Source organism: Peromyscus californicus, unplaced genomic scaffold, assembly GCF_007827085.1.
Source record: "Peromyscus californicus insignis strain IS unplaced genomic scaffold, ASM782708v3 Scaffold_12__1_contigs__length_115047231, whole genome shotgun sequence".
Taxonomy (NCBI): Eukaryota; Metazoa; Chordata; class Mammalia; order Rodentia; family Cricetidae; genus Peromyscus; species Peromyscus californicus.
In genome coordinates, this window is record NW_026294413.1 from 47,401,144 (window position 1) to 47,689,501 (window position 288,358).

General features: G+C 44.6%; 2 protein-coding genes and 1 pseudogene across 11 annotated transcripts; 2 read left to right on the plus strand and 1 right to left on the minus strand.

The window, feature by feature from the left end:
* Nucleotides 1-13,825: 13,825 nt before the first annotated feature.
* Tsc22d1 (TSC22 domain family member 1) lies at nt 13,826-121,685 on the minus strand. Of its 10 annotated transcripts, none has more exons than XM_052732705.1 (4): nt 121,565-121,685; nt 118,281-121,406; nt 16,310-16,358; nt 13,826-15,143 (listed from the first exon to the last, which is right to left on the minus strand). In XM_052732705.1, the coding sequence occupies exons 2-4, from the start codon at nt 121,202-121,204 to the stop codon at nt 14,886-14,888; spliced, it is 3,231 nt and encodes a 1,076-aa protein (XP_052588665.1). In that variant the 5' UTR covers nt 121,205-121,406; nt 121,565-121,685; the 3' UTR covers nt 13,826-14,885. The 10 variants fall into 10 exon arrangements, 7 of the variants coding, with proteins under 7 accessions (XP_052588665.1, XP_052588666.1, XP_052588667.1 ...); XM_052732706.1 differs by having other exon boundaries at nt 118,281-121,365; nt 121,565-121,680; XM_052732707.1 differs by having other exon boundaries at nt 118,281-121,369; nt 121,565-121,679.
* On the plus strand, nt 121,557-203,802 carry LOC128107869 (translation initiation factor IF-2-like). Its single transcript, XM_052734222.1, has 4 exons — nt 121,557-122,425; nt 169,175-169,221; nt 203,293-203,339; nt 203,427-203,802. The coding sequence occupies exons 1-4, from the start codon at nt 121,557-121,559 to the stop codon at nt 203,556-203,558; spliced, it is 1,095 nt and encodes a 364-aa protein (XP_052590182.1). The 3' UTR covers nt 203,559-203,802.
* On the plus strand, nt 123,040-168,104 carry LOC128107150 (60S ribosomal protein L5-like; annotated as a pseudogene).
* Nucleotides 203,803-288,358: the final 84,556 nt, after the last annotated feature.

Sequence of the window (288,358 nt, forward strand, 5' to 3'; positions counted from 1 at the left end):
TCTCCCAGAAGTGAAGGAGGGTGTCTTAGCTAGGGTCTCTATTGCTGTAAAGAGACTCCATGACCACAGCAACTCTTATAAAAGATAATATTTCACTGGGGCTGGCTTACAGTTCAGAGGTTTAGTCCATTGTCATCATGGCAGGGAGCACAGCAGCACCCAGGCAGACATGGTGCTGGAGAAGGAGCTGAGAACTCTACGTGCAGATCCACAGGCAGCAGGAAGAGAGAGACCCTGGACGTGGCTTGGGCTCTTGAAACCTCAAAGCCCATCACCCCCAGTGACACACTTCCTCCAACAAGGCCACACCTACTCCAGCAAGGCCACATCTCCTATTCCTTCGTAAGGAATGCCACTCCCTGTTGACTAAGCATTCAAATATGTGAGCCCATGGGAGACATTCTTTTCCAAACCACCACAGGGAGGAGAGGGAGGTCTCTGGAAGGGGAAGGGTGGTCTGCAAGCCAGGAGCAGGTCCTCATTCACAGGACCACCTCCCAGCCTCAGTGGAAGCCTGGGACGAGTGCTCCTAGGAAACAGAGAAGGGTGGACTTCATGGACCCAGCTGAACAACCAGACTGGCTGCTGCTGTTACTTAATCAAGGAAGTAACAGCAGGGAAGGGCTTGGGGCCTTATCACACCCAGACACTTCCTTTCCTTACAGCGCCCTTTCTGCTCTCTGTTCTTCTCTCCTCACTCCTCAACCTTCTTCCCCAGCCCATTCCTCCCTCCCTCCCGCTCCCCTCCCCCTTCCCTTCTAGTCCCTTCCTGTCCCTCTCCTCTCCTCTTCTTCCCTCTCCTCTTCCTTCCTCTCCTCTTCTTTCCTCTCCACCACCTCCCCTCCCTTCCTCCCTCCTTCCCTTTACATCTATCTCTCTTTTGTTTCATTTTTTTTTCCTCTATTATTTTATGTTTGCAACTTGTTCTCACTGATCTCACACACTCAGCAGACAGGTGACCCATGTAATGGGAACTTGGAGTTCCTGGAGAAATGGCACTTTCTAAAGTAAAAGTGGTGCCCTCCTCTCTCAGACACAAGCTTATTGCTCCTGGCCTTGAAAATCTGTCTAGATGGCCGTCACACAGCGCATGCTCCTTGCAGGACCTTCCGAGGAGCCGGCGATGACACTACTTGAGATCTCTGTGTGGAGAGGTCGAGTGTCCACAGCAAGTGCTGTGGGCATTGATCCCAACACATGTCCAGTTTTCTAATGTGCTCTGGTACGCTTTTAGATCTCAGTAGTATTTAGTTTTGCAGGTTTTGTGAGTGATTTCCTTGGTTTTCTCTATTGTGTACTGTTTTTTTTTAATCTCATTGTATTTCGTTGTTTAAAAAAAACATCCATCAGGAACGTGGGTGAGAGTTCAGTCAGTGCAACCATGAAGACCTGAATTTAATCCTAGAACCCAGAAGAAAATACCAGGTATTGTGGTGCACACTTAGAATCCCACCACTGTAGAAGAGGAGACGGATGGTCCCTGGAAATAGCTTCATCAGTGAGCACCAGCTACAATGAGAGACACTGTCTCAAAATCAAGATGGACAGTTCCTGAGATGGGTACCTGAGGCAGACCTCTGATCACCACACCCATGTGCACACATGTGTATGCACATGTACACACACAAAATTACCAATAAATATTTGGGGCACAGATATGTAAGGTAAAATACAATTGTTTTCCCCAGAAAACCCTTCAGCAGGTAGTTTCTCACATAAGAAGCATGCAGAGATGTAAAACATTGGGTCTATGCTGCAGCAACTTCACCACAGAGACTTCCCTCAGACACAAACAAAACAAACAACAAAACAAAACAAAAAACACCGTGTGTCTCTACTCACTCTGGTGAACTCGACTTTAATTGTTCCTTTTCCTCCTTTCCAATTCAAAACACGGCCCAGAAGACGCCAGGCAAGCAGGCAGACATCTTCAGCTAGCTTATGGTAGACCAAGGTGTTCATGAAGTTGTCTCACTGAATTGTTGTCAATGAGGAGAAAGAAACAAATTCTGAGCAGAGACCTGCTTAAGTCACCAAGTCAGATGGCTACTCAACCTGTCAGAGCTTCTGAGCCCAGAGACTTTTCTGGAGGCAAATCCTGCATGGCCTCAGGCTGCCCAGACAGCTCCAAAGCTCTTGTCTGCATTTGAGGGCCAGTGTAGCACTGAAGCATGTCAACTCAGCTTCCCTCCAGCCTTCCTGCCATGCTTCCTGTTGCAGGCTCTCAAGGGCCCCACCTCAGTGTGCCTCCTCCTCAAGACCACTTGTGACCTTCAAAAGGACAGCTGCTAAGGATGCTGAAGACTGGTCAGACAGAAGCACATCACCCACTCTGGAACTCCGTGGCTGTATCAGTGTGGCTGGGAAAAAGCATCTGGTTTCATTAATCGTTGCCAGTGTCTCCTTCAGGAGCATACGCCACAACAGCCGCATCGGCAATAGTCTCTGGAAGCAACATAGCTATTTGCAGACCTGTTCAAGTTGTGTCGGGTGGTTTGGATATTTTATTTCCCTTTTCCAGTCATCCATCCATCCATTCATTCAACCAATGCTCAGTATCTATCCAAAAGCTGCCATACGAAGTCTGACACACCAAGGCAACACATCCTAAGTCATTAAACCCATTACTGCTTCAAAATTACAGTCATTGAAACCTGCTCTTAGACCTTGTTATTTAGTATGTTAATAAACAAGGATTCCTAGAACCATAGAGTCTCTATTTCTTAAATTATTCTGCTAAATGTATTTCAAAACAAAAGTTTTCTTTTGGTCCTGGATATCTCGTTTTAACTTGAAAACTTTGAAGAAGGGTTCTGCGGGTGTCTTAGTTAGGGTTTCTGTTTTTGTGAAGAGACACCACAACCACAGCAACTCTTATAAAGGAAAACGTTTAACTGGGGTGGCTTACATTTTTAGAGGTTTAGTCCACTCTCATCATGGTGTGACATGGTGGCATGCAGGCAGACACGGTGCTAGAGAAGGAGCTGAGAGTTCTATATCTTGACCTGCAGGCCACAGGAAGTGAACTGAGACACTGGGAATGGCTTGAACTTAGAAGACCTCAAAGGCTGCCTCCACAGTGACACACTTCCTCCAACAAAGCCACACCTCCTAATAGTGCCACTCCCTATGAACCTATGGGACCAATTACATTCCAACTACCAGTGGGGTTCACAGATATCAGGAGGGGAGGGGGATGGTGTCCATGACACAAAAAAGACTAAGAGCCTTGGGTTAAGAAACATAAGTTTTGGGTTTTATGCAAGAAGGATTTCTATTTTAGATTCCCAGAACCTTTTTTAAAGGCTTAGTAGTGGCCTTTAGGATATTTTATTTCCCTTTTCCAGTCATCCATCCATCCATTCATTCAACCAATGCTTAGTATCTATCCAAAAGCTGCCATACAAAGTCTGACACACCAAGGCAACACATCCTAAGACAGTCTTTGGCTCTGTCAGCTGAGAGGAAGAGGGCCTCAGTTCTGAGAAATCAGGGAAAACTCAGATGCAGCTAGCTGCTCATTGCTTTGAAATCCATGGGCACTCCCTCCCTAAGGCACAAATTCTATCAGAATAATTAATGGTTTCCCCCCTAGAGTTCTCATCATTCTGTGACTCCCAACCCATTCTGTCAAAATTCTCCCTCACCATCCTACCCCGATGTCCTTCCCAGAAATTAATCCCTTCCTCCTTCCCCTGGTCCCACACTCTCCCCTGCAGAGTTTTGTTCTGTCACTTTTAATTTTCATTATTCACAGGAGTCTGACTTGCCTCTGGGATCCTGAGCCTTCCGGGTTGCGTGTTTGAGGAGGAACAACCCCCTCCATCCCCATCCCAGAACCTAGCTCATCCGTTCAGGGCTCTGTTCCCTCCATTTCTTAGCAAATAGCTCCTTCTCCGTGGACAGATTTGCAGCTCCCAGGAACAAAACGGTACTCTTTCTCCAAGATCTCTCCCTCGAGTTTCCGCCTATGTCTCCCACCCCATGGGAACATGATCTCAAGACAGTGCTCCCATTCACCCAGGCCCTGACCCCACAGGCCATTTCCTTCTCAAACCAACTCTACCAAATCCCTCCTGGCTCATGTGTCCAGACCTGTGTGCACATGCCACCCCACCCCACCCCCCACCCTGCCACTGAAATGTCCCCGTCTGCTTAGTTCTCAGTTCAAGTGGCCTTCTTCCAGAAGCTTTCTACGATCCTCAACATCCAACATCCAGGCACAAATTACCCCATCTCCCCCTCATGTCCCATGGTCTCATATAACTCACCCCAACAGCTACCTCCTGTCAGTAACCAGACATTGTTTAAAGGCAGGTACCAAGCCATATCCATTTGTGACCCGAGTACCTAACTGAGCTAAAAGAAGAAATGGAGGAACGAGCAAGTGAATGAGTGTCTCTCCTCTCCTCAGGGCCTCTCTGTAATCGGTTGTGGTTCAGGGCTTGACACTGACTGTGAGCATGTGATTATGCATAAGTGACACCACACCTCTGAGATTCACTGTCCCTTCTCTGAAGGCAGAGGAAGGAGTGGAACTAGAGGCTGCTTGGTGCCTCACCTACTCACAGCCATGTGATCCTGTTGTGTGACTCTGTGGGTGTCCCTGTGTGCTGACGCAGAAGCGCCTTCCAAACAAATCACATTCTCTGTCCTAGGCACCCACCCAGCACCAGGCTCCATTGTCTCCCATGGGAACTGAGAGAGTTCCTGAATCGATGATGTCCTGGCTGATCCAAGCCCATCCTGTCCTTTGCCCACCCAGGTGCCAATCCTAGAGCCCACCCTCCAGGCCACTGACTTTGGGGATAGAGTCAACTGCAAACAGAGCTCCAAGGGGGAACCTCAAGGTATGGATTTGCTTTTGGAATCAAAAGCCATTGCCTTCCAGTGGTTCCATCTGTGAATCTTGAGTCTCTCCTCTGCTTTCCCCAAGTGTCCTCCCAGCCTTGCCTTCTGAGCATCCTAGCAGACCCTGCCTCCTAATTCACACAGGGCATGCTTCGTTAGAAGGGATGCTCATCTGTGCACGTGCAAGCCCATGTGTGTTTGCACCCACCTGCGTGTTCCCGCTCATTCTGAGAAGCTGCCGGTTCCCCAACTGGGTTGTGCTTCCAATGTCTTCTTGCCCCTCCAACAGCTATCGGTCAGTCTTATATCTGTGACTCATAAATGCACAAAATATCTTCTATCCTTCCATTTCCCCCACTTCCTCGTGCTAATTGTTTTTCTACTTCTTTCTCTTAGTTGGGTCCTTAGCATGCCGATCTCTGCAGTCTCCTCTCACCTCCTTTGACCTCATCACCTCATTGACCACGCCCCTTGAGTTAGGTTTTTTTGCTCTAATGTATCTAAACTCATCACTCAACATGCTACTCAACAACCGTTGAGGACACTTACTACTGATCTCTCACGTTCACCCTCACGCCAGCCACACACTTTGTTAATCCCACCAATCGAGAATAAGACCATTATCACAGTTTAAAGCCAAATTTGAAGCAAGCTTTAATTAAACACTGGCCAGGTCCATACCTACATTCTTAGGAAAATGGCCCAGAATCACAGTTTGCAGAGGCTTAAAAAGGAAACCCCATAATTCATTGTATTTCCCATCAGGTCCAATCAGGGGCAAACATATATCCTGATACACATCCAATCTGTGAGCCTCCCACCGACCTGTGATCAAGCACATCCGGTGCAGATGGGTCACACACACTTGTTTAGGGGAGTGAAAACATGTGACTTGTTACCTCCCATAAACAACAGCCTCCAACGTTTCAGGAACTATCTGTCCTTGGGCAGGAGGCTTACAAGTTAGAGACATCTTTGTTTCATGGATCTCTTAGGTACAATAATTAAAACTTAAAATGTAACTTTGGCTCTCCCAACTTCTGGACTTCTATAGCTCTTTTGGCTTGCCTCTCTCACACTTGGAATTTCTTCCTTAGTCCCTTTGCTGATCCCTCCTGCCTCCTCAGCCCCGGAGTCCATTCTCAGTCATCTCCTCCTGGGCTATCCTTGTTCTGAGCCCTAGAATATTTACTTGTCCTCCCTAAATATTTGCTACTGCCCACAGCCATTCCTCAGAGAACAGAGAAAGGACGCTTGTTCACTGGGGACCCACAGATACCCTAATTGCAGGCCACAGATACCCTAAATGAAACTAGTTCTGAGAGAAGAGCCACATCCAGGGTGGCGATGGGGCTGCAGGGCCTCCTGGTGACGGAGGGAATGAGGGGGTCACACAGACCCGCAGCTCCGTCCAGCTGTCTTTCAGCTGTATCTATTGTAGATCTACCCACTGACTCCCACAGAGATGGTCCAGGAGGAGTGGGGGGAGGGGAAGGGTTGGGAGGAGTACCCAAGGACAAGATTCTGAATACTATGACTGAAGTTCATTCTGACAGGACCACGCTGGGTCTCTACGGCCAGGTGCATCCATGCTAACCACCGTGGCCAGCTCTGTTGTCATGTGAGGCCTCCCAACAACAGAGGGCGTGGCACTTCTTCCCTAAACAAGCAGGCAGCAGAGCGGGAAGCTTCCTCTCCCGAGCTGTGCCTCTTCCTTTACATGCCCACCTTAGACAATTAACACTCCCTGCACAGTGTAGTGAGCAGGTCCTTCACATAGCATTAGAATGAGTCCCAATATATATGGCCACTGGACTGGGATTAGGACTCAAAAGAAATGTTTTGTTTTTTGTTTCCTATTTGGTACTCATAGCACCTTGGGGCCTCCCTAAGCGTGGTGCGGTGCGGGTATTTAATTAGCATGTCGGTTTCATGAATGAATAAGTAGTGGCATCGTAAACAGAAACATTTAATCCTCCTGCGCTGGGCTTTCTGTGAGGACTGTGGAGCACAGCTGTTCCATTCCTTCCGTGTAGTCAGCTGAGGCCACATCAGGGCAAGGGGGTGTGATTCAATTTGGGGTTTGATAATCACCTGTGGACCTTCCCACTCTCACATCTCCTTGTCTTCCCTTTTGACTCCTTGGAGGACACAGTAGTTCCATGGGCTCCCGCTGGTCAAGTGAGTGATAGCCTCGGAAGAGCTTGAGGCAGGAGCCTGTATATTGCTGTTTGCTGGAAGGGATGAAATTCCATGCTAGCCCCAAACCCTTCCACGGGACCTCTCTTTGGGGTATACACCAAGGGGACGAATAGAATGTCAGCTCTGGGATGGCTACAGACCCCCAGACAGGCACTACTCAGCAAATGTAGCCGCCTGTTTGAGGGAAGTGGCCAAAAAGTGGCTAAGAGCCCCAGATTTTGGTAGGGGACAAATGTGATTTGTGTCATCTATATTGTGTCCTTATCATTGACACAGTGGCAAGTGACTTCTCTCTTCCAGTGTGAAGAATAAAAGAAATGCTTGAAAATGCTTAGCATACGGTAAGAGTGCAATATATCTAACAAGAAATGGATTCCACCTTCCTTTTCCTGGGAGGAGCCTTTGGGTTTCAAGCTGGAGCCTGGTTCAGCCATCTCAGATCTGTAAAGGCAAATCTCTAACTCTGCTCATCTCCAATTGCTTAGCCCAATGCAGTAAAAGAAAATCCAATAGTTGTGACAATAAGTTCAATGTTTTTCTTTTTAAGAGGCCAAATCATATGGACTGTGTAGCTGGAGTTTTCCTGCGTGGCCCACAGTCAGGATAAATCTCTCTCACCTGCCAGTCCCACAGCCGCTCAGACCCGACCAAGTAAACACAGAGACTTATACTGGTTACAAACTGTATGGCCGTGGCAGGCTTCTTGCTAACTGTTCTTATAGCTTAAATTAATCCATTTCCATAAATCTATACTTTGCCACATGGCTCATGGCTTACCGGCATCTTCACATGCTGTTTCTCATCATGGCGGCTGGCAGTGTCTCTCTGACTCAGCCTTCCACTTCCCAGCTTTATTCTCCTCCTTGTCCCGCCTACACTTCCTGCCTAGCCAATGGCCAATCAGTGTTTTATTTATTGACTAATTAGCAACACATTTGCCATACAGAACATCCCACAGCAGGACTGTTACATGATTCAGCCACAAAATGGTAAGAATCAGCTCTTATGGCTGATGAGATGGCTGGGTGGGTCAAAGCCCTTGCTGCCAAGCCTGGTGACCCGAGTTCTAATTTGCAGTCCCCACACAGCAGGAGAGAACCAACCCCACAGTTCTCTGACCACCACATATAAGAATGGCATGCACCCCCACCTCAAATGAATCTTAAAAATACATTTTTTAATAAAAAAGAATTAGCTGGTATAATCTGGCTTTAGAATACAATTTCAAATACTTAGCTGTACCAGGTATGGTCTGAATGAGTGGTACCTACCAGTGGCGGATGGTGGAGGCTACCAGAGGTGAACTCAACCCTTGCAGTCGCTGGTTACCGTCACAGGGAATTGGACTCAAGACTTGCCTATCAGGATGAATATCACTAATTTACTTTTTAAAAAACGTCCAGAAGCCACATCTGGCCAGTGGGCTTGAGATGATCCCCAAACCAACAGACTGACCTCTGATTGCAGCAGAGGACCCGCCAGTCGTGTTTTTCAAAGTGAATTTACACATTGTGACTTTAGCCAGCCAATTCTCATTGCATAATATTTTTCTAAACTATTAGGAAAATAATTCATCCCTACCACATAGGGAGGCAATTATTTTGATAATTATGCCAAAGATTATTCTTCCCATGTGTTATTTTATAGTTTCTTCAAAGTCAAACTCAAGATTCCTCTTTAAAGGGCTGAGCATGTAGCTCAGTTGGCAGAGTGCTTGCCTAGCAGGCAGGAAGCCCCGGGTTTGATCCTCAACACTGCATAAACTGGGTGTGGTGGTACCTGCCTATAATCTCAGCATTCAGGAGGCAGAGGCAGAATGATCAGAAGTTCAAGGTCATCTTTATCTACTCAACAGGTCTGAGGCCAGTCTGGGTCTACATGAGACCTGGTCTGTCTGTCTGTCTGTCTCTCTCTCTCTCTCTCACGCACACACACAGTCTTTTATGGACTGAGGGAATGAGTTAGTAGGTAAAGTGCCTACTGTTTAAGCATGAGGATCTGAGTTCAGATTCCAACCACTTTTGTAACCTTGGAGCTGGGGAAGAGGAAACAGGCTGATGCCCGGAGCTTGCTGCCCAGCCGGCCAGTCTAGGCAATTGGTAAGCTTCAAGTCCAATGAGAGATCTTTGGTTACAGAATAAGGTGGGGAGAGACACAGAGAGAAAAGCAATATGGACCTCTGGCACTCCTGAGCACTCACATGCACATATGTACACATATTCAAACATATATACACAAACTATCTTTTAGATATATTCATCCATTTCTGCTATCAGGCTTTGACACACTCAATTTGCACTATATAACCCCTTAATTCACAATATTTCTTTGTAATCATTTCACACATCCCATGTTTTGTGTACTAGTTAACAGCCTAAAAACGTATGTCTAAATTAACAATAGGAATGTGTTTCTTGCTCTTTTATGACAGTGAGACGTTTCAGTTGAGGATATGGGGACAAGGACCCTGTTCCATCAAGTCATTCAGTGCCCCAGGTTAAGGCTAGCCCTCTTCCAACTGGTTTGACTGCAGGGCAAAGATCACCAAGGACTGTCCATGGGAAGGTCCTGACTCACGCCTGGAAATAACAAGTCACCACTTGCCCTCCACAGTGGTGGCTCTGGGAACAATGTCTGCAAAGACGTTCTCACTGGAAGAAAAGAAACAAATGGTTGGCCCCAGCAACCAGCAAGTCCTCCAGAGCAGGCTCTGGGAACAGCTCTTTTTCCTGGCAGCAGGGATGTGCTCTGATCCAGGTGATTCCAACCTGTTGACATTGGAACATGACATTGCCATCTATGAAGTTCATGCCAGAGAATGCTACAATTGAGCTTAAAAAATAAAAATCACACACACACACACACAATAGTTTTACAGTTTTGGGTTGGGCCATATTAAGAGCAGCCCTTTGGTCCCAGGCTAAACATGTCTGGCAGATCCCAATTCTTCTCTAAGGAAAGAAAACTCTGTTTCTCCAAAGTTCCAGGTTCCTACCACTAGAGTTTTCTTACCCAGGGTCTCTGACGACTGTGTGTAGAACAGTGTTGAGGAGACCACACTTCTCGAGACCCAAACAGCTATTCAGACAGCCACTTTACACACTCACTCCCAGCTCCCAAGAGTCCAGGGGCCTGAGGGTTGTTGGAAGGTTTTGCTGTGACAGTGTCGACGTCTGAACTGGCTTCTTTTTCCTTGACAATAAAATCCCCTTGAAAAACTAATAGGCATCCACTCTTACCCATTCTCAGTCAACTCACTGTGTCGGTAAGGGACTTCTGCACATGCCCAGTTTTCATTTTATTCTTTCCTCTCCCTCACCTTCAGTGGAATGGGGACCTTCTGAAGAACATCATCTAAAACAAAGGCACACTCCAGGAGTCAAACCCTTTGTTTGAACCTGAGAGAACTGCTTAGCTGGGCCTTCATCCACACTGGGGAATCCTTTAGTATTGCCCTCAAGGTGGTATGTAGAAGCAAAGGGCCGGTTCAACACTAGACAGCCCCATGTTCTTGCACTATTTATTTCCTCTTCTACTTACACAACAACTCCACCCTGATCCCCCTTCTCTGAAACAGGAGGGGTAATGTGGTGACTGACTTTTTACCATCGAGAGGCCTCTCAGAGGTGCACATGGCTGGCCTTCTACATTACCATGGACAGGAGTTCTACAAAACGTTTTGCCACTTTGCAGTATGGATCTCAGTCTCTCAACAATTTGATTGCCACCAAATGACCCACTCATTAGCAATACAACATAGTTCAGGGCATTTGTCAGCAGCCCCTGACTTCAAGGATACTCATCCACACTAGCTACCAAGGCAGAAGATTCTAAAATATTCAGTGGTGAAAACACACTTGCTTCTAGGGCTGGACGTCCTGGTTTGGGACAGTAGGGGAGGACATTCTACTTTGGTCCTTCTGTCACCCAGGATCAGAAGGGTTTCACCTCCACGGTCACTGGGTCTTCCATCTGTAGAAGGGGAAGAAAGCCAGCTGATCACTGAAAATGATTTTCTCTGGGCCAACCTGAAGAATTCAAACTTTTCAGCACTCATCTCTCACAAAACCCAAGTCTCCAAATGACACCTAACTCCAAGAAAGGAGACAGTGGGACCCAAGGCAACCATCATGGCTCAGTTTGCCTGGGACTGTCCAGTGGTTAGAACTGGGTATACTACTTTTCTGGGAAGACCCTAGCAAACCAGGGTGGCTGGTCACCCTAAAAGCTGCTGTGGTGGTCCTGCTCCTTAAGGAAAGATACTGAGCTCTCAGGAGCAATGGAAACAATCTTCCTTGACATATAAGCTGTTCCTGGAAATCCAGAGAATTTGTGATGTAACCTTGTAGCACACACATCCGTGATCACAGTCTTGGTCGGCTAGAGAAGGTGGGGATAGGGCCATCCTACCATGAAGCATGGTTACCCACCCACTGAACTTTTTTTTTAATTTGAGAAATGTCTTGTTATATAGCACAGGATGACCTCGAACCCAAGATCTTCTTGCTTCAGCATGTATCTCCACACCCATTAACAAGAGCTCTTAAAGATCTCTCTAAAGGAACTACCACAGCATAGAACCCATGCCCACGGTCTTCATCAGAAACACTTCCCTGATTTGAGCTGAAGTTTAGGCAAGCTATGAGTGTTGAAAGAGATCTCACCCAATCCTTATTTTACGAATGGGAAAGCGGACCTGAGGAGTTCCTATCCCCCACAAAGATCAAATACCCGGTTTCCACAGCACTCAGATCAGCTACTGTCTTTCTCCCACACACCAGGGTGGGAACCATACAATCTGCTCCCCAGTTCTGTTGGAGGGCAATTAGTTCTCCATTTTCAGGCTATTTTATCTGAGAGGAAATTTCATTTTCTGCTTGTTTCTAATCTTACTGCTGTTATTACTCTCCGAATGGATCCGAAATGGACATCTAAATGCAGTCGTATCACGAGGGTCCAGAAGCTTTAACTACTTATTTTCACACAGCCTAAGGGACAGTAGGGCCTGCATTGAAATTCATTTTCATTTCTAATTATGGTTATAATTAACATTTCTTGAGCAAATTTAAACCTGATTCTGGCATGCTGTGTTCCTCACAAGATGAAAAGTAAAATTTTGCTTTTAAAGTATGCAAAAAAACAAAAGCCCAGCTCCTGAATTCCGAACATTGTTAATTTGAAACAAAAAGCAGGCATCCATTAAAATCATGTAAAGTCCTCTGTCTCTGCCTCAGTGTGCTGCTGTCTGTCCTGAACACCCAGTGCTCATACATCTTCCACTTTAGGAAACTGTTCCCGCCCCATGGAACATGAAGTGTGATACGATCAATTACATAGTAACCCACAGGAAGCAGCAAAATGTCGTCTTGAATGTGTTTGAACAGCAGTCAATAAAGCATGTTCTGTATCTACCAAGGTGAGGAAGGGGCATGCAGACACGGTTTGATTTTAATAATTATTTCACAAATAATCATGATATCAGTGTTTCATGTGAGTTTTATATTAGTAGAAACAGTTAACTAAGTTCTATGTAACGAAACAAAGATGGAGACTTCAAACTCCCCACAACTACATTAATATAAAAGATGAGATGGCCACTGTCCATAGTTTCCTTTTTATGAGAAGTATAATTACTATCTAAGCATTCCTTTAAGTCAGTTATCTAACCCTTAAACGAGCATGACATGACAGAGGCTTTCCCAAGCACCTGCCAGCCCCCAAATTCATTTATGGCAATTGCCACCAGCTTAAAACAAGTAGTCCAAGCCGGGCAGTGGTGGTGCATGCCTTTAAACCCAGCACTCGGGAGGCAGAGGCAGGCGGATCTCTGAGTTTGAGGCCAGCCTGGTCTACAGCACGAGATCCAGGACAGGCACCAAAACTACAGAGAAACCCTGTTTCAAAAACAAAACAAAACAAAACAAAACAAAAAACCAACAACAAGTAGTCCACTGCTTTACCCTTCCACCTAATAACCAGGGCCACCCATTCTTCTTAGTGAGCTGTGATGTCATGTTTCCAGCCTCATCTCCCCGCACCTCTACACTGGAGAACTGAGGAATCCAGGACTCAGATAAGCCTCAGAGAATGTGCAGGCCCCGATTCCCACTGGGTCAAAGAGCTGCTGCTGAGTTCTTGGGGCAGACTGCAAAGCTGAGCCCAGCCTGTGGCCCCCAGGACCCTGCTCACTCCTGCGTTGGACTCCACTGTTTATTCGGAGCATTTTACAAATCATCCAGGAGGGATTTAAGTACCAGGTCCTACCTGCCTCAAGCCCGTCACATCCATTCAACCCCTGGAATAGTATCTAAAAACAGAATTACTCTCCTAAGGGGCAAGAAACTCATTCCCCTGCAGGGAAGATGGTCTGCTTCACAGTAACAGAGTTCCTATTCCTACCTCTGATCCTAACTGGGAATACAGAGAATCAGGCTCACTCCCTCTCGGTTCAGTAACCACAGATGCTTAAGTTCTATATAATAGATGCTTAGAGTTTTAGATGGGGGGGAGTGGGGACTGAAGATACCATCTTTTATCAGTCCACAGGGGTGAAGTGACTTACACAAGTCACAAGAGGACGGAGCCCTTCCTTCACTGCCTCTTAGCCACACAACACACCGTTGTAAGCTTTCCTCACCTTGACAGCCAAACCACGCGTGTCCCTACTTTGTCCAACCCTTCCACTCCCTTTCAGATTTTACCAGCCAAACCGCTGTGACTGCATCAGGAAGGGGTGGAAATGACGATTAACACTGTGGCGTGGAGACACGGGTGTATCAACATTTTGTATGCTTTATTGAAAGGTGACAGCACAACAGGTAAATACAGTGATAACTGTAGCCAACATGCACGGAAACGTATGCAGAGAACTACTATACAGGTGATATGCAGAAACCCCTCCTGGGAAATCCATTGCTCAGTAAATGACCATTTCTCCATGTAGTCAACCAGCTCAACCGAGAAGACGTCGGTGAACAGGGATTTACTCCGCAAGATTCAGCAGCTAGATTTCAAATTACACCAAGTAACTAACTGTGCCAAATTCTTAACATTTCTTCAGGTGTGGTTTTTGTCATGAAACAGTTTCTCTGTAGGTCTCTCTATAAAGGACAATCCACACCTTTTCAGACAGCCAATGTAACATCTAAATTTCAATCTGTACAACCTAAACAGTAGTTACGGTCCTCTATTGTACAAATTCGTTACACTACATACACAAATATACAATAAGCAAAACAACCTTCATAAATGATAGCCTAGGTCCCTGTCACCATTTCGTCTCTATAGTTTGTCTGTGATGTTTCAGAAAAGGGGGACAGTACTAGTGTGTTTTATAAACTTTGGTGACAGTTGTCGGTTTGTAAAACGACTAAACCCCTCCCCCCCATTGCAGTCTCGTTTCTGGCCTCTCTTTAAGTTCCTTGAAGGGAAGGAGAGGAGAGCACAAAATCCAGGAGCAGCCCACCTTCCGAGCCTCATGCAGGCAAGCCCCAGAGCTCGTGGAAGCAGGGTGGGTGGCTGGGAAGGGTTGAAAAGGCACACAGCTCCTCAGCATCAATTAAACCATTCCTCAGACATCTGCCAAGTCGCACAGGGCACATCCATGCTCATTCTCTGATTAACCTTTAATTCACTCAACTAGTACATTTCTTCAAGCCAAAAGCATATGAGTGCTTAATACTGGGGAAAGCGAGAATGGCATGTGAGTCTCACGTCTCTTTCGTAGACAGCGGTGAAATGGGTGATGGTGGAGGCGGTTTCTCGCTAACACATCTCTTCTTCGGTCTGTTCAGTTCAGACAGCAGCAGCCAGTTCCGTGGGGGTACAGCAGGCTACGCGGTGGATCCTGAGCCCTGGGATGCTGGCTGTGCAGGGGGCTGTGTGCTCCCCTGTGGCTGCGTGGTGGCCGGAGGGGAGCCAGTCTGCAGCTGGGCCTGAAACTGGGCGAGCTGCTCCGGACTGGCCAGTGTCTTCAACAGATTGTTCTCCTGCTCCAGCTGGGAGTTTTTCTCTATGAGTTCTTTGATCTGCTCCTTCAGAACCTCCACTTCCTCTCTAACTGCATACATCAAATGGCTTTTCACCAGATCCTGGGAGGAAGGGGGAAAGAAAAGGAAGGTTTAGCTTATCATGTCCCGGACTCTGGCTTTCTGAAGGCCTTTCTTAACTCTCCCTAACCAATTACATATCCTGCCTCCAAAGAACATTAAAGCACACTTGTGGAAATCTGCGCGTAATCACAACCGCACCTAAGTTTAATGTCTAAGTGATCGAGTTTTACAAAAGTCTCTAGACTTTCTCTGCAGACATTAGCCAAGGATGCCTACAGTCCAGTTTCCAATTCAAGATGGCAAACCGCAAGGGGCTCCGTTCCCGGCGCCGTGCTCCCATCCAGGCCCCAGGCCGGCGGCCGCTTCCCCGCCCCCAGGCCCTCCCAGCATAGGGAGCGCCTCCTCCCTCCCTCCCTCCCTCCCTCCTCCCTCGCTCGCTCAGCACCGGCTGCAGCCAGTTCCTACAGAGCGTGCTGCCGCATTTTCTTCCCTCCACCTCTGCTCCCCCCCACCCCCCAGCGATTAAGCTGACATCACAGAAACCTGGGCAGACGTCGTAGCCAATGAGAGGCCGAGTTATTTATAGCTCTGAATTAAAGGTTCAGAGTTTGCCTAGCAACAGTGGGCAGAGAATCCCGTGAGAAGAGCCACAGGCGCTGCTCCAATAACAAAGAACGACCAAGGCGGAAATAAAAAATAGGAGAAATCCAGGAGCAGGCCGAGGAAACAAAACTTTTCTCCCATTCTCCTCCTTTGTGCGGCCGCAGCACTGCGGGAGAGGTTCTGGTATGACCTAGAGACCCCTTCCCCAGCTCCCCTCGGCAGGGACTCCCTCCCTCCAGCTCCCCAGTAAAATCTCAGGGTGCCTAGTAAAGCCACATCGCTGAAGTTGCTCCCAGGACGAGCAACGGGGAGGCTGAGCTGCTGCCTCCTTATCCCGACATTAAGTGAGATGGGTCCAGGGCAGGGGCCCCGCTCAGAAACCTCGGGCCCTTCTCCCTCCGGGGTATGGGGCTTGTCTCCACGCGGGCTGGAGGCAGCAGGCTGGAGGCGGCGAGCTAGCAGGGGCATTTCGGGCTGTAATCTCTTTAAGAGCAACCAGCAACCATCTGGATTTAGCTAAGGGATGCACTGGTCCTTCCAAGACATCTTGGGTTTTATGCTGTGCCCACGCTGAGTACAAGCAATTTTTAATCGGTACATACCATAGCTTGCTCGATTTTGTTGTCGATAGCTACCACACTTGCACCAGAGCTGGAAGAGAGCATAAAAAGAGAGACCATCGGTAAATGGAATTGATCTTCAACATCCAGGATAAGGATAGATCTCTGAACTCAAATGACGTTACTAGTATCATAGTCTGAGTATTCTTTAACGATACAAAATGCATCACAGTCCAGAAATTACCAGCCACTATCGAATATCCAGGCATTTCCCTATTTTAGGGAGCCACAAAGGGCTAAATTACATAATGAGAGAAAGCTGTTCTCGAGCCAGATCTGTGAAAATAAGGATCTTTTGACCATTTCAAAAAGCAACATCTATGTCACAGTAACCCTCGGCATGGACAAAGGAATTCGCAAGGCTATCCTGTACCTGCATTACCGCAAGTCAATTTACTCCGAGTCAATTCAAACCAACTCTCCCAGCTGACATTTACCTATTGTCAAGTCTCACAGAAGCGTTTTCAGTTCCCAGCAAAGACGACAAGAAAGAAATTGAAAAATGTCTCAGTTGGTAAACTCCTAGATCCATCGCCACTGGTCTACACCATTGGGATTTCATGCAATTGCAGCCAAAAACACCCTCGTGGAAAAAAAGAGAGGGAGGGAGGAAGGGAGGGAGCACAGCAGCCTGGTTGAAACTAGATAAAGCCTCCTAGCTGTCTGCAGCCCGGGGCGGGAGAACGGCAGGGCAGCGCTTGGCAAGAGTGACCCGGCTTCTGCGGCGGCGGCGGCGGCTCGCTCCGACCCGGCAGCCGGCTCCACTCCTCTAGAGGAGGCCGCCCGGCCCCAGCGCCACATATAGGCGGCCAGGCGCCGCGCCGATTGGCCGCGCCATAGGCCCGCCCCGCGCTCCCGGGCTGCCGTCCCTCCCGATGCCCGTGGCGGCGAGGGGGGGGGGGCGGGGGTTGGGCGCCGCCTCCTCCGAGGGCCGCGTCAGGGTCCCCGAAAGCACCCGGTGCCCGCATGCTTACGTCTAAAGGAGTCAGACCCGTCTCCAGAGCGGCCAGTCCCCGCGGCGCTGAACCCTGCAAGCTTGCTATTTGCAACCAGACCGGCCGAGCTACTGGGCATGCCCAGTCCCACCACTAAGACTCAGGAACGCCAGCGTCTCGATTTCAATTATTGGGTTCTTACAAGAAGCAGTAACGGGAGGCTTTAGAGGCTGTGTTATGTGCAAAGATAATAAGCCTGCTGTAGGAATTCTTTTTTAATGCTAATGAGTTCAAAGGAATATGACATTTGCTTTTTTGGTGGGAGATAGCTTCACATAAAATTGATCAGTTACGTGTAGAAAACAATATTGCATTTTTCTTTACTAGGCAAATAAAAGTCAAAGGAATCCACAAGATGAAATGCAGGGAACCTTCCCCAAATGTCTCCAGAGTTGTAAGCCTTAAAATCGCATCACCCCAACGGCACCAGTAATTATGCCTTCTTCCATTTATAGCTAAGAAAAGTCAATCTACAGGTCTAATCCCGACCAGATCTATTTTCAGCTAGTCCCTAAGGCAAAGGGTTTTCGAAGTGAGATGGCAATTCAATTCCGCCAAGACTTAATCCTTAGTTTTCTTACATCAGAGGGATTGAAATACTGTCAAGGACGTTTTCCAAAAAGCATACAATTCCTTATATGTAGCCTTTGCTCATTTGCAGCGTGTCTAGAACCAGTAAAAATGTAGAGAGACTCTGATGGTGGTTAAAAATAGTTCAGCAGTCAAGAGATACTGCAGGTACACTGCTTCACCCTATAGTCAGCAGGCAGGTTAACACCACCAAATCATGGTCATCAGAGAAGGGTGTAAAATAGCAACCGGGGCAAAATTACCTCTAATAATTTAAATATCTGTGAAGACACATCAACGAAGACTATAATTTAACATACTATAACAAGTTTGATTATTACATGTTATATACTGTTTGCAGTATATTTGAGGAAATTTTAACCTCTACAATACTGCCCTCTAATGGCAGAAAACTAGAAAAACCGAGAAGAAAAACTATCAACTGCCTGGAACCTCTCTAATCCATAGGCAAGTGTATTCATCATAAATAATTCCAAAATAAACTATAAAACATGAATACACTTACATGCAGCATGAACCCCTTCTCTCTCAAGACAAGGCCTCTCCCTCAAGGAACATCCTTTCCTAAAACTACCATCAGATTCTTTTAGACAATCTTGGAAGTTGACCCAAGGCTGGCAGGGGACATTGGATTTCAGAAACCAACTTAAGGCAGGTAAATACCAAATATACTAAATACAGCACAAGAAGAGGTTCTCTTCCATGTTAAAAACCGGTGTGGCTGCAAAGCAATATTCTTTTTATTACGTTTCTTGTTGGGCTTTGCTTCTGAATAAAAATGTTAGAATACCTGTAGTTTATAGTGTGAGTTGTTTGAAGGCACCTGTTTCCAGTAAAAGGAAACATAGTATGTGAGGCTGAACATTCATAATAACCCATAAAATAAGCATGGGGTCCCCATGTCCACGAATGTTAAGCAGGATTATTATTAGTTCTTTGTAGTTTCTGTACTTGGAGAATTAAAATTGTAACTATCAATCTGCATCCTTTTAAGCATTTTAACTGAACACTAACTCCAGAGGAGAGGGTATTACAGAAAGACACACCTTAACCATAAAGGAGCTAAAAACAGAAACAAAGCCCTCCAAGGCCATATAAAGAAATGAAGTTAAGATTCCCAGCTGGAACTGAAAAGGATCACAGGATTTTATTTATTCATGTTGTTCTTGAACAGAAATAAAAGAGCTAAATTGGTTCTGTTTTCTATCATTTTAGCTGAATGACTACCCGCTGTATTAGCGACAAAAGCAGGTATGAACAGCCAGTCTGTCTAAGCCAGATCCCTACTGAGGGGCACTTGATTCTCCAGTACTTTCCATTTCAAATGACTGGCAAGAAGCGTGTGTGCGCGTGTGCGTGTGTGTATGCATGTACTTCTGGAAAACTGGCTAGACCAAAGCATATGAAAAAAAGTCAGGTCTTTTCCATCTTTCTCATACAAATGTGCTAGGTTCCCTTAAAACTGGATTTTATATGAAAGGAATATGTAACTTGAAAACGAAGGCAAAGGACATAGAGGAAATCTTCATGAGTTAAAACCATTGGATCGAATGTCTGAGAATTTCCCTTGAAAGTTGTTCTATTTACCAGACAAGTATCTGTGAGTCTAGTGCCATGTCTGAGACCACCACCTGCTGAGATTGTACAAGGGAAATGCAACAGCCCTTAGGAGAGACCCCAAAAGGCGTGGGCCACACACGTCAGCTTCAGAGAGAGCCTCTAAGTACGGGAAAAGGCACAAACATTTGAAACCTGCTACCGCAGTCCGCATATGAATCTTTGCATGGATTCCAATTCAGCAACCTCTGGCTGAAACAGTTGGTGTCAGAGACGGTCTGTGAGGGCCTAAGGGGATTGCACACAGCCAACACTGGCTGAAGCAGAGATCCAATTATCTACAACGACCTCTTTCACCATCTAGGCTCCTTGTGAAGCTATAGGGACAGCCAAGGAAGCAAGCAAGGTATGCACCCTGTAACCTGACCAAACTGCTCTTGTCTGGGGACCCCTGGTCACCTCCCTTCCCCAGGTTCCTAGAAACCAGAAGTAGAATAACAAGTTTAACAAAACCACAGATTTCATAGCCAAAGAAGATGTGATAAACATGTACACAGAGACAGAGCGGGAACAGAGACAAAAACACTACTTAGTCATTAAAATAAAATGCTACCATGGCTGTAACATGGATGGAACCACAGAATATAACTTAAAGAGTTCAGGCGATCAAAGACAAACATCACATGGTCTCACATCTAAGAAAGTTGATCTCACTGAAGGAGTGGGCACAGCAGTGGTTACCAAGGCGAGGGTGGTGGATGAAGAAGAGGTGAATGAAGGGTCACAATCTCAGAAAGAGTCAAGAGACCTATTGACTAGCATAGCAGCTTCAGTTAATGTGAATATATTGTACCCTTAGCAAAGAGTGGTGGATGCTGAGTGTGCTCATCACAAAACTCAACGCATGTGAAGAAATGCATTTGTTAGTGAGCCATATTCAACTAGCTCATATTATTTATATGAATGTAGGGCTATATGAGAACAGTATTAAATAGCACCGTGTACAATTTTACCGGTCAATGTAAAGCAGTATTTAAAATAGAAATACATTAAAAATTGACGGATAAACAATGAGTAACACTTTAGTAACAGTTCCTCTGCACACTCAGAACAAGACAGTGTCAGCAAAAGATGAAAAAGCGCCTAAACTCAACCTGCTCTGCACACTGACAGAACAAGACATACTGCCATCAGACGATGGAAAAGCTAATGTATTCAACCTTCTTTTGGGTTAGAAGATAAGGCTGAAAAGTCTTCCCAGGTGTAGAGCAAAAGGAGGAGAGAATGGAAAGCCCAGAGATGTAGAGAATGGTTCTGGAAAGCCAACATGTAAACAGGATGCACTCCACAGACACTGAGCAGAGAGGAAGAATTACCAGAGAATCGTTTCAACAGCCCCAGAACTTGAAAGGCACAAGTCTCCAGATGAAATAAGACCAAATTCCCGAAACGGTAAACAACCGAACAAAACAAATCAAAGCCCATCACAAAACACATGACAACCAGGGATGGAGCAGCAAGTCCAAAAGCTCCCAGATAGAACAGGCAAGTCACAAACAGAAAGGGACTTCAGGGAAAACGGTGTTTCAGCTGCCTGAAGACCAATGGGACAAATGTCTTCACAGTTCTGAGAGACAGTTTCATTGTTTGGAGTTCTCACCGGGCCAAAGTATCTCTTCACTGCAAAATTAGAATGACTTTTTTAGACAGTTTGTATCATAAGAGAGCCAAAGAGGTCAGATGCTGGGGAAGGGGATGACAGGCCAGAGGCTGTGACCTCGGGAGAGGCTGCCCACAGGCCCACGCAGCAGCTGCTTGGGGCCGGGTGGCCTGATGGTGGGAGACTCCAGGAGAAAGAGTGGGAAGAATAAACCAGGTTTGCAGGGGCTCGACAGCTGTGGCTAACTAGGTATGGGACAGTTTCATGGAATCAGTCTACCACAAAGGTGGTTCTAAACACCTATCCCAATCTACATGGACCATTACTTTATAGAGATTCAAACAAACAAACCCATTACATTATTGAGGTGAATGGAAGAATATTAGTGTGTGAATTGCTTAAAAGAGCGAAATTGCATCTATATTTATCACAACTTGATCATATAATGCTCAAAATTGAAAAAAGTCAGTTAAATATGGAGGTAAAGTAACAAAATTAAAAAAAATTAAAAATAGCTGCCCCTGAGAAACAGATATGGGGTAAAAAGGGCAAACACTAATTGTTTTTACATTCACTCTATCATCCTTTGGGTTGTGTATATGAACTGCCTGGATTGAGAAAATCTTTTAAAGTAAAATGGAAGGATGCAAACACAGGCATACTGACTACCAATAAGTATCTATGAAAACTACCCAAGACTTAGACAGCCACGGCCAAGAGCAGACGACAGGAAGAAATCAGAGGGTCTTGACTGGTGAGGACTACGGAAGCCTCGGGGGAAATTCAAGTCCAGAGCAGCCAGTACTCAGAGGATAATGCCAAATTGTGGGGGCAGGGGTAGGGACTGTGTGTGTGTGTGTGTGTGTGTGTGTGTGTGTGTGTGTGTGTGTGTGTGTGTGTGTGTCTGCCTGTCTGTGTGTCTGCCTGCCTCTGTGTGTGTGTGGGGGGGTGTGCCTATGTGTCTGTGTATGTGAGGTGGGCATTAATTCTAGACTGAGCTATCTATGCTTTGTTCCTATGGAAAAACTACTCTTCAATATCCGTTACCACGCCCAGCACTTGATAAAAAGTAGCAGATACACAAACAGGAAGACAGGACTCGCAACACACACACACACACACACACACACACACACACACACACACACACACAAATCTAAATGACTGCATGTGAAAAGGTGATAGAACCTGTAGACAAGGATATTAAATTAGAGATGTTAACTATGCTTTATATGTTCAAAAGGCAGGCAGAGGAATTAGCATATTAAAGACAGGAGCAAAACTGCAATGAAAACTCAGATGAAATTAAAATGGAAAAGACAACATTCGAGAAGATACAGTAGGTGACATGGCAGATCTGACGGAAGACGTGGCCACGCCACGTAAACAACAGACACTATTCAAAGTGGATCCCAGAGAAGGAACTGTGAGGACGAACAGAAGGGAGGGAGCAGGCGCTGGCCACGGCAGATCAGTGCCTGAGGACAACTTCAGTAACGGATCCCTGGAAACGGGTCAAGAGGGACAGCTACCTGAGGGAAAGATGGCAGCTTTCCCCAAACTTCATTACAATAACCGACTGGCCCTAAGGACCCACACAAACCCAAAGGCAGGAAAATCCTTCCAATAGCCAGATGAATGCCTAAATCCAGTTGCAGAGAGAAAAATCTTAGAAACAGCCAGAGAGCGACTCAGTCACACACAGAGGGACAGTAGTTTCCAGCTGGCCTTCTGCTTGGAAACACCACCAGACAGGAGACAGTTCCAGCAATATATTATGGTTATGAAGGGGAAAAGTCAGAAATAGATCAATACATAATGGCAAGTTGATTTTCCACACGAATGTAAGAATTCCATGAAGAAACAGTAGCTTTTCAAAAAATGCTCCTATGATCCTGGACCAATTGGGTAAAGCCAAAATAAAAGAGCAGAAAAAGGAAAACAAAACAAAATGCCTTGAACTATTCCTCACATGTATGAAACATTAGCCACAAATAAATCATAGAGCAAATGTAAAATCCTGAACTAGAAAACCTAGGAGAAGTTGTTCACTGGGTGAACATCCAAAAGGGAGAGGTTGACAACTGGGCTGCAATGCAGTTTGTTCTCAGAAGCCAAAGCTACAAGAATATCACAAGCAACTTAAAGGTAACAGGGTTAGGAACTCAGCTCAACAGCCAAGGAAAGAAACCGGCAAACACCAAGATAAATGCATTCTGAACAGTAAACAAATGGAAAAACACTAAGCACCATCAATCATTACAAAAATGCAAACCAGAGCCATGAGATGCATTATACAATCAGCATGGCTAAAATAAAGCTTTATTCTTTGACCTGAAAACACCGGCATCTACAGTCAGGTGGGGCAACGGACCTCTCATCTAGCGGCAGTGGGGATGTAGGATGGTGCATCCGCTTTTCAACAGTCACACTTTCCATCAAGGCCAGGAATCCCGGCCCAAACTATGAATTCAATCTGTATGTGGAGGTTTGGGGTGACTTTTTTATCATAAGCACCATAAATGTCGCTGGAAAACAGATAACCATGTCCCTCTGAGTCAAATGGGGTTCTACCACTCAGCAGGAAAGAGAAATGAACTACTACTAACAACATGAATGAATCTCAATATAACACGGTAAGTGGAAGAGGCCAGATGCAAAGGCTGCAAAGGTCCCATTTATATGACACCCCAGAGAAGGCAGACAGTAGGGAGAGAAGGCAGCTCCAACGCTGCCTGAGCTTTAGGGGAGGAAGGGAAGGTGTAAGACTCCACTCAAAGGAGCCCTGCAGTGGGAGCTCCCTTCAAAGCCTCTAGGCAGTGTGATTCAAATGGTTAACCTTTTTTTTTTTTCATCTTCGTGAGAATAATCATTCCAAAGCCAAATTTCTTCATAAATACCACTTCTGCTAAATGGTGGTAGATTATGAAAATCAGGAGCCATAGACGAAAATGGCACCCCAGATTTAGAAGCTAAATGACATTCCGTAAGAAACATCTGAAGTGAAAATTTGTCCTGATTATGGCTCTATTTCAAGAACTTCATGCACATCTCCTATCAAAAATGAACAGTATTTCTTTTTCCTTTTACATAGTCATGGAAAAGAGTGATCGGAGCTCTTACACCTTAAAACAGTTGCCTCAATCTAATAGTTCACGATAACGTCCTGAGGGCAACAGCGGGAAGCAGCCGAGATGAGGTGGTGGCGACCAGATCAGCCCACGTACACAGAATCAGCAAGGGCCGCTAGCCAGTCCCTTGGTGACCTAACAAAGCTCAACTGAACGGTTATTTACAAAGGTAAACTTGAGGGTGGTCACAGCCACTGAACGCCCGTGCAGTGAGGGCTCCGGTGACATCTTCATGTGTTCAGCGAAGTCTTCTGCTCTGACGAAGGAAGGACACACGTCTGGACACTAGCTGCGGAGCTCCACCGGGGGTTTCCTCTAACTCTATGAACTAGTCAGAATTTTAGAGAGAAACCGACTTTATCAATCATTTTCAGAACCTTATTCTGTGGATTTGGAAATGGAGGCTAAAGACACAATGTGTCTAGGACTGACCCGTGAAACTGGAGGGTGAGCACAGAGATGTATAATACACCGAGAAGCCAAGTACAGACCAGAAATTCCAGACTCAAGTGCAGAGATCTAAAGCAATGGGTATGAGAGCTGGGATGGTGAAGAGGCCAGAAGGTGAAGGGCCACTGTCCAACTCAGTAGAACCTTAGTAGTCATTTAAAACTACCCTTGTTACGGTGAGGGAATCACCTAACAGGCTGAACCCACACCACTGCCCACACGTGGCACAGAGCCTACAGTCGGGTGCAGGGTGTCGAGTCTGCAGTGGGGACTGACCCTCCAGCCTCCTGCAGCGTGCAGGGCAGCTGATCAGACACTTGCAGCCGCAGAGGCAGCAAGCTCTGCAGTCTCTCCAGGCACTGGGACAAAGACCTGGCAGAGCAAGGCTCACCACGACTGCAGGCTGGCACGTTACAGTACAGACATGCCCAAGAAAGATGTTCAGACGGTGATGTCACAGGCCCTACAAGTTCTTCCCAGAGCCCTCAAGAGCTGGGAGAAGGGCCCGAGGGAATGATACTTTGTAAATAAGAAAGGCAGGCTATGTCTCTAAGGCATGTGGCCAGAAGTAAAAGAATGGCTAGCAGCATGTCCCCGAGATAAGCCTGTGGTACCCCAGTACTCCTGTGGATCCTGATGCTCAGCGGTGTCCCTTCCGATCTCCTCACACATCGTCTGGACGCGATTCTGACCTTGTTATGGTTTCCGCCAGTGAGAACTCAGTAAGGGGAAGGGGACAAGAGGACAAATAAAGACCTGAGTGGCCTTGGCCAGTGAAGAGGGAGACGGAGACCGTGTTCAACACTCAACTTGCTGCCAGTGCAGGCGGGTGGGGACTCAGCAGTAAAGGCACTTGCCGCCAGGCGACGGGAGCCTGACAGTGAGTTCAATACCTCCAGCCCCGCGTGAGGACGGAAGGAGAGAACTGACTCCATAAATGTTCTCCTGACTTCCACACAAGCACTGTGGTGTGTGCGACCCTCACTCACATACCACACACTCAATAATTTTAAAAATAAAATTCACCGCCAGGCGGTGGTGGCGCACGCCTTTAATCCCAGCACTCGGGAGGCAGAGCCAGGCGGATCTCTGTGAGTTCGAGGCCAGCCTGCTCTCCAAAGCGAGTTCCAGGAAAGGCGCAAAGCTACACAGAGAAACCCTGTCTCGAAAAACCAAAAAAAAAAAATAAAATAAAAAATAAATAAAATTCACTATGAATATTATTTTTTTAAGGACAATACAATACATTTTGGCTAGAAGGACACAAACTAGAATTTTTAAAAGTTCTCTTTGGGCATTCTTTCATTCATTTACTCATTCTTATTTAACAAGCCTGAAAGGCCAGGGACTAAAGTTATAAAGATGAATGAGTCCAGATCCCTGTTTTCAGTGACTCGGGGGCGGGGCGGGAGATATGCTATCTGATGTAATTGGATACACATTCAGGATGATGGTGCAGAGGAAGACGCTAAGGGGTGTTTCTGAGAGCCAAAGACCCCTGGACCGTGGAAAACAAGGCGTTCACACGGTACCAGGGGAGAACATCTGTGGGTCATGAAGCAGCCGTGCCAAGCCTCGGTGCCACTCAGGAGCTGAGTGGCCGCAGAGTAGAAGACGGAGCTTGTGGCGGGCGCTGAATCACAGGGGAGGAGGGTTGAAATAGGCCGGGGCCTGGCCGGCTTTGGGGAGACTGGGATTCCTGGGAATGCAATGGGATGTGTTTAGTAAGGTCACGGACGATGGACAGACTCCAGGACAGGAAGTAAGAATGGAAGAGGGAGACCACGAGGGAGGAGAGATATACAGGTGACAGCTGGTGGCAAGGAAGGCAGGCAGGATGACCCTCAGCTTTCCAGGATGTGGGACTGTGTGGATGCCATTAACCAACCAGATGCTAGAGCTGGCGAGAGAAACTGGTTCTGGGAAATGATGGCGATTGGTCGGCCACAGCAGCCGGGGGAAACATGGTCTGGAACTGAGGAGAGAGTGGGCCTAAGAAAAATGGTTTAAGTTGTGAGATGGCAAAAATATCCACGAGAATGGGTGAAGTCAGAGGTAGACAGAGCAGTGACAGTCAACGCTGCAGAGGACACTGACAGGGCCCAGCAAACACCTCTGTTCTTCCGACAGCTGCGGGGCCAGGATCCAGATCACTCTTCTCCTCCACGGGGAAGAGTGGGTGAGAAGAGCCTCCACTGCCGCCATGACAGTGTGTTTCACAACGGACAGAACCAAGCTGCTGCTTTTTGTAAACACTAACTGACAATTAAAATGGCCAAAAGGTATTGGGAAGTGATGGAAATGGATTGGCAGGATGGTAAAGAAGCCTGTCAACAGGCACAATCAGCAGCAGTCATCAGAAGAAATCAAACCATGAGATGGTTTCTCTCCAGTGAGTTGAGACACAAACACCCCTGGAGGTCACACACAAGAGTGAAACAGAAACCACTGGCTGAGGGTCACCCTGGCTGGAGAGGGACAGAGAAGACCTCATGGGGCTATGCGGGGCTCAGCTGAGCCTTGCCAGATCACTAAGGGCTTTCGGGAAGGATGTCACTGCTAGAGAAGGCCATGTCAAGAGGCAAGGAGCAGACAGGTCCTTCTTTCCCTGTCCCAAACATCTTGACACAAACATAGCCCATGTTAGCCTCAGGGAGAGCTGCGCACCAATACAACACTAAGAAGTTATGCGCTGCTGCAAGTGTCTGAAGGATCAAAATAACCAACAGGATCAGAAAAGTTAAGACAACTAACAACTACAGACTGGAGCAGCCTGGCTCTACAGTCAAGAGGAGGAGTTCCCCAAAGACAGAGCGTGTTAATTATCAGAATACCTGCTGTACAGTCACACCCCCACAAGAGCTGAGACTCCTCAGCAGAGTAGGTCCACACACATTACCTCACTTACCACAACTCTGAGGTACCATTATCATGCAATAGGAACCAAATGGGCTGTGCTGACGGAACTCACACTGCCCTGGGGTTGAAAAGACCCATCAACAGGTACTTAGGTGTGCGACACAGTACTAAGTACGGCAGAGACAAGGGGTGGGGCTGTCATGAGCAAGGTCAGAGAGGACAGGGAATTTAGTCTTCAAGGAAGAACGCCTTGAGAAGTGAGTTTGGGGCAGGACTGGAAAGGAATGAGTCCTACCATAGAAGAGCTTTTCACACAGAACAGCTAAGGACATGCACCCTCTGATACTCAGAAAGCCCATGATAAAGCCATGCCAGCACAAGGCGTCATGGGAATGTGTAGTAACCAATGTGTGGTACAAACGATCTCTCTTGCTCTTTGATCTGGATATTCTGAGGACTGGCTCTTCTCTGAGAAGAGGGATGTGCGGCTGACATCACGGTACTTTAGAAGTCCTGTGTGCATTTACTAGCAATGGGTATTATAGGCCTCCTCATAGCCTAAGCTAGCTTCTTCAAGAATCATTTTGGGATAATCCTCACCTTCCAAAAAACACTTTCCTGTCCATTGTAATAAGTAATGTTTCCCAATCATAGAACTATCTGCCTACACATGCTCTACACATGAGGGTAGCTCTTTTTTGAGTCTTAGTTTAGATAATTTCATGAATCCATGTGATTCTTATCAGGAATTTCCATGGTTAGAGCGCTGTTAAAAACTACTTCTGGCCAAGTGTGGTAGACTGGCCTACACACACCAAAGACAAAAGGAACCCGACTTTAACTAAAGACAGAAGAGATGTGGTAAAGATCTCAACTTCATCTATTTTCAAAGATGGAGGGAAAAGGTAATTCATCAAATCAAAGCCTATGCAAGCAGTAAGGGGAGTGAGCTGATGGGCATCAATGAGCCCAATGTTTACAGCCCATAGTCTGGTGAGATAGTCTATCTAGGACACAGATGCCCACTCTCTCACAAGCTACACACGCAGCAGCACACACACCTCCAGCATAAGCGGTGTTCAGTGATGGGGACCCCGTGGGAAACAAATGCAGTGCGGGAAACTGAAGAGGCTTTGGAGCTTCAAAAGACCACACAAATTAAACAAGGATGGGACCAGAATGGGAAGAGCCGAACTTCGAAACACTGATATTGTGAACATTCACAAAATTAGTGAAATGTTGAAGAAACAGAACAAAGGGAGGGAAAAGAGAAATTAGCTACCTAGAAGAGCAACACCTTCCTGAGAGAAGTGTCAGAAGAAGAATACTATGTTAAGTATCATAAAATAACTTGAATTTTCTAGAACTACAGATGAAGCTCTTAAAAATGAACCTGGCCTGTTGATACAGCATGGACATAATGTCCGTCTTGTATCTGGTATGGATTTCAGTCACAAAAGACCCAAGAGTGCAAGCATCTGCGCCAAGCCACCACAAGCTGCCTCAGTCCACATCTGTTACCTCACAAGGATATTTTCACGCTTCTGCAAATGTCAACTTATATATTTAACATATATGTTTAATATATATATATATATATATATATATATATATATATATGCATGATTCAGCATCCTAACGCAGGCTAGTTTCCCTGTTTTAACATCATCATATGACTGATAAGAAAAACTCAAGTATTGAGGAGAAGCCAGTGATGAGCCATGAGACATCTCTCTTGGAATAGGCAGAAAGGAATCCATGCCTTGTGCATCCCCAGTGGTGTACACATACACACACACACACACACACACACACACACGCGCGCGTACACACACGTACACACACAGAGCAAGTGAGTGCTCACTTGTCATAAGTACTTGTCAAGTGCTACAGTGTCATTAAGGGCAATGACTGAGAAACAGAAGAATTAGAAAGACCTGTAGAATATGACTGACAAGTAGACAGCAGTGAATAAAGAAATAAATCAGAAACAGCCAAAATCAAAGAAATCATTATCTACATAAAGACCAGTGCTGCCTGATTAGTAGTTTCAAACATCTCTACAATTTACAGAGCCTTCAGCCACAGAGTAAAACAGACATAAGAAAACAGCCAGAGAATTCCCACCAGTGAGCGACACAGAAGTTAACTGAAGGCGGCAGCTACATGCTAGATCAACATTTCCGTTTTAATGAAACGGATACCTACTATACTTGCATGTATCTTACAGAAATTCAGGAAGCAAGCCTGCCGACACTTTTAGATTATTTTGTATTATTAGACTTCAAAACCTAATTTTCAGTGTCTATTTATAGCAACATAGCAAAGTTCTATAGTTTGCTTTTATTTTCCAAGCAAACAGTGATGTCTTCGGCTACCTCTGAGTCACTGTACCCATCAAATCTGATCCTCTGCATTTTTCACTGGAAGATGGAAGCAGAAGTTCCTCATGTTCTCCTAACAGCACAATTCTACACGGCCTTGGGTGGCAAGCTGAAGCAATGCTAACTTCCACACTCTAATCCCAGGGCAGCACCTCTGGATGGACAGACTTTAAAAGTAGTGACTTCGTTATTTTAGACACTTAAGTCCAATACAATTGTAAAACTTCCATGTTGATACTAATTTGTGTGGGGTGTGTGTGTGTGTGTGTGTGTGTGTGTGTGTGTGTGTGTACATACATGCGCACTCATGCACATGTGTATCTCAAATGTTATAGCATGAGTGTGGAGGTCACAGTGCAATTTGTAACCTGGGTTTTCTCTTCCACCCTACGGATCCCAGCGATCAAGCACAGGTCAGGTCTGGCACACCCTTCACCTGCTTCACTACCTGGTGGACAATACTGATCGCTTTTAAAACACAGCTTTGTGTACATAGTCAGATATGGGGCTCTGACGTTAGACCCTAATTTAAATTTCCCCAAATCATTTCTTCTTGCGTAAAATGGGGATATCATATTTTATAATTTTGCTCTGACAATTAAATGATCATCTATGAATCTGGCATTCTCCACAGGAATTCCAGCTATGTCCTTGTGTTCTGAGCTACCTGGGTTCAGTGGTAATTGGGGTTATTGAAGAGACCTACACATTTTTCCACATACTTTTAAAAGTATAAAGTTTCTTGAGGGTTCTCAATACATAAAATTATAGATTACCCCATTGTTTTTGTCAACTATAACATTCACCTTTATACGTGTTACCCCTTTCTAAACACCAAATCATTACCAATCCGTCCAGCTGACTTGGGTTTTTAGTGAAAGGGAACCCATTGTTTTTAACAAAAACTCAATCATTTGATTTTACCAATAATAAAGACTCAAGAGCCAGGTGCTGGTGTGAAAACCTGCTAGCTCAGAGAGGCAGAGAAAGCACCCAGCTGACCTTCCTCCTCAGCCCATGTCCTCAGGCTCCTCCACCATATCAAACAAAAACCCTCAAACTGAATGTCCCTCCCTTCTACTTCCTGTGCAATGCTCTATCCGTCCTTCTGACTCCCTCCCACTCTCCATGGTTTTTTTCTTGCTGACTTCCTGCCAACTGGTTGCTTGTTCCACATCTTGACCTATGATTGACTTTATTTAATCCTGTTTACACTATTCCAGCAGAAAGCTCTTGGATTAAGGGTGTGTGCTAGGGCTGAGCCACACTAAACTAGAAACAGGTTTTTCCAGTAAATAATGCAATCTCGAGGTTCACAGTTTGATCAAATATCCTGCAACAGGAAGCCTGAGTTTGGCTCCACTGTAGCTCAAGGGTCTTGGCATCTTTACAGCTCAATGAGGGCAGCCCCACTTTGCTCACACTTAGCTAATGTCCTAAACTATGCAGCAAACCTCTTGACTTCTATCAGGGGTGCGTGGACTACGTGCCCTCTCCTGGAGGGAGCTGCCCTTTGAGGCTCTCCTCCAGTGATGTGGGTGTTCCTTCTCCAGCAAGAAGATAAGAGATCTTCTGCCCAGTATAAAGCACGGGGGTCTTTCTTCCCTGTGTACTATTTATGCGCAAACACCTACAGAAATACCAATTTCACAAACATTGTGTGACTGGCATGGCATTAGTCCATGGGTCTTTAAAGAGTGAAATAGCCTTATCCTAAAAAGCTTTCCAACTAGAAAGCATCAGCAGAAATTTATAAACACTTTAGCCTGTTCCTTAACTGCAGAAGAACCCTGGTTTTACATGGCAACAGTGTAAAACTGTACTTGGCTATACAAAACAAGACTGCAAACCACACACAATGAATGGGCTCCTCCAGTCTCTCCTGGACGAGCAGACTGCCTGCCTGACAAAGCACTGAGGACCTTTCTAAAAGCCTTCTGAACCCTCCACTAGAACACTGTACAGCAGATGTCCATGATACATACTGGCCCACACGACTTTTATCTATCCCAATAAACCATTCACATGGTTGCACACGGCAATAAACAAAAGCGCGCACAAATCTAAACAAAGTGAACCTTATCCAATACCAATCTATACAGACCGACTGCAGAGTCAGTTCACTCTGAGGAACTATGAGGTAAACCTGGAGCATTCACCCAGGTGCTTGTAAGTACTTGATACAGGTTCTATTTCCACATGAAGATGAGCACATAAAATTTAGAGGACCACCATAGGGCATGCTCTTGGACACAGGAACGGACCAATACACACACACACACACACACACACACACACACACACACACACACACACACACACCCCTCTGGCAAACACAGAACCCCTAAAACCAAAAAAGAAAATAAGGGAAAGAACACAACGTCAGATCCATTAGGTTGGTGAATATTCTAAGAAATTAAAACAAAACACCTGTTTATCCAAGAAAAGTAAAATGTTGCAAGCTCATACACAATTTTAATAAAAATTTTAGATGCATTAAGCATGTGAAAACCTAAAAATGTATATCAGAGATCACTTAACCAGACATGGTGGCACACACCTTTAACCTCAGTATGTAAGAGGCTGAAATAGGAGGATTGCCACCAAAAGCTGAAGCCAGCCTGGGCTACATAGTGAACTCAAGGCCAGCCTGGGCTACGTAGTAAGACGTGTGTGTGTGTGTGTGTGTGTGTGTGAGAGAGAGAGAGAGAGAGAGAGAGAGAGAGAGAAAAGGAAGAGAGAGATCACTTAGCAATGTTTTAGTCCTTTATCTAAATTAATCTGAATCCTAACTGTAAAATAAAACTAAAGTTGATCATATAAAATATCTGGCATTTGCTCTACCTTCTAAGCAGGACCGTAGAAGAGCAGCCCCGGCTAAGCTGCCCCAGGCTCTGAATTAGGGGTGAAGCCACCAAACAGTCCACAAGCGGCCCATACACACCTGGTCTCAGAGCTGGGTCCGTGCAAAAACGATTAACTGCCGAATCCCATACAGAGAAAGTTTCTTCTCCGATGGCATTTTACAGCAGCCATTTTAACATGTGGCTTTTGATTAGAGGACTTCAAGAATTTTATATGAACATATACCTGTGGCCACAAAACAATCTCTTCTAGGTGGGGGCTGAAAGTGGAAAGGGTTTTAGAAGCCCTGCCAGAGCAGCACACAGCAGCAACCCTCCCTGTTCAACCAAACTCAAAAGCAAGCCCTGGCACCCGGAGTCCCTGCTGGTCTCACGGCGGCCTCCCCGCCTCACCTCAGCCCACTGGCTTCCGCCCTGCTTCCCTCTGTACCGTCTCAGGGCCACCTGCCACCTCTGCCCCTACAATGCCGCTGGCATTTCACTCTACCCCTTTGTGTATTTTTTATATCTACCATCAGAGCTTGCAGCTAAACTGGGCTGGTGCCAGCTTTTTCCCAGCCCAGTGCTCTGGTTACACAGCTCTTTCAAGTGGTTGGTCACCACTCAGTTTTATGCCTCCACTGTCTTATTTTTAGAGTGCGAACAGTAAGATAGAGAGACCACCACCCAATGTGGGAAAGCAAAAGACAGGAATGCAGGCGCGCAGCTCCCTGCAACCAAGAAGGTTTAAGTGAGCTTTCTCCTTACCCTGAGGACTTTGTCATGAGCTCTCTCCTCACCCACGCAGAAGACCTTGGCAGACTAGAAAGTTCTGCTCACTTAACAAAGAGACACAATCTGGTGTGTAGTGAGACAGCATGGAGGCTACAGCAGGGATAAGCCCGACTCCCTGGTTCTCAACCTTGGCTGAACTTGGAATCAAGCAGAAGGCTTTTTAAGACCACAGATGCTCAAGCCTGCCTCTCAGAGATTCCAATTTCAATGACTGGCGTGTGATTGGTTTCCCAGGTGATTTCAATGTGAAGCCAGGCCAAACAGGCTCCAGCTGCAGCGCAAAGGCAGGGGAGAGGTGGAGAAGCCTCATCCGAAAGGTAAGCCAGTCCTAAGACACAGTGGTCCTCCTCACAGGACAAGTCCACAGCTCTGGAAAACAGAAGGGCCGTATGGCCAGCAGCTCTCCAAAACTTTAAGTCCAGTTCAGGCATCGGTGAGACAGTGTCTCCTCTGGAGGACAAGTCAGCAGAGGACAGGAATCCACTTTGCTACTCTGAGATCAGAGGGCTCTGGCTGTAACCATCTGGAGAGGCAACACATAATGGAACCTCCCTGGGGCCCAAGAACATGAGTGATCATAAGGCAGGAACCCAGAATTAAGCCCTACAACCATAGCAGGATGTGGTGGTATTGTGTTCCCCAAAATATTGTATACCCTAATAAACTTATCTGGGGTCAGAGACAGAACAGCCACTAGATACAAAGGCTAGAAAATGGTGGCACTCATGCCTTTAATCCTAGCACTCCAGAGGTAGAAATCCCTCTGGATCTCTGTGAGTTCAAGGCCACATTGGAAATGGCCAGGCATGGTGACTCACACCTTTAATCCCAAGAAGTGAGCCTTTAATCCCAGGGAGTGATGGTAGAAAGCAGAAAGGTATATAAGGCGTGAGGACCAGAAACTAGAAGCATTTGGCTGGTTAAGCTTTCAGGCTTTCTAGCAGCAGTTCAGCTGAGAGCCATTTGGATATGAGGACTCAGAGGCTTCCAGTCTGAGGAAACAAGATCAGCTGAGAAGTTGGCCAGGTGAGGTAGCTGTGGCTTGTTCTGCATCTGATCTACCAGCATTCACCCTAATACCTGGCTCAGGTTTGATTTTATTAATAAGAACTTTTAAGATTCCTGCTACAGCAGGAGAGACCGCTAGGGGAGGCAGCTGTGGGGGTGAGAAGGTCTGACATCGCCACACCAAAGGCAGAAGCTTGGCACGGGCAGCGAAGTGTCCAGGGAAAGGGAGTGTCACCCTCCTTCAGAGGGGGCAGAACTTAAAACTGAGAACAGCTGGGGCGCTGGGGACAGTCCTGTGCCTGAGGTGGGTGGGTAGGTCAACCTCTGAAGGCACCTCCCTGCTTCGAGAACTCGGAGGCTCCAGGGGCATGCTGACACGCAGCTGCATCTCTCCAGCAGGGTTATTAGGGCTAAGTATGCTTTGACTTTCAAGACGTACCCAGGCAGGTCTGTGGGCAGACCTCGACGCCATGCTGGTCTCTCCCACCCCCTGTACCTTTGGGAGACACCTCACAGCCACAGCACTAGCCGACCCTGAGAGAATCTGCCCAGCCCACATACAGCAAAGCTAAGGGTGACTAGCAGAGGCCCCTCACAGGAGAGAAGGAAGACGGTTCTGGGATGTCACACACCTGGTACAGGCTGGCACCAGCATGATTCAGAAATGTCCTCACCGGGGCCTCTTCCCCACTGCACGCACCGGCAAAGCTCCAGTTCCCAACACTGCTGTCTACCCCACGCTAGCCCTTCCCCCATTACACAGTACTTTTACTGTGCTGATTTTCTTACGAAAGCCTCACTGTTAGACTTTCTGCTCTTCTTCCTGTATTCATCTAATTTTGTTTCTGCATTTTTGCGCTATCAGGCCATCTTATTTCTCTCACGCGTTGTCTTTTCCACTTTGCAGCATTCTCCTCTGCTCTCCTTCTTCCCAACAACCTGACCCCCACCCTCTTTCTCTATTTCACTTCCTTTCCACTCAGAGTCCTCATATCTGGGTTCCCTGGATAGTTTTTACCTTCTCAGCCACATCATGTTGCTTTTGTGGTTTTCACTGGTAATGATTAGCAGGCTGTAATCAATCCTAGGCCATTCTGTACCTTGCTCAGTTTGGTGGTGGTACAGCAGTCTGCTTGCCCCTCTCTGGGTGGTACTGGGGTTCACCAGCAAGAGTGAACTGTCCATCAGAGCCCCAAATAACACAGAGAGGCACCTGCACCAACAGATGTACAAACCACAGAACGGAACATACACAGCATAAACCAGCACAGAAATGGGACTCCTCTAGGAGAGCCCCAGCTACTGAATCAAAAGACACAGAAATGAGTAAAATGGAGGAGCATGAAGACTTCAAAATTTTATTTGTGAAAATGAGGAATGCCCACCCCCAAACATACAAATGAGATAAATAAAGTAAGGTCTTCATTCCGGGACCTAGAGAAGAAAGCCAGCACCACAGATGAGAAAGTGGTAAAAATGGACGAGAAAAAGCAGCAGTTTATGGATTTAAGAAGTCAGCAACATGGAACACAAATTCAGGCAAGAAACTGAGATTTTTAAGGAGGAAAAAGAAGAAGAAAAAAATGGTGGAATGAAAAAATTCAACAAATCAAATAAAATGCAACAGATCAACCAATAGAAAAAGGTTATCAGGTCTGGAGGGCAAGATTGAGCAAACACTTCACTCATACATCACTACTGAAGAGGGCGTGATCACAGATCCCAAGAACGCTGTGATGAGATCAAGAGGCCAAACCTGAGAGTCCCTGGGACAGAACAAGAAGCTGGGAGAAAAACTGAAGTCACAGAACTCCATCCAATACAATTACAGGCATTTCTGAATTCTGCAAAAAGAACAGGCACCTAAGCTCCAGAGGAATTTAGAATTCCAAACAGACGTGACCAAAGATGAGCCTCTCCATCACACACCAGTCAAGATTCCAAAAGCACAAAACTGAGAAACAGTATTGTAGCAGGACAGGCCCATGGGGTTGAGGAAATTGCTCAGAAACACTAAGAAAAAAATAAAACAAAGCCACACAACTTACTTGGGAAAGCAAACATATCAAAATAACACCGGATTCTCAACAGAAACCTAACACTCAGGAGAGCATGGAGCTCTAGTTCAAGTTCTGAAAGTGAATAACTTTCAGGCAAAACGGTTATATCCAGAGAAGTTGCCTTCTAAAATTGATGGAGAAATAAGGTCATTCCAAGGCAAGCACAGACTAAGGCAGTTCAAGACCACCAAGCCAGCACGACAGAAGTCAGCTAAGGAATATTATATAGAGAACATGAAGGAAAAGAGGGAGGGCTGTGTGTGTGTGTGTGTGTGTGTGTGTGTGTGTGTGTGTGTGTGTGTGTGTGTGTGTGTTGCATGCACATGAATGAGTCTGCAGGTAAACACACATGCATGTTTATATGTACAGACAAGCACATCTTCCAATTACTTCCCATATTACTGCTTTGAACAATATAGTCTGAACCAGCCATTAAATCAAAGAGGAGTTTTAAAAATTCTTATAATCAAGTGAGAATGAAAATGTAATTTAGCAGAACCTTTGGCATGCAGCTAAGGCAGTCCCAAGATGAAATATCATAGCTCTAAGTGCTTACATTAAAAACCAGAAGCCAGGGCGATGGCTCAGCAGGTACTGGTTCTTGCTGTGGGGCCTGATGACCTCAGCTTGACCCTGGAAACTGACGTGGTGGAAGGAGGCAGAACACAGCAAGTCAGTTACGCTGACTTCCACGTGTATGCCATGGCATGTGTGTGTGTGCGCGCGCGCGTGTGTAGTATTTTTTAAATAACTGGAGAGATCTCCAGTAAACAAGCATGGGCCTCGAGGTCTTAGAAACAAGAACAAGTGGACAGAAGGAAACAACAGAGGCAGAAGCTAATGAAACAGAGTTGGTTCTTTAAAACATAAACAAAATTAACAAACTTATCCAAACTAAACAAGAAAGACAAGACCCAAATTAATAAAAGCAGAGATACAATTCCAATAGATTCAAGTGGAATGCAGATGAACATTAGTATTCTGAAAAGTTAATTTTAAAAAACTGGAAAATCTAGAAAAATTATATATCCTACCAAAAATAAATCAAGATCATATCAACAAGTTAAAGAGATCCATAACAAACAATGATACTGGAATACTAATAAGTCTCCCAGTAAAGGCAGTCCAGGATCGGATGGACTCACTTCTGAATTCTACCAAACTTTTAATAAACCAAGAGCTAACTGTGATGATCTTCAAACTGTTCCATAATGTAGGAAGGGAAGGAACACTACCAAGCTGGTTCTATGAAGCCACCACTATTCTGCTATCAAAAGCAGTAAGGGGACACACACACACACACACACACCCCACAACACAACAACAAAAAAACCACTATACACTAATAATCTAGATGAACAATGACACACAAAAATTCAGTGAAGTACCAGGAAACGAATTTCAAGAAAACAGTAAGATCACATATCCCACGACCAGGGTGGCTTCATTCTGGGGATGCAGAGATCAACATACGCAAATCAGTTAAGGACAACACTGGGCCACTTCCTCCCTGGAAAGGACAATGCTTTGCCCAGACTGGAGTACATACTTATTCTGGTTATGGCTTTGCCTTGCCTGCACATAATGCTTCTGCCAAAACCACCATCAGCAGACTTACAGAATGCCCATCCACTGTCATGGTACTCCACACAGTATATTGCTTCAGACCCGGGAACTCCCTTCACAACCAGAGAAACATGAGCGTAGGCCCACCAAATCCACTGGTCTTACCATGTTCCCCACCATCCTGGAGTAGCTGACTTGGTAGAAAGATGGAACGGCCTTTTGAAGAAACACTTATAGCGTCAATTAGGTGGCAGCAGCTACAGCTACCTAGTTGTTGGCACAGCTGTCAAAAGCATATATTGGAGAAAAGATAGAGCTTTTAACAGAAGATTTTAGGGGAAACAGGATATCGGGAAACAGGATATCCACTTCTGAAAGAATGAAATCCACCCCTATCTCTAAGTCCATGCAGAAAAATCAATTCAAAATTGATAAATGACTTCCATGTATGACTTGGAACTCGGATTCTGTTAGACAAAAGCACAGGGAACACACTTCAGGATACAAGAATAGGAGAGCGCTTTCTGAAAAGAGTTAGCGCTTTCTGAAAGAAGTTAGTACAGAACATGAGCCAAAGTCTGCTCGGTGGACTTTAAAAGATTTCTACACAGTGAAGGAGACAATCACCAAACTGGCTTCTGCGTAAGTTTTCTGTTCCTGACCAAAACAAAAAACAAAAAAAAAAGAAGAAAGGAAATTTTATTTTACTTAACATTCTTTTTCTTAACCTCAACTGGTCAGTCCACCCTGACGAGCCTTCTACCTTCTAGATCAACACAGCCACATCATCCCATGCCCTCTAGGTAGATGCAGGGTGCCAACCCCACAGTGCCTGGGGGCTACAGGACAAACCTCCAGTCTTTAGCCCAGGACCCATGGTCTGTAACAAGCTGCCCCCAGCTCAACTTCTTTAATAGGAATTCAGCAAGAAAGCATTTTAAAATTTTTTCCTTCATAAAAACAAGAGGTAAGTAGATCTTAAACTATATATATTTTTATTTATTTTAAAATTTATTTTATGTGCATTTGTGTGAAGGTGTCAGATCTCTGGGAACTGGAGCTACAGGCAGTTGTGAGCTACCATGTGGGTGCTGGGAATTGAACCTGGGTCCCCTGTAAAAGCAGCCAGTGCTCTTAACCACTGAGCCATCTCTCCAGCCCCTTAAGCTATATTTAAAATAACAAAAATACTTATGTTAGGCTAATTCATTGAGTTCTTTTAATAAGGTTCTATTTTAGAATGTTCAGATTTCTTGGTATTTCAGATGAGCTGCATTTTCAGATAACACATTCTTTGCTGTTGTTGTTGTTTTTGAGACAGGGTTTCTCTCCTGGCTGTCCTGGAACTAGCTCTGTAGACCAGGCTGGCCTCGAACTCATAGAAATCTGCCTGCTTCTGCCTCCCGAGGGCTGAAATTAAAGGTGTGTGCCACCACTGCCCAGCAGATAACACATTCTTAACACAAACTATGCTCCTGCATCTAATTTATCTGAGTTAGTTTCAGAATATATAGTTACACCAAGTACTGTCCTACAGCCCCAGGGTTCTAGGCTAAGTCTTTAAGGATAACTATATTATATAATCCACTAAAGCAGTGGGCCAGTTACTTAAAGGCACACAATACCTGGCCAGAAGGAAAATGTATACATTCCATAGGTACAAGGTAAGAAAGTTATCCATATATTTTCATCATTTACCTATCATATCTGCATACTTATCTACCATAAAGTTAAGAAAGTTCAACTACTGGGGAGAGCTGGGAAGAGAGGCTCAGGTGTCCACTTCAGCAAAGTGGAGCTCATCAGTAAGGACCACTCTGGAGTGCTTGTGAAAACTGCCTGTCACCCAGAGGGCACAGGGCAGCCCTGGGAAAACTCTGATGACCTGATAACCACTGTAGCCATTATGTAAAATCCACACCAGGGCCCAAGTGTTGGTACATTTCAGAGACACAGAAAAGCCCGGGATGGCCTTGAATCAGTACCTTAGCGCTCTCAGCACTGAAACACACTGATGTGTTCTTCAACTTGGCCCACTAAATTCTAAACCTTACATTTTTAAGATTGGGAAAACCAAATCTTAAACCAAATGTAAATAACCAAAGAAGGAAACAAGGTCAGTAGACAACTTGGCTATCCTAACAGACTTGCAAAGCCACACAGACCTGGACACATGTAAGAGCAAAGCGTTGGTAAACACTGGTGTGAAAATGTGGAAGACTTACCCAGTGCCGGGTCACCAGAAGCTCAAACTGCTTTGAACAGCTGATGGACTGGCCAAGTCAGGACCAGCCACAGCCCTGTAATCAATAACATCTCCTCCATACAATCCGTGTACCGTCTAGACACTCAAGAGTTACAGGAAAGGTCTCTTAACGGTGTTTTAGATTATTAGACCACATACCTACAGGATGCTTCTCTGCAAACCACAGTGCGTCACTTCATCAGGGTAGCCTGCGATGCAGAAAACGCAAGACTTCATAGTGCTTTCGCCCCTCAAACAACTGATGTCACAATACCCTTGAGAGAAGGCAGGGTTGGCCTGCCATCATGTGCTACTCAATTTTGTAGAAAACAGTCCCACCAGAACCCTTCATGATTCACTTCATCGTTACCAGGAAAACAAATGTAGACAAACAAGAAGCAAGCTGGTATCCGGCAGGGTTTAAAAGCCAAGGCCCGCTTCCTTGCCAGGGTCTCTCTATCCCTTCCATCCACCCCTATCTACTGCTCCATCTTGGTCCTCAGTCTACCAGTCACGGCTGTCTAGAGGGTCACTGGGAACGGCCAGCTACATTTTTCTGCTTAACACACCAGGAAAGCATGGAATGCAGTTTAGAAAATATTCCATCATTAAAGTTAAAATTTTAAATTCTGGTATATAAAATGTTTAACATTTAACCACATAGAAAAACTTGCTGTGCATGGAAGCAAAGGGAATCTACAAACATACAACCCTGCCACCTTGTGGAACACAGTCAAAATTACAACCTCTGAGCTCATTTTTTTAATATACTAAAAAAAATTAATCAAGATAACATCTATTTTAAAACATTAAGTATTGGTGTTGAGGTTCACCAACATTCATTAAATTTGTTGTTATTAATGTTTTGTTTAATGGAATAATTTGGGGTCAAACTAAAATTTCTTTAAACAAAGCAGAAACTTGGTGTCTCATCCTCTCTGACAGTTAAAACAGCCACCACAATATCACCATCCACCAGGCATCACCACCAGACCAATGTTAAACTATGAAGGAGAATTCCAAGAGGATCTTTACTATTTCATAATTAGACTGTAGTTAGTCCAAACTCTCAAAAAAAAATCTATTCATTATTTCTTGATAGCAAATTGCCATAAAAGCATTGGATCTAAAATAATGAATAAAAATACAGAACCTCTGACATTTTCAGAGTACCAGTTACAATAATGAATTCTTTAGAAAACAGACATGGAGCCTTCTTGGACAGGCTGAGGTTAGCAGTGGATCCTTTGAGAACACGAGCTACCAGTCACAGAAACGTACAAGGCTGACGTGACATCAAACCAATTAACTGTAGATCAAGTAGCCGAACGCGAGCTTTCTGTCTCTGTCTCAGGTCCGTGCCCGTTCCCTTTAACACGCTGCATGCCAGCCTTACAGCCTAATAATTAGCGCCCTTTCTGTTGGTCATTTTCAAGTGTTTCTCTTCGCTGTTTGTCAGGGGGAAGTAAAGAGAGATCCTTACACTTTTCTGCTCTACAGTGCACTGAAAGCAGCGCCTTAACAAACACTGGCCACCTTCTTGTCTCACGCCTGGAGAAAGCTCCTCTCTCCCTGGGACTCAGCACTTCTTCCCGTGAGCCAGCATTTCTCATCCTGCTTTCTGGTCCAGGCACTCATCACCAATGGCATATCTTATGTCTCTTCACTCTCCCCCACGCATACGCACAAACATCTAAACATCTAAGACTATGAGGAGCCATAGTTACCCGCTAAACTTTAGCTAAGCAGGCAGCCAAGGATGACTTTGTAACTGTTTAAGTACTTCAGAACAAGTACGTACAGTTTGATCCACCCTGAAGGAGAGGCCAGAAACCTGCTTTGAGCCTTTTTGTCTACTTCTACCATTCCAACTCATTTTCGAAACATGTTAACACATTTAATTGTGTGACTTTGTGAAGTTTGTGTTAACAGCCCAAAGCCTGCAACTCCAGGGGGATTGCCTTCAAACAGAAAAAAGCACAGGACAACATCTTATCAGAGACTGTGGTTATGCAAATGACTCCTCTGGCACTCCTTTTCTTTAAATTAAGATGCCCAGATAACCTACCAAATGACTATGGAGAACTCTGGGTATCAGTGATAACTGTGAATTCCATAAGCAAACACACCTGTGTGTAAAGCTGACGAACTTTCAAGAAACAGCCATGTAAAGGCTGATCTGCTCTGAGCACCACTGTGCCCATCAAGCATCAGGTCTGAAGCTCCAGTTACCCTCTAAAGCTTCCAGCTCGGCCTTCCAAATTTCTTGATTAAAAATCAGACAAAAACCAGCTTCCCTTAAGTTTCTCCATCCCTGCAACATGATATACATTCTGCTGTAAAAGTATTTTACTCAGTTGTACTCTGAGATTTAAAACACCCAAAGAAGAAAAGATTTCAGTTTAAAACATAGATATGTGTACATAATCCACTATACCACATACCTTGAATGTACTGGTATATATTGACATGAATTATATGCATTACAATCACAAATATCTGATATATACATACAATTTTTTATCCTTCATCCAATGTCTTGGGTAGACATTTGCTAGAGACTTTTAGAATTTCTTACAAATTCTAAAGGTCCCATTAAGTAAATTCTCATTAAATCTTTAATGAAAATGTTACTTTAGAAATTTTATTCTAATTGATTCACTGAATATTTATTGAATATACTTTGTATATACTACAAAACACAAATTGTGAAAGACTAGGAACTTGTCTAAGAAGCCTCCATAAGTAAGTTTCTTGACTTGAATGTCTCCACTTCCAAAATCAGGATAAAAATCTTTGCCCTCTCTAGCTCATGAGTTATGAATGGTCCAAACAAGAGTAAAAGAACTTGTAAAATATTACGTTACTTCAAATGTCAATGATCAGAAGTCACATATAAAACAGGGGGTGCAGAAGCTAGTTAGAATGAGTTCCATGCCACCCATAGTGCTATGTGTCATATATATATTTGTGACTCAAAAGCTCTAGTAGGTATAACAAAAGTGTCCTTTAAAATGATCACAGGACCAGTGAGAGGCCTCAGCGGGTAAAGGCACTTCCACCAAACGTCACAACTTGAGCCCATGCCCCCAAACCAACATGGTGGAAAGAGAGAACTGACTCCTTTAACTTATCCTGACCTCCAAATGTGAGCTACGTCCACCCTGCACAGTAAGTACGTAATAAAAGTTCTCACAACAGTTTAATATCTTAAATCCTAGTTGTATGCTAAAAATCACAAGGAAAATCTAAATTAAACTACGTTAACGATACTTAAGAAAACAACCTTTTCATCTGTCTCTACAATGTTACCAAGCAGACACTTTTGCATTGGCAACTTCAGATATGATGTAATATGTATCTTTACTCAAACTGATGCTTTTTTTGTTGCTGTTGTTAAGACAAGGTCTCATAGTCCAGGTTGGCTTGAACTCGATATATAGCTGAAGATGATCTTAAACCCCGATCCTCCTGCCTCAACTTCCTGACTGCTGGGATGGCAGCAACCATGCCTATCCTGATGAATTCTTAGTCTGAAGAATTAAGATAAAACTACTTTGGAGTGTTTTAAACTCATCTAGAAGTATAGAATTAGACAAGTACATCTGTCAACATTCAAACGTGTTAAAATGATAGAGACAGTACACTGTTTATTACCTGTCCTTGCTATCTTTGGGATACTGGTTCTAGGAGACCCTACTCTCTAGCAGATGTCAAAACCACAAAACAGCCGGGCGGTGGTGGCGCACGCCTTTAATCCCAGTACTCGGGAAGCAGAGCCAGGCGGATCTCTGTGAGTTCGAGGCCAGCCTGGGCTACCAAGTGAGTTCCAGGAAAGGCGCAAAGCTACACAGAGAAACCCTGTCTTGAAAAACAAAAACAAAAACAAACAAAACCACAAAACACTCTAGCCCCTTATATACAACAGTGATGCATATGTACATACTCTGGGTATAACCTTCCATATACTTTAAGCCAACTCTAGATTACGTAGCCACCTAACCCACTGAAAATGATACGTAAATAGTTGTGAGACTCTACTATTTAGGGAACAGCGATGAGAAAAAAAAATCTGTGCCCTGCAGTACAGACATTAACTGCTTCCTTCTGAGACATTTTTGATGGGAGAGTGGTTGGATCCAAAAACACTGTCCTTATGGAAGGCTACATGTTGCGCATGTAAGTATGTAAGTTGGTAACGAAACCAGCGACCTCTCAAAGCATTCACAAAAACCTTGGACATTTCCAAATAACAAGCCTGTTGAAGCACCTTTTTCTAGACGTAGTAAGAATAGCTAACATCAGGCTGGGGTGGTGGCTCAGTGGTTAAGAGCACTGGCTGCTCTTCCAGAGAACTTGGGTTCAATTCCCAGCACCTACATGGCAGTTCACAACTGTCTGTAACTCCGGTTCCAGGGGATTTGACTCCCTCACACAGGCCCAAATGTGCACAAAACACCAATGCATATAAAAATTTAAAAAATAACAAATTATATATAAAAAATAGCTGACATCATTATTATCCAAATATGGATAAGTTAAGCCAATATGTTCTGACAAAAAGGCTCAGTATAAACTTCTTATGTAAATACACTACTCATGTTAAGAAATCCTCAAAAAATGTTAATGAAAGAAAAAAAAAATCTCTACATCAGTTAGTGTTAACTCAGAATGGTTTTCACTGGGATATCAAATTTAAGAGCTCATCGTGTCATTCAGCTCAATTTCTTTTCCTTTTTCCTGAAGATAGGGTGTCACAGCGCTGTGGTGGTACATACCTTTAGTCAAAGCACTAGGGGATGTGGAAGGAAGCGAGTGGACCTCTACGTCTGAGGTCAGTCTGGTCTACATGAGGAGAGCTACACAGTGAGAGACCCTGTCTTTAACGAACAAGGAAGGAAGGTGGGAAGGGAGGGAGGGGCCAAAGGGTCTCACGACACAGCACTGGCCATCTGGGGACTCTAACCATCCTCAATTCCTCTACCCCTCTGCCTCTGCTTCCAAGGTGTTGGAATCACCCCCTGGCGTGTACCATTATGCTTGGGTTTAAAAAAGCATCTCATACAATTCATCTGTCAACTGAAGCAAAAGATTCCTCCGGTCACGATCGCCACACGGCCCTCCAAGTAACTTAAAAGTAGCTCTCGAGATTTCCTAACAAGGAAACATCAAACAAAATGGCTGAACCAGCCTTAATGCCAGCCTCCAAGATGGGCAGAAGCCAACTGCCTTTCCAGGTAAGAGTCAGTGTGGGGGAGGGGAGAGCCAAGCCCTCCCCTGTTAGAGCCCCAGTTAGTACTCACGGCCTCAGAGCGCTTTTATCGCTAGATCAAGGTCCAGGTTTCATGGGTGGACACAATGGTGGCCGTCCTCCGAGCCTGCCTCTCCCTCACTCCCCCCACCCAAGCCCAACTGACACTCCTGGGGGACCCACAAGTGCTTCAGATAAAGGTTCTCAAGTTCCATCTGTCCCTCAAGGCAGTTTCTACTTAAAGGGGAAGCGACCTAATTTATTTACGATGGCACATTGCTACAGAAAGAATAAAAATACAGGATGCAGTGATTTGGCGTATTTCAAGGGTTTAAAGGGGGCACAGGAGACACACACAGGTGACAGTGTACCTACACATACAATACACACACACACACACCTACACACACAAAATTAAAATATAAAAGTAAAATAGAGCACATGATCTCTTTTTTAGATATAAAAACAATATAAAATGTTGGTTTACTATGTTAGTTTTAGTTATTAAATATTGAACTATTACATTTTCCATTGGCTATCTTTTTAAAATTAAAGATCGTCATTGAGTGTAAGACTTCTATTATTTGCTTTTGTGTGTATGTGTGTGTTTCCTTTAGTTATAACATTATTCTGAAGTTAACAACTGTTATCATCTCTGTTGACCATATCTGCCGAACCCAAGACCACAGTTCTGTGGGGGCTTCCCCGGGCTCTGAAACACTTTTGTACAGCGAGAGGGAAACCTGCAATAAATAACATCAAAAGGACTGGGGATGGAAGAGATGGGGTAACGGGGAAGGAGGGAGGAGAGGAGGGAAGGAGGGAGGGGAAGAGGGGGGGTGGAGGAGGAGGAGAAGAGGGAAGGCGGGGAGGAGCTGAGGGGAGGAAGGAAAAGGACCCAGTACCCCACATTAGCAGCTGACTGGCAACTGCCACCAAAGCACAGATCATACAATCATTGAAAATTAATATTCTCTCCGAGCTTCCCACACTCAGCTGCACTGTGATACAATAGGAAGGCAGGCATTAATGTCTACCCAACTTCCCACCTCAGCAATTACAGAAGGCAAACTGGAAAGTCACGTGGGCAACTTATTTCCAAGAACCCAAGGCCCAAAACGACCTCACAATTATTAGAAAACAGAGGCATTAGTTCTACATCAGTGGGCAAAAGAGAAACTTGTAACATAATGTGTAGTAACTACTAAAGTTGACTTTCTTTCGTTGATTTTCATCTAAAAATTGCCAGTTTACAAAAATAATGATCATGTGCTCCATTTTTTACTTTTATTTTTTAATTTTGTGTATGTGCGGTATGTGTGTGCATTGTACACACAGGTACACTCACCCTGTGTGTGTCACGGGGAGAGCAGACATCGACACTACCCGTTTTCCCACCACTCTGCATTTTCATTTGTGGAGACAGGGCACTGAGCCTGGAGCTCACTGGATCTGGCTGTCTCCACCCCCGTTCCCGGGTACCCAGGTTACAGACGGGCACTGCCTCCTCAGCTTTCGAGTGGGTGCAGGGAAGCAGAACGCAGTTCTGGTGTCTATTAGCAAGCTCTGAGCTATCTCCTTGCCACAGACTCTATTATTACAAAGGAAAAGGGATCAAGAGTACCCAGAAACTGCACAACCTGACACATCAATTATGAATAAATGCCTGAGCTGGGTACTACACACCTATAGTCCCAACACTTGGAAGGTTGAGGCAGAAGGATCATAAGTTCTAGGCCAGTCTAGACTACATACAGTAACACCCACTAAAGGAAACACTCACAAAGCAAATAGAAGTCTTATGCTCAAATACAATCTTTAATTAAAAAAAAATATAGCCAATGGAAAATGCAATAATTTAATATTTAATAATCACAAAAATCAATACCTTAATAGTTTCTTAAATATATCTTACTAAGAAATTAATCCTCATCAACTGATCAATGTAAAAAAAGGTCAAGATTATATGTATTTTCTCAGATGGAGCATAAAAATATCATCGCTGAAAAATATAAGAATTCTTTGTTTATTCTTGAAATACCAGACAGCCCTCATGTATAATAATGGCTTCTGTGTATCTCTGGGCAGGAAACGCGTAACTCTGCCTGCAACACATGCCCTGCCATGCTGACTGTTCCAGTCGGCAATTCTGGCTCATCTTGGGACCACAAGTGAAGTTCCTGGCTGAAGGGAGCTTTTCAGGAGCTGAGACCAGCTGAGTCTCTCTGCCAGAAGTTCCTGCCGTTCCAAACACCATTCCCAGAGCTGACTCTCCCTCATCCAAGGTGAGAGTTGTTATTCATCCCAACAGCCCTACTCTGGAGATACTCCACAGGCAACGTGGGTACGATTCTGTTTTCACTCTGCGTTCCTGTGCCTAACAATGAAGTCCTTGGAAGTCAAATGCTTTGAAGAGAAATAGGAGGCCATAGAGAACACAAGAAGTATCCATCCTATTTTCAAAACAAAGTGTTTACGTAAATGGTAAAATAATTTCACCAGGCAGTGAACATGCTGGGTCAGAACCTAAAACATGAGCTGTTTCTACAGTCCAAACAGCCAAAGCACAACACTCTCTTGCAGATGCCAGGAGATGCTGCAGCCTTAAGTTTCAAGAGATATTAAAGTTCACTTCCTTTTCAAATGTTTTCTACAGGAGTAACAGACACATAGAACGTTAACACAACTGACCTTGTTTCAAACATCGAAGCACTTAAAACATAGGTATTTATTTCATATTTTGTAGGCAGAAAAAAAAATGAGTCACAGGAAGACTAGTATGATGAAATTCTAAGGCACGAAAGAATTTTTGAGCCAGGCTTTAAACCCGGTAGCCTGATGGGTTACTGAATCTTTTTCTTGCATTTTTAGTGTATACCAATTCTTTATATAATGAAAATAAGCTAGTCTGGGCACTCAGGAGGTAGAGAAGGAGAGGTGGGAGAATTTTAGAGTTTGAGGCCAGTCTAGGGTATACAGTGAGACCTTGAAGACAGGAGGAGGGAAAGAGAGGCAGAGAGGAGAGGGAGAGGGGACGTGGAGAGGAAGGAGGAGGGAAAAGGAGGAGCGACAGAAGGAAGAGCAGAAGGAGGAGGGGAAGGGAGGAAGGAGAGGAGGCGGAGGGAGGCAACCCACCAGAATCAGAGGATCTGCCAGTGACTAGGAAGGAACTCTGTATCTTGAATAGCAGCTCCCAACCACGCTACTTTACACCCTATGAAGTTCTTCAGATATTTTTACCCCAGCAAGTCAGTTCATCTGTAATGGGCGACAGCCCTTATGTAGGAGAGTACACACTCTCTCCTCCCCTTGTATTGCTTAAGCAGGAAGGTGAACAACTCAAAACAGCTGCAGGAAGTCCCCGAAACTGACCAGATTCACTAGGCCTCTCCCTGCCAGAGTGAGCAGAAAGAGCCGAGAGTCCACCTCAGAAGAGCTAACCTGAGCTTCAAGGAAGACTCAGACAAGCCAAGCTGCAGAGACCTCGAGACCACACCAGCTGTCTGGAAGAATTGGAAACCAACAGAGCTGCTGCAGAGGTCTAGACCAACTGAGGCACCTGGAAAGGACACTGCTGAGCTGCCTGCAGGCCGTGGTGTGCTCCAGGTTCCCAGCTTTGTGAGCTGTCTGTCACCCAGGCTGGGCGGGCTCTGGTGCAGCTCCTTTGAGCTGTTTATGCTCCTGGACATAACCCCTCACCCATGTTCCTGTACGTCCCCTCAATAAAACTCACTGGTTCACCAAGTTTGATTTTTGTGGTATCCGTTCTTTGATCCATCTTGGGCTTCTTAACAGGGGTGAGGAGGGGTGTGTGTGTGTGTGTGCGTGCAAGCGCGCAGAACATCTCCCCAGGGAAAGTTTTGTTGTACAACCATAAGTAAACCTCTCAAACAGAGGCACCAAATCAGTGGCAGTATTTGGATAGAGCTCCTGAAATGCTAGGAAATCTGGGTAAAAAAAGACGGGGTGGCCCTCGCCTATACCGCCAGCACCCTGGAGGCTAAAGCTGGGAGACCATGAGTTTGAGGTGAGCCTGGGTCACACAGTGAGACTTTGCCCCACCCTACCCCACCCCTTAAAAAAAAAAGTTATGAAAGTAAGTGATAGAATCTAAGGAGTCACCAACTGCTAATAAGACTGAGCGGGAGAAAGAAAACAAGAGTGTGCCAGGCTGGAGGAGGGCTCGGAGACAAGGGGAAGGGGGGGGGGGGGGGGGATGATGATGCACGTCCAGGTAGGAGACCTGCAGGGCACCAGGGGACTGTGAACGAATGGCTGATGAGAACAGACAGCAATGGGGGCTGCTCAGTCACACGCGTACCACAGCACCCAAGCCGGAGGATGGCAAGAGGGGACGCGTTCTCATGAAGTGAAGCCTACTTAGAGCTCCACATTTTCATCTATTCATGTACCCATCCATCCAAACGGTCCTAAGTATCTACTCCGCTCGGGAGCGACCCTGGGTGCCCATCTCCTCCTTCACACCCCCAGTGCCCTCTGCTCACAATGGAGATGGCAAACATTCACAGCCTTGGTCTATGAGGCTGGTAGATAACATGAAATTGACAAATATTTCTAATAATCAGAGTAGGTTTGTATTATTTATCTTTCTAGAATGCCCAACACGCTGTACTATCAAAGCCATGCTAACAGTAAGGATGGCCTCGGGGTAAAAAACACTCCTCCCGTGAAGCCCTTCCAAATGCTTCTGTATTATTTACTTAGAGACCACATGTGGGTACTTCTGTTTAGATCAGTGGTTCTCAACTCAGGGTTCCTGACCATCAGAAAACACTTATTTCCGGTGGTCTTAGAAATTGAGACACCACTCAGTAGCAAAGTTATAGTTATGAAGCAGCAACGAAAATAAATTTCTGGTTGGGGGTTCCTAAGATCACTGGAAATCACATATTTTTCTGGGTTTCACGGGTTGAGAGCCGCTAATCTAGATGGTTATCCAAATTGAAAAAAACAGCCCTGCAGTGTTTAAATCCTTTATCTCAATCCACTCTTTGTCAATGTGGAATTTCTTTGTGTTCTTCTTAAACTTTTATCAGTCCTTCAAATATAAATGGGGCTTAAAACCTCACATTAATATAACTGATACAAAAGTCAGAAACACACATCAGTACATTCAAAGTAGGCTATTAGGAGACAGCTAATACATCTGCTGTAAATCTTAGTACCTGGAACCAAGGCTTCATAAGACATCACCAGATTTCATCCTTAAGACACCTCACGAAGCTGAGCTTCTGAGGCTGGCAGTCACCCCGAGGCAGAGCCCAGACATACGCCCTCTGCCAAACCAGCCTCTAAATGATGCGCAGAAACACAGTAAACATTCTGCACGTTGATAATCTTACAGTGCACACAGACATCCTAGGTCTCACTGGATTATTTACAGAAATGTTAAATTCACTTCGATATGGAAGAATAAATGCAAATAGAAATGATGACAATAAGTTACAGCAGCTAACATTTACTGAGTGCTTACTGAAGTACCACACAGGCTGAGTGTGGTGACACAAGCCTAGAATCCTTGGGAGGCGGACACAGGAGCATCAGAAGTTCAAGGCCACCCTCTACCATGTAGCATATTTGTGGCCAGCCCTGGGACCCTATCTCAAAACCAAAAATCTAAAGTGCCAGACATTTGGCTAAGTGCTTCAGATGGATTTTATTAATACTTCAGATAATCCTAAGAAGTAGATAATGTGAGAATGGATATAAATATTAATAATACAATAAATTATAGCAATTATTATTGCTGCTCTCATTTCATTTATGGCGAAAAAACTGAGGTCTCAAGGCCACGAATGTGACATTTGGAAAAGGCGATGTCTCAGATCAGGAAGGGGGTGGGCTCCATGGGTAAAGGCACGTACCATGCAAGCCTGAAGACCTGAATTGTTACCTGGAAGCCTCGATGAGGAGAGGGAACCTACTCCCACAGCCTAGTATTCCACACGAAATGAAGTTATTTTATATATCCTTTCTGCTAAGAAATTAAAATCCAAAACATTAAAATAACAACTACAGCTTTAGACACAATTTTCCCATAACTGTCTATGCACTCAAGACTGGGTAGATCTGGACACCCAGTCACCCAGTTAGTAACAAGTGCACACTGACACAAATACAATTATAAAGTGTGCCAGCAAATACAATAAACAATGTAGCAGAACACAAAGTTAAAAAAAAGGCTAGGACAGCCTAATGAAATTTTACATAAATCATACATTAATGTACTGAGGTTCCGTTAGCCTGAGAATTTGAGATTATTTCTATAAACCAAAATATATGGAAGGACCAAGAAATGCTCAATATGGGAAGTGGGGAAAGGCAGCATGGCCGAATTAAATCGAGAACCTCAGAACAGCCTTGCTCAACCTCAGTTTTAACCCAGTAGTCTTCGTCATAATGATCAGTTGGCGTGTCTTCAAACAAGAATGCTATGTGGAAAACGAACATGATCAGTTAAAGGTATCAGGAAGGTTCCTTTGACAACTATGAAGCCAGAGCTCCAAATACTGGCCAGCCTCGAACAGACACTGTCAAGAGGGCGGCCAAACACCCGGATCCCACAGAGCAGTGACTAAATTAAAAGCCCCACAGCAACGTGCCAGTTTGGGGAAGAGCAAGTCTTCAGAAAAAAAATCCAGACGTACACAAAAGGTAAGTACTCCTACTGAGCAGCAGATGGCGCCAACACACCACGTCCTATTAGACAAGCTCAACTATCCTACAAGGCACTTTCCTACGTACAACCCAGGCTCCCTAATTATATTATTTATGTAATATTTCATAACCTTATTTATAATGTAACTTTTATTACTCTGAATACACAGGCATCTTATACACAAATCTTAGCTATTTTTAAAAATGCATTGCTTTTTTATTTCATATTTAATATGAAATAAAATTAGAAAATGTTAAGAAATATGCTGTTGCAAAGCTTGACGTTAAAAAAAAAAAGACCAGAGAAGAATGACTTCTATGCGTGACAAGCCCAAAATGAGACCAAACTTCATTAATTTCAAATTGAATTTTAAAGTACATATAGAGCAAAACATAAAGTTAAAAAAAAAAAGACTATGAACAGGGTAAGACAAATAAAAGCCAATAGTGTGTGAGTGCACTAAGGCTTGATTAGTCTCAAAGTCTGAAAATATTTCCACCATCAACTACAGAAATACTAAAAATCTTTTTAAACTTGAGTGCCTACACTAAGAATGTCATTTCTATATGAGATCATGCAAAATATGCTAATTCTCAAGTGCCAAACTAGAGTGCGCAGTCCTTTGTCCCCTTCCCCAACTAACCCATCCAGGGGGCTTCCAACTTGGACGCGATAATGCCTCTGAATGCGGCAGTGGGTGGCTAAGTGGTCTGCGACAGGAAATGTGCCCAAGCATTTGTTCCTTGTTAAGTTAGTCTAGGATGGGAATTGAGTTTGGGGAAGGCAGCTAGGGACAGAAACAGTTAAATCTGTACCCAATAATCACGATAAATACATGAAATGTGTATAGGGTAAGGTAACTAGACACAAGTTACTCCAGGTGTAGACGGTGGCCTCACCACTGAACAGCAGCACACGGGGGTGCTGGGGGAGGGGCTTCCTCACATGGAACATAGGTCGACAGAGGTCTGCTGCCACAGGGTACCCGACTTGTAATTACAGAAAAACACAAGTGTTTCGACAGTTCCACACTATGGCAACAGGCAGTCATGGGCTCCCAAACTCCAATTCTGTACAACGGAAGGAAGGAAGGAGCGGTGAGGAGTCAAGAGGGGAGTGGGGGCTGCCGGGCTGAGCTCCTTCTGTCCTACCCACAATGGCAGAGGTCACAAGGAGCAGGCAGAAATACCAGCTCAGCTCCACCGACACGGACTCCAATCAAGATGACAGACAGAAAAAACGGTTGTAAAAGAACGGGAACAGACCGCCTGTTTGTCATCAAGAAAAAATACGGTACGTGTTTTCCAGGGGGGAAAAAAAAATGAGTGCTAATATAAATACAACCCCCAAACTAACCCACGCTCCACCTCTTCTCCCCCTCATCCGCATTCCTGCTTAAACCTTTAGCTCTCGATACTCTCCCATTTTCACAGAAGCCTTCCGAAACCCCACTAGCTGATAACCTGACTTAAAATATAATCTTTCTTTTTTAGCAGGAGAGTCTGAACAGAAGTTCCTATATTAGTAAATACTACTCCCAGAAGGATTTGAGTTATTACATGAAAATCTCAGTGCCAGGCAGGTATCACCTCCCCAACAGTTTCTGGTCAGACAGGTCCCAGGGCACCCGAAAGGACACAGGCTACCACCACGGCTCTTAGCGACCCACCACAGCTGGATGGCAGCATCCTATTGCTGAGAAGCACCACACACTCCGGGACAGGACCCAGGAAACCAATCTTGACCTGCCCAGGAAAGCCCTGCTGACTAGCTTTCACAGCGCTTGCTGGAAGGTGCTAGGCAGGCTGCTCGAGGAGAAAGGACATTAGTGCCCTTAATTCGGTGCTGGACCCTCAGGCCCCAGTAGCCACCAACCAGGGAAGATGTATTTAGTGGTGTAGCAGGGGCAATCAACTAACTGCTCTCCTGACTGGCTCCGAGGCCTGCTGTGCAGGAGGGAATTCATACCTGATACTGTAAACCTAGTCAAAACCAGTGTTTAGTGAAGTAACAGAAAAGGAAGAACCTATTGATTTTTCCCCCCGCAACTGGTCACTTTACCAAACTGCCATCTAAGTGTTCTATCCACAGACTGGTGGTCTGAGAAGCTTCGGATGGCAGGGGGTAGAGGCTAATGCAGAGATGCATGGCCGTTCTAAGCACCCGCTTTTTAAGAGACTGGGAGTGCTCAGCCACGGATGGGACATCTATATCCCCACCATGGATCCGAGAACGCCACGGAAGAGGGGGCAGAAAGAGTGCAAGAACCAGAGGATGGGCAGGAGTCCTCTGGACATGCCACTGAGCTCTCGGGAGCAGTGGCTACCCGCCCAAGAAGGGGGAGGGGCTCCCAAGGCCCCGCCCCCGGCTGGAGAGCTACCCACAGCGACAGCTAAGGGAAGGAGAGTCATTTTCCCTAGGATGGTCACTGGCGGGTACCCCATTCTCCAGTGGATGACCCCACCACACCTATGCACACACATGGATGGCACTAACTGGACTCGGTGGGTTTAAAAAAAAAAACATGCTAGTGAATTAGAAATTATGAAAGGAAGGCATGAAACTCAGAGGGACATGTGATGGAGGGCTCCTAGGGGAGACTGGGAGGGAGGTAGCGAGTGGCTATATCTAGATACACCGACATACGTACACTTGTATGAAAGTTCCAAACAACTTTCCATATGCAGGAGAGGTGGCCGTCCTTAGATTGACGGCTGCTCTGTCTGTCCTGACCAGACAGCCGCCACCCGTGTGCATATATGGAAAGCTCAAGTTATTTCAGGCTGTCAGTGTTCAGCAATTCCGCCAGTAACCTACAAATATTCCAGAGACGACTGAGTGCTCTTCTAGTTAAAAAACAAACAAAATCTCAAAGCTGTAGGTAATGAGTATTGGATTTCTGATTACTTTTCCTAAGGGACATTTCAAAAACACCCCACTGTTTCAGAGAATACCTAATGCGGGTAAACTTTCAGAGCCAGAGTTGGGGACCTGAGTATTTCAAGAGCTAGAGTGGAAAAGATAGGCACCAAATGAAATGTTCCTGCCATCTGACACTCACTGCAGAAACCTCCAAAACATCTCAGCAGGAAAGCCCACAAACTCAACTGGACCATTGGACTTAGAAGGAGCAGTAGACAAGTAATCGGTATAAAGGAAAATCTAAATTTGCATAGGTAATGTCAGATTTGTGGAATTATTATATACAAACTTAAAATTACAGGACACTAGTTCATGTAAATTATGAGGGAGGAATGGAAAAGGTAATAATTAGTGTTAATTTAAGGGATTTGGTTTTGTTTTCCTTTGCAAGTTGTAGGTTTTAGGATAATTTAAGATTTTTAAAGTTGATAATACAAAAGGTATGAATTAAAAGAACATCAGCATAACACAGAATTCCTAAGCTAGGGAAGGGGTAAAAGAAAACAGGTAAATCAGTAAAAAAACAAACAAACCAACAACAAAAACCCCCGAGTCTACCACAACACAGCAAGAATTTGGAGGAGGTAATACAGATCAGGGCAAACAAAACAAGTAGATGAATGTTCAGACCAGTAATCACACAGTGGACCAGACTTGCCAGGGAAGGGACCTAAACGGCCACTCCTCACAAACTCCCCAGCACAGCGTGTCTAAGAGACAAGCCAGACGTTAAGGGCATGGAACTGCTAAACATGGAAAGGTACTACTAGCCATACAACCTGGAAAGCCTTGTAAACACAAAACAGACCCAGGAAAAGGGCATTCCTAGGTAAAGAGGGACATGACCCAACAGGTTCAATGTACCACGAGAATCCTAAACTTAAGCAGATATTGAGCCTCTATAATGTAGGAAGCAAAGGAGAAATGTGTTAAATTGGTCCCCTTATTATTGTTAAGTCACTCAGGCCATATTAATTGTAACCCTAACGATTGAACAAAGTGACTTAAAGCTTGAGCTAATGCACACAGAGAAATCTCAACCTGAAAATTACAGAATGTGCACCCCTGCAAATACCTGGCAAATATCTCCATGAAGGCCTCCTGAGCCAAATCATAAAGCTACACAAACTTCAAAGAATGCGTTCAAAAACCAAGTTTGAGGGCTGGAGAGATGGCTCAGCGGTTAGGAGAACTGGCTGCTCTGCAGAGGACCTGGGTTCGGTTCCCAGCACCCACATGACAAACTCGTGACTGCCTGTGACCTCAGTTCTGGGGACCCAACACTCCTAGCCTCCCCAGGCACCAGGTGTGTGTGCGCGCGCGCGCACACACACACACACACACACATATAGGCAGAGCATGTAGAGTCATAAAATAAAAATAAATCTTTAAAAAATAAAATACTGGTCAGTCTGTAGGCCAGTCTGGTCTACATGGAGAGACCACATCTCAAAAAAAGGTTGCAGATTAACATAATTAAGGTATAATTCATTAACAAAATGATAAACATATTGAAAAACTACACTTTATATATTTCTAAATATTTGTGGGTAAAACCAAATTACAAACCTGCAAATTTAAAATGAAAATTCAGACTTATATATTACTTAATGACTTAGAAGAAACTCTTTTTTTTTTTTAACTTATTGTTTTATTAGTGCATTGGTGTGAAGGTGTCAGATGCCCTGGAACTGGAGTTACAGACAGCTGTGAGCTGCCATGTGGGTGCTGAGAATTGAACCCGAGTACTCTGGAAGAGCAGCCAGTGCTCTTAACAGCTGAGCCATCTCTCCAGCTCCAGAAGAAATTCTAAGCCCTTAAACACATCCTAAGAAAACTTGAAGCATAATGGGCTCAATTTCAACTTAATCCACTAGAAAAGGAGCAAGACTAAACAAAATGCAGAGTGATGGAGAGAAGTATTTTTTAAAATGAAACTTTAAAACAGGCTATAATGTTTTCAAGTCAAATTTGGCTTTTTGAAAATACTAAAACAAAGCAGCAGTTTAGAAAAAGCTGGGAGAAGAGGAACCGTGACAGGGACCGTAGCTGGAGAAGTGGGTCCCCACAATACACTGTGCATGTCCAGAGAGCCCAGAGGAAGGACCCGGAGTACCTGAACCAAAAGGAAAGGATCAATGTTTGAATATTTCTCAGTGTGCACCTACCGGTACTGAAACATCGTCAAGTACTACACAGACATGTACAATTTTATGAGGCAATTTAAAATGTAGAGACTAGTAAAGAAAGAAAGGCGGGTTTCCTGAAACACTGAATGAAGAAAATGAGAAGCAAAAATAACTACCAGGGGAAATAATCCTATGGAAAGCAAAATATAGACGATTATAAACCTCAGGACACATAGGACCCACAGTCGAGGCCACATGCCCAACCCTGCTAAAATGCCAAAGAAAATGACACTTTTAAAGACCGTCCAGAGATTTTACACACACATAAAAACTTGTTTTTACCTAAAACTTGTTTTAAGAAGCTAGTAAATCCTTGAAAAAATAATCAGAAGTGCACAGTATAAGATCATCATAAGCGGCTTGCCTTTTATGAACAGCGTCAAAAATCCCTTAAAAAAAAAAAAAAAAAACACCTAAATCTAGTGGCCAGGCAGACTTGCTCAGTGGGTAAACACCCTTGCCACACAGGCCTCTGACCTGAGTCTGATCCTCAGAACCCACATAAAGGTGGAAAGGGGAACCGACTCCTGCTCGGTGCCCTCTGACCTCCTCATGCACACCAAGGTGTGAGTGCTTGTCTCCAACCCCCACGTGCCCAGGATAGTAAAACTAGTAGTAAATAAAACGCCATGACTGGGTTGGGTTTAGAGTATTACTGGAGAGGCTCTGCATTATAATACTCCACACGTTTTTATCCGATCAACAAAAGAAACAGAATAAATCACCTCAAGAAAGAAAAACTTGACACTGGGTGGTGCGTGCCCGTAATCCCAGAACTCGGGAAGCTGAGGGAGGAGTTCTGTGACTCAAGAACCCCGGGGAGGGGGCTTGTGGGGCAGAGGCACTTCCCACTGGGGCTGATGACCTGGGTTTGATTCCGGGACCCAACGTGGTGGAAGGAGAGGGCTGACTTCCAACAACTGTTTTCTGACCTCCACATGGGCCTCATGGCACACGTGTGCCCACACACACACACAAAAGAAGCAAATGTAATAATAGTAATAATAATAATAAAAATAATGATAGCCTTTTAAAAATCAAAAACCAAAAAATAACAGTAACTAATAATTATTCATAAAATTCAATGCAATCGTATTAGGAACAAGTGTAATAAACTTTACAAAAGAGGTTAAGTACACAGATGAGAGTTACCAAAACCCACAGAACACATTCATTCTTCATAATGCACAAGTATCAGAAATATTTGTTACAAAATTAATAAAAACATACCCAGTATGATTGATTGCCCGTTTCTTTTCTCTTTCTCTCTCTCTCTCTCTCTCTCTCTCTCTCTCTCTCTCTCTCTCTCTCTCTCTCTCTCTCTCTCTCTTTTTTCTGAGACAACGTTTCCTTGTCTGTAGCTCTGGCTGTACTGGAACTCACGCTGTAGACCAGGCTGGCCTCAAACTCACAGAGATCCACCTGCCTCTCGAGTACTGGAATCAAAGGTGTGTGCCACCACCGCCCGGCTCATCCTTTTCATTTTTAATATGGCACGTGTCTTTTTATTGGTGTTTATTTATTTCACGCAAGTCAGGTTCACAGAACAAAAACAGAAAGAAGAAACGCTGTGTGGGAAACAAAGGTCCCTCTCGAGTCCTACGACTGCCCATAACCAAAGCAGAGTCATACGCAAATATCTGTTATAATCAATAGGAAGACTCGAAGAACAGCAACCCTGGGTAAAGCCGAGCTTCGGAGGATTCTATTTACAAAAGTAAGAAGGCAGAGTGTGCAGAAACACGGGTAAGAGATGCCCACAACTTTACTAAACTCTATTAAAGAGAACCAAAGAAATGGTAAGAGTCACAAATCCCAAAATGAATTAGGAAACCCAGCAGTTCTCCATCAAAATCTCAAAATCATAGGAACTACCACAAAATTTACAGGGAGGGCCATCAAGGTGGATCACTGGGTAAAGGTACTTGCCACAAAACCTGAGACCTGAGTTCAACTCCAAGACTCATAGTGTAGAGAACTGAGTCCCCAAAATTGTCCTCTGAGCTCCACAAGTGCACTGTGGCATGAGCACACACACACACACACACACACACACACACACACAAACTTTAAAAATTACAGAAGTGCAAAGATCACAGTGGCCAATGTATCAAGGAAAAAGGTGGACTCAATGCCCCAGATACGAAAACTTTTAACGAACAATAATATACTAAAAGAACAGAATGACGAATCAAGCCACAGACGCATGGATTTATGATAAAGGCAGCACTAGAAAGAGGAGAATTCGTGGTCCTCCCAGTAATGATGCGGTGATACTGGGTCAAGATTTGTAGCACATCCCAGAACTCATTGCAAGGATAAAGAACTCCTAAAACAACTATGAAAAACGATGTCCCAATAGTAAATGTGCAGCCCACAACATAATACCTGCAAATGTGGCACCTATCTATCTATCTATCTGAGCTTAATTCCATTGGTGGTAGGGAATTCAACTTAAAACCAAGTGAAGTACCACTAGATCGCCCACCAACACAGCTAAAAATAGAAATAGCATCAAGAGGGTGTAAACTTGAATGACAAGTGAAATCTAGAGCTGAACACCCTACACACACCTAGCAGATGAAAATAGGTACAACCACTTAGAAACCTGGCAACATCTAGCAAAAATGAACACACACCAAACTGCCTAAATGTCTACCGAGAAAACAAACAAAAATCATGAACTATAATGCATTCATACAATGTAGCAAAGGAACAAACTTTTATTAATCTCAGTAACAGGAATGAATCTCACACACTATCCAGCAAGAAAAAGTAGAGAGAGAAGAATATGCTACATAGTAAATAATTCCATGTAAGGTTCAAAGTAGACACTCCAGAAGAAATAAGATAAAGAATTCCACAGAAGAAACACAAATGGTTTGTACGCATCCATAAGAAAGCACTTAACCACAAAACCACAAACATCTAATATTTACATGCTCCACTTTGACCAAACTGAAGTGGTTGGACAATGCCCAATGTTGGCAAAAGTAGCAGTCAGCGGGGTTATTTGATGCGTTACTAGTGAGCGGCAAATTGGGACAATCTACGGAAATCGACGTGTCATCGTCCAGCAAAGCTGAGAGAGTATCTCCCGCCATCCGCTACTCCGCCCCACTGCAAACACTGCGGTCTCATAACATAAAAATGTTCACCAGAGCATTGTTCATCCAAGAAAAGACCTGGAAACAAGTCACTTTCAAAGGCCAGCAGGAGAAGGATGGACACAGCTAAGTCTGTGTATTCCTAGACGGCTGCAGAGCCACACAGTGCACAGTGAAAACTGCTCACGACGCTGCACAGAATCCTGCTCTCATGAAGCTCCCAAACCAGCGTAAGCAGAGCACTGTCCAGGGACAAGCACAGACAGAGTTAAGCTGCCTTGGGGTCTCCTTTGTTGTGAAACAGAGTCTCAGCTCTCCCCACCCAAACAAATAAGCGTGCAGTAGTTACCTCCAGAAGGGAGCGGAGGCTCTGCTCCGGGGATGCAATGGCGTTGTAAAGACCCTGTCGTGGTTTAACTCTGTTACGTCAGAAGCAGATTCACAGCAGTTCTTATTTGTATCCAGTAACTGTTACATGCTCAGTGGGCATAAATCTCCTAACAAATTAACAAAAACTCTTCAAAAAAACTACAGATACAAGTACTTCTGTTTCCCCTGAAAATTGTTCCGGAAATACGCTGCCCTGGTAGTCAAGTCCCTATGATAACTATCCGCCCCATTCTCCATCTCTCCATTCGATTACTTCTAAGGGGGAAAAAGTCCTCTGAGGGCGTGACATTAGTAAAACAGCAGAGAAGGAATCGAAAAGTGCTCTTCCCACCAAAGAGATCCTTAAAAAGAGAAAGAAGTTTAGCGAAAACCACCACATCATTCATGTGTGCACAGAGACAGAGACAGATACAGAGAGAGGGAGGGAAGAATTCCATCAAACAAGAATTCTATCCCTGGCCTCTATCTCCTTCCAAACTGAAAGAACTTGAGACATTCCCACACAGGTAGAAGCTGAGAAGGGGCGAACCGCTGCTTCACAGCTATGGACCTTTCTTTGGGCATGACGAAAGCATTCAGACGTGATAAAAGTGGTATTTATAGCGCTGTATTTACAGCGCCGTAACGCACATGAGTGCCTCAGACTGTACGGCTTTAGTGGTTTCTCTAAGTTGAAGCTCACCTCAGTCTAAAAAAAGAAAACACAAAAAGGAATTTATGGCCTAAATAAAAAAAAAAAAATACAATGACCTTGAGGGTTTTTCTGTTTCCACCTCCATCTCCCCTCACATCCCCTCTGACAAGAAGCCCAACTTCTCTCTCTATTTTAGACCGAGATCCCCTTCTTTTCCTGCGGCTGCTCTGCTTCCATCAGCCATTAGAGGACTACAAGGTCTAACTTAGTAATTCTACGTTTCCCACGTAGTCTAACTCCCAGCAACCCTTGTCCAGGTTGCTGGCACATCCATCCTTCTAAAGCATAAGTCTAAGTAAGTTTTCAATTCAAAACCTTCATGTTTCTGGTAGCTTCAAGATAAAAGGAAACCCTTTACATTGGCACCAAAAGGTCTTTCTTTATTCCAGCCCCTTCTCATTCCTCTGGTCTCATCTCCTTCCTTCCTTCCCTTCCTTCCACGATGCACAGGATGTACTTACACTATTTCAAAGACCCAAGGTCCTTGTATTCCATCTTCCTGGGAGAGCCTTCCCAAAAACACTTCCTAAATACTCATCTAAATGCCTCATCCTTCACAGGGCTTATTCCTTTAGTCTCAATTCATCTTTGTTTTGCTTGAGAAGGGTCTTATGGCCGAGGCTGGCCTTGAACTCATTTTGTAGCTAAGGATGACCTTGAATTTCTGATCCTCTTACCCTCGCCTCCCAAGCACCAGGATTACAGTCATGCACCACCATACCGGTATATGCAGCACTGGGAATCAAACCCAGAACCTCACGCACCCTCCCAACAGAGCCCCAGCCCCAGCGCCCCAGTTCCCAATTCTTTACTTTCACAGCATACTAAGCACTTTTCAGAGCAACATGACATGACTTGTTTACTGTCTCAAGCAAACCCCGAGAACAGAACACATGGGCCACCCTAGTGATGCCACACGTCCGCAGGCTGGCAAAAGTTCACCCACCCAGTGAGTCCAACAAAATGATCTAGAGACCTGTCCATCTTTGCTACATGACCAGTAGGGACACATGCTTGGTCCACATCTGGGAGACTATCTTTTCATTTCTGCTGAAAATTCTTGGTATCTGAAGATGTTTTAACAACCTGATTCTGAAGGATATGAAGATACCTGGAAATATCTAAACTTATCAAATAGAATACACCACGACTGACTGTGGCTCCATGTTTTTGGTGAGTGGAGTTGGTCCTCCCCCGGTGTCTGAATCCAGTCTAATTCTCCCCGTCTTCCGGCACCTCCAGATGCCGCACACCCGAGAGGATGAAGCACAGGTACAGGCTGCTCTCCTGGAATCAGGACTGAATCCAGAACCTAAAGCCGTCAGGCAACCGTCAATATATTAAGTCTTGTGCGCTGCATACTGAAGTTATTGGTTTTATGCTGTATCGGTTTCGACTCTTGCTCCAGCTGCCAGAAAGCTCTCAGATAACTCACAGTCTGTTTCTCAACTGCAGATTAGGTACATTAGTCTCATCCTGGATGTTCTATGTTGACTCTTTTTAACTGGTTTTACTTCTCTGACACAATTTACGCTTGATGTAGAAGTTATATTTCTAAAAATAACACTTTAAAAATCTCAATATACACTTGACTAAATATTAGCTTCTAGGTTCCACGTGTTACAGGACCCCTCGGCTGTCCACAATCTTTGCACCTTCCCATATAAACAATCAGCGACTGCTTCCCATCCTTCTTGCATCCTTCCCATATAAACAATCACTGACCCACTTCCCACCCTCTTGAGTCATCACAGTGTATCTCACTATCAACAGATAATGTTTCTACCTGTACTTAGAGATGACGGGGCCACTCAGGTTAAGTACCTCAGCCCCAAGCTCCTGCCATCGCAATGGGAGGAAGGGGATGAGGGTATGAACTGGAGTCTGAAGCAGATAAAACTGTGACAGGAAATAGTTAAAAACCAGGCAAGTGGCAGGAATGAGGCCGTTTCATCATGGATTAACAGACACGACATCACAACTGTCCAACATCAGTCAACCCAGATTCCTGGAGTTATCACAGCCAAGATTCTGCAAAAAGAAGTGGCCCAGGAGCCTGGACCAGAACTGATGCTGATTATAAGTCCGAAAAGATAAAGCATTAAACCCATACATCTGTCCTCACTGCTGAATCCACCAGTACCTAACTGGAACTCTTTAAATCCTCCCCAAGGCCAGACTTGGTCCCAGAAGTGGGGCCAGGGAAAAAGCCACAGGTGGAGCAGATGAAGAGTGTCAACATGGCGCGGCCATTATACTCATGAACTCACTGTGACCGTGGTTATACACACAAGACTTGCACAAGGTTGGACCCTTGAACATGTCATCATGAATGGGGAAGGGAACCATGAGGCCCCACCCCTCCTTGAAGCACTACTGGTCATCAATGGTTGGAAGAAGGGGGTGCCATTTTCTTTAGTGGTACACTACTGAAGACGTCCTTGCTCGCCTAAGTTACTCCCACACATGCTTGCCAGAAACGTGAATTAAACTCAGCGGGCCACACACACACAAAGAGCTGTGAAGTAGACGGGGCCTTGCTGCTAAGAAGAGTTTTAGCAGGAGAGGGAGGGGAGATGGAAGGGTGGTGGGGAATGAGTAGAAGGCATTATAGAAGTATACCAAACTGCCAAACAGAGAAAAAAGAATGCAAAGAAAGAAAACAAGGAAGGCAGTGATGTACAGGATGAACTGTGGGAAAGGGTGGTCCTGAACACGGGACTGGGGAGTTCACTGCAGCACAAGTAAATAAACCCAGTAAGTATACTACCTATACCAAAGCCAAACACTCGCAAACATCGTCCCAAGGCTATGTGTGGGAGAGTACAAGGTTCAAAAGAGAGCACTGTGCATGTGATGTGGACAATACACTCTTTCCCAAAGCACCACAGAATGAGGCGTCTCCCTTCAACTTGCCTTTATATGCAGCAAAAGATTTGTTGGCTTATCTGCTTTGTGTCCTGTTTAATTTCCAGTTACCATGTCTTATTCAGAAGAAATTTCTGAACTAACACTCACTCTCTCTCTCTCCCTCCCTCTCTCCCTCTCTCCCCCTCTCTCCCTCTCTCTCTCTCTCTCTCTCTCTCTCTCTCTCTCTCTCTCTCTCTCTCTCTCTCCCTCCCTCCCTCCCTCCCTCCCCACCCTGCTTCTTCAATAAAGCATTCCATGATGGACTGGGATGACTCGACACAGACTGTGCGCTTACTAACAAACATGCTTCTCCCACAGGTGATCTTGCAAATGTCCACGCCTTTCTGACTGATGATGGCAGCCCTGTTTAGTCCCAAAGATGAATCCTTAGTGGACACTAAAGATGAAAATACTTTCAGACAGCCTTCATTCCCCTTCTCTTGCCTGAAACACCTTTCCTCCAATGAACTGAATTACCCTTTTTTTTTCCAGAGTCAAGAACAACAGTTGAAATGATCAGTCCTGGCCCTATATGGTTTATAATATGTTAACTCATTGACTTCTCAGCTAAGGCTCCTTGTCAAACCACTGCAGACAGAAGACTGAGTGGCCGCTTTCTCACCTCCCAAGGACGGGCCTTAAGGACCATGGGAAAAAAGTCAATCCATTCATACAGATGCCACCAAGTTTCTTAAGAAACCACAAGTCACAATCCAGCAGGTAAGCTGCTTTATCCCCATTTGATAACCAAGAAAACGGAGTGAGGAGTTGAGTTACCTGATCAAGCTCACATTACAAGTACATCACGGAACCATTATGCAAATTCAACCCGGCTCTAGAGCCCTTGCTCAGGTCACTCTGCTGCTATGAAACCAAATAGTCTTCCCTCCGTGCAGGGGCTTTCTGGCCTGAACTGTCAACATCTGCTCTTTTCAAATCTTTATAAATTCACTTCTGCAAATGTGTGTTCACGGTAAGACCCCAGACGTGTATAAACGGCAACAGGCTTCCCTGGGACTCCTGCAGCACTGGGCTAACAAAGGGTACTCAGGATTTTCTGACTGATCATTGCAACTAAAAACAGTTATAAGGAAGTGAGAAATAAAGCCAAGCGAGACTAGACAGGCATGGCTTACATGGCATAAGCATGTAAGCTTTACTCCTAATGCTCCCTTGCAGATAATCCCAAGATACAAATTGAAGCAGAGGATATAGAGATAAAGCCCCTAGAAATCTGTCGGGGTTCAATTTTGGAACCGATAAACCTAGTTATCTTGGTAGAAAGAGAGGAAAATGAATGCTCTCTACCCATACCACAGGAAGCCATGCACAAATACCTTTGAATTTCCACACAGCTGTCGCTGCTAAGAGGTTTGCAAATCATCCCGACGCCCCAAGGTTTCGTCACTTTGAGAAAGAAGGGGTGAAGATATAATCTACAATATAAAATCTCTCAGTATTTCTAACTCGAATGCAGAGAAAACACAAGTGTTTGCAGTGGAGACATCTTAGCTCAAGGACAAAGGCGGTAAAGACAGATGAGACAGACATGGAGTTGGCCAGCAGAGAAAGTGGGTCGTGAGTATCCCATCACCGTGACCTGATCCTCCGCCTGCCTCCTTCGACCTGAACACCGCTCTCCTGCAAATCCAACTTCGGACTCCTAGATACATTTACGTTTCATTTCAATGAGAAACACATGAGTCACGTCACCATTGAAAATACTTCAATATTTCAACAAAACTAGAAACATGGAGTCAGTTCTAACAGAGCTTATAGCAATATAAAAAGGCAGTGTTTCAAGTCAATCACGTCAAGCAGGCAGGTTAACACAAATGGACTTCCTGTAGGAATCCCAGCCAGGGTAAAACAGAGCCCCCAGCTGGTGGTTCCTGAAAGTGCCTCCAAGCTGGAAGAGGGCAGACATTGTAACCTGATTTTATCCGACAGAAAAAAAATCGCTTAGGACATTTCATCAGGCTTTTGCTCACTGGTGAAAATTCTTCTCCAGCAAAAACTCACAGTATTTTTCACCCGTCACCTAGTTTTAAGGCTTCCAGAAAGTCCCTATTGAAACTATTAGGTGAGCTGTTAAAAAAAAATAATCTAAAATGAAATATCTACCCCAATGATAATGTCTATCATTTCTTCAAAATCATACAAAATAAAACAGATATCCAAACTGATGTCACATGTTTAAATTTGAAGTGCCACAAAGTTAGCCTGAAGGCCAGCAGCAAACCTTAATCCCGGACACACCTTCTCAAACCCTCTAGTTGAATGCGTTAGAAAAGCTAAACGCATGCGTGCAGGAGGGAGCTGGGAACCACTGGACGTGGAGAAAGGCACACGTTCCTGGGCAGCTGGGTTCTGCATACATGCATGCAGAAGGCTGGTTCCAACACAGAACCGGGCGACCTGCCGAGATCCCCAGAGTTTGGGACCTTTTCCAAATATTAAAACTGTGTCCAGAGGTCCAATATTCGTCATCTTTGTAGGATCTAGGTTTAGTGTGTATTTTAAAATGCCATTAGGTTTGTTTTATCCACACCATATCATTAAACAAGGAAATCACATGCTCTGTGTTAAATTATCCCGGAAAACTTCAGTGACCTCACGCTGACTGATGAAACCACTCTGTACTGGCTTAAACGACTCTATTTCTAAACACAGTAGCTGAGCTGTTATTGGCTAACTACGCTTTCTGATAAATTTCAATTTGATTCAAGGAGACTTCACGGTGTGCTAACTACGTACAGGGTGCCACGCTAGAGTCTATGGTGCTCTCCACAGAACAGTAAGACATGCTCTGTCCTGGAGGTAGTTAATCTTTTCTTTTCTTTCTTTTTTTTTGGGGGGGGGGTGTGTTTCGAGACAGGGTTTCTCTGTGTAGCTTTGCGCCTTTCCTGGAACTCACTCTGTAGCCCAGGTTGGCCTCGAACTCACAGAGATCTGCCTGGCTCTGCCTCCCAAGTGCTGGGATTAAAGGCGTGCGCCACCACCGCCCGGTTAACCTTTTCTTTTCAACATGTAATAATGGGGCAGGAGAAGACCTGAGTTCAGATCTCCAGCACCCACTTTAAAAATTGAGCGCAGGGACAGGCCCTTTGAGCTCCAGCACCCAGGGAAAAAGCTGGGTGTGGTGGTGGGCATCTGTGATCCCAGTGATGGGAAGCAAACCGATGGCTGGCCTATCAGCAACCCCACGTCCAGCGAGAGGCCATCTCAAGACGCTAAGTAGGGGGCTCCTAAACGCGGTCATATATGATTATCCTCTGCCTCCACATGCATGTACATAGATGTGCATATGCATATACACAAGCATACACACATCTGCACACCCACAAGCCGGTAATAACGATAGCCAACATCTCTCCACTGCTGAGTGGTGTCTCCAGTATTTTAAACACATATTGAGGAAATTAAGGCCCAGAGAAGTTGGATAAGCAGCTGAAGGCCCAGGGTTGGCAAGAGGTGGGACTAGGGTGGGACATGTGGAGAGAACGGTATGAAGTAACAGTAGGTGGAACTCGTTAAAAGTGCAACATAAATACAAGCCAGGTTTTCAAAGGAAGATGATATCTCAATGGGCAGAACCTGCAAGATGGTTCCCAAACGGGAGGCGAGTGTCAGGAGAAGAGGAAGCAGGGATTCTGGGCAAGGGGATAAATAGGAGAAGGGGTTGTGCTGAAGTGGTATGTTAGATCTGAGTAAGAGGGGTCACTGGGAGCCACTAATGCTGTCTGAACTGAATGCTGGGAGAGTGTGTTTTAATAAGATCCATGCCACGGCTGGGAAGGAGAAAAGTGGCCTCGGACTCTAGCTGACCAGAGGTGTTTGTGCTGAGAAGACAAAATCAAAACCAGCAGCAGAATGAAACTGGTGCCCTGCGCACTGCCTACTGTGTCCCAGTGGGCTCAGGAACAGGCACGCGGCAGGCAAGCGAAAAGTCTGAGGTGACCAGGCTGTCGGGCATGGGCGACCAGAAAACCAGCATACACGTGTGGGGAGGAGCTCAGGGCATCAGGAGGCAGAGAGTAAGCTCCTGAGGGCAGGGCAGTGGGAAGATGGCGACGGAGAAGACCTGGGGTCATCTGCGCAGCGCACAGGGTGAAGAAGAGACGCTGACCTAAGGGAATGACCTTCACACCTAAGGGAATGACCTTCACGTCCACACCAGAGCGCCCGGAGAGAGGTGAACAGTGAAGAAGGGAACTCGAGCAGTGCAGAGCCCGGACAGATGAGGGAGGGAAGGCCAGGCTCTGAGAGAACTGGCCGTGATCACAGAAACACCAGCATGAAAGAATCAAGAACTGAATCCTTTTAGGTTGAACTTAAATACCGTACATGAAATTGTATTTTTCAAACTTACAAAGCTCAATGATCGGACACCAACTTAAAAGTAACCAAATACTACAGAACTCCAAAACTCTCCATTCTGGAGATGGGGACCCTGTGCCCCCCAGGAGATGCACCCATGATATAAAACAAAAGAGACATGCCCTGTAATATCAATGTCACTCAATACTAGAAAGTGCTTTCTATCAAAGCAAAAGCACAACACAGAATGAGATAAACGGATCACGAGGCTTCAAAGAAATCCCACTCTCACCCAAGTCCCTCTGGGTGTGCCTCCCAAGCCTCCCTGTGCACACACGTTCTCCCAAACTTCATCTCTGTCCTCGGAGCACCATGGGACTCCGAATGATGGATGCTTAGCACAAGGGACCACACAGGTCTTGCGGCAGTACAAGCACAGAGGCCTCTCCCTGTGCCCAGGGAGTCAGGTAAATACATGAAGTTGTCACAATAACACATAGCAAAACGTACGTCAAACGCTCTGAGCTCATCTACGTACTGAGGTTACAACAGACTTGGAAAGAGTCAACATGTGACATTGACAAAATAGGGCTTGAGGTGGGCAGGAACTGACACATGCATTCCTTTCTATTTCAACACTGTAAATGACCCCACTTCTGCTCTGCCGACATACAACAGGAATATGGACGTCTTTCTAATTTCACCAAATCATTTATGGTTCAGGTTCAATTAACCTCTATGTTCAAAGACTGTTGACAAGAGGCCCCCGAGATTGACGTGGAAAGTCTGTTTACCTAGGTTTAGCTAGTTGGGGGAGAGAGAGACACTGGCAAGCTCACGGTTGTAGTGTTTCTATGTGGTAAGCTTTATTTTTCCATGGAGTAAACCTGGCAGTTATTTTCAATTATGCTGTGGATGGTCACAACGTGAGTCTAGCTAAAAGTGGAGGAGAGGTGAATGAATCAGTATAACCCTGTCACCAGGACAACAGAAGTCACTTTCCAACATATCTCCCAGCTTCTACAATTACTCCGTAATCTTCTCCAAGCCGACAGCCAGAAGGATCTTAAACAAAACAAACAAACAAAAGAACATGATAGATTGCTGCCTCCACCCCCAGGTCTACTCCAAGTCCTTAGCAGGGTTCCAGCAAGGCACTGGGACCCTACCTCTGTGTGTGGCCCTCCAGCCTCTGCGATGTTGGCTCAACCACTGGCCCTTTGCTCCAGCCACCCAGGCCTCTACTTTCTTCCTACAACAAAGCCTTTGTCTCTCCTGGGCTTTCTCCTCTGTAGGGGCAGGGACAGACACCACCCCCATCCTCTGACAGCCTTTTGAGAGCGAAGTATCTCCCCAGATCCAACAAGAAACCACATAAAGCCCCATGAGATCCCTTGTCCTAGGCATGAGGTGGCAAACGAGCATCTTGGCCAGACATGCTAGAGAATGCAGGAAACCTAAAATTAGCAAGGCATGTTCGCTGAACGAAGGTTTCTAAACTATTGCTGCAACTCCAGACCCAATCGACAATAAACTAAGACAACGAACGGTACTTCCACCTCCTCATCAGCCTGCACTGTTACCAGAAACAAAACAGCAACAAGAAGAACAGCTCGCTGAAATGAAAACCTATGGCACGTTACACCAGGACGGTCTGAAAGGAACCTGGTTGGTACGTCAACAGTCTCCGATAAAATGATCGTGTCCGCATGATACGCTTCTATTCTTCCGCCCGGCAGATCCCTTTCCGGGAATTCACCTGAGGAAGCTAACCTGACGATGGCATTCGCAGATGGGCGCCCAAGTGTGGGTGCTCATTACGGCACGAGGCACAGGGAAGGAGTGGGAAACGAAACCAACACTTGGCAACAGTGAACACAACTCTGGAGCATCCATATGTTTTTATACAGCAAGTAAAAATGTTTCCGAAGAACTTGTGATAACACGGAGACATTTTTTAGGCTAAAAAAAAAAAAAGAAAAAATTCTGCAAAGTTGTAGATGCCAAGTGTACTTTCGAACATTTCCAAACAACACGAACAAAATCTTTGCCTAGTGATTCTGCTGTTCTGCAGCTGAGCTCACGTCACCACCGTGGGGTGGGGTGCGGTGAATTTGACAATCAAGTTCAACTTACATTTGGGAGGAGAAAAGGGAAGCTACGAATTTTATAAAATATCCGCCGGCTCTTTGTTTTTATCATTAAGCTGTTGGTACACTAAGGTTGGAGTTAAATCGGATTTCTCTAACATCTCACGCACAGCCAGCATAGTAGTTGTCCAACGTGACTACATGCAAACACACACCCACTCAGTCAGCTTTCTAAGCAAAAATACACACTTTTTTTAGACAGTGGAGAACAAGCCTGCCAAGTCAAAAGTCTTTTGTGTGAAGCATAGTTGATTATTAAAATCAAGTGCTGACTCCCATGTATGCCCTTTTAAAAAGCCCTTTGAAAAGGATTGCCACATAACTGACGTAGGATTGAATTAAACACTGAGGACAGATCCGATCCGACTGGGTAAAGAGCCTAGAAGGAAATCTGGACAGAGGAATGGTTCTGGCCACAGCTCTCACCAGCAGCCTCCTCCCTCAGCCTGGAGTTCCACCCCCAGCCTTCTCCACACCAGCCTTCTCCACATGTTTCCTGGGCAATCATAGATCTTCTCACTGCATTAATTCTCACTGTTATGATGACAGTTCCCAAACCAACGCCTTCATTTCAGATTCTTACCTCAAACTCAGGGCTCAAATCTGAATGCCCATCAACCATCTCTACATGGATGCTTCAAATCCAATGCACTTAAAGTAGACTTAGTGTCCTTCTAGAAACTGATTCTTCCCGTGTCCCCAGTTCCTCTGAAACAGAAGCACTTCCCACATAGAAAACCAGGTCATTCTTACCCCCTCCCTTCATTTACATCTGCCAGTAAGTCTTGGGGACTCACAGTACTCTGAAATCAGTCTCTTCAATTCTGTCCTTGTTCAAGTTCACACCGGCTTGTCCAGGAACCCTGAACCTGCCTGCTGGTTGACCTTCCAGAATTCCAGTCCTAAACCCCATCAGCCCTCCTCAGGAGCCATGTCTTCAAGACAGCAATCGCATTCTCAGAAAGGGCTTCCCATTCTCCAGACCAGGCTAGGTTTAACGGTGAAGGACCACACAGTACTCCTCGACCTCCTCTGCCCTACCACCCCTGTGAAGTGGGCGTCAGCGCATGGGAAACCCTTTAATTCTCCAAGGCCTTGGTTAAAATGGCTCACCGGACAGGATCTAAAGCAGTGGTTCTCAACCTGTGGGTCACAGCCCCCTTGGGGTCAAATGACCTTTTCAGAGGGGTCACCTAAGACCATCGCAAAACACAGATATTTACAGTACGATTCATAACAGTAGCAAAACTACAACTATGAAGTAGCAATGGAAGTAATTTTATGGCTGGGGGTCACCACAACAAGAGGAACTGTGTTAAAGGGTCACAGCGTGAGGAAGGTTGAGAACCACTGATAACCTGTGATTGGCAGTTTGACAGGCCTCACTCTGTGAGCCTCAACCTCGAGCCTCGGTACGCTTTCAAGTGTATACACATTATTTTGTGTCTGTCAACTAAAATCTCAGAGATAGAAATGCTTGCCATGCATCTCATAGCCACTGCATGGAAAGCACAGAGACCTGTAACAGTTTGGATACAAGAAATGGGTCTTCACATGTCAGAACCCTAAAGGACACCAGACAGCCCAACAGAAACAGAAACTGGCCAGAAGAGAAGGCACCTCAAAAGCCCCGCTGCTTGTCCATCTCATTGTGAAGTTGTGGAAACCAGAATGACTAACAGAAGACGTTAACAGGAGACTCAGTTCCAGTCTCCAGGAGTCAACCAGAGCCACACAGGGACCCTGGCACCTCTTCCCCCCTCTCCTTAGCTCTGGAGTTTGCTAGAAAGGGCCTCAGTGAGAGGACACAAGAAGATAGAGCAGCTACAACCCAAGATCAATTAAAAAACGGTTTGGTAGATAATCCCTGAAGGTCCCTAGAGTGAGCTCCCAACAATGCAGTGGGAAAGGCTGGCAAGTCAGCAAGAGAACAGAGTGAAGACACAATTAAATTTCTCCTCAGGTCTATTCACATTCAAAGCATCTGAGGGACATTCTAGTTAAAATTCATTCTGTTGATCTGACGGGCGGTTCCACTGTTAGCTCTCTGGACTCTGAGCATAATCTGATCACCCAAGGAGAAGTATATATCACTCATTAAAGGCTATGAGAATAACCAGGAGCATTTACAGGGCAGGGGGAGAGGGAGGGAGGGAGGGAAGGAGGGAGAGAGGGAGAGGGAGAGGGAGAGGGAGAAAGAGACGGGGGGGGGGGGGAAGGGGAGGGAGGGAGGGAGAATGAATTCTTATCATCTCAGAATACCAAGATGAACCCCAAATGGGCCAAAGGTTCATACAGGAAAAAAAAAAAAACTCACAAGATAATTTCCTTATATCAAGTTAAGTTTTCCTGACTCTAAACTCCAACCATGAAAGAAAACTTAGATAAATTTCACTATATAAAAAAACCCCAAAACCTCTGCATGTCCAAAACACAGCACCCACCATAAATAAACTTACAACAGTAAACTGTCAAACGGAGAAATATTTACTACTCTTTATGTCATGTAAAAAGGGCCAATACCAACAAGAAATCTTGGCAACACACGAAGTATGCATACACAAAGAACTCGACCAATGACCAAGGAACATACACGTTAGAACTACTCTACAGTTTTCAACGGATTCTCGCACGCACTGCTAGTGCTTGAGGAAGTTCTGACTCTCGTGGAGGGCAGTTTAACAACGGTCATCAATTCTACTGGGAATCTAACTTGTGGACATGGACATACAGTCAGGAAATGGCACGCGCAAGGTCGCTCATCGTTATGAGAGGCGGGTTAGGGACAAATCTGGTTCCGTGCAATCCTAACAAGTGTTAGGAGACAGGCGGAGACAGCTGTGGCGGTGTGCACTTGACTTCCAGCACGGGGCAGGCAGAAGCAGGACATCACTGCAACTCCCAGGCCAGCCTGGGCTGCACAGCAAAAACTAATTAAGACGCTATCTGCTACCTGTAAAGGCTACCCAAAAGCCGTAAGTGAAGAACAGAAGGGGCAATGATGTGTATGGAGTGCTACCATTTATGTAAATTTGCTAAGTGAAAGTCTAAGGGTCGCTAATTGCTTGAAGACGTACAGAAAACCACCCCAAGAACATATAGCAGGCAAACATTTTTCATGTACTTGCTCTATAACAGTTTTTTTTTTTTAAATGAATGGCTGAAATAGAAACTGAGGCTGGTTCTAATAATGTATAAAAAAAAAGCCTCATCTCCCAAATGTAGTTTCTAAACACTTTAGCTAGTACGCAATGTATGTTACCCGGTATGCAGAATTTTGTCATTTATACTGCTAAAAAAAATTAATTAAAAACAAAACCAATTTCACGCTGATCATCATTAGTGTACCCAAGAATGTTGGAGGGCACTGGACATAGGCCAGCACCCACTCCCGTCTCTCCTCTACACGGACACTCTTCCTTCATTCTAGTTGTCTGACTTTAGAAGGCCTCTGAATGCCGAGACTTGAACTCAGGTTCCCACAGGCAGGCAGCTGGGCGGCGGATAGGTGCCATTCACATGGCAGCCAGCTGATGACAAGCCAGGACATCCCACTGCAAGCACAGCCGGGCCACCTTCAATGGCTGCATTATACCAATAAACATGTTCTTGTCAGGAAAAGCAAACGCCACAGGTGAAATACTATTCCACGTCTATTTGTGGAAAAGCTCAGTATGTACAAAGCCACCTTAGAAAAGCCCCCGTCAAAAAAGGTTTGGAAAGGTTTGGCCAAGGCACCGCCAGCTTCCTCCCTCAAAGGCAGGCTCTTAGGAAGTCAGGCTTTCCCGCAATTGTTCTCATCTCCTCTTTTATGTCTTAGACACAGCAACACTATCAATAGGAGCGTCTCAAAGCAGAAAACAAAACACTTCGTCTCGGGCTGATCCATGACCTGAAGGACGATGGGGTGTGTGTGTGTTAGTCTCCCCCCAAGTCTGCACAGTGGTTTTTCACCTCCTTTTCTTCCTACCTCCTCCTGATCACTTAGCTCTATCACGCCAATCGTGCTATGAAAAGCAACTGGCAAGGCAGTTGTTGGATCCAGCACACCCTTTCTGACCTGGGATGGGTGTGTATGTGACAGAATGTACATGTATGTAAGTATTCAGCCTGTTCTATGGACTGTCTTCACTATTTACCGGTGCTCAATAAATCCAAAGATCAGGAAGATTATGAGAACCATTGCCCGCTTAAAAACAAAAACAAAAAAACCCTTCTCATTAAATATTACCAAAAGCAGAGAAAAATGACCAGAAGTCACAAGCAGGAAGTTCCTGAGAAGCAACATCACAGAGCACCGGTTTTTAAACTGGAAATGTGGATGCACCATCCTTGACCTCTGAGTATCTTCCTTTGCAGCCGAATGCCACAAATGGAGCATGTACCAACGATATATATGTTAATAAAAAAGTTAAAAGTCCCTGCAGGCCAACTGTGGTAGCAAGCCTGTCATCCCAGGAGAATCTTAGTTTGAGGCCAGCCAGACATGGCCATGAAGTGAGGCCATGTCTCACAGAACCAAAGACAAAACAACAAAATGCCTGTACACAATAACCAGCCCTGCTAAAGTGGGGACAACTGGACTTCACATTAATTCACAAACAGTTCTCCTCACATTCCAGGCATCCCCCCAAAAAGGACAAAGGTAAAGAGTGGGAGTGGTGATGCACGCCTTTAATCCCAGCACTCAGGAGGCAGAGACAGGAGGGTCCTTGAGTTCGAGGCCAGCCTGGTCTACAAAGCAAGTTCCAGGACAGCCAGAGCTATTACACAGAGAAACCCTGTCTCGAAGAATGAAAAGCAAAGACAAACAAAAAAACAAAACAAAAAAAATTGTTTCATAAAATTTAAAAAAGGACAAAGTTAAGAACAAGTTGCCTTGTTTTATTTTTATCGAAGAGGCCTAACTATAGACCCTAACAGAGGATACATATGGCGCTTGTTTTAATATTTACAATTTAACATAGTATAATTAAAAAACAGCTATCTGACCCTGTTTTTGTTTTAATCATGGCATTAAGATGACAGTAAAAATTATGGACTGGTAAGTAAGGCTGGAATTTATGTTGATATGCAAATCATTCTGATTTCAAAGGACTATATGAAAGAAAACCCCAAATGTTCACATTATACCTTTACCCAGTTATCCGAAGACAACAGACCAGTTCTCTATAACAGAGCGATACACTTGGTGCAGTAAGAAAACACTACAATTTGCTGCTTGGGGTCGGCAGGAACTGACACACGCCTTCCTTTATATTTCAACACTATAAATGACCCCACTTTCTGCTCTGCCGACATACAACAGGAATATGGACGTCTTTCTAATTTCACCAAATCATTTATGGTTCAGGTTCAATTAACCTCTATGTTCAAAGACTGTTGACAAGAGGCCCCCGAGATTGACGTGGAAAGTCTGTTGGCCTAGGTTTAGCTAGCTGGGTGGGAGAGAGACCCTGACAAGCTCACGGTTGCAGTGTTTCTATGTGGTAAGCTTTATTTTTCCAAGGGAAAAAAAAATAAGAATAAAAAGGAGAAAAAATAAAGAAAAATAAATAACACTGTGCTGTTAAATGCACGAACCGGCAGGCACTGCGGTCTTGGTGCACCCTTTGTCAGGTCTCCTAACATCAATACTGCACAGATCCTGTCCAAGCTCTTTCTACAGCGGCCTCACCAGGGCGGAGGATCCCCAGTAAGCCTTTTCGGGTAACTGTGCGGCATGGATGGAACGCTTTCCCACAATGTAAATGTCTCACAGTTGGAGGACCTGACTGAGGTGTGAATGAAACAGCAATAACAGGGTCAGGATCACTGATGCCAGGGCCCAGTTCTGTGTTAACCTCATCAGCTAATGAAGCAACGAGGAGGGCAAACCACCAGGAAGTCCACAGGAAGCACACATCACCTGGCTAGCGAAACGATACTCAGTCCCAAGCCCGTCCGTCCTTCAGACACTACAAGCATCGCAATCAACAAGACCTAAAAGGTAAACGCCCAAGAACAGAGACGCGCTCGTTGAAAGCCACACAGTACTCAATGCAGTTAGTTTAACATTTTCAAATAGGTGCTAAATACCGCTAACACTGCGGAAAAACTTGTTCAGTTTTACAAAGCATCCCACTGAAACTAAAATGCAACCGCTTATCAGTAAACATGGATGAAGTATTCCAGGAAGCATGACAACGGTGAGACACGGAAGGTGGGCTATAAATATAAATAATATAATATAAATCTGGACTGGACTGGCAACCTGTAATCACTTGTGGTGGGGGTGCGGGGAGGGGAGGCTGAGTCTAAGGCAGGCTGCAGACATGCTGCCTGTATGGAATAAAAGGGCCCGAGTGGAGAATTAAGACCTATTCTTACATAGCTTGGCCTCTGGCATTTGCTACATCGTTTCTAAAATAAAATAAACATAGTGTGTATGTAGGCGATAGATAAAAGGCAACTGTTCCTGGAGAAGATATAAACTCAGTAACGAATTCCTCCTTTTATATATGCACTGTGTATGTGTAACTTCTACTTGAACCAGAAGTAATTCCCTGAAACCTTACAGAGAGCAGCTCCTGCAAAGCACCCGCAGGACTCACTGAGCCTTAGGCAAGTCACTGAGCAGAGAAGCCAGAACGCGACATGTGCCATGGTCCAGGATCCCATCCACGTGGTTAATACACCCAGATCTGTGCACACGCATGGGGAAGGCATTTAAACAGGGGACCGTTAAACATTTGAGAGGACGGAGCTGAAAATTCCTCTCTCCTATAGTCCACCAGTCACTCTGTGCAAATAACTTGAAAAAACTGTGTGATTAAAAGACAGGCTAGGGGCTGGAGACACGGCTCAGCAGTTCAGAGCACTGGCTGCTCTTCCAGAGGACCTGGGTTCAGTTCCCAGCACCTACATGGATGGCAGCTCACACCTGCCTGTAACTCCAGTTCCTGCAACTCACGCAGACGTACCTGTAGGCCAAACACCAATACACATAAAAACAATAGTAAAAATAAGTTAATAAAAGACAAGCTATAGATCTGTCTCTTACACAGCATAAATCTTTCCAGCATGCTGAATCTAACCTCTTTGTAAAGAAAACGTTTCAGCGGTTCGAGGATTAACGGATCCTCGAATATTGCATGGAAAAGGATTTTTAAGGATAGATGCTTTAAAATGTGCACCAATTTGTGATCTGTAATAAACACGCCAAAGGGGTAATTTTACAAGATTCATTTGAATACTCAAAAAGTTAAAATTAAAATTTTAAGTCTTTTTATACGCTCAAGTCATATTAGGCTTTTATTTCTTTAAAAAAATTGTTTTTCGGGACAGGGTTTCTCCGTATAGTTTTGGTGCCTGTCCTGGATCTCATTCTGTAGCCCAGGCTGGCCTCAAACTCACAGAGATCCGCCTGGCTCTGCCTCCCGAGTGCTGGGATTAAAGGCGTGCGCCACCACCACCTGGCAAAACCCTTATTTTTAAGTGTAGGCATGAGAAGGTCAGAGGGCAACTTCCAGGAACCGGTTCTCTCCCTCCACCACGGGTGCTCTGGGGATCGAACTCAGGTAACAGGCTTGGTCACTGGCGCCTTTACCTACTGTGTTCTCTCGACAGGCTAGGATTTTATTTCTTAAAATGATGGAAACTTAAAATTTTCAAACTGGAAGCAAGGGCACACTGAAGTCCGAGCAGAGAAATTCACTCAACAGGAACCTTGCAAAGCGGAGGCACACGCTAGGTGACATTAAACTCGGAGGGCCGATAATCACAAGGTGCCACCTCCTCAGCCTGCTCGTCAGTGAACTGTTATAAACACCTTTATCAAAAAGGCTAAATCAAACTCACCCTGGGATTACTCACAAAATTTTTTAATTGAAACATGTTATATAGAGGTGTTTAAAACAATCCCCCATTATTTTGTCTTTTATACTGAAATGTCGGAGCGACAAGAGAAAGTCCCTTACGTCTGGACGCATAATAGGAATGATGCGCTTAAAAGAAATAAGCAAACTCCTGTCACCGAGAAAAGCAGTAAAAAATGAATCTAGGGAACAAACCTGGCTCTCTAACAATTAAAACCATGAAGGTGATGCCTGAAGCATAGCCAATAAATAGCACCTCATTTTTCACTGGAAGATTGAGTTTAAATTTACATAAACCTGTTCATTTTTGGTAGAGCTCTCAAGTTACACAAGTCAATGCACATCATCTTTGAAGCAACGTGACCTTTCCAGTGGAGTGGGTGCAAAGGCCGATGGAAACACAAAGCTAGTGTGCTACCCACCTATCCCACCTACTCTGGGAGATGGACGTGATCTAGAGTTTTCAGGGGTATGCTAATTAGAAAATGGGCATAAATTGTGTCCTGCTGGCAACAGGGCCATCCAGGAAGGAGTTGCTAGTTTGTGTTACTAGTTCATGTGAGCGCCAGGAGTCACCAGAGGACCGTTACTAAAATACTGAAGAAAGGCCAGGCGTGGTGGCGCACGCCTTTAATCCCAGCACTTGGGAGGCAGAGGTAGGTGGGGATCTCTGTGAGTTCAAGGCCAGCCTGGTCTACACAGGGGGTTCCAAGACAGCCAGGGCTACACAGGGAAACCCCATCTTGGAAAACCAAGAGGAAACCAAAACAAAACAAAGCAAAATTGATGAAGAACAAGTCCATTGTCATCACAGTCACATTTTCCATGGGGGAAAAAAAAACCCAAGTGACAGGTAAACACAGATGGAATGTTGAGTTGGTCAACTTCAAATTTGGGGAAGTACATACTTAAGATATTTCCATAACAAGGACTTAGGAAAAAGTTACTACCGAGATTAGAAATTTTAGGAAACATGTAATAAGCTATTTTGCACAGAAATTTTCCTCAGTGTAAAAATAAATGCATCTCTAACTTTAGCAAGAAAAAAAAACATATTTAAAAGTTTTCAAACAAGCTGGAAAGGACCAGAGTCCTATTAACCAATTTTATAGACTTTTTTTTTTCCCCTAAAATAAACTTGTCTGTGCCTGCACACAGGGAATACTAGGCTTCAACCTACACTGTGCTCTACAAGGGGCACCCTGCAGACTATGTTATTACTTAGGCTAGTCTGTGCTCTAGAAATGGGTTTCGGCATCATTCAGTTCTGTGGGGGTGGGGGAGGGGGTGGTTAATACATCAAACTCACAACTGTCACAAAACTGCTCCACTCAGCAGGACAATTCAAGCAAGAAAACAAAAAAAGCAATGATGTAGATGGACTTCAAAGCCATGACTCACACCTAATGAGTATTTTAAGTGATTGCAAAGGGCTGAAGTGATATTCATTCTGAAGAGTAAATGTGAGGCTGCCAGGAGAATTTACCACACGGTTTCCTAGCAAAGAGGTCATCCTAAAGGCCGTGAAGAGTTTCTAAGTTTCTCTAAGAACTCGACAACTGCTACAGCATGACTCCCCACTCCCTCACGCCCAGGGCTGCAGCAGAGCAGAGGAAACAGGAATGCAACGATCATATTTCTAAGTCAAAAGCCCTAGGGGGAGAATAAGTCATGGAAGCAATCCAGGCAAGCATGTGGGATTCACAGGCTCACCCTAAATGTACAAGGCTTTTCATCAAAAATGTCTCAATGGTTCATCAAGTAACAACCATCCCAGCTTAGGGTTCACACACTACAGCCAAACCCACCAACCTAGCTTGGATACTTTCCTTTCCGTTAGAAACAAGTCTACATTCTCAGTTTTAGAAAACAAGGAAACACAAAAATGAAGAAGTGCCAATCACTCTCTTAAGGCGTCAAGTCTCACAAAAGAAAACAGCCAGATTACACACACATGCATATGTAAGTATATATACACACATAAATGCATTCATGAGTGTGTGTGTGTGTGTATACAACTAGAGAAAAGAAGGGGTTTAGGGGAGTTACAGTTCTAGTTAATTTCATTTTTAAAGAAAACTCTCTCAAGCTGGAAAGATGGCCCAATGGTTAAGAGCACTTGCTGCTCTATGCTCTTGCAGAGAACCAAGTTCAGTTCCCAGCCCCGCCATGGGGCGGCTCACAACCACTTCTAACTCCAGGTCCAGGGAATCTGAAGGCCTCTTCTAGGCTCCCCAGGTAACCACCTGCACAGGGTGCACATACAGACAAGCAGTAACACACATACACACAAGCATATATTAACTACCGTCAAGCTAAGTGTATTGGCTATAAATGGAAGGCAAAGATCAGACAGTATTCTGGGCTTTAGAACGTCAGGCAATACACAGAACAAAATAGTATGTACTTTTAAAGTGAGAAAAACCACTGAGGAGGAGTCAATCCGCAAAGAATGAGAGTTAAGGGGAACTGGACACTTCTAAAGTAAAGAAATTTAACTGAGTTCTAAAGGGGGAAGTAAGGGGTCCCAGTCATCAGAAATCCCTATGACAAAACATTTGGGGTGAATAAGTAAGCAGGTCTAAGGCATTGGGGAGGACAAACCATGGGGCTTGTTATTGCTTATACAGGAAGAAAGGGAGGGAGAGTGAGAGAAACTTAACAGGGTTTAAGCAGGAGGCAGGCATGAAGAGGAAAGACTACAATAAGAGCTGAGGCAGGGGGATGCCCACTGGGGAAGAGGTCAACAGAAGGAGACATTGAGAGACCGGGTATGAAGAAGCCTGATTAAGCTTAGTGGTCTCAGACAGGAGCAAAAAGACAAGCTCCTGGAGGAAGGAACAGCTCACAGCTGGAACCACTGCTTGGGCTACAACAGAAAACGAAGAACCGTGAAAGGAGAAAAACAGAACCCTGGTCACTGACCTCACTTTCCACAAGGCAGTTCACAACTGATCACAGACTTCCATGCAAAACTCAACTGTTAAACCATAGTAGCAGCAACGCTGGGACTCTGGACTTTGGAAACTAATTTTTATTGCTGTTTCTGGTTTTTGTTTGTTTGTTTGTTTTTTATAGAAACTACCAAACTCATGGCACATGAAAGAAAAAATCGGATGAGGCTTTAAAATTAAAATTAAACATTTCTCTTCTACCAGGCACCGTTGAGTGAATGAAAGAATAAGCCACAGGATGGAAGGAAATAAGTGCCATCTGGGAAGAACCAGCACTCTTCAAAGTCGCTAAGAAAACAACTTCTTAAATGAGTAGCAGTTATAGATATCTCACCAAAGAGAGACAAGACTTTGACAGAGTCCAATATGGACCAGGGAACTGCACAATGAAACAATCAAACGCCGCCACCTGACAGCGTGAGCAGACAGAACCAAACACTGGCACTGTCGGATGATGGTGACGATGTCAAGCGACAGAACTGGAAACGGCCACTTTACAGGACAGTGGCAGTCTGTGCTATAGAGCGCTGTGCTAAGAATGGGGACTTCCCCCCATGAACTGAAACGTGGGTCCACAAAAGAAAGCACTACATGCGCCGGGCGGTGGTGGCGCACGCCTTTAATCCCAGCACTCGGGAGGCAGAGCCAGGCGGATCTCTGTGAGTTCAAGGCCAGCCTGGACTACCAAGTGAGTCCCAGGAAAGGCGCAAAGCTACACAGAGAAACCCTGTCTCGAAAAACCAAAAAAAAAAAAAAGCACTACATGAATATTCACGTACGTTTTACTCTCATCAGCTCCAAAGTGGGTACAACCAAGATGCCATTCAATACATAACCAAACCATAGATGGATAGAAAGGCGCTGATCTGCCACCAAAAAACACTCAGCTGCCTTGTGGTAATTAATGAAAAGCAGTCAGTGTGCCCCTGTGACACTCAAGCCAGGCAACACTAGAGTCGGTAAGGTGATCGATCAGTAGGCGCCAGAGTCACAGTGGGGTGACTGAGAAGAGCATGTTTTCAACTCTGTCACAAAACTAACATGTGCATCACACAGTCCGTGTACAGAACTGCTCCACCAACTGTAATGAGCGAACGTGCCGCCTCATTCAAGACAGCAATGGAGCAACGTCAGAGGAGGGCTTAGTCACTACTCGGATGAGGCCGACTTCCAGAACAGCCAAAGGCTAGCTAGATGCTACCTGCCTTTCTCCCTTTGTTTAGATGTTAACTTTTCCCAAGTGAAGATCTGAGAAGACGGGCAGATTGAAAACTGGTGGATAGCTAGCAAAAGGAGATGGGGAAGGCCACTTCAGCTCAGACAGAACCAAGACAAACACAAGAGTGTGCGCTGAGGTGCACTCATGACTGGGTGGATAACAACGGTAACTAGAAGAGTTGGAGAGGAAATGAAGGTCCAGAAGCCAAGAAAGTGCACTTCAGAAAGCAGCTGCGTTCAGCACAGGGCGGTGCCAGTGCCGGCAGACAGGGCAGAAGCAGGTCCTTTTCTCCTGGGTTTGGCCTGGGGTGGGGTGGGGACCACGGAACCTTGAGGACTTTGACAACAGCAGCCCCAGGGGTGCAGGAAGCAACAGCCAGGGTGGAACACGCTGAGAGGACACAAAATCTGAAAAACTCTGGCAATGCCAATAGATCATTCTGAGACTGGAGACACCGGTGTGGAGGGAAAGGTCACGTCGGTTTCCTTTTCTTTAGAGGACATATGGCTTTCCGCTTCAAGTCCGCTGTGAGGTGAGAGGCTCTGCACCATCCTGTGGTCCCAATCACAGATGGAATCAGCCACCCAGACTGAACAACTCACATGGGAAGTTTTCTCCAAGGGGCATTTGTCAGTCAGCACCAAGCAGTTTTATTCACTGTCTAAATCTCATAGGTTAAATGGGCCTTCCTTATCAAAAACTGGTGTATGAAAGCATAACAAAGATAATTATGGTAGGGCTAGAGATGGCTTAGTGGGGGAGAGTGCATACTGCTCTTGCAGCACCCACAGCACATGGCTGATAGCTAACGCCAGCTCCAGGACCCCTTCTGGCCTCCATGGGGCCCTACACTCATGTACATACGTACACACATACACACACATACACACCCACTCACACTCACACTCACAGAGGGGGCAGGAAGAGGGAGAGATTTAAAAAAATTTAAAAATACATAGTTTTTTCTTAAAGGTACTCATAGCAAGGATCCATCAGAGAAGACAATCTGATAATAGAAGAAAGAAAATATCAAAGCCAAAAAAAAAAAAATCCCTTAACAAGATTCAAGAGTCAGAGCCCAGCTCCAGAGAACAAGGATGGAGCTCTGGAAAGAGGAGCATGGGAGGAAGGTAACTCAGTCTCCCTGGTGCTTGGGATAGAGGGTGGATGCTCGGAAAGAGGAAATAAAACCAAGTGACGGGGGCGGCCCTGGGGAGCAAGTCTCCTACATGCTGGGACTCAGTCACGGCAACCAGGGTGCAACCAGGGTGCAACCAGGGTTCAAGCAGGGTTCTGACTCCCGGTTTCCAGCTCAACAAAGGGAAACAGGTAAATGCAGAAGCAGCCACCCTGCCTAACTTCACAGCTAGTGCAGAGGCCAGGGAATGATGAGTATCTACTGGGGACTAGGAGAGAAAAAACTCCTGGTAAAGCTCCATGGGGACCTCACACCTACATAACCATCAATGGCAGAAACACACCCAGGTTCTGGTGGTAAAGAACACACAAAATACAGGCTCTGGAGAAGGGAAAACACCAGGGCAGAGTTCCCAGAATAGTGTCTCCTCTCAGTGAAGATTCTCCCGGTGGGGGGGGGGGGGGGGCGCAGAGGGGTCCAGAGGCCAGCATGAGCTCAACCCATACAGTGTAGCTCAATTCTAACATAAACTCAGTGATGCGTGCTTTCAAGATTTTGTAAAAAGGCTGAAGATATTAAATCAGGGTCATTGGGAATGGCAGGTATTTCTCCAGAGGCCACGTGAGCAGGATGACTGCTGTGGAATATTTTTTAAGAGGTTGAAAGGAAAGTAGGAAGTCATGATTCTGCGTCTAGCCAAACTACCCTTACAAAGCGGAAAAAAAACTTTGGCAGACAAGAAGAGATGGAGAAAATTATCACAAAGAGATGTGCCTAGAAATATGAAAATCCCCGTAAAAGGAAAATGACACAGATCTACACAAAGAAAAGGAGTGCTTCGAGACAGTAAGAAACCGTACGTTATTTTTACAATTCCCAATTGATCTAAGTTTTTGCAAAATGGTGACTGCACCAATGTGGAAAAGTGAATGAAGGATGCTGTGAGGACCAGGATGCTCCATGATGGACACTGTGAGGACCAGGATGCTCCATGATGGACACTGTGAGGACCAGGATGCTCCACGATGGAAACTGTCAGGACCAGGATGCTCCACGACAAGGCAGCTAGCTGCAGGGCTCATGAAATAGTTACCTAAGGTGGATTTGCCATAAATGGATACTGTAACTTCAAGGACTCAAATGAACCTTAAAGTATAAGGCTAGGAGAAAAGATACATAGAACTTCGGAAAATGCTTGATTACTACAAAAGAAGGAGTGGCAGTCATGTGGAAAGCACACAAAAGAAAAGATATATACAAGGTGTTACACCAGCTATTTCAGCCATCACTGCCAAGTGCTGTGTAAATGAGCCCTTCAAAGGGCAATTGCCACCAGGAAAGCAAGTATAAAGATCCAAATATGTGGTGTCGATGAGAAACTTTCAGTTCAAGAGCACGCAACAGATTAGGAATTGAGTGAGAAGAGAGAGGCACAGTGGTACATACTTGTAGTGCTAGCACTGAGGCAGGGGAGGGAGGATCGTGAGTTAGCCTGGGACTACAGAGTAAGACTATACAGAGGCGGGGGTTGGGGGGGGGGTTGGGGGGGGTGGAACTGGCGAGACACATCACGGGAAAAGCCCTTGCTGAGCAAGCTGGATGCAGTGTTCAGTGTTCTGCAGCTGTGATCCCAGCACACCCAAGTGAGATGGCAGATAGAGACAGACCTGCCCAGAAGTTCAAGTGCCAGCTAGCTAGCCTGAAGCATGCAGCTCGGCAGAAATGTCAGGGGAGAGCTGATGCCCGAACACTGTCCTATGACTTCCTAACGTGCCCCATGGTGTATGCCTACACTCAGAAACACACATCACACACACTGCTATAATTTTCTTTTTAAAGTAGAGAAGAGGTAACATATACAAAGCTCACACTAACCAAAAGAAACTGGGAAGCCGGGGATGTGGCTCAGTTGGTAGAGTGCTTGTCATCACACACGATGAGTTTGTGCCCCAATGCCACAGAAGCCAAGCATGATGACACATGCTTGCAATCCTAACACTTAGGAGTTGCAGAAGAATCACAAAACCAAGGTCATCCATGGCTACATACTGAACTTGGGGCCAGCCATGCTAACACAAAAGAAACTTGAAGGCCTAGAGAGTTGCCTCGGTGGTTAAAAACTCACTGCTCTTCCAGAAAACCCTAGTTTGATTCCTAGCACCCAAGTCAGGGAGCTCACAGCTGCCGCAAGATCCACCTCCAGGGCATCCAATGCCCTCCGTGGGCACCTGCACTCACACACTCAAACCATACATTAAGACTCTCACATACATATACATACACACACACACACACACACACACACACACACACACACACACACACACACACACAAAAACCCACACCTTTTTTGAAAGAGAAAATCTAAAAGTGTGGAAGTAGTTGTATCCATTTCAGACAAAGTAGGTTTGAGAAGAACGTCAAGATATAGATAAATATTAATGAATAAAAAGGTCATGTTCTAAGATGTAAACATCTGTAGTATATATGTACCTGACTAAAAACATGATAATACATGAGGAAAGGCTGATAGGAGCATTAGAAAAACAAGTAAACCCTCTATTACAGTGAAAGACAGGTGACTAAAAGACCTATCAGGAGCGAATGAGGGCACCGTCAAACAGCACCTAAATGGCAGCTACAGCTACTACACCCAACACAGTGAGAGTCCACCTTCTTCTGCTCACTCAGCACAGCAACCCGGACAGTACAGATTCTGAGCAACAAAACATGCAACAACAAATGCGAAAGAATTCAATGTTTTCAGACAATAAACTTAAACTAAAACTCAGTAACACTTACCAATTACTCCCAGTCAACTGAAGCCCCTCAAATCCTTGGCAATTCAACATACTTTTAAATTCACATAGGTTAATTCAAAGGTCAAAAAAGTGGTCAAGAGAAACTCTTTAAGTATTTCAAACTAGGGGTTGACAGAATAACTCGGCATATCAATACTCTGGACAAACCTGGTGATCTGTTTGGTCCTCAAAACGAACTACAAAGTCGTTCTCTGAACACACACTAGTATAAACAAAACTTTTCAAAAATATTTCAGACTGGGCTGGAGAGATGGCTCAGAGGTTAAGAGCACTGGCTGCTCGTCCAGAGGTCCTAAGTTCAATTCCCAGCAACTACATGGTGGCTCACAACCATCTATAATGAGATCTGGTGCCCTCTTCTGGCGTGCTGGCATACATGCAGGTAGAACATTGTATACATAATGAATAAATAAATCTTAAGAAAAAAGTATTTCAAACTTGAAAAATGAAAACATAATTCAACAAGGTCTGGGGATCAATGCAGCAAAAATAATATCTGGAGGGAAATTTGTAGTGCTGAATGCTCATGTGAAAAAAGTCTCAATCATCTAAACTCCATCTTAGGAAAACTAGGTACAGAAAAGCAGAGTAACCCTAAAGCAAAAGGCAGGTAAAACTGATCAAAAAATCAAACAACCCAAAAGCAAGAAAATCAACAAGAAAACCCAAAACAGGAAAACCAACCAAACCAAAACCTAGTTCTTTGACAGATGCACCGACTACTGTCCATAGTAACCCATAAAAGACAACAGAACACACGACCACACCTGAGAGACCACGAGATCCCAGACACTGAAAGGAGAGAAAGCACTGTGAAGCTATCCACTGGGCGACTTAGCGGAAATAGATCAAATGACACCATGTCCTAAAACAGAGGGGAAATGTTTCTAACTGCACAGACCTGTACTTCCTAAGGAAATAAAGACAGCAATCAGTAACCTTGCCAAACAGAAGCCAGCCCTAGATACTGAGGACTGCACGTTTGAACTCAACCAAATACCTAATGAACAATATTCTCTACCAACCACGTGTGGCTCATGTGTATGTGTGGTGTGCCTACCCGCACACATGCAGTCTCTTCAGAAGCATGGACAGGTAAAAGCTGCCAAGCCTTACACGAGTATCTAAAACAAAGAGAACACAAGAAAGGGAAATTACAGTTCCACTCCTCTTACAGAGAATGATGCAAAAATCCTTGACAAATGAAATCCAATAGCACATAAAGAAAACTATAATCCATAACAAATGAGATTTATAATCATCTCATGAATGCGAGGTTGGCTCAACTCAGAAACCAACTAATAAAACTAGAAAAATCCTACAATCATAGCAACAAGTGTTCTTTAAAGATTTGTTTTTTACGGGTTTTATATCTGTGTCTGTGTGTGTGTAAGACAAGTATGTGAGTGCCTTTGGAGACCATAAAAGGGCACCTGGTCCTCTAGAGCTGGAGTTAGAGACAGTTCCTAAGCCACCCAACATGGGTGCTGGGACCTAAACTTGGGTCCCCTGGAAGAGTAGCAAGTGCTCTCAACCACCACGTCATCTCTCTAGACCCCTCAATAAATGATTCTGATGCATTTGTCAAGATTCTGCATCAATTCAGCATTAACTGGAAAGGGGAGGAACTTCAATCTCAGGAAGAGTGCCCACAAAACCCCATGGCCAACCTTGCAAGGCCTTCCCTACGACTGAGAAGACAAGGACATCGCTTGCTTATCCAGTACCAGATGGGTAAGTTCTAGCTAGTGCAATAAGCAGAGGAAATGAAAGGTAGATTCAAGAGGAGTAAATCACAATCATCTTCATCCCCAGATGCCACTCCACATGTTGAAAATCCCTGAGAAGGGGGGAGGGGGAGACACCTCAACTCTGTCACTTCAGCAATACTGAAACTTTCTAGGATGTGAGCTCATCCCAAATTGACATTAGATTCAATACAGCCGATCAAATTCTTCAGCAGGTTATATTGTAAATGGAGACTAAAGAGATCTGAAAGACTACGTGGCCTGGAAAAACCCAAAATGGAAAATAGCACAACGCTACAGACAAGCGAAGCCTAGCGCTACCACAGCTTCGCACCTTCCCCAAAGCTCCAGTATTGAGAGGAAAACAGTAGCTAAGCACCAGGACAACACAGTATGCCAAGAGCAGAAACCAAGAACAGAGTAAAGCTATCTCTAAAAGGCAACAAGGGCAACTCAGGGAAGAAAGTCTTTGTATTTGTAAAATGCCCATCTTGGGGGGGGGGGGGAACTAGGTAACAAAGGGGGGGGATCTACGTGAACAGGTCTGCAGTAAACTTTTACAAACACTACCAAATCATGACTCATTAAAGGGAAGCTATCAGGATAGACTTTCCTTAAAAATAAATAAAATAAAAACACTCCCCTGAAAAGAACATTGTCAGAGACTGAAGACAAGCCACAGAATGGGGGATAAGTCTGGCCAAATGTACATCCGATAAAGGACTGGTATCCAAAACACACCATGAACTTGTCAAAATCAATTAGCTGATTTCCAAGCAGGCAAAAGCCCTTCGGCAGGATACCTGACACCAAATAAGCTAACAGAGACAAAAGCTGTCATGAAAAGGACCTTACAGAATATCGCTAGGGAACTGTGAACTGAAACAATGAGATACCAGGGCACCCCTAAGAACAGCCAGAACCAGACACCACCTAAGGCTGCAGAGAATGTGGAGCTGCAGAACTCAGTCACTGAGAAGCAAACAGAATGGTCAAAGAATCTGCATTTCTAAGATGCCCCCAGGAGCAGTTGGTCCCAAGCGACACTTTGAAAATTATCACTATACAGGAAAGTAAAGTCCTTTCTGGGGCTGGGGGCTAGCTCAGTCAGTAAAGCGTCTGCCTTTGGAGCAGTCCAGCAGTTTGTGTAGGATGGAACTAAGCAAGGCGTACCATAGGACCCAGCCACAAAGTGAGCAGGAGAGCCCAGGAGACTCCTAAGGCAGTGAAGTTCTTCTGATGCTGTCCATCTGTGACACTGTATTATGGCACGGGAAACAGCAGGCACAGTAATGCAGACTGTTAACAAGGTATAGGAGTTTGTTCATCAGTTTTAAGTGTGCCACACTAATAGAAGATGGTAAGTTAACTACAGGAAAGGAGATGGCCACTTCATTCTCTGGTACATTTTCCTACAACCCCAAAATGCTCTTGAAAGTCTGTGAGTGCACACTAAGTAAACTGATCCTTTTGCTGACCTGATTTACAGTTATGGGTGAAAAATGGTCCTGAGGATTGGCCTTCTTTTGGCAAAGAATTTTGATAAACAAAAATAAATTAGAATTCTTTAAATAGATTGCTTCCAAATGCCATCTCCTTTGCCCACTGACAGTCTGCTCTCGGGCAGGTTTTGTAACCTGACTTGTTTGGCATATAAAACAAATATTCCCAACTTTCTCACAGGTTAGCTGAACTGCTGAATAAGCACAGAACCCCAAAAGGGTATCCATTGTAGCTAAACAGCATTCTTGTTTTCTCCAAAATTCTATTTCCACTAAAGTAGATAGTCAGCCCTCCTCCATACCCATGGACCCAAGGCTTCGGAATGAAAACTCTAAGGGGCAAAACTGTCTTACTGCACATGTGCAGTCTTGTCTTGTTGCTCCTAAGTATGGATGAATTATTCGGCACCAACAGTGTGCCATGTATCAGCCAATCTAGAGATGATCTCGAGCACACGGGAAGATGTGGGTGGATACACCCACACTTCATTGTTTTATGAAAGGCACTTGACCATCTGTGGATGCTGAGAGCAGTAAGTGCCTCGTGTCTTCCTGCAGGTCATTTTTGTGTTCTGGTGGGGAAACAACTCTAACTGGTAACTACAAACACTGTTAAGCTCCAACGATGCTGCTCTGTGGAGTCGCTGTGCTCCAGTTCAACATGCAGCACAGGTCGGTATGTGCACGACTGCATTTTCATTAGCGCTCAGGCTTCCACGTCTACTCCTTCACCATCTTCAGCGGCTTGGTGCATTCCCCAAACTGTTCCAATGAAGCGCTACTGCTTATTTCTAATTCTGCTACTAAACACAAGTTCATCTTCTTCTCAATGCCAGTGATGTAACAACAGTTTGGCTCCAAAAAGTCTGATTACCCTTAAATCTGCAAGGACACCCTGAAAAGTAACATTTTATATTATACAGGCCATTTAATACATAATTCAGTTATTTATGCCAGAACTAAGCAAGTAATCCAAAAACACCTTAAATGGACATTATATGTTTTAATCTTATTTTCCAAGGTCTTACCTATGAACTTTCTTCTTTTACTTATAGTCTTTTGACTACTGACCTGATTTTTACAAACAAAATAATTTCTTTGTTCATCACTATAAACATTATCTGCTTAGGGCAATCTTAGCTAATGAAATTAAGTGTCTTGGATAAACACACCAGGGCAAAGTGATACTAGGATCCTGTGGACAAGCAAGGTCAGGTTTTAAAAGCCAGACACATCTATACTGTGCTGGGTCAATGTTACACACTCAGAAACAAAAGAAAAATGAAACATTTCAGAAAAGCATGTTCAGAAAATCTACTCAGTCTTTAAGCCTCTCAAAGACGTGCTTCATGAACAGGGCTATGGGATGCTTAGTCTAGTAGAATGAGACTCAGAACCGACAGGGAAACTACTAGACATCTTGAAGACTGTCAGGTATGAAAAGGATCACACTTGTTTTGTCATCCAAGAGTAGGCCCAGTAAGACCTGGTAACATGATACATCTGTCCCAGCTGCAGCTGAATCTTCCACATATTTATTATTTATGAATAGTGTGGAATTAGAAATGCTACACTGTTTCTATGTATCAATCAAGATGCATGTAAAGGGGTGATAAATTGGTCAATTTTAAAAAACATAGGAGAAAAAAAATTCTCAGTCAAGTTCTTTCCAGAACTATCCTAAACTCAGAACCAGCTATCTCAAGAAATGGTGTCCAATTTATATCAGCAATTATTCTGTTTTACACTAAAAAGTAGATTAAATTAAAAGTTCTTTTAAGTAGAAGCAAAATGTCAACAAGTTGGAGTTCAGAAAGCAACTCAAATACAAATAAGATCATGTTGTTTTCTACAGTACCTCATGAGTCAATGACACTGGCGACCTTGAGAAAAAGTTCTAACCCGTTTTCCCATCTCATCCATAGTCGAGAGTTAACTTCTCTCAGATGTACTAAGTACTGTACGAATATTCAAATTCTTGAACCTAATTAACTGTCCTTAAAGAAGGTAACAGTATTAACTTTCTTCTTTCAGTTACTTCTATATACTTGATAGTATTTCTTAATCTTGGAAATAAAGGATTCCCAAGTTACTTTAAGTGTGTATTTGTAAAACTTGTTAATTTATCAAACTAAAATAAAGATTTAGTATTTTCCTGAACCCTAAGTGTGAAGCAACAGAAACAGGACAACACAGGCAAAGTGAAGCCAGGCAATAACCAAGGAACACCGAAACGCCCATGCCAGGTGTGGTACCTTCCTAGTCCTCACAGGCTGCAAAATATCACATTAAAAAAGGCCAGGCCCAGTGAAACACACCTGTAATGTACTCAGAAGGCTGAGGCAGGAGGATCACTAGTTGAGGACAGCCTCTGTCTCAAATCAAACCCACTACACTAAGTATGGATCATAGTCACTAAGACAGGAAGGGCAGAAGTTGGCACCTTAGAATATTGGAGGATACCTGAACATAGAAGAGGGTACAATGTCTGTGGGTCTATTTCTAAATAAACCTCACACATGGAAAGCCGAAGCTGAGGCTTGTCTGTTTCTGCACTCTCTGGGAAAGTTGTTTTCCTACCTCTTTACCTGTCTGCAGAGCAGCCAGCCTGGTAGAGTTTACATCATCAGCAGCCACTGAACTGACCAACCACATTCTGAATGTTCCTCTACCTGCACCATGCCTTACCTCTTTCTTGTGCAGAGAATCCCTTTGATCAGAATTTCTGAAACTCCAATGCACACTTCAAAGTTCTGTAGAATTTTTACCATAACAACCTAATTTGCCTTAGATGTATAAACTAGTGGAAAAACTCCAGGGCACCTGTGTGACCACTTTGAAACATGAATTTTTCACATTTAGAACCGAATTAATAGGAAATCTTCTTCACAAGTAACAAAAATAACTGAATGAAAACAGACCTTGCTTGGGACATCCAAGCACGGACACTCTGCTCACCAAAGCAGAGGAAAATGAGATGCACACGTATGCACTAAGTTTAAAAGTCCACAGTCACTGCCTTGTGACTTTCTGTAGGAAAGCAGCTCTCCAAAGAGCTGCCCCCTCCAAAGAATGAAAAAGAAAAACCAATTTTTATTTCATCAGAAAAGAAAAAAAAGAATGAAAACATGCTCGCACCACAGCTGTGCTAGGCAGTGGTGAAGTCATGACCCACGCCTGACTCCTGAAGATAATGGTAAAGAACGTTCCCACTTCGCAGTGTTTTCTTTGAAGGCTAATGATAGTGTAGGAAGATCTCATGCAAAAGCAGCATGTGCAGCTCTTATTTCACCACTGTCTCCGCAACAGTTTTGAAATTTCCAATGCATGTAGAAAAGCGTGTGTAGAGGAAACACAGCCTTCCACTGAAACAGGACTGTGAACCTTTCAACAATTTGACTCTAACATTAGGAATTTTGTACTTTAGTAGAAACCTTAACTCAACTTTTCCAAACTTACCAGGTGGGCAAAACCAAAAAATCTTGGCTTCATTTCCCCTGCCCCAATGTAGTAGCTATTTCAAATTAAAATTTCCATTTATAACACTCATTTTGTTCAGAGTATCATTTCCTCAGGAAGCCAGATCCAAGTCCCAGGTTGTCAAGCCTCGAGCTTTATTTCTTGTGTGGGACTGACTCCTTCTTATGTGACTTTAAAGTCTGGAGTCCACTTTCTGAACGTCTCCTTCTTCTAACAGACCCTGCACGAGAAGGGGAGACTGTTCTAGTGGCCACCTTCAGGTGAGTGAATGGATATGGTTACGAAGACAAGATCATCCATGCTGTCTGCACACGGTTACAGCAACAGACTCTAAAGTCAGGTTCAGCTATCTGTTCAAGCTGAACATGAAACAAAAACACCTTTCTTGGTAATGACTCATGACCTGGATAGTTCTCCAATCGGCCTTCATTTTCAAATGGGTTCTGCTTTGAGCAGAGGTACTATTTATGTATGCTATTTGGTAAGGGTTAATATTTTGATCAATCTAACCTTAAAATCTGACCAAACTACTCCTATTATTTACCATACAGACCTCTAGAATTTTAACGAGAGAAATTTTTTTTCAAAAAAGACAATATAATCAGAAATACTTAGCAAAAGACACTTTAAATTACACTTAAAAACATGGTTGCAATTTTCACTTTCTATTCCTGAAACAAAAATCAGCCATTTATCAGTAAATGCATTTTTCCATGGAGAAAATATTTATTAGTTTTCAAATGATCACATAATACAAATATTACACAATTAATCATTCTAGAAAAGGAATAACTTATATTAATATTTATAAAATAAACACGGAAATGATATAGAATTGCATATTGTGACACGAAATTGTTCGGTAAAACTCTGAAAGGAAATGCATCAAAATTAAAAGTGGAAACAAATCAGTACACAGTAATATACACAGTTTCACTTTGAAAGAGCTCGCAGTGCAGGAGGTAATGCAAACGCACTGACATTTCTTTTGCATACTTTAAGAACATAGCTGAGATTAATTAAAGCTTGAGATTCTGAGGTTAAATCACTTTCTGTCTTCAGTGCTGAGACAAAAGGCTAGTGACCTCAGGCCATAAAATGGTTTCTACAGTGGTTTAAAGAATGCAACTACATTTCTAGGCAAACCTCACTGTCAGCTCCCTGAGTTCTTACTAAAATGTTACGTAATTTGGTTTTTGTTTATATGTATTTATGAAATATCTTATTAAGTCAGGAATACAAAACTGTAATTCTATGGGAATTCAGAGTTCTGTGAGGAAATTTTCCATTCAAAATTATCTTTAACAAATTTACTTTTAAGCATTATACTTTTGAAAAATGATTTATAATTTATAAGAAAAAAATAGTTTTTATAGCCAAAATAGACAAAAAGCAGATATTTTAGCAGATGTAGCTTTTAAACTTTGAGAGCCTAACATTTCAGTTGGCTCTTATATTATTAATTCTACAATTTCTCTTCTTAAAACTTATTCCAAATTAAAAGGAACTGGCAGCATCAGGTGACTGTTACAGTTTCCTTAGTAGTTTTGACTGGTTTCTAGAGAGTTACTAGATAACCAAAGAAACAAACATTTTGATAGCTGATTTGGATAACTACATTTCCTTCACACCTGCAAGTTCACTGACTCTTTGCATTACCTCAGTTCCATACCAACTGCTCTGCATCACTCAAATGGAGATGCCTTCAGTGCAGAGGAAACCCTAGGAGGCATTTACTACTTAGAAAAACAGACCTGACTCCACGGGTCTCTGAGACAGTTCTACGACTTTGTTGATATGATAAACTACACGGAAGAATAAGGCTCAGGACCAGCATGAGATGAGCTAAGAGTACATCCTAACATGAACAGACTCTTGAAGAGTCGGGTTCACCCTTTATTTGCTAGTGCCCTTTAGCACTGGGTAACAAAAGAAGAGGTAGAGGGGGTTCATCAAGCTTTTTCTATTTTTAAAGTGACAGTTGTCTACTTGATTAAAATGGTTTTCAGTCCCACAAATCTTTTAAGTGAAACAGATACAGAGAGCTGCTTTGAAAGACAAGACTCTCAAGCTTTCTCTATTTCAGTCTTCAGAATAATAAATATTTTCAGGCCATATAAAACTCCAATATGAAAAGATTATTTCATTATTTGAGCCTTTCCATTTTCAGACCAAAAATAAACCAGAGTAAATCTTTAAAAGTTTGTAAATAACAAGATCAGGTGCTGGCTCATCCTTGTGTCTTCTAGACATACTGCATGGATCCATTCACCACTGCCTTCCAAACTGCAGGTGCTGGCATGTGTGACAGATATCATCCATGAGGGCTCTGCTAGAAGAGTTCCTTTTGCTGAAGAGGTATGATGTTTTACCAGTTGAAAGAAATCTGGGCAATTAGAGAACAAATAAACCGGTCTCCCATTATCAAGATACCTGGAGTCACAGAAGGAAGCCACCAAGGAAACAATGAAAACTTGCCAACGCACCAACTTCACATTCTACCCACTGTAGATGGTAAGAACTGCCTGGACTCACACCCTACCCTTGGCATCAAAGAAACTAAGAAAGAACCATCTTAATGCCCTAGGAGAAATCTAGTCATTCCTAGGGACTAGAAAACTACTTTTGAGTGTATTAAATGTAACTTTCAGAAAACTACTTTTGAGTGTATTAAATGTAACTTTCAGGGGCACTAAATCCTGAAACTTATACTCATTCTATTTAAGAATGAAGCCTACGTTTAACAGTAAAGCGCAACAGTACTATCGTCATTCCATCTCCTAAGAGACTGAGTGTGAAGGCCTAACATTTACGGGAGGAAAAGACCCAGAAGTCCTCACTAACAGGGCAGGGTGGCACCTGGACATTCAACTGTATAAATTAAGAGATCTCAGATGTCCAGCTCACCCAAAGATGAAGCACAGGAATTTCAATTTCTGGACTCTAAAAGAACTCTATCCAGTCCACCGTTACAGTAAAGGCCAAAGCGGGAAATGACTGCCTTTCTTAAATTCCTGTGAACTATAGACATGGACCAAACCATGTGTATGCCCCAGACTAGCCACACCTTTAATATCTGGAGAGAAATGAAATAACTTTTAGTTTGTTTCTGAATGGGCACTAGATAGTACTCTGAGAAACACCGAGGTCACAGTCCCGCCTGGTTCTTGTAAGAAGCCAAGGAGATTAGCAACAGAATAAATGGACAATGGCAGGACACTCCACTCTAAGCAAACCCAAGTAAACAATGGAAAGCACCCACTTGTTTCTTATCCTTTCCCACTCTCTCCAGAGGCTGGATATTCTGTCTCCAAGGGTTCAGTGGAGAAAGTGGCCCCTGACGTCAAAAGCCTCCGTGGTCTTGGCTGTATCTGTGGCTCTAGGATCACTCCTTTCACCTCTGGTAGGAGAGAAGCACTGAAATAGAGCTGAATATAGATTTAAGAAAAAATTCTTATTAAAAAATTACATACTCTGGTCATTTGAGTTTGTAATGGCTTATCCTCAGGACAAAAAGGAGCTACGTTGGGATAAACATTCTTGGGACAAACATTCTTGAGTACCATCTTAATTCGAATTTTAGAAGTCTGTTACCACAAATGATTAATTCCTTAGTAGCTATTAAGGGACCTGTACTGGTCTAAGCCATAACATACTCTGTGACAAACCACTCAACTTCAAATAAAGATCGAAGCAAAAAAATCATATCTATGATGGGAAACAAGATCATAGTTGTCTTAAAGGGACAGGGAGAAGGTATTCAACCTCAGATACATCAAAAGAGCCAGTTAATTCTTCCATCAAAGAGAAGAAGATGGATTGGAAAGCAGAAACAGAGTATCACAGTAACAGAATACTACACACTTCAGGAATATCTACAGTGCTCGAGTTAACAGTTTCAATTCCAGTAATTTAGAGAGAATTGATCCACACTACAGGCCAATATTATGGCCAAAAAAGGTTAAATTTGATTTGTTTTAACAAAGCTCTGACTAACGTCAATGAAAAAGGCGGCTTCTTCAAGCATTTGTCTTTGAAACTGGAGGGCAGGATAATGCTCATAGGTAATAGATATTTAAAATTTTTAAATGCATGATCATTTTGTTTGGAGCCAAGAGGGACCAGGAATAATCATTAGTGGTCACAATGTAGAAATTAAGGCATCAAAGTATACCAAACATCGGATGGTGCTAGAGACCCTGGCCAATAGCTTTCCTGTAGGACAGAAGCTCAAAGCTCACAACATCTGATCAAGGAAAAGCTGAAAGGAGAAGCAGAGAGGCAGGTGTGTACTTAAAGTCACAGGGACTAACAGTACTGCCTCGGGGGAAATGACCAATTCTCTTCGTGGTACGGAGTTCCTGTTAAACCTGAAGATCTTCCACTAACTATAAAGGTGCGGTGTGGCCCTGCTCCTGATCAGTCAGCCATGGTGTCCTGTTTCTGGGACATGGTATATTTTGGGTAAATGAAGGTGGGAACTCTACCAAGTTATTTCTCTCTCACACCAACTGGTTATCACAAGGGTTCCTTACCTGTTAGTGGAGCGAGGGCTGCGCTCTCCCGCTCTCTAGCAAACCAACAAGGGTTAGGGTCTCGGCATTAAGGAGGTGGTAACCAACAGTTAGTGTCTACTGCCTTCGCTTTCTCTCCTGGCTCTGCAGCCAGTTGGGAAACATACCAAAGCTGAAAAGGAATGGTTACTCCATTATCTGACAACATTTAGACTGAATCTGAAATGCCTGAAGATGAAGAGAAAGCTGAACCCTTCTACCTAGGAACATATCCAACTCTTGTACAAATGATAAACAGAAACAATCTGGCCCTAGAAAAGGAATCCTGTGATGAATTTAACCACCCAACCTATAATTTCCCAAAGTTAAAAGAAATGAAAAAAATTGAAAGTGACAGAGGAGGAGGAGGTGGAATTGCCACCTAGGAAAGACGTATGGGATAAATAACCACAGAGAACTTCATGAGCGACACTGGGTCCTGACTTGCGTTCCCAATAGACTGGATTAGACCAGTGTGTTCTAACAGTGCTGTCCAGTGTGACTACAGTGTGGAGGTACAGCGGGTATAACAGGATAGAAGTGCAAGTCAGAACCAAGACCTGAATGTGGAGTCCCTCAAGAAACGCACTCAGGGTTGGGCAGCTTTTAGAAGAAGTGTCCCCCCCACAGCTGGCATTCTTCCTCGTAACTACCATGAGAGCATCGTATCAGAGAGCTGCCTCCACCTCCTTCTACCCCTGCAATGCAAGGAAACGCTACAGAGACACTGCAAAAATCACCCACCAATAACCCTCTAATTTCTCTAACCAATTTCATTAGCAAACCCTTCCTTTTGTGATAATGTTTCAATATAAATCACTGATTATATAAGAAGCCTACATTAATGAAATCTAAGTAAAATTTAACTCTAATAATCAAGGCAGTTTTAAAAAGTCTATTTGGAAATCATGAAGGCTGAAATAGTTCCGAGCCCCTCCCCCACCCAATTGTCAAATAGTAACCAATCGTAACACACAGCTGGGTGAAAACTGGAACAGGGTGAAGGGCCATTTTGAACAAACACACCTGACTATCTTTTTCAGTTTAGAATCAACTTGCTCATCTTAACATTAGGTTAAGTTTACAACTTCAACAGGAACTTTAAGCTAACCACCTCCAGACCCTTTATGTAGTTTTTGCACCTTCCAGAATACATGTAAAAGCACGGCCATCTTAGCTTCAAAACAACAGAAACCACAGGAAAGAAAACCCTAAAACCTTTACGTTAGGTTACAAAGCAAGGCCAGTATGACTTGGCTCAAGAAATCAGGAATCTATAAACTTCCCAAAGTCAGATTTCATTCAGAAGACTTCTGTATTCTGCCTGTAGTACTACAGCATGCTCTTAGTCAGCAATGAGGAAACACAGATTTTGCTAAATAAAAATTACTTTGTAATCATTCAAGGGACCTGGTGTTCTTTGTGCTACAAGTTAAAAGTTTGGATTTAATGATTTTATACAGAAAATGTACAATTTCAAAATGAGGTCATGAGTTAAAAACATCGATGATGCAGCTCATCAGAACACTCTGTCACACTTTGTCACATTCTGCTTGCCCCAACAGCACTCCTCTCTGACAGCGTTTTTTTAACTGCCCAAATGCTGTGACCCTTTAATACAGCCCCTAATGGTGTAGTGACCCCCAGCCATACCATTTTTCATTGCTACTTCACAACTGTAATTTTGCTATTGTAATGAATCGTAATGTAAAATACCTGATACGAAGGATATCTGATATGTGGCCCCAGTGAAAGGGTTGTTCGACCCCAAAGGGGTATCAACCCACAGGTTGAGAACCACAGCCCTATATGATGTTTCAAAGGGGAAAAAGGAAGTGTTCTGCAAGAATAAAATGTAACCACTAGAGACTAAATTTCCAACCAAAGGTAACAAGATGTGCACTGCTATGATGTGATGTTACTGAAAAAGGGAGTGAGAGACCTATCTACTAGGTTAAGAGTCATCAGTGTTCTCTGTAACTGTCTACATTTCTAAAGACTCTTACAAAAAATACGCTACAGTCAAATCAAGAAGAAATGCTAAGTATTATTTATATATACTTAGCATTATATGCATTCAAACATACCACTGAGAAAGAGAAATTCCGCTGAAATGTCTATCAAATGAGGTTATTTGTGAAATTTGCCCTCGTTACTAAATTATTAAATGAAGAGGCTATATGGCTTATTAGTTCTAAACATTTCTATATCTAGTTATTTTTAAAACAGTGAACTACAGTAACATGATTTTTGTTGTTGTTTTTGAGCTAGGGTCTCACATAGGCCAGGATGGCCTTGATCTTCCTACCTCTGTCTCCCTAGTGCTAGGACCACATACAGTCCTCACCAGTCCAGGATCGCTGACCTAAATTTAAACCTGCTGCTCACAAACAGATATTATAAATGAGTTGGTAACCTGCCTTACCGACTTTCTATCACTGATTCTTACTGGTTCAAAAGAACTTCTATTAGAAAATGAACTTCCCACAGATCCCTCTGTCCACTTGACAAACAGTTCTGGTTAGCATTATCTTTGTAATCATTCAAGGGACCTGGCATTATCTTTGTCTCTCCAGCCCCCAGAATAGTGTATGGCACTCTGAATAGGTAATTCAGTAGATGTTTTCCAAATGAAGCACGCTGATCAAGAAACAGTAAGTAAGAAAGTAAGAACTGTGCTTCCTGTCTAACATACAGGTAAACAATACATAATTCAACTTTATTCTGAAGGAAACAACTTTATCCAAAGGGTTAGAGTTGAGACAGGAAGAGACCAGAGTGGCTACCTACCAAGCGCCACGCCAGTCATGGCTAAACAGACCCTCAACTCAAAACAAACCATCACCAAACAACAAAACACCTAACAAAATCCCATTTTAAACAGACTTTCTCATACTTTTGAAAAAGTTACCATTCAAAATGTTACTGGGACTCAAGTCACCCCACCAGATGTAAATAACAAGTTTTGTTAAAAGGAAAGAGATAACTAACCAAATATGTCTTCACGTCCACTAAGGCATAGGATAAAGTAAAACAGGCGAAATAAACAATCCAGAACACAAGATATAATAAAGCAGCCAACCTTACTACAGAATGAAAGGCAAAAAGCAATCATAAAATATATGTTAAGTTCTATCAACCAAGAGTAAAAGGCAATGTCCAAGGAAAGACAAAACACCAAAGTCCTTCAATTTGTCTGACTCTTTTAAACGAAAAAGAATTATTTCCAGGCAGTGGTAGAGCATGCCTTTGATCCCAGCACTTGGAAGAGGCAGGAAGATCCCTGTAAGTTCAAAGCCAGCCTGGTCTACAAAGTGAATTCCAGGCCAGCCAAGGCTATAACACAGAGAAACAGTGTCTCAAAAAACCAAAAACATAAAACCAATAAAAATTGACTATTTGACCCACCCAAGTTAATGAAAGTCATTTCAGGTCTCAAGTCACTCAACTGCAATGTTTGTAATTAGCCTACCTCTTCCCTCTCCAATAGTTCCTATGCCTGCTTGTTTTCTTAGTATAAATTATTGGCTTTGTTCTGAGGATGTCAGGACACTCGAAAATATATGTTACTTTAAGATAAAACACCTCTTCTACTATATTTTTTTTATCCTAGGAGCCCGAGTTGTACACTATATGAATACACTCAGAAAAAGTGAAAAAAGACAACAGGTAATAGTCTTGTTTCATTAATTACATTTACATCAATTCCTTTAGTAGCTTTATCCATTTATGGCAAAAACTGCCATTAGTCAACAACAACAAAAGATGAAGAAGAAAACTTAAAACGCCGTGATGCAGCAAGGATGCCAAAGGCACTAAAAGGAAAACACACAAGTCCAAGACACAGAACACTTAATGCGGCCTCGGGTCTTCACCTCAACAACACAAAGAGAAAAACAAAAACCTCCTTGATCGACCATCAAGCCAACTCCAGCAGGGAAGCGAACGGAGGGCAGGCATGCACCGCCCGATCCTGGCACCGGGAAGGGCACACCAGCACTCCTCCTGTCCCCACCTGCTCCTAGGCAAACACCAGGTGAACAGAGAGTGGCAGCTATTGAATGAGCTGCTTCACACCACTGCCAATGAGAGCCAACACGGACGAAGCACACCACGGAGACATGACCACCAAGAACCGCGTGCGACTCTAGACTGAATCCTTCAGAGACCAGAGTAAACACTATGTCCAAGTTCAAGGCCGGCTCACAGATCGCTTCTGATTTCCTAACCTCTAGATTTGGGTAAGGCTGTGTAAGATGGAAATACCAGGGAAAGCTGGATGGGAGTTTCTGAAAAGGCTGTGTACTTCTCACTCCTCTTGTTTCAAAACAAAAGGCTAAAATTAAAAAGAACAAAAACAAAGAATAAAACACAAAAGGTCCTGAATCAGTTTCTATACTCATGCAATTCTCACTGAAAATATCAATTTTTTTTCAGACAGAATATTTAGTCCATTATTTCTTCAAAAATTAAGCCGAATGGAAATAACAATAGTATGTCATTGTGAATAGTAAAAGTCCACAATAGCAAACTCAAGGAAACTAAGAAAGGTCATGTTTGCCTACTACTCGTCAAGACGGACTCCTACACAACATTCAGACTGCAACGCCCCCCACTAACTAAAAAACGCCCAACTTGATTTTCTGTATTTAAAATCCTAGTGGCTTACTAACTATTCCAAGCTTTCAGTTGTTTCTATTTTTCAAACACTTTGCAAAAAATTTTGATGCTAACAATTAATGTCTAAAAAGGAAAACGCTGCGGTAAAAAGAACATTACTATCGCCATCAAACCAACAACTCCGAAATAGGATTTGGGCCAGATGTGTTGGAGTACATCTTCAATACCAGCACTGGGAAGGCAAAGGCCAACCTCTGGGAGTTCTAGGCCAACCAGGGCTACATAGTGAAAAGCTGCATTTAAAAAAAAAAAAAAAAGGCAGTCAGGTGTGGTGGTGCACACCTTAATCCCAGCACTTGGGAGGCAGAGACAGTTGGATCTCTGAGTTTGAGGCCAGCCTGGTCTACAGAGTGAGTTCCAGCACAGCCAAGGAAGATTAGGTGTTCAAGGTCAGTCCTGGATACATGACAACCTGTCTGCAAAAATCAAAGCAAAATCAAGACAGACAGACCGACTTTAGTTCTTCCTGTGTGTCAGTTACCAGGAAAAGTTGGAGCCACATCAGATACTGGTTTCAATCCTTCAAAGTGCCCATGCTACAAGAACTCATTTTCTCTGTATTTATCAAGCCAGAGATCTAAACTTCCACTAGGAAATCAAGTGTGGTGCTGGAAGGACAGCTCAGCAGTTAAGAGCACTGTCTGCTCCGAGGACCGGATTCAGGTCCCAGCCCCACATGGTGACTCACAACCATCTGTAACTCTAGTCCCAAAGGATCCGATGCTCTCCTCCAGCATCTCCTAGCACCAGGCACACACACTGTGCACAGACACAGACTCAGGGAAAACACCCATAAACATAAAGTAAGTATCTGTTTTAAGGAAGGGAGGGAGGAAGGGAGGGACAGGAAGGGAGGATGGACTGGAGCGATGGCTCTATGCTTGAGAGCACATCGTTTTCTTTGCAGAGGCCCTGAGTCAGCTCCCAGCACTGACTGCCACCAGGGGTTTACAATGCCCTGCAACTCCAGCCCCAGGGAACTGAAGCTCTCCTCTGACCTTAGGTACCTGCACTCAAATGTACACACACACAATTTTAAAAAATAGTTAAGTGTTTATAAGCATGAAATGAAGTTGATCTGGCATCCTCTGCACATTCTGGGAAGTCACAGACTGCCTGTTATTCAGAAGTAATACCAAACTGTGGTATTTCTAAGAAGAAAAAGAAATCCATTCTGTCCTCAAATTTTGAGTTCGGCTAATCCTTTAAAGCCTGAGCTCACAGTTTTATGGCAGCCCAGAAGAGTAAAACTCCCTCCATATTTAGCAGCATTATCTTCACAAACATCTTCCATGATAAATTCTTCACCTCTTTAAAATCTCCCAGGCCACAGAGGCCTACAACTTTTACCTCAAGATTTGGCATTCTTAAACCACACGTGGCGCCTCAAGTCTGTAACAAACCCCACTCCCCTGCTCAGAAGGCTCATCAGGAGGGAGGGTCACTGGTGAAGGCCAGCCTGGGCTACACAGCAAGTACGAGCCACAGTCGGAGCTATACAAACAAGCAGAGTGGCCAGGCTACAGACCAAGAACCTATTCCAAAACAAAAGAAAACAACAAAAACGGTAAAACTAAGAATATGACACCCTTTCGTGTACCTCTCTTGTATTCCATTTCTCAAGTGAATACCTAAGAAACTGACAGATTCAATACCTTCTTTGCTTAGTTAACATCACCACCCTATAGCATAATGAGCCAGGAAGATGAAGTTAATGAAATGCCTTGGATCTCTGGAAATTGAAATGTTTATATTAGCTAGCTCCTTGTAACCTAATGTGAATTTTCCTTAAGAATACATCACCATGTACAGATTGCATCCCTAACTGCAAACTGTTTACAAAGGCAGGGACAGGTAAGTGACCCGAGGGTGTGTCAATGCAGCACCTTTCCCAAGCATGTTCCCAAGCACCTGGCAAAAACGTCTTTGGTCCCCTGTCATACAACAACAATCACACTTTTATTTCTAATATGAATGTATACTTGCAAAAAGCAGATTAGAAAACAAGCCAACTAGTATGGTGGGACAATAAATATAGACAGGAATGGGCTCAAAGAGACATAAAAAGCATTTGGCAAAACTCCTGAGCTCTAGAACTTCCTTTTTCCCACGTGACAAACTAGTATTACAAAAACACTCATTTTGGAAGTTTAGAGAGAACTTCAAAATCCAGTTCAATGAATCTGTGAACCTTCAAACGCCTGATACTGACTCATTATCCTATTAAACCAAACTGATTAATCCCATTCATTCTATGAGATGGTTTACCGTCCCATATGGGGCTGAGAACGGAACAGATGGTCTTCAGGGCACTGTGCCCATCTAAAACAATCTTTACAAAGTTTCAGATCGCTTCATCTGGAAAATGACTCGATTCTGGAGTACTAAACTGCCACATGACACTGGACTTCTCTGGGTCCCCTTCACTCCCATTAGGAAAAATGGAAGGCATGTTTTGTAACAACTTTGGTATTTATAAACTTTTCCCAAGCTCTTATCAGATAATGAGATATGATAGTCCTCTAAGAATAGAATTCAGAGAATAAACCCTGATGTCTCCATTGAATGGAGTTTGTTTTGTTGTTTTTAACAGAATGGAGGCATTCAATATATAATGTAGAAATTATAAGTTCTTTCAAAAAACCCCTGATGATGCAGACTATACCAAATACCACAGAGACCCAGAATCACCTTCTCAACCCTTGTTGAGAAGGCTGTGGTGTGAAGCCTTAGCCTGGAAGGCAAGCTTTCTTCTTTAATTTACTACGAAGGAACCTTCTTATTTGGCACAATATGAGCACCCACCACATACACAGCTACAAAGAAGAACTGAGCTGGATGCATTCCACATCTGTCTCCTTTAATTTTCCCAAGCAGAACCAGGGTGTGGTCTAGTCCCTACAAAACAGGTAAGGACACTGGACTTAGAAAGCTTAACTTTAAAAAGCCATGCAGTTAAGAGGTAGAAGAAACAAGGTTAGAAACCAGGTCTGATGTCAAAACTGACGGTCAGTAATCTACCTTGTTACACACTGAAAGCAACAGCTTTGTTCCATCAACTAACCTGAATGCAAAAGCTGTCATGCACACTGTATACGGAACTGAGCACATACTTAATCTGGAAGCCATCGAGATCCAAGATGCTCAAAGTGCATGGAGATCTTAATGAGCTTCCCCCCTCTATCCTCAGCACTTCTGCTAAACACTAGGTATGTATCAAGCATTTGACATTTCTGAAACAAATACATTTCCATGGAGAGTACTGTAAAGAGCTTTCTAGACTGACAATTCCTTAAGCTACCTGGCAACATTTTTACTTCCCATGGGTGGATCTCCATATGTGGGCAATGAGGGGCAAGTACCCCTGGGTAGTGACTGTACCAAGCTGTTCCACAGTGACCAACTATCACATCTGCTTCTCTCTTCCAACCTCTACAATAGTTTATCCCCTTCCTGGTTCTATTTGTTCATCTCCTAGTCACATGCTGAACCTCTAACGCAGGCCGGCAGTACTAATGGTATTTAAGTTCCATACTCAAAAGCTCAAATATAGCACAACTTGGCTCTGTTAGACCAGACTCTACCTCTTAAAAGCTTTTGTTTTTACATATTGGATCTATTTATAATAAGCCATTGTAAAAATCTCATGGGCTCAGACCCGAAGTACAACTAGGAAAAAAGTCCAAAATGGGCCTTAAGTTCCACAAAATTAACTCAAACTTTCTCGTGCAACTGCTGGCCTGGCCTGATGGAGACAGCAAGTCTGCAAACAGTCCACGTGCAGAAGTGAACGGGGCAGCCGCTGCACCTGCTGCTCCCCCCACCAGTACAGGTAAGGCACAACTGCTACCCAATGATGATGAAAGTAAGCCAGCACTTTCCAGGGTTTCACTATCACACCCCAAAAACTCCAGGGGTCACTTTCAACAGCTCCCATGTTCATTCACGGAAATGAACACTCTAACTTCCACAACAACTTTTAAGTAACAGATACCCAATGCAACCTCTCCAACAAAAAAATAAAATTCACCTTCCAACATAAAGGCGCAAAATGACAAATTCGATTTTTCAACTGCACATTAATCACTCATACATAGCACTTCTGTATTTCTGTAACAAACATGATATACAAATATAAGCTGTAACAACTCAAAATTAAAGACCTGAGTCATAAGCAGCTATTATGATTCAATTAATTAGAATGAAGTTTCTACTTTTAAAATATTTTAATGTAACTTATGCTGAGCTTAAAGAAAATACCATAAGCTTATCACTGAGACCAACAGATGGCTACCAACCTCATTTACTGATCGTTTATGGCATAAAACTGTGTCTCATTGGGTGTGGTGGCACCCATCTTTGATCCTGGCACTTGTGAGGAAGAGGCAGACAAATCTCTGTGACTTTAAGGCCAGCCTGGTCTACACAGTGAGTTCCAAGACAACCAGGACTACATAATAAGATTTCGTCTTCAAAAAAAAAGAAAGAAAAAAATGGAGTGTCTCCACAGCTATCCTTCTGAATTGTGTGATTAGATTCACACAATTCAACTTTAATACTGAGCAATAAACTTGGAAATGTTAACCACAGCAATGGGGATGTTATCACTGTCTTCCTCTCAGGCATTCACAGCCCTTATGAATTTATCATCAATGAATAAATCTGTCAAGAGAAGCTAAAGGACTGGAGTGTGGGGTTGTGTTTTTATCACTGGAGAGCAAGAGGTGGAAGTAAACAAAGAACTTCCTACTATAACACCTCCTGGCTCTCAATCCACCCTTTTCGCCTGTAACTTCAGAACTGGTAAAAATGGTAGTAATAACGTATTACAAATATCACCGCTTGTACAAATGTGCACCCCCTACTTCAGAGTGTAACTGATGAAGTGTGTGGTGGATCTCCATGAAGGAAGAGAACAGTAAGAGCAGCTTGGGTGTGGGGGAGAAAGGGGAAAGAGACAGAGCTGATCAAAATGCTGTGTGACCATCAGCCAAGAGTCTACAGTTAACTAATGGGAAGACATGCCCCATGCTGGACTCTAAGAAATGTGGTGGAATGTGATAGGAAGGCCTATTAAAAGTGTTAGAGGGAAGCTTCAGGTCACTGGTGGCTCATCGTACCTGGGCTGTGCAATTACCACACACAAAACCAAGGAGTGTGCCAACTCATATACTTCTTTATCTTTGTGCCCAAAGGAGCATACTTGAAGAAACACGAAATGTTCACTTAGCAGCATATTTTAAAAACTGTATTTATTAAGTAACCATCATATACCATCATTTTAAAGTGAATTTTAAAACAGGACTATACCCAACAAAAAGAAACTATGTGTAACTGCCAAAAATACAACAAAATTATCCAGAGAGCACAAGGAAGAAAATGACACTAGCACAAAACTTCCTTATAAGACAAAGTTAAATTAACTGGAGTCTTCATTTCTTTAAAAGCGTGAGACAGTATCTGAAAGACTTTCACTAGCTACCCTTTTCAACACAGCAAATCACAGAAGGGAAAAAACCCTAAGGGGCCCTCTATTACATCAAAGCATCTTTATTAGTCGATACTGTGGTAACAGAAGACAAAGGCCCAGCGCCTCCCAGTATCCTTAAACTTGAGCAAGGAGAACATTCTAGTTCTTTCTGACCACATGCTGCTGAAGTATGACAGTTCAACTTGAGGTTTAGAATGACCGTGGAATGAAATCTTAAGGCATGAAGGAGTTTCTAGAAAAGACTGAGGTGGGAGGGCCCACTCTAAATGTGGGAGGCATCATTCAGTATGCTGGGGTCCTGGTGACCAGATGGGGAAGGGGGCTGAGCAGCATCATTCATACCCACCCACACCCCTCACTGTCCCTTGTTATTTCACTGCAGCCTTGAGAAAGTTAAGTCAAAGTCCAAACTCTGAAACCAGAATTCCTATTTAAATCCCAACACACAGGTGATTTTGAATACAATGCTTCATCTCTCTAGCCTCAGTTTTCTCCCTTGTAAAATGGGGATAATAATGGTACTTAAACCGGAAGTATGTTCTGAGAATTACGTGAGCACCTCTATGCTCAGAACAACTTGGAAGAGCAGAGCTGATTCTCACCAAGTCTACTCAAACACTGCCACTGATATTACTGGAGTCTGACCAAGGCAGCGGCACCCACCACACGGCAGGAACGTGATGTTTCATTTCAGACTGGATAAGTGAACCTGTCTGTTAATTCTCCACGAAGCTTGAACAGAGAAAAACTACCAACTACAAGACAGGACCAAGCCTCAAGACAGCGTAATCTAATCTAAAGTGCTTAGTTAAAAACAAATTAAAAATCATATGAAAGTAACCTTATATACTATCGCTATTAAGATATACCATGACCTCATGGTAATTTTAACGGCAAATATCATTTCAACTGTATGTGTACACTTTCAAAGCACTCCTAACTAGGTAATACACTATTTGTTAGAATGCATCTACACACTAAGAAAGCCTAATGACAAAAAAAAGGTAATAATTAAATAACCTGAATGAGCTATGACAGAATTAAGTCTTATCAACAATGAACAATTTGAATTCGTAAGTCATTCATCAAAGAATACTCAGGCATATCAAAATACACAGGATATCAAAAGTTTCCTAATCTGAGCAGTTTATTATTGCAAAAATAATCTGAGGGCCCTGGATAAAAGTACGTCATTATTTCATCTGTCTTACCCACAGAAAGCTCTGAGGTACTCTGCTCTGTGGCTCCATAGATGAACAAAGCCATGCCATGCACCATGACCTACCATGAATCTTTTATGAAACCAAGTCACAGTAAGTCTCCCCAGTCAACACAAAATGGTCTTATGGCAGCAACCAGGGTGGCCACTGATGGGTTCACAGAGATGATGGAAAATTCTTTCACTAGACTTGAGGCTAGCCTCTGGTGACCACTACATTACATCATTTCCCCTTCTGGTGATGGTGGTGGTGGTATTATTGCTGCTTTCCTATTTTGGATAACAGGCAGCTGATAATGACCACAAGTAAAACAGATCACAGAAATTTTAAACAAATGGTCACTAAACTGGTTAGCAGAAAAAAACCTCAACAGAAGCCAGTGGCATTCTCCAGGCTCAAAGCCTGTTTTGAACAGCTGAGACTGCATCAAAGGATTTCCAAGATAATACCTGGGTATTTTAGAACCATTTTATGGAAAATAGCTATTCTAGTGAAAAGCAGGAAAAATACTGATCAATCCAATTAGTGGAGACTTCATTTCATTCAAGTTAGAGAATCCTTAATGGCATAGCTTAAGTGAGTACAAAATAAAACACAATGCCTATTTAGAAAACAAACCGCCAACTCACAAGCAGCAAAAAGTAAACCAAGTCTCAATCATATCCCTTTAGGGAGAAACTGATGTCACATGATAACCTGTAAAGAACTTAAATTTTATTCTCTGAAAGGATACATTCCACTTGCCTGGTCTTATGCTACAATTAATAATAGATTTTCTTCATTGAACAGACTTTTACCATTTCTGTAGACACTGAAATAGGTGTGGATACTAGTAAATCCCAAACAAGTCTATTCGTGGAGGTTAAAATGATCACATAATCACAAAAACTAATAAACTGTAACAAGCATCATAAACAAAACAACAAGGTGCTTTCAATCAGTTTTTAACAAACAACCTAAATTTAAACTGGCGTGCCAGAGGCCTCTCAAAAAGTTAGCAGTTTAGCCAGGTTTAGTGGTACATACCTGTAATCCCAGGACTCCAGAGGCTGAAGCAGGAGGACCACAAATTCGAGGCCAGCTTGGGCTCTGCAGCTAGTTCAAGGCTGGCCTAGGCTACAGGGCAAGACCCTGCCTCAAAACAAGAAGGGGGAAAAAAAAAACCATATATATATATATATATATATATATATATATATATATATATATATATATAATAAGACAATTAAAGTTTAAGGAAGGATTAGGGAGGCGACTCTGGGCATGTTTATGTTCAAGTCCAGCACGTGCAAACGCCCACAAGAGGAAGAATGGGCAACAGGTGAGCAAGTGTCTGAAGGGTCATCACGTGTCATCAGAACTTCGGAAAGCAGGGGAGTGGGTGGAAACCTGGGGGTAGGGCTCTGTGTAGAGCCCTTGCCTGGCATGCTAAGGCTCTAGGCTCTATGCCCAGCACTGAAAGAAGAGAGTTTACTTTTCCTTTATCTGCCTCTTGTCTGCCAAGAACAGCGAGCCCTTGCCACACGCTCCCACCACCAAGCGCAAGGGGCCAAGCGACCAAGGACAGAGCCTTCCGAAACCAGGAGCCCAAAGAAGCCTTTCTAGGGGACTGGGAGCCAACAGGAGGACAAAGGGAAGGCTTACGTCCAAGAGATCTGGGCAATGAACTACAGCAAAGATTGCCGCATTAAGAGTATCATTCAGAGTGCAACATGGTTCCAGAGAAAGGCAGGCAGGACAGGGTGTGTGTGGAGGAGTCAGTGAGAAAGCCACCACACGCAGAACTTACCCCCCCAAAATAAGGCTGAGAAGCCTGTGAGAATTAGAAATTCTAGGAAAGCTGACAGTCCGGCAGAGAATAATCTCAAAGAGACCAACACAGAACGACAAGAAAAGTGGGAAACAAAAGCAAACAGAAGAACTAGAACAAAGAAGGGTGTCGCAGATAGCCGGAGGGCTTCAGGAGGGAGCTAAGGCAGCCAGCCGAAGGCGTCAAAGACAGCTTTCTGGTCAGGCAGACTGGAAAGGAGGAAAGAGTGGCAAGAAAAGACATTTCTGTATGTGAGATCATAAACTATTCTTTCGCAAACTGGGTGAAGAAGCTTCATTGCTTTTTTCTTTCTCTTGTACCTTCCTTTTAATGAGCCATTAGGAGATATGGTGAAGCCATGCATGGTAGGCCTTACCAGAATCCCAGCACTTGGAAGGCTGAGGCAGGAGAACAGCCCCAAGTTGGGGGCGATCACATACGCTACTATGCTATCCAACCTGGACGGTGACAATCAAACCCAGCACGAGGCTCTGACTGTAGCTCCAGACCAGGTCTTTTCAGTTTCGTGTTTTAAATTTAAATTTCTAAACAAGAAATCACATCTACTCTTTTGCTATAAAAATAAAATTTTAAGGCCCCATCTCAAATAAAAAAAGGAAAAGTATAAAGACCTAAACCCATAAAAAGCAGGCCACGAAAAGACAATAATGATACAATCGGGAAGCTGGAAAGCAGATGGCTGAGTGACAAATCACTCAGCAAACAGTAAAAACAATCAGATCTTCGGCAAACAGGAAAGAAAGCCAAGAACAAACCCAATTTAAACTTCGCAAAGCCCCAAAGGCCCAGGCACTGGCAGCGTCACACACAGCCGCTCTGGGGACAGAAGCTCGGAAGACAGGCTTCACCAGCTCTCTGGTCTGCTCCTCAACCAAGACCAGCCAGCCCAAGTCTGCAGACTGAGGGAGGAAGCACAGAAGGCAAGCTGGGAGAAGGGGACGTGACTGGATGAAGACAACTCCGGGGGTCAAGACTTGCAAGACTTCTCATTCCGCACCTCCCTCTCTCCTCCCTTGGAGCCCTTCCTGACAAGCCACCAATCAGAAGACCCCTCTCACAAGGAGCTAATCAACTAAAGGGCAATACAGAGACACCAAGAACCCCAGCCAAGCGGCCCGGTCAGGTTACCATCCACTGAGGCCAATGGCTAACAAGCTTTATTGAGAATGTGTAACCAGTATTCCCATCGCCTACTCTTCCACACGACTGCCAGCTACGTTAAAGAATATATCATGAAAGATAAGATTCCAAACAAAGAAGCAAAGGACACCTGGAGAAAGAATGCACAGAAAGAAAACTGTTAAAAAGCTACGCATGAAGACACATACTATCATCTCAACACTCAAGAGACTGAGCTGGAGGATGGCAAGTTCAAGGCCAGCCTGGACTACGTAGAGAAACCCTGTCTCATAAAACAACCAAATCTAACGTGTTCACAGAGCTAAGAGAAAGCACTATTATTACTAAACTGGGGCAATACACAGCTAACAAACAAGAAGCAAAGATCAACCAAGAACTCTTGGAAATTATAAGAAAAATTCAATACAAACAGAGCAAAGACAGATATAAAAACCAAGGAAACCAGAAGATCAGTCAAGGAGGTCCATTATGCAAGTGACTCTGAGGAGGAGAAAATGTCTGGGATGTAGCTCATCGGCAGAGCGCTTGCCCAGTCTTACGTGAGGCCCTGGGTTCAGTCTCAACATCGCACACTTTCCGGGCTGAAACAGCATACGCCAAAAACTCATGAATAAAAGCAGATTCCACCCCTCACCCTCCCCCAACCACACACGCGCGCGCAATCCGTGTTAAGTTAAAACAATGGGAGCAAATCTTAAAAGCTTTCATGGATTTTAAAAATGGGGAAAGAAAAGAGAAGGACAGCAAATACAAATCACACAGAGCTTCAGAAACCCAAACGACTCGAGAATTCTCAGCAGCGGTATGGAAGCTAGGAAATGGTGTCGGTAGAGTTGCAAGAGCACATGATTTTTACAACCCGGTGTCCTTTACCGCATCAGAGAATCAACTGAGTGTAAAGGTAAGTCGACACCATTTAGAAATAGCAAGTAAATCAAGAACGGAGTCAACACTGGCCGTGGAAAATGAAGACATACCACTGGAGAAGACGAAAAGGGGATCAATCCTAGAGTAAGAGGTGAGGAGCAAGTCTAGGAGTCGTCCAGAATAGAGGCCAGAGTGATAGCAGCTTCCTCAGAAATGAATCTTATTAATTAATTAATACCGAGGTGGATGCTGAGAGGCGGGATACAGAAAATTAGTGATAAATGGAGAGGAACCCAAATACAGGGTGAGGTAGGGACAATAAACTCCAGCTGCCACACCCCAAGCCAAGTTCCATACTGAGGAACCCCAATGTTCTAAGTGGCTCTCTAGTCCTTTTGCACTGAAGTGCAAGCACAGAACCTCGAAATCCCCAGAGCTGAGGAAGGACTCTTATCAAGGTGGGGGGACCCAGACAGGTAAGCTGGAGAAAAGAGACTGAGCTGATAAAGGAATTCTGAGAGGGGACTCACCCCGTCCAATCTACTAAACAGCTGGGGACAGAGGAGCAAGGCAGTCAGCGGACACTGTACTGTGGGTGGACAGAAAAAGGAATGCTCTTTTACAGGGTTTAAAGAATATTATCATCATAACTACTGGGAGAAAGGAGTATCGGAACAAGGGCAACCAGCAGGGCAGATCCATTTTATCTAAGAAATTTAACAACACAAACAAAAACAAAGTGAGGATTGTTTTATTTAATGAACTCTTAAGAGCAACAAGGTACATTCTGAGAGTTTTCTAAGTTCATTTATGTAACAATTCTGTGAGAAATGCTATCGCCTTGATTGTTTTCAAATGAGGAAACTGAGGCATAAGTAAATTAAAAAGCCCAAAGTCACAAAAGAAGCAGAGGACAGAGAAAAGAGAAGCTGAGCAGTGCGCCTTCAAAGTCGCTCCTGACAGGCACACAGGTGCCTGTCTAGTAGAAAGACTGGCTTGTCAAAGAGGAATCCTCTACAAGAAATCAGAGGGATTCTAGAAAGGAAACCTGGAGAGGAAGAAGGCAGCAAGTATAGACTTTGATTCTTTAAATTGTGCATGCAAAAAATAAATACTTCAGGTCAAGGGTGATGGTGCACACCTCTAGCCCCAGGAGTCAGAAGGCAGAAGCAGGCTGATGTCCGAGTTCAAGGCCAGCCAGGGCTACACAGTGAGACCCTGTCTCAAAACAAAAACCTTTTAAAAGGCATTTGGTATCTTGCATCATTTTAACCAATACATCCTACCGTTCTCAGTAGGTAAGTAAAGCAGGTATTGTTCCTTTCTTTGTAAGAAAACACTCATTTCCAGGCTGGGGAGACGGCTCACTCGTGAAGTGCTTGCTCCGTGGACATAGCACGTGAACCCTAGAACCCACATAAAAGTCTCAGCACTGGGGAAGTGGAGAGAGGTGCATCCCTGAGGCGCACTAGCTATCCAGTCCAACCACCAGAGTGAGCTCCAATTCAGTGAGAGACCCCGCCTCAAAAAATAAGGTGGACACAACTGAGGGAGACACGTGAAGTTGACCTCTGACTTCCATGTTCACAGGCACACATGCAACACACAAAAACAAACATGAAAACAGAAAACACCCATTCCTGTATAATACTTGAGGACCTACTACAAAACAGACAGCCTTTAGAAGGTTAATGCCATGCCACCTTAAGGAGCAGGAGGCTAGCAAAGTCGTATTGCTCATTTCAATTCATTACATAAATTATAGCACCTGCATTTCTAACAGGGTGCTTAAGATGACAGAAAGGACTGGGTCATAATAAGAAAAACAGAAAAAGATCTGCTCACTAAGTTTGTTAATTAAAAAAAAAAAATTTAGTCCCTCCCCTTGTGGGAAAGACTGGTAAACATAATTATCACCAAATACAGTACTTAAATAGAGGGACAGTCAAACGTGTTAAGGAAACACCCCCTAGGGAAGAAAACTCTTTCAGAGGGAACATCTGAGCTTTGCTTAGAAACAAGAGAGCAGAATTTCACATAATACTTTGCTAACAAGCACGAAACACTATAGTAAAGTCACTGTATGTTCCCATTCCTGTAAAGGTTAAGTTCACATTAAAGGAGCAGACATTGAGATCTTTAAAAAACTAAGTCACATGACCTTAACACCCCGATCCTTATTTGTGATGTTTATGGTCCCCAAGTTTCACAGGTGACAAATGGTTGGTAACTGACAGCACTTTCCCCGGGTACTAAGTAATCATTTAAAGAGCTACAGTAGTATCACACTACACATGCAAGGCAATCTCTCTGCCTTCTTCTGCCACCAAAAATGTTCTGTTAACATACTTCCTGGGTCATGAAACTAAATGAGGGCACAACCCTTTCTTCCAAAGGAGATGGATGGTGACAAAGTCTGGAAGACCCAAGTGTCACAGAGGCTGGCAAGGAAGAAAGGTCAAACAGTGGTACTTCTTTGTTTCACTTTGTTCTCTTGTAGGTATTTCCCAATTAGCTCCCAAGGGCAAATTTCAATGATTTTTCTAAACCAACTACACTGAGATTAAAAGGAAAATAAAAACAAAAAAACAATCTGCAGTAAGACACGATTAAAGTAGACCTCGCTGGTTGGTCTTGCATGTGCCTCAGGAGCAGACTCAGGCCTCAGTGAACTTGAAGGAGGCCTGGGAAAAAGTGTGTCCAGTTTCGATGACTCAACTGTGAGGTCAATTAACACAAGTTTGTAAAGTTCAAACACAATCTGCAGATAACTTATGACAGTTACTGGAGACAACTACTTTACATTCGGTCTTGTGCTTTTCCAGAACATAGCTCTCCATTGCAGGCGTCTGACCTACCTTTATCCCAGTTACTCTCGGTCTATATGGAAAATAGCTCTACAGTTATCTCAAACTGGAACTCGCTCTACAGATCCAAACTAGTGTGCAGCATCCTGACTTAACTGGGTGACAGCAAGTCTCTGAAAGGCCTGCCATTCTCCCTACCAAGAGGAAAACAAAGGAGGTCCTCCCAGGAGCCCACAAACAGTAATTAAAAAACCTTCACAGGTTTGTAATCAGTGTGTGATTTCCATTTCTCTCTGTCACCTGCCTTCCACTGCTCTAAAGTTAGTATCTATCTATACACTTACTTTAACAGGAACTACTTCACTTGGTTCAGACCCTTTTGATTTAGGAAACAAAAATTAGAGTAAATAATTCCTTAAACTGCAATTACAGGTGAGGATCAGAATGATAAAGACAAAATTAAAGGTTGAACAATAATTATAATTGGACTACTACAGAAACTACCTCTTAGAAATCTTGTGAAATAGTTTTGTACAAGATTAAAAACTACATTTAGTAACAAAATTTAAATATATGGGTATCAGAAAAACAAAGAAACCTGAAAAAGTATTTTACTTGTTTCAATATCATAACCTTTATATCTTTTAAATGACTTAGAAAAATATCATGAAAATTTCACTGAAACATTTGGACTTTTCTTTCTATAAAATTCTTTTGCAACATGCTCCGTTTTTCCAAAGTAAACCCACAAATACACATATAGAGTATAAACACTTCCATTGGAATGGTGGAAATTCAATGTAAAAAGTCTCCAACTGATACTAAAATAATTAACTATCTTAAATGCCTTTTCAAAATTCCACAATGAAAAAGAAGTCTTTTTACAACGACTATAGTTCTGATCACTGTAAATAGTGGTAATCTTGCAAAAAGAACATTCCTTAAAAAAAATTAATCTTAAAGCAATGTAGAAACATGAGTTCACAGCTTTTCTAGCCGGTCTCATTCACTAAGTGTGGTTAGCATATTATTTCCAATATAAGTGAAAAAGAAAATGCTGGCTTAATACTGACTTAACTTTTAGACTTTCTCTATTTTGGTGAGAGTAGAAACAGGTGGGACAGATTAGCCTGTTAAAATCAGCCCTTAAAGGCTGACTGATTTCACTGTTTAAAATGGCTACCACCTTCATCTATCAAAAGAAAAACTGTACAGCATTACTTACTGCCAAGGATAAATCTAGGTATTTTGCCCTTGAAAAACACGATCTAAGACTTGTATTCCTCTTTTGTTCAGGTAAAGTAACCATTAAATTAAGTTTACAAAAGCTGGTTACTAACAGTATGAGGGCAACCTATACCACCCAGATTAGGTCATCTTTCCCACAGTGCCTTGGGAGGACAAGCAGGTAACACTATCTTTCACAGCCTAAGATCAAACATACTAGAACAGAAAAGGGCTGTATGGCAAGAACGTGGGAACCACAGCCCCCGACAAGAAATGAGCATAAAGATTTTAGTAGCTCAAAAGACTAGCTTAACTCTTTCATGGGGTAACAAAATATAAGCTGCCTTTCATCATAAATTATCTTTCTCGAAAGCATTTTATAAACAATGAAGTCTATCTGGTAGCCCCAAGCCTATTTGTAGGGTAAGATACACTTACACTTTCTAACTACCGTGAACATTATTTTATAACCTGTTCCGCTTCCCACCCACTCTGAAATCATGATCACTCTCACTCCGGGGAAACTTACCATGCATGTGCACTTTGCACATGCAAAAGCAAAGGTACGCTGCCGCTTTAGCCTAACTGTACCCGCACCCACCGCCACGAGCGGGGTCCCCTGGACCTGCTCCGTGCCTGCGGGAGCTCGGGCTCTTTCTTACCTCTCGTCCTCGCCATCCACCAGGGGTGTTGTCAGCGGTAGCACCTTCAACGGGAAGAGAGAAGCAGAGGCTGCGAGGCTGCTGCTACTCCCATCTGAAACTGCTGACACTCCCCCACTGTCCCCACTCAGCGTCTGAGGTAAGCCGACTACGGAGGGCTCCGCTGGGCGCCTGGCATCTTCCATCTGGCTTCCAATGGCCTGGGCTAAGGACTGTGTGGAGAACTGAGCAGAACTTAGTGGTATCTGTTGTGCCAAAGGCAAACTGATGTTAGTGGCTATCAAGGGAGACTGACTAGCGCTCTGAACCACACTGCCATTTTGGGTAGCCGGGGGTTGTGCTATATTCTGTGGTGGAACTAAGTTTGTTGGGGCAGAAGGCATTCCAGAAGGGCCAGCGGAACTAACCTGACTGGTAACAGAAAGACTACTAGCAGGGGGCAGAGGACTACCTGCGGGCAACTGGTGGCTAACCACTCCTTGAACCACCGTTTCTACTCCCTGCGGCTGGGGAGGCCCAGTTAACAAGGTACTCTGGGGTGCGATAACCAATTGTTGAGGAAGGCTCGAAGCACTAGTTTGAACTCCCTGATGAAGAATCCCAGTTGGAGCGGGGAGAACTCCTTGTGAAGATGGCGGAGCACCTTGCGGGATAACTGAAGGTGTAACTTGGGTAGATGGCTGCTGTACCGCAGTGGGCATGTTTGCTTGTGGACCAATATTCGCCATTTGACTGCCAGCTGGTAGAGCAGACGCTGCTGTTTGAGCCTGGCCAATGGGCTGCCCTGATGCCCCTGCAGGTTGTGCTTGGACTGCTGTGGGCTGCACTGGCAGCTGGATCCCCTGTGGCTGAGGCACAGGGATCCCTGAGGGTCCTGCTCCCGTTCCTGCAGAACTGGACTGTCCAGAGGACACGGATGCTTGAAGAATTGGCTGCTGCTGTACATACTCGGAAGCAGGATTCTGAGTCATTGACTGGCCATGGCCTGGAGCTATCTGTGTAGAAACCATTGGCTGCTGCTGCCCATATTGTAACTGCTGGGGTGGTGCCCCTGGAAGAGGAGTTTGCACGGCAGGAGCTGTCTGAGAATACGGCAGTTGGGGCTGAGCCAGACTGGAAATGGAAGGCTGCTGACCCACGGCTGACGTTACACCGACCACGTTTACAGAGGAAGGCTGGAGAACCGTGGCTGCACTCATTGTGGCTTGCAGAGGTACAGGTTGAAGACCTTGCTTTTGCTGAAAGCTCAGTTCTTGAGGCTGTAATTGGACTTGTGACATCTGCGACTGAGAAATACTCTGTGGTATACTCACTGCTGCAATACTCTGTGGACCAGGGCTACCGAAATCTATCTGCTGGAGGGCCACACCTTGAAGACCTGGTGGCGGCGGCAGCGGCGGCTGCTGCTGCTGCTGCTGCTGCACCACGGTAGGGGCTCCCATCTCCCCACTTCCCACACTCTCCGTGTAGTGGCTCAGTGTGCTGACGCTACTGCTCACTGAACTCCCACTCGTGCTCTCCCTCTCCGAAGACACTTCCGTGGGGGTCTGCTTCACGGTCTCCACCGCTTTATTTACCGCCACGCCTTCTGCGGCAGGCGGGGCATTTTCCTTTTCGTAGAACTCAGTGCAAGTCCATCTACCTTTTTTAAAGGGCTCGGAAGTGGAGTCTAACTTCACAACTCTGAACCTTGACGTGTTAACTGTTGGCTGCTGCTGCTGCTGCTGCTGCTGCTGCTGACTTGAAACCACTCCCACAGGGATACCTGCAGCTGCATTAAGGACACTGTTAGCAACAGGAGAGGAAGAAACAGTACCATTGCCCATGCCACTCAAGACATTCACATTAACACCACTGGTAACTCCAGGCCCGACACTTACACTAGCAGCATTAGGAATATTGCTTGTACTTATCTTAGCACTACCATGCACACTGCTTGTCACGGTAGGACCGAAACCACCCACGGCAGCGACGTTCACATTATTCGTTGCACTCGGGCCCGTAACAGAACTTATACCTATGCTGCCTGTAGTACTTGGAGCACGGATGTTAGTCATCACAGAGGCAGGCAGGCCACTCGATGAGACAGCAGAAGTCGGTGCGGCTGGCACCCCACCATCAGAACTTCCAGTTGTAGAGAGTTTTCTGGACACTGGGCTCGAGGGTGGCCCTCCAGGAATGGATGAACTGGCCACAGCAGCATGGGATGAGTGATGGTGTCCATGGTGGAGGTGGTGCCCATGATGAATGTGATGGTGGTGATGGAGGTGGTGTGGATGAGCATTTCCATTGATCACAACGTTCTGTTGTGGGAGGTGAGGCAGATGAGGCTGAGGAAGGTGGGGCTGGTTAGGAGAGACTGCCCCAGGTGTCTCAGCTTCCTGGAAGTTATTCAGAGTCTCTTCTGAGGAGCTGCGTTCAGGCTCACCTAAGTCAGTGGCCCTGGAAAGTGACACATCAAGGATCTCGGAAGAAGACAGGTCTTCCGTGTGAGACTCATCCAGATCGTCGTAGCTCTCCGTGTCCTCTGCTATGCTGTTGTTAGAGCTGATGCTGGCAGAGATCTGAGCCGGAGTAACGCTAGTTATCTGGAAGCCACTTTTCTTTTTCATCTGAGTTCCGCCCGGCGCGAGAGGCTGTGCCTGCAGCTGAGCCTGCGAGAGGAGGTTCAGGCTTTGTGGAGGCGGAGGCTGTGGTCCCTGCGTGGAAGATGCAGCAGGAGGCGGCGGCTGGAGCAGCGAAGGAGGAGGAAAATCCTCAGAAGATGGAGCAGCACCACTGACGCCGGTACCTGCTGCATTGAGAGCAGAGGCGCTGCCACCACCGCTGCCCCTTCGAGGGAACATTGCCGGGTGCGCCATCTTCCTAGCACTAATGTCTGCAGCGGCGGCCGCCGCGGCAGTGGACTCCGGCGGCTGGTGCATTGTGCTGGGTACCGGGGGGGCGGAGGAGGCGAGTGCAATTTCCTTCTGCACCGTAATCTTTGTATGGAGAAGCCGGAGAGGAGAACAGGACCTGAAGCTCCGCCCGACGCGATTCCTCCTCCTCCTCTGCCGAAGGCGCCGGCTGCTCCTGCCTTCGAGGGCTAGCTTCGGGAAGGGAGGATGAACCGGGTGAACCAGGTGGCTGGGGAACCGAAGGGGGACCCCTTCAGTCCTTCGCCATTCACTTTCCCCTCCAGTCACACACCCCCCTTTATATTCCGCTTCACGTGGGGTGCGGGGCGGGAGGGAGGGGAGCCCAGGAGGGGGCGGGGGAGGCGAGGAGAAGCGAGAAATGCCCACCTTCTTTGGCCAACTCCGGAGCCAGCTCAGCCCCCTCCTCCCGCGGCGGCGGCGGCGGCGGCCACTGCAAAGCCCCGCCGCTCGCCCTGCACCGACCGAGGCAGCGCGGAGCGAGCGGTCGCCCGGCCCTCGCCACCCCCGGCGCCGCGGCCGCCGGCGAGCCCCGAGCTCAGCGTCGCTCCAACCTCCCCTGCCGGCGCGGCCGGCCCCGCTCGGGCCTCCCCCCACGGCCCGCGGCCCCTCTCAAACCCCCTGGGCTCGCGACGGCTGCTCCGGGAGGAAAGACTGGCCGCGGCTGGGACCCGGGCGGCGCGGCTGCGAGCGGGGAGGAGGAGGAGGAGGAGGCGGCGGCGGCGGCGACGGTGGCGGCGGCGGCGGCGGCGGGGCGCCCGGTACGGTGAGCCCAGCAACGAGGCGCGGGCGGGCGCGCAGAGACGCCGGGTCCTCGCGGAGCGCGGCCGGGGCGCGGCGGCGGCGGCGGTGGTGGTGGCGGTGGCGGTGGCGGCGGCAGCGGGAGCCCAGGGACCGCTCCATCACTGGCAGCCATGGAGCCCGAGCATTTTCCTCCCTCGGGGCAGGCGCTCGGCTCGGCACACGTCCTGGGGGAGGAAGGGCGCCGGCGCCCGGGCTGCTCCGCCGGGCGGCGGGACGTGCGCGGGAGCGGAGGGGCGAGCTCGCGTCCTCTTCTCCGCCCGCCGGCTGCCTCGGCGGCACCGTGCTGCTCCCGCGGCCGGCCGGGAGGGAGGGAGGGAGGGGAGGGGAGGAGGGAGGGGGCCGCGGGCGGCGGTGGCTCCTTTCGCGGCGGCGGCCAGACGGGGCTGGTGCAGCGACTGCGGCCGACGCCGTTCAAAGAAATGAGAGGTGGGGTTGGTCGGTGGCGGCGGCGGCGCGGGGCGGGGGAGTGGGAGGGCGTCGGGCGAGGAGGGGGCTGTGGTGGTTGTTACTAGTGCTCCTCTCGGGCTGCTCTGTATCTCCCCCCCTGGTCTCTCGCGGCATCCAGGGAGGAGGGACCAGCGCCCCAACGCGAAAGGAGGAGGAGGGCCGAGCGCCGACCGAGGAGGAGGAGGAGGAGAAGAAGGCGGCGGGGGGGAGGGGTCGCGGAGGAGAGGAGGGAAGATGGCGTCTGCGCGTGCGCGCCGGCGCTGCAGACATAAAGCCGGGTCTGAGACGAGGGGAGGCGGCCTGTCTTCGGGCTGAGAGCCGAGCTCCCGACTCCCCGTCTCGACGGAAATGGCCGAAGGCCGGCGGAGCCGCCGACGCCGGAGGGCGGGGGGGGGACGGGGGGGGGGGAGGAGGAGGGCGCCGGGGGGCGCGCGCGCGCGCGCGAGCGAATCCGGGTCGCGTGGAGAGCCTGGGGTGGGGCGTGGGGGGGGGGTGGGCCACGCGGCGCGCGCGGGCGCGCGGGCTAGGCGTGCCCGCGGCTGTCTCCCACGCGGCCCCGGGAGGGCGGGCGGGCGAGCAGGCGGGTGGGGAGCGCTAGGTCTCCGGGTGTGGGCGCCCCCCACCCCGGGGCGGTATCCCCCCTCTTCCCCTCCCCGGCCTGCGGAATGGGTAATGAGGCTTTTCTCCTCGGCAACAGCATCACGAGTTGCAGTTCCCAGGAGCCCTCCGCCGCTGCTGCCACGACATGAGTCAGGCTTTCTTCCTCGGCATGTGGCGGAGCCCTCCTCCTCCTCCTCCTCCTCTTCCTCGCGGCCGCACCTGGGCTCCCCCCCCCCCCACCCTCGACCCGCACCGCCCTCGCCCCTTTCCGGGCGAGGATGCCCAGGCTGCGGATCCCCCCCACCCCAGAACTGGCTCTCTACCCACGCCGGTGGTACATACCTTTTGTGCAGAGCGGTGGTGGCTGCCACGCGGTCCCTCGCCCTTTACGACGGGCAGGGGCGAGGCTGCTAGCAGATGTTCCAGCTGTTGGCCGGGAGTCTTCCGAGCCCCTTCAGGGGGAAGGCTCTTTGAAGAGGGAGTGGTCCTTTCTGTCGTCCCTCTGGGTACCTGGAGGGAAGAAGCCAGCCCGCCCGGCCAGCCAACTAGCCAACAGGTGGAGCTTCCTCCAGCCACTCATTGTCCTTTTTTGTGTCCGTACTGTGGCCCCCTGAGGTAAAAGGCCAGGGCTTGGTCTTACTGGAATTTAGAGGAATTTAGGGAAGAATGCTTTTTAGGGCTAGAAAAGCAAAAGGGCCAGCTGAAATTCTCTCTCTCTCCTTTTTTTTTTTTTTTAACTTAAACTACATTTCATGAATGTAAAGTAGTTGATGTGCTTGGAGGCAATTTTCTGTTAGCTGCCTCCAAAGTATTACATGTCAAACACTTCTCTAAACATTGCTTTGCTTCTAACCAAGAATGTAAATCTTACCCAGGAATTTTTTTTTTTTTTTTACGCAAGTAGAGGTGAAAAGGGTCATTAGGGAGCCGTTTCTCTTCTAATTTAGGTTTAGGGGATACAAATTGTTTACAAGGTAAACCTCTGACTCGGGAAATCACCGATCTGATTTGGGGAGGTTAACACCAAAAACGAACAAAACTGTATGTTATCTTCAGTTTTTTTCTTGGAGCTTGGCGCCCCTCAAGTCTATGCATCAAAGGGTTGAATGGCATCTATATTGTTGACTAGAAATGCCTCAGTGACTGACATCCATTTCTGACCTGTTAACAAACGCTCACATGTGCCACTTTACCCCATACACGTTGTAGGTCTCCCCACAAAATAAAAAAAGTTAAAAAAAAAAAAAAAAAGATAGGATTCACATTGTTGTTACTATTTTTTTTTTTTTAAGTGAGACAGGGTCTCGTGGAGCCAAGGGTGACCTTAAATTCACTGTACCCCTGCCTGGGTTTTCCTGAGTGCTGTAATTACAATACCTCACCCATGTGCCTATTTGCTAATGTAAAGGGCTCAGGGCTAGGTACAAAGCATGTGCTCACAAATTCTGAAAGTAATATATGGTGATAAGGCAATTTGGAAAAAAAAAAAAAGAAAACTGTTTTATGTCTTAGAATTAGTATGTGAATGCCTGTATTTTCAGACCACTGAAGCCATTTGAGTATTTTACAAAAATAATCATTCCACGGGGTGTGGTAGCAAAACTTGTAACCCCATTACTGAGGAGGCAGAAGGAGGAGGCCTTGAGTTCCAGGGGAGCCTGAGCTACATAGGGAGATTTAAGTTCTGTTTGTTGTTTTTTTTTCTTTAATCTTTTGGAGTGCATTCTGAATGTCACCTGTCTTCGTGGACATAACCCCCAGCAGCTTTTGTTGCAAGTGACTCACCAGTTTCTGAAGTGGTATTGGACATGCTTTCTCAGCAATTTTTTAATAGAAAATAGAGGCTGTCCTAATGGATTGAAACTGCAAGAGGATGTAGACTGACAGAAGGAGTCTTTGGACTGTAGTGAGAAAGAAGATGTCCCTGCTATCTCAAAATGTTGCCTTCAGTCAAGGTTTTAAGTGGCAAATGGCAGTTTGTCACCCCTTGGCTTCCGTAAAGCCTACTATGGATGATGGAGCTAAAACGTAAAATGAAGTACATGAAAGTCATATGCAAAGTTGGCAAAGCGGAAGCGGAAGCCTTGTAGAAAGAGCCCTATCAGAAGCAGAGGTCATTCGGATCTTCCAGCAGTGAACTGGGCTCTGGTTGGATTGGGAAGGGGGAATTCTTTTCAGAAGAAAGGTTTAAAAAAAAAAGTCAAAGACGTTTAGCTGGGTGTGATGGTGCACACCTTTAATCCCAGTACTCAGAAGGCAGAGGCAGGCAGATCTCTGTGACTTTAAGGCCAGCCCTGTCTACATAAGGAGTTCCAGGCCAGCCAAGGCTATATATAGTAAGACCTTACTATTCCTATTTCTGTTACATACCTATTAAATAACAGAGAAAAGAAATAATGTGTTAAGTCCAGAGCTGAGATGGTATCTCATGCATATAATCCTAGTACTAAGGGGACCAAGGGAGGGGTGCACAAGTTTATGAACAACCTGCACTACCTAGTTAATTCCAGGCTAACCTGGGTTGTTGTGTGAGGATCCCTCCTGCCCCCCACCCCCCACCCCTGCAAAGAAAAGATAATTTAGTTTTTTTAAAGGCTTTACATGGGATCATGGGATGAGGATGTAGCTTCTTGGTAGAGCACTCCTGTACCATACAGAAAGCCCTGGATTCAATCCCCAACACCACAGATACAAAGATTAACAACAAAGGCGTTAATCAAATAGCCCTCCAGATCTCACCAATAATAATAGCTCATGCTTATTGCTCAATATAACTACACCATTGTTCTCTGTGTTAAAGAGTTTTAGCTCACTTAATACCCACAACTGTATAAAGTAGGAGCTATAATTGTCCCCATCTGACAAATGAGGAAAGCGAGGTTCAGAGAAGTTGTGGTCTTAGAGCTTGGCTAGTAGCCAGGCCAAGATGAAAACCCTGGCCAGCTACCACCTTGTCATAACCTACCACCAACACATAATTCAGGATCCTGTCAGCTCAGGCACCCAAGTTCAATTTCTACCGAAGGCATGTTTGAATTTTTCTAATTAGACATCTAGTTAGAAAAAAATCTACAAGCAGTGTTTTCTCCTTGTGCAGAGGTATTCCAGGAAAGGATGTATACTGTAGGGACCTGCCATGGCCACATAGGAATTATTCGGGCATACATGAGCAGAACAGTAATTTGATTAAGTTGAATGATGCTTTTCTGATCAAAAGAGATGCCAAATGCATGGAAGAAAGATGTTAGTCATACATAAGTAAAAAATATTTTCTGTATAGGACAAGATAAATGCCTTTTTATCTGAGCACTTAGCATTCTGATGCTCATAAGAGCCTGTAGAAAAAAAGCATAAGCTTGTCTTCCTAACATGTTCTTTGGAAGGACCATCTATATTTGTGTGTCTTTTTAATGACAGAAAACATTTACATTTAACTACTACAAGCACCGTACTTGCTTGTATCCTGATGCCCAGTATGAACAAAAAGTGGGTCCAAGCACCACAAATAATCCAAAGCATTACAATAATCATCTTCTCAAACACCAAAGTTCATCACCAGTCTCGACTCTCAAGAATGGATGTTGCCAGGCGGTGGTGGCACACGCCTTTGATCCCAGCACTTGGGAGGCAGAGGCAGGTGGATCTCTGTGAGTTCGAGTTCGGCCTGGTCTACATAGTGAGTTTCAGGATAGCCAGTGTTACACAGTGAGACCCTGTCTCCCAAAAGGGGATGGGGAGGAAGAGCCAGGGGAAGAGGAAGAAGCTGATGTTATATTCTTTAAAATTACCTTTTGGTCACTCATTTTCTCCTCTGCTCTGACTTAACTTTCAGGGAAAAAAAATTGGTAAGATGGTTTTAAGTAGCATATTCAAATTATCATTTTTATTTAATTTTGTTGTAGAAGAAAAACAGAAAATCAGTAGCCTTAAGGGCCAGAATAGTTTGTTTGTTTTAATACCATTAAAAGAAAAGAAAATCTTAAGCCAAGCACAGTGGCTCACACCTGTAACCCTAGTCTTCTGGAAACTGAGGTAGGAGGGTCACTAAGAGTTTGAGACCTGGCCACAGAGTTCCCAGGCCAGCCAAGGTGACAGAGTAAGTAAGGCCCTGTCTCAAAGAGAAAAACAGGGTGGGCAGAACAGCGAAGCAACATGGCTCGGAGGCCAAAGGCATTTGCTGCAAGCCTAAGGACCTGAGTTTGATCTCCAGAATTCCCGTCCGATGGAAAGAGAGAACCGACTCCTGCAAGTTGTCCACACACACACACACACACACACACACACACACACCACAGTGTGCTGCACCCTCCCCATAAATAAATGTTTTAAAATACCTTAAACATATGCAAGCTAAATTGTAGTCAGAAGCATACAATAAAATTCTGTTAATGTCACTAACATTGAGAGGCAACTTGTATTTCACATGCAGGACATTTGTAGTGTCTTTCTAGATGAATGATAAAATTAGGATTCTTAAACAAAATGCTGAAATTTCTCAAGAAATTGCAAGATTTAGGAGGAAACGTAGTATATGCAACATAAAGATACCTGTCAAGTGCAGGAAAATTAAATGTAAGACTGACTCAGCCTCTTCACTGAGTTAAATATAAAGTGAATTGCAAAGCTTTCCATCAAAAACTGGAGGGGAAAATCCAGGTGCCTTGCCCCCATTAGGAATAGACAAGTCTGATACCACGTGATAATTCCTACCCTGTGGCATAATGCTGATGTCTTCAAAGAACTGCTTGACTCTGTAACTGAGATTCAAAGGCTAGATTACAGTGATCTCAGTGTTTATTTTGGGTGAAGTCAGGGCAGCATTCTCTGCTGCCCCAGTGTTGATCCTAACTGGTTGATAAATAAAAACGTCTTGAAACACTTCTAATGCAAATCATCTTGAGAAGGGAGCTGACTGCTCGTTATTCTTTCAGTAGAGATAGGATAGAAACTTAGTGTATGCTTGCAGAGACTTTCCTTACGTCTCACATTATACAGCAACTGTGTCAATATAATTTCTCGTCTGAACTTTACAACTAGGCTTTGTGGGTGTCTCTGAAGAAGATTGGGTTTAGAAATTATAGTATCAGAAAGCAAGCTCATTATTAAACTTTTGACCAGGGGATCCAACACTGTTGGATTGACTTGATCTCTGGAAAATTCTTTTTGCCCAACAGCTTGCTGGCTATTTCTTTTTTTATGGAACACCACCCAAAAGGCATTCTTTAAGAGGCAGAGTTCAGTGAGAATGTCACACATATTGGAGCTGAATCTGTGTCTGCTGATCACTGTGCGCCTGCTCAGGAGTAGCATTTGGTGTGGGGCTGGGAACTAGGAAGTCCTCTGCCTTTGGGAATTCAGGGAATGCTGTCCTTACATCCCGGCCTTCAGACATGTGGAGTCCATATGACTCTTCTGGCCCGATGAGCTTGTGGAGATTTTCTAAGACGCTTCCTCGGTGATCTTTGTTGTGACTGGTCATCCCTCCCTCTCCCAAGATGCCCACAAGAAACAGAGCAGTTACAGATGCACTGGAGAAGTGTGACTTCGTCAGTACAACCTGGTTGCGGGTCAGAAGTCCCATTTTGTAGTATTACCAAATGAAGTTTCTGCTATGATTTTTCATTTTCACAGGTGAACTGTTTGTATCTCATTTGTGATTAGTGCAATAAAAACCACTCTAGGACCAGCAGAGGGGCTTAACAGGTACTTCAAGGCACTTGCCATGAAGCCTGATGACCTGTGTTCAGTCCCCCAAACCTACATGATGGAATTTGACATCTGACTCCTAAAGTTTATCCTCTGACCTCCATACCACTGTGAAGGTATGTGGGCGTGACAAACGTGCGCGCGTTCGCACACACATACACATAAATAAATGTAAATTTTAAGGGAAAATTATCATTTTTCTATTATATAACTAAAGTTAGAATAAAGAAACTACCTCCTAGATCTGTAGAATATCCAGAGGAAGCAAATCACTGTTTCCAAATTACTAAAACGTCAAAAGAGAATAATAGCCTTTGGGCCTGTTATCAGGACTCTGTTCTAATAACATTCATTCAGCATTCATCTTATTACTACTTGTACTGAATTAGTAGCTCATTTAACACATATCTGCTGACATGCTTTCAAATAGCTTAGAATTCAGCAGTTCTCAAAGGAGTCATGACCCCTTTTGGGGGGTTGCATATCAGATATCCTGCATATAACATATTTACATTTTGATTCATAACAGTAGCAAAATTACGGTTATGAAGTAGCAACAAAATAACTTTATGGTTGAGGGTCACCACAACCTGAAGAATTGTTTTAAAGGGTCACAGCGTTAGGAAGGTCGAGAACTGCTGCCTTAGATACAGTCCTCTGGATGCTGAACTTTTAAGACTTTAGGAGAGACAACAGTTTGTTTTTCTCTACTTCCCATTGACTGCTATGTCCACCACTCCCTTCTCTGTAATTTCCCTCAGGCTACCTCCAGATTTGAAATTACAACCACTTCCATGTTAACAAAACCCCAGACAGTAATCTCTTCTGCCTCGTGCTAATTGTGCCACAGCAGTCAGCCACTGACACCATTTGCCAGGCTCTTCCTCTTCACCGTCACACCGTGGTGAGTTGCGTTCCAGGAATGGCACTTGTATTACTTGTAGTTCATGAATGGTGCTGCTGCAGAAGCACGGGGGAGGAAAAAATGAAAGGACATCTATTAATTATTGAAACGAACATTAAACATCTCATCTGAATCAGATTGCAGGGACTTTTTTACTTTATTAGGTTAAGATATGTTCCCCTCAACACAAAGTCAGTTGAACTACCCCAAAAAATATAATAATTCGTGTGCTGCTCTATCAGTAAGGACTGGAAGATGGGAAATGTAGAACTTGATTCTCTATAGAAAACTTAGGAATAGGACAGACAAAATGGGTCAAATTTTTATGTCATGAATTCAGTATCTGCTAGCTGGTTTGGAGTGTGTATGCTGGTGGTTTCTTTGTTTTATTTTGTTTTAGTATATATGCACAGTGGAGGCACCAGAGGAGGCAGCCCTCCTGGTCCTCCCTCAAATCTGCACAAACTTATTTTAAACTGAGGGCAAATGGAACAGCAGGAGAACCATTTGGTTCAAGTTGCTCCGAAGACATCTGATCAGAGGCATGCAAGTCATCACAAACCCTTGCTTACAAGTACAATACAGCTCTTTGGAAATTAGATAAGATTAGTTTGAATGTGAAATAATAGCAAGACTGTTCAAGACCTTGATGCTGAGACCTCCTGGCTGCATAGATCTGCTGGGGAGTGAGCATATGGGTAGAGTCTGATACAAATGGAAAATCTATCATGCATCTCAGTAAGACTCCGAGCAAGTGGATGAGTTTGTGCTGCCTCAATGTTCTGTTTCACTTTTCCTCTTTAACCCCAAAGGAAGGTTCTGTTTGTGATGTAACTAAATTTAACAATATTATAATTCCAGGAAAATACACAACGCCTAGTAGGAATCAAGGCCACTGACAGCCACTGAAGGACACACACAGCTAAATGTCATGATAGCACACAACTGTGCAGAGAATACAGTCCTGTCCTTTTTGTATTGGCAACCACCAATCTTACTCCATGACAAAGTATTATTTATGTAACGAGGGAATATTCCATAAAGAGAAAGTGTGATATGCTTACAAGTTACCGTAAGTTATCGACTGTACTTTCAAAATACTGGGTTGAAGTTGTCCTTCCATTCTCAACAGGGACTGGGGCCAGCTGAGATGTTCAGACTTACTTACTTGCCCTCTTAAAGAAAGCCCTGTGACCTGACTGGGCTCGCCATGGCAGCCCAGAACAAGGAGATCAGAGCATTTGAACAAACTCAGCTGCATTTTCATCAGCCTTTTGGAGACAACCATGTCCTCGCTTGCTTGCTACTACTGTGAGAAAACACTGGCCAGGGCCAGCTTGAGGGCAGGGGTTTTGTTTGGCTCTGTTTCCCTGTCATAATCCATTCCTGCTGGAACTCAGGGCAGGAACCTGCAGGTCAGAACCAAAGCAGAGGCCAAGGAGGAACGCTGCTAACTGGCTTGCTCTCCATGGCCTGCTCAGCTTGCTTTCTCATATCACCCAGGACTAGCAGCCCAACGTGGCACCACTCACAACGGGCCAAGCCCTCCCACATCCTAATATTAATCAAGGAAATACCCAGACTTGCCCCCAAAATAATTGGATTGGGACAATTGCTCAACTGAGATTCTCTCTTCCCAAATATGTCAAGGTTTGTGTTAACTTGCAAACTAACCAGCGCAGACCACCACCTCCTTCTCTGAATGTGAATTCCCCATGGGAAGTTCACACCAAACACGTTGAAACTCTCACTCAATACCAGCCAGGTCCACCATCCCCCCCATTACATTCTATGTGCGCAGGAAGGATATGGAATCATTCCAAGTTTGATCTAAACCAAATGAAAATAGTTTAGGCAAGCAAACCCATTGAGTAAGAATAAATCCATTACATTTAATTCAAAGTCTATTATAGTTTAACCCTATTTTAGGACAATTCCATGAATGTTTAATAGTAAAGTTAACAAAGAATTGATTGCTATTGTCCCGAGGCTTCTCGGCCTTCAAACTGTTACTATGGACTTGACTAAATGTAGCTCATTTTTAATGTGGAACAGAAAACTCTGTTTGTGCCACATACTTTGTTGGAGATCATTACAGAATGACTAGAACCACACACCTCATTAGGCTATGCTATAATTATGCAGCCAGCAGACACCTAGACTAAGCCAATAGGGTCAGTTGTGGACCAAGTACCACATTCGGGAAATGCTGCCTTGGGAACAGTACTTAAGGTTAAAACAACTCACACGCGCTCCCCTGCAAGTGGGTAGAGATTGTCCTGAAGTCCATGGAAATGGAAGAAGACCTACCTCTGGTCAGACAAATCCCTTCATAGTTAGAGGTCTCTGGCTTGGCTAGTTGTTGTTTTAGTTTGGTGGACCACAACCATGCCTTCATAAACTAAAAATAAAACCTAGGTATACTTGGACTCCTGAACATAAAATTTTACATACATTGTTGTTGTCTCCATGGAGGCCCAAGCTGATTCCCTAATAACCTTGACCTGAAGTACCATTGGGTGATTTGAATGACAGATGTAGCCAGAACTACATCGGTTTTTATTTTTTAGTACTTAAATTTAAAATTGTACAAAAAAATCATGAGCAAAATTAGCATGTAATCTTCTTTCTAGAATTTTCCATTTCTGGATTGTTTTCAAAATCCTGCTTCCAGGTTTGTTGATTTTCTGTGTTTCTAGTATTTTTTTGTGTTTTCTTAATCCCCACTCTAAATTCCATAATTTCCCTTTTCTACTAGTTTTGCTTCTTTGTTGTAGGGTTTGCTTAGTTTTGTTCTGTCTTTGTGACAGGGTCCTGGCTAGCCTAGAACTCACTGTGTAGCCCAGGCTGGTCTCAAACTGGCAGTGGTTCTCCTGCTTCTGTCTCCTGAGTGCTGGGGACTCCAGATGTGCATCACCATGCATGTGTCTGCTAGTTATTTTTTTATGGGACTTTTGTTTCCTGAGATAGAGTCTCATTTTGAAGCCCAGGCTGGCCTGGAACTCACTATGTAGCCTAGGCTAACCTTAAACTCATGGCAGTCCTCCTGCCTCAGCCTCTCCAGAAATAAGATTAAAGACACAAGCCACCACACTTACTTCTGACTTTTTGAATTGCTTATGTAGCTCATTATTTTCAATTTGTCTTATATTTAAAATGAATTCATTTACAATTATGTATTTAATTTTAATTACTAATGTTAAACATTACTTTCCCAACCCACAAGTTTTTATATAATACACAAGTAAAAGCAGTTTGTAATTTCTGTTATAGTTTTCCCCTTGAGTCTGGGAATGCTGTATGAGACTTTCTGTGCTTGTTTGAGAACCCAGAGGTCGATTTTACGGGTAAAGAAATTAAAGTTGAGAGTAACTGAACTCTTGCTCAAAGTTTTGTATGTAACACATGGCTTGAAAATATAACCTCTTCCACTTGTGATGTTCCACTTGCTTAGTTTATATCCTTTCCTTATCTGGGAGCTTTCTGGAGCTCAATTGCCATTGTCTTTAATCCATTGAACCTAGAGTTCCACGTTTTCATTAACATTCTCTTGCATTCCTCATAGGTGCTGAAGCCTTTCTCAGGGTATCTTGAGACAACTTTTCTTGTAGTTGGTTGTTTTTACTCCTTACTGACTCCCCCCACTCCACTGCCCAGCTCCCAAATAATAAATACACAGAGGCTTATTCTTTCTTATGAATGACCGGCCTTAGCTTGCCTTGTTTCTAGCCAGTTTTTCTTAAATTATCCCAACTACCTTTTGCCTCTGGGATTTTACCTTTTTCTATTTCTGTATATCTTTTCTTTCCTTCTTATTCCGTGTCTGACTGTGTGGCTGGCCCCTGGCATCCTCCTCTCCTTCTCCTTTTCTTACTCCCCCATCTTCTCTTCCAAGATTTCACCTTCTATTTATTTATCCCATTTATTCTCTTATTTATGTATTCCATTTATTCTCTCTCTGCCTGCCAGCCCTGCCAGTCCTTTCTTCTGCCTAGCTACTGGCTGTTCAGTTCTTTAATAGACCAATCAGGTATTTTAAACAGGCAAAGTAACACAGCTTTACAGAGTTAAACAAATGCAACATAAAAGAATGCAATACATCTTTGCATCATTAAGCAAATGTTCCACAGCATAAACAAATGTAACACATCTTCAACTAATGTTCCACAACACTTTCTCTTTGACTTTCTTATGCATCAGGATTTATTAATTTCTAGACATCACTTCTAGTAATTAGCATCTACTGTGATGGTGAAAGAATCTCCATTTTATGCCAGGCATCCAGCTTGGTACCCACTAGCCGTTTGTCTCTAACTCTAGTCCCTAGCAGATAGTTCTCAGTAACCCTAACTCAGTGACCCCCATCCAGAAGTGTACAGCTGGGACCATCTATTTGTTACGCTATGACTGACTGCCTTTTGGCTTCTGTAAAGTGCTCATACCAACATTGAAGGACTGTACTGAGGTCACCTTGGCTACCTAATCTTGTCAGAGCAAAACAGCTCTTGGCTTGCTTGTGTTGATGCTCAAGGTCTTCTTGTGGTTTTCACCTTTAAAAATTCTTCCCTCACCCCCGATTCACATGGCAACCTCGTTTGACTCAGAGATTGTTGTCCTGCTAGTAGTAGTAGTTAACAAATTATAATCCCAATTGAGTCTGTGGTCTTCTCCCAGAATTCACGAACTCCATAACACTGCTAGGCTTTCAAGTTAAAACACTTGTTCGCCATGGTAGACATGCCTGTAATCCAGCACTCAGGAGACTGAAGTAAGGGCCTTGTTAGGAGTTAGAGGCCAGCCTCTGCTACATAGTGAGTACCAAGCCAGCCAAGGCTGTGTGGCAAGACACTGTATCAAAAATAAGTAAATTGAAGGAATTTTTGTTTCATGAATGTTTACAGGGTGGGATTGGTTAGCCACCAATCAGCAGGTCCTGTGGTTTAGGACTCTCTTTGCTTAGCCCAGATGGATTACTGATAATGAAATGAGCAAGGATGAGAAACTATAACCAGATTGGAACAACTGCGACCCCATGATTAAAACAAGAAAGCAAATAGGAGTCTGAGAAACGATTGTGTCATTGAAAATGGTGACATGGCAGTTAAGTGTGAGAACCAAAGTTATGTTTTAAGTTTGGATTACTATGCCTAAGAGATCCATGAAACAAAAACGTCTCTGATCTGCAAGCCCCTTGCCCAAGGACAGACAATTCCTGAAATGCTGGAGGCTAATGTTTATGGGAGATAACAAGCCACATGTTTTCACTCCCCTAAACAAGTTTGTTTGACCCATCTGCACCGGATGTGCTTGATCACAAGTGGGCGGGAGAGTCACAGGCAGGAAGTATGTCAGGATGTATGCTTGCTCCTGATTGGACCTGAAGGAAATACTTAAGCAGCTGCAAACTGTGACTCTGGGCCATTTCCTGGGAAACCCCATCCATCTGTGCAGTATTTAATTAAAGCTTGCTTCCAATTTGGCTTTAAACTGTTGTAGTGGTCTTATTCTCAGTCGTTGGGATTAACAAAAGTATGAAATCATAAAAAAAAAATAGTAACCAACTTCGTAAACACTTCTTTGAGAAGTGAGTTTTATTGTTCCATTGTATAAATGGACAGAGAAAACCCAGGGTTGAGGGACTTGGCATGTGACACCTGTAGACTGGAGTGCAGCTTCTGCCTGACTCCACACAGCCCATCACTGTACGCACCCTCCTCTTACCTTTTTCATCCAGGCTGTAGCCTGGGGCTGCTACCCATCCCCCACCACACACAGCCTGGGTGAACAGGGAAATAGGAGCTAGCTGGACAAAAGGGTGGTGGGTTGTGGCCAGCTTCCTGCAGACCCCAGATGCTTTGCTGGAGGTTCCTTTTTCTCTTTGTCTTTGAGAGTAACCTCTTGGTTACAGGAAACACAATTGTCTAAGCACTGGACACGGGCTGCATGGTAGTACTTACCTCTTTCTGAATCTTCACTGAAGATGGTACAGAGGCTCTCCAGTATCAGAAATTACACTGTGTGTTAAAAATACCACCATGTTGATGCAATGTCAGAGTGTGTCCGTGTGTATTTTCTCTAGGCATCATTGAAGAAAGCTGGGGATTTCCATTATTTAATAAAGCTATGTTAATCTTCCCATATGATGTGGTGCTGCACAATGACAATTAGTACTTAGATACTTTCTGTTGCACACTGCTGACGGCCATTTTTCATCATTTCACAACTGTGTCAAAGTAACCTCGTTGGTCTTGTACTAGCAAGCTGGGCAGTAGAAGCAACACTGCCCACAGCCTAGTTCATAATTTTTCATTTGCGCATTCATCCCCATAACCATGAGGATTGAAAATTGATAACTGGGGTGATCATTTTTCCATCTTCAGTATTTAGATTAGCTTTTCTCCCTTTTTCGGTTTCCTGTTTGATTTCTACAATATGTTCGTTTGTTTTTTGAGACAAGGTTTCTCTGTATAGCCCCGGCTGTCCTAGAACTTGATTGCAGACCAGGCTGGCCTCGAACTCAGAGATCTGCCTGCCTCGGCCTCCTGCACGCACCACCACTACCCAGCTAAATTCAGATCTTTTGGCTTAGACTAATAGTGTAATTTTTTCAGCATCCCTTTGCTCACTGTTCTCAAGTATTAAGGACCTGATTATAATGTTCTCCCACCAGCTCATGAAAATGTTATGGGGATATTTGACTCCTGTTCATTTTGCCATTTAAAGGTGACTTTTTGCCTTAAATTATGTCACCTTTGTTGAAAGACATGTGCAGGTTCACATGTGTCCGTGTCCGTGTGTGTGTGTCTGTGTCTGTATGCACATGTGTGTGTTGCATGACCTTTTTATCTTCACTTTTCCTCTGAACTTAGTTACCCATTGCTCTTCTCCCTGGGAAATAAGGCAAAAGAAGTGAACTCCTGTTGTCTTTCAAAGTTTGTTTCATGTTTATCCCATGTGAATACAAGCTGGCATAACTGAGAAACATTATGAATGTGTCCATAAGATGGAATCATTCATCAAATACTAATGAGTCATTTCACAAAGTGATGTTTATAATGGAGGCCCAAGCAATTGTAAGAAAAGCAAAGGACCCTCAGGTTTTCTCACTGGAAGGAGCCTTGACAGAAGGACCTAAGTGACTTTCCCTCCAGCTACCTGTCCTTGAACAGAAAAACCTGATGTCATTTCACGTGGCAAATGAATATACATAAAGGATATTTCAAGGAGCTATTTTTACAAGAGCTAAGAGCCAGGGTTCAGTTCCTGTCCATCAAACCACATTCTGCCCCAAATCCAGCCTCTGGCTTCCCACGAGCTTCTGGACCAATAGACCAAACAGCTGATTAAAGTTGAAATGATACAATTCCATCACTCCAGCATGGCCCTCCATGTCATGAGGTCTAAATGGGCCATCAGTTTCCTTAGAAACAACTTAGAAGTCCACACATCAATTGTGAGTAAGCAAAACTTGAGAAATAGTTCACGTCTGAGGGTGAAGGGTTAAGAAGGGTTAAGGGTAAAGAAACAACCATATACTGTGGACTCATCCTCTTCAAACTCAACACAACTCAGGTTTGCACAGCACGAACAGGGGTGTCACTGGTGTGTGGTTTGAGGGGAGAACATGGGGTTGATTCTCACCATCAAGAGAGAAGTCAGTAAAACCAGAACCACAGGCAGAATTAAGACTGAATTCTAACTCAGAAAAAAAAAAAAAAAGCCTGAACTCTCTTCCCAGCATAAACAGTCAAGGCAACGAGCAGCACATGGAGATGGACCTTTCTATATGGACCGCTTCCTGCTTGTGATGGGGCTAACAGAGAGCGAGCGAGAGGGCTTCACTTCCCAGTGAATGTCAGAACCAACAGCCATCCCACTCCACATTTTAACTTGCTGAAATCACAGGTGCTTTGCCTTTTAAAAACATTTAGACAACTGATTAAATCATGTTGATTGCTCAAATATATGGAAAGTCTGGTATGTTTGGTTGAGCCATGGATATGACGTCATTTAGGATTCCTGGACATACCGGATACTGGCAGCAAGCCATTCACTATGGAGATGTTTGTTTGGTACTTAAACATGCCAAACTTTGAGATCTTTCTTTCAAAGGAAGAGTAACAGTTTCTTGTTAGACATAAATGATGATTCTTTTTATGACCAAAAAAGTCAATAAGAAACTCAGTTTGAAACCAAACTTTTTCCCAGTGTGAATGAGAGTCCAATTATTTTCTCATGTAAGCTTTGACATTGCTTGTCTCTTTTTGGACAGTTTTGTGTCTCATTTTCTGGACAGATGTCTATGGCCTTCAAAGCTTTCACAGAGAATTTAATCCTTGGCAGTGAAAAGAAAGAAAATCCCAAAGGGTCAAGTCAGTGGGGAAGGGAGAGAGACTAGACAAGTTGGAGGGGTCTCACTCAAACTGAAATCCTTTAGCCATGGCAAAGATGTGTAATTATCAAAGAAACTGGGCATTTAAGTTGTAAAAACAGCAAAAGCTCTGCCTTGCACAAACAGATTTTCTCCTCAGAACCTAAAAATGTGATATAAACCCTACACTAAGCTTTGGTGGTGTTTTTATTTTATTTTATTTTTCTGAGACTGTCTTGCTCTGTAGCCCAGCCTGGCCAGGAACTCTTGGCAACCCTCCTACCTCAGACTCTAGTGCTGGGATTACAGGTTTGAACTACCACTTCCAGCAAGTTCTTCTTGAAAGGGAATATTACTCTTATCTTTGGAAGCCCTCTGCTGCCTTATGGCATGATTATTTCTATTCATAGATACGTGCTGAGATGATTGAATACTAATTTGCATTTGGATTCAGGGTTAAACTGGAATTGTTTGTTCTCAGTGGCTGTCTTTGGAACTGAAAATATATTCTCAATGGATCTCATCCCAAGCCTTATTTTGCATTTATCCCAAGTTATTTTCCTTAGATGTATCAGTTAACTTTTGGGTTGCAAGCAACAGTAGCTGGTAGACTTAAGCAAGGACACTTACTGGGCAAATTGCAAGAAGTGTGGAGGCCCACAAAGGTTTCCTAGTGAAATCTGAGCTTGCTTCACCCAGCAGGGCTGCATTAGAGAATTGCTTGACCGTGTGCATGGCTACTAGGTGATTGGAAGGGTCTGCACTTGGCTGTGCCAGGGAGAGGTCTTTTGCTCCACCCTTGACATTCCTTTAAATAGCCCTTTAAAAGAGACAGAAGGGGCCGGTGGATTAGGATCCAGGCCCTCCCGAGGCTATCCTGTGTTTCTATCTGTTCCTCTCCCCTTCTATCTATATCTCTTATCACTCTATCCTCAAGAGTATATGGGGTAAAATGTGGGAGCTGGTCTCCACAAAGAAGTGCAAAATATTGAAGAAAAGGCTGAAGGATCAACGATGGGAAAGTAGATGAGGCAGTTCACTTAGGTCTCATACCATGAGTACCATTCCAGCAGCCCCATAGCACTGGGTTAAATGAAGTCCACTCCTCTTTCCTGGGCTAGAGGAACATGGCCACTGAACAGCAGCCCCATCAAATGGCAGCCAAATGAGGATGCTACTATTGAAAGAAGGGCTGGGTGCTAGGCAACTGCAGTGGATAAATAAGAAGTAAGGGCCAATGAGACGGTTCAGAGGATAAAGGTACTTGCCTTGCAGGCTGGTGACAGGAGTTAGATCCCCCAGACTGATGTGGAGGTAGGAAGAGAAAACCATCTCTACAAAGTTGTCTTCTGACCTCCACTTGTGCACTGTGGCACTCGTGCCCTCAAATACACCCCCTCCCTTTCCTCCCTCCTCCTCCCTCTCCCTACACACACACACACACACACACACACACACACACACACACACACACACACACACACACGATGAATATTTTTTTAAAACAGCACAAAAATAACCATCCCCATTTTACCCTTTCTTCTCCATTTTTGGCTGAGCTTTGAACGAACTGTGTGATCCGGGCAGACCTTGAACTTGTGGTATTCCCTGCATTAGTCTCCCAAGTAGCTGGAATCATATGCCTGCTCCACCAGTCCTTTTTTTAAACAAATACTGATTAAACACCTATTATGCCCACTCATGCTAAACTCCCCAGGAGAGCTACAATGGGAGAAAAACAGGGGTTACATCAACCAAAATCCAATATTTGTTAGAGGTCTATGGATAATGGCGCCCATACAACATAATATAGATAAGAACTAATTAAGGAAAGTATTAACAGTCAAGTTGAATTCACTGGAAATATGTGGCTGATAAGTCTGGGATCCAGAGCAAACACACAGCCAAAGAGGATTTTATTAAAGAGGTCTTAGTTCTATACCTGTGTAAGGAAAAGAAACAAACACAGAAAACTGTGTGTGTGTGTGTGTGTGTGTGTGTGTGTGTGTGTGTGTGTGTGTGTGTGTGATGGATGTGTGTAGGCATGCATGTCACCACACAAGCGTGGAAGTCAGAGTATGGCTTTGTGGAGTAGGTTCTCTCTCTACATTTACATGGGTTCTGAGAATTGAACTCAAATTGCCAGGTTGCATTATAAGCACATTAACCCACTGAGACATCTCTCAAGTCTGGTGGAAAGATTTAATTGTATTTAGTTTTACGTGGAAGATCGTCAGCAGATTGAAATAATACATGTGAATGATTTAGGCAGTGTGTGAATCAGTTTGTGAGTAATATATAAGATTCAGATCATACTAAGTTATGACATGTGGTCTGATAATGCTCCCCACAAGAGCCATAGATTAACAAAAATCCTAGTACCCGGCATGAGAAACCTCCTTTCAAATCGTTGGTCTGGGTAATCCAAGTAATAAAGACTATTGCTGTTTCCCATGGTTGCCTCTCAGAGGTTAAACCTAAGTCCCTGTTGTTGACGACCCCACACACTTAGGACACAGGATTTGGACGATTTGAGCTGGATCTAACCTGAACGGCCTCCCGTCTGCGCGGTCTACGTGTCATTGTACCATAATTTGCTATGCAAGCTGCTAAGGGAGGGAAGCAATTCATAGTCCTAGCTAGCTGTGAGGCCTGCGAACCACAGCAATGACCAGCATGGCAAGCTATCCCCAACGGCGCAACAGTGGCATTCCTGTTTTGGCAGCAACCAAAAACTGTCCTAATTGGATTTAAGGCCCATTCAACAGTAAGGAGATCATGCCTGGTATCAGAAACCTACCCAAGTACCTCGGGACAGTGAGATTGTGGATCTTAAAAGACCACCTAATAATACTGCCATGTTACTAGATCAGTATAATTCCTAAGCACACCCTAAAACTCATCCCTTATACCCACAGTTAAGTGCAGCTCTCGCCCCTCGTCAGAGAAGCTTACTTTATAGCAAATGGAGACCAGTACAGAAAACTGTAACTGGACACAGTCCAGAGATTAGCAGACCGCGGGGAGCACAGCCCCGAATCCTGTACCTGAGCCTTAGGGACATCACTGAAGAGAAGGGAGAAAGGTTTATGAGCCAGAAGACTAGGAAGTCAGCTGTGAGACTGTCTACTGGAAATGGTTGCCTAAACAAGACCCAGCAATGACAGTATCAATAGACATAGGAACGCAGAAAGGGGGAAAAAAATCTCACCGGACCCCATCCCTAGACAAAGAGTTACACTAAGCAACTAAAAACTGCCGAGTGATGGAGAATTAGCTTATCCCAGGAACGAGCCCTTAACTGGTTATCCAATATAAACTGGTCACACAAGCCACAAAAATGGACTGACAGGTTGTAGTTACGTATTTGTGCATCTCTCTCTCTCTCTCTCTCTCTCTCTCTCTCTCTCTCTCTCTCTCTCTCTCTCTCTCTCGTGTGTGTGTGTGTGTGTATGTGTGTGTGTGTGTGTGACAATAATAATGAAAGATCATAAGTTGGAGAGGGAGGGTGCATAAGAGGAGTTGGAGGGGCCGGCCAGTGGTGGCGCACGCTTTTAATGGCATTGCAAGTTCAAGCCCAGCATGGGCTCCATAGCAAAACCCTGTTTCAAAAACCAAATAGCAACCAAAACCTGTATTAAAGTAAGATTCTCTTCTTGCTGTGAATTTTTGAAGAAAAGATGAATGCCACCTCTAGAATCAGACTTATTATCGCTTTGAAAAATATTCTTACGGTTACTTTGTGTACCGTGAGTCAACGTACTCTTTGGCCTCTATTAATTGGGCTGATATTGTCCAGGGGCCACCTCAGTGAGGTTTTACTGTTTAACTCTTTCATGTCCACTCACATGTGGACTTCAGTGACAAAGTGACTACATTATACATTGCCCCAAAAGGTTCCCACTCTTTCATCATCACGTTATGTGACTTAAAAACCAAATGGTCGTATTATAATTACTTTTATCTAATTATGAATGAATTTGGTTTAAAAATTGGAAAAAAAATTTAATAAAAGTAATTTTTGATGCTGGGTAGTGGTGGCACATACCTTTAATCCCAGTACTTGGGAAGCAGAGGCCGGCCAATCTCTGTGGGTTCAAGGCCAGCCTAGTCTACAGAGCTAGTTCCAGGACAGCCAAGGCTACACAAAGAAAGCCTATCTCAACAAAACCCAATAATAATAATAATAATAATTTTCACCTGAGCAAATCAACTGAAAGTAAAACATTTCTATCCTGTGTTTTACTCTCTATATAATGTTGTACCGACATGGAATTCATTCATTTCTTTTCTAACATTTTCAGATGGAATGTAATTCACCTCCTTAATATAATAGACCTTCCTGTAAGGCTAGGAGCATGAATTCAGGTCTGAGGAAAGGTAGAAAGCCAAATTCAGCTTGTCAGGGAGTGAGTTTTCTATGTTCCTTCCACTTTTGCAGTCTATTCATTATTCCATGTTCATCTTTTTCTTCTCAAACGCAGAGAAACACTCTTCCTTGTTCACCTTTAGGGACACTAGGTTTAAAGTCCAAAAAGCACATTGAAAATGAGAAATGTTAAGCCAGAAATAATTATTTGAGGTAAACCAGTAGTTGGATGAGAATGAAAACCTAGAAAAGGGGTTGGGGATTTAGCTCAGTGGTAGAGCACTTGCTAGGTTTGGTCCTCAGCTCTGAAGAAGAAAAAAAAAACCTAGAAAAAAGAAAGTAGGGGAACATTAAACCTAGAGGTTTGGTATGAATTGCAGTCAAGAATGGGGTCCCCTGGTACCTCTTGGTGGGAAGCAATTTAGGTCCCTGATGGTCCTCCTACTGTTGTGTTGAGACATCCCAATGAAAGGGTCCTCTAGGCTCTGTCTGGGGAGGTCATCATCTTTCATTAAGGCCTGCATAGAGAGCAGTGAAGTCATTGTGAACAAGAGGCTTGGCACTGATGCTGTGTGTGTGGTCCAGGACAAGACAGCGTTCTGTGCCAATCAGACACTTGAGGTGAACTGCTGAGGTCATCTTTCTCTACCTACATCTGTTTCTCCCCACTCTTCTATGTAGGAGTCCACAGGCTGTTTATGGGAGAGGGTGTATCTTGTTCTCCTATCTTCTGACTTTTATTTATTTATTCTTATTTTCTGATTGTTTTCCAGACTCCACAGAACTTAAGAGCTTAGTACTAGTTGAGCAGGCATAATATCCACTGCTGGGATTGCTGCTTGAGAACTGCTCCATTTGTCAATATGTCATCAAACTCTATTAATTGAAGAATTGGTGACCATCGTGTTTGATGTCACTGGGGTACTGAGCACACAGCAGGTGCTATCATCAGGCAGGATTTTTGAACTCTAAAGATTGATATCCAGTATTATTTAAGATTTTTTGTGTATTTATTACTGAACCAACGTGGGAGTACAGATCATAGATAAGAAAAATCAGATTCCCAATTCAACACATTCTTATGATCTTCTTTTTCTTTCTTTCTTTCTTTCTTTCTTTCTTTCTTTCTTTCTTTCTTTCTTCCTTTCTTTCTTTCTTTCTTTCTTTCTTTTTCTTTCTTTCTTTTTTTTTAGTGTTTTAGAGACAGGGTTTCTCTTTGAAAGAGTCTGGCTGTCCTGGAACTAACTCTGTTTAACCAGGCTGGCCTCAAACTCACAGAGATCCACCTAACTCTGCCTCCCAAGTGCCGGGACTAAAGGCATGTGCCACTACCGCCTAGCAAAGCTTAGGATCTTAGTGTGGCATAAATATGGGTGCCTTTCATTCAATCCCTTCTATAACCAACTTGGTTCTCATTCACTTGTTGGAATTATAACTGACTTTTGTTTGTTTTTTATTTCGTTTTGGTTTTTTTTTTTTTTTTTTTTTTTTTTTGAGATAGAGACTCATACAGCTCAGGCTGACCTTAAACTCCAGATACATCCTCTGTCTCCTGGGTGCCAAGATACTGGCTTGTACCGCCATGGCCTGCTATATACCTGGTTTTATCATCTGTTTTCATTGAAAAGCTGAATGGTTTTGCTTTTGTCTCTCTAGCTAGAAGTTTCTTAGTCCTGACAGAGCAAGGAGAAGAGACGAGCACAAACACCAGGAGGCAGAGAGGAGACCAGAGATATTTCTGTTTGTAATCACTGGTATCCAGTGTGTAGCCGGGGGTCCTGGGAACTTGGTCTGTTGGTTGCACTTGGATGTGACCTTCTTATTTTCAGAACAGTCCCAACCTGTAGTTGGCAACGTTTCATTAGCAGCATGTCCTTGTCTACCATCCAAGACTTTTTACTGTGGGATTTAAGACGTCAAGCTGGTTTAAATGAACAAAGAGAGTGATAAACAAAAAAGTAGCTAGAAATAACGGACAGTTGTGGGTTAGGATAGGTTATAAAAAGTTATGTAAAATAGAGAATGGGCTGTGCTCTCATCTTTCCTGAAGATGAATCCAGAGCAGTAGTGTTTGATTTGGTAAGGAGATCCCAGGAGCAAAACCTAGCAGTTGAAACCAAAGCATTAGTTTTAGAGACTATTTGTCCACTTAAATATCTCCTGCTTTAGCAATCTTTAAAGCCAGGGGGAAAAGGTCAAGTACCAGAGTATACCTAAGAGGTTCATGTCTCCTTCTCAAGCACAGCAGGTTCAAATGAATTTGCTGTCGTTGGAGGGGTGCCAATTTCTCTATTTTGTATTAAAATGTTCTCATCTCTCATTTTATGGTTGATATCTCAAAAAACCAGTTCAGCTCAAATGGCACAACTCCATCAATTATTTACCCTATGTGAAAAATTTCCAAACTTATAAAGGTACAGCTTACAACATCGGCTTAAGGATGTGCAAAGTATCAACAAATCCCAACCAAATGCTGATGGCAAAGATAATGAATGAGGTCATGCTAGTGAATTTGCACAAGATCCTGGAGAGTCTATCTGGATGCAGCTAAGGATGACAGAAAAGAGAAAATGATATCTTCTTCAAATCTGAAAAAGTCAAACTATTCAATTCATAAAATTATGAAATCTTGTTATTATTTAAAGTGATCAAGGGTGATTAACACCATTCCTGTATTACTTTGTACTTACTGTATTGCACAAAAGATCAAACTTTTTTTTTTTTTTTTGGTTTTGTTTTTTTGAGACAAGGTTTCTCTGTGTAGTCCTGACTGTCCTGGAACTCACTCTGTAGACCAGGTAGGTTGGCCTAAAACTCACAGAGATTCACCTACCATTATTTCCCAAATGCTGGGATTAAAGGTGTGTGCCATCACTGTCTGGCTGGGACCAAAAAATTTTTAAGATTAAGGCAAAAAACAGACAGATGAGTACATCTCCCAAGAATACATCTATATATAATTATGAAATTAAAGTGCTTATAAAGTTGACAGAATATAAATTGTGGAAATTAGCATAATTTTAACAGTGTAACCCTTCCATTTTACTTTATTTAAAAATCACTTTATCTTTGAGAATTTCATACAATGTGTTTTGATTATATTCACACACACCCCCAACTGCCCCCATATCCATCCTCTCCACCCTCACCTCCCTACCCACACGACTTTGAGTCTTATTCTCCCTCCCCATCCAGTCCAGTTTGTGTTACCCAACTACTCTTGGGAGTGTGGCTGCCCTACCTGGGGTCATGTTACTTCACACTTCAGTGCTGTCACCCTCCTTTCTAATGAAATAACTGTACCCTATGAGTTTAATGACAAAATCAAAACCTTTCTTTCTAGAGACTCTGAAGAGATGGTCGTTTCCTTTCCCATTTAAACTGTGCTAACGACAGAAACAGAAAGAAACGTGCTCTGGTTTACAAAACAGATCGCTCCCCAATCGTCAGGGGTGGGGCGGGGGTTGAGATAGGACTGTACAGGGTAGCAAGGAGTACTTTATGTGCACATTGCGAAACTTCTGTCTGATATCTTAGTTCTAGCACTATCCATCTCTCAAGAATCCTTCCCTTCCCGCTTCTGTTGTTGGTTTTTATTGCTCTTCGGCTCTTTGTTCTTTGGGGGGTGGACCACCCAGCTCCCAAATAAATACACAGAGGCTTATTCTTTCATATGAATGCCCGGCCTTTGCTTGGCTAGTTTCTAGCCAGCTTTTCTTAAATTATCCCATCTACTTTTTGCCTCTGAGCTTTTCTCTTTCTCTGTATACCTTTACCTTTCTATATACCTTTCTTTCTTTCTTACTCCATTGCTGGTTGTGTAGCTGGGCAGCTGACCCACAATGTTCTCCTCTCCTTCTCCCTTTCTTGCTCCTTGATCCTATCTTCCCAGATTTCTCCTTCTATTTATTCTCTCTGCCTGCCAGCCCTGCCTATCCTTTCTCCTGCCTTGCTATTGGCCACTCAGCTCTTTATTAGACCATCAGGTGTTTTAAGCAGGCAAAGTAACACAGCTTTACAGAGTTAAACAAATGCAACATAAAAGAATGCAACACATTTTTGCACTATTGAACAAATATTCCACAGCATAAACAAATGTAACACATCTTTAACTAATGTTCTACAACATGCTTCCCTGTCTCCATTTGCTCAGATGTGGCAGTGAAAAGCTCAAGTCCCAGGAGCATCAACAAAACATTTCAAACCAGAACCACCCTGTCTTAGCTACTTTTCTATGGCTGTGACAAAACACAATGGCCAGGGTAACTTATAGGAGAAAGCGTTTATTGGGGCTTATAGTTTTAGATGGATAGAGTTCATGACCATCATGGTAGGGATTATGGCAGCAGGCAGACAGCTAGAGCAGTAGCTGAGAGCTCACATGTTGAAACACAGTCATCACACACACACACACACACACACACACACACACACACACACACACACACAGAGAGAGAGAGAGAGAGAGAGAGAGAGAGAGAGAGAGAGAGAGAGAGAGAGAGAGAGAGGTGGGGGGAGAGATTGAGAGAGAAATTGGTCATGACCCTTGTCTTTTGAAACCTCAAAGCCTAGCCCCAATGACACTCCTCCTGCAACAAGGCCACACCTTCTAATCCTTCCCAAGCAGTTACACCAAGTAGGAACCAAGTATTCAAATACATGAGCCTATGGGGGCCATTCTCATTCAAACCATCACATATGGCAAATACAAGCAATGACAAGATTGACATGTCTTGAACAAAAATTGGACTCTTATCAACTTTGAACCTCTGAAAGAACTATCTACATCTTGAGTTTCAATCTTATGGGTGCAAATATTAGTCATTTTAACATAATCCGTTTCACTTCCATTGCCATTTCACCCGAAACAGTTTTGTCAGTAAGAAAGCCAACAACCGGGGTTGGGGATTTAGCTGAGTGGTAGAGTGCTTGCCTAGCAAGCACAAGGCCCTGGGTTCAGTCCTCAGCTCCCAGGATGGGGCGGGAGGGAGAAGAAAGCCAACAACTGAGTAAGCAATCCTGGAGAGACACAGGTTCATTTCAGAAAGTCTCATGTAGGCCTGGACCGAGCATGGAGTTGGTCTGGTAGAATTATAGGACACGAGGTTAGAACAGAGTGGATTACAAATAGCCTTGATGTCAGGCTGGTAACAAAAAGAACTCTGGTGGAAGCTGAAGCCACACTGTGTGTCAGCCTTAATGATTAGTCCACTGGCATTGTTCACCTCATTCTTCACAAGCAGGGCTGCTGGTGAGTCAGTCTATGAGAATCATCCCTCTTCAGAGTTTGGAGAGGTTTGGTAACCTGCCCAAGGCTACACAGCTTGTAAGTTGTAAATCTAGTATTAGAACCACGTCATTCTGACTTTATAAACTGAGTTCCTAGGCAGCAAGGAGTATGGGTTTTATCCTACTAGTTGGGGGATTTGTTTTTGGTTTTTCTTGTTTCTTATTTTTGTCAAGATGTAGTATGTAAGGCTAAACAATTAAGCAGAGCATAGTCCTCTCTCTATCTCTATTATCATTTGCAGCCCAGAGGCAAACATTTTTACCTGTTAAATCATCACTGTTACCACCATTTCCAAGTCTTGACTTCTTGATCACTGTGTCTTGGTTTTACAATTGTACCTATGATCTTATGTTTTTGTCTGTTTTGTTTTGGTCAACTTGACACAAGTTCAGTTCATCTGGGAACAGGAAACTTCAACTGAGAAGATGCCTCCAGCAGACTGGCCTGCAGCAAGTGTATAAGACATTTTCTTGATTCATGATAGATGGGAAGAGTTCAGTCCTCTGTGGGTGGTGCCACCCATTGGGCCGGTGGTCCTGAGTTGTATAAGAAAACAAACTGAGCAAGACATGGAGAACAAGACAGTAAGAAGCATTCCTCCGTGGTCTCTGCTTTGGTTCCTGCCTTGAGTTACTGCTTTGCTTCCCCTAATGATGGACTGTAACTTATAACCTGAAATAAACCCTTTCCTCCCTAAGTTGGTCATTGTTTTATCATAACAATTAAAAGCAAACTAGGACATTATCTATTTCCCTAACAAATGATGGTAATTTAGGTCTCAGTTTCTATTTGTCTACATCACAAGCCTCATCTTTCACATAAATATCAATTCTGTTAAATAACATTCACATTATTTTGACAGGTGAATATCCTGAGCCAGGTAGTACCAATCAAAAGTATTACTCTTTGCATTCTTCCTTCCTTTCTGTTGGAATTCCTGGCCACTCCTCCAGCTATATGACCGCACATGCACAGTTCAGTAGCCAAAAAGGGGCCTTACTTATGTGTGCTGCATGATCATATAAATTGCATGCAACATGATCACACAACCTATGCGCATGCATGGCATAGCTCCTTAAGCCCATATGCACATGTGCAGGGGAATCCTTAAGAATTGGGTGACAGACTCCTTCCCCCCTCTCCTCCCCCCTCTCTGTTCTCCTCCCCCTCTCTGTTCCCCTGCCCCCTCTCTCTGTGCACATGTCTTCCACAGGCCTGGTTACGCTCTCTTCTGTCCCTCCCTTCTCCTAATAAAACTGCTCTGATAATGGGTTTTGTTGTGCCTAGTGGCCTTTCTCACATGGTAACGGTGCCACTTAATGAATAACACAGCGCCTCGGCATTAAAACCAACATTTCCTTCCTTCCCCCCCCCCCCATCTTCCTTCCTTTCTTTCTTCAAGATGGGGTTTCTCTGTGAAATAGCCCTGGCTTCCTAGAATTCACTTTGTAGACCAGGCTGGCCTCAAACTCAACAGAGATCTACCTGTCTCTGCCTCCTGAGTGCTGGGATTAAAGGCGTGCACCACCACCACCCGGCTACTTTTTCCTTTCTCGAATAGCCTTTTTCTTTTCTTGGATTTAATTATTTTCTTGCTTTTAAAACACTGGCTTCAGTTTTCTGTCCCCAAACCATGCCCAAGGGATAACGTATCTCTTACTATGTGTCTTAGTCACTATTCTATTACTGTGAGAGATGCCATGACCACGGCAACTCTTATAAAGGAAAATATTTAATGGGGGGGGGGGCTTGTTTGCAGTTTCAAAGCCTTAGTCTATTATCATCATAGTGAAGAGCATGGCAGGTACTGGAGTAGTAGTTGAGAGCTCCATCCTAATCTACAGGCAGAGAAAGAGACACACTGGACTTGGCATTGACTTTTTTTTTTTTTAAGATTTATTTATTTATTATGTATACAGTGTTCTGTCTGAATATACACCTGCAGGCCAGAAGAGGGCACCAGATCTCATTACGGATGGTTGTGAGTCACCATGTGGTTGCTGGGAATTGAACTCAGGACCTCTGGAAGAACAGCCAGTGCTCTTAACCGCTGAGCCATCTCTCCAGCCCGGCATTGACTTTTGAAACCTCAAAACCCATCCCCCGTGATACACCCCCCCCCTACACACACATGCCTCCTAAGCAAGGCAACGCCTCCTAGTCCTTTCAAATAGCGCCACTCCCTGATGTCCAAGCATTCAAACCTATGAGCCCACAGGGGCCACTCTTACTCAAACCACCACACTGTGTTTAGACACTCTGTGAGTCTGATGCGTTTGCTGTTCCTGGGGGCCTCTTGTCCAGGAGCTCCAACCTCAGGCAGTTTGGAACAGCAGCTTTCTGTCTGATGCAGATGCAGCCTGGAATCCCCCCTAGCATCCTGTTGAGTATCCCTGGCCTTTTGTTCCCTGCATCCATCAGTCCCTGGGTGTCACATCATCCTCTTTTGCCATTATCCCTCTCTTGGAGCCTCACTGTCTCTATTATTTACTGAGAAAAGAGGCTTGGGGAGAGGTTTTGTGTGAACTTCATTGACGAAAAGGTCATCTTCTACCCGTCAATTTAGTAGGTTTAGTTGCCACTCCCTTTGGGAGCCGTTTTCCAACCGCCACACTAGGTGAGAAGGTTTTTCTCAGAAGACGTTGCTTGCCCTCTGCTGATGAGGAAGTCAATCAATCCTTGATTGTTTATATGCACAGTCAGCTTTCCACATCCAAGGGTGCACATTCATAAAGTCAATCAGTCGGATTGAAAATACTCAGAAAAGCTGGGCATGGTGGCTCATGCCTTTAATCCAGCCCTGGGAAGACAGAGGCTGGAGGATCTCTGTGATTTTGAGACTGGCCTGGTCTATGTAGTGAGTTCTAGGACAGTTAGGGCTGTGTACAGAGACCCTGTCTCATTCCACCCACCACTCCTCCAGAAAGAAAAAGAAAATTCTGGGAAAAATGGTCTGTGTCTGTACCAAACCGGGATTTTTTTTGTTTGTTTGTTTTGGCGGTGGCTGGTCATTATCTCTTAAATAATACAATGTAAAACCTGTTTACGTCACACTATGTTGGGTATTCTATGTATTTAGAGATGAGTTAAAGTATATGAGAGGATGCATAAGTGACATGCAAGCCATCATTTCTGTAAGGAATTTATGCAGCCTTGCAGGTCCTGAATCCACCTTTGGCAGGTACTGAGAGGCAAGTATAGTCTACCCTTCCTGCTCACTCAAAACTTTTTTTATTTATCTTCAGTTTCTTAAATGATGAAATGGCGTGGGCCTGACACATATCTACTAGGCTGGGAGTTTTATAAATCATCTGAATTGGGACACACATAATCTCTAAAGCCTTCATTATTCTTCCTAATTTTTTCTCCTCCGTGTCCTCCATTTTCTCTGTTCTCTTTCTGGAAATCTCTCTGTCTCTGTTTGTCTGTCTGTCTCTCCCTCCATTCTTTCCCTCTCTCTACCTCCCTTCTTTCCTCCCCCTCCTCCCCAGGCTCTTGCTTTGTAACCTAGGCTGGCCTTGAACTCACCAGAGCTGGCCTCCTGAATGATGGGATTCCAGTGTTCTCCTGTATGCCTTGTCCGTGTGGATCTTATCCAGATACTGACCTTCCTAAAATGAGCTTTTATGGCCGAGGGTCCGTTTTCTGTCCTTTATCTTTTGTTTACTCCTTGGGAGTTTTCTCCTCTTTGTTTACCTCCTTTTATTGAGGTGCCATTCTTGTAGTCATAAGTGTAGTTCCCAAGAGCTCCTTTTCCCTCTCTGAGATCATTTTGCCCCAGTGGCTTCCTCCTAGTTTCCTGACTGACGTATTTTCTCTGTCTCCGTGAAGACATTCACCTTGGTTTATTAGCCATTTCCTCCTGCCTCAACCGTTCTTGATTCATCCAAGTATCTCTTCTCAAAAGCCTGTTTACTTCAGTAGGGGTTGTCGGGCAGGCCGGCCGGGAGGTCAGGGCGTTGGCAGGACCTTTTCTGACTGGTGGCAGCGTTGGTGTTGGGAGGATGTTGGTGTTGGGAGGACGTTGGTGTTGGGAGGACGTTGGTGTTGGGAGGACGTTGCTGCACATTTTCATAGGGGAGTGTGAAATCTAATTTTATGTGCTGTAGAGCCCATTTGTTTGCTTTTATACCAGGCCAGACATTGTGAATGTATTTTATACATGCAGATGTCTTGTACAATATATAAAAGTAAAATACATACACACGTAGATCAACAAGCAAACAAGAAAGTAAGTAGGCTTCCCAGAGAAAAGGAATTCTGCTTGCGTATAACAAGGAAGTCTGCCTCAGTTTCCAACCTGTTGGCTTGTCCAAAGAATTTCAGACATCATTTCTTGCCCCTGTCTCTAGCTTCCATATCAGCCATATAGGCTTCAGACTTTCTAGCCCTCACAATTATTCAAGCCAAACACACACACACACACACACACACACACACACACACACACACACACACACACACACACACACTCTTTTGGCTCTGTGGAGAGCCCTGTCAGACACAGGGAGCCTCTGTTTTCTCTATATTTAGGCCTTGCCTCTTCTGCTGGCCAGATTTCTCTACAAAGATTCTCTTGGTCTCGTCACTGAATGTGCAGCCTGTTAACCAAGAAGGAGGCTGCAAGAGTTTGCCTAGTCTCTTGATTTTGTTGAGGTACCCCTCGGAATCACTCTGTCCAGAGAAAAAGAAACCTTTTCTAAAAAGTTACAACCTTCATACAGAAAAAGAAAGTAAATTACCACCTGAATTTGAGTTCATTAACTTCTAACATTACACTTAAAAGTTCTTGGATATATATTCTGAGTCTTTATCCTCAGTTTTCAAGTTGTTGGGCAGAGGAATGTGTTACATTGTGGCATTTTCGTTCACACTTCGTTCTTACTGGTTTTCTTCCCCACACAGCTTGCCCAAGTCCTTGTATCCACCATTGGATGCCTGCCTCTGCTCTCGTGGACTCCATCACTGTCTTTCTGTTTTCCCCTTAAGATCTCTTCTTCCCCTCATGATCCCCTTGCTAGTCTCATTACCTAGACTCTCTCTCTCTCTCTCTCTCTCTCTCTCTCTCTCTCTCTCTCTCTCTCTCTCTCTCTCTCTGATTTAAAATCTAGGGTCTTCATATGAGAGAACATGTGGCATTTGTCTTTTGAGTCTGGGTCTTTTTACTTCACATAATGATTTTTCCAGTTTTACCCATTTTCCTGCAAATGTCATAATCTAGTTTTCTTTACGGCTAAATACAATTATACCGTGCCTTTGGACCACAATTTCTTCATCTGTTCATCGGCCAGGGGATATCTAGGCTGGTTCCATTTCTTGTCTGTTGTGAATAGTGTAATAATACACATGGATGTGTAAGCATCTCTGTGCTGGGACCTCAAGTCCTTTGGGTCTCTGCCCGGAGTCGTATCATCAGGTCAGATGGTAGTCCTATTTTTAGCTTTTTGAAAAACGTCCGCATTGATTTCCATACTGGCTGCATACGTTTACGTTCCCACTAGCAGTGAATAAGGATTCATCTTTCTCCACATCTGTGCCAACAACATTTGTTGTCATTGTTTTCCTGATGTTAGTCCTGACTGGGATGAGCTGACGTCTCAAGTTAGTTTTAGTTTGCATTTCCTGATGGTTGAAGATGTTGAACACTTTCAAATATTTATTGTCCATTTATATTTCTACTTTTGAGACCTATCCCATTCATTAGCCTATTTACTGATTAGAAGATTTGGGGTTTTGGCTTTTTTGGTGGTGGTAGGGTTAGTTCTTTGTGTATTGTAAATATTAAACTCTCTGTTTAAAGTATAATTTTAAAAGCATTTTCCTCACTCTGTAGGCTGTCTCTTTATTCTTGTGATTGTTTCCTTCCTAGGCAAAAGCCTTTAGATTTCATTTTTTGCCTATGCCTGTATCTTAAAGTGCTTTCTCTGTTTTCCTCTACAGTTTCAGGGTTTAAGGCCTCATGTTAAGGTCTTTAAAGCACTTGAATTGACTGTTGTGCATGGTGAGAGATATGGTTCTAATTTCATTCTTCGGTTTGTTAATAGGTCGTTTACCAGGCAAGCAATTTCTCTATGTTGGTTTTGTCTTCTGATGCTTTGATGAAAGTATTTATCAGATATTAGAGTTTTCTTGTAGCGTTTTTGGTGTCTTTTAAGTATGGAATCATACCACTTGCAAATAAGGACAATTTGACCCCATCCTTCCCTAGTTGTATCTCTTTTCTTTCTCTTGTCTTATTGCTAAGCTAAGAATCTTGCTCTAGCTAAGATTCAAGCACTATACTGAGTGGAGAGAGTAAGAGCCCTTATCTCGGCCAAGTGGTGGTGCCCACCTTTAATCCCAGCACTCAGGTGGCAGAGCCAGGCAGATCTCTGTGAGTTCAAGGCCAGCCTGGTCTACAGAGGAGATCCAGGACAGTCACCAAAGCTACACAGAGAAGCCCTGTCTCGAAAAAACAAAAACAAAAACAACAACAACAAAAAAAAGAGCTCTTATCTCATTTCAGATTTTAGAGGAACACTCATAGTCCCCTCATTTGGTATAATGCTGGATCTAGGTTTGTCATGTGTAGCTTTATTGTACTGATGTATGCTCCTTCTAGTCCTAGTTTTTTCAGAACTTTTATGGTGAAAGGATGTTGAACTTTGTCAAATAGCTTTTCTTTGTCTACTGAAATGATCATGTGATCTCTGTCCTTCAATCTCCTTATTTGTTTTATTTCATCAGTTGATTTGTGTATGTTTCACCCACCTTGCATTGTTTGAAAAGACTATCTTGGTCATCATGTATGACCTTCTAAACGTATCTTTGCATCTGTATCCATCATGGAAATTGGTGTGTAGTTTTCTTTTGTTGTTGTTGCTATGTCCTTATCTGGATTTTATTACAATTTTTTTTTTTAATTCATCTTGCCCAGATGGCTCCCAAATTATGATAGTTTGTCTTAATTTGGGTTTTATTGCTGTGAAGAGACACCATAACCATGGCAGTGCTTACAAAGGAAAACATTTAACTAGGATGGCTTACAGGTTCAGAGGTTTAGGCTATTATTGTCACGGAGGGAAGCATGGCAGCATGCAGGCAGACATGGTGCTGGAGAGGTAGCTGAGAGTTCTACATCTGGATCAGCAGGCAACAGGAGAGAGTAACCCTGGGCCTGGCTTGAGCATCTGAAACCTCAAAGCCCACACCCAGTGACACACTTTCTCCAACAAGGCCACACCTCCTAATTGTGTCCCTCCCTATGGGCCTATGAGGGGTATTTTTATTCAATACTACATGGTTCAACTTGGAATTTTATTGCAAGATTTACATTCACTAGAAATCATACTTTGAATTTTGAGTTTTTGTTGCTTTTTCCAGAATATTGATATGTAGTAGAATAGGGTCTCAAGCCGCTAGACAGTGGCAGCCAGACACAAGTCTCAGAGAGTTGTGTAACCACAGGGAAAACAACTGAAATTTTACAGTATACTGTGCTCAACTCTCATATTCAGTAGGTGAAGTATACTACATCCATTTTCACATTCCGAACCTATGAGTCTATTGTATTTTAACCCCATCATAAGTTAAGGAACATGAACTCTGTCCAGTCTTAAGTTATTTTGTTTTATTTTGGACCCAGGACATTTTGCATGCTGGACAGTACTCTGACATTGAACCACATCTCCAGGCTTTCATTGTTGTTGGGTTTGTTTTTTCTCTTTGTTATTGTTGTTGTTGAGACAAGGTCTCACTGTCTAGGCTGTGTTCACACTCATGATCTTCCTTCTTTGGCCTCCCAAATGCTGTGATTCCAGGCATTCTTTACTGGAACCTTTGCTCAATAATTTTGTTTCTAGCCAGCAACTGAACCAATGTAGCTGGGACAATTTGTGTGCCTAGTCCTTTTACAATGTCAGGGGTCTAATCTTGACTGAAGAATCCTAAAACTGGAGACTCCCACAAAGGGGTCTCTATAAGAATATTCTTTGCCTACAAGCAAAAGATATACTTGAAGCTGTTTCAGTAGTAGCCGACTTATAGTCTCTTGTAGCTGGAACTCCAGGAGATGGAAATTCTAGATTTGCTCCCATGGGACCCCATACCACCATGAACAAGGTGCTTTCCTGTGTCTAGCTCAGCAGCTCAACATCCTGTGTGTGCAGTCAACAACACCCCCTCCCGTAGGTTCCAGAGGCTGCAGCAGATACCACTTGTGAGTATGAAGATGGCAAAGAATGGAGAGAATTATGTTCCTATGTGTATCTTCCTGTTTTTAACTAACAATAAAAAGGTTTTCCAGAAGTGCCCCCCAAAAAACATACCCTTAGGTAAGGACTGGGTCAAGGTCTCAGTAACTAAGCTTGTCTCTGACAAAAAAATAGACTACAGTGATCTCCTTGGTTGATAGCTGTCTTCTCTGAGCACATGGACCCAGAAACTCACCAGAGGGGTTGAGGTTGGGACTAGTTCTTCAGTAGGCAGTGAGTAATCTTGCCTGAGCAGGGTGTGGTTGTATATACCAGAATTACAGAATCCAGGAGGCTGAGGCAAGAGGATCAAAAGTTCAGGGCCAGTCTTAAAAAAATCCCCAACCATCATCATCATCATCATCATCATCATCATCATCATCATCACCATCTTGCTGGAAAGAGCAAGATTTGCTATTCTTTTCTTCCTATGCTGAACTCAGAACTCATGCTGATGAAGCATTAAAAGAGTTCCCAATAGGAGAAGATAGTTCTTACCTTTACTAAGGCCTATATACATCACAAGCCAGGTGGAAAGTGGTAGGACATGCTACCTTGCATTTGTCTTCCTATGAGGAAGCAATATTTGGTTTTAACCACCCACCTTCCAAAATATACTGAAATACTTGAGGCTGGCTCATAGTCCTGGAGGACAAGGTCAAGACACTCTGTTTAGTGATGGCCTTCTTGCTGGTAGTCATAAGACTGAAGAGCATCATGTGGCAAGAGATGGAGAGTGAGTTTATTAAGAGTTAGTGTGTGTATATATATGTGGGTGTCTTCTGGTCTCTTTCCCTTGTACAAGGTGACCAGGATGCAATCGTGGGGGTTCACTTTTCAAAGGTCCAACCTCTAAACACTATTGTCATATTAAATATGCATCCTCTTTTTACTTCACAGTGGGGATCACATTTTCTTTTTCTTTTTCTTGGAAAAGAAAAATATATGTGATGACTGTTCTTGGTTGTCAGTTTTACTACATCTGGAATTAACTAAAATTCAATCAGCTAGGTACACTTGTGTATAAGCAGATGTTTCCTGTCCTGACTTCCTGATCTCAAATAATCACTCAGAGGCTTATATTAATTACAAATGCTCAGCTGATAGCTCAGGCTTGTTACTTGCAATCTCTTATATTTAAATTAATCCATTTCTATTAATCTATGTGTTGCCACATGGTTTGTGACTTTACCTGTGCTCTAGCATGTCTTGCTTCTTGGGTGGCTGGCTGGTGTCACCCTTAACTCACCCTTCTTCTTGTCATTCTCAGTTTGCCTTTCCCGCCTAACTTCCTGCCCACCTACCAGCCTATCAGCTTTTTATTAACCAATGAGAGTAATACATATCCATAGTGTAGAAAAGGATTGCTCCACAGCACTTGTGAGGAATTTTTTTTCTTAATTAAGTCATACAAAGTGGGAAGACCCATTTTTAATCTGGATCTTTCAAAGTGGGAAGATTCACTGTTAATCCAGATATTTTGAGGTGGAAGATCCACCTTTAATCTGGACCACAAGTCTGCTAGAAGCCCACATAAGAACATGGAAGAGGGATGCTTGCTCTCTTTGTCTTCTCTCTCTGGCAAGTCCATTCTTTCACTGGCATTACAGCCTACTTCTTCAGGGATCTGGTGTATACTGAAGATTAGATTAGACATCTAGCCTCATGGTCTGAACAACTACTGGATTCTTTACCTTCCATTGGTAGGCCGTCATTGTAGGACTAGCTGGACCATATCCTGTAAGCCATTCTAATAAATCATAACCTGCTCTGCTTATTATGTAAGTTCTGTTCCTCTAGAGAGCCCTGATTAATATAACATAATTTTATTATGTTTTAAATGCACCCTGTTGAGTGTGTTTAATATCGGTCATGTGTACGTGTGTTTAGGGCTGACATCTTGGGATTAGATAACCTATCAGGAGGCTTGTCCCCAGGGAAGACTTCTTATTCTTCTCTCAGCAGCCATCGGTTGCCTGTAACTCTTTATCCAGAGGCGGGGCCTTATAAGATTTCCCCATCCACACTGGCTTGTCACTTGGTGTCATTATTTTTCAGGTTACTTTAGGACCATATTGTTGAGATGTCATGGGTACAACTTCTCTGTCATATATAAAAGACACTACCTCACATCAGACGTCTGGTTCTCCGGCTCTTAGAATCTTGCAGCCTTCTCTTGCAAGTCGTTCCTTAAGCCTTAGGTGTAGGGTTGTATTGTAAGTGGGCTCCTCATGGTCAGTTGTTCTCTGCATTTTGACCAGTCATGGCTTTCTGTAATGGTCTCCTTCTGCTACGAAACGAAACTTCTTTCATAAGGGATGGGGGAATCACCTTTCAACACAAGAACTCTTGGGTGGCATTCAGTGCATATCCCAGCTATAGCAAGAGGCAAAACAGAGAAAATCAGGGCCTACCTGACAGCAAAGGTATGTTCCCATCACCACCACCTTCATCATCATTGTGATGTTTATCATCATCTTTGTCGCATCAGGCACCTTTATGAGATGCTCACACCATGTTCCATGATGATATAATCATCCAGAAAGACACGACCTTAGCTTACCACAAATGATGACTGGGTCCCCTCTCACACGAATACCAACACACCGGTGGCTCCTGACATTAGAGCTAAAAGCTCCTGCTTTTAAGAATTTATAATCCAAAAGAATTGATTACATAGAGAAAACACTGGCAACACACAAAGGGATTTTTAAAAGTAAGTAGAACAGTTTAGCAATTTTCATTACTTAACTTGTCATAAGCAACTGTTGGGGAAGAAGAAGAGAAATTCTCGGAATGAGAAAACCGCCACCACTCCATAAATAGTTCTTAACTCCTCAGATACAGTTCTGCTACTGGATTAACTGATAATCTTTGACATAAGTAGCTAAATCGCTCCAAAAAGAGTTAGTGATGTCTGGGATGTAGATAGTATTAGAGTGCATGCCTAACACACAAAAGGCTTTGGGTTGAGTTCCCAGCATTGTAATAGTAATAACAATGGCTATAACAAAGTATGATTTCAGGCTTGTCCATTTACAAAAGTTATTTATTTGCATGACTATGAAATAACAGGTCTGGATCAATGCCTTTTTCACTGCTTGCAATTAAAACATCCTTAACAAAATTATAAATAGCAAAATTAAATCAAATTTCTTATTTGAAAGTCAGTCTATTTTGGTACAATAACTCTACTAGATGTAATTACATATTACAATATTTTTTTTCTAATGTGCCCTCCCCCCAAGCTACATACATTACCACAAATAGAATGAGGAATGTGATTTCCTGGCAAATAGAATTAAAACAGGAAAATCTATGAAGTGTGGAGCATTTGTTCTGTCATTTTTATCTATAATGAGCAAAACAAAAATTTATGTCTTAAAGATTTTTCTTCTAAATTTAAAATACCTCCAAACCAGATAACACTGTTATATAGAGCTATTCATTTGAGTCTCTTGTTGTCCCAGGATTTTTAAAATAGGCAAAACTTGGGACTATGAACAGTAATAGAGATCTTTCCTAGTGTTCACAAAGCACTGGGTCCAACCCCCAGGGATTCAAAATACGTAAATAAAATACACCTTGTTTTCATGGGTTCCTTCGTTACGTTTTTGCTTTCTCTTCCTCTCTCCCTCCCTTCTTCCTCTCCTCCCCCCACCCCTCCCTTTTTGGGGGATTTTTCAAGACAGGCTTTCTCTATGTAGTCCTGGTGACAGGAAAAGATAAAACTTTATTTATACTTTTAGCAAAAGAGTGGAGACTGGAAAAGGTTTATTTGGCTCACACTTGCGTATCACTCTTGATCATGGAAGGAAGTCAGGACAGGAACTCAAACAGGGCAGGAACCTGGAGGCAGGAACTGATGCAGAGGCCATGGAGGGGTGCTCCTTACTGACTTGCTCCTCATGACTTGCTCAGCCTGCTTTCTTATAGAACACAGGGCCCCCAGCCCAGGGTTGGCACCATCCACAATGGGCTGAATTCCCCTCCATAGATCACTAATTAAGAAAATACCTTGCAGCTGGATCTTATGGAGGCATTTTCTCAATTGAGGTTCCTTCCTTTCAGCTTGTGTGTCAAGTTGACATAACACTAGCCAGGACAGGCAATGCCTCTAAATTTATGAAAGATTTACCTAGCCTATAATAACAGTGGGGGAAATACCAGCTACATGGTAGCCCCTACGGAGTACTGCATGCTATGTCATGAACATGCTGCATCTTAGCAGCCCAATAATTATTTTAAGCTAAAACCCCCAAAGAATCAATGGCTTAAAAATACTTAATTTCAGCTTCTTTTACTGCTGGGTGCTGGTGGCGCACACCTTTAATCCCAGCACTCAGGAGGCGGAGGCAGGCGGATCTGTGTGAGTTCGAGGCTAGCCTGGTCAACATAGTGAGTTTCAGGACAGCCAGGACTACACAGTGAAACCCTGTCTCAAAAAACCAAAACCGAAACAAAAATAAATAAAACAAAACAAACAAAAAACCATTCTTTTACTGATTTGAGCTGCACCTTCTAAAAATTATAGTTATCCTAAACCTCTTCACAGTAGCTTTACATCTTGATGGAGATGAACCATGAGCACAGCAATGAGGAATCAGTTAAACTATCTGAAACTCCTGGCTTTCCGTTTTCCTCCTGTAGACGCTCTTTCTCCAACCTCCTCTTCCCCCATGTGGTTGTAAACCCTTTTCCCTAGCTGTGTGGGGGGCCATTGCATCTAAAGGCCCCCATGCACACACATGCACACAAATGAGACTCGTCTCTTCTCTTCCTCTGTCTGTGGTCAATTAAATACAGTGCCCTCCTCCATGCACACACAGACACAGAAAATGAAACAGCTTTTCCTATTGACAGTATCATCCTAACCCTGCCACCACCCTATCCTTCTCCCGTGACTCAGGTGAGGAAACTGAGCCTTGCAGATGTTCAGAAAATGTCCCATGGTCACACAGTAGTTACGCTGCAAAGGTGGGCTTTGAAGTTTGCGTTCTGATCCTGTGAAAAAAGGATCACCACAGCCTATTGTCCTGACATGCTGAGACAGGACGCCAGTGTCCTGGAATAGCCAGGCAGTTGATGCTACTTCCCTTTTCCCTGTGGATGCTTGGAAGCATCAGCTTGGTTCAAGATAACTCAGGAAAAGTTTACAGAGGAAATCCACATAAAGGCAAGAATCAGCGGAGTGTTGTACTTACACAGACTGTAGTACCTGTGGCCAGACATCAAGTGAGGAGGAAAAGGAAAGATGTGTGCGCACCTACATATAATCGTGCACCTGCTTTGAGGCTCAGAGACCCCCCTGAAAGACTGTAAGTGGACCAAAGATGCTCAGCCTCTTTCTGACCTTAATATCCAGCATAGCACAAATGCCTCCCCAGTCTCTGCCTCCAGGAAACTCTCTGGAATGGATCTAAATAAAAGTGTGCTATTTTCAGAATCATTACTTGTTATTTTATTAATCTTACTTTAATAACTATAAAGTTATTTTTAAAACGGTTTATTTTTTTTCATATTCATTTAATTTATACAGTGTTTGATACTGATAAAGATTCTAATAAGAATTTCCAACCTTTTGACATTGTGACATGATGTTATCAACTACAAAAGTGTTAGGCCACATTCATAGCTATTCTGGGACACGCCTGCCTATAGCTTTATCATTAGTAATAATAATTATAATAATATAACCTAGATTATAGAAAATCAGTTATGTTTAGTCTACCAGGAAAGTATCTCTGTACTGCGGTCTATCTGAGTTCAAAGTAAATGAACGGCCACAAAAGGTGGCAACCTCTGTGTCATCTCCCAGAGGCTGCATCTGACTTGCTCTTCTCTTAGCTCTTGCTTCTTTCCTTCTTGACATATAAAAACACCAGCCTGGAGAGACGGGGGGATATTACCTACTTGTATAATCTTGAATATAGAGGGAAAATCATAGTCAAATAAAGTTACCAGGATACCGATGAATGCCTACAAACAGAGATGCAATTGCCGCACTAAAGGAAGAATCTGGGAGTGTCTTCAATTGAGCCATAGCTTCCATGCCCCCGGGGCTGCTCTACAGAGGCAGTTAATCGTCTGCCTGCACAATCAGATCGATGCTCATGACCTTTCTCTTCTGTTGTCTTTTCCTTTTGTGGTTCCCTCTATCCCTATAGTTGAGAGGAAGACAGTGGAATCGTTTCCTTGGGGTGGGGAGAATTCATATAAAACAGTAACATGTTATGTGCTATTCGAGTGGAGTTCTCTAATAAAATTATGATTAGACAGTGTAAGGGTAAAGCTTATCACAGGTATCATTTAGAGTCTTAAACATACTCACACATCTTTATCCAATTGACTCGTGCCCATCATTGTGTAATAGAGAGTGTGGAATAAATCACCCCTGGATGAAGGAAATACCTGTTGTTACATCCAGGAGAGGTTGAGATGGGGGATATGGTGAATGAGCTGTTGAACTTTCACAAGTGAGTTCCCTGAGAAAAATATCTAATATTACCTGGAACGTAGAATTGTTATGTGTCTATTCATAGGTCCCCAAATTCAATTTGAAACACTCAAGACCTGGTGGTTGTCTACAACCCTTTGGTGTCATCGCAAACTGAACCGACTGTGAGGAAGTCTGGGAGCCATCAAGCAGTCTTTGTGCCTGCAGGAGAGGCCCGCAGCGCTGGCCTTCTAGAGTTTCTCTTCCAGGAGACAGCAAACAATCCCTCCCTTAGCTTGCCTCTCGAGTTAAAAGGAGATGGGAAGTGTGAGGCGAGTCAGGGAGTGCTCTGGCAGGGTCAGGGGCTGAACTTGAAACCCATCCAACAGATATGGGTCAGTGTAGACTGTGTTTAAAAGACAAGCCTGGACCTGGAGTTCCTCAGGTTTCAGGAACACTGAAGCACCTTGCTTCTTGCAGTCCACTGTTCTGACAGCAGCTTGAAGTTTCTTCTGGCTGTATCCTTCTCGGCCAGGACTGACGATCTTTGTGATTTTTCTAGGTCCTTTTTTTTTTTTTCCCAACAAAGGCCTTTCTTGCCTTTGTCAAAGGCTGAGCGTCCCCTCTCTGAAGACTTGTAGCACGTGAGTCTCACCCTAAAGCATTTGCTGTATGTACAGCACTTGCTATATAGGTTCATGGGGATCATTTTTTTTTTTTTTTTTGTGGGAATCACTCTGTTGGCAGTGCAATAAGAAGAGAACAGAGAGGAGGATACCAATAGAAAGCTCTTTGAGGCCGGGCGGTGGTGGCACACGCCTTTAATCCCAGCACTCGGGAGGCAGAGGCAGGTGGATCTCTGTGAGTTCGAGGCCAGCCTGGTCTACAGAGCGAGATCCAGGAAAGGCGCAAAGCTACACAGAGAAACCCTGTCTCGAAAAACCAAAAAAAACCAAAAAAAAAAACCAAAAAAAAAAAACAACAACAACAAAAAAAACTCTTCAAGGGCAAAGGTGAAGAAAAAAGGCAGAAATCCTGTGTATGTAGAAGAGACCGTCAACTAAGTCAACAACAGCATTAGACTTGGCTATCAGTTATGCACTTATGAAGCAAGGTGGGGGGTGTAACTTGAGATGGTTGTCTGGTGGTAGGGCCACGTGCCATAGGAGGGACTGTAGAGAATGTGGAAACCGAGACATGAGACAAAGAGCACTAGTTTATCACTGGGCATGCTGAGGTTGAGATTCTGTAGGACTTAGATGGATACAGGATTAGTATCCTCAGGTATAGTGGATAATGGACCCCTAAAATAGTCAATGGGATCTTGGAGGAAAGTAGAAGACCCAAATAACCATACCATGAAAGAAGCAGAAATTTTGAAAAGTCATCAGCATTTAACACCCACGATGCCCTGGGTTCAGTTTTCAACACTGACCAAATGAGAAAGACATTAAGAACCAAGGATAAGGTCTGTTTGGAGCTGTGACTGCGGGTCTCTGTTCACAGGATGGGGATTGTGAAAGTTGTCAAGAATAAAGCCTGCTTTAAGAGATTCCAAGTGAGAGCTAGAAGGCGGTGAGAAGGTAAAACTGACTACTATGCTCAGAAATGGTGATCCAGGACAAAAATAAGTACAGCACACCCAAATACAGGATGGTAGTTCGTGAAACTAACAGAAATATCATCTGCCAGATTGCATATACCCGTATAGAAAGGGATATGATAGTCTGCGCAGCATATGCACAGGAACTGCCAGAATACAGTGTGAAAGTCGGCCTGACAAATTATCCTGCAGCCTACTGTACTGTCCTGCTGCTGCTGGCCCGCAGGCTTCTCAGTAGGTTTGGTGTGGACAAGATCTATGAAGGCCAAGTGGAGGTGACTGGAGATGAATACAGTGTGGAAAGCATTGATGGTCAGCCTGGTGCCTTCACTTGCTATTTGGATGCAGGTCTTGTCCTGACTACAACTGGCAATAAAGTTTTGGGGCCCTGAAGGGAGTTGTGGCTGGAGGCTGTCCATTCCTCATAGCACCAAACAATTCCTGGGTTATGATTCTGAAAGGAAGGAGTTCAACGCAGAAGTACACCATAAGCACAGCATGGGTCAGAACGTTGCAGACGACATGTGTTCCATAATGGAGGAAGACTAAGATGCTTATAAGAAACCATTCTTTCAGTTCATAAAGAGTATCAAAACTCCAGACACGATGGAGGAGATGCATAAGAAAGCTCATGCTGCCATCAGAGAGAATTGAAGAAGAAGAGGAAGAAGAAGAAGAAGAAGAAGAAGAAGAAGAAGAAGAAGAAGAAGAAGAACCAAGGATAAGGTGACGCAACACCCAAGAGCCTTGGAAACGAATGGTGACTGGCAGGAGCCATCTCTGTGGGATGAGGAAGCCAGAGCCAGAGGATGTGGCTTAAGGAATGAATGGTGGGTGGAAAAGTGAAGGAAGGGAGCAGTCTCCTTGTCTCCTGGGGTTCCAAAGTAAAGGAGAAAGGGTGCTGGAGAGGGTCGTGCCAAGTGTCCAACGGGAGCCAAGAAGAGAGTCAATGTTGTCATTCATGGAGGGTAAAGGACTCCAGGACGGGAAGAGAATGAGGTTCTGGGCAGCCGGAGGTCCTTGAGAATCAGGAAGGAACGGGCTGTGACCATGGAAGGAGGAATTCCCATGTAAGAATTCAGGATGGATGATGCTATGAGACCCCAAAATCTGAGGAAGAGGACAGGTAGAGATCCAAAGACATGGATCAGAAAGCACATCCAAGTACTGGCTTCTCTTTTTTTTCTCAACAAGGAAAAAAAAATCACCAAAGTTTTACCTCTTCAGGAGCTCAGGAGTGGGAAGGCAACTTGAGGAGAGGGAGAAGGTGTGTCTTGCGGTGCCGCCCCTCCCCGATAGCTGTGCTTCTGATGTTCTTGGGTCTTGGACTGAGAATGTTCACACAGTGGCTGTCCTTTGCCACGGTCACCACTGTATGAGGTGGTCGTGGGTATTCCCGTTTCACACATGGGGCCAGCTGGGCCTCAAGTAGGAAGTGCCAAGTCTAGGAGGGTGCCCTAGCAATACCTGCCAAACAAATGGGCTACGTAGACTGCATTCTCCAACTCGTTACACCTATGTGTGATGCTTCTCTCAACAGAAGTTTTGCTAGTGAGTCTGTTCACATGTAGTCTTGAATCAGCAATAAGCTAAAAAAAAAAAAAAAAGTCACCATATGAAAAACACAAAAAGTGGCTGGACAAGGAAGTGCCAGGGCTACTGTATTTACTCCAAACAGAAATGCTACTTGCCTGGTTATGACTGATTGGGAAATGAGGTTTAATTGGACAAAGTCCTTGAAGCTCCTAAGTCCAGCACTTCCAGCAAGGACCTCCCCGTGTGCAGGAGCATTGGTATTGACGTGTGCTCAGTTTCTGTGCTACCGTGATTACTATCTGGATGAAAATTCCTGCCAAAACATTTCACTGAACGATTTACAATAGGCTTTCCAAGGCTCTAACTGAAGGGCAGCAGCTGATGTCAGCGTGAGCGTGCTAGCATTCACCAGTTCATCCGGCTGAATAAAAAGTAACCAACGGTGTCTTTGGGAACCCTGCAGGTTCTTCATAGTTGTAAGTCAAAATCTACTGTGTGTTCTTCTCACCATTATGCCAGCAAAAGAGAATTGTGCAAATAAAAAAAATGTCATGTAGTGTACAGATAGGACAATGGACTCCCAAGTTCCTGTGGGCAGGTATTTAACTTTCCCCAGTAGTCATTTCAGAGAACCGGACCAATGTTTGGTACACAATGTGGGGTAAAAATTGCGTGTTGAATTGAGTCGGACGGCATCAACATTACAGGTGGCTTTTTTTTTTCTCTCCTAGAGCCGAGCACAGAACTGTCCCTGGAGGACGCTGTGCGCATGAACACTCTTAATTCATTATTGAAGTTCTGGATGAATTATTAATCCTGGAGAAAAATCCAAAGCAGGAGTTGTCTGTCATTGCCGTGGGAGGAGAATGGGTAGTAACCCATTTAGGTAGTTTTCCTACATCATCACCCCCTTTCCCCTCCTCTGGTCTTAGATTTTGCTGCTCCCCGAAGCTGTGGCCGTCATTCTCGTTCTGTCCCTGACTTACGGTTTGACCTCAAGATGAGTCACTTAATCTCAGTTTAGTGCTTGTTTCCCTGTCAGTGAGAGCAGCCAAGGGGGCCTGACTGTGCAGCCAGCAAATAACCAGGCCTAAAAACTGACTGCATTACTCAGTGCCATCCATCATTTCTGTAAGGCCAACGGAAATGAATCACAGACACAAAGCCCCAGTGGGCTTCCCCAACTCCTTCCAAATGAGCCCTTTGGGGTGACTAAGTCAGTGTAGAGTGCAGTGAAGGGGAAAAGATGGGGAGCTGGTGATGACCGCCCTAAACCCAGCAGGGAAAGTCTGGCCACAGAGGGCAGGAGCAGGATAGAGAAACAACTCTGACTGTGAATAGCTTGCACCCTTGAAGAGAACCCACCAGCCTCTGCTTTTTCGTAGATAAACACGAAAGACAGCATGTGAGCTCTCCAGCCCTTGGCACTTAAATTCAATATGAGATACACACACACACACACACACACACACACACACACACACACACACACACCATAAAGCCTACAGGAGCAATGTGAAAGAGGGCCATGCAGTGTGTCTCATAGGTTGGTGAGTGATGAAGGATGAATCGCCCAAAGAGCAGAGGCTGAGGTGGGGTTCCCTTACCTTGACTCCTTGTACCCTAAGTCTGTTTTCCCCAAGGAGTAAGAAGATCCACAGAGATGAAGGCCCACATCCCTATGAGAACAATCTAGAAAGGTCCAGGGTAGATAACACACCTTCACTACAACAGAATTAAGAGAGGACCACAGAGTATGATCCATTGTCATGGATGTGGTCATAGCCCTGAGAGGGGCACAGGACAGTTGGAAACCTTGCAGACACTGCATTAGCTAACCAAGGTTTAGAACAGGGGCCCCAGCTAATCAGAGGGCAAACTTGAAATGTGTCCACATTGTCTTCCTAGGCATGTTTATATGCAGGGTTCTCCAGGCACCAAAAGAATTCCTTTGAGTCTGCATCAGCTTGCAGCTCAGCTCACAGCATTGTCTAGGTAACAGCAGGAATTGATGGGCACTTCCATTACACATAAAAGCCTCTAACATTTTATGTGCAACACTGTAAATCTTATCTGTAGCATCCAATGTGACTGATGAGACAGGTCCTCACCGCAGCAGAGTATCTCAAGAATCTCACGTGTAACAGTAGTTTAAGAATATCTTTGTTTGCTGACAGTATTTAAAGTTATGTAAGCCATAGTAGGAGTCAATAAATATGCAATATCATAAAACATTAAAATCATAAACAGTGCTTTGAGAGAAAAGGTAATTTCTCAATGTTTAAAAGGGAAAAAAAGAAAGCAATAATATACTGCATAAAAGAACAATCCAGGGGCTGGGCAGGTGTCTTAGTCACTAACATTCTTGCCACGCACACATAAGGACCTGTGTTTGACTCCCAGAACCCACATAAAAAAGCCAAGCATGGGCTGGAGAGATGGCTCAGAGGTTAAGAGCACTGACTGCTCTTCCAGAGGTCCTGAGTTCAATTCCCAGCAACCACATGGTGGCTCGCAACCATCTGTAGTAAGAACTGGTGCCCTTTTCTGGCCTGCAGTCATACATGCTGTATACATAATAAATAAATAAATCTTTAAAAAAAAAAAAAAAAGCCAAGCATGATGGCCCACTTTCTAATCCTAGCACCAATACCAAGACAGATATATCCCTGGGCCTTGCCATCCCTCCAGTGTATCCTAGTTAGGAAACTCGGGCCAGTGGAAGATCCTGTCTCCAAAACAAACAAAGAAAAAAGTGAATGGAACCTGAGGAATAACTCAGATGTGTCCTCTAGACTCCACACACCCGTGTATACACACACACACACACACACACACACACACACACACACACACACACACACACACACACACACACACACACTATTCCCACAGAGCTGTACTGAGCACCGAGAAAGCCCTTGGTGGTCTCTATCAATATTTTAAGTCTTGTAACTAGTTATCAGATTGAGACTTTTATTCCATTCATTGGTCAAGGTCCATTCAAATAAAGACTGGCTTTAGGTTCAAGTACAGTGGATAGATCCTTCAACTTCCTGTTGGAGACAATTGAGATCAGATCCAATCTAGTTACCTGCTTTTCAATTTGCTCCTCTACTGTAGGTGTTCAAGGGAAGGGAAGGGGCAATCATCTTCCGTCACCCCAAGTCACGGGGGTGGATGAGCAGATGTGGGCAGTGACTCCTTAATGGATCAGTACTATTGAATGCTGATTATCTTTAATTTTCCTTAATGTTACGCTGCTGTTCTCACTGCTTTCTCCAGTGGGGAGGCACTGGCCAGCATACCCATTTGCCTTCCTTTGGGTAACAGCACCTGAGTTTTATTTCAGGGAGCCACTTCTCCCTGGCCTTCAAGAAAGAGGTCCATGCATATGGGTGACTCTACCCACTGGGACAAGAGATCTGGTTTGGGTCAATCAGAGCGCAACACTATGCTGCATCTCTAGCCTTCCGTCTCTTCTTATGGGGACTGATCGCTGATGAATGGTTTGCTGTCTCTGTTCCATGAAACAGCAAGCCGAACAGAAGTCTCCTGAGAGAGAGAAAATGACCACGTCATCTAAGCCTCCCTTTCAGCGAAGCCTGTTTGGATTTAAATTCTACTTGGAGTTAAAAATGTTCTAATGTACATAATTCTTGTTATTTTTTTCTTCTTTCAGTTACTTACAATTAAAATTTCCAAACCCAAAGAGGAGTAAGAAGAATGGTAAATTAATGTCTGCATTTCTTCTAAATTTGCCAATTGTTAACAACTTGATACATAAACATCATCTCTATGTACCTCCTATTTATCACTATATATCGCTATATCTACCAGTCCATCTCTCTCTGTATCTATCATTTATCTGCCAGTCTGTCTGTCTGTCTGCCTATTTATCTATTCACCCTTCTCATTTTCTTTTGCTACTATGCAACACCAGTAGTATTATCATGCTAAGAAAATTCATTCAATAAATAGCTCATTTTAAAATGTTCTCAATTTTCTTTAAAGCATCTTTTTATTTCATTTAATTTTCCCTTAAGATTCATCAGTCAGATATCATTACTACATTTGGTGGGTTTTGCCTGTATGTTTGTCTGTTTTTTGTTTGTTTTTGTCTCTTTTAACTTACAACAGTGTCCTGGATTTCATTGTATTTTTCCTTTAATGGCATTTTGTGCTGGCTAATTTTATGTCAACTTAACACAAGCTAGAGTCATCTGAGAAGAAGGAACCCCAGGTGAGAAAATGCCTTTACAAGATCAGGCTGCAGGCGAGCCTGTAGAGCGTTTTCTTAATTAGTGACTGATGGGGGAGGGCCCAGTCCATTTGGTTCCATCCCTGGGCTGGAGGTTCTGGGTTCTATAAGAAAGCAAGGTGAGCAAGCCATGAGGAGCAAGTCAGTAAGCAGCACCCCTCCATGGCCTCTGCATCAGCAGCTCCTGCCTCCAGGTCCCTTCCCTGTTTGAGTTCCTGTCCTTCAGTGACAGGCTATGTATGTGGAAGCATAAGCCAAATAAAACCTTTCTTCCCCAAACTGCTTTTTGTCATGGTGTTTTATTATAGCAATAAATCAAAAAACATCAAACAAAAAATCTAGTAATCCTAACTAAGACATACTATATTCTAGTTCATATTTAGGAACCCAGACTATTTGTCTTACAAAATGTACTGCATTTCTGGATTTTTCTGATTACTTACTCAGTATTAGAACCATAATTTTGGCAAAAATTCTTCCTATGTGGCATATTATATTCAATTCTGTATCTCTCTCTCTCTCTCTCTCTCTCTCTCTCTCTCTCTCTCTCTCTCGTTTATTTTTAACACTATGAAATGGGAATCACTTCACTTGACCTATAACGATGTTTCCCATATTTGCAATTTTCCCATATTTACAACTATAAAATCAATATAATGATATTGTTTTAAATAATGTATGTTAATTTTCCTTATAATTTATTTGACTAGTCTTCTGAGGCTAGACATTAAAGTCGTTTATTAGTTTTTTTGTTATAAGTTTACCACAGTGAAAACCTCACACACGTGTTGTTTCATACATTTGCAGTTCTATGTGGGGGTTGATTCCTAGAATTGAGAGTACTGGACCAAAGTGAAATGTATATGTAGTTTTTTGTTTTTAGATACTGCCAAGCTCCCTTCCTTCTGTCGAGAACTGGCAAAATGTCTTGACACATAGTGTTCTATAGAAAGTTCACTCTTCCTGTACATTCCACACAGGTTTCCCCTGATGTCCATAAGGCCCTGCCTGCTTTTCCTGTGTCCTTTTTGGCTTCCTATCACCGGGCTCTGTGTTTGTAGAGATGCTTGGTGGGTACTGAGCAAGTGAATGAGTGCATCTATGAATGGACAAGCTATTCTTTTCCATGACGTCAGCACTCACGCTCCTGTCAGGAAACTGAGCCCCCAATCCAGTAGGAACAGATTTGAAGGCCACTGTACCAGTCAGCACAGAGGGTGTAATGCACTGACCCAGCAGGCGAGAAAAGGTAAGGTGTTATTTCGGTTTCTGAAATAGCGACTAAAACGCATTTGGTTAGCGCCCGCAGCGTGCCCACCGAGGGAGACAGACACCAAGTCTAAAGCGGACATCCTCATGCTGGTGCTGCGTACCTGTAACCCAGGCACTCAGAAGGCTCAGGCGTAAGGATGCTGAACCCCAGGCCAGGCGAAGCTACAGAGTCAATTCCAGGTCAGGCTGAACTACATAATGAGAAGTTCCCCTCCCAATAACAAAGCAAAACAAAGGTTCCCGAGCTCAAGTTTGCAGTGCGGATATGTCTGTGGGGATGTGAGACACATGTCCATAGACAATAACAAGAAAAGGCATTGCGTGGTGAATACCCAGTGGACAGTATAGACGTTTTGATGCAATCAGTTACAAAGAGGAAGAGCACACTGCACTCTGGATGTGGAAGGGCAAGAATTCAAATCAGAGAGGGCCACGGGGAAGACAGGGCATAGCTGAGCGACAGGAAGTGAACCAGGGCGGCTAGATTAGGGAGGTCATACAGGAGAGTGCCGTGCCACACATCGGAATTGGCAGTTTGAGGCCAAATTCAGAGGAAGGCCTGCTAAGAAATACAGTGGGTCACAGTTGGGCTGGTTTTAGTTTGAACAAAAGTCTCCATGCTTTCCCGCGATCCTCATGTCTTTTTCTTTGGAGTGGTCCTTCCCCACCTTGTAGGACCCCGGTGAGTCTGTGAAGACAGTCAGTCGTCCTCCCCACGGCTGAACTGCCCAGGGCCCTCTACCCCAGCCCGAGCAATCAGTCCCCATCGAATGCGCACATGGACATGGAAGAACAAAGGCCCTCCTTCCTGGAACTGCTGGGCGGGGAGCGTGTGGGTTTGGAGCAGGCAGTCCTGGCACCGACCACCTCCTGGGGAGAGCCCACATGTAGAGTGAAGCTGAGCTGAGCAAGGCAGAGTGGGATGTTGGAGGGACAGACAGAGTACTGGACACACTTTGAGCCGGTGCATCCTGCACTGGTGACCCTTCCTGGACTTGCCAGCTCTCTGGAAACCAGAAAATTCTCTTGCTGTTTCAGCTAGCTTGAGATTGCTTTCTGACACTTTCATCTAAAAGAAGCTCGAACAATACAGGAAGCTTAGACTTCACCCCACAGATCAAAGCTTCCCAATGTCTTTTCCTTTGATCACTGGTCCCACAAGTCCTTAAAAAAAAAAAAAAAAGTTGCATAGCAAATGTAGTTTGAGAATACTGCCTTCCAGAGCCTTTTTTGTAGGTCCATTAGTGTAGTAACATATTAAACACCAGAAGGTTCTCCTTGCTTGGAAGCCTTCCATTTGCCCTTCCACATCCACTGTGTCCTGTTCCCACCCTGTCCTGTGTCCTGGGAGACCTGATGCTCTAAAGCGCCAGACACCTGACCTTTGACCCTAGCTGGATTTGGATGGGCAAAGGAAGCATCCTGGAGTCGGATGAAGGGAGATTGGTTTTCCAGTATGTTCATTTGCCTGGCACTGCCCAGCCCAAGCCATTGTGGGCTGGTTGTGTCTCTCCTCTCAGGGCACAGACGCTGCTGGGCATCACCTTCCAGGCAGAGTCCCCTTTCACTCTCTGGCTCTGTGAGTGAGTGGGACAAGCCCAGAGCCATTGCACCCTCCTCTGTGGTTTCCTCGAACCCTGCCTGTCATTTACTAGCTGTTTTGAGGTTAGTCATTTGAGTGTGTTATGTTTCCTTCCAGGGCCTGTTTGAAATCATATTATCAATCCCAATTAATTCATTATCTCCTAAACCCATTAAACCTGTAATTTGTTTTAAACAGGAAAACACCTATTGGTTTTGACCACAGAAGCCTTGAAAAGGCAGTGTCTTTGTCTCAAGAGTCTAGAAGGATAAAAGTAGTGGGACAATTTTTTTTTTCTTAGCCTGTAACATTCTCCTACAAGCATCCAGGGCATCTACCGGACCACCATGTTAGGCCTCAGTTTTCAGTACCTCTGTATGGGAGGCCCTCTTCCTGCTCTTTTCCTACCCAAAGCACATTCTTTTAAAAATGGCCCAGTGTGTGCCACCATTCACCCGTCAACATTCCCCAAAGCTCTGCATTCACCCTGACCCGTCCATTCACATAGCCACTGCCATGGGACTACAGTCTCTCAATACAGCACTTAGCTGCCATTCTTTCATATGAAGTTCAAATCTTGTCATTGTAGAAGTCATTTCCTGATCATCCCAGGTAAGTCTGATTTCTCAGGTTTCTGAGGGACCAGCACTAATAACCCACTGAAGCACATGCATGTATTCTGAAATCATGGTACTATCTGGGACTACTGTCCATGTCCTAGGACTAGTCACCCTGCGTACTTCTGTCACAGAGCCTTAACAGACTTACAGGCATTGTTGGGGACTGAATTATATCCTGGTCCTCGGTCCCCCAGAATGTGACCTTATATGGAAATGAGATCATTGCAGATGGTATTAGTTAAGATGAGTTCATCCTGGAGTAAGGTAGACTCCTCATCCAATAAAATCAAAATCTTAAAAAGTGGACCTTGGCTCACAAATAACGAGAATACCATGTGCAGAGTGGAGTTCTGCTGACACAAACCAATGAGCACCAAAGACAGTTAGCAAAGCACCTGAAGCTACATGAGAGGCATGAAGCAGAGGCTCTCTCATGGCCTCAGAAGGAAGCAACCCTGCCGACACCCTAACCCAGCTTCCCGAACTTTCCGACAGTCCATTGCTGTGTCCCAAGCCACCTAGCTCTTTGTTCCGGGGCTTCCATCCAACCATTACAGACAACTCAAGGAGAAGGCCACACTGAGGAGGTTGTCCATCTAAGATCTACCACCTGAGTCTTAGGCCATTTCTGCCTAATTAATTCCCTTCTCGGAGCCTCAATGTTCTCCTCTGTAATGTGCAGATAAAAATCTACCTTGGAAAGTTGCTGTAGGGATTAAAGAAGATAACATTAAGCTATTAGGCACAGTGCCCGACACAGTTAACATGTTTAATAAATGCTAGGTCTTGTCTTTGTAATCCTCTTGTGCAAACGAGGTCAGACTAGACATGTAAAGTGCCTATCTGAGTGCCTACGGTGAAGTGGCAACAGATTGAAAATTAAACAAAAGCCAAGGGGCCTGCCTCCAATCCATAGGCCTCAGTTCCTACATTTCCCATGTCTTACCGTGCATTGTAGAAGAGAACAGTGAACACAGTGACATTGATTGAGTGGCATCTGATGTATGCACTTTACTTACTTAGCGGCAGCTAGGGAATCGAGCTTAAGGAGTACGGCCTTTGTGGACTCCCCTCCCCCATCCACAGGTAGCTGAGATGAATTCTATCTTAAAGCAAACTATCGCTGTTTTTTTTTTTTGTGTGTGTGTGTGTGTGTGTGTGTGTGTGTGTGAGAGAGAGAGAGAGAGAGAGAGAGAGTATGTGTGTGTGTGCCAAGTTAAGTTCTTTTTCTTAAGGATATAAATCATAATACATAGTTATGTAGTGGACTAGACATGAGAGCATAAAAGAATGAGCGAAACTTATAGGACTAGGCTTTTGGAACACCACTAATTCATACATTTGTGTGCACAAACACTGTACAACTGTTCCCAGCGATGCTGGGATTCATTTTAACCACACAATCCTCTGAAACACAGTCTTCGCCTTATGTAGGTCTCCTCGAAACTTGCCCTTCTGGCTTCAACGTTCTCCCCTTCCTTTTGAATTTGACTGAACCTGAGGACTGCTGAGGAAGGAGTGGCTTCTTCACAGGTTGGATGAAACACACCACTCCTGCCTCAGAGTGACACTTACTCCGATTCTTAGACGAAAGTCAACATTGATGTGTCTGATAAATTGTAGTGTCTTTCGTCACTGGTGATCTGTGCCCATGGTTTTTATGCATCGACATGTTCAGAAATCAATTGTGAGCCAGAGAAGTGGGAAGGAAAGCTTGCTGCCACGCTGGCAAGAGGCTGAGGACCCTATTTCACATGCCGCGGGAGTCTCATGAATCTATCGCTGGAAGACGCAGGTTGCTCAGTGAAAGCCATGAGAAGAAAAGGAGCGTGAAAGGGGTGATTAAATTCTATGATCTCACCAGATTTTTCTGGTCTCTTCCATTGTGCCATGACAACTTGCATCAGGAAATTTTTTTTTTTTCTGAATTACAAAGGGTATTGAAGTACCTCCCTCTGAAACAGACACTTGGAGGCCCTTATTTCTAAGATGAAGCTGTCAGGAAATCAAGTGAAAATCAACACTGACCCGTCAGCTTTAATTTTTTTAATTTTTTTTTTGTAGACCTAAGACCTCTCTCAACTAGCGATCCTATAAACCAGATCCATATACTATTTTGAGGCCCCCTCAAAAGGGGATACAATAAAGAGAGGGATTTGGAGAAGACCCCATAAGCTGAGAAATAAATAGTCCATGTTGTCAGCATCTTCCTTGAGGACAGTAGACCTCCCCAGGGCCGCCGAGTTAGGGTAGAAGGTAAGCCTGGATGGCTTTTATTGTCAACTGCTGGCTGCAGAGCACCTGTCTGTGGTTCTAAGCTTTGACAGTGCAGTATCAGTTGGCTCCTTTTTTATTTCCCACAACCACGTTGCACAGAGATGGTTGACACAAAGATCAAACATCCTGTGCCTTGGCCAGGAGTGCGCCACTGCCTTCTGTCTCAGAGTCGGTCGGTAGTGATGGTCCCGCGCTCAGTATTCCTAGAGCTAGGGGACAGGGCAGGGTCTGGGTGTCCCAGGTGAAAAGAGGCAAGGTCTCTTTCTCCTTCCCCAGCAGAAGTGAAGGCCTCAGGCTGTACTTCTGCCCACTTCAAGGTTTCCTGAGCCCCTTGAAATCTGATTCACATCTGTTCCCCACAGGGGGTCCAGAGCTCTCAAAGGCCTTCTGCTTCTGCTTCTTATGAAAGAGTTTGGGGGTTTTGTTTTTGTTGTTGTTGTTTGTTTGTTTTTTAGCTGAAATAACAATGCAATCTTGGCCTTAGTAATTAATTGCTAATGTGAACTGTTGAATGGGGTGGGGCTTATGAGTATGGATTAGACCGACGTAACTCTCAGGTATCTAGTTCTTGAAGAATAAAAACAAATAATTTCAAATGAACCTTTCTAATAACTAATATGTTAACATAAATGATTTGCCTCTGCAATTATATTTTTTATCTCAGTTGTATCAAGCCTACAAAACTTGGCAGGATACTTTCCCTAACCTTGTGTAATTTAATTTCTTTGATGGAATAGGATATACAGATAACTACAAGAGCATTAATCCAGCCGCAATAGGAATTGGAATAGCTAATGAGCAGGGCACCGAGGAGGCCATTTTCTTTGCTTTAGAGATAACAAGAACATGGGGGGGAGCTGGGGATGTGGCTCAGTCAGTAGAGCACACATGAAGCCAGCGTTCGATCCCCAGCAAAGCATAAACCTGGTATGGTAGCTCGGACTTGTGTAACCAGCACTTGGGAGGTGGAGGCAGGAGGTGGCTGCCTAGAAAGTTTGAGGCTGGTCTAGGATACATGAGGCCCTGCATCCATCATACACATGCACTCAAAACAAGCAAAGAAACAAAAAGTAAAAATCTGATGATGATCAAAACTTGTACAGTGGCAAAAATGGAGAGAATATACATGAGAGACATGGATAAATTATATTATAGGGAAATAATTTTATTTGTTCATTCATTCTTTCTTAAATTAATCTCTTCTGCTATATTGTGCATGTCTTTGAAACACTCAGGAGAAAACAAGAACGTAACAGAGGTTATATTCTCTGGCCAGTTTCGAGCAGTTTCTTTAATGTAGCCACGATACCATCCCCACACTCCTGCAGTGTCTGTTCATCTCCTACATCCAGAAACATCTGCTCCGTACCCTTACAAATTCTCTGCGCTGTTTCTAGTCACAACTTACTTTCTTGACAATGGTTCCCCCTGGCTCCCTTGGCAGCCTTCCAACTTTGTCTTTGACTTCATTTCTTAGACTCACTTCCTGTTTGTGGGGGAGGCTGATTTCTAGGTGTTTGGGGTAAGTTCCTGTCTAGGCTAGCCAAGCCCTGTGGTCTTGGCACCTAGGCATGAGTTTTCATGGTTACTTCCCTCTCGCCCAAACAGCCACACATTCGGAGTTCATTACACTGAAGGATAAAACTAATGGAGACATGTTGGCTTCCTTCCTTATTTCCTCCCTCCCTCCCTCCCCCACTTCCTTCCTTCCTTCTTTTGGAGACAGACTATTAGTATGTAGCCCAGGCTGGCCTCAGATACTCCTGCCTCAGTTTCCCTAGGGCAGTTGTTACAGCTGTGCACCAGCATGCCTTGTACTATCAAGGCATTCTTGTGGACTGGGTACCATGCTTTTACAGGAAGGTCAGAGCAGAAACTGAACAGTTCAGCAGGGCTTCCTCATGAAGCGTACTACCTTCTTAAAGAGGCTCCCACTGGGTTGAATCAGTAAGAATTCATTGAAATCATGACCAACTCCTAGATCTTAAAGGTCTGGAGCAGAAGTGATGGCATTAGCCATCGTTTCTTACAGAGAAAGAATCAAAAGCACTTCTTGAATACAAGGAGTGCTTTGAACACTCAACCCACCCAGTGCATTTCCCCAAACAGCACACTACCTCACTACAGTTCAGTGGCAAATGAGAGCAAAGGGGCTACCTGAGCTCTCGGGAGGGACAGTCTCGAACAACTTACGTGATCTCTAAGAGGCCTAGACACCTGCGTATTTCCTCAAGAGTCTAAGAACAGCTTTGAGAAGTGAAGCAACCAAATACAATAGCTATAGGGTATTCCAAACTGTGTCAGTCACCAAGCAAGTGACGTGGTGACAGGTTTGCATAGGGATCCTGAAAAGGTGAAGGAGGAGTCTTGTACTGGCTGGTTTTGTGTGTCAACAGGACACAAGTTAGAGTCATCAAAGGAAGGAGCCTTAGTTGAGGAAATGCCTCAGTGAGATCCAGCTGTGAGGCGTTTTCTCAACCAGTGCTACAGGAGGGCCCAGCCCATGGTGAGTGGTGCCATCCTGGGCTGCTGGTCCTGGGTTCTGTAAGAAAGTAAGCTGAGAAACCCTGCCTTGAAAAACCAAAAAAAAAAAAAGAAAGAAAGAAAAAAGAAAAGAAAGTAAGCTGAGCAAGCCAGTAAACAGCACTCCTCCATGGCCTCTGCATCAGCTCCTGCCTCCAGGATCCTGCCCTATTTGAGTTCCTGTCCTGACTTCCTTCAGTGATGACACTGATGTGGAAGTGTAAGCCACATAAACCCTTTTCTCCCCAACTTGCCTTTAGTCATGGTGTTTCATCCCAGCAATAGAAACCCCAACTAAGGCAAATCTCTAGTAATCTGGATGCTTCCTACTCTAACTATGGTCTGTGACCAGCACCTGGAGTCTCTGTAGAAATACAGCTTTCCAGGCCCCTTTCATACCCAATGGAATCACAGCCTGCCCCCAGCTACATCCCCCAGCACTCTAGTGGAGGGATGAACAAGCAATTGCTTACTTTGCTCACTTTGGCATTTTTCCCTGTCTAGTTTCCATCGTATTCAGGGTTAGACACTGATTTTAAAAACTATCACAAACGAGAGTCACATGGGAGCATGGATGTGGCCCTGCAGGAAAAGCCACTACAGATCACACGAGGCTTTTACTCCTTGAATCTAGTATAAAGCTCCCCAAGCCAGCTTCCGCTGCACTTTCAACGATGCTTTTGCGTCAGTGCCTAGCATTGCAAAGGGCCTGTGTTTATAAGTAAGAGATGCTGACAGATGGGCCAGGGTGATTAGGTAGATGCTTCTGCCCAAGACTCAGGAGAGTCACCTCTGCCCAGAAGTCTGTAAGGATGGGAACACTTACTTTGTCTGTGTGTGTTTCGACCAACCCATAGAATACTTGGCTTCCTGGTGAAAATGTGTGGCTTAGGATTCATCAGCTTCTTTGTAAAACTATTTTTGAAGAATAAATATAAACAGTTGCATGTGAGCAACCATCACGCAGGCTGCATTTTATCTACTTCACACTTTTCCAAATGCCTGGGTCCGAGTAGAGACAGGAGTCCCCGGATGTCCATGGAGGCTCCTCTGTAAACCAGGGCAGCTCAGAACTTCTAAATCCCAACTAGGCGGCTCAAACAGACTGAAATGCCACAAATGCACCCTAGTTTTTTTGTTTTTTTTTCCCATGGGAAGTCAGAGAAGTGGGAAATATTTCAAGCCATTTGGTACGCTCGCATAACTCCTTTGTGCAAATTCCTGCACTAACAATCTGCAATTAAAGTGAAAGTGAGTAAAAATAGAATGACCTCTCACTTCCACACCAGCTGTGCGTGGTTGACTCTGATGGATGAATGTGCTTTACATCTGACCCATCCACAATGACGGAGGACCGGAGGACCGAAGAGGTGCCAACTTTCTATACAGTGTACGTACTGGAGGCAGGTTGCTGCTGTAGCATTAATGGCAATCATTAGCTAAAATGGAAGTCATGGCTATATACAATATGCAAGTCAACAGCAAAGAGACACATTCACGATCTAGAATGCAGTCTAAATGTATCTTCTGTGACAAACATGGTTTTCCAGATAATATCTTCCAGCTGTGTAAAAACACCCCAAATTTGGGGTCATCCCCCAATTTAGGCTTAACTATTTGGTCTCTGGGATTGGGAATTGTCACTAACTTCATGAGAAAAGTTGTTCTGTAGGATGGAAGACATCATCACACAACAAAACGTACTTATCTCGGTGCTTGGTCCTATGAGTTATCTCCGCTATTCCCTCTCCTTTCATTCAGTATAAAAATTTCGCCGGGCGGTGGTGGCGCACGCCTTTAATCCCTGCACTCGGGAGGCAGAGGCAGGCGGATCTCTGTGAGTTCGAGGCCAGCCTGGTCTCCAAAGCGAGTTCCAGGAAAAGGCGCAAAGCTACACAGAGAAACCCTGTCTCGAAAAACCAAAAAAAAAAAAAAAAATTCAGGGTTGCTTTGCTAATGTCATTACGACGTTATTATGCCGTGATTCTTTAAAACGTTGCTGAAATGCCATCAGATAGTTTTCCTCTGACATTTTATAAACTCTATGATTAATGTGTAGAGTGGTGGTCATTTGATGACTAAAAATAGCCACCCGAGGAATTTTTCTGGGATCAAATCACCACATGTGCCAAATAGTTCAAGTGGGCCTGGGCTACTTGGCAGAGGAGACAGCCTGTGCGTGAAAATAATCAGTCAATGAACTGAGACTGCAAACTAAACAGAGGCCACATGCCACTCTGCCTTGGGCTGGGGGGACTTTTTGCAAGGGGTAAGTGTGAAAAAATAAAGCGGAGCCCGATTTGAAGGGCGTGGAAGGGCCCACAACTGCTTTTGACAAAAGATGAATGTCAAGGCATTTTGGCAAGGTGGCTGTATGAGTTCTCCCCCTCAAAAAGATTGCTCTTGCTCTAGTTGGATGGTAACTGGAAGGAAACAAGTTTCCTGGATAAGACCTTGTAAGCGTTTAAAGATAGTAGAGTGAAAATGTGGAGAAGAAGAAACAAAAACAACTGTTGAAGAGACTGAGGGAGGAAGTTGGGGTAGCAGAGAAGAGAGTGTCAATAATGACTGCGTCTGTGTTTGGAGCACAGGCATGTGAGAGTCCCAGTCACTGCGTTAGTGATCACAAGAAGCGAGAAAGAAGCTGGGCGGTGGTAGTGCACACCTTTAATCCCAGCATTCAGAAGGCAGAGGCAGGTGGAGCTTGGTGAGTTTAAGGCCTGCCTGGTCTACAGAATGAGTTCCAGGACAGCCAGGACTACACAGAGAACCCCTGTATCTAACAACAACAGCAACAAAAAACAGAACAAAAAGAAAGAAGAAGGGGAGGAAGAGGAAGAGGAGGAAGAAGGAGGAGGAGGAGAAGGAGAAGGAGAAGGAGAAGAAGGAGAAGGAGGAGGAGGAAGAAGAGGAAGAAGAAGGATAGTTAGCTTCTGTTGGACATGCCCACACATGACATGCATATGGAGTCTGAGTCTGGAGTTAGTGAGTGTGGTCTTGACAACTTTGGATTGAAATCTGCCCAGGAGATTAATAAGGCATACTTCTGGGTGTGCTTATGAGGACATTTCCAAAGATGATTGACATATTGGAGCAACGGGGTAAGGAGTGGGAACCTGGATGGAACGAAAGCGGAAGGAGTCTGCCTGCTTCCTGACAGCCATGGTTAACCATCTCTGCTTCACCAAGCTCTTATACCCTGATGTTTCACACAGCCCAGATCAACAGAGCCAGCCCACTGTGGACCAAAACCTTTGAAACTGTGGACCAAAATGAACAATCGCTGTCTTAAATTACTTTCCTTGAGAATTTTGTGACCACAGTGAAAACCTGACTAAAGCTGGGAAAGCTGAGCCAGGGATCCAGCAATTTATAAGCATAGCAATAAACTGACACAGTCTTTTGAGATGCATGAGATCGCTTGTGTTATTCAACTTTCCACCATAATAAAAAAAAAAATACATGAGATAAATTAACTTAAAATGAGCCTGGAGAGACGGCTCAGTGGTTAAGAGAACTGGCTGCTCCTGCAGAGGACCCAAGTTTGAGTCCCAACACCCACAGGGTGGCTCACAACCATCTGAAACTCCAGTTCCAGGAGATCCGATGCCCCCTTCTGACCTTGGTGGGCATCGGGTACCATTGGTCTCAGCCAGCACAGTAAACCATGGTGGGAATCTATGGAAGAGGAAGTGGTCAGCAGAAAGCAAAGAGAGAGGAGGAGGGATTTGAGATCCTAATATCCCCTTAAAGAGCGTGACTCCAAGAACCTGACTTCCTCCCTCTGGACCCCACCTCCTGAAGATTCTACCACCTTCCAACACTGCCATAGACTGGCGTCCAAACCTTTACTACATGGGCCTTTGTGAACTATCCATGTCCAAACTATAGCATTGCTCCAGTGAGAAAGTAGTATTAAAAACAGAGAAGCGCCAGGCGGTGGTGGCGCACCCCTTTAATCCCAGCACTCGGGAGGCAGAGCCAGGTGGATCTCTGTGAGTTCGAGGCCAGCCTGGGCTACCAAGTGAGTTCCAGGAAAGGCGCAAAGCTACACAGGGAAACCCTGTCTCGAAAAAACCAAAAAAAAAAAAAAAAAAAAACCAGAGAAGCAATCAAGTGGGCCTGAGAAGAGGCAGAAGAAGAAAGGAGTTTAGGGGAACTGTAATGACAATAGATTTTTAAGTCAGTTCACAGACTTGTGTGCCTTGGAGGGATGTGAAGTAGGCTAAATTCCTGGAAGAATTGAGTTTGACCTAGGAAAAAGCGAGTTAGGTTTGTTTTATTTTTATTTTTTCCAATACTAGGAATTGAGCCCAGGGCCTTGTACACGCTAGGGAAACACTCTGCCTCTTACTACACCACCAGCTCAGAAGCTGAGTTTATAAAAGGGGGTCCAGAATCACCATCTATGATTATGAGATATTATCTATCATAGAGCTGAAGATAGAGTGTGGTCCTCATAGACAAAACAGGAACTATGGAAAGAGACATAGTATTCATTCAAGTGGCTTCAAGTTATATAGGAGTGGAGAGTGTAAGGGAAGATAAGATGGTTCTGTAGTACATTTACCCAGATGAACCATACATCTCCTGGGGAGAGAAAAAGACAACGGAGAAGCCTCAGTTCTGGAAACAGTTTGAAGAAGTGGAAATCAGGATGACTGGGGTGTCGGAGTCATCCACAGAAGGGGGACATTAGTTCTCATGAGAGCTACCATCTCACATGTGCTTCAAATCCATTGTCTCCTTTGAGCCTCCAAACAACATCATGAGTACGGTTTAAAAATAAGGAAAGTGAGTCTCCAAGACCCCAGGACTGTCCACATCCAGCAGAATGGCAAGACAGAGTATGAACCCATATTTGTGGAACCTCAAAGCCTTTGCTCTTTTCATGGCCACAGAATTACTTGTGTCAGACACATCTGTTTGTGAGTAGCAGGGCCTCACCAATAGGCCTGACTTAGTCTGTTTTCTGATGCCAGCACAAAATACTCAAGACTTACAAACAACGGAAATGTATCTCCTGTAATTCTGGAAACTGGAAAAGCCAAGATCACCGTGCTGATATCTCCCCAGCATTTCCTCTTCTGAGGAGGGCACTATCCTCACATTATAACATGGCAGATGATATCACATGGCAAGGCAGAGCAAGCAAGCATCAACTTTTTATTATTATTATTATTACAATAATCCACCACGCCATGAATGGACTGAGCTTTCATGACTTAGTCACCTACAAAATGTCCCCCTTCTCCCACATTATTAACATACAGATTTGAGGATAAATTTCTAGGACTTACGTTTCTTGAGACACACCCATACCAAAGCAGGGCTAACTTGGGAACAGGCTCCAGGTGTATAGGGAAAATCAGGCCCGAGTCAACCAAGCTACTGGGCTCACAGGCAGGGGACATGACACTTGATGTTCTGCAGGGGCCTGTGGTGTGAGGAAGGAGACTCATTAGAAAAAGAGACAACACCCAGCTTCAAGGGCTTGCACCAGCTGAGAGGAAGTAAAGCAAGGATGGGAGCTGTAAGATACCGCTGGTGATGACTAGCAATACTGAACAGGGAAATGATATGCAGCATCCATATGCTGCATGAAAAGATAGAACCATCCATCTTAAAGGGATGCTCCTTAAGACACAGGTTGCTAAAAGGGAGGTGAAGCAACAGGATGTTCTAAGGGGAGGTTAATGTCCCCTCCTGCTGGGAAGCTCATTAGTACAGGAAGTAAACAGCACAACAGCTTCAGGAAATCCCTGAAGCTGAGTGAATTCATTAGGTCCCTCCCTCCTCAGGCATATTGAGCAGTAAGGACTGCTGAGAGACATTCTCAAAGGGGCTCAGACCACCTGAACGTCCCGGAACAGACACCCTCCAACCTCTTGAACTGCCTTCAGGTTGTGCAATGTTCTTCGGGTTCCCAGGCTTTCCTAAGCTGTCACTCATGATGGGCTGGGTTTTTGGTGATGTAGCTGTCAAAGCAGTCATTTTTGCTCTCGAAGTAACCTCTCACACATATTTCTGTAATTAACACCCACAAACTTTATTGGTTTATCAAGTTGGATTTGGTGGTATCTGTACTTCAGTCTGTTATCAGTTCTCCATCTGGGGGTGAGTAGATATTTTTTTTCACATTTCCCCAGGAATAGAGTCACATAACAGGAAGCAAGCTGGGTGTGTCTACCCAGGGGATGTGAATATTTATTTAAGAATGATGGAAATTAAGCATATATATGGGAGACAGAGAGGTGCGGGGGAGAGGATCATGGAAATGCCAGTGAAGACAGAGAGGACGAAAACAGATGAGTAATAAATTAAGAATCAAGACTCCAGAGAGATGGACTAGCTCTAGAAAGAATGAAGTGTAAATCTTCCTTTGAGACAGGAAGGAAAGAAGGATGGAAAAGACATGATTAAATGTGATGATGGCGGGAAAGGAGATGGAGAAGATGTAGAACAAACAACCTGTTCACACATGCAGAAGGATGCTCTGTTACTGTTGCCAAGTGATACAGAAGGAAAACGACAAGGAAGCAAGCCAGAGAATCAGAGTCTGAAAAACAAGCCAGGTGGTAAAAAGAACACGGTACTGGGGCGTCAAAGAGGTCGGACAACAGATTAAGCTCATTGTCACGGTGCTCTTCCCAGAGGCCTGGGGATCGGGGGAGGTGGCACAGAGGGGTGGGCTGTGCAATCAGTGAGATGACCTGCAAGGACTGATACGGTGAAGTGTTCTACAAACAGTGGTATCTGATTCCGAGGTTGGTTTCCTGAATTGTTGAAACTGATTCAGAGCAGCCACAGGGGCCTCTCAAGACTACGGAGGCGTCACCATTACTGGAACTCAGATCTCCCAGCCCCAGTCCTCTGCTCCTGCGGCACACCTCACGGCCCAGGACGAAGGTAAGCAAATGAGGTTGGAAATGGAGGTGGTAGTCGGAGGGCTTCCTCTCTCTTTCACTTTTATTTATTTATTTATCTATCTATCTATCTATCTATCTATCTATCTATCTATCTATCTATCTATTTATTTATTTATTTATTGCTTTTTCAAGACATGGTCTCACTATGTAGTTCTGGCTGTCCTGGAACTCACTATGTAGACCAGGCTGGCCTCCAATTGACCTGCCTCTGCCTCCCAAGTTCTGGGACTAAAAAGGTGTGCACCACTATGGCCAGCTTCTTTTCCCTTTTAACTCTTGTTCTGAGACACAGGGAAGTAAAATCTTGTGTATGTTCCGCCATCACGGGGCAACTCTTGATGGGTCATAATGTCCAGCTGTCCAGAGGAAAAAATGTTCAGGGCAATGAGGTGAGGTCAAAGGGCAAAGAAGACAGGAGGGTGGACCCAGAGGCAGAACCACCACAAGAGCTTCAAATATTAAAAAGGCAATTTCAAGAAGACACTAATTCATAACTACTCCATGGGTCTCAATAATAGTACCTTGGAAAAGAGAAACCACATGGAAGATATCAGCCTTGTCTACAGTTTTTGGAGAAATGTTATCTGCAAGATAGTGGGACTTGCCTGAGTCACCTAAGGAAATGGGAAGAAGTTCAAGACAGTGGTATCTGTGGGGATGGTTCAAAGACAATATTTTTCTTCAAAAAGTGAGTTTCCTGTCGTTAACATGTTTCAGGTGTAGGCTGGACAATAATTTGGCAAGACTGCTGAAGTAGGAACCAAAAGTGTAATTCCCCTGGATCTACTCTCCGACGCTTGTAAATAAAAGACTTCCAGGGATGGTTGGGAGCAGGATGCAGTCTGGTTTCCGTGTGCAAGAGCTGTTGCTTTAGACAGAGTGAAAACCAAGTCTGGCATGTTTGGGAGGGGAACAAAAAGATACACACCATTGTAATTGTGATTTAATTATGACCTTTTATGATGTACATTTCATTATGAATGTCATCAAAATTTAAGGACCTTAGACATTTTTTCAAAGCATAGATACTAAAAATAAAGCTACCATGTGGTATTTTGTTTTGTTCATTTTTTGACGAGATAGGCTTTGTTAGGTATCCCATGCTGGCCTCGAATTCACAGCAGTCCTCCTGCCTCAGCCTCCTAAGTGTGAGGGTTTGTACTGCGTTGGGGTTTGGTTTTGTTTGTAAGATGCAAGGGCTCTTCAGGCTCACACAGACGAGATCTTTTTTCTCAAGTCCCTTCAGGGTTGTGTATGCTTCCATGGCCCCTACACGCTCTAAGGGCCACAACTGGTGGGGAGTGGGTGGAGAGGGAATCCACCTAAACTCCAGCGGCTGGTGTGCAGATGCGCACAACTCCTGCCCCTTCAGCAGAAACACAACATAAAAGTTCTCCGAGCTGCCACATGCAGAGCAGAGTCACCAGCTGCGACTCACCAAAGTAGTGATAGAGACCCATCATTCCCTCGGCCCACAAGCTGACGTCTCTGTGGGTCCAAACAGCAAGGGTGTGTTTTTACCACTGTATATATTTAAGCAGCCATCCAGTTTTTGTCATTTCCAAATACCTAAATATCATTTCTAAGCTCCCCTCCCCCCCCCCCCCCCCCCGCCATTCTTTAGCTAGCTGGCCAATCTTCTTTGCGACTCATTTACTAATGAAATTCTTTTTCTAGAAAAGAAGTGTTCGAAGCCAGGTGGTGGGGCCCCGGAACACAGCACCCTGGGTTAAGGTGCAGCCCTCACCTGCAGCCCTCACCTGCAGCCCTGGCACTAAGCTGCTTTCTCCCTTTGCTTCTCTTTGTCACCTTTGTACATCCTGCTCAAGTGCGCTTTCCCCAACACGCCGGGCTCTCTCTCTCAGAAGCCCCTCTGTCGTATGGTGCTTGTGACCTGCATTGCTGATCATGCTTCTTTCTCAGATCCTACCTCAAAAGCATGGCTTTCTCTTCCGCTTTCCATCTCTCTCCCCCTGACAGTTGTTGAGATTTGTAGCCTGCCTGTCCGGATGCTTCTTCTTCCTTTTTTTCCAAACTAGTAAAATTGTCCTGGAGCTCCCTTCTGGGTCCATTTTAAAATTCCTTTATTAATGACACGAAGAACCCCAGATTCCCCGGGATCGTCACCATCAAAAGCGTTTATACATGATATGGGATCATTTTGCTTTACCCCAGTAAAGCACGCAGGTGTCATCCCCCAAGATGTATTATTTTTTGTTTACTGTTATGGTACAGCAACAAACACATTGTGGATTCCGTCCACGGCTTCAGTCTCATAACTCTGGCCTGCTTAGTCTGCAATTACGTCACAAGACTTTCCTCATTCCAGAGGGTCCCAGGGAGAGGAATTCTGCACAGGAATTCTGTGAACAGTCAGGCCTAGGCAATGGCATTGCATTAAGTTGAAGAGGACAGAGCTTCCAGGGCAGCTGGGTGCAGAGAGGTCCCTGGAGGGTGGGCAGTGCCAGTACTGACTTGGACGGGGGAAGGTGCAGCTGGCCGCTGCTGCAGAATTGCATGTTTACTGTTGGGAAGAGATCCTTCTGAGGTCAAAGAAGCATTCTTTGTTGATGGTTGTGTGAGAACAGAGAAAAGGCAAGACAGGCACTTATATGTCTCCTAATATTCCATGTGGGAGAATTGAGATGAAATGTGATTGTTTTTAAAATCCATGTTTTTTTTCCCTTCCTACAGACATTCCAGTCTTTATTTTTCAAATACACTTAGTCGAAGAAACTAGCAGGATCTGCTCCCCCAAGGAATTTCAAGGAGCAGACACCATTTTTCTTCAGAGCGCGACACGTCTTCCTTCAGTAGCTTTTTTCTTACCATCAACCACCACCCCTACACCACCACACATATGGTCTTAGTTAGGGTTTCTATTGCTGTGAAGAGATACCATGACCACAGCAACTCTTATAAAGAAAAACATTTAATTGGGGCTGGCTTACAGTTCAGAGGTTTAGTCTATCATCATCATGATGTTGGGGAGCATGGCAGACATGGTGCTGGAGAAGGAGCTGAGAGTCCTGTATCTTGCAGGCAACAGGAAGTCGACTGATACACTGGGCGGTATCCAGAGCACAGAAAACCTCAAAGCCCGCCCCCACAGTGACACACTTCCTCCAACAAGGCCACACCTACTTCAACAAAGCCACCCCTCCTAATAGTGCCACTTCCTATGAGATTATGGGGGCCAATGACATTCAAACCACCACACCTGGCAATCTACTCCTGAAGCTGTTCTGAAGCAGGTTCCCATGTAGTGCCATCTTTTTTTTTTTTTTTAAATCATATCTTCTTCTTGTGGTGATAAAGAAAAGATGATGACCGTTGTAAGGACAATGGCATCCACACACACTGGCATCCCTGACTCCCTGATGCTTGGTCACTCACCTCTACACTTCTTACTCCCGGAAGAAAATAAGCCACCATCTGCTAACACCATAGTGACCTGGGTTCTTTGCCACAATCAGCCGTCTGTATTTCTGATCGTACTTGGTTTTCATCAGCTTTCCGTGAAGCAGACAGCTTTTGTCCTGAGTTTCCTTCCATAAGACACAGCACTGATTGAAAATCAAAATATTCCTTGACATGAATGTCAGTGTGAGAACAGCTCACAGAGTGATACCTGAAAGCTTCCCTGAGCCAGGCAGTGGTGGCACACACCTTTAATCCCAGACTCAAGAGGAAGAGGCAGACAGATCTCTGAGTTCAAAACCAACTTGATCTATAGAGCTACTTCCAGGACAGGCAGAGAAACCCTGTCTTGAAAAAAAATAAATAAAAGTAAATAAATAAAAAATTTCACTGAAATCCAAATCCAAAACACAGTCCTTCAGTTATCTTCTGAATGACTTGATCTATTGACTTACCTCCAAGTATACTTAACAGTCCATGAAGGATGTCTAGAGTTTGATTCTGGGGTCTCTGACTGTTAATATTACTGAAACTTCACATCATCTCAAATACTGGCATAAAAATTCCTGGACTGTGAATATCTTCTGTGGTAGGTGAGACTCTGCTTTCTCTCAAATTGAAATAAGAATGGTATAATCTGTTTAATCCACTTAATAAAATTCCTGTTTCATTTCAAAAGAGCTAAGATATTTCAGTCCCAAATAATATACAAAGCTAAGACCTTCTTTTTGGTAGTAATTAATGACAAAAGATGGAAAATTTGCCTCCTCTCACACTTACTCTAGAAGGGTGTTCCAGGGCCCTTAGACCCATGTCTCTCAGTGTGTGGGCTATCAGCCAGAGGCATTGGCTAGGCTACTGGGGGTTTGTGAGCAATGTGGAGGGCCCCAGTCCTACCTACTGAGTCAGAATCTGAATGTCAACAAGGACTGCAGGGCTCTGTGTGCATATAAAGTGAGAACACCAACTTCCTAGTGTTTCCCAGCCTTCTCTTTATTACCACCACCCACTAAGGGAGACATTGGTTCATCTGCCTCCAGGGTAGGAGCGTAACATCAACTCATCAAAGAAGAGTGCGAATAGTAACAAGTTCTGAGAAAGAAAAATATGAAAGAGGGCCCTTCTTAGGCTTAGGACTGGATTCTTTATCCCAACCTGTGTCACCGCGGTTCTGTCTTACAGGAGTTTTCCTAACAAAAACTATTCTCTTAGGTGAAATTTCTCAAATTGTGGATTTCTTGGAGTCTGGTGGCATTCTTTCTTTCTTTTTGGTAACATTCTTTATTTCTCCTCCGCTCCCAGAAATACTATATTTTAATTTCGATGATAATCTTTAGAAATAAAATTATCAGAGCCACGTGAGCCTCTGAGGACATCCACTCAGTGTGCACACTTCTAATGAGGATGCTGTCCGGCCAAAAGCTTCAGTTTGGAAAGAGGAGTGTGCTGAGAAGGTGAGTTCACTAATCCATGGTCCCAGTTTTCCATTCAAAGGAATCTGCCCCACTGTTCTTGTGAGCAGGTTCCACGGTTGTAGCCACTAACTCGCCAAGTCCTGTTAGCAGCGAGCGTAGGAGTGAATGTACAGCAATGCACGTTCTCTATGCCTTATTCAACTGGTTACCCCCTTAACGCACCTTTCAAACACGCTATGATGCTACTATCACCATCTAGGCAGGTTGCTTTCACTGCACTGATTTGAAAAGTTGGGATCCATGGATTTCTCACTGACAGCTTTGCTTATGTATGAAGTGAAATGCTGCTGAGCTAGAAAACGGCTTTTAAAATGTTAAGATCATCTTGTAACGGTGGTTCTCAACTTTCCTCATGCTGAGGCCCTTTAATACAGTTCCTCATGTTGTGGTGGCCCCCCAACCATAGAATTATTTTGTTGCTACTTCATAGCTGTAGTTTTGCCACTGTTATGAGTCGAACGTGAATATCTGATAAGCAGAATAGTTTATATGCAACCCCTGCAAGGGGTTGTGACCCACAGGTTGAGAACCACTGCTTGGAAAGTATTCTTAGGTGAATAGGTATTAGTGACATTAAAATCACATTAGTACAACTGAAGTCAGAGAAAGGAACAAGAAAATCAGACATTAGACAGCTTTTAAAATTTAGTTTCAACAAAATATCCTTCCCATCATACTCAAATAGTCAGTTTGAATATTTCAGTTTTATAGCTTTATTTATATTTCATTTATAGTTTGTTTCAGCTTTATGACTACATAATAACTATAAACACGAGGAGTTTATATCTTACTTTACATTATTTGAGTAACATTATAATAAAAATAATTCAGTAATAAAGGTTTATGATCACTATTTATCTTAAAAGAAAATGTCCATTAAAAACATTTTCAAAAGCCATAAGAGATTTCAATGATTTTCATCTTTCATTAGTTCTCATTATGTAAAGTTAAATGTTCTAATAAAAATAGGGCATGAAAGTGGAAAAAAATAAATACACAGAATGTGAAGAAACTTGGGCTTCTCTCAAGTGCTAATATTTAATTAGTTCAATGGTTTTGTTAAAAAATAAGGAAAGCAATTGTCAGGAAATGAAAGAGGTATCTGGTATTAAATTTGAGAAGCATCCCTTTAAGGGGGCTGCCCCTCTGATTCTTCCCACCCGGGGACTTAGCATCTAGACCGATGAGTTAGATGGGTTTTACCCAATTTTGGTGTCTTACCTTTAATCTTGCTTGAAAAAAGTTATATAATGGGGTGTTTTATTGCGATAACAAAACGCATTGGCTAAAATAGCCAAACTCACACCACAAAATAAGAACTGTTAGCTCATTTATAGTCTCTCTTCTTCCAAAAAGGGTTTTAGTAGTTTTAAATATAAATAAACATTGCAAGAAGAAAGGAAAGGAAAGAGTGAGAAGAATAGGGAGAAGGAAGCTCAGGGAGTCAGAGGGGGCCAAGTGAGGCTGGACACAGATACCCACGCTGAAGCCCTCCTTGAGAACCTTGCCTCTTCTACTCATTCATATAAACCTAGCACCTCCCAGAGCCTGACATTTTATACATATTCAAAAACAAAAATGAATGAAGTGATTCACAAAAGTGCATCACAGCAGGAAGAGGGAAGATTGTAATTCACAAAGCAATACAGAGATAAGTCATTTGTGCGGTGAATATGTTACTGCATCTCAAGTTCTTTCCCGTGAGAGAGAACTGCTAGCTTGTATTTTCTCTTATAGTTAGTTCAGGTGTTAGCATAGTTCGTATTTCCAGTGCAAAGAACTGAAAAAAAAAATCATCAGGATTTGGATCTCTTTTAAATAGAGATCAATACTGAATTTAAATTACTTTCCAAATGTACCTATATATGGCTAATAGCATGGAAAAAAAATAATTACGCTTCCTGCGACCTTCCATTATGCACACTGAAATCTGGGGAGCCTTATAATTCAGCTAAGGAAGATTCCAAATAATTTGTACCTAATTTGGGCACAGTACTTGTCCTGGTTAGTATTCATTGACAACACAATCTAAATTCCCCCGGGAAGAGAGAACCTCAATGGAAGAGTTGTCTAAATCACAGGGTCCTGTGGGCAAATCTGTGGGACATTTTCTTGATAATTGATATAGGAGGGCCCAGCTCACTGTGGACGGTGCCATCCCCGACAGCTTGTCCTGGGTTGTGTAAGAAATCTGCCTGAACGACCCGAGAGCAAGCCAGTCAACAGTGTTCATCCATGGCTTCTGCTTCAGTTCCTGTCTTGAGTTGTTGCCCTGACTTCTCTTAGTAATCAGGTGTGACCTGGAAACACAAGCTGAAACACTTTCCTTCCCCAAGTTGTTTCTGGTCATAGCGCTTCTCACAGTGTGGTGATTTGAGAGAGGATTGCCTCTAGTGGCCCACCGTTCAGAATTTGGGTCTATAGCCTCTATAATCCTGGGAGCCAATTTCTTAAAATATGTCATGCAAATGTGTGTACACACACTGTCTTAGGGAGGATTACTATTAGTGTGGTGAAACACCATGACCAAAGCAACTTGGGGAAGAAACTCGAGCAGGGCAGGAACCTGGAGGCAGGAGCTGATGCAGAGGCCATGGAGGGGTGCTGCTTATTGGAATGTTCATCATGGCTTGTTCAGCCTGCTCTCTTATAGAACCCAGGACCACCAGCCCAGAGATAGCGCCACCCACTATGGGCTGGGCCCTCCCCCATCAATCACTAATTAAGAAAATACCCTACAGATTTCCCTACAGCTCTCCCTCCCTTATGGAGGCATTTTCTCAACTAAGGCTCCCTCCTCTCCAATGACTCCAGCTTGTGTAAAGTTGACATAAATCTAGCCAGCACATACATACATACACATGGTCAGTTGGCTGTTTCTCTGGAGGACACTGACCAAAATACCATCTTTCCCATCTCTTGAAGTTAGTTACAAAGATGGGGCCACCTCAGAAAGAAAGACAGACAGACAGATGGACTCACAGAAGGAGTAAACCATATATTTCCCATCTGTTTCAGAATCCTTTTGCTTAAGCTTAGGTTTCTGCTATATGAAAACAAAGTTTCAACTACTACAGATTTTAATTTCTCCTTATTCAGACTCAGTGGCAAGGGATATATGAACTGATCATATTAGTTTATAATAACCGCCACAGCAATGTCCATGTAAAAATGAGTCCCAAATCACTCTAGTGCGTCCTGTCTACACGTGACTTATAATAACATTTTCTTAAATAGCATTGCATTCTAAAGGTCCAAAAGGAATTTTCCAATGGGCTGTATTCGGCCCTGGAGTGTATCTGGGGGCAGCTTTGCCCTGTAGGAAGTGAAGCTGTCAAATCTACCAGCTAAAAATGTCACCGAGTAACCTGAGCACGTGTGCACCTGCCTCGCGAAGCCCATTATGTCCATTCCTTCAGGATTGGCAGCGTAGAATGTCTGTTCCCAAGAGCTTTCCAAAAGTTACAGTAAAAGCGAGGCTCGGGATCCAGATTACACTCTGGATTTTAGGACTAAGAATAACTATTCCCTTTAATACTTCAGTTCCTGGTTTAGTGTTAGAACGAGACCTTACTTTCCCCCTGTGGCCGTGTGGATCTGCCATTAGAATGAATCTGTCTTCCCCGTTGCTGAGCTGCTGGTCCTGCCTAAGCTGAACAAACTGCCAGCTCGGTGTTCTAACCACTGCTGTTCAGACGCTCTGAAACTGGTCAGTTTTGCAGCAACATTCACTTCAGAGAGGTCGTTGCTTTCCCACAGGAGGAAGAAAAGAAAAGGCTTCACATTGCTTATGACTATTTATTAGATGCAAATATTCAAATATTCAGACAAAGTCACCAGAAGTAGTCTGTCTTCCTGTGGAGAAGGGGAAAGACAGATGCATCGCATGGCTATATTCAAAGAGAAAAGAGTCAAACTTTGGAAAACCTCTTTATTCCAATTTAACATTTCCTTTACACACAGAATAAAGCAATCGCTTCAGACTTACTTAGCATCTGCTATAAAAGAAATTAAGTTTACCAAAACATCACACACGAATGGGTACAATAAAGCAAACAGTCTTACCGGCCCTCCTCCTTTGCGAATGGTAGAAGTCCAATGATCAGCTGCCAGATATTATTTTCCACACTGTAAAATATTGTTCCATAACAAAACTTGCTGGGAAGGTTGGGGTAATGTCTCTGACACCAAGGCACCCCAAGATTCATCTTGGATTTTCAAAATCTGAATTACACTGGCACATTTTGTTTCCAATCTGAAATCTACACTGCCCTAGCTTTCTACGAGCGTGTCTATGGAGGCATTTAGGAAATGTGTATCTGTGCAGACAATGCAACAGGAGCAGAGAGTCTATGCTGGAGTTTTCCACGGGGCAGAAAATGGTCACAGCACTTCAAATTATCACAGCCTGGGGTGTAGGAAAGCAATCACTATTTCATTCACAGACAGCTGACCTGCCTCATGTTCTCGCTGGCCGAATGGTTAGCCTCCTGTCTCTGTGAACCCCTTAGTTCTCCATCGTATAAATCCCTCTCTCAGTGAGAACATGAGTGGCTTGTAGCAGCAATGGTCCACATAACATAGTGTCCTCTTAACCCCAGCATGGGGGTCACACCACATTGAAGAATAACGCATGAGAGACCCAGGCGATTTCGCCACTGGCAGTTTCTTTACATCATTGAGGAGTGATTGATAACTTTGGCTCTTCATGAATTGAACCAGCATGCCTAAGATGTCAAGCCACACATTGCCATGAGCTGTTCAGTTCTAACTCAAAGACTAAACAATTCTGTGTTAAGAGAACACTGTGACACCATTTCATGGCTGGAAGAACTGCAATTTGACCAGAAACTTCATCCACATCTGGGTTCTAGCTAGAGGCAGATATTTTGCATGCGGCCCACAAAACAATAAAAAAAAAAAAATAACATCCAAGATTCATCACAGCCCCAGAGCTTCCCGACTAGATTAGCACCGGTGACGATGAAGAGCCAACGGGTCACATTTAAGAATTCTGCTAACTCAGCAGCAGGACTCTTCCAAACCATCATGGGTGGCCGAATGATGACTATGCCAAAGCCAGCACTCTGGAGTGGCCCTGCAGAACAGAGAGGAGAGATGGAAAGTTTAATTAAAGGAACTCCTCGGGAGCTAGAAGATCACCCTTGTTGTTTAATTAAACGACAGACATCTCAGAGAACTGAACATCTCAATGATACATCTTATTTTTCAGGTACCCTTTATCTGAATTTTGGACTCTTCTCCACCAAGTCCCCAGCCAGCCAGATAGTATGTATCTTCTCACCCTAGGAAAGCTACCTGGTGTTCCACAGACCCTTCACTACTCCCTTCCCAGACTCTCAAGGGTGATAGGTGCATGACATTTTCAGAATACTTCTTTCTCTGACCCATTGGAAATGGAATCAAGAGCTAAGCTTTTAGACGTCCTTTGGTCTAAAGGTACATGCCTGTACCTTGCCTGGATACTTCTGGAGATGCAGAAAGACAATGGTGTGTAGGCAAAGCCTCAGTTTCGGTGTTATCTGTGTGACTGTGCGAGCATCTGGAATGCTGGGCTGCCCTCTGATTAGCAGAGCCCTGAGGATTCTTCCCACCTTCTAGGAACTAAACTGCAGCTCTGCTGTCTGGTGAGGGCATCCTACCACCTTAGCTCTTCACCCTTGTTCGTGGGGAGATTGGGGACAATCCTAGGCCAGTGTAGGAGAGGAAGGCGTCACGGAGCCGATTATCTGCTTCCCGCCCCCGCCCCACCACAGTCTCTCCCCTCTGGGTTGAAATATACTCTACAGGCCCAGCCCAGAGTTTGCTTTCTCTTGCTGTGATAAACACTCTGACAAAAAGCAACTTGGGGAAGGGAGGGTTTACTCATCTTAGGGGTTACGGCCCATCATCCGGGGAAACCAAGGCAAGAACCAAAGGAAGGAAGTGAAGCAGAGACCATAGAGCAATGTGCTAACTGGTTTGTTCAGCCTGCTTTATTTCAGCACCCAGGACCACCTGCCCACAGGTGGTGCCACCCACAGTGAGCTAGGCCTTCCTACATCGACCATTAATCAAGAAAATGCCTCCACAGGCTTGCTTGCCTACAGGCCTTCTGAAGGAAGCAATTACTCAGCTGTGGTTCCCTCTCCCTAGGTGACTCTAGTTTGTGTCAAACTGACCAAAATACTGAAGCCAAGTGTTCTGCTCTAGATGGTTCTGTGTCCTACCCTGGAATCCCTTCCCTTTAGCCCATCCTCACAGAATGAGGTATGAATGAAGGTAACCTGCGAGCTACTAAGCCTCCGCTACCCCAACTAACATTTAGACCATAAACTAAATTTGGTCTGCCTCAATATTTCTGTACTTTAAATATTGAAATAAAACCTTTGAAAAGATGGGAAGATGAAACTCTGTAATGCACTCAAGGTGAAGTTCAAATGTGTGACCTGGAAGCAAAATCATTCACTCAAGTCATATCCGGTGACACTCTATCACGGTCAGTCAGACTCATAAAGGATTGAGGTGTTCTTGGCTGAGATATGGACCCACCACAGCATCCATCAACCAATCAACAAACAGCCAATGAAAGTGTGATGTGCATACACAGCAGAACGCTACTCAGATTTAAAAAGAAAGGAGTCTACCATTTGCAGGAACATGGATCAATCTGGAAGACATCGTGTGAAGTGAAATACGCCAGGCACTGGGAGAAAAGCCCTATGTTTATTTCACTTTACATGATCTCATGTGCATGTAGAGTCTAATGAAGTTGACTTTATGGAAGTAGAGGCTAGACAATGGTCACCAAAGCCCAGAGTAGTAGTGGGTGGGGGAGGGAAGGAAGAGAGAGTGCATATAAAGTCACAGACCGGAGGAATCAGCAACAATGCACTCCCTAATAAATAACGGAGAGGGAATTTCAAATGTCTCACCATAAAAATATGGAAGGTGAGTGGCAGAGGAATGCTGCTTAGCTTCACTTAAACAATCCCATTGTAAACATATATCGAACATGACATGCCCGACGAGTGTACCGGTATGACTTGTCAATCAGAATGGTGATAATGGCTGGGAGGATGGCTCAGTAGGAAGCACACTTGTTCACAAGCATAAGATAGACTCCCCCAGCACCCACATTAGAAAGAAAAATAAGTGGACATGGTTGTGTTTACTGGCAACCCCAGCAATGAGGGAAGATCACTAGTGAGTTTCTTTGGTTTAACAAAAGAGTCTTTCTCAAGGGATTATGGCAGAGTCATAGAGGAAGACATTCTATGTCTTTCTCAGGCCTTTACATGTTCACATGCAGGTCCATGCACTCACACTCACATGCAACACACACACACCTGCCACCATACCACCACCACACTATACATACACAAATTGTTTTTATATTAATTCTATTTTATGACGGGAAAGTTTAGCACAGCTGAGAAAGATCAGAATAATGGCATTTGCATGAGAGGAAACACATGTCAGAACACATGTCAACCATATGTTTTCAAAAGTGAGATTCTATTTTTCGTGTGTGTGTGTGTGTGTGTGTGTGTGTGTGTGTGTGTGTGTGTGTGTGCAGGTGCCCATGCCTCTGTGTGTGTGTGTGTGTGTGTGTGTGTGTGTGTGTGTGTGTGTGTTCAGGTACCCATGCCCGTGTGTGTATGTGTGTGTGTGTGTGTGTGTGTGTGTGTGTGTGCAGGTGCCCATGCCCGTGTGTGTGTGTGTGTGTGTGTGTGTGTGTGTGTGTGTGTGCAGGTGCCCATGCCTCTGTGTCTGTGTGTCTGTGTGTGTGTGTGTGTGTGTGTGTGTGTGTGTGTGTGTGTGTGTGCAGGTGCCCATGCCCGTGTCTGTGTGTGTGTGTGTGTGTGGAGTCTAGAGGGAAGGTTTAAATATCATTCTTGAGAGCCATCGACCTTGTTTTTTGGAGACAAGGTTTCTCATTGGCTTAAGACTTGTAGATTAGGCTAGGTTGACTAGCTAGTGATCCCCAAAGATCTGCAGTCCCTGCCTCTCCAGTGTTGGGGATATAAGTGTGCACCACCGTGCCCTGATTTTTACATGGGTGCTGAGGAAACAGTCCTCATGCTTGCAAGGAAAATGCTTCACCAACTAAGCTATTTCCCAGACCCGCTCTATATTTAAGCAACTTAAACAGACATTTAAGTTTGGAATATTGTGGACTCAGAACACAGGTCTTTAGTTCTTTGTCACAAACTCTTTTTATTTGACGATTTGGGAAAGTTTAGCATGGCTGGGAAGGAGCGGGATCTCGCATGAGCCACACACAGAGACAGGGAAAAAACAGAGGTGCACATTGAGCTACAGACAAAAGGAAGGGTGGGAAATAAAGAGCCTACATGCCCCTAGGAAAGCTGCTTTTATAAGAGCAACAGACTTCGTGCCTACTGGTGAGGGAGCTAGAGGCAGGGAGTCAGTAGCATGCGGCCCCAAGATAGAGCCCTGGGGGAAGGAGAAATATGTGGGAAGGAAGACAGTATGTGGGAAAGAGTATCAGCATGGAGATGCTTTCTTTTTTCCTCATTGTATAGTTTTGGCTTCTTTGTCAAAAATCAGGTGTTCATAGGCGTGTGGATTAATGTCAGGATCTTCAATTCGATTCCATTGGTCCACATGTCGGTTTTTATGCCAATACCAAACTGTTTTTATTACTATAGCTCTATAATAGAACTTGAAGTCAGGATGGTGATGCCTCCAGAAGTTGCTTTATTGTAAAGGATTGTTTTAAATATTCTAGGTTTTCTGTTTTTCCATATGAAGTTGAGTATTATTCTTTCAAGGTCTGGGAAGAATTGTGTTGGGATTTTGATGGGGATTGCATTGAATCTGTAGATTGCTTTTGATAAGATTGCAATTTTTGTTATGTTGGTTCTATCTATCCATGAGCATGGGAGATCTTTCCATTTCCTGAATCATCTTCATTTATTTTCTTCAAGGACTTAAAGTTCTTGTCATACAGGTCTTTCACTTGTTTGGTTAGAGTTACCCTAAGGTATTTTATATTATTTGTGGCTTTTATGAAGAGTGATGTTTCTCTGATTTCTTTCTTGGCCCGTTTATTATTTGTGTATATGAGGGCTACTGATTTTTTTAAATTAATCTTGAATCCTGCCACATTACTGAAGGTGTTTATCAGCTGTAGAAGTTCCCTGTTAGAATTTTTGCAGTCACTTATGTAGACTATCATATCATTTGCAAATAGCGAAAGTTTGACTTTTTCCTTTTCCAATTTGTATCCCCTTGGTCTCCTTTTGTTGTCTTATTGCTCTAGCTAGATCTTTGAGTACTACATTGAATAGATATGAGGAGAGTGGACAGCTTGTCTTGTTCCTGATTTTAGTAGGATCACTTTGAGTTTCTTTCCATTTAATTTGATGTTGACTGTGGGGAGGGGATGGGGGATGAGAACATGAGGGAACGGGGTGGTTCAGTTGAGGGAAGGACAGAGTGGGAGAGCAATGAAAGAGGTATCTTGATAGAGGGAGACATTATGAGGTAAGGGAGGAATCTGGTGTTAGGAAATTCCCAGGAATCCACAAGGACTACCCCAGATTAGACTACTAGCAATCGTGGTGAGGGTTCTTGAACTGGCCTACCCTGGTAATCAGATTGATAAATACCCTAACTGTCATCATAGAGCCTTCATCCAGTAATAGATGGAAGCAGATGCAGAGATCCACAACCAAGCACCAGGCCGAGCTCCAGGAGTCCAACTGAAGAGAGGGAAGAGGGATTCTATGAGCAAGGGAGGTCAAAATCATGATGGGAAAGTCTACAGAGACAACTAAACCAAGCTCAAAGGAACTCACGAACTTTAGACCAACAGCTGTGGAGCCTGCATGGGACCAGACTAGACACTCTGCATACGGGAGACAGTTGTGTAGCTGGGTCTGTTTGAGGGGCCCCTGGCAGTAGAATCAGGACTATCCCTGGTGCACGAGCTGGCTTTCTGGAGCCCATTCCCTATGGTTGGATACTTTGCTCACCCTTGATGCAACGGAGAGGGGCTTGGTCCTGCCTCAATTGAAGGTACTAGGCTTAGTTGTCCCCCCATAGAGAACCTACCCTGTTGGAGGAGGGGATGAGAGGTGGGTCTGGGGGAGGGGAGTGAAGTAATGGGGGGAGTAGGAGGAGGGATAAGAGGGGAATCTGTGGTTGGTATGTAAAATGAATTAAAATTTTTTTTAAAAAATTTACACCAAAAAAAAAAAAAAAGAAGAATATCAGCATGGGGGACCCCTGAAGAAGTCAGACTCAGGATATCCATCTGGGGGCCTGACAAAAGTGATGCTAAAAAGGGCCTAAATAAGACTCAAAGTAGCTGAAGATGAATTTTTATCCCACATTTTGTTCTAGGATAGGCCCTATAATTGTCAACAGAGTCTTAGATTGATGGTGTTGGGATCCATGCAAGAGACTGATTGAACTTGGGTCAAGTCCCACCATGAATTTTGTTTTTCTCGTTTGAGACAAAATCTTGCTATGTAGTCCAGGCTTATCCCAAACTCTCAATCCTCCAGCCTCACCCCCCCCCCCCCCCCCGGCCAACCAGGTATTGAGATTACAGATACATGCCACCATGCCTGGCTTCTACCCTGATTTTTAACCTCATTACTGTTAAGCACGTTGTAATCTACTTTCTCTTGTGGACATCTGAGGCCTTCCACAGTTTTCCTATGAAGTTGGAGGCAGTATGCATCTTAATTTTAGGCAGGAATTTTTTTTTTCTTTTCAAGATAGGGTTTCTTCGTATAGTCCTGGCTGTCTTGGAACTAGCTCTATAGACCAGGTTGGCCTCGAACTCACAGAGATCCACCTGCCTCTTCTTCCCAAGTGCTAGGGTTAAAGGCATGCATCACTACCACCCGGCTTAAGCAGGATAACTTTTAAAAAGTGATATCACAATAGCTAAACAACTTAACCAAGAGCACAAAGGCTGAGTTTCTTTCCATTTAATTTGATGTTGGCTGTGGGGAGGGGATGGGGGATGAGAACATGAGGGAACAGGATGGTTGAGCTGGGGGAGGGACAGAGTGGGAGAGCAATGAAAGAGATATCTTGATAGAGGGAGACATTATGAGGTAAGGGAGGAATCTTAGTATACTAAGACACAGATATCAAGTCCTTAGGTCCAGGACCCTGCATGGCTAAACCATGGTGTCGAGTGTATGCCAGAAGGTCTAGCATTCTTTTCTCCATTACAGTTTATGTTGTAACTGAAATGTTCTGAACTAAAATCTATCTTATCATTCAAATTTACTTTCTCAGTATTTCACTAAACATCCGTACAATCTCCTGTCTCTCTGGCTGTCACTTCTTGGCCAGCTTTGCCGAGTCCTCCCTCCTTCAGCCTCCAAGTGTTGGCCCTTCAGAGCACTGACTCTGGAGTTGGGGGGATGAACATCCATGGCTTTACACATCAGCTGTCCACACTTCCTTTCCCAGCCTTCTTTCCTTTCCTAACTCTGGCCACACCTCCCGCTGTGTATTCAGCAGCCCTCCGTGGATGGCACGAAGGCCCTGCAGATACAATATGTTCTAACAGGTACTCTTCATTCCACACCGTCTCTGTCTCTATTCCCAAATCCACGCCTTCCTGCTATTTGCCTTCTCTGTAAGTGACCCCACCGTTCACTCACTTGGTGTCACTCTGAAAGTCTTTCTTGAATGTTCTTTTTCCTCTCGTCCTGTCCTCAAATGGTCATCTTTAACTTCAGAAGGCATTCGTCACTGTGACCATTTTTACCACTTCCACCTCTCCAGCCTGATTCCTGGCCTATTTAAGGTCTCAGAATGTCATATGTAGCCTAAAACATCTTTTCTTCACACTGTAGCCAGCCACCCAACACAGCCTGTTATCTCCCTCCCCGAAAGCTTCCAGTGGCTTCCAAACCCCATGACATCCAACCGCAGCTCTGCCTGCGGTCTGCCCACCTCCACCTGCCAGGCCCAGCTACTGGACTCCTGTTTTATTCCCAACTTCTTGCTTTCTTCTCACACATTAGTTATAATCTATTCTGTATCAGGAAGATTCATGGATCCTCTCCCAAGAAGATTAGTTTGTGTGTGCATGTGTGTGTGTGTGTGTGTGTGTGTGTGTGTGTGTGTGTGTGTGTGTGTGGTGTGAGTGTATATGTGTGTTTACACGTGTGTGGGCAATGTGTGTGTGTATGTCTGTGTGTGTTTCATGCATACATGTGTGCATGTGTGTGGAGGCCATAGGTTAAGGTTTGGTGTCTTCCTCAGTTATTTGTATCTCTCTGAACCCAGAGTTTTCCATTCCGCTAATCTCTATGGCCAGCTTGCTCCAGTGATCTTCTGTCTCTTTCAGGCTGGCCACCATAGCCAGCTGTCATTTACGTGTGTGCACTAGGGATCCGAACTCCCGCTTCTCATGCTAGTGCAGGTAGTGTTTTACCAGCTGAGTCATCTCAGATTTTAAATTTAAAGTAAAAATGCACGTCATTACAAACGATACGGTTCTAATGAAATAGTGATGAGAATACTAGAAAGCGCGTCTGTGTTACGGTGGCACATGTGCTTTTTCAGTAAGTTAAATAACAGGATCACACAGCAGCCCCCATCACTCCCATCGTGTGACGTCCTGACGTGCACAGGTGACATCTCCAGAAATCAGCCACCAACGTCCGAGGGTACAGAAGTGTCCTGTTTTGTTTGTCAGGAGGTTCCCAGATGCTGCTGCTATGGCTGCGGTTTGTCCACAGCCATTTCTGGAGGAAATGCTAAGTTTCAGGTAGTGTGAATAGAGACAGGGTTTCTTCCCAGTCTCTCGCCTGGAGGACTCCTCCCTCTCTGCCTTGCTCACACACCTTGCAGAAATGCCTGTCAAAGCTTGCTTTCCCAGGAAGTCCCGCCCCTACAACTTACCCGGTTCCTGCCGTACTCAGTTTGTTCAGTTTCGCTCCTTCATCTTGCTTAGTCAGCTTCACTGCTGCTGTGGTAAACACTGTGACGGAAACAACTTAGAAGAGGAAAGGGTTTACTGCACTTCCAGGTTCCAGTCCATCACGAAGGGAAGCCAGGGCAGGAAGCAAAGCAGAGTGTAGACAGTGGTTCTCAATCTTCCTAATGCTTCACCCTTTAATGCAGTTCTTCATGTTGTGGTGACCCCCAGCCATTCAATTATTTTCACTGCTACTTCATAACTGTAATTTTGCTACCGTTATGAACTGCAATGTAAATACCTTATATGCAGGATATCTGGTATGTGACCCACTCGCAAAGGGGTCGGGACCCACAGGTTGAGAGACACTGCTGTACATTGATCACAGGCTTGCTTTCCCTGGCTTGCTCAGCCACCTTTCTGAAACAGCCCAGGCTCACCTGCCCAAGGATGGTATCTCACAGTGGGATGGGCCTTCCCACAACCAACTTTAAACAAGACCTCTTCATGTGTCCACAGGCCCATCTGATGGAGACAATTCCTCGGTTGGGAGTCCCTCTTCCCAGGTATGTATCAAGTTAACAAAATTGACATTAAACTGTACTTTCAAATCACATTGTCTATTTATTTACCTATTTCATGATTTCCTAAAGGTAAGCCCCAGTGGCTGCCCTCTTCTCCAGGCTACCTGCTCCAGCCTCTACAGTGAACGCCTGACGCCAGAATTGCAGAACAGACAGATGATGGCGAAAAGGATGTCCCAGACCAGACTTTCGGATACATGAGGATGTCTCTTTTGGGAAACGATGCTTTCAAATAGAACTTGTTTCCATGGGTTTTCTTTTCTCCCTCCAAAATAGGACTTCTAATGGGAAAATGTTACATGCTAGAGTGTGTGCCTGAATGCCAACCCAAAGGATTAAATGTGAGAGTTTCAGAAAACTGTCTGACCTTTATTACAATGAGTAGTTGCTTTGTTTGATTACATCACATTAAAGTATAGCAAATCACTTGTCAAAAAAAAAAAAGCCTCTTGTCTGCTCCTTTGAGACACCATCCCCTTGAGTAGCACAGGCTCACTTCAAACACAGGACCCTTCTGCCTTCACATGCCAGCTAAGACTGCCGCTGTTCTTTTCAGTGTACTCTGACTATTTTAAATGTGACCAACCTGAGAAAAGGGACTGTCAATGAATTAGCATACGTCACTCAAAAGCAAGTAATGGAAACTAACACAATGGATTATAACATTATGCAGATGCAAATATATCCTTTATTATAAGATTTGGCTGACTGTGCAGAAGCTGTTTGCAGAGCATTGTGGGGTTTCATGGTGATGCCATGAATTAGTTATTGGAAATAAGGGTCTTGAAGTCAGGAAAATAGAGCTGCCTTCAGGGGTGAATGGATGGATGGCTTTCATACACACGTGATGCTGGAGCATGGGTAGTGGTCAGATTTCTCAGCTAGAAGGTGTTGAACTAGAGAAGGAGCTAAAGACATCTTCCAAGGAGCCCATAGACGAGACCTCGGGGTGAGCTGCTCAAATATGTCCTTGAGTATAAATTGGCTTGCATCATGAAGAGGAGGAGGAGGGAATATATGTGCTATGAATTTTATAAAAAGAGACTTAATACAAAATTAGGCAACAATGGCAGAAAAGCATTCATCATTTCTATTCATAAATTATCTTGCAAAACAAATGTAAATGTTTGTAAAATACTGAGCTTGATAAAGAAAACCAGAGAGAAAATACTGGGGCAAACCTCAAGTGAATACAGGAATAACTCGGAGAGCTAGAAAGAGAGAGAGGCAGACAGACAGACAGAGACAGGGACAGAGAGACAGAGACAGAAAGAGAAATATCAAATGCCAACCATTGATGTCTCCCTGGGATACGAAGAGCTTGTTGGCTTTCCCAAGGCATCTGTGTTAAGCAACCAAAACAAAAAAAAATTTTTTTTAGTTCAAACCACTGTATTTTGAACAGAAAAATGAAAACAAGGTAAAACAAAAATGTTTCGTCAGAAACAAACTGGCACTCATATTTTATGAACATGAGTAAGTACATAGAATAGGCATATTCCTTCAGTCTCATCCATGTTTTCTCATTGGCAAAGAGATGGAACATGGATGGCATTTCGAAGTGGCAGAGAGCTCGGATCTAGGGAACATATGCTTGGTCTTGACAATGAACTGATAGGGGAATATTCTCATACTTAATTCACGTGGATGGGATCTGGTGGTCAGGGCCCCAGACTGATGCTCATTGACCATCTCCTAGCCTTCAGCATCCACCACCTTCCCCCACACTCACCCCAAGCAGCCTCCGAGCAAGCCTATGCTCATCCAGGGGTCTTTCAGAGTGAAGTTTGCAAACCACAGGATGAAAGAAGACATCACATTGGGTCTGATGTGCATAGCATCCACACTTTCCTAACGCTCACTGAAGTGACCTGATCTAATATAAGACATGTGTGTTAATTAGCTGGCTCTGCTTTAAAGAGAAAAAAGCCAGCTTGGCAATCTGATTCCAGTGTCTGTCTCAGCCTCAACTGCCTTGCAGACACACATTCTAGGCTCCACCTGAGCAATGGCTGCAGCTACCACAGCAGAGGTAGAGAGAGAAAGGAGTCTGTCTAGTGGATGGCTTCCTACTTGTCTTCCAGAGGTGTCAGATAGGAGGTAGAGATGGGCTTGCTAGACAGAAGAAAAGTTTAAGCTTCAGGACCCTGAGTGTCATCAAACCACCGACTGGTCATAAGTCATCCTGCAAACACATCTGAAACGCCCCTGGAATCTCACAGCTTACATGCTAAAAGGATCACTAAGAGGCTGGCACATCCGAAAGAACCCAACTTTAGCTTTATATTGATAACATGAAAGACACAGTTTCCCGCCAGGCACACCAGAGGAAAACCTGAAAGACTTATGGATTCGTATAGAAATGGATATGACAGAATTGTGGCCACATAAGGAACAGCTAGCCAGTGTGCAACCATCTACCCCTGAAAGGAGGGGAAAGGCCCTTCAAGAGGAACTCCAGGCAGGGAAGCAATACAAATTATATTTTTCTTGAGTGTTTATCATGTCTTGTTTCTAGTATTGATTTACACCATACAATTTAAAATATGGTGTGGTTTATTTTCTTGTTTTAAACAAATACTCATTTTTGTGCCTTTGTATTTGGCATTTTGTGGTTTGCTTCTGTCTGTCTGTTTGTTTGTTTGTTTTGAGACAGAGTCTCTTTATATAGTGCTGGCTGTCCTAGAACTCACTACATAGACCAAGCTGGCCTTGAACTCACAGAGATCCTCCTGCCTTTGTCTCTCAAGTGATGGCATTAAAGGTGTGCACCATCACACCTGATCTGTTCATGTGTTTAATTTTGAGACAGGGACTTAACTATGTAGTTCAGGCTGACTCAGAATTGACTGTGTAACCCCAGCTAGGCTCAAACTTGGGATCCTCCTGCCTTAGCCACAGAAGTGCTGGAGAGCTGGGTTTAGAAGAAGGTGCCACTACACATGGCTATGTATCCTTCCTTCCTTCCTTCCTTCCTTCCTTCCTTCCTTCCTCCCTCTCTCCTTCCCTCCCTCCCTCCCTCCTTCCTTTTCTCTCTGTCTCTCTGTCTCTGTCTGCCTCTGTCTCTGTCTCTCTCTCTTTCTCTCTCTCTCTTTCTCTCTTTCTCTTTCTGTTCTAGAGACCAAATCCAGGGCCTCGTAAATGCTAGGTAAACTCTCTACCACTGAGCCACAACCCAGCCATCTTTCTATTCTCTATTTCGAGACAGGATTCCGTTAAGTTGCACAGGCTGGCCTTAAACTCACTACACAGCTCAAGCATGGCTACCCTCTTGTCTTATCCTGCTAAGTAGCTGTGACTGTAGACCTGCACCACCAGGCCCAGCTGTCTGCTTTTTTAAATGATTGTGCCCAACATTATATAAGCTCCAGGCCTTGCAAAGCCTGCGGTCTGCCATGACACCCATAAGAAGGTCACAACCAATTCTTAGTGTTATCCTACTCTGCCAGATCTTACAGAAGTCACATATGCAAAGTTGATGGGGAAAACCCACAATGGGTGGAAAAGTCTTGAAAACAAGATTTAGACCACATTCACATCAAAGGTCAAGTCATGCTCCCTCCTCTCAGGTCAGCTAGACACTATGATGGCGAGACAAGCATGAAAGACCCTGATTTGCTCAAGAAACAGAGGAGGCACCTGGGAAAGAGCCTGCCCTAAGAGAAGCGGTTGCCTGACTCCATCCTACGTCCTTATTTTCATGGAAAGAAAAGTGTGGATGCTACAGAGTGTTTGTCAGTGACTTTTGCTTTTGTTTCATGGACAAAATATCCACACTGTCCCTCACCCCTCATATAAGAGTCATCCGAGTCCATTCAAAGAAAAGACTACATCCCCAAGGGTCTAAGAAGGCAGCCTCCCAAACAACATGCATAGGTTAAGGTGAACTTGACCCAAGAGAGCACCATATACAAGGACCTGTGTGCAGAGAAAGGCGAAATTCAAAAAATTCGTGTACCAGGACTGTGGGGTACGGCAGTGTGGGAGGCTGTAGGGCATTCATGCTGTCTCTGTGGCACTTCTAAAGTTGTGCTGTGTGTCCCCCACCCCCCGCCAGCCTCTCATGGTGGCTCTGCTCTGTCCATTGTATAGCTATTCAAGATTATTTCATCCCAAATCAGATCATTGGCAGGCCCAGCAAAGGAAAGGGTGGTGATGCTGGGCGGCCCTCTGCCCCGCCCACCACCTTTTCCTCTCCCAGGGCTGTATTTTCTTTTTCAGAGTTGCTCCCAAAGTGAATTTGATGACTTTCCCAGATGTCTGGCAACCACACAGGCCTGCAAACACTGGGAAAATTCAAGTGCCTTCTCATGCACATGGGAGAGGTTAGTCGTGACAACAGGAAGTCGGGGAATCGCGCGGGAGATTGACAAGCCTACTTTAGGAGGATGGCAAGCTAGAATGCTCCACCCTTCTGCTTCTCTGCCGAGTATTGTTACTGTTAAAGAGAATGTGCACCAGAATATAGCACAGTCTTTTTAAAGATGGTGACCTCCTGAGCAAGGGATTCTAGGGGAAAAGCTTGGGAGGGACAGGCAGAAGAACACTCCTAGAAATCAGAGAAGTCAGCCTCCTTGGAGAAAAGGATTCAGCAAGCCATGTTGTCCTCACACACAGCCAGGCTCACATACCTTGTTAAAGTAACCCAACAAATATGGCACAGTATGGCTCCATGATTCTAGACCCAGCCCAAACCAGATACGAAGAATAAAGACACCAGCTTGTCCTGAAGTCCTCTACTACATTCTACCCACAGGCTCCACCTCCTGATTTCTTGGGTTTCTTCACATATACAAGCTCCTGCTGTCTCCATAGCCCTTAACCTCCATTGCTGTCCTAAGTTTTCCTCTGGGCAATGTCACATCTAAGGAGGGATGGACACCAAAGAGTCAAGCAATTTGTCATTTAGATCATGGAATCTGAATCCTGGTTGCATGGGAGAATTACCCGAGGCGCTTTGTAAACACACCCGTGGGAAGGCTGGGGAGATTTCTCAGTTGGTAAAGCACAGGGCTTGAGTTTGACCCCCAACACCCACATGAACAGCCAGGGGGATCCCAGAGTTGGAGAGATGGAGGAGACCAGCAGATCCCTGGGGCTCATGGGCCAACCAGGCTAGTGAACAACGGATACACAAGTTTAAAAATAAAACAAGACCCACAACACCCATGACTAGCTCCTGCTTCAGACCAAACAATTCAGACCTCAAACTGGAACTCCAGCAATTTTTATGGGCTGATACAGGGGCCAGGGAGACCGCCCGGTGGTTAAAGGCACTTGCTCTTCTTCCAGAGGACCTCCATGCAGCCCCAGCACCCACCCACCTGGTGACTCACAACCATCTTTAACTCCAGTTCCAGGAGGCTCTGATGCTCTCTCCCAGCCTCCATGAGCACCAGGCATGCATGTAGTGCATATACAGACCTGCAGGAAGAATATGCACATAAAATAAATGACTTGAAAAAAAATCTGATGCAAAGCATCAGTATTGCCAGCACACCCCCCTTCCCCCAACTCAGAGTTAAATCAGTGATTCCAAAACTTCCCTCAAATTCAACTCCTTTTCCTTCAATGTCAGGCTCCCAAATTCTGGGCCTATTTTGGGAAAGCTTTTTAAAAATATCTAGCGCCTAGACTTCAAGTTGAATTAACTAAATCAAAGTTCCAAGGGGTGGGACCAGGCCTCATTTCTAAATGTTTAGCCAAACTGGGAGACAATGAGTTAACTATAGTAATCTCTCACCCACGTGGTGGAATCTGGGGGGAAGGGACTTGAAAGACAGGACATCTTCTAAGCCAGGCACAAGAAATCAACAGAGTTTGGCTAGAGCCTGGTTAGCGGTATTAGCAAATCTAAAGATAGAACATGTCGACCAAAACGGGATGTCTGCGTGGAACAGGGAAAGTGGGGGTCAGAAGGAAGGGCTCACAAGGGGGGCGGGGCGCGGATGTGCAGACACCTCCCGGGAACAGCCCGTTCTATCTGTTTGGCAGGTTTATCCCCAAAGGAGAAAGGCTGGAGAATGCGGACGCCCTTGGACATCAGTGTCTACGCCCTGGCACCGCCCGGCCAGGCTGTGCACCCCAGCTGCCTTCCCATCGCCACTTGTCTTCCTACTCAGTTTCCTCGTTAGTCAAGGGACACAGGTGTCCACTCTGCCGGAAAGTTCTCGTTTCCGGCCGCAAACTACTCAGTTGTCCTTTTCGTTTATGTGGCAGTCTTGTGGGAGTTTGAGCGACCGTGCATCTGCCACGGAGAGACTGAGCCCGTCTCCTGACTTGATAAAGTCTGGTTCCCAAGCTTTCAAATCTGTTTCGCCAAGGTATCGCCACATCCAGATTCCCAGGACTTAGTAGGGAGCCCTTCTATACGGGGGTGGGAACCTCCGGCGGGGAGCAGTCAGTGTTCTATTCTGCGAGCTGAGCCGCTGGCTTAGTTCTAGGATTTAAGAATGACAATCTCTACACGTTTATATCCATGTCAGTGGCACTGCCCTTTCTGCATAAGTGCTGGGAAAGAGTTCTGGAAGCCACTGTAGGGCTAGTCTTATAGATATACGGTCTTAGGAATACAGGGGTCCTGAGAAGGAATTGATATGCTTAGAGTTTGAGATACTTACCTTTTGCCAGTCGACACAGGAAGCATTTTCAGTATTTTAAGGATAAATAGACCTAACCTAGCCCATGCTTCTGCACAACATCCCACTCGCCGTTCTGGTTTTAGGTAACAAGAGTTGGTTAATTAAATCATGCATTTCCATGGCTGGTGGCATTCCTCCACCAGCTCCCCCACAAATCACCCAAGATTCTTCTCCCTCAGACTTTGAGGTCACACCCGTGAGAGACAAAACATACTTGACCTTCAGCCACATACCCTGGGGAGCTGGCTGGTTCTGGTGCTGGGGTCCCAAGGGATGGAAAGGGAAAGTGGCAGGGCCTCTGTGAAGGATGAGACTGCTTTAGTTTTCACGTCCAAAGAAGACGGAAGTCTTCTGCCACTGATGAAATCCAGGTTCTGCAGCCGTATTCTAATAGGAGGCCCCACTCACTGCTCTAATATTTATGACAAGGCAGCTCCATCAGATGAGAACAAACCTTCAATGGCCTCTAACGTGGGGTCTCCCACCACTGACGGTCTCAGAACTGCCTCATCAGCGTTTGCTGTTAGTTCTCCTGTGTGGAATAGTCTACCGCAGTGACTGAGGACGCTGTCACCCGGTGTGAGCCCTGAAGAACGCTTGTTTACTCAGTCACCAGCACCTTGTGATTCTGACTCGGACTCTCCGAGGTGTGTCAATGAGATGTGACCGATCAAACGTCCATCTGGGTCTAAGGCAGCGGTTCTCAACCTTCCGAACGCTGTGACCCTTTAATACAGTTCTTCGTGTTGTGGTGACTTCCAACCATAAGATTATTTTTTGTTGCTGCTTCATAACTGCAATTTTGCTACTGGTGTGGATCATAAGGTAAATATCTGATACGCCACTTCAATGGGATCACGACCCACAGGTTGAGAAACATTGGTCTAAAGCGTTTGCTGCTGGGAAAGTAGCGTTACTGTGAACTAGGATGTACACCAGCTCGTGGTTCATCATGCCACCCACAGTTTGGGGGTTCTAGACCTTTCCTCCGTGTCTTACTCCCCTCTTATGCCTCACGCTCACATTTTATTATGATGTTTGTCCTTGTTCTATTAGAAACCCTCTTAAGCCGGGCGGTGGTGGCGCACGCCTTTAATCCCAGCACTCGGGAGGCAGAGCCAGGCGGATCTCTGTGAGTTCGAGGCCAGCCTGGGCTACCAAGTGAGTTCCAGGAAAAGGCGCAAAGCTACACAGAGAAACCCTGCCTCGAAAAAAAAAAAAAAAGAAACCCTCTTAAGAGATGTGCGTTAGAGGTTGTTGCGCCTCTCAAAATCATTTATGCTCTCAGTGATCCATGAATTATTCCATAGCATCCGGGAACATAGGGTTAGGATGAGGGTTTCCCAGTAATGGCGAAAATGTCTAAACAACGGATAGATATTTGTCGTGTTACCGAAAACAATGTGAACAGCCACTACAGCCAAAAAAACCGCTAGCTTCCAACGTACTACTTCGGTGTCATCTTGCAGGCACTGTGGAAAGCTCCTGGCTGGGGAACAACAGAAAGAATTTCACTACCCAAAAGGAAAAAAATCTATTATCTCTTGTGCATCCCCGGTGAAAACATCATGTGAACTCTGGCTGCCAGCCGCCCCCCGCCCTCCGCCAGCTGGTTCAAGGGGCAGAAGTGAGAATGTTAATAAACATCCTAATGAAAGGAAGCGGTTGGGTAGTAATTAACATACGCCATTAGTGTCTGTCCCTTCGGCCAGACGCGGAAGACAGGCGGAAACCATACATACAAATGAGCGTCTGCCGTCCCCAAGGCTGCGTGGGGACGGGAGTGGTGCCCTGTCGTTGCGAGGTGCTGGGGGTGACAAGGGTTCTAAGGCACAAGGCCACTTAGCAATAATCCAGGGAAGACTTTTATGTCCCACAGCTGTATGATGACAACGTATTTTCACCCATTTAGTTTTCTCTTATTTAAAAACAAAACATTTTATTTTTATTTTTTGTTTTTGTTTTTAAGTTGGGGCCTTGTTATGTAGCCCCTAAGACTGGCTTAGAACTGATCCTCCTGCCTCGGTTTCCTGAGTGCTGGGACTATACATCTAGCTTGAGGGTGTGTGTGTGAGAGTGTGTGTGTGTGTGTGTGTGTGTGTGTGTGTGTGTGTGTGTGTGTTACTGGGGATTGAATCCAGCGGGCCACTCTATACTGCAGAGCTGTATCCCTAGTCCTCAATTTAGTTTTTAAGAAAAATACCAACAGTCCTCTTCCTATCACGTTTAATCAACGGGTACAAGACTGTAACTTAGCTCTTTTTTCCCCTCTTTTTGAAACAGGGTCCCATATAGCCCAGGCTAGCCTCGAAATCCCTGTGTATTAGAGGGCAACTCTGACTTTCTCTTCCTCTTGCTTCATCTCCCGAGTGGTGACACCACATAGTGCACCGCTGTGCCCAGTTTATGAAGTTCTGGGGATTGAATTTATGGCTTCCCACACTCCAGACAAGCGCTTCATGAATCTACACCCCGGGCTGGGATTTTTTCCTAATGTTTCCAGGGACAGAGAGTAGGACATCGTCACATATGTCCTCTGCTCGGCACATGTCTCAAGCTTTAGAATCTCCTTTCTGTGAGAATGCAGATCTCACTAATTGCTCAGAAAATGCTCTGTCTCACAACACGGTGGAAGGGGAAATGCAGAGATGGAGGTTTCTGTGGTGCTTTTTGCCAGTGAGAAACAGAGGCCCAGAAAGATGAACCGATGTCCTAAACCAGGCCTGGCATGCTACCCCTCAGTCAAGCTGTTACGTACGCACTGCTCTAGGTCACACTGGACGTCACTTGCTTCTCTCTGCCTTTGACCACGATTCGAGTGACTAATCTCACGGGACTTTGGTGAAAAAGAGGAAGCATGGAAAAGAGACATTATGTTGGCCCCTCTACGAGTACTGACCCCCTGGGATCACATCGATTTAGGAAGAAACGACACTTTTCAGAGGAACCGGAAGCACTGAAACGTGGGGCCATTTGCTTGTGAGACACCAGGAGAAGTTAAAACCAGAAGAACCCTTTGAGAACAAAGGATTCACACAGAAAGAAAGGATTCAGAAATCAGAGAAATGACAGTAAAATTCAAGTTGACGAGATAGCTCGATGCCACAAGTGTGTAGGTAGAAGACTCCAGGAGAGTCTCACGTGTAATTTAACAAATAGTTCCCCTGTTGTAATTTGAGGGACTGCCTTGGGGCATCTGTAGTTGAAGAAAGAGAAAACTGTAGAGAAATGTGTTCAAACTACTTATCCAAAAGTTCAAGCATTGCTCAAGCTCTTCGGAAAGTTCAACATGCTCGTGTTCGGTGTGTGACACCCCATTACTAAACACACATCTATATTTGCGTCTCCTCTCTAGCAGGCAGCTCATCTCCCGGCCATTGCTGCAGTATAATGAAGGTTGCTCCACGTGGTGACAGATGAAAACAGCTTCTGTGGAGATCCTAGGGGTGGAGGGCGGTGAGATGACTCGGCTGGGGCCGGCACTAGCTGTGTATGCTGAAGGACTGAGTCCCATCTCTGTGCCTGCTAGCCTGGAGTGTGCAGGGCAGCCCAGGAGAGAGAGAGAGAGAGAGAGAGAGAGAGAGAGAGAGAGAGAGAGAGAGAGAGAGAGAGAGAGAGACCCTGCCTCGGTAAGGCGGAAGGCAAGACTAACTCTCAAGAGTCATCACTCCCTCACATATGCACACTCACATCTCTTTCTCTCCTCCCTGCCCCCCAGGTTAACTAATCAATGAATTTAAATGAGCATCTCGTGGGTGGAGATGTGACTGTTGCTGTAGTTGCTGGTTGCTCAGGTCCCACAGCAAGCTTGGTACCCAGGAGGTAATCGTTTCCTGCTTTGGCAGAAGGACAAAAGGAAAACCAAAGGACTGAAAGTTACTCTTCTAGCGTAAATTTGTGGGTTTAACTCTGTGCTGCTGTGGGTAGATGACATGTACCCACCAAAGGTGGATAGACCAGAAAACATAAACATAAGTGTAGATAATAATCCTGGAGGTCATATGGTTCAATGCTCTGGTTTAGCAGAAATTGAGAGGTGAAGCCAGCTCTATACTTGCCCTAGTCAGGATGTCTATTGCTGTGATGAGACACCAGGACCAAAAGCAACTTGAGGAGGAAAGGGTTTGTTTGGCTTACACTTCTACAGCACTGTTCATCACTGAAGGAAGTCAGGACAGGAACTCAAGCAGGGCAGGAACCTGGAGGCAGGAGCTGATGCAGAGGCCACAGAGGGGTACTGCTTACTGGCTTGTTCCTCAAGACTTAGCCGGCTTTCTTATAGAACCCAGGACCACCAACACAGTGTTGGCCTCACCCACAGTGGGCTGGGCCTTCTCCCATCAATCACTATTTAAGAAAATGCCCTGGAGACTTGCCTACAGCCTGATCTTATGCAGGCATTTTCTCAATTGAGGTTCTCGCCTCTCAGATGACTACAGCTTGTGTGGAGTTGACATAAAACTAGCCAGAAACCCCCCCCCACACACACACACACACAGAGAGAGAGAGAGAGAGAGAGAGAGAGAGAGAGAGAGAGAGTATAATAACAGCAAAAAAAAATCTGCGTTTGAGCAGAAACTATTTCAGAGTCAATAGACGCAGAGCAAGAGGGAAGATGGATGGAGACATTACCATCTGTCCTCACGTAGAAGCAGCGGTGGCAGCAGGTGATCGCACAAGACTTGTTCCCAGCATATTGTCCACGCGGGGTTAGAGATGACACACTCCATTGTCTCTGCTCATTTTCTGTTGCTGAATAACTGAATACCACAGGCTAGGTCATTCATCAAGAGCAGAGTTTTATTTCGAACCCCTAGAAGCAGGGAAATCCAGGAGCACAGTGCCAACCCCTGCGCAGCATCTGATGAGGACCTTCTCATTTGTGGGGGACGGTGCAGAGTTCTGAGGTGGCACAGGACAGACAGATGTGGTGAGACAGAGCAAGCTTGCTGCTTCTGCTTCTTTTTCTCATTTTACTTTGTATAACATCATTTTTTTCAATCATAAGGCCTCCTCATGACATCATCCAGCCTTAATTGGCTCCCAAGGGCACACCACCAAATGCTCTTCACAGATGATTGTCAAGCTGCTTGCAAGTTGTGCAGAGAGCTTCCAGAGATGTCAACTGTACCAGGACAGGCTTTTCAGTGACACAGCTGCTTGAGACATCCCTGCCCCCCTAAGTAGCCCCTCATCCACACTCCTCTTGACAACTTCAATAAAAATTCATTGGTCCACCAAGTTGGAGTGTGGTGCGGTTATTACTTTGGTTTGTCCTTGTGCTGGATGGTTTTGTGTCAACTTGACACAAACTAAAGTCATTTGAAAGGAGGGAACCTTAACTGAGAAAATACCTCCATAAGATCGGGCTGTAGAAAAGTCTGTGGGGGTATTTTCTTCATTAGTGATAGATGGTGGAGGGCCCAGGCTATTGTGGGTGGTGCCATCCCTGGGCTGGTGGTCCTGGGTTCTATAAGAAAGCAGGCTGAGCAAGCCTTGAGGAGCAAGCCAGTAAGCAACACCCCTCCATGGTCTCTGCATCAGCTCCTGCCTCCAGACCAAGGGGCTGAGCTGCAAAGATTTTCCGAGGAGAAATGCTGCAAAGAAATGCTGGAAGAAGCAGAGGCCAACCCAGCCGCCTGGAAGAGGTTTGGACCAACTGAGGCACCTGGAAAGGACATTCTCCAATCCGTTGAGCTGCCTGCAGCCTGTGCAGGGTGCTCTGGGTTCCCAGTTTGTGAGCTGTCACTCATGCTGGGGGGCGGGGGGGGGGCTTTGGTGATGCAGCTGCCTCTGAGTCATTTCTACTCCTGTTAGTGACCCCTCACCCATGTTCCTGTAAGTAATCCCAATAAAACTCACTGCTTCACCAAGTTGGACTTTGGTGGTATCCGTACTTTGGTCTGTTATGGATCCATACCTGGGGTGAGTAGACGTTCATGTTGTATCCCCCCCAGGAAAAGTTTTGTCACATATCACACACACACACACACACACACACACACACACACACACACACACTGTGGAGAATATTTACCAATGTCTGTGGTGATAGATTGTGCACCCTAATAAAATTTACCTGAAGATCAGAGAACAGAACAAGCCACTAGATTAAACATAGAGGCCAGGCAGTGGTGGCACACACCTTTAATCCTAGCTCTCGGGAGGCAGAGGCCTCTGTGAGTTCAAAGTCACACTAGACTACATAAGATTGACTCTGTCTAGGAGAGAAACAGCCAGGCAGTGGTGGCACACACCTTTAATCCCAGTACTTGAGAATCACATGCCTTTAATCCCAGCACTAGAGAGGTTGAGACAGGACGTGATATGGCTGGGCGGAGAAAAGTATGTAAGGTGTAAGGAGACAGGAACTAGAAGTCTTTTCAGGCTGAGGAGTCCTAGAGGTAAGACGTGGCTTGTTCCTTTGTCTCTCTGATCTTTCAGCATTTACTCCAATATCTGGCTCCGTTTTTTGTTTGTTTGTTTGTTTGTTTGTTGTTTATTATCATTATTATTAAAAGGCCATTTTAGAATTCATGTTACAAATGTCTGGTCACATTCTGGGTTGTCACAACTTAGAAGAAGAGTGCTACTGGCGTCTTGTGGGAACAGGAGCAGGATGCTGCTGAACTTGCTACACTGCGCAGTTCAGTCCTCAACAACAAATTGTGCAGCATGAAATACCCATGGTGGCAGGTTAAGAAGTCCCCATCTCTCTGGATATGTATTTTAGAACAAACCTGCATGTGTCTATTTTGGTATGTGGGATGAACCTAGTATAAAGAGCTCACTTTAACCTTCTTCTTTTGCTGCTTTGTGGGTCCTGTGGTCTGCAATATGCTTACTATTTGGTCAGCCACAGTGTACAGGAAAAGCAGTTTCAAAATTGTTGACCCAAACCCTGTTTTAAGCTCTTTGTCTCTAAAGACTGACAGTTCTGAGTGTTTTCTGTATTCTTTTTATTTTTACGTATATTGATAGTTTTGGGGGGGGTCGGTGGGTTTTGTTTGTTTGTTTGTTTTTTTGTTTTGTTTTTGTTTTTGTATATATATATATACTACATGCATACCTGGTACCTGTAGAAGGCCAGAAGAGGGCATCAGATTTTCCGGGACTGGAATTACAAACAGCTGTAAGTTGCCATGTGGGTGCTGGGAATTGAACCTCTGAAAGACAGCAAACATTCTTGACCACTGAGTCATTTCTCCAGCCCTGTTTTTTTATATTTAAAAAAAATGCTTCTAGAAAAAGTGTTTTATTTATTTATTTATTTATTTATTTATTTATTTATGTGTGTGTGTATGTATGTGCACCATGTGGTGCAGTCCTAGTGCCCCTGAAGGTCAGAAGAGTGTATCTGATCCCCTGGAACTGGAGTTATAAGTGGGTTTGAACCACCATGTGAGTGTTAGAAATTGAACCCTGGTCCTCTGCAAGATCAACAAATGCTCTTAACCACTGAGTCATCTATTTAGTATATTTTAATTTTTAAAAATTAAGAAAAAGAAGGTGCAATTAGAGGCTCACAGAGATCCTGAGAAGTAGAAGCTGTAAGTTCTTTAATGCCAGAACTTATTTCCAGTTCTTATTCATTAGCTTTGTGAATTTGGAGACATAATTGAGTAATCATTTCTTTTTTAAATTTGCCTCTCTTGAGAAGCTCTCTCCAAAGTGTTTTGATTGCACATCCTATCAGGAAAAAAATAATTCATGCCTATTAGCTCAAGAAATGCTGGCCTCACGATGTGCTCCCTGGTTCAATAACGACATGACTGTTATTGGTGGTGGTGACCAACCACTTTCTGATTGGATCAACAGCTGTGCTGGTCATAGGTCCTGGGGTGTAGACAGGGGAAGGCTAGTACTACTGTTTTGCTAAATGCTCGTGTTGTCAAACTGCCCACTAAATAGTTACTTTTATAACTATAGATTAGTCCTGTGCCGAAGCTTCATCAGAGAGACCTCTTACTGCAGCAGGAAGCAATTAATACAGAAACCCATAATTGCCCAAAGTACCAAATAAGTGATGGAGTGCTTGACTCTAGACAGGAAAGTCATATCATCCCCTCCATGGAATGTCACCAAAGAGGAGAGGGAAAGAATGTAAGAGCTGAGGATGAGGAGATGGGCAACAAAACACCTCCTTGGGACATGGCACAGCTATTTGACCCATGAGCCAGCTGCAGTTGTGGTTATCTGCATAAGACCCATACAAGACTGGGCCTGTCAACTTGTCATTGCAGAGGGAGGAGGGGCCCATGAGGCCTCACCCCTCCCTGAGGGACTGTTGACAGTTAATGATTCTTTGGGGTGGTGGCCTTTTCTTCAGTGATGAAGCCATTGGTTCTTCCTGCCACCCATCCTTGGGCAAAAAAAAAAATCCACCAATTAAACTCAATGGGTCACCCAAAACACAGACACAAAAGCAGGACGGGGATTTGCTAAGTAGAGGGTTCAATGGGAGAGAGAGGGGGGTGAGAGAGGGGGATGCGGTAAAAACAACTAAAATTCATGATATAAATGCATATAAATGAAAATATTTCAAAAAATAGGAATTTCAGGGGGATTAGATGAAGGCAGAGTTACCATTACTCTGTTCTCGTTAATAGTTTTAGTTGAGACCATGTGACAGACTAAATTGTCCTCCTTTTTACCTCATGCGACAGATGAATAGAGGTGTCTGCTCTTCTGTTAACTCACGTTTGTACTCTGTTGTTGGCTTGATTTTCTGATCTCGTTAGGGAAGTATTTTTTTGTCATTGAGTCCTTCCCGTCAAATTTAATTTTACGAAAACTTCAATTATCAACCCCATCAATCCATATGACCTGCCACATGTACACTGTATTATGCCCCAATATCCTAAAAATTATACTTAAAAATTATACGAATTATACTAATGCCATTAATGTCTCCAAGTGGTGGCCCTCCTGGGCCTTCTTACTCTATTCCGGGTTACCCCAGAGAGACTGCTGTTAAGTGTTAGTAACGCTTAATGTGTGGCTATTGTAGCTCAAAAGAAACTTGGCATATCTTCTTGGTGGTCCTAAAGTTGGCCTTGCCTGTGCACCAGGTGCCTATGGTGCCCAGCGGTGGCTTGTCTTTTCATGTATCTGATTTTCACCAAAGGGAAACCTGGGAGTCGATCATATGAGTCCCATTGAACATAATGGGTTATTCTGAAAAAAAAAATATATATGTAAGGAAAGTCATCTTGGCCTCTGTCTGTTGTTTGTGCTGCAGGACCTGAGAGACTCTAGAAACATCGGACGATAGCCAAATCGGGGAAAGGCGGTCCGATTCTGCGCAGAAGACTTGAGTATCTGGTTCCCTTTTGTTGTTGCTGCTGTCGTTAGTTTCTTTCATTTTGTTTGTTTGCTCGTTGTGGTCTTTTCCTGTCTTTGTTTTGGTAAAGGGGCTCCAAATCCAGGGGTTTGCACTCGTTAGCAAACCCCTGGACTCACGGTGGGCTTAAGCGCTTACCATTGGGCTGCATCCTCAACCCCTATCACTACTTCTGAACACAGCCCCTTGCCTGCTGTACCCGGGTCAGTCCCAGGATGCGCGGGAGGAAGCCGCTCTGCTGGAATCATGAGCCAAGTTACCAGACAGGCCTCAAACCCGCTCAGAGAGTTCCTCTCTGAGTTCTCTTTCCCATCTAAGCATATCTAAGTTATTTTAGCCAGTTTTCTCCAGAAGAAAGTAGCTTCAGGTTCCCACGATGGAGCACAGCGCGGCAATCACAGGAGCAGCCTCCGGAGAGCCTGCGCCAGCAGCCGGCAGCCTCCAGCCCCCAACACAAGAGCTTTAGATGGGAGAGAGCCAATTCCAGGAATGCAGTGGATTCTCCATTTAGCCTCAAGTTAGTGACCGTCAGCAGCAGTGAGTGCTGGTGCTCCTGTCCCACCTCGTTTGAAGTATGGTGCTGTGACTAAGTGGGAACAGACCCGAGGAAAGAGCCTACCAGCTTGAATTCATCAGCCAGTCCCAGAACCAGCTCTACACACCCAGCACCGCTTTAAGACCCGGCCATCCATGATGCTGTAAGAGCATAACACTACACAGTCTGCTACGTACAGTCATAGTACTGTCTACTATGGACTCAGACAGTCTACTATGGACCGTTGCCTGGCTTCACTGGGCACCATCTCTTCAAACTGAAGCTTAAAAAAAAAAAAATCAAGCCCTAAGGTGGAAGTAAAGGAAACACGCAATTAAGAACCTATTGTCTCAGTTAGTTTTCTGTTACTGTGAACCCTAACCAGACACTTGAGGGACAACGGCTTATTTTGTCCTAAAGTTCCAGATGGGGATATGGTCTGTCCCAGCAGGGAAGGCATGGGGGCGGGAGCATAAGGCTACCCTATCACATTGACAGTGAGATGGGAGGGGCAGAAACAGGAAACAGGAAGTACAGGCCCCCATAAAAGCTCAGTGCCCAGGCCCAGTGACTTACTTCCTCTAGCGAGGTTCCGCCTACGGAAAGTACCACAACTCTCCCAAACAGCACCACCAGCTGGGGACAACGCGTTCAAACCCATAAGCCTACAGGGGACGTTTGACCTTCAAATCCCATGGCAATCATGCTTTAAATTCTTCAAGAAATGTGTAACCGAGAGGGCTGGGGATACAGTTCAGTGGTGCGACACTCGCCTAGCACGCACCAGACTCTGGGTTCAGTCTGTAGTCCCTCCAGAAGCAAAGAATAAGAGTTAAATGACTCAGAGGAAAGGAAGTTTTGAGCATCTAAGTGGCTCACATCTACTACAGCTTGATAGACACCGGGAGCCGTCAGTGAACAAACACATTGTAAATAATAACTTTAAAAGTAGGAAATTCTTGTACATCATCGCACTTCAATTCAAAGTATGGCCGAGCGTATAAGAAGTCTTCCTGTTCAGCCCCATCTCTCATCCACCCAGTTCTTCTCAGCTCGGAAAGATGATAGGACCGTTCATTTTTGTTGAGTGACAAGTATGTGGATTACGGGTGAGTTGGTTTGGTTTGTAAGGGCAATAGTCCAAGAACAAATCCCAGCAGAATGGGGAAAAAATGCTAAAGAAGCCTTTTTAAATGTCTTCTGTATGCCAGGCAGTGGTGGCGCACGCCTTTAATCCCAGCACTGGGGGGCAGAGGCAGGCAGATCTCTGTAAGTTCGAGGCCAGCCTGGTCTACATATTGAGTTCTAGGACAGCCAAGGCTACAGAGAGAGACCCCGTCTGGAAAAAGCGAAACAAAAGGTTTCTGTGTTCCTGCGCTAGAACCCCCAGCAGCATCACTTCCGACGAAGAACAAGGGAAGAGAGGAAAAGAGGAAAGTACCAGGGCTGAGTAGGAGGGGATGACATTTCCTGCCTTCCCTGGAGTTTCTGCATCATGTTGGAACATCTTGACCAAGAAGGCCTTCCCCTAAGTGTTGGAGCTCGGCATCTGGATTGGCATAAATTGTCCAGTCATCTGGCCCTAATTCTGAGACCACATGCAACAAGGACTTCTCTGGGCATTGAAAAAAAAAAACCCATCCATCTAAAGTAGATACTTCTAAACCATTAACGTTTTCTTCTGACAGACTTTCGGACCCTTCTATGTCATCGGACAGCTTTGTTGAAGTTCCAGGTTCCAAGAATATAGAAATTGTCAGTCTCATTTTGAGTAATAACCAGCAAGTCTCCTTTTCCATAGAGACCAGGTAGCATTGCTCACTTAGTGCCTCGTGTCTTGTGTTTCCTATTTCCTCTTATAATTTCAATAATTTTAAGCAATATCATGAAATAAAACTATTAATGCTTAGATTTTCATCTTAGAGATCATCTTTAACTTTAAAGTGGGGAGGCTGGGTGTGGCAGTACATACCTATAATCCCAGATCAGGCAGGAGGATCAAAGTTTGAGACCAACCTGGGATACATAGTGAGACCCTGCATAAATAAAAAGTAAATTAATTACTTAAGTAAGGCAAGAAAGGAAGTGGTATTTTACTTGAGAAAGGCTATAAATATGCCTTTATAAATGAGTACTTAAAGTGTCACATCTTACCATCCAGCCTGGTTCATGAGTTCTTGTAGAGAAGTCACCATTTTATAACCACAAGAAATTCAGTGTAATTTAAGTAATAAATGGGCATGACTTAAACTCTTGGGGTGTCATGCCAGCAAACAAATGTCACAGAGACTCAAAATTCACTGTTTCTTTAGATCAGTTCTCAGGAGGCAGTTTTTGGCTTCTAGGCTAGTATTTTATTTTCATCATGCTGTCATAACTTCTTCAGTGGAATCTGAAAGATTATGCCAAAGCTACATTGCCTATAGTTAAGACTCAGAGAGTTCTATAATATTTGTTACAAAAAGAAAAAAAAGCTGCCCTTCGTTAATTGGAAGTTACCACACTTTGTCTACTTTTTTCCTTAAAACTTTTTTTCAAATTTACTTATTTTTACATTATGAACATTAGTGTTTTGCCTGCACGTCTTTCGTGAGAGTGTTGGGTCCCCTGGAACTGGAGTTAGAAACAGTTGTGAGCAGCCGTGTGGGTGCTGGGAGTTGAACCTGGGTCCTCTGAAAGAGCAGTCGGTGGCGTCCCTCCAGTCCTCTCTGTGCTTTTAAAATTTTAATATTGTCATTCTGCTGGTTTCTTACTACAGGAGATCTGCTCCATCCCCAGCCCTACACTCACCCCTGTCCCTATACATCTTTCTCCATTTTCCTACCCACAGGTATTAGAGCAAAGTCAACATTTAGTTGACATTACAATGAACACACTGTTGATAGCTGAGCCGTGTAATAAACTACGATGACTTTGTGAGTTTGGACAGTGTCCTGGTGAGGTGTATGTCAACTTGACACAGGCTAGAGTCATTTGGGAAGAGGAAACCTCAGTTGAGAAAAATCCTCCAACAAGATTGGCCCAGGCAAGCCCATGGGGCCGTTTCTTGAATGATGATTGATGAGAGAGGGCCTGGCTCACTGTGGGTGGTGCCACCTCCCTGGGCAGGTGGTCCTGGGTGTCATAGAAAGCAAACTGAGCAAGCCATGGAGAACAAGTTAGTAACTAGCACTCCTCCATGGCCTCTGCTTCAGCTCCTGGCTTCGGGTTCCTGCCTTGAGTTCCTGCTGAGATTTTCCTCAGTGATGGAGTGTGCTCTGAGACTTGTTAAACAGAAATAAACCCTTTCCTCCCCAAGTTGCTTTTGGTCTTGGTGTTTAATCGCAGCAACAGAAACCCCCAATTAAGACAGACAGCTGCTTGTTTGGGTGCCACATTCTTTGCAGAGTCAGTTAGAAGAGTAGCATGGCATATCACTAACAGATCTCCAAACTGCAGGGCTGCATGAATCTCTCGACCTCCACGGCCTTGGCATCCCAACAGTTTCATTCATCTTCTGGAAGAATTACAGTCTGGAACCTCTCTCCCACCGGGCGAGGAGAGGCAGCTCTCTGGAGGGATGGGCTGCAGAAGGTGTCTTAGTCCTGTGTGAGCTGACTCCAGGCCCAGCTGTTGCTGTCAGCCTTCCTCCCCAGAGGTCACTTGTGTTCCAGATTCCCAGGCCGGCTCTGGAGGCTAATGAAGTTGCTCCGCAGCTTCACCCACTGTGGCCGAGGGGCCAGCCTCCCTGACTGTGCTTGGTAACCTCCCACAAAACACCCCCCCCACCCCGCCCCGAGTTGGTCTGCAAAATGTTGTTGCTGTGCTATTCAGGTCATTTCATTTGTGTATTCATATGTGACACTGACGTACCGCCCTGCATGCCCTTTAAAACATCCTTCTGAATCCGGCCAGTTTTAAACTGAATGGTTTTTTTTCAATATTTTATCTAATCAGAAGTGTCTTAAACTATTATTTGCACACCAGTTGTCATTGTAGAGTCTTGACTTAAATATTTTATCTAATCCTAATCGATAATATTAATAAAATCATAGTTAGCTATCATGAGCTATTTATTCTAAAGTACTTTAGCATATGTTAAAAAAATGCAATGTTCTATCAGTGATGATTATGGGGTGCATTTAGGAGAAAGTACAAAGCCGGCCCATTGCAGGAGGAGGGTCCAGGCAGCTGAACTGCTCTTCTGTTCTGGTCTAGCAAATGACAGATTGAGACATCCTTTTACTCTCATGGCTTCTGTCACAGGATTTACCATGAAGCCATGCCATTTCAACCCAGCATTCTGCCATCAGATCACCCACCCCCTAGTCACAGACCTTGCTTGAATCTGATGGCTGAGATACTTCCCACTTGAGCTCCAAATAGGGATATGCACTAATGGAAAAACAGAGAGGCTGGTATTCAGTCCTGCTCCTCTGGCAAGAGCCGCAAACTTTCCACCGTGAGTTGCACAAGTCTACTCGATCCACAGTGGTCAGGAAGGGCACCGGGGAAGCGCAGGTTCTCTCTTTTGCTGTTGAGGGTGGATGGGACCTCCAAGTCACTGACCTTGCACGGTTTTCCTACCAGAAAGCTGTGCTGTTTGTAGACGACAGAATCCATTTGTAAACACAGTTTGTTCCAAATGCATCGTTTAAATAGAAATGGCTCTGTGCCAGCATTACTTCAAGCATAGGAATTCTCACACCGTTTGTCCTCACCAACAAATTCCACAGGACCAAATTTAGCAGGGTGAGACCAGCATGCTGCTGAAAATATATCCCCTGCTGTTTTATTTGGTATTGTTTAATAAAAGAGGAACAGATGCCAAACCACAAAAAAATGACAAAGGTCAGTATTTAAAGTCAGAGTAAAAGACACAAATTTGAAATGATAAAATCATTGAAATTGAATATTGGATTTTTATAGAGCTTCAGGGATGTGATATATTTTGCTATACATATTTGCATGTAATTCACATTTTAATTTATACCATACATCAACCTAATTTCAAATAGTTTCTTCTACATTATAAGACAGAAATCTTATAAAATGCTCTTTTACTTTTTCATATCTTTGTGCTGTTTTTATGCATTGGCTTTAGCATATATTAATACTATAATATATTGTCATTTCTTTGAAATAAATTATTCATGTATTTACTATCCATGACATTGTTCAATCATTTGCATAGATCTTTTTCTGAAGTTATATCTTGCCTGAAAATTCCACTAATATTTCTTATACTGCAGACAACTTGTAGTGAATTTGTTCAACTTTTATTTGAAATTTTTAAAATTTTGCTTTTATTTTTGAAACATATTTTTATTGAATGTAGAAGCTCACAAAAGGCAGTTTTTCTCTGTTACTTTGAAGATGATGGTCCATTATGACAATTTAAATGTGAAGGAAGGGTCTTAAAAAGTCTTATGCTTTGAAAGTTTGGTCCCTGCCCATGATCCAATCATGGAAGTTGTCGGATCACAAGAGCTCTGTTTGAATCAGTGGGTTAATCCCTTGGAATCATACTTTGATGTCCTCAGAGGGAGGGGCAATGGAGACTCAAAGGTCAGGCCTATTTGAAGGGAGTTGTTCACTCTATTTCTAGTGCAGTGATGAGACTCTGACCAAAAACAATTTGAGGACGAGTTTATTTCAGCTTACAGTGTCTAGTGTACAGTGCATCATGAAATGAAGCCAGGCAGGAACTCGAGGCAGGAACTGAAGCAGAGGGCACCGAGGAGCACTGCTTTCTAGCTTGTTCACCATGGCTTGCCCAGCCCGCTTTCTTATACCTCCCAGGCCCACCAGTCCAGTGTGTCCAACCATTCCCAGTGGGCCGTGCTCTGCCACATCAATCATTAATCAAAAAGAAAAAGCCGTACAGGGCTTGCCTGCAGGCCAGTCTGATGGAGCCATTTTGTCAGTTGGGGTTCCTCTTCTCAGAAAACTCTAGCTTATGTCACATTGACAAACACAAACAAACAAACAGGCCAGTCACTGAGGTAGTTCACCGGAAGGGTAGGTCCTGTCCCTGGCTCTTCTTGTCTGCTTTCTAGACACCGTAAAGCAAACAGCTTCCTTCCACCATAATGTGTGGCCTTACTACAGGACCAGAAACCCAGAACTGAGCAAACATTGACTGAGACCTCTGAAATCTTGAGCCACAATCAAAAGGTTTACAACAAGCCCCCACAGTCGGGCATGTTCGCATATGCCTGGCGGACACTTCCGCCTAGCCAGGTCCAGGTCAGGATAGCCATTTCCGGGTCAGGGCATCTCGTGTGACCAGGATGCCCAGCGGACCTGGACACTTCTGCCTAGCCAGTTCCAGGTCAGGATAGCCATTTCCGGGTCAGGGCATCTCGCGTGACCAAGATCCGTGACGTTCCATTGGCTACGTAGGTGAACAACGTGGCCATGTGATCTAGGCGCTTGCGTGTAGTAGTGACGCTGATCTGTCCACGCCCAGTCTTTAAAATCTGGCGCCATGTTCCCGGTTCCTTCTTCTTCTTCACACACGTGCTTCCCGCAGGCCTGTGCACTCTCTGTCCCTTTACCTTGAATAAAACTCTTGTTAGCGGATTCTGTCGTGTTTCGTGACATTTCCTTGCAGGGTAAGAACACAACGCAGCCGAAAAACTAACAACAATAAGTATCTCTTCCTTTAAACTCTATTTATCACAGTGACACACACACACACACGCACACGCACACACACACACACACACACGCGCACACACAAAGATCTCCACAGTCGTCTTCAGGACCAGCTCTTTTTGACAAGAGCCCTTCTGTTCCAATGTGGTTCCTCCTCTGTGAGTCTCTCCTGCGGCTGCTCTTGAGATTGTCTTTCCTGTTGGCTTTCAGCGCCTTGGGACACTTTCCTTAAGAGTTCCTCTGCTTGGCTTATCCATCCCTTTGATGGTCATCATGAAAGTTGAAGGATTTCAGTCGATTATTTCTTCACGTATTTTCTCTCCCTCCTCCCACACTGTTTTCTTCTTACTTGATAACTCCCATTCCACCTGCTCACGTGGCCATGTGAGCACAGACACTCACGTGGGCGTGTGAGCACCGACACTCTGCCCATTCTTTGTAGTCTCCTGTCTTGGTCTCTTTGCAGGTAGATGCTTTATTACTCTGTCTTCATCTGGACTTATCTCTCCGTTGTGGGATTTGATGAGCTACTTATTCGGCGTTTCTTATTCTGTATCACTGGACTTTTCATCCTTCTGTTTCAGCTGCTTCGTTTTTATACCTTGGCCCCTCTTCTCACTGTGTTCCTAATTTCCTCCACTTTCTTATACATCGAGAGAACGTTTGAAACAGATACCTCAGTGTTATTGTCTGCTAATTTACCCTTTCAATCATTTCTTTCCCTCCACAGTGTGAGTTCTGAGAACAGAACTCAGATCATCAGGCTTGGCAACAAGCATCTTTACCTCTCCAGCCATCGCGCTGGCCCTGGATGACAATTTTTGACTAAGTGTCTGACATTATGATTCTACTTTGTAGTTGTTGGGTTTTGTTGTATTCCTTTGAATACTGTTGGGCTTCATTCTGCCACAGAATTAACGTCCTGGACATCAGTGGATCCTTTCAAGGCTCAATATTAAGTTTCATCATGGTCAGTGAAGACTAACTCATCCTTGGTTCAGAAATCGTTAGCTGTATAACTATACTGAACTAAATAAGAAGAGTCTCCTTTGGGGGGAATCTAGCCAGGTCTTTCTCCTCTGGCTGGTGGAAATATAAATTATCCGATGCCCATGTGAGCATAGATCAGGATTCAGCTAAGCTTCAAAGAGATCCTTCTGCAGCACTCACCCTCCCCCCCTTACTCCCTCCCTCCCTCCCTCCCTCATTCCCTCACTCACTCACTCACTCACTCACTCACTCACTCACTGTCTCACTCACTCCCTCCCTCCCTCCCTCCCTCCCCCACTTTTACTCCCTCCCTCCCTCCCTCCCTCCCTCCCCCACTTTTACTCCCTCCCTCATTCACTCCCTCCCTCCCTCACTCACTCACTCACTCACTGTCTCACTCACTCACTCACTCTGCAGCTCCATGGTTCTGGCGGCTCCAGCATTAACTTTAGCTGGATGTCTATATCCACCCCGAGTCCCAGTCTGACTGTGAGCTCTTGCTGCTCTTCCCTGGACTCCAGCCCGAAGCTGCCTTCAGGCCACAGGCTGGGCAACTACAGGGCTCACCTTTCCTTCACCCTCATGTCGTTTCTGTGCTCCCTGGTGTATACAATGTCTGAGAACTGTTGTTTTGTATATTTTATGCAGACTTTGAACTGTTAAAGGAAGGAGGCTAAATCCATTTCGTTTATCCACCGAAACCAGATGCAGAAGTATTTTGATCCCCTACAATGATTGCTTGTGGTTGGAGAAAAAATGACTTGAAAGAAATTTAGTATCTTCCAAACTGTTTCACCAGTTCACATCCAGCTTTTAACCTCTAATGAAATGCGGTTGCTCTACTCACTTGAATGTATTTTAGGGTTGCTGTGTAATCTTTCTCTCCCTCCTTATATGTCTGTCTTTAGGATCACAAGCATAGAGTACTTTTCCTTTCTCATATTAACCAAGAACAGGCCACAAAAAGTATGTGATAATGTATAAAACCTAATTTACATACAGCATAAGTATGGCATGGATTAAAAAACTGGACACATACAGCTGGTTGCCAAGTGTTCACTTTTGTTAGTGTGATAAAATACCCTGATAAAAAGCAACCTTTGGGGGTAGAGATATGGCTCAGTGGTTAAGAGCACTGGCTGTTCTTCCAGAGGACCCAGGTTCAACTCCCAGCATCCATATGATGTCTCACAACTATATGTAGCACCAATGCCAGAGGATCCAATGACTTCTGGCCTCCACAGGCACTATGCCTGCATGTGGTGCACAGACATACGTGCAGGCAAAAACTCCCATACACATAAACATGAGTTAGAAACCAACTGGTTGTCCAACGCCAAATGGTCAGCCATGAAAACATACATACAAGTAGCGCTATACAGACTGAACAGGTTCTATTCTGGAATATATATGCATATATGAACACATATATGCATGCAATAACAATTAGTGGAAACAGAGGCTGTGCATGAATTTGATGGCGAGTGAGAGGGGTATGTGGAAGAGTTTGGAGGGAGGAAAGGGGGAAGGAGAAATGTTGCAATTAAATTATAACCTCAAAACTTCAAAAAAAAATCAATTTAGAGAAAAGGGAAGGTTATTTTCTATTACAATTCCAGGCCGTGATCTATCACTGTGGGGAAGTCAAGGCAGGAGCTTTAAACGGGTAGTCACGTCACATTCACAGTCAGGAGTGGAGGGAAAAGAAGACAGACACACTCTCTTGCTCGATCAGCTCAACATTCTCTCTTTACTCCTGTGCAGTTTAGCATCCCCTGATTAGGACATGCTGCAGCCCACACTGGGCTGAGTCTTCCCACATCCCTTAACGTATAAGATAGTCCCCCACAGGCATGCCCACGGCCAACTCAATGAAGAGAATCGCTCAATGGGACTGTATTCCCAGGTGACTCTAGGTCACATCAAATTGACCGTGAAAGCTAACCATCCCAGCCAGAGATGGGTTTTGTCTGCTCTGGATTCCTTTCTCCTCTTCCTAGACAATGCTTTAACTTAAAAACTGGACACATGATTTAGGCCAGAACTTGATGTTGCTGTTTCAGGAATGGGCAAGACTCCCTAATACAGTGAGTGGGTTCACAACCTTCCTCATGCTGCGACCCTTTAATACAGTCCCTCACAGTGTGGTGGCCCCCAACCACAAAATTATTTCTGTTGCTCCTTCGTGACTGTGATTTTGCTACTGTTGTGAACTGTAATGTGAATATCTGTTTTCCGATGGTCTCAGGTGACCCCCTGAGAGAGGGTTGTTAGACCCCAAAGGGGTCTTGAACCCACAGGTTGAGAACCATTGATCTACTATTTCCCTACCAGGCTGTTTCTGCTCCGTCTGCTGCTGTGGTGTTATGTAAGGGCCGGAGAGCTTGGTGGGCATTGCAGCTGCTGAGCAAAGAATGTGAAGACAGAGACTGCCACACATTGCCCGATTGCATGACTTCCCATCTTAGAGGCAGCCGCCTAGATTTACTGTTAGATTTCCCAGGAGCCTATAATTTTCCAGTTTTACTTAAATATGTTCAAATTGGGTTTCTGTCACTGGTGGGTTTAGGACATCTTTTAACTTTGATCATCAATGGATAGGTGAGATGTAAGGGTAAAGTGCCTGTCGGGACAAGTGGCAAGCACCCCGTTTCCCCTCAATGTGGGGCTACCACCATGTGCAAGAAGGAAGCAGGTGGGAGAGAGCAAGCCAAGCGGAGTCTTGGGGTAGGCACCAGGCAAAACCCAAGTCTTCAGGGCTGGTGTACTAATGTTAGCCCTCACCTACAGACTCCCATTGCTTCTAGGTGCTGCCAAACGCGCCTCGGTGGGAATTCGAAAATGGCGGAGCTACTTCATGCTGACTCAAATACAGACCCAAATGTCCCTTTCTGTGCCCCGGTAGTGTGACATTTCAGAACACTGTAGATGGGGCTGAGTGGCTACTCCCCATCTCCTGGTAGATCTTCTCCTACATCGGTTTGGAAGTTTCAATCCATTACTCCAGTGTATCAGCTCTGCCCTGAGCAGTGACAGGTAGCCGTGCATCGAGGTGACTTGGAGAGGGGAACGCCACACAGCATCTGAATGCTGATGTGTTTGCTAGGAAAGAGCTTTGGTGTCTTGTCCCTGCCCTCACCCCCATCTCCTGGTCATCCTTTGGTAGAGATGCAGACTGCTGAAGAAATTCCTTGGGTTATTTCTAGAAACGTCTCTGGGTTCAGGCAGTGGTGCCAAAGTTCTCCTACTTCTGATGTGCCCCTGAGGTGTTTCATGAAACTAAACCAAGGAAAAATCACCTTTCCTTTTGTAAATGCTGCTAGGTGCTCAAACAAGTATAGGGTTTTACACGCGCTGCCAAGTTGAAAGATGTGGTAAGGCCCACATCACTGCTAGAGTGTGGCAAAACATGTGGGCTTTTGTTTTATGTTTTGCTTTAGTTAGACAGAGTCTCATTGCACAGCCCTGAAACATGTGTGGGTATGCACATGCCAAAGCACACCCGTGGAGGTCAGAGGACAACTCTGTGGAGTCAGTTCCCTCCATCTTCTTCTGGGGGTCAGACTCAGGTTACCACGCTGGTGCAGAGCACATTCACCCACTGAGCCTCCTGTCAGCCCTAAAATATGTGTTTAAAGTAAACCTTAGGGCTGGGCGGTGGCTCGGTGGGGAAGGGCTTGCTGTGAAAGGGTGAGAGCTGAGTTTGGATCCACAGTACCCATGTCAAAGCCAGGTGTGGCAAGACACATCTATGACCCCAGAACTAGGGGATAGAAACAGAAAGTTGATCGGTACACTTGCTGGCCAGTCAGCCTAGCTGAATCAGTGAGTTCTAGGTTCAAAGAGAGACTCTGTCTCAAAAAATAAGGTGGAGTATCATTGAGGATTATGTTGACCAATAGCCTATACATGCACACTTTCAAAAACACACACAGGTCGCATACACACATATGCCACCCATACACACAAATAAAAAGTCTAACTGAAAGAATTACTATTCCCGGGTGGTGATGGTGAACACCTTTTATCCCAGCACTCAAGAGGCAGAGGCAGGCTGATCTCTGTGAGTTTGAGGCCTGCCTGGTCTACAGAGTGAGTTCCAGGACAGTCAGGGATACACAGTGAAACCCTGTCTTGAAAAACCAAAACAAACAAAATAACAAACAAGCAAACAAACAAACAAAAGAATTACTATCGTAGGGAGGATGGATATAGGCAAAGTGCAGAATCAGGTGAGAGTGAGGTTCATCCACCTCAACCAGCCAGAGCACTGGCTTGCTCTGAGTTCTAAAGGGAGACTGGGCTTCCCATGGAAGGGCAGATCAGTTGCGTCTCTCTCCTGCCCCACCCTGAGGAATGGCCCAGTGACACTGCAGGTCTTTCTCTTCCCTGATATCTGGGAGTCAAGGCGCCGTGTTGACCAAGTAGGTCAGATAAAGGACTGCAAAACTATTGTGTGAATTACCCGGAGAGGATGCAGCCAACATTCCTAGGTGTGTTTGCAAGGATGACTGAGAGGCTAGGTGCCAAGCGAGAGATGCTGCCCCGTGAGAGGCCAGACATCTCTAGCAGGAGGGACTTGGATTAGATCCCTTCCTACACAGAAGGAGACACGCTGCAGCACAACAGAGGGTGCAGCCTGGGCTCAAAGCACCCCCGCTGGCTTTTAAGGCAGGATAGCATTTATGACAGCAGAACGGCTTTTCTGGAACTCAATACTCCAACACACTATATCTCCCAAATCACTGAAAGTTTCATGTGACACACATCCATACAATTATTGCATCAAAACAAAAACAAATAGCGAAATGAACTGAAGGAAGAAACTGACTGTGTTTGATGACAATGTAAGGGAGCTTCGTCTCTGAACAATAAAATAAGAAAGAAAGAAAAAAAAGAACGTTAGAATGCACGTGTCCCATCAGGTGCTGTCACCTTGACAGTTCCTAGGAGGACTTAGTTACAAAAACAGGATTTTGCTATGTGAGGTGGCAGAGCTGTGTAGTAAGACCCTAAGACCACGTCTCAAAAACAAAACAAACAAACAAACAAAACCAAACAAACAAAAAACCAGGATGTCAAGATAACTTTTTAGAAATTCTCCTGCTGGGTGTGTTAAGACTTAGCTGAGTGTAAATCTCTGTGTATGTACGTACCTGTCTATCATCTATAGTTTCTTTTTGCATTTATAGTTGGAGGTTTAAGGCAGAAGTACTGACAGCTTTTGTAAAGCCCCAGTTGTTCCAGTTTGTAAGAGTGGGTGCTCAAGTGGAGATGAGAGGGTCAGGTGGAAAGGGGAAGAAGAGGCAATACACAAACCCCAGGACGTCTACATAATTTACCCCCCTGCTGGGAAAACACAGCTGAGCCCACCCAGGTTTGCTTCTATTATAGTTGGGGGCCCTTGCCTCTCACGAGGTAGGAGGAGCCAGTCTTGCGGCCCCAAGGTTAGGATCTGGGGGCCTAAGGATAGCTTTTTGACATCCACATGTCCTGCTCCAGAAACTTCCTGCCGACTCCTGGGGCCAAGCCTGGCATATGACTGGGCACCTGTTCAGCTCACATTTGGACTCCTCTGCTCACCCTGGAACCCAGCCCCAAACCACAGCTGCCTGGCGCGGAGCTTGCCATCTGCCTCTTCCTTGCCAGAACGCTCTCTCTTTCCCCAAAGGGCTGGAACTTGTCACCACATTCTTACCTCAGCTGCTTCGAGGGTCTTACTTTTACCCTGATGGCCCAGACAGGTCCCACCTCTGGGTAGCCACCTGCCTGTTGTGAATATTTCGTTGATCAGAAGCCCCAACCTCTGGTTCCACAACCTACACGTTTAGATCTAAGTTCAGATCCACCAAGCCCTCGAATGATCTCTCTATAGGTCCCAAGACTCCCCTTCTTAGAAGCTAGCTAGGGTCTAGCGTGGCCCCATTCTTTCCTTACTTGATCACTCTACTAGGCTGTTAGGAAGTTCCAGGGCCAAGGAGATGGCTTAGGGGGCTGAAGGTGCTTGTTCCCAACCCTGACAACCTGAGTTCAATCCCTGAGACTCAACATGGTGGAAAGAAAAGTGACTTCCAAAAGTTGTTCTCTGGCTTCCGCCTATGTGCCACAGCATCTCTGCGCTCCCCACAGTCAACAAAGGTCATAGAAAGTTTTTCTAAGGTGATGGGAGTGAGTGGAAGCCTCATCTTTCCTGAAAGGCATTCTGTGTGGAGGCTGTATCCAGAGCCCCCTAACAGCAACAGGTGTTTCCAGCACAGTGACTGGGAGGGGCTGTTCCTCTATGCCACAGGCAGAATCCGGGGGATTCCAGAAGGCCAAAGGTCTCCATGCTGCCTGGAAATGAACAATTTGTTGCTTCATCTAGTCATTCAGCTACAGGAAAATAAAGTAGACACATCATTTTATATCACACTTCTTATGTTCCCTGTGTCTAGCATGACTTGGTCCTGAAAACCTGACTGGGAATGAAGAAAGGACAGACACACGGACAAGCTAGGATTGGGTGGGTTGTGGCAAGCACAAACCCCCTGGAAGCTCAGCACTTTCATTGTGTCCAGCACAGTGGGGAGGGTTAGCTGCCCTTCTTATGAGGTCTCTGTAGGGGAGCATCTTCAACTTGCAGTCATCCTGGATGGAGAAGATGCAGTTGCTAGTTTCTGCATGCACTGACAGCATCAGCACAAGGACCAGAGGAAGGCTTTGGTCCTTGTCAACAATGCACACTCACTCAAGGTGTCCTCTGCTCCCCATGCCCTTGGAGAGGGAAGGGAAAGTCTATAAGCAATCCATCCTTTAGGGGGAGTGTCTTAGTTAGGGTGACTATTGCTGGGATGAAACACCATGACCAAAGGAACTTGAGAGGAAAGGCTTTATTTGGTGTATCACATCACAGTTCATCTTCAAAGGAAGTCAGGACAGGAACTCAAGCAGGACAGGAACCTGGAGGCAGGAGCTGATGCAGAGGCCATGGAGGGGTGCTGCTTACTGGTTTGCTCCCCATGGTTTGCTCAGTCAGGACCACCAGCCCAGGGTGGCACCACCCATAATGGGCTGGGCCCTCTGCCATCAATCACTAATTAAGAAAATGCCCTACAGTTAGATCTTTTGGAGGGTTTTTGTTTTTGTTTTTGTTTTTTTTTCTATTGAGGTTCCCTCCTTTCAGGTAACTCTAGCTTATGTCAAGTTGATATAAAACTATTCAGCACAGAACGGGGTATCTGAGAAAGAGCTGAATTATTTCCTGACCTCAAGGGACATCTGGGAAGAGGAGAACACTTAAATAAATAAATCTAAGGTTGTGAGCAGGTGTAATGGCGGAATTGCATCAGCCAATTATGTCCTGTTTCCAGGAGTCCCTAGCCAAGTGGCAGGGCTGGCCACAAGGAATTGTGTTCTTTGGGAGGCTTTCAGGAGAGTTTGCCAAGCCTAGGTTGTGGTGCACATGCCTCCTGAGGCTGGGGAGATCCCAGGGAATACCAACCACCCAAGACAACCACAGGTGGTGAATAGCATGTGTGCATTTATTCACCTGGTTGAAAGAAATAGACGTCTGTTAATTGAATAAAACCATAGGAGTTGATTCTACTGTGCCTGGTCCAGAGCCGGCACTCAGCACATTCACAGCTCCTACCCCCTGGAGGCTCCTGCAATGTGTGACATGGAAAAAAGAGAAACTTATCCCCTTGCGGGGGTGGGGGGTGGATGCCATGTGGGAGGTGCAGGGCTTCTGTGTAAAGTGAAAGTATGTCCCTCTTCCCTTCTGCTGTTCCAGTGTCTCTGAAGGGACTTTGAGAAGCAATCATCACATGGAGGGAAAATGGTTTTCGGGTTTTCAGTTCCTTCACTGACTCTGCCTTTTAGGAAAGTGTTCCTGTGGGAGTCAAAGAGAAAGGAACAGTAGCGTGGACCAGCAGAAGCAGAGGCCAGCTGTGCCAATCAAACACCAATGGCACGATGTGGCTTTGTTCTTAAAGCACTGGAATGACCCCTATTAGCAGGGCCCCTCTTCCATAACTGGAGTTATGGGTAGATGGGTATTTATTTTCACATAGCGATGAAAAGGCAGAGATAAACTTAAAAAACAAGAACAACAACAACAACCTGCAAGCCACACACTTCAGACACAGTGAGACAGAGGAGAAACAAACTGCAATTACAAAGAATACACCTATCCGATTTTAGACATGCCAGAAAACTAAACAAAATAGGAAGAAAATCCATGATCCAGGCCAAGGAAGCTGGGCAGTGACTGTGGATATTGGAGTTTTGTTTTCTTTGGGTTTTGTTGTTGTTATTGTTTGTTTGTTTGTTTTAATGCACTGAAATCCTAACCGACAGTTTGGCCAAGGGTTTTGGGGTGAGGAAAATGCTCAGATTAACCTCTCCTGTGTCTCTTTGCTCCGGAGCTGCAAGAACACAGGCATAACCATGGTTGGCTGAAGTTTCGGCTGTTAAGAGGCCTAGTGTGGCAGACAGTGCCTAGCTCAGGACTGGGAAGAAATGCAGTGGCCTGTCGTGGCTTAGAAGCCTGCTGCTGGGAAGCCACAGAAAGAGAGGTCTGGTCATGTGGACAGAGATCATAAGACCGAGTTCCAGGAGGAAGATGTAAAAGGGTATTAGTTATTAAACAGAAAAAAATAGCTCAAAGGCAAATTTTGATCATTTTAATAATCTATTTGTGTTACCATAACAAAATACGTTTGACTAGGAGGTTTACAGAGCAGTGTAGATGTAACCAACTGTCTTATTAAATAAGAAACACAGAGCCGATTCAGAGAAGAAAGCCAAGAGGTCAGAACTAAGAGCCTTACCCTTCCTGCTTCAGCCAAGAGAGCTCTCCAAAAGGCCTACTTCCTGTGTGTATGTCTTTATATAGTCTAGCTGTTCTGCCTTCTCATTGGTTGTAAACCCAAACACATGACTGCCTCTGTAGAGACTTCCAGGTCTTCTGTGGTTGGTATTGAGATTAAAGGCGTGTGTCTCCAATGCTGGCTGTATCCTTGAACACACAGAGATCTACCTAGCTCTGTCTACCAAGTGCTGGGATTAAAGGCGTGCGTCACCACCACCGCGCTCTTGCTATGGCTCTAATAGCTCTAACCCCCAGGCAACTTTATTTATTAACATACAATTAAAATCACATTTCAGTACAAGTAAAATACTACCACAGAGCAGAAACTTATTTCTCCATTCTGGAGACTGGGAAATGTTGTAGAAAATTATTTTTTTTTTGTTTTTTTGTTTTTGTTTTTTTTTGTTTTTGTTTTTCGAGACAGGGTTTCTCTGTGTAGCTTTGCGCCTTTCCTGGAACTCACTCTGTAGCCCAGGTCGGCCTCGAACTCACAGAGATCCGCCTGGCTCTGCCTCCCGAGTGCTGGGATTAAAGGCGTGCGCCACCACCGCCCGGCTAGAAAATTATTTTAAGATGTGATACATTTGTTTATGCTTTGGAGCATTTGACTAATGATGCAAAGATGTATTGCATTCTTTTATGTTGCATTTGTTTAACTCTGTGAAGCTGTGTTACTGAGCCTGTCTATTAGACCACCTGATGGTCTAATAGAGAGCTGAATGGCCAATAGCAAGGCAGGAGAAAGGATAGGTGGGGCTGGCAGGCAGAGAGAATAAACAAAAGGAGAAATCTGAGAGAAAGAGAATAGAAGAGCAAGAGAATAAGGAGAGGAGGAAGCCAGGGGCCAGCCACCCAGCCACCCAGCTACCCAGCCACCCAGCCACCCAGCCAGCCACAGAGTAAGAGTGAAAGTAAAATATACAGAAGTAAGAGAAAGGTAAAAGCCCAGAGGCAAAAGGTAGACAGGATAATTTAAGTTAAGAAAAGCTGGCAAGAAACAAGCCAAGGCATTTATAATAAAGAATAAGCCTCCATGTGTGATTTATTTTGGAGCTGGGTGGTGGGTCCCCAAAAGAGCTAAAACAACAAACTACAGAAAGTCTAAGATCAGAGCACCAGCAGATTTGGAATCTGGTGGAGTCCTCTTCTTGTCCATGAAGCATACCTCTCTGGAGTCTCCTTTGTAACTGTTCCCACTCATCTCCTATAGACCTCCATTCATCTCCTATAGACTTCCATTCATCTCCTATAGATCTCCATTCATCTCCTATGACCTCCATTCATCTCCTATAGACTTCCATTCATCTCCTATGACCTCCATTCATCTCCTATAGACCTCCATCTCCTATAGACCTCCATTCATCTCCTATGACCTCCATTCATCTCCTATAGACTTCCATTAATCTCCTATAGACTTCCATTCATCTCCTATAGACCTCCATCTCCTACTATCATACTATCATTAAGACTCCAACACGCAGATGTGAAGGGACATAACCACTCTACTCCTTGCATTAATGTTTTCAGATTAGAACAGACCACTGCTTTTCTTAAAGAGTTATTTTATTACTCATTTATATGTCTGTGTCTATGTAAGTACATGCACATATGCATGCAGGTGCCATTGAAAGCAAGAAGAAGGGTCACGGATGCCTTGGAGCTGGAGTTACAGGCAGTTGGGAGCTGCCCAACATGGGTGCTGGGAACTGAACTCTGGTTGTCTACATGAGCAACAAGCACCCTTAACCACTATATCACCTCTCCACTATACCTGCCCACCAGATGATAGCATTTAAGAGTCTATTCATTTTTACATTATTATATTCCCCAAGATTCAGTATTGCCTGTGCATAGGGACTGCAGAAGGAGGCGAAGACCTTTAGCAGGACTGGTACCACTGAGCTTGCTACGGCCCTACACGTCCCTCAGAACTATTGAGTCAAAATCTCGGAGGACAGATCTTGGGAATCTGGATATTTTTAAAGCTTGCAAATACACTAACTTGGAAGACAATTAACCCACAGTATGAAGGACCAAACTGCCTGACCTTTAATCTCCATCCAGGCACTGAGAAGCACATTGGATTTGGAACCTACACTTAGTTTTAAATCATGCTGCTTAGCTTGGAGTAACTCACTCAGTCTCTAGCAGCTCTGGTTTCTTCGTTTGCAATATAAAAATCTTGCCTGGTCATAAACCTGACTAGACAAAGACTGCCTTTTCATAGTAAGCTCTCAATAATTATATAAATGCTTATTATCGTCATGATTATTAATTGCCCTGGAATCAGATGTTTCCAACCATGGCTGCTATCCCGACACATCACCTCCCGAAAGCTGTGCCTTTTCCCTTCAATGCACACCCTGATTTTACAGTTAGTTTTCCTGCCAGCCCTAGCACACAGTTTCAAATCCTGAATAAAATCATCTCTTTTAATCACCAAGGCCTGATTGAGACGGGGGTGGAGGGATATAATTGGAATGCAAAGGATGTAGAAAATTTACTGTAACTCAACAAACATGTGCTCAGGCGTCCTTCTTGCATTGGGGAGCCTCAAGCAACCCAGACACAGCACAGAGGCCCCGCCAGAAACCCATGGAGAGAGGGGCAGGGTGTCTGGTTGCCACAATCACATAGACCCACGCAGGAATAAGGGCACAATATTAAAAATGTAGACATTGGTGTATAGACTCTATATTAAAAAAGTAACCCTAACTATAAGCCTAATTAAAAGGGTGGGCTATTTGGTGAGAGAGGTGTACCCTCAAAAAAAGGAAAAAGAAAAATAGAAAATAGTAATGAAAGGTGAATATGATTCGTGTATATTATTATATACATGTGTGACAAATCTCATAATGAAACATTATTTTGTACATATATATGTTGAATTTAAAAATGCCTAAAAATGGAGATGTTGGACTATGTAGGCCAAAAAATAATTTCTCTAAATTTATAGTACTCACAGTAACAGAATCCAATGTAAATTAAAAGGCTAAAAGTACATATACTTTTTAATATACAAAGATATTTGCTGATAGATACTTTTACTAGTGGAAACATTTTTTATTTAAAAACTATTTATTTTATTTGTGTGTGTGTGTGTGTGTGTGTGTGTGTGTGTGTGTGTGTGTGTGTGTGTGTCTGCTTATCTGTGTGAGCAGCCCCTGTGTGTAGATGCTCCTCCCTTCAAGCCGACTTACAGGCAGGTATAAGCACTCGATGTGGGTGCTGGGAACTTAACCCAGGTCCTCTGCAAGAGCAGCAAGTGCTCTAAATACTGAGCCCCATTTTGCATTTTTAAATAATATTTTTACTTTAGAGTAGTTTGATGCTTACAGAGAGGTTGTGAAGACAGTACATAAGGCTCTCCCTCCTCACCTGTGCACAGGGCTCCCTCCTCACCTGTGCACAGGGCTCCCTCCTCACCTGTACACAGGGCTCTCCCTCCTCACCTGTGCACAGGGCTCTCCCTCCTCACCTGTGCACAGGGCTCCCTCCTCACCTGTGCACAGGGCTCTCCCTCCTCACCTGTGCACAGGGCTCTCCCTCCTCACCTGTGCACAGGGCTCTCCCTCCTCATCTGTGCACAGGGCTCTCCCTCCTCACCTGTGCACAGGGCTCTCCCTCCTCACCTGTGCACAGGGCTCCCTCCTCACCTGTGTACAAGACTCCCCCTCCTCACTTAGTTTCCTTGCTCTATCCTCCCATATTTCCACATTCGGTTATCCAAAATGAGAAGCCAATATTGGTGCACTATTGTTAACTGAACTCCAAGCCCTGCGCAGCTTCTGCCTTAATGCCCTGCTCAGGTTCTACGTCAATAGTCAGCCTGCACTTATTCATCGTGTCTCTGTTAGTCCCCCCGGACAGCGATGGTCCTCAGATTTTTCTTGGATTTGATGACCTTGACCGTTTTGAATGTACCAAGCAGACATTTGGAAGAAAGCCCTTGGTTGCACTATGTTTTCCGTAGCCAGGCTGGATGATGGACTCTTAGAGTCAAGCCCTGTATTCAACAGCTCACCTGAGGGATCCCTGTGAACACGGCCTTTTACTGTTGCTCTTGGCCTGATCACCTTGCCTAAGGGGAGTTGCCAGATTCCTCTGCTATAAAGTGATTTCTGTCCCTTTCCCCTGCTGTACTCACTGGAAGCAGTCAGTAAGCATGGCTCACCATGCTCGAAGTGTGTAGGCAGCAGAGGAGTGGGGGTTGAGCCCACTCCTGCAGGGGCCAGTATCTATGCAAATTATCCGACTATGATAAGCGCTGTCTTACCTCTGGGTTATACATTAACCCCAGCAGCTGACACACCGTGTTCCAGGCCCTTTACTCCGCACAGTGTCTTCATGACCAGCCCAGCAGCCTCACACTCATCGTAGCTGAGCACTACTGGATCATTATATACAAGGCGTTGTCCTGAACATGTGTGTGTGTGTGTGTGTGTGTGTGTGTGTGTGTGTGTGTGTGTGTCAATTCTTTTCATCTCCACTACCACCTTATGGGGTGCTCACAGATGAGAAAACTGTGATGCTAAAGTCCCCTTTTGTTTGTCCTTTACATGTAATCGCCAGGTCCCTTTGAGATCATTCAGGTAAATGGAAGCTCTAGGGTCCAAAAAATCTCCACTGTGAGTGAGTTCTCCCATCTATCCCTGTCATCTACTCTGGGACTCCAAATAATGTTGATGGAAACACTGAATGAGTCCAGACAGCTCCGGCTTTTCTGTTCACTGGGGATCCCAGCTTCTCCATTGCATGCCCCATAAACACTTCATACTCACAATGTCCCGATCACAACGCTTCTCTGTCAACTCACTGTCCCTTCACCCTGGTGTCTGTGTGCTCTCTGTCCCTGTCACTTTCCCCATATTTATTATAGTTCCCAGGTCCTCAAGTTCCACAGCTTCAATTACACAAGCTTCTCTCGGCCCCATTGACGACTCTCCGTTCCTGCTCTAACCTCAGAAGCAATCTAGGGTGAAGTTTCTGAAGATAGATTTCCTGGACTTAAATCTAGCCCCTTAGCTGTGACACCTTGGGCAAGGGATTTAATGTGCCTTTGCCTTTTCACTTACGTTAGGTAGAAATCTGTGAGGCTGGGAGTCATAGAAATAACTGGAATGGTTTCAAACATTGAAGACTTGGTTATCTGAGTCAAGGGCATCCAGCTTGATTTAGGGGTCTCTCATGGACCTTATGCTCAGGACCATCCCCTTCCTTCCTCCCTTCTGGCTCATTTCCTTTATATATTTGGGTTCCACACAAGCTTTTCTTTTATGAAGGAAAGATGGCCACCAGAGAATCAGCCTTACATTAATTACATCCTCCCAAGAACTCCAGAAGGAAGAGAAACAGTTCCTTTTTTTTTTTTTCCCCCTGGCAAAATGTCCCATGCTAACTGGTCAGACTCAGCACATGGCCATTAGAGATGAACCGGAAGGATGCTGAGGGGAAGGCTAGCAGCCAGCAAGCAGAGGGAAGGTGGTTCCCAGACAAGTGCCCGAGGGGACTTGAGCATTGCTCACATTCTAGCAGAGGAAGAGATCTCTGGATAATTTAACAACCTGACGCGCTCACTTCCTCCTCAGAACCCTTGCCCACGCGGCCTCTGGGAGTAGATGTGCATTACTAGAGAGCCTCTTTCAGATTCCAGCTCTGATGTCGCTGTCTCCGAGGGTTGTCTTTGGCCTTGCTAATTAAAACAGCACTGCTCTGTACTACCCAGTTACAGCTCCTGCAGAGTGGGCATCCCTGTCTGAAGTTTTTCTGTCTGTTCACTTCTTTTCTCTCTTCTCTCATGGAAATGTCTTGATTACTCACTCCCAACCTAAATCTTATCCCTGGGGCCGGCAACATAGTTCCATTGTAGATTGCTTACCTAGCATATGCAGGGGCCTGGGTCTGATCTCCAGTGCTGTGCAAATGCAAAAATAATTCTTATTTTAATTAAAAAATAATTCTTAGTTTAATTATACATTGATGATGACAAGGTCTATTTTGGTGTGACTTCTAAATTTCAGGCCCTATTTATTGGCCTTTTACTGTGTTTGAAGCACTCACTGGTCTCAAAAGACAGGGCTCAAGCCCCTTAGGAAGCACATCCCCTTGTGGGAAGCAGAAGACAGGTCATGGCTGAGTCTAGCTGAGCTGGGCAACATGCCAGGAGAAAGGAAGAGAGACCAGGGAAGGCAAGGGAGACCAGGGTTGCCCAAAGAATGAAAGAGAAGAAAGACCAGATCGGTGACTGAAAGACAAAACTCATAGGAAATGCGTGTTAGCTGGCTTTGCTTTTTTGTTTTGTTCCAGTGAAATTATGACAAGTTTTATCTGGCAATCAAATGACTGGAAAAGATCATTCCACCGAGATACGCTGCACATCTGAGCTCTGTGTGGCTGGCAATGGTTGTTTTTTTGTCTTTTCAGAAACAAAATATGCTGAAATTCAAGAACTGAGCATGAATGGCTATCTTTGTGGCTCTTAGCTGACCTCCACACAGTCCAAGTCAGTGACACACGTGATGTCCTGCCCCACTGTCTCCCCAGTTAGGAGAAACACAAGGACACAGCATCCCTCAGCTCCTCTGGCTGCAACTTGAGTTTTTCTGACTCTATAAAAACAAAACAATGAAATATAAATGCTATCTTCCTATAACGAGAAAATACTCTCCTTTTGGAGTTTCATTAGAATCTTAATCTAAACTGCTGACTTTTTTTTTTTTTTTTAAATCATGCTGCTCTTATCGCCAACCTTTCTGAAATGAAGAGTTTACCATTCAGGAAAAGATCTTCACAGTATTGTATTAATGGTAAAAGTTATGACCAGTTGATTCTCAAAGATAAACACGCAGCAGCAGACTGGGAGCTCGCTCAGTGGGTAAAGCTCTTTCTATGCAAGCATGGGGGCCTGAGTTTGGAATTCAGTGGCCACACAAAGGCCAAGCATGGTGGTGCACGCTGGGATCCCCAGCACTGAGTGGAGAGGGAAAGCTGGTTAGCCAGTCAGTCTAGCTGAAACCACACACCCCAGGCTCAGTGGGAGATTTTGTCTCAGAAAACAAGGTGGAGAGCAAGAGAGGAAGGTATCTGACCATTGATCATATGCGTGCATATGTATAAACCACACACAGAGAAAGAAAGGAAGGAAGGGAGGGAGGAAGGGAAGGAAGAAGAGAGAGAAGGAGGGAGAGAGAAAGGAAGGAAAGAAGGAAGGAAGGAAGAAAGAAAGAAACGAAGGAGAAAAGTAAGTTGCCTCGTAAGTTAGATTTTTAAAACAAACAAAACAAAGGAATTGGCATGGTGGCACATGCCTATAATCATAACAGGAAGACTCAGAAGTATCAGATGTTCAAGGCTATCCTTGGCTGTGTAGTGAATTTAAACACAGTCTTAAGACTATGTCTGAAAATTAATAATAGATAATAAGAGTTATAGATGATATAGAGAGAGATCATAATACATACATGCATGCATAGATGGTAGATAGATAGATAGATAGATAGATAGATAGATAGATAGATAAAGAGAGATGATAGACAGATACTACAGAAAATATATTCCAAAGAAAGGAATCCTTGAGACCCAGGCAAATGGACTATGTGCCTTTAAAGATGTCTGCTGTTAAGTTCCTGAGTGTCACAAGATGAAGTTAATTGAAGATCGGTTATAAAAAAAAGAAAACAAAAGAAAAGAACACAAGGACACTTTTATAGAATAACTAATCAAGGATCAGGTGGCCATCTAGCACTTACCATCTGCTCAAACCCATTCAGAGTTTGCCCAAGCCCAGGACAGTCTGTCTCCAGCTGTACAGAGGTGTGTGCCCAAGTTCATTTGCAGTATTTTTTTTTAACTCAGAACAAATTTCTTGTAGGCGTAAGACTTGACGTACTATATTACGTGCTGGATAGACTTCTGTGGGCCAGCTCAGGGCGTAGCCAGCTTTTATTGTTCTATGGTATACTTAAGTCACCCGGATTCCCCACCTGCTCCATTCTTCCACCCTGGAGAGAATGGAGGGACTGGTGTGGGAGGAGTAGGGATCCCACCATGGACCCCTGGCTCTTGAGCAGCCTCAGAAGTCATGTTTGTGTACCTCCATGTTCAGCTACACAGTCAGATTCTAAGGGAAGAGTGTTCCCCTTTGAGTTGGGACCCTCATGAGATTGCCAGTTCCAGAATCTCCCCATCTTGATTACATTTGCTTTGGAGGTGCTCTGGACACCTCTCTTGGTTCCGTTTCCTCTCCCAAAATCTCTTAGTGGAGCAAGAGCTCCACAGGCTGGGTGTGTTCAGAACAGGAGACGATCCCAGGCTACTAGGAGAAAGGAACGAACATCTTGGCTCCATCGGTGGTCTAGGCTGGGCAGTTTTCCCAAGATTCCTTGGGGACAAACCAACCCAGATCTGGAGGCTCGTCAGCTCTTCATGTCCCGGCAAAGAAGAACATGTGTCTTCTCACCTCCACATCTTCAAATCATCTCTGCATCTTTGCATTATCTCTCCATTTCTGCATTTCCTCACCTCTGCTCCTCCACACCTCTGCACCTCTGCATCTCTTCCCCTCCGCACCTCCACATCTCTGCATCTCCATCCTCTTCTATTTCCACACATCTGCACCTCCACATCTCTGCATCTCCATACTCTTCTATTTCCACACATCTGCACCTTCACATCTCTGCACCTCCATACTCTTCTATTTCCACACATCTGCACCTCCACATCTCTGCATCTCCATACCTCCACACTTTTCCTCTCTGCATGTCTTCAGGTGACAGGGAACATGAGCCCCACCCAACATGAGCGTAAGAGGAATGCCTCAACCAAGGAATCATATGCCCAACTTCACCATTAATGTTCATGGGGTCCTTATGGTCAACCTCAACATCCTCTTTCAAGGTAATTTCCGGTGCAATTCCAGCGATGGAGCCTCCTTTGGACATCCTCCTCTCCCTCGCCCCTACTTCCCAAGAGCCAGGGTGAGAATGTGCTGAGTGACTGACTTGGACAGGACACTGTTGAAATCACATGATCTCCAAGTGCCTGACCATAAGTGGAACTGGTTTGATCCATTGCAGGGATCCCTTTTGGTTGGCAGTATTGAGTCCACCCAGAGAACTCTAAAATGTGATCTGACTTCAGAGCTCTGGGCGAGGGATAACACAGGGGGCTTGCAGCAGGTTGTGAGCTTTGTTTAGTTTGTAAGGCTCTGACACAGGTTCAGGACACCTGCATCTCGGAATGTGGTCTGCTGTGCTTTGGCCTGGATTGAGTGGGTTCCTGTGTTGGAACCTTGGACTCCAGCCAGGGGTGATGGGAAGTTTTAGGAACTGGGTCTTAGTCATTGGAAGAATTTCTCATGGAAGAGATTGACATAGTTCTATAAGACCTGAGTTAATTTCCTTGAGCGTGGGTTGTTGGAACAAAGCAAGACTACCCCCCACCCCCACCCCGTCATCACCTTCCTATTTCACTGTGTGGTCCCTTCTTAGACACACAGTTATGCGATCTGACCTGTGGGAAAGCCAAGAGGGCCCCAAAGAGAGACTGAATTGGGAGGTGTACTTCCAAGCTCTATAACCAAGCTAAATAAACTTGGTTCCTTTATACATTGCCTGGCACCATCCATTTCATTAAAGCAATGGGAAATGACTAATGTTAAATTTAATTTCTCTTATCATTCCCAAAGAATGGTACAGGCTATGTAAGGATTTTGCAAATAGGAGCTAGATAAAACTACCTGAGAAAGGCTGGTCCTATTCAGGGTGGAAGTCAGTCTTCAGAAATTCAAACTTAGAATTAGTTCAGAGTGTGGGACAAATTCAAATCCAGTCCAAGCAGGACCGAGGGCCCAAGCAGACAACTCAAGCGCTGGTTGAGGGCTTTAAGGTTGATTTAAGGACTCTGCAGGCAGTAAGGAGTTTTGTCTGGGAGGCTGGAGAGATGGCTCAGCACTTACAGAGTATATACTGTTCTTGCAGAATGAGAGTTTTATTCCTGGAACTTACGACAGGCAGCTCACCATCATCTGTAACTCCAGTTCCAGGGAATCCTTCCTCTGACCTCCACAGGCATCAGGCACGCACACAGTGAACATGCATACACACAGCCAAAACACTCATACATTTAAAAATAAAATAAATATTCTTCAAAAATGTTTTCAAGAACTCTTGACCGTCAGAAAGAAGCTGAGTCCTGATAGAAGATTCTATAAGAGTCCGTTTGTCTCAATGCTATAACTGGGGGGCACCAGCATCAGTTGGCAAGAAGGCACACCCACCTGTTGACTAGGCTTATGTTAACCACAGCATTGATGGAATCTGGGTTCTGAAGGTCCAGGACAGAAAAGTCTGTCAAGTTGAATAGCTGCATGCAAGAGGTGGGGGAAAGGCCAGCACAGCATCAATAGCTAGGTTTATCCATCATATGAGAGTCTTTGCTCCTCCTTCGACAAAAATTACGTCATTCGAGGCTAGTTCCACTGTGAGTGATAGAAACACAACTCCTAGGTCTAAAGTAATAAAGAAGTGTGAATCACAGGAAAGGGTGTGAGGCAAACTTTGGGAAGGGATGGACCCAGGAACTCATGAGGCAATTCAGGAACCATGCCTCCTCATTTCCTCTTTCTCCTGTGTTAGTTCTAGAAGCTAGTTTGCCGTCAGGGCCAACTGCTCAACCCACACAGTAATAAGAACACTGCCAGTCCCTCCCGCTTTACGTCCACAGCCCTTTACTTCCTCCGCTAAGGAAGAGTCCCTTCCTGAACTTTCTAAAGTCAAGGTTTGATTTGATCTCATGACCATTCCTTGTACCTGGGGGAAGGAGGTGCTCTGAATGCCCAGCCATTAATATGGATTAAGAAATGGTTCCCTATGGAAATCAGTTGTACTATTATCCAAAAAGGAGACATGGATGGTGGACAGGAGGAAACAAATGTGGTTATTTCATACTCTCTCTCCCAGGTGAAGTGTGCCTGACTTGGTTTGGGGGCACGGATAAGTTTGTCGTGGGCCAGCAGCTGTGACTGTTTGCTCGGGGTTGTACCAGACAAGGACTCATAAAGTCATGTGTGATGAATGCAAGAGAGAAATCCTATAAGGCGTTTTGTTTTATTTTTAATTATGTGTATGTGTGGGGGTCTATGCATATGAGTACAGGTGCCTGTTGAGGTCAGAAGAGGGCGTTAGATCCCCTAGAGCTGGAGTTATAGGTGTTAGTGAGTCACCAGAAGTGGGTGCTGGGAACAGAACTTGGTGGTCTTAACTGTTGAGCCATTTCCCCAGCAGACTCTTACAAGATCATATACTTGTTCACAGTCAGTTTCTCTGAATGCTTTTCTTAACGATTATGTCATTGGATATTGCTTAGTAAATTAGGCTGTTTAATTAGGAAAGAGATTATCATCTCCTTCCCAGGTACGGAAACATGTGAAACTTAAGCAACTCTCCCTCTTAATAAAAACTCATGCAGGGGCTGGAGAGATGGCTCAGTCAGGAGCATTGGCTGCTCTTCCAGAGGACCTGAATTTGATTCCCAACATCTACTTGGCGGCTCAAAAGAGCCTGAAACTCCAAGTTCAGGGGATCTGACGCCTTCTTCCGACCTCCTCAGGCATGAAGCATGTGTGAACACGGCGCACAGGTAAACACGCAGGCAAAACTAAAACAAACTTTAAAAAAAAGTAATCCAGGTTGTTGGTAAGCCGGGCATAGTCCTCTCCAAACCCATTACTTTATTCCTGCAAAATTGCTTTGGTAAATGTACCAGGATGAGGCAGAAAGTTCTGATTACTTCTTGAATGATTGAGATCCAAAGAGATAAGTGATGTCTTAGGAGAAATAGTTCAAGGACAGCATTGCTGGTCACCACAGCCACATGGATAGGTATTTTGTGGCCTTAAACCTGAGTTTAAAATATGATAGGAATAACAGGGCATTCTGTGAGCTCCTGATACTATTTATTTTGTATCTCTGTGCCTTTTTAAATTACATAGAGTACTTATGTTATGAAAATGCTATCCCAAAATTATTAACAAGAAAAAAATCAAATGTTTAACAAAATGCAGCCTTGAAGAAAAGGTATTTTGGAGAGTCATCTGGTAAATAATTAATGCTAGGCACCAACACAGTAGGTGGTCTTTTTTATTGACAGTGGGATGTCAGGACCAAATACAGCTCTGCACAGGTAAGACACACTGTTCCCCGTGGTCTGCTGAGATGCCTACACCCTCACCCTCATCTTCACACCCTTGCAGGCAGGGGGCTGGACCAGGGTTTCAGACACTCATAGCTGATCGATCGAGACGAGAGCGTCTCAAGAAAGCCAGGGCCAGTTCAAACCTTGATGAAGGACAGAGATCATATCATAGAATGCTCCATCTGCTGGCACCTCCCAGTGCCCTTTCAGGAAGAAGCAGTGGGCACACCCACGGCAGGGGTGGCCACGCCTCTGCTACTCTTATCACAGTTCTGATCATGTAATGGTGCACTTAAAATTCTGCAGCTGTTTTGAAGTTTTGACAAGCAGGTGCTCAGGTTTAATGAATATCTCCATATTTGAGTAACATTAAAGATAAGAATAGTGTTTAAATTACAAAGTGAGTCATTGGAAGCATCATGTCCTAGTTTGTTCCGTTGCTGTGATAAACACCATGACCAAAAACCATCTCGGAGAGGAAAGGGCGGGCTTATTTCATCTTATAGCTTATAGTCCACCATCCAGGGAAACCGGGCAGGAACTGAAGGAGAGGCATGGAGGAACACTACCCACTGGCTTGCTTCCACGCCTTGCTCAGCCTGCTTTCTTATACAACCCAGGACCACCTGACCAAAGGTAGCACTGCCCACAGTGCCCCACATTGATCGTTAATCAAGAACATGCCCCCCAAATGTACCCAGAGGCCAATCTGGTGGAGGCAATCCTCAACTGAGGTTCCCTCTCCCAAGTGACTCTAGCTTGTCTCAAGGTGGCAACTAACCAATACACATAACCACCCTTCTTTGTGGTGGTATTGTGTTCCCCAAAATATTGTGCACCCTAATAAGTTTATCTGGGGTCAGAGACAGAACAGTCACTAGATACAAAGGCTAGAAAATGGTGGCACTCACGCCTTTAATCCTAGCATTCCAGAGGCAGAAATCAATGTGTTCAAGGATACAGCCAAGCATGGTGACTCAGGCCTTTAATCCCAGAAAGCGAGCCTTTAATCCCAGGAAGTGGTGGTAGAAAACAGAAAGGTATATAAGGCGTGAGGACCAGAAACTAGAAGCATTTGGCTTGGTTAAGCATTTGGCTGGTTAAGCTTTTAGGCTTTCTAGCAGCAGTTCAGCTGAGATCCATTTGGATGAGGACTCAGAAGCTTCCAGTCTAAGGAAACAGGATCAGCTGAGAAGTTGGCCAGGTGAGGTTAGCTGTGGCTTGTTCTGTCTCTCTGATCTTCCAGTGTTCACCCCAATAACTGGCCTCAGGTTTGATTTTATTAATAAGAACTTTGAAGATTCATGCTACACTTCTTAATGAATGTGTTCATTTTTTTTCTTTGAACCTCTGTCAAACACGGGGCTTCAGGGGGTAGAACTTTCTAGATGGAGTATGCTATAAGGCTGCTCTACAACGTTAAAATTCAATTCTTCTTAAGGCAAACAGACCACTTTGGGAACTTTAACTCACACAGTGTTCTCTACAGACAGATGTCAGTTTTGAGAGTTGCCATGTGGCCGTTTTAAGCAGTTGAGCCTTTAGTGACGCAAATGTCACCTCACTTCTCCAGGGCCTGCAGCTTAGCAATGACGATCTCTGGTTTCTTTTTCAGTAGAGCACATTTCCGCATGATGATGGGCACCCTTGTGCTAGGCTCTTGCTAAGTTGAGACCTTATGAGTAACAGAAGTAGACTCTTACCTGTATCATCCTAATGGCTCTGGGGGAAAATACCTTTTCAAAAAAATAGTGTTTATTACCGGACCTCTAAAATTCCAGCCTTGGCTTGAACCGTGATACATAGCTTTAAGCATAATGGCCGACCTTGATTGCTAAGCAGAGATGGATTCTAAGATCAAATCCAGGCTTAGCTAGAAACGTGCTATTAGGAGGAATTGGACTGAACTACAATGCCAGCAAGGCTCAGGAAGAAAAGTCTTCAGAACTGTGACAGCCTGTTGTACCTTCGCAGGGCTAAATCTCAAAACTGAGCAGAAACTGGAAAAACAGGGGACCAGTAAAAGATGTAGAGTGCTAGGAGGCGAGGAGAAGGAGGGCAAAGACCTTTGTGGCCCAGCTGTACTAAAATGAAGTGCTCTGCCATCAGGATGGCCTGGTGCAAGCTCACTGGGTCTAGCAGGACAGTGACTGTCCATTCTTGCTGGCCCCGAGACTTATTACATTGCTTAGAGTACCATGCCGGCAACAAATGCTGCTATTTTAAATAAATGAATATTTGTGTTTTATACAATCAAGAAGAACTGCTTTTTACTGGTAAGACAATTCTCCTGGCCAATTTAGGGAACAGGCATGTTGTAATCTCAAGTGTGGAGAAGTGAACACAGATTTTCTGGTTGCCTAAGACAGAGACCTGGGTTCCAGGACTACAACTCTCTTCCAGTTAAAGCAGGTGAACAGCAGTTATGTGACCTGAAGCAGATGAACCAGAGACCCAACTTCACTTCCCAGCACCTACATCGGTTGGTCCCAATGTAACTCCAGGGCATCTGACATCTGTCCTATCCTCTAGGAGCGTGCACACACACACACACAAACACACACACACACAGTGGATAATAGGTAAAAGCAGTAACAACTGGAACTCACTTTAGAATATTTCCTCATGGCGTGTAACACTGAGAAGAATCTTAAGCTCATAATTACTTCCCTTACAGAACAGCCTGCCACACGGAGATGCGTTGTGACGGTTACTCTTCACTGCCGACTTGGTTGAGTTTATAATCACCTGGGTGATGGTTAGGCATGCCTCTGAGCATGCCTATGAGGATGCATCTAGAAAGGAGTAGCTGAGGGAGAAAGTCTACCCCAAATGTGGATGTTGTCATCTCAGGGGCCGAGTGCCTGAATGGAATAAAAAGTAGGAAGTAGAGTCACAGCATTCCCCTTGCTCTATTTTCTGCCTTCCATGGAGGATGAAACCAGCCACTTCCTGCTCCTGCTGACAGCCACGAGTTGGTCCTGCCGCCACCTGCTTCCCACCACAATGGGCTGCCTTCCCTTAATCCACGAGGCAAGACAATCCTCTCTCCCCTAAAGTCGCTTTAGCCAGGTGTCATAGCAATGAGAATCGCAACAGCACAATGTGCAGATAGCAGTTAGGATGATATTTTACAATTCAACTGGGCTTGGAGAGATGGAGTGACGCATCCCTAGAGTTCCGTCTAGATCACTGCAGTATTTTCTGAATGAAGCTTCACTGTCATTCCCAATGCACAACTGGAATTCCAGAAGTAATACCCAAGTGCATAGTCCCCATCTCCCACTTTGCATATCCTCCAAGAACATTCATGCTCGAGACCTTAAAAAGAAAGGGTGGAAATTAAGCAGACTCTACCAGGCCCCTGGTGTAAGGGACACAGAAGACAATCAGTGGGGATTTCAGACTCTGTGGTTGGCTTCCTACTCCTCAGAACATTTCCCTTTGCTGGGGACACATCACCGTGGTCCCATCACCTGGTAACATTAAATTCACTCGTCTTAGTTTACGCAGTTTCCAGGTGAGGTTATGGCACGGTTAATCAGAACCCCATTTTTCTCTGCCTCCCCCACATTTGCTCTGCAGCTCTGTCTACCAACGCCAGACACTAGGAATCTATGAATGGCTTACAGAGCACTCCTGGTTACCGAGATGTAGGGGCACGTATGAGGATTCTCCAGCACTACAGACCCTGAGTCCCATAAGTTCCCAAGAGTGGAGGAGTTCTGCAGAACTGCCTTCTGGCTATGGCAGGAAGCAGGCTGGACATCTGCTGCTCTGCTGTCACTAGGACCAAATGCAGGACTTTTGACATTCTTAACCTTATACATGGTGCTCTTCTGGCCATTTTCTCTCTTTCTTTACTCTCTCTTTTTGTCTGTCTGTTCGCAATAAACATAAATTTGTGTGTGCAGCTAAAAATTAGTTGCCAGGAACCAACAAAAAGAGAGATAAAGTCCCTGGTAAGCACCCCCCTCCCAGGGACAAAATCAATTGATTGTAACACCAGGAGGGTCTTCTGTGTCTTCAGATCGGAGACCAACAACCTTCTTTCTACAGAAAGCCAGAGCCTAAGTATTTAAGTTTTGTGAGTCATGTAACCTGTATCAGTATTCTTCAGCTCCACCTTGGCCGGAGAATGCTACTTAGAAAACACCCAAGGGAATGAGCATGTCTTGTCACACAAGCCATAGCTTAGTAACTCCCGTTCTACCTGAAATCCACAGGTAACGTTTCAAGTGCCACAGGTCAGGTGCATTATCTGACCTAACCTCTCCAGCAGTCCTGTGAAGTGGGTACTGTTATTCTCCCCCTTTGCCTTTGTGTGTCTTCAGCTAGCTTGTGCTGCTATAACAAAATACTAGAGGCTGGATGCCTTTAAAAAAAGGTTACTAGAATTGAGAAAATGGCTCGATCAGTAAAATGCTTGTTGAAAAGCCTGAATTCAGATCCCCAGAAGCTACATTCAAATGTCAGATGGGGATGTTTGCCTGTAATCTCTGCACCAGGGAGACAGAGGCAAGAGGCTTCCTGTGACTTGAGAGCCAGGTCGTGTAGCCAAATTGGTGAGCTCCAGGTTCAGTGAGAGACTCTTGTCTGAAAGAAATAAGATGGAAAAGCAATCAAGACACTCTTGGCCTCTGACCTCTACACACTCTCTCTCTCTCATACACACCTACGTAAACATGTGCACACACATACACAACACTCACACAAAGACAAAGAGGTCTCTATGTCTCGCAATTCTGGTATCGGGCAATCCCAAACAGCCTTGCCTGGGTGTCCAGGGAGGGCCCTCCATGGCTGCATCACAACCACAGAGGCAGAGGAGGAGAAGGTAGAGAAGCAGAGAGGGAGAGATAACCATGTGCAGGAAGAGCACAGGACAAGCAGGGGGTGGGGAAAGGCCCGGCCCACTCTCACTACAACCACCCTCAAGGGAACTGAGCCACTCATCCCTTCACTAGAACTCTGTTCACCTAACCTAACCCCTCCGCTGACCTCATCTCTTAAAGAGATCTCTCCAAACCACGGCGCCAGCGACAAAGCCGGCAGACCTCTGAAGGGCGAGCATAATAGGTGTCATCACAGTGATATGTCATTGTGTTGCTGTGATTGTTGTCATAGGCTGTCACAATGGTTGTGGCTGCAGGGATATATCCTCATGTTGTCACTGTGGCAACATATCCTTACGTTGGCCAACTTGTGGGAGTTAGTTCTCTCCTTCCACCTGAGTATCCAACTCAGATTTTCAGGCTTGGTGGCCAGTGTTTACCTACTTCACAGCCCAATACTCAGATTTTAAGATAACAACCAAAAAAGAACACTGAGGATGAAAGTCAGCACATCAGGGGTGTGTGTGTGTGTGTATGTGTGTGTGTGTGTGTGTGTGTGTGTGTGTGTGTGTGTGTGTGTGTTTGCGTATGTGTGTGTGCTGCACCTGTAATCTTGTACAGAAGAACGAGCTTCAGGCAAAACTGGAGCTGCTCACAATAGGTGAAAAAGGAGGCCAGACTCTGTATGCTGAGTTTTCTCTACCAAGCCAAGTTACTCAGGATGGGTAAGAACCATACCTTTACCTACTGGGGTGTGAAAACACGTGTGTCACAGACGTGACATGAAGAGGAGAGCAAACAGAGCGGAGGTAGGGAGCAGTTCTCGTGTTTGAGATGTTGGGAGCCTCCCTGAGTGCAGAGAGAGAATTGGCAGGGCCAGGAAATGAGCAGGCTGTGGAGCAGGAAGGGCCGTGAGTGGACGGAGCAGCCCCAGCCCTCCACCCCACCCCACCCTTGAATGGAAGCCTTGGTCATCTCCACCGCTGGGTGTCTTCATCCAGTTATGACAATCATACAGACTGGGTGATTATAAACAGCAGGTCATTGGGCTCCAGACTCCGAAGGCTGGGACAGCCACCATCACCCACTGGCATGTGAGAGAACCTTCCTTTTGGATGGTGGAAGGCATCAGGTGGGAGGGAGCACGCCAGAGAGAAGGAGAGCGGGGGGGGGGGGGGGGGGGGGGGCATACTCTCCCATGTAACTGGCGATCTTAACTCAGAAAGCAGTGTCCCTGAAACCCAGTAACCACTGCACACTCCCACTTCCCAACACTCTGAATAGGGGATTATATTCTCACCGTGAGCGTTGGGGGACATTAAGATCAGAGCAGCAGAAAAGCAGCATGACACAGCTGTCGCTTCAAGAGATGGAAGGTCATTGGTTCAGCTGCTGGCTTGTCCATTGAGAGTGGCGAGCCTCTCTGTCTGTCTGTCTGTCTGTCTGTCTCTCTCTCTCTCTCTCTCTCTCTCTCTCTCTCTCTCTCTCTCTCTCTCTGTGTGTGTGTGTGTGTGTGTGTGTGTGTGTGTGTGTGTGTGTGTGTGTAGGTGTACAGATGGGCTTGTATGCATGTGGAAATCAAAGGTTTGTGTTTTGATACATTCTTCAAAATGCTGTCACCTTGTGTGCAATCTGCCTTGTGTTTTGTTTGTTTGATTGATTTTTTTTTTAAATAGAGTCTCTCCCTTTTACCCAGAATGCACTGATTCATCTAGTCCCGTGGTTCTCAACCTTCCTCATGCTGCGACCCTTTAATACAGTCCCTCACATTGTGGTGACCTCCAACCACAAAATTATTTCTGTCGCTCCTTCATGACTGTCATCTTGCTTCTGTTATGAACTGTAATGTGAATATCTGTGTTTTCCAAGGGTCTTCGGTGACCCCTGTGAAAGGGTCGTTCAGGCCCTGAAGGGTTCACGAACCGCAGGTTGATAACCGCTGATCTAGACTGGCCAGGATCCGTCTTTCTCTGCTTCCAAAGCTCAGGGCTTGTAAGTACCAGCCATCGCTCTTCTCTCCCTCTCTCTTGACTTAGTTTCTGAGGATCGAACTGAACTCTTATATAGCAATGACTGAGGTATCTCCTCAGCCCCAGATTTCACTTTCGTTTTATAGGCTATTGTCGCCTTGGTCTTTGTTCCAGCCTCCAACACAGCGGTTCAGTGGAGCAAACCAGCAGACACGTTTACCTGCTGCTACTCTGGAGCGCCTAAGAGACAAGGGCTTGGAAAACACGGGATCAAGTCTGCACACAATCCAAGGCTGTAAACTCTGAAAGACACCCATTTCTAGGGTAGAAAGGTGAAGGAGCCCGGAGCTGAGGACTTGAGTCACCCTGGGAAACTGGCTGGAGTGAACACTGTGGGTACTCTCCGGGGTAGAGGCCAAGGCCCAAAGTCAGGTTGACACCAGGGAGGAGAATGGACCCTTTGTAGCTTTGTCATGGTTTCCTTATGGAAAAGTCGTTGAGAATCACAGAACAAGCTGCCCATCAAGAGGAAGTGCCCTGGAGAAGGACCCGCGGGTGATCAGGGGGGATCGGAGAAGGACTCAAGTCACTGGTTACAGTCCCGGAGAAAGAAGAGCCATCTGTCTCCTGTGCCATACGAGCCTCAGCTGTGACATGATTGATTTCACACCCAGGAAAGGCATGCGAGGCCTGGCTGATTTTGAAATATGAGGTCGTGCCATGGACAACTGCATACCTTCAGCTATTTATTTTCTGTGAGCCAATTACATTAAGTGTTCAGCATCAATCCGGAAAGGAAAGTGCAGGCCCTGGGCTTCGGATGGAAGGACTGAGCAAGGAAGGGTGGATGCCCCACATCCTGGAGGCCACTTTGGAACGCGGCATACAAAGAAGGTCCCAGCAACCTCCCTGCCTACTGTGGCCCTGAGCTCTGACTCTGATGACGAGGGAATACAGGAAGACCCCAGATCTTACATTAGAGTGAGATGTGTCAATGACCACCCTTTACAAGGGCTGCTGATGAGTGACACTCTTCAGAGTGTTAATGGAACTGCAGAAAAAGCCACCAGGGCCCTGGCCACAGCCTGGGGTAAGACCCTGCCTGAGGTCCGCAGTGTGAGCTGTCTTGATCTGTGCTTTCCTCCAATGAGGGAGAAAACAAAGCTTGTTCCTTGTGTGTTTTAGAGCTCTGTCTTACCCCAGAGCAATGCCCCAGTGTCTGAAGGAACACCAGGATGAGAAACATCGCTTGTTTCATTTTGTACCAACACATTTTGGGTACAAATACCTCAGAATTTCCTTAATCTCATTTTACGTTTTCCTCTAGAACTGTGATCCTGTGAAGGGGCATCTTAAGATGACCAACAGACCGACCAAAAAAAATGAGTATCTCTGGAACAGTCTATGAAACTATATATATATAAAAAGCAGGCAGAGTAGAAAACACACAGACTAGTCCCCAAGAAGGCCAGAGCTCTTAACTTTCCTGGAAGGAAGGCCTGTCGTCTAACTCATAGGTGGACCTCTATATGGACTTCAAAAATTGCTGAAATAATTATGACCTTCAAGAAGTATCAGATGAGGGGCCGGCAAGATGGCTCAGCAGGTAGACATTTGTGGCTATGCCTGGAGCCCACACGATAGGAAGAGATAACTGCCAAGAGCTGTCATGTGACCTCCAAATGTACACAATGCAGCATGCACACACCCTCCCTACACACACACACACACACACACACACACACACACACACACACACACGTAAATCAAATGTAAAGAAATGTTTATTTGAAGAACTATCAAATAAGGGTGGGAACAAGATGCATCTAAACAGGGCAGAAGGAAAATGCCTAATTCCATTCTGGTTTTCCTACCTCTTTAAATAGACATTTTTTAGTAATACAGAAAAATAAAAATATGAAAAATGAACCCTCATGAATCTCCAACAAATCCTAACATGCACCCTTTTTATCCCTCTGATCAACCCCTGGACTATTTTGTGTTATCTTTCTCTTTCTATAACAAATACCCAAGAGAAACAGTTTATAAGGAGAGAAGGTTCTGTGGGCGCAAAGTCTTTGGAGTTCTGGTTCCTGACGGAGTGGCCCTGGGCCTGAGGTGGGCAGTACACCAAGGCAGGACGTACCCGGAAAAGCACAGCTGCTCACCTCATGGTAGAAAAACAAAACAAAACTGAAAATAGGAAAGGAAGGGGGCGGGGCTCCCACTATATTCCCACCCCCACGCCTGACCAGGCGCCCCCTCTTTAAGGTCCCATCATGTCCCAGTAGCAGCTGGCTAAAAGCTAAGCTTTTATCACATGGGGAAATTTTAGGATCCAAACTGTAGCATACTTTAAAGAAAAATCCCAGTGATTTCATGATCCCATCCATAAATACTTCAGAGTTTATTTATAAAAGTTTGTTTCGTTTGCATTTTTGACAGAAATTTTCATCTGAGGGGATATAAAAGGGATTCATATCAATATATGATATATACTTCAGTGAATCTAAAAAGAGAGAAAAAACCAACAAAGTTTTTAAAAGGAAGAAACTCCCATCTGAAGTAGAATTGAAAGAAAAGGTAAAAGGAGGAACAGCCTTAGGGAGGCCATGCCTGGGAGTTTTCTTGTGGTCCCATCTGCCCACTTGCTTGACTAGAAGACAAAGGCCCCTGGTGTCTGCTGAGCCCCTAGAAGCTGCCCTTCTCCAACTTTGGGAAGGCTGGGAAGGGTCTCTGCTTTTACTTCCTCCCAGAGGTTATGGTGGAACATTCCCTCAGGTTCTGTGAGAGGATGTGTTGCCTTGTAAGTAGAGTCCTGTAACCGGAAGCTTTTCTGTGTCCCATCCAGCCCTGTAGCAACTTATAAAATAAACACTTAGAAGCTTAATATTAATTGCAAACTGTTTGGTCTCTGGGTCAGGCTTATTGCTAGCTAGCTATTACATCTTAAATTCACCCATTTCTATCCATCTACGTCTCACCACGTGGCCGGTGGCTCTACCTGTGTTCTCCCACATCTTGCTCCTCAGGCGTCTCACCGCGTCTCCCCTGACTCTGCCTTTCTTCTCCCTGAATCTCTTCTTGGATTTCCTGCCTGGCTATAACCTGCTCTGCCATAGGCCAAAGCAGCTTCTTTATTAACCAATGGTAGCAACACATATCCACAGCATTCAGAAAGACCATCACACAGCAGAGTCCCCTTTTATGCCGTAGCTAACCAGAACTGAGTCTCATGGCTGTGGCCAAAGGACCTTTCATTACCACTATTCACGCACCAGGCCAACTGTCGTTCATGAGTAATGTTCCCCTTCCCAGTAGAGAAGAGCTTTGGACCCAGCCATGTGGGGCGAGTCCTCCTGTCACACTGGAAACATGCTTGGCTCTGGCTTCACCCTCTCTTCTCTGACTATGTCACTTAGTACCTTTAGGCCTCAGTTTCTTCTCCTGTAAGTAAGGGATGGTGAACTCATCCCAAACTGAGTGATGGTGAGGCCCAGTGAGGTCATGCTGTGTGTAGAAAATGCTTTGTAAGTAAAAACCATTTACAAAAGAAAGGTCTTATTGTCTTTTCTAGCTAGGATTCCATTCTGCCTCCATCAGCATTTGGCCTGAGAAATGTGTGGGGGGCAAAGTGATGATGAGCTACCTCCTGGGTCTTTGTTTATTTACGTTCTCACCACTTCTTTTAGCTTAGTTTCTACTTTGGAGACTCAGTGTAAACTATGATTTGTCAAAAAGCCAAGCTGATTCTTGTCTCTAGTTCTTCATTTGGTTCATTGGGTGCGGAGGATGACCAGGGCGCACATATCCCTCGGATGATGGCATGGAGGAAGTGGCCTGACTCATCTACTCACCCTACTGCCTAAGGGGCCTGGAAAAAGCCAGCAGGGGATGAAAAACAAGAACTACATCACTACGAACCTCACCAAGGCTCAAAGGCTCAACTGCCCACCTGGGAAATTGATATGTTGGAAAGAAGCACGTGGGTGTCCTGGTGCTTGAGTCATGAGCAGCCTGAACTTTCCCATTGCTCCACAGGCCCACACTCACAGGACCTTAGGTTTTTCCAGAGAGGGCAATCGAGGCACACAAGACAGCACTGGCCATGGGGGTGAATCTGCCCCCAAGGACACTCATCTAACTGAGTGTACAGGGACATCAACTCATAGTATTGCTACTAAGGGACATAAGCAGAGTTAGGGGGAGGGATTACATCATCATCATTATTGTTATTCACTTATCAGATGATTATTAATTATACTTCAATGAAAGGCTTGCACTTTTTATGAGCATGAGCTCATCAGCCTATACAATGCCCAAAGGAGGTCAAGAACCTGCAGACAGCAATTCGCTCATGAGCAAGCTGACTTGAGGCTCAGGAAGCCTACCATCTGGTCACTTTTCTTTCCCTGTGTGGCCACTGGCTACTTCTCTTTTTTGATAAGAAGGCAATTTATCCCATGTATAGTGGACAGACAAGTCTCCCACTTTGCTTGCTGGGTTTTCAACCCATCCTTGGGTTCATGGGCTTTTAAATAAAAGAAGAAGAAGAAGAAGAAGAAGAAGAAGAAGAAGAAGAAGAAGAAGAAGAAGAAGAAGAAGAAGAAGAAGAAGAAAAGAAAAAGAAAATCAGTTTATAACCAGGGCTCTTCGAGGCAGTCAACTCACCTTGCAGATGAATACACCCAAGAAGGGAACTTCATGGGAATCCGAGGAGCGGCAGTGGGTAGGTGAATTTTATTTTTCTAATTTATTTTTTATTATATTTGTGTGTATAGGTGATGTATGTGTGTGTACATGTTCATGTGTGTGTTGTGTGTGTGCCTATGTGTGCATGTGTGTAATGGTCAGAGGTCAATGCTGGCAAACAGAGTGGCTAGCCACTTTGTTTTCTGAGACAGGCTCTCCCACTGGAGCCCACCAATTCGACTAAGCTGGCTGGTCAGCAAACCCCAGGGCTCTTCCCATCTCTACCTCCCCAGGGCGGCTGTGACTACAGGTGCACACTGCCACATCTGGCCTTTTATATGGATGCTGGGTTGCTGAGGATCCAAAGGCCAGGTCTTCATGCAGTATTTCATGGCAAGCACTGTGCCAACTGAGTCCTCTCCCCAAACCCAGTATGTGAATCTTAATGATGCCCCATGCAGTTGATCATTGATATTTCTGACTGGCAGGGACAGCAAGGACCAGAGTTCAGCATGGACTGTGGGCTGCAAGACAGAGCCAGAAAGGCAGGGCAAGGCGGCCAAAGGCTTAGCTGCTGAGGGGGATCTCACAGATTGTCAGACCACCTTGCCGGGCAGATTGGAGCTAGGAGGACGCTGGGTCAGTGACGGAGAAGCCCACACCTTGACCAGGCCTGCTTCGTTAGGCATACCTCTTGCCTTGTATTTAAACCTAAACTTCATGTTAGGACCCTGAAGATGGACTTGCGGGGAGAGGGTACTAGATCTCCATGCTCATGTTCCTAATGTGGCCACATTGAATTAATCCCTTTTTTCCACTTTTACCATTGACTGTCTCTTTCATTGGTCTGTGGAGCAGTGGCCAGGACTGACTGGCTTGTGAGGGCTGCCCGGGCTGGGGCTGGGACTCCGAAAGTTCTAGTGGCGTCTTACTGAACAAGTGTGCGATCCCGCAGTGGCCGTACCCGCCTTGCTACCAAGTTAAAAAAATACCTGAAGGCAATGGATAAGGAGAAAAGCAGAAACCTGAGCAATAATTGTCTTATCTCGAAAGAAATCAGAGTTCCAGTGAGCCGAAAGGGCTGCTAGCTGAAAGGCTCTTGAGAGAAGCAAACAAGTAGAACCTCAGTTTGGTGTGGGTCAGCTGACTGGTGGGTCAGAGGGCGAAAAGTCCTGGAGCTTTGGTTCTATCCAGGTCTGGGCTTTGCTGGAGGGAGTTGGGGTCCCCGACCTTCTTCCATACTCCTTACCCAGTGAGGCTGTAGTGATCTAATCTGGGAGAGAAAAAGCCGTATTTCCTCAGCTCTGGAGCTGATAGACACCAGGCCAAGGCCCAACACCTCTCACAGCTCGATGATTAGCATGCTCAGGAATCCGACCAGCACTGTGCTCAGAGGGACAAGGACAAACTCGTATTTCTCAATGCCACTGTGAGCGGCCAGAAGCACCTCCTGCTGGAGTTTAACCCAGCGAAATCAGTGTTATCTCCAGCCATGCCTTTATGGATTCAGCTAGACCACAAGAGCACATGACCTGCCTGACCGCCGCCTCACTGCTAATCACAAGCCCTAGACACGCTGTTCAGTGCAAATTCTGTAGAGACAAGACTCAGGGAAAAGGCACACCGCTGCACTTCTTACGAGTTCAGCGAGCCTCATTCCCCCAAACTTTGTGATTCAACATTGAAATGGCCAAGCTTTAAAGAAAAAAGAAGAAAATGCTTGTGGAAACTACCCACCTCTCTAATCAATGACACATGCACGTTAACAGGAACGGTCACTCAAAGATGAAGATTTCAAGCTGAAAATTCACTTAATGGCACAGATTAATGCGTGGGTCATCCTCCATGCATATAAGCACAGTATGTTATAGGTTTGCATGAATGCATTCACTTATGATTGTTTGAAAGATCTAAATACATTAAAAATATGAATTTGAGCCGGGTGTTGATGGCGCACGCCCTTAATCCCAGCATTCGGGAGACAGAGCCAGGCAGTTCTCTGTGAGTTCAAGACCAGGCTGGGCTACAGGGTGAGTTTCAGGACAGGTGCCAAAGCTACACAGAGAAACCCTGTCTCAAAAAAAAAAAAAAAATATATATATATATATATATATATATATATGAATTTGAATCAAGTATTTGTAGAAATCCATGTGCCCAAAATAGATGGAGTTTGGGTTTGGAGTGGAGGGGAAAGGAAGGGAGATAAATCACTGGTGAAGGAAAGGCGTGAGGTCACGGAGGACCTTAAGTATCACATTAGAGAGCTTGAACCGGCTTTGGGACCCAGGAGCAGGCAAATGACGTAAGCAGGTTTGCATCTTAGAGCAGTCACAGCTGCAGTGTGGATGAAGGATGGGGTGGGATGAAGAAGAGGGCAAGGAGGGGGACGGACTGATCATTAGAGGGTGCTAATACACTCTAGGTGAGAGATGATGTAGCCAGGACTGAAGCCACAGCTCTGTGGCAGGAAAGCAGAAGGGCGGGAGCCAAGAGCTATTAGAGAGGAGAGAGGACAGGACGAGGCTATTGATCAGATGGGGCAGAGGGACGGAGGACAGAGGAAAGGTGACGTCTGGTACAGTGGAGTAGATGGCGTTCCCATTACCAGGGCAGGAAACTGAAGGTGTTGGGTAGGAGTGTGGGAAACAGAAGCTAACAGACATTGAGTCTGAGCAATGAATCCTCAGGAAGAAGGTCAAGTCAAAAACCATGTTAACTGACTACAGCACATAGAAACCGCTAAGCAACAGACTTCCGTTCATGGAGCTTACAGCATCTGTCAGGGGCGTTAGTGCAGAATTATCCCATGTTCATGAAAGCCAGTGAGAGGCTTTGACAAGCAGAAGCGTGAGATCATGGGAACCTACACCTGGGGCTTGCCTCCTTCACTTCTTATGACAGGGACTCTGACTGCAGGGGCTGCTGGGAAAACTCTGTCATTGATTCCTTTGTCCATCTCCCCCAGGTAAATGTTGCTGTGAGTACAAACCCCGGTGGCCGCTGCAGACCACAGCAGTGAGGCCATGAGGGTGACATCATCCTCATGGCTGCTCTTTTAACTTATTTCGGAATATCTGGTTTGTGGTGTGGGGGTGGATTAATTGACAGAAATTACAGAAGCAACTGTGACTCCATCTTTACTTACGAGCTTGTGCAGAGACTTTTGGGAACTCTTGTTTAACTTTTGAGTTTGTGTCTCATTCTTATAGCTTTTGAAAAAAAAAATGCTCCTGGTGTAACGAGATAAAGTGCTGCAGGCCTGTGTTGACCATGTCAGGAATGCCAAGTTTGGTCATCATGATGCAAGCACTGGACTTTCTTTTCCACCAGACCAGGGAGAGCTGTGGTTTGATAAGTGCTGTGAATGTAGCCCACAGGGTGAACCTCACTCAGTGCCGACTGCTATTAATGCCACGTCTGACCACTGCCAATGGAAAAACCGTGAGACATGAGTCCACAAAGGCTAAGATTTTCCACATCAAGGAGTTTCTCTGAGCTTCTCATTTTGTTTATTTTCTGTCTGGCTACATCGAACTACGTCCTACCTGGTACATAGATATATGGTTAGTTTTTCGCACAGATGCAGACGCACGCTGCATGCGCTGCATCTTGGGAAAGTAACCAGAAAATCATTTGCAGTGTCATGTTCTAGAACTTTATTTAAATGTGTTTTCAACAATCGAGACGACAAAAAGTCTCTTTCCATTTCCAGTCTTTCCTTAAATATCCAGAAGTTTGCATGGATTGCTAAAGGACCCAAGTTAGTAGACTCAGCCAAACGTGCCTACACCAGAGACGTCTTAGAAGAGCCTAGGGATTGCCAACATCAGGCACTAATTATAAAGAACCACTGCCAGAAACCAGTGGCGTGGAGAAGACGAGGAATAGCAAGAGGCCCTTCCCACCAAAGTCAAGTTGGCTAGAGGAAAGACAGGGGTTTTTTGTACAAGTATTGGGAAGGGGGCTGAGATGGTTGGGCAGGTAAAGGCACCTGGCTAATGATCAGGTCCCACAGGATGGAAGGAGAGAACCAACTCTTGAAAGTTGTCCTCTGATGGCCACATTTGTGTCATGGCTTTAGTATGTGAGCATACATGTTAACACACACACCCATACTGGTGGAAGTATTAAGGCAACTCTATGTAGTTAAAAGGGAGGTTTATTTTGTGGGGTAACTTACAAGTGAAGGGATAGGTTACAGGGTCCGGGAAAGGTGTAGTGCAGTCCGGCGGTGTTCTCTGGAGAACTCTGCTCCGTCTACCTCCAGCGTCCAGGGTCCAGGAACCAAGAGAGTTGACACAGCTGGATCTCGGGTCTTAACCGCTCCTGTTTCGGCCCTGCCTCGTAGGCATGACAGTTACCGGAAGCTTCAATGGGGGTAGTACTTCCAGGACAAAGCTGGAACAGCTACCTACTACACACCCACTCACTAAATATATGTGATTTAAATTTTAATTTGGACTTGGAAAGGATCATCATCACCAATATTTTAAAAGTATTGAGGAATGATTAGAGGGTCAATAAATTCTTTGCTTTTGTGTTGTTTTAAAATGAGAACCGTCCCTTACAGGCTTGGGTTTTGAACAGTTAGTGACACTGTTTGGGGAGTGTCTTAGTTACTTTTCTACTGCTGTGAGGAGATGCATGACCAAGGCAACTTCTAGAAGAATGAGTTTCTTGGGATTACAGTTTCAGAGGATAAGTCCATAGCCACCGTGGCAGGAAATATGGAAGCAGGCATGGCACTAGAGCAGTAACTGAGAGCTTACATGTTGAGACACCAACCATGAGGCAGAGTGAGGGCTAACTAGGAATGACATGGGCTTTTGAAACCCCCGAGCCCACCCCTAGTAACACACCTCCTCCAACAAGGCCACACCTTCTCATCCTTCAAAAACAGTTCCACCAACTGGGGACCAAGCATTCAAATAGGTGAGCCTATGAAGGGAAGTCATGGAACCCTTAGGAGGTGGAGCCTTGCCAGAGGAAATGCAACACTGGTGCCAGGCTTTGAGATTCCACTTCCAATTTCCACTCTGATTTCTATTTGGAGTTGAAGATGTGATCTCTCTGTCCCGCTCAGGCCACCTGCTGCCATAGACTCCCCCTCTGGAATCATAAACCAAACTAAACTCTTCCATACGTCTCTTTTGGTGGTGGCATTTTATCACAGCAATAAAAAGTAACTAATACAGCCTTCAACAGGTTAGAAATTATGAATCTGTTAGGGAGGGTTTAAAAAATCTATTTTTAATGGGCCTGTAGCTCTGAAGTGCTGGTAACACAGTGTTTATGGACAAAGGCCTGTGCCTGAAATAAAACATTTCGACAAGCTGAACTCCTTAGGTCTTATGGAGAGCCAAAGTTAGGTTAGACCTCACTAGTCAGGAAGGCAAGTTGTAAAGGTCACATACCGTACTGGGGTTCTGTTTTTATTTACGTCTGGCTCTAAGTTGTATTATTCTTTTTATACAAGTTAGTACTTAGTGGATCCATGGTGGCAGCTACCTGAACCACTGGCACAGCTCTTGGGAAGGAAACAACAGCCGACAGAACATCCATTCTAAACCTTAAACAGCACCCAGCTATCTGGAATGCTTTGCCTGAACTGCACTGTTTACTCCCGCATTTCATGAGGGAAACTTGGTGTTCTAGTTATCCACAGACTTGAAAAGTCAGTCATCAAAATTATCATTGAGCCAACATTGATTTCTTTTGTACTCTTATCGTATCAATGCTTTTAGGGATGTAACTCCAAGAGTTCCTTTTCAAGGATTTTTGTTAATTATAAAAATAATATATTATTTTTTTTAAGTGCCAGCAAGCAGGTAAGTCAGGAATTAATTGATTTAACAGTCCCCGCTACATTAGGCCCCTCCCATTATTACCAGTTTATGTGTCTCTAACATGTGTGTAGTATATTTGCGTGTCTAAATGTGTATAAATATGCATTTACATTTTATCCTTTTATATAAGTGCTATTTATACTATACATAGTTTGGAAAGCTGGAAAGGGGGAGGCAATGTAAATCAGGAATAACATGAGTGGAAATGGAGGGAGGAAGAAGATTTGACAGTGGTATATTAGCAAATAGATCTTTGAGATACTTCTCTCTCTCTCTCTCTCTCTCTCTCTCTCTCTTTCTCTCTGTGTGTGTGTGTGTGTGTGTGTGTGTGTGTGTGTGTGTGTGTGTGTGTGTAGAGATTAGCTTTCTTTCCTATAGGAATTTTTCCTTATTTTCTTTTTCCTTTTAACTTTGAAGCAGGGTCTCACGAAGTTGCATAGACTAACCTTAAACTCACTTTGTAGTCCAGACTGATCCTCCTGCATCAGCTTTTCAAGAAGCTGGGATTACAGATCTGTGACAGCAGGCCCAAATGAATTTCTTTTTATTTAAACTTTTAATTTTGAAATAATTGTAGATGATGTGAAAGTACAAAAAGTAGGCAGAACAAGGGTCTGGTACACCCTTCACTCACATGGTGCTTTGCCCCGGCCAGCAGGGTGTCAACGGGGGCGACCCACCTGCGGGAGAGAATCAAAGGGATGGGGGAGACACGAAAGAAGACAGCAAGATGGTGTGTTCTGATCAAGCTGCAAATTTTATTCTCCTCAGCACGGCTTATATTGCATGGGAGGGGGAGGGGGCAGGAAGGAGGGAAGGGGTACAAGGGAAGGGGTACACGACGTGCCGTACGTGCAGGTGAAGGGAGACATGCAAGTCGTGAGGTTGCAAGATGTTGTGCTAGGTGATAAGGTCACTGGTCAGGGCCCATTGTTCTGTTGCTATGCTACCTGACCTACCTGACCTACCTGACCTGTTCTTTATCTTTGGGGGCATCTGGTTTAGGGCAGGGGCTTGTTCTCTGGCCTAGCTAGTACTTTTCCATGGTCCATGTTTGGTCCCTGACAGTGTTTAACTATTGTGTCACACCAGAACTGGGAAACAGACATTAAACCAACAGAGAATGATTCGAGGTTGACCAGTTCTACATCTACTGGTTTATAGACAGTGCCATGCATTCACCCGGTGGCTAGCTCTGTGTGAGCTGACTTCACGAGCTGTGTGCTGACAGGATGAGGCAAGCTATGAATCTTCATGCAGAAGTTTGTCCTGGAAAGAGTGAGATAAACAATCCAAAGAAAATGTATTTCTGTTGTCCTCAGCTACAAGGTGTTCTTGGAAACCTAATAAAAATGCACAGATCCTACAGTGGTAAGATTTATAGAGGCAGCTGAGGTACCAGGTAGCTAGACATTCATGCTCAGTCTCAAATTCCATTCAGGAATAAGGATGGAGGGGATTCTCTCCTTAACTCCTGGCATCTTAATGTATTGAAGAATCAGGAAACACCCACCTCTTGGTACTTATTCTGGATGCAAGGGCAAGGTTCAACCAAGGCTACATTTGTTTTACTTTGTATTACTTTTTATGATAATATTATTGTATTACATGTTTAAATTCCACTGAAGTTAGGTCAGCCAGTGAAAGAAACCAGGATATTAAATATCCAGTTCATTTACATTTTAAGGGGCATTTCAGTGACTGGCTATTGCTATTGCCTTCAACATGCAACATCCCCCACAGGCATGCGTTGAACACTTGGTCCCCAGGGGGTGGGACTCTTTTGAAAGGTTTTAGAAACCAGGAAGTGGGACCTGGGTGGAGGAAGCAGGTCACTGGGGGCAAGAGTTTGATGGTATCTTGTAGCTAACCCCTTTGTGTTTTTCTCTGCTCCCTGTCCACCACGAGATGGACAACCTGTCCTCCTCCACATGCTTCTGCTACCATGACCTTCTCTGCCCCACTGTAGGCCTAGAATCAGTGGCCTAGGAACGAAACTCTTGGAAACCATGAGCAAAATAACTCTATTCTCTTTTAAGTTTGCATTCTTCTTTGGATCTAGTCTTCCAACGCTAACACGTATCCTGTAGCTTTTTCAGAAGATTCTCTAAAACCAATTCTTGTGTAGTGATGAAAAAATGGAGACTTTGCCATAAAATATACCCCCACCAGGGGTTGGAGAGATAGTCAGTCCGTAAAGTGCTTGACTTTAAGAGGATCTGAGTAAAATAAGCCAGATGCGTTGGTGCACCCTAGGTAATCCTTGTACAAGGGAGACAGAGACAAGTAGATCCAAGGGCTGCTGGTCTGCCAGCCTGGCTTGGTTGGTGAGTTCCAGGCAAGTAAAGGATTCTGTCTGAATGAATGAATGAATGAATGAATGAATGAATGAATGAATGAATGAGGTGGGTGGCACCTCCAAAGTTGACATGTGGACTCCATATACATGTGCATGTGTACTCCCATTACATACATGTACACACACACACACACACACACACACACACACACACACACACACACATAACAACACGAGTCAAGCCCTCACTGTATCTCTTATAGTGCTGTAACTTTGAGCAAGTTATTCAATCTTTCTGAGCCTCAGTTTCCTTTTCCATAAGAATGAACAATGATGGCCCTTGCTTACTTTGAGAATCAAATGTGCTTAACACAATATCCCACGGAGGGTAAGCATTCAATAAATACTAGTCAGTTCGAAGTGATAATAACATTTGCTGCCATGAGTTTTCAGACAGTAGATTATCAGTTGGAAACATTCTGGACCAAGGCTTTCAAACAGTGACCTACATACAGGTCAAACTGAGCTCAACCCCAGCGTTTTCAGAAGGGGGGGTGTGCCTTCCTGGGTGTAAGCCTGACCTGGATCTTTGCTCAACAATGACCCTTGCCTCCTTCTTGCTGCTCTGTCCATTTGCATTACCTGTACAGCCTGCTCAGACATTTGAGTTTTTGTGATCTAAGTGTGTGATGTTGTATCCTAAAAAGTCAAGAGAGAGAGAGAGAGAGAGAGAGAGAGAGAGAGAGAGAGAGAGAGAGAGAGAGAGAGAGGAAGAGAGAGAGAGGAAGAAGGCAATAAAGAAAGAAGATTGGGCAACCTTCAGAGACTGTGATGCAGAGGACGACCAGGAGACAGAGGTAAAAATCTACTGCACTGACCTGTGCCCAGGACTTCACATCTCTTTGTCCCTCTGATTAATCACTTACCCATGGACTGTCTGGGATTATCGGGTTTCCTTGGATTATCATGTTTGCTTGCTTGATCTTTCTAGGAAACCTACAATCTTCTTGAGCACAGAGATCGAGTTATGTAATTTTTTTTAGAAAAAGATTTCACAGAACACCTGGCTCATTTCCTTTCCATAGTAACATTTCAGCAATGACACAAGACAAATGCTGACGTGGACTCACCAGTTCTAACAGAGGCACATCTCTGATAGGGGCTTGCTGTGGTGGTGGTACTTGTCTCACTCTGTAGCCCTGGTTGGCCTATAATTCTCTATGTAGACCAGGCTGGCCTTGATCTCATAGAGATCTGACTACCTCTGCCTCCTCGGTGCTGGAGTTACAGGTGTGCACAGCCGTGTCCAGCTGACTGGGATGCTGGTCTTGTGGAAGGCTGTGCATGTGAAGGGAAGAGAGGGGTGTGCAGAAGAGTGAACCCTCCTCTCAACTTGGCTGTGAACCTAAAGAACACTTTTAAAACCCTGTGAATTGTCTTTTAGGATGTTGCAGAGCATCTACAGAGTGCTCTGCCCTTCTTTCCTAGCTATCCTGTCCTCTAAGTGCCTCTTAGATCTTTATAATATTAGCTATTATTAGACCTGCTAGTTATACATATATATATATATTTAAGAATATATAGTATTGCATATTAGACCTGTTAGTTATACATATATATTTAAGAATATATAGTATTGCATATTAGACCTGTTAGTTATACATATATATTTAAGAATATATAGTATTGCATATTAGACCTGTTAGTTAGATGAGGACACTGGAAGATTATAAAACTTTCCTGAGACGATACAGTGGTCAAGGGCAAAGCCAATGTTGAAACCCTAGTCTGTCTGAGTCCATACATGGTCCTTCTCACCATCTGGGATACTTAATCACAAATGAACAAGTCAGCAAACATCTCTCTTCTTCTGACTAAACAAATCATTTTATTAGTTAGTCTGTATGGGTGTTTTGCCTGCAGGTGTGTCTGTGCACCACACGTGTGCCTGGTGCCTGGGGAAGTCAGAAGTCACTGTCACTGGGTTACAGACAGTTATGAGCCACCATTTGGGTGCTGGGAATCAAACCCGAGTCCTCTTAACCACTGTTCCTTCTCTTAATTATCTAGATGTTGAATAACAGGATATAAGTGAAGTCTTCAAGTTTGCTTTTGATTTCTAGAACACCTGATAATATTTTCATATTTCCCATCCTGGATGTTGGTATTTGAGATTTAATCAGTTAGACGACAAGCTTTGCTAAGCACGCGCCATAAGGCCTGATGAACGATGCAGTGTTACAGAGTGTACAGTTATAGAACAATATAATGGGATTTTCCTGGCCATTTGGATGAGTGCTGTGGAGACGAATTGTAAACCAGTTCACCCTATACAGTCAGCATTCTCTAATCCCTGAAAAGAGCACTGTATTGTGCTGGGCAGACCACAGCTATTCATTTGCTCAACACTCATCGCTACCCTATGAAGTAAGTTCTACCATCATACTTACAGTGTCTATTATACTCTGTCATACTTGCTCAGCCATGAAGCTGGTAAGTTGTTTGGCCCGTTCTACATAGCTACCAGCATTGGAACTAAAATTCAATCTCAAATCTACAAGACTAAAATCAGTAGACCGTTCTTCCAGTTCACCGGGCTATCGCAAGCTAAGTTTCTTTGGAAAAGACCAGCAGAAATGGCATACAGACAAGGGCGAAGACCTGTCTCTTTAAGGGCCTTGCCATATTGTTTAATGATATCTTTATATTCACTGTATTTCCTTATATTTCATTAAAGTTTCTTGCAAACCCAGTCTTCCAGTTTTAAAAGCATTTTTTTCCCCTGATCTCTTGTTACATCAAAGAAGAGAGTCTTGTCAGATAGATTTGCCTTTTCCACAATGAAGGTTCTAGATTAAAGGCAAAGTGTACTGAACAGTATTTCCAGCCTGGGGTAGGCAGAGAAACAAACCAAGCATCTGTGAACCATTTCCTGTGCAGGAAGGGCCTGCAGCGGGAGAGTTCTAGAACCTGCATACATATTCTCCATGATTTCTTGGTAGGGCCCGAGACTATTTATCAGAGGGGACAGAAAGGGTCTGTTATCAATGGTGAGAGGCATTCCAGCAGCATGGAACCAAGATGTCAAGTGTAAACCTGCCTTTGCCCCATGGTTCATTCCCAGGAATCTGATCTAAAGACAGATTTAGAACTGTGTATGGAAATTTACACATCTATCATACGGGGGCGGGGGACGGGGGGAGCAAACCACTTGATAACTGGACAATGGAAAACCATGTCAATCAATTATGATATGCCCATAAAATGGGATGATACCGTAGCAACTTCATGTGGTGCAAGAATATTTAATGACATAGGAAAATGCTCTCCATTTTTAAAAATATTTTTTTTGTTTGTTTTTGTTTTTGTTTTTCAAGACAGGGTTTCTCTGTGTAGCTTTGCGCCTTTCCTGGAACTCACTTGGTAGTCCAGGCTGGCCTCGAACTCACAGAGATCCGCCTGGCTCTGCCTCCCGAGTGCTGGGATTAAAGGCGTGCGCCACCACTGCCCGGCTTAAAAATATTTTTAATTAAAAATTTTACTACAGTTCTACTTATTTACTCTGTGTGTGTGTTAATGTGTGTGTGTGTGTGTGTGTGTGGTGTGTGCGTGTCTGTGTGTGAATGTGGGTGGGAGTGGGTGTGAAGATGGTGTGTCTATGCCTGCCACACTGAGCATATAGAGGTCAGAGAACAACTTGCAGGACACAGTTCTCTCCTTCTGCTGTGTGGGCTCCCGGGACTGAACTTGCTTTTATAGCAAAGCCATTCCTGTGACGACCCATCATTCCACTAATCTATGAATTTATGAAGGGATGAGTCTGCTCACCTCTGAAGTTCTGAGCCCTCAGACATCACAGGCATATCACCCTGGAGATTATGTTTACAGCGCATGAATTTGAAGGGCCTGTTCTAGTCCGCTGAGGCCCAAATTCAGCCTATGTTTTGAATTCAGTTACCAGATCCCTCAAATTCCCTTTTTCCAGATTCCACATCCCCTTGAGTTTTCATTGTGCTTGCAGTATTTTGAGGAATCAGCATATTTTTGTCTATAATGACCGAGTTTCTTGCTTCTTAGATTTTGCTAATGCCTTCCCATGATTCTTTGAACAAATTGTTTTGTATTTCCTGTCTCCTTGACCTGATATTTGCTTTGGACAAAACTACTTTGTGTGTTATTAAGCATCAAGTTTGTGTGCCCCTGAGTGCCCATGTGGAAATCCTAACTTTTTCTATCTCAGAATGTGACTGTGTTTGGAAGAAAGGCCCCCAAAGAGGTCATTCAGTTAAAATGGGGACATTAGTGGGGGAGCCTGATCCAACATGACTTTGTCCTTATAAAAAGATATTAGGATGCAGGTCCAGAGTGAAGAGCATGTGAAGTAACAGACTGTCCTTTAAGCCGGTGGCGGGGGTGGGGTGGTGGGGTGGTGGTGCATGGAGTCTGAGAAGAAACCCTCTGTTATCTTAACCTTTGATTAGAAGCCTCCAAATTGAGACAAAATGCATGCTTATTGTTTAAGCTGCTCAGGACATGGAATTCTGTTGCCATGGCTTTAATAAAGCATTTAACCCATTCTTGTGTATTGAATTCTGTGATTGCAAAAGAGTTGTTACACACAGTGTTTTTAAAACAACACTATTTATTACCAATGGCTACCCTTTGGCCCATATTATATGCTGGGCACTATTAAACACATTACATTTATTGTATTATTGTATCCTCACACCAGCCCTTCAGAGTAGATATTATTGCTGCTGTTCTAGATAGTGAGACTAATTCAGAGAGATCAGTGCTAATCACAGGACACACAGCTTGGGGGGCGGGGGTGGAGTTGAGATTCACAGTGGCTTTTGTGTCATGCAGAGGATCATCCAGAGGTTGGATGACATCATCTCCAAATGGAAATCATCCAGAATGGCCAAGCCCAGCAGCATCCAGATAAGGAGAGCATGCTCTCCCAGTGAAGACTGAGGAGCATTTTTCTAGGTACTGCCACCCTGAGGTCCTGAGCCTGGTTCTCAGTGTTCATTCTGCAACCTCAAGGAGCTAACTGGTGGTCGCCACTAGATTTCCTGGGTCATCAAAAAACTGTCATGACATTAGCTTTCCCTCTAAGATAACTGGTCACTCTGTGTTTCCACCCACAGTTGTATCATTGATTTTCTTTTCCCTTGGATCGGATTTCTTTTTCAGCTCAGAATGAAGAAGGACCTTCTTCCCGAGGGGGTCTTGGATCCCTTGTCTTTAAATGTGGTAGTGTGTGGGGTGTGCACAGAGGCAGGGAGGTACCTGTGAAATCCAGAAAGGGCACCAGATGCCCCTGGAGCTGCCGTTTTAGGAGTCTGTAAACCATCGCACACGGGTGCTGGGAACAAACTCAGGTCCTCTGCAAAAGGAGTCCTCACTCTTAGCTACTGAGTCCTCTTTCCAGCCCCTGTCCTTGTCTTTAGAAGGGAGCTAATTGCAGTACTCACATCCAGGTGGCTGTGATGACTAAATAAAAGAGGCATGTAAACTATTCTGCACGGGCCTAGATTTATTGAGGCAGCTTCGAAGGGTCAACTCTAACAGAAGATAGAAGGATGGTAGGGAGAAGAAATAGATGGTGGTATGTCCCATGAACTCAGAGAACGGTGTCTGCTGTGGAAAAACAAGTCAAGTGGCTCCAAGCGACTTTGTAACAGGCAGCATTTGACTAGAAAGTTCCAGAGACTCGTGTCTTCCTTGCACTGGCCCCAGATCACATTTACTGGTTTTTCCAATGACGTCTTAAACAACCTTATCATTCGATCAGCTCCGGACAAATGCATTGACTTTGAAAGTTAGAGTCTGGGTGTAGTTACTAATGAACCTATGAAACAGCCTAGAGCAAGTTTCCCCCTGAAACTTCTAGATTCTAGCTTTGATCAGCAATAGAACTCTCTCTCAGCTCCTAGCGAGCATGTTAAACTTTACCCTATTATGTCTGTCTCTGCCGTGGTTAACTACATCACCTCCCCACTGGCAAAAGTGCAATGTATTTGAGACAGGCTAACTGTGTTAATGTCACCATTATAATAACACCCCGTAGGCTTCAGGAGGGATAGTCTAACATCCCCAGACCATATCAGCACCGTCAGCTTCTTGACTTTTTCTTGACTTTCTGTTTGTTGGACCAATCAAACTTGATCAATACTATCATGGTTTTCTCTTCTGCCTTCTTCCAGATGGGCTTGATGATTGGCAAAGGAAGCATGTGCCTGTCACAGGGATGCTGTGTCAAGCAAGGGTCTGGGGCAGGTCCACATTGCCTTCCTAAGGGCATATGGATATCAATGTGACCTTCCGGGATTCTGAGGCCTTCACTCTGCTCTGTGGGGGTAGGATGGAGGCTGTTGCAGATTCCTTACTTTTTTTTCTTTTCTGCTTTTTTGTTTTATTTATTAGTATTTTTTGTTTTATTTATTAGTATATATTAATTATACATGAGAGATTCCATTATGACATTTTCACACATATATATAATGCTGTTTTATTTTTTCCTGCTTTTCACCCAGAAGAACTTGAAACTATATGTTTGGAATAAACCAGTTCCAGAAAAGAGAATTATGTTGTTTGATCTGATCCCCTCAAATGCCACCAAAGTCAAGCATCCCTCCTCAGCTTTGGGATTCACAGCTTGGGGTATGTAAGTCAGATTTAGGAAGGCTTGCTTCCTAGGGTCATTTTATTTCCTCTATTTTTTTTAACCTACCCAGAGAAAGTAATTCATTTATTTTAGGATTGGTATGTTTGAGAATTGTCTTCCAAGTAAAACATCAAGGAAAGAGTGGCATTCATAAAAAAAATAATATTTTAGTCTATGAAAATAATTGGCAAGAAATTTATATTAGGTTACAAGTTTTATTTCACCAAATATGCTCTGCCCAGCTTTTTAAAAATGAAGTAATGAACACAGCGTTGAGGATTTGACATTTGATTCACATCCGTCAACAGCAGTATGTCAGATGTAGCAGACTTACGTCCAAAATCCCCAAGCACATGGCATTGATTTCCCAGGAAAATAAAATAAATCCCTTACTCCTCCATTTAGAAAGTAATGTGTAACTCAGCCAGCTCAGAGTCCTAGAATAGAGAAACAAATAGCATGTGGGTCCCAACTATCAGCTCTCACGTGGAAAGTTAGCCTGAAAAAAAACAAATAACAAACAAACAGAGGACTTCTGGAGACATGGAAAACGTGGACTGTGGTCTACATTTCACTTTTTCATAGTCCATCTTGGCTTTTGTCTCTGGTCTCAGTTTGTAATTAAGATCCTTTTTTTTTTTCCCCCCGGGATGTAGATTTCTATGTTGTAAATGTGGTGCTGTTTCTTTTCCCTCTATAATTCATGTTGAGACCCTGTCCCCACTGTAACGGCACTGGGAGTGGGAGGTACAGCTTTAGAAAATCATAAATAGGATTATGTGTCTGTACAAAATGGCTTAATTGAAGCCTTTGTTCACCTTTTTTTGGTCTTCCACCTACAGCCATGTGAGAAGTATTCTTCCTCTTCTACAGAACAAAGCATTCAGGGGACATCTCAGAAACAGAGATCAGAGCATCACCAGACGATGGAAACACCAACACCTTAATCTCACCTTGTTGGCCTACTCCAGAACTGTAAGAAACAAATTTCTATTCTGCATAGATTCCCCAGCCTCGGGTATTCTGGTATATTCCCCCTGAACAAACTATGACCGTGTTTAATTCTACTCATAGACCAAAGTCTTCCTGCCATCCTGCCCTAGTCTCCGGTGGTATTTCAAAGTTCCTTAAGGGAAAAGGTACCCAACAGACACCACACACTAGTATATGCCAGAGAGGGCTGCTGGCATTTATAAACACTGTTCAGTAAATTCTTCATCCCTAAAGAAGATGTGTTCTTACTACATATGAAAATATCAAGTCTCTAGGCTGGAGAGATGGTTCAGCAGTTAAGAGAGTACATACTGTTCTTGCAAAGGACCTGGGTTCAGTCCCCAGGACCCACATCAGCCAGCTCACTAACACCTGTAACTCTAGATCCAGGGAATCTGGCGCCCTCTTTTGGACTCATGGACACCTGAACTCATAGGTACATACCCACACAAAGACAAACACATATACGCATAATTAAAAATAATAAAGATAAATATGTTAAATTATCAGATTATGAGGCTGGAGAAATGTCTCAGCAATTCACAGGCACTCCTCTGCTGCTCTTGCAGAGGACCTGGGTTTGGTTCTTAACACCCAATAGGTAGCTCATAACCAGCTATAACTCCAGTTCTAGGAGATCTGATGCCTACTTCTGGCCTCTGTGGGCACCAAGTCCACACATGATGCACATACATGCATGCAGTCAAAACATACATATAAAATAAAAATAAAAGAATCTTTGAAAGAAAATGAAGTCTCAGAAAAATCAAATAATACCTTGCCCAAGATAATGTGACCGACCAGCTAAGATGGTAAGACATGGGTTTGGCCCCAGGATTCTAATTCCAAAGCTCCTCCTGATTTGAAAAAGAAATGCTACAATAGTCTACAGGCCTCCATTTCAGAGTCTCCCAGAGCAGCAAACAGACACAAGGAAGCTCTTTGTCTAGAATTGAAGTAAATATGTAGCTCCCTAGGAGCTGGTGGTCTCTTCCACACAGGGCCCCAAAGCAAGTTCAAACCCTTCCAGGGAACAGCTTTGAGCTAATTTTAGAGAAGCTGGATAAGGGCTAGGTTAGATAACTGCCTAGAAATGGTGATAGCAAATAAAAGAACTGGTTAAGGAATTTTTGTTTCTTACGTGTCATAAGCAATATCCCCAAATTTCTTCTTAGCTGATGTACAAACGTTAAAAATCATACATATTCATGGGGAATTATATGACATTGCAGTACATGTATACCGTGGTGTTTTGAATGAAAATGCCCCCCACTCCCCATAGGCACATAAGGAGTGGCCCTATTAGGAGGTGTAGCCTTGTTGGAGTAGGTGCGGCCTTGTTGGAAGAGGTGTGTCACTGGGGGTGGTCTTTGAGGCTTCAGAAGCTCAAGTCAGGCTCAGAGGCTCATTCTCTCTTCCTGCTGCCTGCTGGTCCAGATGTAGAACTCTCAGCTCCCTCTCCAGCATCATGTCTACCTGAATGCCACCATGCTTCCTGCCATGATGATAATGGACTAAACCTCTGACCCTGTAAGCCAGCCTCAACTAAATGTTTTCTTTTATAAGAATTGCCATGGTCACAGTGTCTCTTCATGGCAATAGAAACCCTATATAAGACATATACATGGTGTAATGTTCAAATCATGGTAAGTATATTTATCTCTTCAAACATTTATTGTCTCCTTTTGGGGAAAGCGTAAGTGAGATGACAGCCAGGACCCTTCAGTGATTGTGTACTCACAGACGCACTGATGCAAATAGGTATTCACACACCAAACTGCTTTCACAAGCTCTAAACAAGTCAGGTGTGAATGGAAGTTCCAGGCCTGGGGGTGGGAGGTGGGCCAAATGTGTGCTAAAGATTCCCCAAGGTTGACTGACTAACTAGAACTATGTAGGTGTGGAGAGTTGGAATGTTGCACATCCAGAGCCAAATTACCTTTAATAGCCACTCATTGCCCATTGCCCAGTCTGACCCAAGCCTCCTGTGACGATCACGTGCATCCTTCTGGTATGTGTTAACAGACTGCCATCAACACAAAAGCTAAGGGTGTGATCAGATAATGCCTGAAACCTGCAGCAACTGTCTCCCTGCCTCCCTGCCTCCCTGCCACCCCACTCCCACGTGTTCCCACCAACGTATTTGATTTTATTTTGCTCCCTAATTACAAAACTTGGAGAAACTGCGACTGCATTGGAACATGGTGTTTGAGGCAACCTGAGTCTGAGTTCCTCGTCTCTGGTCACTCATATGGAGCTCCAGAATAAACTATCTCTTATTTCCCCTGAGGTGAGAGCTGTTTGCTGTCAACGGAGCTTGAGATCTTAGTACCCGGCTTTAGTAGAACAGTGGAACTTGCTGATTACCCCTCCCCCAACTGTCAACAATGAAAGGTGGAGGGAGCCGCTCCCAGCTGGCCAAGGAAGAGGTAAGTCCAAGCCTGAGTTCTTAAGCCCAAGCCCAGGCATCCATGATGAGACCCAGTGCTTCGCAGATCCCTGCTCACTAGTTCCTAGCCGTGGGTGAAGCCAGATTTCTCTATGCCATCTTCACCTCTGAGGCGTGGGAAATCAATGTTGTATGTCCCATTCCAGAAGAAAAACAAACCAAGCATAAATAAGACAATGAGTTACCAAAAGTCCAAGAGACTTGGCTACGGGCACAAAATAAATTACTGAACAGTAGGCTGGCACCAGAAACCCAATTTCCCATTCCTGGTGTCTGAAACATCCTTTTGGACAGTGTTGTCTCTTTCTAAACCTTTTTTATGAACACAGATCGTAACGGAGGCACTTTTTGCTTGAGGACACAAATTTCCGTAAGTTTTAATAACTCAAACAATAAAACAATTTACTATTTAGCCCCCAGAATGATATTGTTAAATTTCAGAAATTTTGGAATTGGAAATGTCAGTTTAGGGACTGAATTTCCCTTTAAATGTGCTGTTATTTGCCACTTCAACCCCCATGAATTCCCTCCTAATTTTTATGACTCTGTTTATACAGTTTCCCCCAGTGAGGACTTCTGGCTATAGGGCATGGGGCTGAGGACTCAGAGCCACCCAGGTGATTGACAGGCAGACAACTGTACCCAGAGGGCCACAGACAGCCCTTTCTCTTGGGGCAGTAGCTGGAAACCATTTTCCCAAGGCCCCATGTCTCATTCCCTAGTATTGAAATGGTCAGATTGTTACAAACAAAGAAGAGCAAACAAAATTAAACCCAAGTATAGATGCTTCCGAGGAAGCAGAGTGCTAGATCTCTCATTGCTAATGTCTTATCCCCAACGTTCTCTCTGGTAAAAGAGAGAAGGAACTTGGCCAGAAAGCTGGAATCTCACCTCTTCCCTCCCTCCTGTCCTAGCTTCCAGCAGAAAGAGCCTAGTCTGGATTCTCATACTGTCCTCCGGGAGATCCTCCTGGATAAACCCTTGATAGGTCCCCCATGCTAAGTGACAAACAAGTTTAATGAGATGGTCTGATGCAGGGTTGTGTTAGGGACCTCCAGAGAGCCAGGACCAGCAAGAGATACTAGGAGAGACAATGACAGAGACTCCTTACGAGCAAGTGCTTTGGATGACATCAGAGCCTGTCAAGTCCCAAGCTCTCAGAATGAATCAGTGAGCTGGAGATCTAGGTCTCACTCCAGGCTAAGTATGAAGGTCATGTTTAATCACGCAAGAAGGTCAGCTTTCTTGTTCAGTTGGCCTTCAACACTTTGGCTATCGCCCCCTTATGTAAGTTGTGAAGAACTGAATGTGTATATCCTTCAAATGAGTGTCTTGAAATGGTAGCGCCTGGGATCACAGTATCCAGAGGTAGAGCTTTGAGGGGCAGCTGGGCCATGTAGACAGAGTTCTCACAAGCATGAGTGGTGTCCTTAGGAAAGTAATCAGAGAGACCTGCCTCTTTACGCCATGAGAGGATAGGGGAACCTGAGGTCCACAGCCCAGAAGTCAATCATGCTGGCGGCTGATCTCGGACTTCAGCTTCCAGAATTGTGCACAATAAACTTGTGCTTCTGAGACGCCCAGCCTGCAGTGTTGTGACTGCAGCAGAAACTGGCAGACACAAACCGCAACCCGCTGGACTCGGGCTACAGGTGCCCTTCTCAGCAGTTCCTGGAAATACCACGAAGAACGCTCGTCAAAATAGCAAGGCACTCAGACAGAACTCAGGGCAAGCGAACCTGAACCATCTCAGGAGACAACCCAAGGGCCAGGGACTCCATCTGCGCCCATGCTCCATTATAAGGGGGACTCATGGGGTTTCAGAGAGCAACTTCTTTCGTTTCCTCTGTCATTCTGGATTCCCAGTGGCGGTTACTGATAATAATGATAGAAAGACTAGAAACCTGACTTAAAAATAACAGAGATCCAGGGCCAACTTCTCAACGCTGCTCCCAACACACACAGCTCCCACCACTAAAGCCACACAGTGGCCATTGCCAACCCCTGCCACCACTCTAAAGAAAAGTCTTTCTCTGTCTTTGCGTCCCACATTCAAGGGGGGAGTGTCCCTGGTGCACGGGTCTGACTACCCTGGGCAGAACATGTACTTTCATTCTGATGCCAGAGGAAGGGAGAGGAAAATGTCTTTCCTTTCCATATCTTTTATGAGAGTTAGGGCTCCACTCCCCATTTACACATCTTCTGTGAGAGACGATCTGCTACTCATGGGGTTGATTGGTCAGGCCTAGAATAAAGTCAGCTCAAGGCAAACAAGCCAATTGGAAAGCTTGGTATGGGGAATTATAACCAGGAACAGGAAGCGATGTCTGAGAAAGGGCAGTCCCTCTTGCTTCCAGAAGGGCTTAGTGTTTGAGTCCCAAGCAGAAATTTTGGAAAGAGTCCCTTAATCAATTAGCCTCCTGAGAAAGACTTAGCAACATCGGTTAAGTACTTAGTGTGATTCAAAGGCACAAAAGAATTGTCCTTGCAAAACAAATAGGCCTTCAGCCTCTGCGCCTTCTATTTGCATACTGTTTTCACTTAGCAGGAAGAAAAAGGGGAAACTCGGAAGCCGGCCCCTTGCTCCATCTGAAGTTTGAAGTTTGGTTCCCACACTTGCTGGTGTTGGGGGGTTCCTAGGGCTAAACCCAGCGTCCTGTGCATGGTAGGCAAGCGCTGAGCTGTGTCTCCAGCCTTTATTGGAAAAGATTCTTCACCTGTGCAGAAACACGATCCCTCTTTAAAACTACAGTCCCTTTCCCTGAAATGTGCATGTCTTCTGATAACCGATACAGTTTCAGCAAGTTCAGTTAAAGGACCTAACTGGCTTTCTCTTGCGATCCCTGAGTCTGTCAACCTCTTCTCTAAGAAGAGCTTTGCTGGCCTTTCGTAAGAACAGCTGGAGCAGCTGAAACAGTGTCCTGTAGAAGATGGACCTTCCTCGGGAAGCTCAAGGAGAGAACCTGGTCCTTAGGACAGCAACACCCGCCTATCTGGGGGCGTGTCTATCTATCTCCTCTTCCTCTGAGAAACTCAGCACAAGAGCTTAGTTTCAGTGTGATAACACAGAACTTCAGTTCAAGGACCTGTGTTTTGGCCTGTTGGGACCTCAGTCCAAGCCAATTACTTCCTATCAAATTTATTTAGCTTTGAACCAGACACTGACAACTTTGCACATTCCTTGAGAAATGATAGAAACTCTCAGAAACTCAAAGGAATCTAATGAAATGAAATTTCATAATTTGGGGCCAGCAAGATGGCTCAGTGGGTAAAAATCCTGACTCCACAACCTTGAGGACCTGAGTTTAATTCCTGGAACCCATGTGAAAGGAGGAGGAGGAGAAGGAGGAGGAGGAGGAGGAGGGAGATGACGGTGACCATATTTAGTTACAAGCATCTGTAATCTAGCACCCCTGTGGAGAGACAGGAAGTGAAGCCCAGAGAACCCGGTCTGGAAGTATGTGGGTCAGCCAGCCTAGAAGACATGATGCAAACATCAAGGTGGAAGGCATGAGCCAACCGCCTCAAGTTGTCCTCTGACCTCCACGAGCACACCACGGCATGTGTGTGCCTGTGTTTACACACACAGCACCTGCATGCACTTCAGGATCTAAGATGAATAAAAGTTAGGGTGGGCTCTAATCCAACATGACCAACGCTCTTACAAAAAATGAAATTTCGAGGACTGGAGAGAATGCTCAGTAGTTAACAGCACTTGCTGCTCTTGCAGAGGACCTGAGTTCGGTTCCTAGCCTCATGTCGGCAGCTCACAACTGCCTACAAGCCAAGCTCCAGAGGACCCAGTGCCCTCTTCTGGTCTCTGCGGGCACCCATGCGCGCACACACACACACACACACACACACACACACACACACACACACACCAAGAAGTTGAATATGCATGCACGGAAGCTGTGCGTTATGAGGACACAGGGACATTGCCCTCTACTACTTCAGAAACCCCTGGGACTCCCAGAAGCTGGGGATGAAGCATAGGGCAGATTCTCCCTCAAGGCTTTGCCAACACCGTCATTTCAGGCTCCTCTAGAGCTGTGGCACGTTTTTCTAGGCCACCCAGTCTGTTACTCTTTGTTACAAACACAAGGAAACCAATGGGTCATCTGTTGAAACTGAGGACCTTTCCACATTTCCTAACGTCTTCCCAGGACCCTGTGCCTCTTACTTACAGACAGAAAACATAACTATTTTTTGAGGGTACTCCGTTGTTTTAGATGCTTTTTGGTTTTCTGGTTGCATTTAATCCTCAGTCCGAGGACGTATTTAATTCTGTCTCCATGTCACAGAGGAGCAGATAGAGTCGAGGATGAGGAAAAAGGGTTCTGAAGCCAATGTTCCTTCCACTCTTCACTTTCCTCATTCAGCAGCAGGGAACTTGACCTTTCAAGTGTCGCTGACCTCTGACCTTTCTCAGTTTCTCCTCACCTCCAGCAGGAAGAATATGAGAGGCAGAGTATTCTCTAAACAGAACCCCACCCCCGGTGCCTAGGCTCACACACTCCCCACGTCTTGCAGAGGTATTCAGGAAAACCTCAGCTAATTAAACTGACTGTACAGAATGCCAGGAAGCAATTTAAAAAAAAAAAGAGTTACAGGCTGTCTAATTTAAGCTGTTTTATTCCTTTCAAGTGTACATGAAATATAAAGTAAGCCAGAGTGCTTGGGGCAGATCTGGGGAGATCTGCTTTAATGAATAAGTAAGTATGTTTTCGAAATTAGCTTCCTATTGTCTAGAGTAAATCCCCGTGCGATCTTGAGAGTAGCTGCTCTCTTATTCTTAAAAACACTGTCCCTCTGTTATCTGGCTTCCCCTGCTGGGGACATGGGTAGTTATTGGGAACTTTAGTTCAAAGAAATCCAGATATGACACCCTCACAGCCAAGATCAAAGGGCCAAGGTAGATGCCCTTACACCTGGACCCCTGAGGTCACCAGAACTAGAGTGTCTCAAAAAAAAAAAAAAATGTTTTTGAATTCTTACAGCTTCATTCATGGGTCCTCCCTACTCCAGTGAGAACTTCAGACCCTGACCACAGAGAGACATCACTCTCTAGAGACCGAAGACATCCTAAAACCTAAGACAAGAAACTGGCTTGGCTCCCAGGTTCTTGGCTTGGTCCTACCCACAGGCTCTGGAAGCTCCCTACTTGCCTTCTGCCCCTGGACCCTTTCACCCTGCTCCGTGTGCTTTACAGTCTAAGAACGCTGTCTTCCGACTCTCTTGCCTTCCAGCTTCCACGGAGATTCAGCGATATAGTGGGTCTTTCTTACCGCAGGTTCTCCACCAGTGGACCACGGTTTGGCGGCCGCAGCATTCCTCTCTCCAAAGCCAGAGCCGCCCTCTGGAAACGCTGTCTGACCTCTAACCCGGCTTGTGTCCTTTCGCCGTGTTTCCTTGGCTGCTCTGGGCTTAGCAGTGTGGCTGCGTCCTATGACTGCTAGACCTCTGCGTCTCCTGCCACAGCTCCAGCCACGGCTCCAGCCACGTCTGCAAGCACTCCCTCCAGCAACTTGCATGAAGCTCTTAGACCCCCCCCAGGAACATCCCACCGTATCTCTAGGACCCAGCACTGGAACACACAGTGAACACTCACGAAATACTTGCTAGAAACACAGGAGTTGACTGAAGGAGAATAAATCGGTTCTGCTTCGAGACATTGCTCTCTCCTCTCTCTCTCTCTCTCTCTCTCTCTCTCTCTCTCTCTCTCTCTCTCTCTCTCTCTCTCTTTTCTCACTCCCTTCCTCTTAGACTTGTAAATCTTCAGTTTTTAACTTATGATCTTGCTTCCCAACTGTCCCTGTGCTGGCTAGTTTTATGACAACTTGACATAAGTAAAAGACATCTGAGAGGAGGGAACCTCAATTGAGAAAAATGCCTCCCTAAGATAGGGCTGTAGGCAACCCTGAAGGGCATTTTCCTAATTTGTGGTTGATGCGGGAGGGCCCAGTACATTGTGGGTGGGGCCATCCCTAGGATGATGATCTTAGGTTCCATGAGAAAGCAGGCTGAGCAAACCATGAGGAGCAAGCCAGTAAGCAGCACCCCTCCGTGGCCTCTGCATCAGCTCCTGCCTCCAGGTTCCTGCCCTGACTTCCTTCAGTGATGGATGTGGAAGCAGAAGCCTCTCCAAGTTGCTTTTGGTCCTGGTGTTTCATCACAGCAATTGTAACCCTAACTAAGATGGTCCCCATGAAGTGACCTTAACCTTCCCCCAAAAAGCCTAGAATCTGAAACTTGGTTGATTCAGAAACTCTATTTTCTAAGCTAGTGCCCGGATTCTGTCTAAAACCCCAGTAGACAATGTGACTCATAGAGTTGGTGAGGTGAGAGGTGGCTGTGTGGAGGTCAGGGGCTGCAGCACCCCCCAGTGAGTTTGTGGAGAGGGGTTCAGAACTCACTCTGTTCCAGAGTCTCTCATCTGACTTTGGTTATGGCTGAACCTTAAATGTCTCCCCTGGGCTCAGATGGTAAATCTTTGGCTGCCAGCCAACAGCACAATTAGGAGGCAGTGGTATCCTTACACGTGGAACCTGGTGAAAGGAAGTTAGGTCCCTGGTGGTGTCCCCGTGGAGAGGATCTAGGAAACTCTTCTTTTTTCCCAGTGTCCGTAGGGTAGCCAGCCTCCTACGAGACACATCCTCCGACACTCCAAGAATCAAACCAGCCCGAGCGACTGTGGCCTAAATCTTTGAACACTGTGAGGCAAACTTTTCTCCTTTCATGTTGCTTCCGTCAGGCGTGTGTGACAGCGGCGCACACTGGCTGGCTGCAATGAAAGGCTGTCTCATTTTCTGGGTCTGCAGTAAAATAGTAAAGGAAGGGAGGCCTCCTGCCTTGGGCCTTCTTCAGGCCTGGCCAGGAATGCATCTTGGGGCACCTGTGAAGTGAACAGGGGTCTTCTAACTGTACCTGTGAATTTGGTTCTCAGGGTTTGAAGCTGGTATGTAGGAAGGAACATGTTCAGTAGGTTCTTCTGACCCTCACAGACGTAAAACTTCAGATATACCAGACAAACGGTCCCATCTCATAGAAATCATGGCCTCCGTCTTTAGAATTCTGCCTGCTTCATTGATTTTAGAATATAATAAACAACTTTTTATTAAAAAGGGACATATTCTATGGTTTAAAAAATGTGTGGTGTGTGTGTGTGTATGTGTGTGGTATGTGGTGTGTGAGGTGTGTGTGTGTGTGTGTGGTATGTGTGTGTGTGTGCTGTGTGTGTGCTGTGTGTGTGTGGTGTGTATGTGTGTGTGTGGTGTGTGTGGTGTGTGTATGGTGTATGTGTGTGGTGTGTGTGTGGTGTATGTGTGTGGTGTATGTGTGTGTAGTGTGTATGTGTGGTGTGTGTGGTGTGTGTGGTTTGTGTGTGGTGTATATGTGGTGTGTGTGGTATGTATGTGGTGTGTGTGTGGTGTGTGTGGTTTGTGTGTAGTGTGTATGTGGTGTGTGTGTGGTGTGTGTGTGTGTGGTGTGGTGTGTGTGTGTGTGTGTGTGTGGTGTGTGTGTATGTGGTGTGTGTGTATGTGGTGTGTGGTGTGTGTGTGTGTGTGTGTGGTGTATGTGTGTGGTGTGTGTGTGTGGTGTGTGTGTGTGGTGTGTATGTGTGTGGTATGTGTGTGTGTGGTGTGTGTGTGGTGTGTGTGTGTGTGTGTGGTGTGTATGTGTGTGGTATGTGTGTGTGTGGTGTGTGTGTGGTGTGTGTGTGTGTGTGGTGTATGTGTGGTGTGTGTGGTGTGCGTGGGTGGTGTGTGTGGGTGGTGTGGGGGTGTGGTGTGTGTGGTGTGTGTGTGTGGTGTGTGTGGTGTGTGTGTGTGGTGTGTGTGTGGGGGGGTGTGGGGGGTGTGTGTGTGTGGTGTGTGTGTGGTGTGTGTGTGGTGTGTGTGTGTGGTGTGTGTGGTTTGTGTGTGGTGTGTGTGTGTGGTGTGTGTGTGTGGTGTGTGTGTGGTGTGTGTGTGTGTGGTGTGTGTGTGGTGTGTGTGTGTGTGGTATGTGTGTGTGTGGTGTGTGTGTGTGTGTGTGTGTGGTGTGTATGTGTGTGGTATGTGTGTGTGTGGTGTGTGTGTGGTGTGTGTGGTGTGTGTGTGGTGTGTGTGACTAAGGTACCTGCAGAGACCTCCAGATCCCCTGGAGCTGGAGTTCTGGGTGGTTGTGGTGTGGCCTATACTGACACTGGGAGCTGAACTCAGGTCCTCAGGAAGAGCGGTGAACCCTGCTTAGCCACCCAACCATCTTTCTAGCCCCTTCTCCTGGGGTGTGGTAGCCCATGCCTTAATCCCAGGACCAACGAGGCAGAGGCAGATGGATCTCCGAGTTCAAGGCCAGCTTGGTTTACATATGGAGCATTAGGTCAGTCAAGACTACACAATGAGACTCTGTCTCATAAAAAAAAAATTGTTTTTAATGAAAGAAATTTAAGAAAAGAAAAATCTCTTATGAATCCCAGTCCCCTTGCATATTTTCTGGTTTTGCTCACTTTGACATGTGTGTTTGGAGCCTACCGGGAACATTCCAGACCTTCCTAGTCGGTACGGCTGGGGATGGAGGTTCCAGGAGGAGAACGGTTGGGCCTAGGAGATGTGTGTAGCAGGGATGTGTTAAGCATAGTAGTCAATTTAGGGCTCGGCCGTCAGATCATCCACAGCAGTTCTGGTTCTGCTGCCGGTCACTAGCTGAGCGACCTTCTCCTCCACCCGCCTCAGTTTCCACATGACTAGCGTGGGGATAATCCCTCCACCAAAGCTTTGTTGGGAGGATTAACTCGGGTGACGTGTGACCACTGCCTAGAATAGTCCCCGGCCCTCGGCAGGCTCTGGGGTAAGCCGGGCTGGATGGATAGCTAGCTGCGAGGCCTGCCCGCATTGGCTGGCCGCAAAGAATGTAGTTAGTGCTGGTGCGCGGCCCGAAATGAATCGCTTTTGTTCGCCCCGGCCTGACAAAAGAGGTCCCCTGGCTCTTTCTGGGTGTGAAGCAGCCAAGGCAGAGCGGGCTCTAAGAGGCCCCTTTGTCCCGACAGAGGCCTGGTCTGTCAGACACAATGCTGCTCTGGCTGCTGCGCGGGAAGCCTGCGCGGCTGTGACCAATCTGTTTGGGTTGGAGTGGCACCAGGTCACCGCTGCGATGTGTCCAGGCTCCCGGGCTGCCAGGCCTGGCGCGCTCGCGCGCTCGGGGCTGTGAATTCATTCAGGGATGCCTTGAGCATGGGGCACTTGGAACTGTGTGGGCTTTAAATTCAGAGAGTCAGCGATTCATCCTGATGACCTTACCCTTCTCTAGGTGGCGGCGGCGGCGGTGGCGGCGTCCCCGTGGGACCTGGAGCCCGCCAGCAGGTAGTGTGGCTCCTGGGGAGCCGATCTAGCTTCCAGGAGCAAGCATCAGTATCAGAAAATCAGGGCTCTCTGTTGTGGGAAGCGCCGCAGAGCCCATGCCAAACAGACCTGGGCTGGGGAGAGCCACTGGTTTTGATTTTATGCGGTGAAGGAAAAGCAAAGAGGACCTTGCAACGGAATCTAACAGAGGAATTCATTACCAACTGCCACTCACTCTGTCTAGCTCCCTCTGTGGCCTCGGACCCCCTGGCAGTATGGCCCTGCGGCCTAGGCCTGTGTGATAGGTGTGGCCCCTGGACTCAGGCTCTGCTGGAAGTTGGACTGGCCACAGCCCGCCAGCTCAAGCAGGGCTCCTTTCCACACACCTCCAGAGCTTGACCGCGTCTCAGCTCCCAAGCCGTTTAACATTTCTTAAATTCGTTTTTATTTGTGGTGACGTACGCATACCGTAAAGCTCGTCACCTCACGCACTTTCTTTTCTCCCTTTTTCTTTCGGTTCCTTCAAAATAGGGTCTAACCCAGACTGGAATTCACCATGTAGCCCAGGCTGGCCTAAAACTTGCAGCAATTTTCCTGCTGAGCGCTGGGATTACATGAGTGAGCTGCCATGCCGGGCTTCATCATAACTACTTTCCATGTGTTTAGTGCATTCCCATTGTGCGGTTCCCAGAGCTCTGCCTCCCCAGACTGAATCTCCGTATTCAGTAAA

What these genes read in the sequence shown, in the direction of transcription:
- Tsc22d1 (XM_052732705.1), bottom strand. Translation starts at nt 121,204, where the DNA reads ATGCACCAGCCGCCGGAGTCCACTGCCGCGGCGGCCGCCGCTGCAGAC. An exon ending in GTGGATGGCGAGGACGAGAG is followed by an intron (nt 16,359 to 118,280) that starts GTAAGAAAGAGC and finishes GCTCTCTTCCAG; the next exon opens with CTCTGGTGCAAGTGTGGTAG. An exon ending in ACAAAATCGAGCAAGCTATG is followed by an intron (nt 15,144 to 16,309) that starts GTATGTACCGAT and finishes CCTTCCTCCCAG; the next exon opens with GATCTGGTGAAAAGCCATTT.
- LOC128107869 (XM_052734222.1), top strand. Translation starts at nt 121,557, where the DNA reads ATGCCCACCTTCTTTGGCCAACTCCGGAGCCAGCTCAGCCCCCTCCTC. An exon ending in GCCGTTCAAAGAAATGAGAG is followed by an intron (nt 122,426 to 169,174) that starts GTGGGGTTGGTC and finishes TTCTTCTTTCAG; the next exon opens with TTACTTACAATTAAAATTTC. An exon ending in TTGGGAGTCCCTCTTCCCAG is followed by an intron (nt 203,340 to 203,426) that starts GTATGTATCAAG and finishes GATTTCCTAAAG; the next exon opens with GTAAGCCCCAGTGGCTGCCC.